At 36.7% G+C, this 256,575-nt stretch overlaps 7 protein-coding genes across 11 annotated transcripts; 3 read left to right on the top strand and 4 right to left on the bottom strand.

Moving 5' to 3' along the window:
- Positions 1-10,103: 10,103 nt before the first annotated feature.
- Positions 10,104-39,017, bottom strand: LOC121428893 (2-aminoadipate transaminase-like). 4 transcript variants are annotated; one of them, XM_041625771.1, is made up of 10 exons: positions 38,796-39,017; positions 21,662-21,780; positions 17,403-17,557; positions 16,600-16,755; positions 13,893-14,166; positions 13,208-13,322; positions 12,435-12,506; positions 11,731-11,834; positions 10,554-10,720; positions 10,104-10,404 (listed from the first exon to the last, which is right to left on the bottom strand). In XM_041625771.1, the coding sequence occupies exons 1-9, from the start codon at positions 38,997-38,999 to the stop codon at positions 10,591-10,593; spliced, it is 1,329 nt and encodes a 442-aa protein (XP_041481705.1). In that variant the 5' UTR covers positions 39,000-39,017; the 3' UTR covers positions 10,104-10,404; positions 10,554-10,590. The 4 variants fall into 4 exon arrangements, with proteins under 4 accessions (XP_041481705.1, XP_041481703.1, XP_041481706.1 ...); XM_041625769.1 differs by lacking the exon at positions 38,796-39,017 and adding an exon at positions 27,914-28,237; XM_041625772.1 differs by lacking the exon at positions 38,796-39,017 and adding an exon at positions 27,477-27,829.
- Positions 39,018-59,958: 20,941 nt separating this feature from the next.
- LOC121428895 (three prime repair exonuclease 2-like) lies at positions 59,959-63,459 on the top strand. The gene has a single exon (XM_041625774.1). The coding sequence runs from the start codon at positions 60,396-60,398 to the stop codon at positions 61,407-61,409; it is 1,014 nt and encodes a 337-aa protein (XP_041481708.1). The 5' UTR covers positions 59,959-60,395; the 3' UTR covers positions 61,410-63,459.
- A 3,678-nt stretch (positions 63,460-67,137) lies between these two features.
- LOC121428766 (WD repeat-containing protein 31-like) lies at positions 67,138-79,761 on the bottom strand. The gene is made up of 9 exons (XM_041625584.1): positions 79,586-79,761; positions 78,585-78,705; positions 76,468-76,542; positions 74,451-74,604; positions 73,616-73,790; positions 72,506-72,647; positions 70,869-71,031; positions 69,906-69,975; positions 67,138-69,027 (listed from the first exon to the last, which is right to left on the bottom strand). The coding sequence occupies exons 1-9, from the start codon at positions 79,639-79,641 to the stop codon at positions 68,931-68,933; spliced, it is 1,053 nt and encodes a 350-aa protein (XP_041481518.1). The 5' UTR covers positions 79,642-79,761; the 3' UTR covers positions 67,138-68,930.
- A 23,180-nt stretch (positions 79,762-102,941) lies between these two features.
- Positions 102,942-104,322, top strand: LOC121428715 (three prime repair exonuclease 2-like). Its single transcript, XM_041625524.1, has one exon. It carries the CDS (start codon positions 103,116-103,118, stop codon positions 103,953-103,955), a length of 840 nt encoding a protein of 279 aa, XP_041481458.1. The 5' UTR covers positions 102,942-103,115; the 3' UTR covers positions 103,956-104,322.
- An 8,826-nt stretch (positions 104,323-113,148) lies between these two features.
- LOC121428942 lies at positions 113,149-116,178 on the bottom strand. Its single transcript, XM_041625836.1, has one exon. It carries the CDS (start codon positions 115,946-115,948, stop codon positions 114,632-114,634), a length of 1,317 nt encoding a protein of 438 aa, XP_041481770.1. The 5' UTR covers positions 115,949-116,178; the 3' UTR covers positions 113,149-114,631.
- Positions 116,179-119,697: 3,519 nt separating this feature from the next.
- Positions 119,698-124,505, top strand: LOC121428846 (protein catecholamines up-like). 2 transcript variants are annotated; one of them, XM_041625713.1, is made up of 4 exons: positions 119,698-120,194; positions 121,121-121,354; positions 121,869-122,071; positions 123,423-124,505. In XM_041625713.1, the coding sequence occupies exons 1-4, from the start codon at positions 119,732-119,734 to the stop codon at positions 123,672-123,674; spliced, it is 1,152 nt and encodes a 383-aa protein (XP_041481647.1). In that variant the 5' UTR covers positions 119,698-119,731; the 3' UTR covers positions 123,675-124,505. The 2 variants fall into 2 exon arrangements, with proteins under 2 accessions (XP_041481647.1, XP_041481646.1); XM_041625712.1 differs by having other exon boundaries at positions 121,866-122,071; positions 123,423-124,504.
- Positions 124,506-127,874: 3,369 nt separating this feature from the next.
- LOC121428957 (E3 ubiquitin-protein ligase UBR4-like) lies at positions 127,875-252,616 on the bottom strand. The gene is made up of 108 exons (XM_041625852.1): positions 252,483-252,616; positions 243,689-243,786; positions 241,526-241,629; positions 240,900-241,026; positions 240,146-240,300; positions 239,493-239,701; positions 238,643-238,910; positions 238,144-238,203; positions 236,371-236,666; positions 235,693-235,792; positions 235,266-235,406; positions 233,689-233,809; positions 232,358-232,551; positions 231,738-231,823; positions 230,829-230,911; positions 230,247-230,332; positions 229,410-229,644; positions 227,888-228,005; positions 226,506-226,608; positions 225,653-225,895; positions 224,506-224,829; positions 222,916-223,038; positions 222,513-222,653; positions 221,901-221,992; positions 220,992-221,220; positions 220,381-220,462; positions 219,568-219,646; positions 219,179-219,272; positions 214,014-214,132; positions 213,275-213,381; positions 212,613-212,708; positions 209,306-209,495; positions 208,304-208,498; positions 201,104-201,167; positions 200,529-200,611; positions 199,829-199,934; positions 198,682-198,752; positions 198,091-198,238; positions 197,271-197,639; positions 196,446-196,616; positions 195,883-196,134; positions 195,094-195,183; positions 194,119-194,271; positions 193,417-193,647; positions 192,927-193,011; positions 192,255-192,502; positions 191,107-191,308; positions 190,566-190,726; positions 190,028-190,159; positions 188,900-188,984; positions 188,209-188,597; positions 186,378-186,512; positions 185,509-185,788; positions 184,760-185,047; positions 184,194-184,315; positions 183,452-183,790; positions 182,578-182,887; positions 181,953-182,087; positions 181,316-181,572; positions 180,568-180,789; positions 179,927-180,046; positions 179,437-179,529; positions 178,993-179,064; positions 177,470-177,547; positions 176,646-176,779; positions 176,167-176,251; positions 175,454-175,532; positions 174,725-174,961; positions 173,792-173,957; positions 172,944-173,088; positions 171,775-171,860; positions 171,175-171,262; positions 170,097-170,290; positions 169,295-169,534; positions 168,875-169,013; positions 167,517-167,642; positions 166,867-167,004; positions 165,930-166,111; positions 165,208-165,313; positions 164,456-164,638; positions 163,781-163,865; positions 163,050-163,183; positions 162,150-162,285; positions 160,319-160,536; positions 159,602-159,784; positions 158,907-158,988; positions 158,164-158,337; positions 157,607-157,728; positions 156,776-156,929; positions 152,630-152,673; positions 151,965-152,045; positions 151,035-151,122; positions 149,743-149,824; positions 148,927-149,080; positions 148,319-148,441; positions 147,090-147,280; positions 146,592-146,664; positions 145,513-145,613; positions 145,039-145,138; positions 144,267-144,485; positions 143,675-143,797; positions 142,658-142,791; positions 141,593-141,718; positions 140,470-140,664; positions 139,581-139,805; positions 138,612-138,798; positions 132,840-132,906; positions 127,875-131,755 (listed from the first exon to the last, which is right to left on the bottom strand). Exons 1-108 carry the CDS (start codon positions 252,599-252,601, stop codon positions 131,691-131,693), a joined length of 16,302 nt encoding a protein of 5,433 aa, XP_041481786.1. The 5' UTR covers positions 252,602-252,616; the 3' UTR covers positions 127,875-131,690.
- Positions 252,617-256,575: the final 3,959 nt, after the last annotated feature.

The following is a 256,575-nucleotide window of genomic DNA, read 5'->3' as shown; positions in this document are numbered from 1 at the left end:
TATTTTTGCTCGATATTATTATATTTTCGACGATGAAACTGCATGAGTATTCGTAATCAATTATTTTCTTTCAGCATAAATGATGCGATGTAATTACTAGAAAGTTCTACAGAAGGGGATTCCGTATAAAACATGTTTCCCTGTTTTAATCAAGCATAAAGGTTCATCGTATGACTCGATCCCAAGAACTCCCGTTCATGAGGCGGGTGCTCAACCGCTATAGAACTTTTTGAAGTTACTTAACCGGGAATCGATCCCATAACCCACTTCCTGAAGTTCATTGGGATGTGTGCTCTACCAGAGGGTCCGAATTTACCCCCATATACCATTTAAATACAAATTGTGTTGTATTAAACAATGTTGTGTCTATACATGTTGTAAATATTATTTATTTTGTTCATGAAATGAATGCTAACTGAAATTATTGAAATGATGATGTTACTATTTATGACTGATGTTCAGAACATTCCATTCCGACACCGTGGTCTTTGAAAATCAACATAAAAATCTGCCAAGAATGATTATTTTCTATGTAATAATCTTCGAAATAAAGTGCATGATGAGCCTAGTATGTAGTATGTTTTATAAGCATTGTATTACGCATACATGAAGTTAGAGAGCGAGAGGGCACGTTTCTATTTTTATTGGTTGTACCGGACTGCAAGGCCGTACGAAGTGAAAATAGAAATCCCTCTGAATTTCATTAAATCAAATTGTCAAAATCATTCAAATAGTTATTTCTTCAGGAACATTTGTAAATTTATTGAAAATCCCAACCTGATTTTTTTTCCAATTTCATTTTTTATTTAGCCTGACATTGTATTGACCACAGTTGAAGCTTTTTTTTGCAATACCGCCACCTCTTGTCAAATGATTTATAATATATTTTATTTTGTACGTTGCAGTAGGGGAACAGAATGCAATAAAAAGATACATAATACGAAATTAAATTCTTGTGTGTGTGTTTGTGTTTTTTAGCAATTAGTATTTATGTGTTATGCTCCCTATATCAAATAGTTATGTACTTAGCGAACAGAGAGAGGGGGGGGGGTAAAGGGCGGAAATGTTATTAAAATGGGAAGGGGGAGGGGTAAGCACTTGCGTAGTGACGGGTGCTTTGGGCCACGGACCAACAAAACAATTTCCATGACCAAAGAAGAAAAATCAAGAGAAGGAAAGGGTGAAATACTGGGGTGTAATATGATTTCTAATTAGTATTATCTATCACAAAATGAGGATTTCGTCATTTATTTTGCTTTCTGGCCTTTAAAAAAAATATATTATTATAGAAAATGCCCGAAAAGCTTAAATGATCCACTATAGAGGTAAGAGAAGGAGACAAATTATGTGATAAAAGTTAACGAAGGGGTGATTACTTAAAGATAAAAGAATAACAAATTAGATGAACAGAATGAGAAAAGGAGGAAAGACAAGAAAGAAGAAGAAAAGAAGGAGTGTAAGAGAAGAGGAAGAAGAAAAGAGGTGAGAAAAGAGGGGAGAAAAGAAAAGAGGAGAAAAGGAGGAAGAGGAGAAAAAAGAAGAGAAGACAGAGAAGAAGGGGAAGTAAAAGATTTAGACGAACAAGAAGATTAAAAGAAGAAGGGGGAGAAGAGGTGGAGAAGAAAAAGAAAAAAAAGGAGAGAAGGAGCAGAGAAGACGAAGAAGATGATCATGATGAAGAATGAGGCGGAGGAAGGGGAAGCAATGAACCAAGAAAGGAAAAACAAATGTTTTCCACAACATATTTCAAAATTTTAAATTCAATAAAATAACTTCGTTATTTTTCATCAGATTTCGATAAATTTACTCCTGTTTAGATATAATAATTTTCAGCCCGGTAACACCTTTAAACTCAAAACACTTGAATAACCATTGCAATTCGATTGTACAATACACACATTTCTTATCATTAAAAGGAATTCAATCTCTTTATATGTGTGCCACATAAAGTGGTGTCAAGTTTAAAGTAAATAGGTCAGACTAAAGTCAAGTACAGAAATAACATGAGAACGATTCATCAATAATTCTAGATAATCAGATAGTGATGTATACATTTTGTTTTTACAGTTAATAATAGCCGATTTGAGACAATCTAAATGAAAGAAAACATTCTCATTGTCTCCCACCATTCTTTCATCCCTTGTCTAATTGATGAAAGATACAATCACGATGTCCTGTGTCTCTGAAAGTTGGGGTTTTTCTTCTTCCCTACGTTTTAATGTCATCTTTTAATATTCATCTTCGAGACTACAGAGCCCTTTGAAGAGTATAGCAAAAGAAGATCTTTTCAACCAAGCAGGGATAGCCATGTCTTGTCTTGTTGTCTCTTCTACTCCTACTGTAACTATCAACTTCACTGCAGTATCATAACTTCAAATAACGGAGGCTTCAAACTGATTATACATTTGGGTTCAGCCATTTATCTGGATTCCATCTTTAGCACTCGCTTGTATCTGGCCACAGATGGCGCTATTCCATAACACCACTGGTGTACAGGTGTGTGGGAATGGGGCCATGGCACCGGCCAAGATTCACCAAGTTGTATGTTGTCAATAGGTACTCATTTTTTGTAAATTATGTCGAGTTTTTCTTCTGAAATTTTACATTCTTTGTCAGTTATTATTAGTCAATTTCTTTATTAACGTAAAGTTTTCACATAATCCAAAGACTTTTCAGAGAGCAGTTTGTAAAAAAAAAATATAATATATAAAAGTCAATGAGAAAAGGTTTGTTGGCAGTTTTCCAGTTTTGATCCTTCGCCTACACATAACTACTTCTGTCATGTAAAATAAAAAAAATGATACCTGCATGTAATCAACATATTTAACATGCCTCTTATTTCGTATTGTTACATTTATCATACATTTGATGTTTTGAATAACATAATTATAAAAATCACATTAACATAATGTAGTACAGTCATAATTTGACTGTTGAGAAGCTTTCTCTTATAAACCTTTTAAGTCACTGCAGCCCATTTTATGTTCAGTGCTACAAATAATGGAAGTTTTGTATCTGCATGTAATAATGGAAAGAGCTCTATAACAACAATTTGCAAAACTCAGAATAAACATTTAACACTGCATTTTAATGTTAAGATGCAGGTACTTCAGTTACAATCATTGGCAGTTGTAAGCTGTGTCTCATTTAAAATAAAATACTTCTTTTTGTAATACGTTATAATTTAAGCAGTTTTGCAGTTTTTATCCTTTAAGTTAAAAGTAAGTAGATTTTTGTTCATACTTCATGGATCAAACAGATTTTTTTGTAGAGAATATGGGAATAAAAATTGTAGATTAATGTAAAAAAATCACAGTAACAGAATGTAGTATAGTCACCCTTTGACTAAGCTATCTCCTATATTGTTCTCCAAAACTGAGAGTTTTGCATCTATATCTGTAGCAAGAGAAGAGCTTTTTATCAAAAAGATCCTAAACATATACAGTTGTAGTCTCTCTTTGACTATTGTAAAGCTGTGACTAATTGAAAAAAATCATTGATTTGAATTATTTCTCTTACAATATACATGAATACTAGTAATTGGCAGTTTTGATAAGGGATTTTTTCTCTTGGATTTTTTAAATATTTGAATGAAAAATCCCAGAGGGGAATTTTCTCTACTCACTGGGAATTCCCTATGGAATATTCCTTCATAGGCCTATGTATGATAGAATTAAGTTCAGATACATGATTCCTCAAATTTATTTTTAATTGTCCATTTTTACTGGATTTTAATGACAAAATATGTGGTTAAGAACAATATTAGGGGTGAAATGTATAACATCAATATTGATGTCATTGTAAGAGTAAGGGGGGGGGATAATTACCCTTTTTTCGAAGGAACTTTAAAAAAATAAAAAAAATCTGATTAAAATAAAAAAAATCTGATTTAAATCAAATAAATCCGATTTTTTTGATTTTTAAAAAAAAATCAAAAAAATCGCCAACCCTGGGGAGAAATCATGGACTTGATTTGTGCGAGACTGAAGCAGTTCAATGGGAAGACGTTTAAAAAATGTGGAATAAAATAATAATAGAAAGTATATAATGATAACTAGCACATCAATGATGTGGAGATCATTCGGCATCTCGCAACAAAATTTAACACAAGTTTAATTTCAGCCCAGTTGACACTGTAGTGAATTATATTGGTGACATAAATTGAGGATATAGAATTGAAATTGATGAAGAAATGACATAGAAGCATTTTTTTGTGATCTATGAATAAATTTCATATGAATTAAGTATTAATAATTATCTAGATGTTGTTTGAAGGTTTGCATGATGGCATGTACAATTGCTGATGTGGTTTACGGTACACCATGTGGAGTGTTATAGAAACAGTGGATAGAAGAGAAGAAGTGGATAGGTGAGAAAGTGGAGATTTGAGAGTAGAGTATTCTTTCTTGAAAATAGTCCTGAAAAGGACTGTAAACCAGAAGGAATGTTGAGTGAGAACAGCTTGAGTAGTAGAGCTGATGAGGAGATGCTGGCTTGAGTCGGCGAGTAGAGATGATGAGTAGTAGAGAGACTCGACGTTTCGGACAGGTTGACTGTCCGTCTTCTCCTGAAAGTTTCTTAACTCTGTGTAGAACCTTGGTGAACCTAATGTAGCTTTTAGATGGAACAAAAATAACTAAAGTCAATCAACAAATAAATAAGTAATTTTTGTGAGCTTTTGAAATATATGAATGAAATAGCATATTTAATGAGTTTCAAAATTCTATGCTGAAATTTTGTATCACCACCTCGAGCTATTATATAAAGCAAACAAAATTGAAATTGATCAACAAATGAAGAAAAAACATTTCTTTGTAAGTCTGTGTAGAAGTTTGGTGAACCTCATAAAGTTCTACAAAATGAAAGAAAAAAAGTAAAAATCGGTCAACAATTAAAGAAGAAGAAAAAGCATTTTATGTGAATTTTAAAAATATGCATGAATTAGCATTAAACATTTTCTAATCAAAATTTCAAAATTCTGTGTAGATTGGTGAACCTCATGAAGCTCTACAGGTTGAAGAAAAAAAAATTGTTCCACAAATAAAGAAAAAGAAGCATTCTATGTGAATTTTCAAAATATGCATAAATTAATTTCGCATAAATTAGCACAAAAATTGTTCTAGTCAAATTTTCAAAATTCTGTGTAGAAGATTGGTGAACCTCGTGAAGCTCTACCACATGGAAGAAAAAAAATCAATTTCGGTCAACAAAGCAAGAAGCATTTTATGTGAATTTTTCAAAATTTGCATAAATTACCATAAAAATTGTTCTGGTCAAAATTTCAAAATTCTGTGTAGAAGTTTGGTGAACCTCATGAAGCTCTACCAGATGGAAGCAAAAAATTCAAAATCGGTCTACAAATAAAGAAGAAGAAGAATTTTTGTGAATTTTGAAAAATGCACATAAATGAGCATATTTAATGAATTTCAAAATTCTGTGTAGAAGTTTTGAATCCCCCACCTAGTGCTATCATATAAAGCAAACAGAATTGAAATTGGACTTGAAATGGTGAAGAAGTAGTAGCATTTTGAAATTGTGGACGGACGACAGACGACGGACGACACGCCACAGCATAAGCTCATCTTGCCCTTCGGGCCGGATGAGCTAAAAATTGTTGTACATATAAGATTTTTGTATTAAATGGTCAAAATTTTTGCTTGCTCGCTTTGCTCACTCACATCTTTTTAGACCCATTGCTCCATCTGCCATTTCTACACTATGCATCAGGCTTATCGGGTCTTGATTTAATAAAAAAAATTCTTGGTGATATTGCATGTGTTTTATCTCAGCCGCTACATCAGCAGTTTTTAACGACTATTCCCAATTTTGCATTGTTGAAGAGCAACTTGAGGTCACTCAAATCAAGGGATTTGCTTCTGTAGATAGAGGAAACAAAAAAAGTATGCTTACCAAGGTAAATATGTGTTGAAGGATTTCAGAGATATGCATTGCAAACTGCTAGTTTCCTCCATACTCTTCAGCACATAAGACAAAGAAGCCCACATTTAAAGGGAAGTTTATCCTGATGAAAAATATGTGAAAATAGCTGAAGAAAAAAATGAAAATATTGGTGAAGGTTTGAGGAAAATCTATCAGATTTAAAAAAGTTTATTTAGAATTTTAATTTTTGAACTTGTGATGTAACATGTGAGCATCTTTCGTACACATACATGTAGTATAATAAAAAAAAATCAATAAAATGCCATTTTCTCAGAAAATTGGAAAATGGCGTTTATTGTACCTGTCAGTATATCAATAGAAACATAATTTCACACCCACTCCTAAAAAAAGTCACCCCAAACCTTTAAAAATTTTACTTTTATGCATTTTATATTACATGACATATGGTGCAGCTACTTGTATATGACGTCACAAATCAAAAACTTACAATTCTAATTATATTCTTATTCTTTTATGCATTTTCCACAAATCCTCACCAATATTTTCAATTTTTTTTCTAGTTGAAAAATAACTTTTCGTCAGGGTGAACTTCCCCTTAAACACTCTATGCATATCCTGTGTACAATTATCAATTGAAGTCACCTCCATGATGCACAAATGTATATGTGTATGTAACAAGTGAGTATTGTAATGAATATGCCTCAAAGGACTTTATTAGACCTCAAAATAAATTTATTGTAAATTAACATTTCATGTGAATAACACATTACAGAATTCTGCAATTTCAAATGCATGATCATATTCGGCCAGTAGTGTAGTGATAACACTTGCCACATAATAACCAACTAAAAGAGGATATTAAAAGAGAAAGAGTAATTGATCAAGTCTAAATACTGCCCTCAAGGTTGACTAACATATAGTCACAGAAGCACAAAATATTCAGCTGGATCGGTTCCACAACACTTGCTCAGATGACAATCGTTCTGCTATAGGTCCCAATCAAATAATTAACTTCAACCCTCGATTAACACTTTAACCTACCCTAAGCCCCCATAAAACCCTATTTTAAATCCTAACCCTAAACCTAAAATGAAATAGAGCCTGAAGGGACTGTCATGTCACCACTGTATCAGATGCTTCGACCTTGCGCTTCACTTAATAATCGGTCATGGATATTCAAGTTTTCAAACATTCACAACTTCATGATGATATATATATATATTTTTTTAAACGGGGGCTCGGGGCAATTTCACCACTGAAACGCTCAAAGAGCCCTGGAAAATATATATGGCCCCAGGAACACCCCCATTCACGGCAATGTTACGGCTCATCCAATGTTGAAGATTTACGCAGGTTGTGAAAAGTTGTAGCCCCTGGGGACAAAAAATTGCCTGTGATATATGCTTTTAAAAACAAAAAAAAAAGAACAATATTTTGCACATTACTGAAAGGTATACAAATGAAAACAGGAATATACAAGTATATGATCCCATATACATACAATAATGTTATTCTCAGTTCTTACATATGTATGGTATTCAGGAAAAGATCTGAAAGGGACAGATACTTTTAAGTTATCAATAATCATGAAAAAATATTTGTGCGTAGCTGTAATACATTCACCCACTTTCCATGAGCAGACAAGTATAATTATCTCTACCCCTCCCTGCCCCTACCCCACTCTGCCCCACCCAGAAATATAGTAAATCCTGCTTTAACAACCATCTGTATAGAAGTACCTCCTGTCTATAAACACCACAAGTTTGGTTCCTCTGGAATGGTATTCCACATCAGTGGCATACCTAGGATTTTTGGATTTAGGATTTTTTTTTAAGCTCGTGAGGGGGGGGGGGGGCAGGGATACGTTCCTTGCATGGGTTGTGATTCGTCAGGGGAGGCAGACTGCCCCCCCCCCCGGTTGGTACGCTAGTATTCCACATTGAAACATGTATAACAGGACCCTGCATATAAAGACTACCTGCTCAGAGAGATTTATCAACATTGTTGAGCATTATATATATTTATATAATAATAATAATATATAGGATATTTATATTGCGCATATATCCACCTTGTTAGGTGCTCAAGGCGCTCCTATGTTACCCGGCTAAGCTAGGCGTTCATAGCGCACACAGCTTCTTAAGGAATTACTTCCTACCGGTACCCATTTACCTCAACTGGGTTGAGTGCAGCACATTGTGGATCAGTTTCTTGCTGAAGGAAATTACGCCATGGCCTTTACATACAGTGCACCCTACAAAAAAAAGGAAACTTGTTTTCAGGGACAGATTTTACAATTACCAAATATGTTTTCACTATGAATTTGATATTTATGGTAAGAGCCATGCGTGGAATCTCATCTTAAATACGAGACCAACATCTTAGCAAATCATTTGCACATAGCAGATTACAAACAATAAATATTGAGGCATGTCAGAAGTTATTGGCGCAGAACTCTTGTGTGAATCTAAATCCACTCTCATTTCAGGGATCGGTGAGAGAAGCTTAACGAATACAAAAGAAATGCTAATGAGCCAATCTTCGAATCAGCACGGTTGTTGTACCAGGAACCAATCATGTTCAACTATTTTTTGCGCAACCTGAATTTGACAGTAAAATTTCAAACTCGTCTTGCTCATTAATGCGTAAAATATTCGTCTCATGTTAGGTATCAAAATATAGAAAAATAATTGAATTGTATGATAATGTAACTGAAATATCCTGATAAATTTTCCTTTGAAGAAAAAAAATACACAGGAATTACATTTTCCTTTTTTTCTGGGATGCACCGTTTGTTTTTATGGCAAGCCTTCATCTTTGTCATATGGTCACAATGCATTAAGCGTTACTGCAGTTTTCACATTTTGTTGGAGCCCATACATGAATCTGTAAGATTAAAATGGGGGGGGGGGGACTTACATGCATTATAGAACAAGTGCATGACCATTCCAATATGGAACCAATTAAGAGGTAAAAATGAATTTCTGAAAAGGCTTGCCATTTCAAACATTTTCCATAAGAAATCATACAACATTGTATGCTAATTATGAATAGATACATCACATTAACAATATACATAGACATGCACAGACAAGATAATTCTAAAATTCAGCAAGAAATTGTAAATCATGGCAAATAATGTAATGTAAATTATTTCAGTAATATAATTTGTAAAAGTAAAAGAAATATACAAATATCCAAAGTAATACCAATAATTGTTAATAGTAAGAATGATAAATCTGTAAATTTTTACTGAAACCTAAGAAAAAGTTTCTGAGCATAAACGAATGCTACATTCCTCATAATCCAGTGAAATATACTTACATAAAAAAGTATTTGATAAAAATATATTTGTGATAGGCAATGGTACCTTACAGTCCTGAATGGAAGATAATTTTAAGATAATGCTTGGGTGACACAAGCATTTAACGAGTCATTGATCAACCACATACCTTAACTTCGACTGTGGATGAAGTAAGGCACTTAACCACAACGTTCAATCTTAATTGCAACTAGCCTTAAATGGAAAGTTAAGTTTTGAATTGGTGTCATTCAAAAGAACAATGGAGATTGCTTCGAGAGTTAGATTAGATGTAAATTTGAAGGTCTAGAGTGAGATGTGGAGTGTCAAAATGATAGGCCTGCTCACTTTCCCCAAAAGGTAGCTGCACTCCAGTAACTGCACGGAAATAAATATATGGGTCTACATGGACATTGCGGATAATGGTTTACATATATATTCTTTAAGCCACATTTCCAATGTGAGAGCATTTGAAAAGCCACCCATGCCGTAGACCTTATAAAATACACTTGAAATGGTGGTGCAAGATCACAAGATGAAAGTACATGCATTTTCCTCCTTCCTAACAACTAAAGTTATCTTTTAACCCAACCACCAAAAATAAGAGTCAAGACATGACCACCATGGCTACCCAATAACTGGAGTAATTCCTAGGTCCAATCTTACAAAGAGTTAGGATTGATCTGGACCCAGTCTTACAAAGAGTTACGACTGATCCAATCAATCGTTACTCTATGGAAATCCTGTGTCTGTGTCATAATTTTTTCTACAGGACATTTCCAAAATGTCCTTCGTAAAAAGGAGAACACACCATATTGTCAACAAATCAATGAATTTATGGATATACAGTCATATCTAGAATTTTTTTTGAACAAACATGCATTTTATGTTGACTTTGCTGGCTTTCCATAGTTGCAGTTGATCAGATCAATTGCAACTCTTTGTAAGACGGGCCCCAGATCAACCACAACTATGGCAAGCCACCAACACTTACATTTAAAATGCATGTTTATTCAATATGTTTTCGAGATGATGAAGTATACTCATACATCCATTGTCGTCTTGATAATTCAGTGTGTTCCTCTTTGTTTACAAAGGACATTGTGCAAATTTGTTTGTAGGAAAGATTATGGCAAGGTTGGCTTTCCATACTAGTCGAGGTTGATTGGATCCATTGACAGCCGTTTGTAAGACAGTGGGCCCTGGGGACCGTTGCAGAAAGAGTTGCAATCAATCGCAACTCTAAAGATCATGCGCAACTTGATTTTCAACCAATCAACAGTGCGCATTTGGGACTTGCGATTGATTTTTATGAACTGCGTTTAAACGCAACTCTTTCTGCAATGGGCCCCTGGAGGCACAAATCTCTCTGTCAGCTGGGTATGGTTCTAGGATGCTTGCCCTATCACTTCTTTGACGGCTTGGCATAATCTCTTTGCGCCATCCGCCAGTCTCTCTTTAGGGTAGTAGCTGTAAGACAATCTGATGCATTTCTCAAATTTGGGGTTCGAAGAGAAGCTGAAAAAGAGAAGAGAAAATATGGGTTCGTTAATAGATAGACAGTGTGACATTTCAGTCAGGGAGAAATCATGGACTTGATTTGTGCTGCAAGAATAAAGCAATTCAATGGGAGAAGGTTTAGTAATGTGGATAAAAAATAGTAGCATAAATTTTTTTTAAATGCATAATAATACAAAATTAACTGAATTGAACTGAAAAAATGAATTGAATATGGAAAGCTATCTGTTCTTGTCGAATTTCAATCTAATGATAAGTACTCCTAAATTAATTTTTAAACAGTTTAATGGTGGTCAAAAATATCAGATTGAAATAATCATTGATTTATTGATATCTTCAGAATCAAATAGTTACAAGAATTAAATCTTGACTTTTCATGTAGACTTACAAAATATATCCTCTAAAATATAGTTTGATTTCATGTCATCCACAGTCAACACCACAGCAGTTTAATGACATATAAACATCATTAAAATAAAGTGACAAACAAGAATGGTGAAAAACTCATTTGGGAGGATTTGCAGGCATGGATCAAAGGAGGGGGGGTGGATGGTGCGATTGCACCCCGTAAAATTTGAAAATATAACGGTGCACTCCATGGAATGCCTTCGTTGTGCACCAGCAGGTAAAATAAGCGATGACCCCTTTCTTGGCTTGTCAAATGTTTCAGATAAAATCGCACCCCGTAAAAGTCTGACTTGAATCCGTGCCTGATCTATCGGAACTTAACAGGCTTTTAAAGTGTTGGTTCAATTGTAGAAATTAAAAAAAATATATATATAAATACATATAAGTTATGCCTTTTGTTTTTTTTGACATGCAGGTAACTCTGCCATGTCGAAGTTCCTTAAGTCAAATACTCGCCAAAGTCGAAGCAAGTTTTTAGTTTATTCAAAACATGTGTTATATACCTCTTCAAAGTCAAATTTCTCCTAAATCAAACAGATATCTGTGGTCCCCTAGAAATCGACTTAAGCAGAGTTACCTGTAGATCAAATTCAAGTACTTACTTGCGACCCGGGGCAAAGTTGATTTCATATTTTTCTTTGCAGAGAGTTGATAGTTTGGTGATATCCACACTCTTTGGAAGCTCAACCCAGAAGAAATATCCACCCTGATGTGAGGGGGGGAATAAAAGAAAATCACACAGGAAAATGCATGAATAGAATTTCTATATGCAATACTAGCTAGCACTCATCACAGACTAATATAACACAAGTCTTGTATCAGTTATCTTTTATGGATAACAAGAACAAAGTTCTACTCAACAAAATGAGCAACAATTAAAGAGAGGCAAGCAGAAAGTAACTCTTCGCTTAATACCATGGACATGATCTCTTGTCTTGTGCCACATTTATTTATGGTGCAACCTTAAAGAGGGGTATTCTACGGCCTATGTTAATTGTTATTTCAACCCACAATTGAACTGCTTTTACTACAAGGGCAATAGGGGGGGGGGAGTCCCTAGCCACCCCTCCAATTTCCATGTCCATATGGGGGAGGGGTGTAATCACAAGCCCCACCCCTCCAATCGTACATCCCCTGAGATGAATTGTTTAAAATGGGGAGACAGGATACAGTCCCTACCCCGACCCCTCCCATTCCATGTCCCTGAGATTAATATTTTTTATTACATGTTGGGGGGGGGGTGTAGTCCCAAGCCCCACCCCTCCATTTTCACATCTCCCAAGATGAATTTGTTTTATACACATACCTCTGGTGTGTTGAATTTAACTCCTGGTGGCATTTCCTCTCTGAAAATTTTTGCCATGGCATCTACGTTTGCCTGTGAAAATAAACATTTGTTTACATTACAGGCTCAAGCAGCGCAGATGAGGTGAACATATACAATTAAAAAACAGGATAGAAAGGCGAACAAGTAAAAATGCTATATGATAACATGTAAATTGTTTTCATACCACATATGAATAGCACTTTTGGTCAGAGGAGAAAGCTACCAACTAGTTTAGTACAGTCCTATGTACAAATCTGCTACACAATCTGCGACACAAAAAAAGTTTATGTTTCGTGGCCTTTAACGTATGTCCAAAAAAGATTCTTTCAAGTAGCAGTAAATCAATAAATATAGGGGAACAAATGGTATAAAAACTAATAAATTTGACAACTAAATCACAACAATGATTACCAATGGAGATGATGAATAACACAGATGGTTTAACTTTAACTTCATGGAAGAAAAATGAATAACAAATTATCCTGACATTGAATGATTTGACACATCAAACAAATGTCTTACAATGTTTGTGTTCAATTTTATGTGCTCAAGAGCCCGAAAAACAGGAAGGAGTTTAATAAACATTATTTTTCCTGATTTAGTGCCATCAGAATTTGATAAAATCTTATGCTCATCTAATTTTACCTACACAAAATAAGCAAATTTTGAATACTTGGCCTTTAATGGTCAGTCTGATGCATAATCAAATGTCTAAATAACTTAAGAGTTTACTCCCAAGGAGAAAAGCATACCTTAAAATGATTGCACACATAGTCTAGATGTGTATCGACAAGTCCCATCTTTAGCATTGTACCCACAATTCCTCCTGTTAAATGATTGAACGATCCACCGCTGTCCAAGTATTGACTGCAATTTTAACAGAAAAAGCAAATTAAAATTATGTTTAGTTGATATTGGTACAAGAAACCCCACACCCTCCTCCTCCTCATCATCATCACCGTTATCTTTTCATCATTAGTTAACCCATGGCTTTTTACTTTTAATTCATAACAGCTCTTCAAATTCATAAAGATTGATTTTTAACTACAAGTCACATAAATCCTCAGTTTCAGTACGGTCATGCCAACAGGACAATATACCGAATGATCACCAATGACATTATGTATTAAATATCATGTCTAAATCGGCACTCCAGCTTGACTTTAGTCATATTTCACTCTTCACTATTTCACTCTGGTCTTAAATTATGCTTCTACAGTGCTTGTTTAAAGGGCTGACTGATGCAAACTTCACTGCAACTTTTTGCAGCTTTAAGCAGTTTTCAAATTTAGAAATTTTTTTTGATGATGTAAAAGAAAATAGGAAAAGCGATAATGTTGCATTATATGGCCACATCATGGCACTCTCTGCCTGAATGTCACCATAAGAGGGAGCGATGAATACACCAGCGTGGTTTCACTCCATGGGCACACTTACTTCTTCATGATGAGGTCGATGATGCGATCTGAAGTCTCGATCCATCCCAGCCTCAGTCCGGGTGCAAGGAACTTGGACACACTGCCGTTGGATACCACGTTGCCCTTGAAGTCGCAATCGGCGGGGTTGTCGTAGGCAAAGAGTCGAGGCGGGGATTTGAATTTCCTGGGACTGCCTTCATCAGCCGGTTGCCATGACAGCATATTGTAGACATCATCGCAAACCACGAGTAAGTCATACTTCCGAGCTATTTTAACGATATTCTTCAGTTTTTCTATGAGGAAAAGCAAACGATTAGCAAATTAGTTCTCTTAATCCCACAGTGTGTTGATGCAGTAGATCCTGCTCTATTATTATTTTAAAAAGTGGAGGAAAACTGATTTCTTTGTTCATGAAACTGAAGAAAAAAAATTTCTGTGCAGAAACCGCAAATGGCTTTTCAATAATACCAATCCTCCCCTTTCATCATAGATAAGTTAATGAGCGCTGGGGAAGGTAGAAAAGCCGTTATGAAAAATTGCATGACACCTTTATATGAAAATTCTGCAAAAAGATGCAGCATACACTTTTAGCAAGTTGCCTAAGGCCATTCATATTTCAACTAACAATTGAACTTCCTACAGAAGACAGCATCCTTATTGTCATTTTTTCATTGCAATCCTTCATTGTCCTTCTACTCCTTATCCCCCTCAACATTCTTATTGTCCTAGTTCTCCATCCATGTTTCATTTCTTCCTTTTCTCCACCTACTCCTATTCTCAATCCTTGATTATACTTCTGCTCCTCCACTTCCTACCACTTCCTTTTATGCTTATTCTTAACTCCTTCCTTATCAAGTCTTTCCCACTCATCTTATCTAGGAAATATCTAGATGAAAACACCACACATGCTGCTGTTCGTGCCCCGGTCCTATCACGCCTTGACTATTGCAACAGTCTTCTTTACGGCACTACAACTAAAAACATCCATCGTCTTCAGCTACTCCAGAACCATTCAGCACGTCTCATCTTTTGTCAGCCCAAGAACACCCACACTTCACCTCTACTTAGCACTCTGCACTGGCTCCCTGTACAACATAGCCTCCAGTTTAAGACCGCTACTCTAGTTTATAAAGCCATCAATGGTCTCTCACCCTCATACCTGTGTAATCTCATTCATGTAAAGCAATCTAACTATAATCTAAGATCTAATGCCAGTAGAGTTATCCAGATTCCGAGATGTCGAACCAATGCTGGCAAGCGGGCGTTCCTAGCTACTGCTCCAGGAACATGGAACGATCTCCCCAACTTTGTAAAGAATTCCGTTTCACTCAATGTATTCAAGAGAAATCTAAAAACACATCTTTTCCGCTAACTCCCGCTTGCCAGCACTGGTCTTTTATTGTTTAAATTTTCATTTGTATTTATATGTGTTTCTATGTTTTAATTCTCCTCTCAATATAATGCGCTTTGTATTAGAAAAGGTGCAATACAAATGTATTATCATATTATCTTTGTTCTCCTCATCCTCCCACTCCACCAACATATCCTCCTTCCGTCATTATCATTAAGCTTCTTAACCTTTCTCCTCCTGCACTTTTTTCACCTTCTCACCCTACTCGCCCCCTTCTTCTCCACTCTCATCCTCCTTACTATCCTCTTCCTCTATTCTTTGCCTCCATCTTCTAACCACCGCCCCACTTCCTCCAACACTACCATCTCCATCATTACCACCAACACCACCATCTCCATCATTAACACCACCACAATCACCACCACCACTACCATCACCACCACCACTACCATCTCCATCATTACCACCACCACCAACACCACCATTACCATCTCTATTATTACCACCACCATTACTACCATCTCCATCATTACCACAACCACCACCACACCATCTCCATCATTACCACCATAATCACTACCATCTCCATCATTACCACCACCACCAACACCATCTCTATCACTACCACCACCACTACTACCATCTCCATCATTACTACCACCACCACCACCACACCATCTCCATCATTAGCACCATAATCACTACCATCTCCATCATTACCACCACCACCAACACCACCATTACCATCTCTATCATTACCACCACCAACCACCACTACCATCTCCATCATTACCACCACCACCACTACCATCTCCATCATTAACACCCCCCCACTACCATCTCCATTATTACCACCACCACCACTACCATCTCCATTATTACCACCACTACCACCACTACCGAGGAGGCGCGATAGCTCAGTCGGTAGAGTGGGGGATTCGTATTCCAGTGACCTGAGTTTGATTCCCACTTGTTGCGCTAGTGCCCTTTGGTAAGGCATTAATCCTCAGTACCAGGTCCTTCGGAGAGGATCTTAAGCCGTCGGTCCTCAGTTGCCTGCTTACAAGCATTCATGCTTTCTTAGCAATCAGGTAAAAAAAAAATCACCAATCACCAAATTAAATTAAAAAATTTAATTTGGTCTCTTTCATTACCATCACCACCACCACCACCACTACCATCTCCATCATTACCACCACCACCACTACCATCTCCATCATTACCACCACCACCACTACCATCTCCATCATTACCACTACCTCCACCACCACCACCATCACCTCTTCAAACACCTCAACCACCACCATCACTACCCCCCCACCACCACCACCATCAACCCCCACCCCCCTACCCTCGCCATCAGTCATATTATTACCTATAGATGTACATGACCCAGTTGGATTGTGGAAGCATGGTATGAGGTAGAGTAAACTACGAAACGGTCTTTTATCTTCTGCTGGTCGATCTCCAAGATGTTCTGAAAGCTTCTCCTCTAGATCATCCGTATCTATGCCATCATCTTCCTTAGCAACTGCAGAATGAGAAAAAAGGATATCAGTGGAATACGTTGGACTTAACATAACTTCAACTTACAAATGCATGTTTGAAACTTTACATGTGGAATTGATTTTGACAGGATATTTTTTCTCTGAAATCTTGTACTAATGACACCTTAGTCTTTAGATATCATTGGATATTGGTCAGAGGTTTGAGATGTTAATCAACTTCTCAAGTGTAAGGGACAAGGAAAGAACTAATACAGACCATTGTTAGGATTGACAGTATCATGGCTGAAGTGCTTAAGCGACGTCATTTTTATGCATTTCTGTATGGCAAGAAATCTGGAAATCTATTGGATTTTATGCTTCCCTCAACATTTTGCAGATAAACCTGTAACATGAAAACCTCGCACCAACAATTACACGACTATCTAAGTCTTGCAAAAATTTTAAGACTAAATTTTGTGCTGTCATGCAAAGTCTCATTGTGATCACGAGATCCATTGTTAAGCTCTCAAAGGGGCAAGGTGGGGGGGGGGGGGGTATAATGCAACATAGGGACTAACAAGAATATAAATACCCTGCATGGGACTATTAGGGTTAACACGGACTTCAAATATGACTATCTGAAGTTAAAATGAACCCTTTGTGTAACAACTCTGATCCATAAGTTACTAACCTGCTACAACATTAAGCTGCTGGTCATGCCGGAATGCTGTAAGGGCTAGGAAGTATGTGGGGTCTTCTACAAAAACTAGATCGCCTTTCTTAAAGAAATGGGTGGAGAGAAAGTTTAGTCCTTGGCTAGCTCCAGCACTGCACAGGATGTTATCACTGAAAAAAGGACAGAAGAAAGGTACACATTAATAACAGGAAACTATTATCAGTATAATTTTAAAATAAAAGTACAATTATGATGTAAACAGGTGTTGGCTTTTTGAGATTTTGAAATCACCAATATGAGCAGATAATGCTATACAAGTGTGTCGCAAGTCACGTTCACAATGCACAGAAACGTATATACGGGACTACACATAAATGTTCAGCATAAACATTTCATCCACCTTTGTCACAATTATGTTGAAATGTGAGTGTATATGAACTATGAAGATCAATCCTCTGCACTCTGCAGATAATTACCATATTTATTCTTCAGAAAACAAATAATGCTTGAAAAGTCAATGATTTTGTTCAATTTTTTTTCCCACAGTGATATTCACCCTTTGGGCTTCAACTCATTTAAATGAAGATGGTTGCTAGGATAATAATCCTGATCAAATATATGTAAGTGAAATAACATAGTACACAACTCATCAAACAAGGGACGTCTTTTCACATTATGACCAACAGGCTAACTGCCCAGGCCATGGAGATATGCAATCTGTTAAACTAATAAACTAGGTCAAACTACTGTTTAATAGTACTGATCTCAATCATCATGACATGCTTCTCACCCTGACAATGTTTACAAAAGCTGCAAATAGGGTCAGAGTACAGATGAATAAAGAAAGTACACATCAAGAAATGCTGTATCACCTGATGTATTGTATCATTGTAGACACTTTCATGATATTGCAATACATGTGATGTAGGCAAAATTCATAATTTCAGCTTAGTTGTACCTAGCAAAATAAGCAAATATGTAACCACTGAAAAATGTTTTGAACTAAGTAGCTGTCAAAATACACTACCCCCCCCCAAAAAAAAACAACTATATATCCCTTGACAAGCATACTATTTCATTTTCATTCCCATTTAAAGGAGCAACCCAGATGCCTATCTACGTGTGTGGAGAGCACTTCGAAAGTTCAAATAACGCAATGGACCCACTGGCCTGCAAGGTAAATAATAACCATCATAAAAATCATCATAAAATCATCATAAAAGTATGCTAGTATCAAAGTACATTGTAAATGTTACTTAATATAAACTGAATTGAGCTCATCAGTCAAATAGGAAGTTTATCATGCATAAGATGCATGCATTTACTAGCCGTTGGAATACCATACATATATGGAGACAAACTGATACAAATCGATAATGACCTTCAATTTGGCTATGAGGGGAGGGGCGATAAGGTACTGATATGTGATGTCATCAATTTTTCCTTGTTTGCATTTGGGAATTTTAAACAGCATATTTCAGCAGAGCGTGATGAAATACCTCCAAAACCTATAACAGGTGGGAATTGGTCCATGACGGGCCCAAGCCACATGTATGACCTCATGAATAAATCAGCCCCGTAACTGAAATGTTATGAACAAGACAAATAATACATTGACTTATTATATGAGGCTAATTATGTATTTACGAGGTCATATCTTGGCCCCCTGCTGAAGTGACCGATTCCTACCAGATTCGTGTCATAGGTGTTTTTCAGCATGCAACACAATAGTAAGGTATAACAAACACTGAACTCTTTATTTGAAAAAAAAAATGTGACACAATGACTTCCAGAGTTAATTTAAAGTTAGTGCATGGAGCTATAATAGCTACATTCACTAGTGTAACTCTACATTAGTACAAACAGCATTTGGCAATTCAGTTAATAGGCAAGGGTGAAATGTTTACATTCCTGTTTCTGTTTCTGTTTATGGTAACTCCCATAGGAACTCAGCAGGACAGCATTTTGCTGGTAAACGCCAAGCTGTATAACCAATTTCCTAGGAAACATTTTATGTCTACATGTAGGTTTATCAGTCATAGTGGCTGACCTTTTTATCAAAGTGGGCCTATTTGTCAAAGTGGAGACAATGGCAGAGTGGGGATTTGAACTCACAAGTAACCTTGCAATTATGAGACAATGCTCTAGAACCAATGAACCACACGACCCGTTCAAAAAGCATTTATAAGGTCTAATAAAATGAGACAGGGGCTAGGAAGGAAAAGGTTCTTGGGTCAACCCAAAAAAGACTTTCATGGCACAGAGTAATTTGACAGAGGTTCAAAATACACAAAATAAGTATTGAAAAAGAGTCAGCATCCATCATTTTGTACAGACAGATTTAATATGATCAGGGCGCCGTCTTACAAAGAGTTGCGATTGATCCGATCAACCAAACTATGGATGGCCAGCAATATCAACATCTAAAATGTATGTTAGTTCAAAATGTTTTCCAGATCTATGATTCATTAATTACCGTAATCATTTTTTTACAATGTGGTGTGTTCGCCTTTGTTTACAAAGGACAGTTTGCAAATTTCCTATAGAAAATATCCTGACACTGATGGATTCTGTAGAGTTACGATTGATTAGATCAATCGTAACTCTTTGTAAGATCGGGCCCAGGGGCCTGTAACACAATGCATAGTAATGATCATAGTACAGTTTTCTATGATTGATTCCATTGACTAAAAGGTACAATAAATTGTGAACATCAAGCATAATATTAATCACAACCTAAGCTGAGTAACAGGACCCAAGGTCCTGTATCACAAAATATTACAATAAATCAAGAACTGAGTTATTTTTGTGAAGTAATGATAAAATCAGTCATAAGAATCCATTGCTAGGCTTTGTATTACAGGGGTTTGGAAATTATACATTTTAGTCAAATTGTTAGGGCATACACTCAGAATTTCTGCAGAAATCTGAAACCCCAGCTCTTCTGGTGAGAAGTCAAATTTTTGAATGAATAATTTTTCACAACCACACTTTACACTTCCTACCTAAAAAGGAGCTCTTGGGTATTTTTTTTAGAATAATGTTAAAGTGGACATTCCATTACAAAGACACACACAGTCCGATCCACACACATTTTCAACATCTTATGATAAAATAATATCAATTATATTGCTTTGCATAAAACTCATTCATATATTCTGTAAATAATGACATCATTAATGATGTTAGGTTATGTTTAAAAGGGAACTGAATAAATGGAAGGAAATTGAAAATGAAATTTTCGCTCCTTGCTTTGTCTATAGATGGTAATCTGTCGCCAGTAATTTCTCAAAACCAGAGTTACTCAAGCACTACAGCAGTTCATACTTCAAACGAAGAGAAACTTTAGAGGATGGCAAAATTGATGGCGTATATATTGTATCAGGTGTAAATAAATACTATTACTACATGTATGTACTACCCATGATGAATTCTGAATGCCAAATATTGGGGAATGTATTTGAATTGAAATGTGGCATTTGCTTTTGCTTGCTCGCATGTATGAGAATATCAGAATAAGCATTTTCTTGGAATTAAAAAAAAAAAAACCTTTCCCCTCCCTTACCCATAGCACCACCCCTGGTGGGTGTTCCATAAAGCTGTTCGTAAGTTAAGAGCGACTTTAAAGCTCGTGGATAGTGTTGGTAAAGGATACAAAAATTCCGCTTGAATGGATCTTTTCCATTGAACGACTGGTGAACCTTTTTTATGAGCGTAACCATCGTTAATGAATATACCATTTACCACAATAAGATCACCTGTCGTTCTTAAGGTCACTCTTAACTTACGAACAGCTTTATGAAACGGCCCCCTGGGTCAAGACTAAACCATTAAAAATCACAAATCCAGAAAGTCCTTGTGAAAGGGGCTCTTTGCCCTCAGTGCGTATCTCACTTTCTCTCCATTGCCACTTCATAGGGTCATCTCAGTCTTAGGGATGAAACCAAAGTCACATGACTGGGAAGTACATATATTTCATGAAATAAACAGTAAGCTATTTCCATTGACTGATGTTATAAGCTACTGAAATACTTGCATCTGATTCGCTCAGATCAAATATGTCAGTGAAAATCACTGATATGAATTTCCCTGTGAAAACGGATGTGTCATAGACATTTCATGGAAGGACTTGTTGGTCCTTTTGTCTGACAAGAACTATCCGATAGTTACCATAGAAACAGCACTTGTCAGCCAATCAAAATCACGGAGAGTTGTCCGATCAATTGGACAAAATGTTGATGAATGCTCCCCTGAACCTTGAGTTTATAGCTTACCTGTGGACTGGGCTTTGGTATATTCTTGTGAGAAACTTGGCCATCTGAATACGATAAGTTGGGTCACCTTGCAAGGAGCCATACTGGAGGAGGTCACAATTATCAGCTAGCTCTTCAGTCTGTAAAAAAAATTAAAAAGAAAAAAAAAACATTGCATTGAATACTTGTAATGATATTTAGGGCAATAAAAACGTGGGTAGAGAAGGATCAAGATCGGGCATTCATGTAGGGTGAAGGAAATTATCAGCTAGCTCTTCAGTCTGAAAAAAAATTAAAAAGAAAAAAAAATATTGCATTGAATACTTGTAATGATATTTAGGGCAATAAAAACGTGGGTAGAGAAGGATCAAGATCGGGCATTCATGTAGGGTGAAGGAAATTATCAGCTAGCTCTTCAGTCTGAAAAAAAATTAAAAAGAAAAAAAAATATTGCATTGAATACTTGTAATGATATTTAGGGCAATAAAAACGTGGGCGGAAGGAGGATCAAGATCGGGCATTCATGTAGGGTGAAGGAAATAAGGGAACAGAAAAAGAGAAATAGGATAAGAACTTAAACATGGGAGAAATGGAAAGAGATGTTCAAAGAACACAAAGAGAAAAAGAGCATGAAAAGGTTATGGAATATGCTTCCTCTCTCACTTCGCTCCATCAAGACATATACTACTTTCAAAGATCACCTTAAGACATACCTATTTAAATTGTAACTGATTTTAAATGTATTTTGTTGTATTCCATTTATGATTAAAAGAAAGATGATTCATCCCTTCCCGTTCACTGGCTGTTCATGTGGGACCCGGTGTCCTCAGATTGCTAGAGCTCCTGTGAGTTATGTACTGACTGGGTTTACCCCTTAAATTGTCAGTGAACGGGGCAGCTAGAGGGCACTGGGTTCCGCATGATGATGGGCTGATGGATGGGTTGGGGTGAATGAAGCAGATGTGAAATTATTATTCTTACATTGTGATTGTTCATGGTTCTTGTGTAGTATTTCTATAAAATCTCATTTTTCTATTGTAAAAGAGAACTGTTGCTCGGCTAGCGCCATGAGCGTCTGTCTACTGACGGTGTGTGCGCTCTAGAAATATACACTATAATCATTATTCAAACTTAAGAGTTATTTAAAGGTCAAGTCCACCTCAGAAAAATGTTGATTTGAATCAATAGAGAAAAATCAGACAAGCTCAATGCTGAAAATTTCATCAAAATCGGATGTAAAATAAGAAAGTTATGACATTTCAAAGTTTCGCTTATTTCAACAAAATAGTTATATGAACGAGCCAGTTACATCCAAATGAGAGAGTCGATGATGTCACTCACTCACTATTTCTTTTGTTTTTTATTGTTTGAATAATACAATATTTCAATTTTTACCAATTTGACGATTAGGACCTCCTTGCCTAAAGCACAAAATGTTCAAATAATGGAATTCCATGTGTTCAGGGAGGAATGAAACTTCATTCCACATGAAAATGACGAGAATATTACATATTTCATATAATAAATTACAAAAGAAATAGTGAGTGATGTCATCAACTCTCTCATTTGGATGTAACTGGCTCGTTCATATAACTATTTTGTTGAAAATAAGCGAAACTTTAAAATGCCATAACTTTCTTATTTTACATCCGATTTTGATGAAATTTTCAGTGTTATGCTTGTTGAATTTTTCTCTTTTTATTCAAATCAAGTTTTTGTTGGGGTGGACTTGTCCTTTAAGACAAAGAACAGATTATAAAAAGAACTGCACGACCCTTGTGTTTGTGCGATATGACCTCTGACCTTGATACCCCCATAGCAATCTGGGGTCTGTTGCAATTCTAAAAAAAGACAGAGGTCTAACAAATTTCAAACAATTAAATGATCTTGCACCTGTGATATTAGACCAAAAGCTTCGGTCTCTGTTTTGTTGGTTGTTCAGCTGAACTTCGTTGGCTTCACTCACCAAATACAGAGACCGAAGTTCTAGCGCGATCTGTACAGGGGACTCAATGGCCATATGTTTATGTACTTAAGATCGGATATAACGGGGAAGTGAATTTGCGCGACAGCTGAGGTAAGTCACTGTTTTTGTTCCTTTTAACTTCATTTTTCTCAGTTTTTTCGCAATTGATGCCAAGAGGGAATATAAATTTGCACTCTGGTCACTATAATTTTCGAAATTTTTATTCATTAAAGACAAAAATTGAAAAGCCCCGACGAGGGGATTTTGCATTGCAAGTCCCCTAATGGTGGCTGCACGATAGCGAGCCGTCGGTCTGTGTACGAGGAGAAATAAAAAAAAATGTTAAAAAACTCCTCGAAACAGACGGCTGCCAGCTGTCTACTGTGATATATACATTTACACTAATATTCATTAAAAAAAAATTGAGTCAAAATAGTGAAAAGATCTTGAATTTTAGCAAAGACACTACAAGGGGAAAACTGGACAGTATAGAGGTAGATCAAAAGCTTTGGTCTCTGTTATGTTGGTTGTTCTGCTGAACTCCGTTGGCTCCACTCACCAAAATACAGAGACCGAAGTTCTAGCTTGATCTGTACAGGGACTCAATGGCCTGGGGTGGTATTCTGAGATCCATTTTATCTCAGATAAAATAAAATATTTTATCTCCGTTAAAATCAGTGAAATAAAATACCCTTAAAATCTCTCCGAATTGGTATTCTGAGAACAATTTTATCTTCATTTTATCTCTGTAAGACACACCTACTTTTTAATCAATATCCAATTAGAAACGCGCTTTTATAGCGCTCTCGTGTCACTCAACCAATTGAAATCCATTCAGCCGAGAGGTGTGGCAAAGGGGACAGATTGCGTCAATTTATTGACTTCAAATACGCTTGCACTATACGCTTGCGCGTCTTTACAAAGATTTCTTTTTAACAAAAAGGACAATACTCTCATCTTTTTTCGAAGTCTCTATCGCATCTTTTCAAGCATCATTTCAAAGACAATATTAGTCAAGACATATCCTATGAAATACTTGCTGGTTGTACAGGAATAGCGTTAAGGCATTGTTCTCAATAAATATGTAATTTTTCTTCATTTTAATGTCAACATTTGGGGTTAATTCACCTAGAAATATTGGTGAATCAACATCAAGGAGATGAAATAGCCCCTACCATTTTAAGTTTATTTTATTTTTTCTTCAAAGTAACTAGGGCGTAAGCAAAACATCCGCGTTGCAATACCCAGATACGGGTATGTCTACGCAGGCACTGTTCTGTTGTGTATCATCTAGTTATGCAAGATAAAATTTATACGCAAGACAAAATCGTAAATTTTATCTCGGAGATAAAATGTCATCTCAGAATACCAATTACATTTTAAGAGATAAAATAAAATATTTTAAAGATAAAATGACCTCAGAATACCACCCCTGATGTTTATGTATTAAGTTCAGATAAAACAGGGAAGTGAAATTGCGTGATAGCCAAAGTATTTCACTGTTTTTCCCCTTTTAAGTTTGTTTTTCCTTTTTGGCGCATTTCAGGCCAAAACAGAATAATAATCTGTATTTTGGTAGTTCTTTTTATATATTTTTATGAAATAAAGACAAAAATCGATGAGCACCATCGGGGGGATTTTGCTTTGTTAGCCTTCTAATGGTGGCTGCACGATAGCGAGCCGTCTGTGTACGAGGAGAAATTTTTAAAAAAATTACAAATGTTAAAAACTCCTCAAAACAGACGGCTGCCGGCTGTCTAGTATTTTAGAGGGAGTAATGAAATCCGGGGGGTGGGGGGGGGGTGGGCACTCAGTATATAATGCATAGTGGGTATGTGCCACGGAGGGGACCCCCATTTTTACACTCAATTTTCCGTTCCAAGGCATAGCATTTTTGTCTTATTGAGAAAAAGAACAAAGAAAGCCGCTCCAAAGCATAGCATTTTCTTCTTATCAAGAAAAAAGAAGAAATCCGCTCCAAAGCTTCGTATATTTTCCGTTACGACGTTCCAGCCGTATTGATCTGCTACAAAGAGCCGCAATTTTGGTGAAAAGCGGCCGCAGAGCGCTGTCCGACCATCGCATCTGTGCTAGCGCACCCGTGCCAAGGACCCTCCTCTTTACAATAAGCCCGCTCCAAGGCCCCCTTTTTTTCTCGCCCGCGGCACACATCTACTACTTTTTTGGTCGAGTGCCCCCCCTCCCCGGAACGAAATGCTCGGGAAGAGTGCCCTACAGCGTTGAGTAAGTAGACCTTTGCGTATCACGATTTTGGGTTGTGTACATGATATGAAGGAAATGGTGGAGGGGTGAAGGAATAGATAATTTTACATTATTATTTTTCTTCAAAATCTTTTCCCTAAAATTAGTGATGAATATAGGTTTCTCGGAAATAAAAATATGGAATGATCCACATGCACCGCAATTGTGCCCTCTCCAAAATCTCCTCTTTTCCCCATATATTTATACACAGCCGCATGCTTGTGTGCAAAGGTTAATACTCAACGATTTTGTGTGCCCTTCCCCACGAGCGAAATTGAGTGTCCGGTCTTCCCCTTCTGACTTTTACTTAAAGCATTTCGAAGAACAGGGTCAAAATGCAGCCTTTCTTATTGAAATCTTGTTTGTCATGTGAATGGGTACACAGACATGGGGCATATTATGGTTAATTTGATACTGGCAGCATTTTTTATTTCAATAAAGCCAAGGGGTGGTATTCTGAGATCCATTTTGTCTCAGATAAAATATTTTATCTCCGTTGAAATCAGTGAGATAAAATACCCTTAAAATATCTCCGAATTGGTATTCTGAGAACCATTTTATCTTCATTTTATCTCTGTAAGACACACCTATATTTTAATCAATATCCAATTAGAAACGCGCTTTCATAGCTCTCTCATATCACTCAACCAATTAAAATCCATTCTGCCAGGAGGTGTGGCAAAGGGGCCAGATTGCGTCAATTTATTGACTTCAGATACGCTTGCACTATACGCTTGCGCGTCTTTACGGAGATTTCTTTTTAACAAAAAGGACAATACTCTCATCTTTTTTCGAAGTCTCTATCGCATCTTTTCAAACATCATTTCAAAGACAATATTAGTAAAGAAAAGTCTTATGAAATACTCTCTGATTGTACAGGAACAACGTTAAGGTGTTATTCTCAATAAGTATATAATTTTTCTTCATTTTCATGTCACCATTTGGGGTTAATTCACATAAAAATACTGGTGAAATCAACGTCGCAGAGAGAAAATAGCCTCTACCCTCTTTTAAGTTTATTTTATTTTTTCTTCAAAGTAACATGGGCGCAAGCACATCATCTGCGTTGCAATGGCCAGATACGCGATGGGTATGTGTACGCAGGCATTGTTCTGTTGCGTATCATTTGTAGATACGCAAGATAAAATCTAAAATTTTATCTGAGAGATAAAATCTCATCTCAGAATACCAATTTCATTTTAAGAGATAAAATATTTTAAGGTTAAAATGACCTCAGAATACCACCCCAGGTCAAAATATTAATATCTATCTTTCTTTTTTAAAATATAGAATTTTTAAAATATTCTTGACACAATCAACTAAAAATTTTATGGAATTTCAAATTAAGAAATAAATATTTCTCAAGGACAAGCTAATATTTTACGTGCGCACTGCACAGACAGCCCCTCTCCCCCGCCCCATGCTCAATGACAAGACACTTGTTAATACCCGTTGAAGAGCGGATTTACCAAAACTTGTGAGGGGTTGATTAATCAAGTTGCTGTCTACATACATTACAAAAAAACACATAATCTTCAGTACCAGTACAGAGACTATCACTATATTAGGCCTACAATAGGCGACTTATTTTTATTGCATGCTTTGTACCAGACGTGCTGCCGTGGCTGTCTGCATCATCTCAGCTGTTCTTTGCAGTACCATCTCCCCAGGAGCTCCGGGGAACATAGAAGTGATGTCTGCCGATATTAGGTCTTTATGACGAAACTCGGTAACGAAGTAACGGTACTTTTCCCTCTCCGTTTTCGTCATATTCTCCAATTCTTCCATCGGAATTCGCCTCGCCATTTTATATGTTTAAGCTTCAATTCAAATCACGCACATCAATGGAAATGAAAGGGTCTGATGGGTTTTATTTATTATTTTTTTAGAAACACGAAACACGAGACGATCAGCTCATGCAGCAACGCGACCCGATACTAAAGGCGATGCACTCGCAACGCAGCTATAGCGCTAGCGACTGGGGCCGGCCGGGGTCGTCGTCCACGTCAACATGCGCTTGATATGGCACGGGACCGTAAACTTACGAATCGCTGGTGAGTAGCTCTTTGCATCAAGAGTGAGGTTTCACGAAGGAGCTCTTCAGCGGGTCTCCCAGAAGAAAATGCCATCATACCCGGAGGGCTCAGGTGGAAATTCAACTCAGCTTGTTCAGACGTAAAATAACCATGTTTCTGAAGTTCAACTTTAGACATTTGCCCCAAAGCGTCAAGAGAAAGTCTTTTTGACTCCATTTCTATTCTGTTACTAGTATCGGTTCTTGGCATTTTCGCGAATTCGGTGTACCGGTACTGTACGAAACAGTGGTGGTATACGGTACCAACTTTGGTGCCAAACAGCCAAAGATCGAAAATGAATGTGCTATGCTAGCAACCTTGAGTTTGGTTCGCGGATATCGGAGTTGACTTTTCTAAACGATCGACTGGACCGACTACCCTGGAAGATCGAATTTGTTAAATGTAGGACTGTTTTAATTTGACATCGGCTCTCCTATATACTATAAAGTTAGATCACTTATCTAGGAGAACGGGGGGGGGGGGGGGGGTCTGCATGGGCCTGGGTGGGCTTCAGCCCTCCTTCTTCTTAAACGGCGTATATCTGATTTTTTTCTTCCATTGTTAGCCCTACCCCCGCCACCCACCCAACTTCTTTTCAAATCCGTTCCGCCCAGACCCTGGTTATTCATATGCTATTTAATATGAAAATTTAATTAGTTCCCTTTATTCAGCATAAATTGCATGAAAAATTCCCAGCGGGGTCCTCGGTTTAAGAACTACGAAAATATTATACTTACGAAAACAGAAGAACAAAGTAATGAGGGCAAAATAGTTACATACAGACAAATGAATTCAGGCATGTACAGTATATGATATTTATCTATAAGTAGAAGTAAAACAAAACATAGTAATATATAAGCAAAATATCATAACCATCAAAATAAAATTCTGAGAAAATGGAGGGATCCACTAAAAAGCAGTGCTTGTATTGTGTGGACCCCTCTAAATAAGTTAGAATTGCCTATACGAAGAAGACAGACACGAAGGTGAAAAAACAGAGAACGGCGTAACAAACAAAACAAAGAACAAGAAACAAAAGAAAAAAATGTTAACAAACATAAGGGATACGAAAATAAAAAGGGAAAAGAGATAATAGAGCAGGACTTCAACACGCAGATAATAACAAAAAAAAAGAAAGAAAATAAGTTAAGGAGTCATGCAATGGTGAATCTAATGGGTAACTGTAAGCAGTCCTTATATACAGGTCCCTTTTAGATAATGCTAGAACAGTAAAATGCAAATTTCTGCTCGTGCTTGGCGTTCGCAGTAACCATCTAATCTTGTTCAGGATCACACATAGCATTGCCCAGAATATTAAATTTTCAGGACAAAGTACATGAAAGTAAAAAAAAAATAAATAAATAAATAAAAAAACGCTCGCGCTTCGCTCTAGCACTTTTTTTATAAGGCTTATGAGATTATCTCATGTTGTTTTATAAGAAAACTAATAAGTGACTGATCGGGGAAAATATAGGTGAAGATAATTTCGGGCCCCGTCCCCTATATTGGCGAAAGTAGGATCCGCCCTTGTAACACATACACATCGGAAAAATGGCCCGGTGCCCCCCCCCCCTGAAAAGCAAGGACCCCCCAGTGCCCCTCCAGGAAAAAAAATCCTAGCTACGCCACTGGTGGACTTGGGGGACTTGTCCTTTAGTGAGTCCTTGGCATAGTTTGTGGGTTGTTTACAACCGCTCGTTTGCATTTGTAGTTGACCCTGTAAGTTGGAGGTCCATGCAGCAGCTGCTCACGTATGTTCACGGCCTCAAATCAGTGGAGCGCGCCATTGAAATGTCTTCTCGCTTAGCCGTATTGTTAGAGACGTTCGTGAGCATCCCTTTTTTCACTCTCTAAAATGTCTGCGACATTAAAATCATAAAAACAGTGGAATCGTTAAATTTTAGTGAGGCTATGAATGTTTATCATTTACGTTAACTATCAGTTTACCAACATATACCAAATTTACAAGCACTGTGTGGGTAGACTTCGAATTATCAGTCATTTCGATGCAATCCCAAAATTGATGAAAATATAACAGAAATTTGATATAACATTGAAAAATCCTTATTTTCGAATCCCCTTAAATTTTCATTTTCTTTAAAAGCATCTTAATACATTTTTTAGAATTTTTCATAAATGATAACGGCAGTGGATTTTGTGCTCCAGTTTTTTTAAGGAAAAGACAGGCATTTGAAATCAGGTAATTTTTTTATATTTTCAAAAGAAAATAGTTAGATTCGAACAACTTACTAATAGTTCTCCAAAAGAAGGGTTATATTCTATTTTTTGTGTGTAAATGATACATGACGCTAAATTTTACGAGTATATCAATGCATGGGGGATAACCTTTTCCACAATGAGTTTCGTAATTGAGAGAAAAATACAGTTATTTCCTAGCACGCGAGCCGCAGAATGATAAATTTTAGCGTGCGCACACTGGCTGATCGCCGTGTCTGCGGGGACGGATATCTAGTCCCATACTGGTGTAAGGTCATATTTTCTACGTACCTTTTCCCTTGTAATGATCACTTTGCACTTTAATGCTTAATTTTGTCACTTAATCTGTAAAAATTGATGGCTAAACGATTTTCGAAAATGCTCGGAATAAACCTGACACATGAATGATTTCATTTTCGAGAATTATTATTTCTTTCCTGAATTACTAAAAGGCAAATTAAGTCAAGATTGCATTATGTAACATACTCACATTGGACTCTATACATAGCGCATATGTGTGCGTGGGGTGTCTATAATCATCTAAATTGTGATGTAAATATAATCATATTGTAAGCAAAAATCATGATGGGTGTCATAGCAGGGGCGGATCCAGCTTTTTATAAAGGGGTTGGGGTGGTATGCGAGGGAGCGAAGCGACCGAGTCCAAGCGAGCGGACCGAGCGAGGGGAGAATTGCTAAAAAATTTCTCTCCTGTGGGAGGGGGGGGCACCCCCCTCCCACAGGAGAGAAATTTTTTGAAAATCTGTGTGTGAAAATGGCGTTTTCTTGCATCTAAAACTCCACTATTTTTGGTATAGAGGTTAAATGAATACATAGAAATAGAATAAAATTAAATTAAAAAATGGTCCGCGGATTTTTTTTTTTTTTTTTTTTGGGGGGGGGGGGTTGCAACCCCCCCCCCTCTAGATCCGCTTCTGCATAGTCTGAGTTTTCTTTGTGTAAAAGAAACAAAATACTGCATGTATGTCATTGTATGCAATGCATGGCAATTTCAATCAGTTTATATTTTTCTTTTGTTTAGTCAGCGTTTAGTCTTCAATGTACATAATTGGTTCTTTCAAGCGGTGTTAATACCAAAGAGCTCGATTCCGGCACTTCGACTAAAATTGGATATGATACAAACTATTTATTTACTGCAGCCAACGAGTTCCTGACACAATTTACTTCTTTGAATATAAACTACATTATGAATATCACCGGAACGGTTTTAAGATAAAAAAAGAATTACCTTTTTTTCGCAAATGAATATACTTTACTACAGTTGTAGCTGTAAAATTACTTTGTCTTAATCCTTTCCTCTTATATATTAAGTCGCGCATCATAATTGCAAAAGTGTTTTTAATGTCCAGTTTTCAAGCCATAATACTAAAAGATTTTCACGGGCTCATTAGGCTTATTTTATACATTAATAGATAAGATGTCAATTTAATAATTACTATGTCATTTTTAAAAATGGAATATTGACAAGTTCTATTTCGCGCTTTGGAAGAGAAATATGAACATAGTCATCATTTTCATTTGATGACATAATGTTCTAAGGATGTCCGGGTGCTATATGTCAAAGCTCAAAGGAATATATTGAAACATATCAGCTTATTTCAAACTGTGATTCATATCCACCTATAACAATTTTCCCACAAAGTGCTTGAAATACAGAGCCTAAATTGTCCCTTTTACAGATCGGAATATCAAATATTTTAATCCCTTTTTGATAAGATAAATTGTCTGTTCGCGCTTCGCGCTGGCGGTAATTATTTAGTTGGTGGATACACATTGAGGAACACAAACATTGCCCAGAATATTTAAATTTTAGGACAAATACTTGGAAAAAAAGCTCGCTCTTTGGTGGTACCCTTAAATATTTTTGTTGAATTTTTAACTCAATATATTGCTTTGACCGCCACCCCCTTCACACACGATTTATATATCCCCGTCTACTAACAGCTCTTTATGGAGGGGGGGGGGGACATTTTTTTTAATTGCAGCTCGATACTTTTATATTGCTCTCACCCCCCCCCTCCCCCCCCCCCCCCCCCCCGATCAGATGATAACGCCACTTGAAAGACGTGATTTCAATTGCCATATGCCCCAAGATCCACTGACTATTCATCTAGCTTACACATTAAAAAAAACCGGAGAGTTGTCAAACTCAACAGAAATATACAAAGAAATAACAACAAAATGACATACTATAGAAAGAAAGAATAAAAAAAATTGAGAACTTGGTAGAATAGAATGTTGAAATTTTTTACCCCCACCCCCACACCCGATCTATTACGTATTAGACAATGATATGAAATTAGGCTGATCTGCCTTTATTTGTGCACGATATTCTGAACTAAAGTCTTGATATGACCATTGACATATGGGTTATCAATTTTCATAGTTTGATCACACCATATCCATTTTAAATTCCTGGAAATTCCAGCAACAATACATGTTGTCATGGGTACGACACACATTTTCTTTATTAAAAAGTATCACGACACCAACGTTGAAACTGTGCAAAGGCCTTTAATGGCGAACTCCACTGGGTTGATACATAACCTATGGGTGATGAACATACGTGTGCTGTCCTCAAGCTTTGCTTACGTAACGACAGTCTCAGTCAAGGTCTCAGTCGCGCATGCGACCTATATGCGATAACCATTATCTCATAACAGATCTCTGTTGCGTGCGACCTCGTCTTACCTCACGCCGCGCCGAGGATCAGAATCTGTTGTTTCATGAGTGTCAGCATGCAGTGACTAAATTGTCAGTGCTGACAATTTTAGTGAAATCCTTGGTTTTGATTGGCTGAAAGGCACTGGCCTCTGACTGTTACTATGGTAATTTTCGGAGAAAGACAACTTGTCAGTGCTGACAACTTTCATGAAACTGTCCCCAGGCATGGAGCATATCTCTATGGCGTGGAGCTATATCATATACTACACATTTAGGGTCTCGCTCGTTGACGTTAAAGGTCAAGTCCACCCCAACAAAAATTATTTGAATAAAAAGAGAAAAATCCAACCAACCAACATAACACTGAAAATTTCATCAAAATCGGATGTAAAATAAGAAAATTATGACATTTTAAAGTTTCGCTTATTTTCCACAAAACAGTGATATGCACAATAGGTGAGTCAGTCGATGATGTCCATCACTCACTATTTCTTTTTTGTTTTTATTGTTTGAAATATACAATATTTCATTTTTTACAGATTCGACAATAAAGACCAACTTGATTGAACCATATACAGTAGCATTAAACCAGCGCTTCTCAACCTTTTTTTTTACTCGAGAACCACTTTGACTCTCTTTTTTTTCGAGGCCCACCTACCAAAATTTTAAGAAAGCGATATGACTACTTGTCTCACTCAAAGATAGACAATGATTATAATTTGTGCGTATAACTTTCAGTAGCCCGGCCTTTGAGCCCCTCCTCCAAACATATACAACCATGATGACAACATAATAACTTAATAACAAGAATACTGAATACCTTTAACATTCGACAAACATTGCTTATGGTTTTGCATCACTGCCAGCCATGTTGAATCCAAATTTAATGTATTCAGGATCATATACATTCAGAGACTTTTCAATTCGTTTACTCCCTCTCCCCTTTTAAATCGTTTTTTTTTAAAGATCCATTTTGATGAAAGTATGTTTTCGTAAAATTTGAACACAAAGTCCTGAAGCACGTTCGAAACAAGAATAGTTCAAGAACTTACTGCATTCACAAATGTCGCGGTAAATGGGCGACAATAAAATTCTACATAATATGCATACATGATGAAGTTCACATCAAAGTTAGATCGAAACCATCATACTGTGATAAAGCATGCTTTAGCCTTGTTTGACCCACGTAGACCGAACATATTCGGGCTGCTGGACAGGTTCAGATCTGCATGTGAAACATGCTATAGTTTTTCTCTCATTTTTTTGTTCCTCTGGAGCTTCTTGCGGCCTACCGTTTGAGAACGCTGCATTAAACATTGCTAATTGCACATGTTCAGGGAGGAATTGATCGTTATTTCACACGACAACAGGGAGAATATTTTGAATATTTCATATGTCACATAATAAAATACAAAAGAAATAGTGTGTGAGTGATGTCACCAGTCTCCTCATTTGAATACCATCCAGGATGTGAATATAACTGTTTTGTGAAATTAAGCAAAACTTCAAAATGTCATAACTTTCTTATTTTACATCTGATTTTAATGAAATTTTCAGTGTTATGCTTGTTGGATTTTTCTCTTTTTATCAACTTTTTGTTGGGGTTGACTTGTCCTTTAACAGCATGGAGCTATCCCTGTCTGCCGTTTTGTGTTATGCAACAACAAGGAGCGACTCTCAGTCGCGTGCAGTCCCTGACTGAAATTAGACCGAAGACGAATATTGTTCTTGAGAGAAGAATAATGGGTCGATGCTTTAAGGTGGTAATTCGCATTTGAGAAGAGTTTTCTCATGTTGGGGCATGTCTTGGAGTTCATTTCAATCGTTCAATCAAACATGCCAAACGAGCAGTTGGATTGTATCTTATTCTTTGAATGTTTTATTAATAAATGGATCAGTGTCTAACCAAAAAGTCAGCTCTGCTTAATATTCTGAATTTACTGCTCCTCAAATGTGAGAGAACATAGACGCATGCAGAGATGAACTATTACTTATTTGGCGTGAAGAGACTTTGGTCTGAGAGAGGGAAATTAAGAACTTACGTGAAAACTTTGAGATTTAGTCAATTAGAGGAGAAAAGAACAGTTCAAAATCAGTGAGATCTGTGCGAATTCCAACCCCTTCATATTTCGTAATACACGTAAAGAGGACAGTGATCGGACGATGTACCAGAGTATAAAAAGGGTGGTATCAAACTTGCCTCTTTCTGTTTTTTTTTCTCTGGTTTTTGTGACAAAGATGAGAAGATTGCTCGCAGAATCATTTCTTTCAGTGAAGCTGAAGAAAACATCTGAATCAGCATGATCATTAATGAAAAACTAGCAAAAACAGCTACACATAATTGACACGAAGAGCCAACGTGAACTGAAAGTAAAGATGATCGATGCTCTGACTTTTTTTTTTTTGGGGGGGGCCTGAAATCTGACCAGTAATATTGCTTAAACATGTTAAAGGTAAAGTCCACCCCAGAAAAATGTTGATTCGAATAAATAGAGAGAAATTATACTAACATAACGCTAAAAAATTCTTCAAAATCGGATGTAAAATAAGAAATTTATGACATTTTAAAGTTCACAAAACAGTGATGTGCACAACTCAGTGACATGCAAATGCTGAGACAGTCGATGTTTTCCCTCGCTCACTATTTCTTTGTTGCTTTTATTGCTTGAATTATACATCATTTCATTTTTTTACAGATTTGACAATAAGGACCAACTCGACTAAACCATATAGTCAGTGGCGTAACTGTGGGGGGGCATGGGGGGCACGTGCCCCCCAATCTGCTGGCCAAAAAAAAACCGGCAAAAGGAGAAAAAGAGGAAGAAAGGGAAAGAAACGTAGTGGGGAAGAAGAAATTATTGTTCATTATAATGTTATATTATAATTATGTTTTGTTATATTACACAAAAAATAAAATTAAACTTTATGAATCATAATTTGCTCAGGGCCTATGTCTTCGTTGTTCCTTGTGCTCGCATTGTCTGCTTAACGACTGAGATATATAATCCTGTAGTACTAAAACCATCCGTTTTCAATTCAATATACACCAAATATATTTCCTCGCACTTCGAATTATTACTGTTTTATGAAGTGACATATACTTCTTTTTCATGACTACATAAAGTGATTGCCCCATTTTAAGGTATTAATATAAAAAATTTCCTGTCCGTGCTTACGTTTGCATTATAGTGGATTGGTGAGATATGTATTGCTCTTCATTCCTTAAAATGTCCCTTTTTCTGATCTGATTATCAACAATTTTCAGCTTGCGCTTCGCGCTCGCATCATTTGGTTAGTGAAATGCACATGGTCTTCGTGAATTCCTATACAATCAAGCCTTAAAATGTCCCTCTTCAGATCTGAGTTTCCTAAATTTTCAGCTCGCGCTCGCAATATTCGATTAGTGAGATGCGTATGATAATCATGATTACAATACTTAAAACGTGCTCGATGTGTTTAGATGTAATTCTAACAAAATCAGCACGCGCTTAGCACTCTCATTAGATGACTATAGTGAGATATGTGTACTCTTAATGGATTCCTTTAAAAAATAGTCCTTGAATTTCTGTTTGGGGTCAACATATACAAAAAATTTCAGCTCGCGCTTCGCACTGTTTGTTTAGCGAGACAGGTACGTATCATGATTACAAAAATTTGCTTATAACGTCCTTTTTAGGTCTGAATCTAATAAAATTTCAGCTCGCGCTTTGCGCTCGCATTATGTAATCAGTGGGATACATATGGCACTGTCCTTAAAATGTCTTTATTATAGGTCAGTATACCTGGCAACTGAGCGCGCGCTCACTAAGTGACTCAAATTTTTTATGGTCCCCCCCATGACGTGACCAACGGTACGCCACGGCATTATAATAACTATACAGTGCTAATTCCACATGTTCAGAGAGAAATTAATCTTCTTTTCACTTGGCAATAGGCAATGAGAAAATTAGAATATTTCGTATAATAAAATACAAAAGAATTAGTGAGTGGATGCCGTATATCAGTCTACTCATTTGTATATCGACCAGGATGTGCATATCCCAACTATTTTTTTTTTCAATTAAGCAAAACTTTAAAATGTAATAACTTTCTCATTTTACATCCGATTTTGATGAAATTTTCAGTGTTATGCTTGTTGAGTTTTTCTCTTTTTATTCAAATCAACCCTTTTCTGGGGTGGACTTGTCCTTTAATGGGATGCTCCAGGCTGCAGATATTTATACTTGAATGAATAGAGTAAAATTCACAGAGCGAAATGCTGAAAACCGGATCAAAATCGGATAACAAATAACGAAGTTATTGAATTTTAAAGATTTGCATTATTCTGGTAACAGTTCTGGGCATGTCTTCTTGAATATTCATTAGGTGCATGGACTGATGATGTCATATCCCCACTTGTTCTTTTGTATTTTAGTGTATTAAGTTTATTTAAGAACTAAAGCAATTGAACTAACAACTGATTAAAGGATAAATCCACCTAAACAAAATGTTGATTTGAATAAAAAGAGAAAAATCTGTGGAGCATAACACTGAAAATTTCATCAAAATCGGATATAAAATAAGAATGTTACGACCCTTTAAAGTTTCGCTTAATTTCACAAAACAGTTATATTTACATCCTGGTCAGTATGCAAACGAGGGGACTGATGACATCCTTCACTATTTCTTTTGTATTTTATTACATGAAATAGGCCTATTCAAATTGTCTCCCTGTTGTCTTGTGAAACAAAGTTTTGTTTCTCCCTGAACATGTGGTATTACCATTGTTTTAACATTTTATGGTTCAGTTAAGTTTGCCCTTGTTGTCAAATCTGTAAAAATTTAAATATTGTATAATTCAAACAATGAAAACAAAAGAAAGAGTGAGTGATGGCCATCATTTCTCTCTCATTTGCATGTCACCAAGTTGTGCATATAACTGTTTTGTTAAAAATAAGCGAAACTTTAAAATGTTATAACTTTCTTATTTTACATCCGATTTTGATGAAATTTTCAGTGTTCTGCTTGTTTGATTTTTCTCTATTTGTTCAAACCAACATTTTTCTGGGCTGGACTTGACCTTTAAGTGCATGAGTTATTTATTGCTGCAACCAGGGGTGGATCTGTGATTTTTCAAGGGGGGCACATTTTTTCAGAGGGAAAATTTGACAAGCAAAAAAAAGGGATTTTAACCCAAAAATATAAATATTTCGTACCGAAAAAAAAAATTACAACCAAAAAAAGGTCTTCATTTTCAAAATATAGGGGGCACACCTTTGTTTAATGGCATTTTTACATTACAAATTTTGCTTCTCAGGGGGTGGGGCGGTTTTGCCCCCCCCCCCTGGATCCGCCAGTCGCTGCAACTTATTTTTTCATAAAGACACATCATATATACACATTATAATTTTCATGTACCATAAAAAGGAATATGAGGGTGTGACATCATCTACCCACTTAGCACGCTTAGTGAATATTCATGACGACGTGCATACAACTTTTTACAAAATCTTGCTTTAAAAATTTTGAAATTCAATAACTTTGTTATTTGTTTTATCTGATTGTGATGATTTTGCTCTGTGAATTTTATTCAGATATTTATATTCTTAGCCCGGAGCATCCATTTAATTCCTCAAAGAGAACACTTTCGACAGAAATGGATTAGACAATGCAATATACTAGCTTCATTAAAACAAAAAAAGTTCAGTACTGCTGAACATATATCATTTTTCATGATTTCACAAGTCGGTAAAAATGAACAGGATCGCTGATGAGCACAGTGAACTAACTAAGTAAAGTGAAGAAGAAATTAAACAATATTGTATAGACCTCGGGATAGGCCTGATGGAGGCTCCTGGAGAGTATATGTCATTTACTGACGTATAGGCTTCAGTTATGTAGCTCCAGGAGCCTACAGGCTAGGCCTGTATAAAACCTTGTAAACGGCTTGTATATTGATGTCATGACTTACCAGTCGACATTTAGCAGCCTTTAGCAACGATTGAGATGCTCTTTGCAGAAGTGCATCACCCGGTTGTCCTCCGTCAAATCCAATTCGATTCGGTCCAAATTTGTGAACACGTTCAACCACTTCTGATCCAAAATATTCATAATTTCCTAGGTCAGTCTTGGACATTTGCTCGAGAGCGCACAGGGAAACCGTCCTCGAACCCATCTTGAATTAGGCAATGCCCGAAGCTTGGCAGCAAGGAGGCTGTATGACCCAGGAAGCTGAGCTCGATCTGGGGGCCGGGGCGAGATCACAGCGTTCTCAGCGTTGCGTAAAAATATTACGTAATTAATTATGTTTGTACTGATTTATATGCATGCTTCGTATGGTTGACCAGCATGGAGCTATTACTAGCTCCATAATGGATTGATTCTTTGGTCGGGTGTTATTATGACTAATGTATTTTCAGTGCTGACAGTTTCAGTGAAATCATTTGTTTTGATTGTCTGAAAGGCGATGGCCTCTGACTGTTACTATGGTAACTGTCGGAGAAAGACAACTTGTCAGTGCTGACAACTTTCATGAAACGGTCCACTGGTCTACCATAATTTCTGCACCCTATATAGGCCTGGTCACACCGCCCGAGCGTTGTTGAAGCGGTCGTGGAGCAGAGAGAACAAAAATCTTCACCGCTCGCTACCATTCACCATTTTCGATTTCGATTGTTTTTTTGTTTTTTTTCCCCCCAATTTTGTGAGCGAAATTCGACCCTCTCTCCCTACCGCTCCACGACCGCTTCAACAGCGCTCGGGCGGTGTGACCAGGCCTTTACATAAAACCTTTCTTGAAACTAGCCTATAACCAAATGAAAGGTCGTTTGAAGTTTGAGCAAACTTGCCTATGAGGTACCTTTTTTTTCTTCAGGGACAGCGGAATCGGGAGGGGGGGGGCAATTGTCCCCCAAAATGACCAAAATGATAGTAGATGAGTTGGGAATTGGACGGAATGGCATTATGCCAATCGGAAAAAACCCTTGTAGACTGTAGAGTATCTAGAAGACACAATAATTAGGTGGTCTGTCTATGACAGATCACCTATTGTTTTCGTCAGAATTTTCTTTATTTATTTCTTTCTTTATTCTTGGCACCTATGTTTGTCGCCAACTTTTCTCGAAATTGGCTGAATCAATTTTGCTGATTTTTTCGTCATATATAGAATCTATCATAGAGACGGCAAAATAAGCTTTTCAAGGTCATATGGTCATGATGACGTCATCTACGCGCCATTTTGTAAAATTCTTCACTTGATCATATCTTCATTATCAAAAATTAACAATATTTACATGACATTAACTTCATGTCAAGGGTCAACTGTCAATGTCATAAAAGGTCATGTAGAGGTCATGACGCGCGCGTACGTGCGCGTCAAAGGTAAAAAAATCGTCCAAATGACCTATAAAATTTTTTGGGGTTAATTTTATTCAAGGAACATAGTTAACGGGAAATTTTGGCTCTCACCTAACAGTACTTGCCCCCCCCCTCGATAATAACAAATTTTCATGTCCCAAAACCGTTTGGTCTTCAAATATGCTGCTCCATGCAAATCTGAAACATAATTAGAAAAAAGATACATCAGCCAACAGATCCCATGGATTACACCGTAATCCCCGGGGCCACTTCCATTCACGAGTGGATACCATGCGTGACCATGGGGTCTCGAAAAGCACCCTAAACACGTAATTTCCATATTCTGAAAATGCACCCCTTAATAAGTATTGGCGCTTAAAAACCTACCCTTATGCTACGGTCACATTTGCTCTACGGCGGCCGTACGGCGAGTTCAGAAAACAGCCGTTTTATTCACTAAAACCACAAGCTGGCCTACAAATGTTAAACCGGCTGTTTTCGACTCGCCGTACGGCCGCCGTAGAACAAATGTGACCAAGGTATTAAAGTATTGGAAAAAGAACGATACTCTTTGCAAATATTCCCTGAAATGAACCCCTTACAAGTATGTTTTATTGTTACGGGTCGTCGGCTTTACCTTATTTGGTTTAGTACGACCAGGGATATCCCTGGTACGACCCCACCTTCTACACCTCGCGCAAATCGGACTCTAAACACGTAGTGCTGGGGCAAAAAGGACATCCTTTATAGAACATTTTAATTTTGTTTTATCATCCCCGCAACATTCGACTCTAAACACGTAATTTTCCTAGCGAAATAGATACCCTTTTTTCATTATTTTTGTATTTTTGAACGTGCCATATCGTAAAAAAGACATCCTTTTTACGTGTGTTTTGGTCGCGCATGGTATCCACTCGTCAATGTAAGTGGCCCCCGGGTTGTATATGCTGCTCCAAATCTGAAACATAATTAGTGACGTCAGATATCAGCCAACAAATCCCATTGATTACACCGTAATCAGAGTGCGGCGCGACACTGATCGGTTATTTCAAGGACATGGGCCGAGTTGCATATGCCATTGGTCAAAACTTCAGTTTAGATATGAAACAGTGATTACCCGTTAATGTTCAACTGCCTTTATTAATCGGATTAAGCTTCGAACAATAATAAAGCTTGTGTTATATCAACGTTGAAAACCCTAATCAATGTCTAGAGATGGTCGAACGACGTATAATGCATTCATTATATCACTCGATACAAAATAAGGGTGATTCCATACGTCTCGTACGGGACATTTAGAGAACATTTGACATTTTTTTTACAAGAAAAAACTAAAAATATTCAAGTAACTATAGGTGATCATCAAGTACTCCCAGAGTGTTAGAAAAACCAAGATTTAACATGACTTGAATTCACATCCTGTATAATACAGATTTTAAATAGTATGTGTCGTACGGACGCAGAAAAAGTGGCTTTCTTAGAAACCTCAAGTTTGTACTCAAAAGGCTGTGAGTTGGGCAGATAAATTTCATAAAAACTGAACTCAAATTGACATTAAATTACCCAAGAACAAACCCATCTATAAAAGAAAGCAAAATAAACATTAATGAATAAATAAAGCAAATTATAATTTTCGAGAACATTGTGTCGTACGGGACATTCAAAATGTGTCGTACGGGACATCTCTAAATTGAAGCCAAACTTTCTTACTTTATGTCTCTTTGACTTCTTCAATCACATTATTTGGCTGATGATAATGATAATCCTATCAAACTAAGACATTCATTAGGTTAGAAACCGCTATTATTCATTATTTCTGTCAATATATCATAAACAAAATAATGTGTCGTACGGGACACTTGTGTGTCGTACGGGACACTTGTGTGTCGTACGGGACACTTGTGTGTCGTACAGGACACTTGCGTGTCGTACAGGCACTTGCGTGTTGTACAGGCATTTGCGTGTTGTACTGGGCAGCCTGAATAAAAAAATTAACTTTTTATCATTCAGAAGAAGCATTGTCCCTGAATTTTTCCTTTTTTATAAAAAGATATTTTAATGAGTAGTCATTCAGGACAATATAATTAAGTAACCTCAATATATACAATCGGGAGCAATATGTTATAATTTTTTCATGATGGGAAATGTACAAGTGTTCACGCATTTTTACGAGCTGAAAAACTTGTGGTTTTGTGTGAAGTTATATTTTAGTGAATTAATTGATGATTTCCAAACACTATTTACACAATGAGTGAATGAAACTTTGTGTGTAAATTATGGGGCTAAAATGTTATACTTTTTTTATATAAAATGTATATCTACATGTTATATGTCACAACTGTCACTTGTAATTCCACGAAATATTTTTTTTCTAAAGAAATGCGGTTCTTTTTCAAACCCATCTGCATTTTATGAAACCATATGGTTTGTCTTATTTTCCAGACTTTTTTTTACAACTTGAAAAAAGTAAGGAGTTTCAATACTGTATATAAAAAATAGTGATCATCAAGGGAAGTCCAAATAGATGATCATGATGATTGATATGTATTTTTCACATTAGATGCAAGAGGAAGTCATCTTCCAGGCTAGGTTGAAATAATTATAAAGGTTTTCTTTTCATGCTCAATGAAAAGAAATTAACCCTCTGATCAGTGAAAATCACCAGTTTGGCTGAAGGGATTCACAAAAGAATAAGCCTACATGAAATCAATTAAAATGTTTAGAATCACCTATTTCATGTTCTATGGAGATAAGCAAAGGACTTTTTCAGTTCACTTTATTTTAAATCAATTGAATGAATTCAAATATGCCTTCTATTTATGGTTTCTGAATCCAAATCCTGCAATTAAATGCATTATATATCGTGTGTCGTACGGGACATGTCCCGTACGACACACGCTGTGTCGTACGGGACAACTTTTAATAGGACAATAATTGAAAAATGAAGGGCAGTAATTAGATCCTTATGGGATAAATCGATCACCCATGAGTCAAAGAAAGAGAAACTGATTTTATGAAATTGCATCATCAAAAATAAAATTGTAGGAAAAACTTTTGCATTGCCATGTGTCGTACGGGACATTGCCAAAAATAGGTTCGGAAAAATCAGGGCTGCCCCTATTATGGATCATGAAAATGTTGTAGATATTATTTGGAACATTCAATGATATATTATTCTATTGACCTGCAATATTTTCAATCTTCTCGTGCTTTGCAAATAATTGTTTCAGGCGGTGTTTGTACTTGACTATTCAATTAGCAAAATTATTGAAAATTTAAAATTCCATTGTTCCCCCCAATTGAAACTATATCTGTCTTCACTTTTGGTTAAAACTCATAATTTTCATGAAATTTAGGTACCATAGTAAAATATTACACTACTTATGACTTATTGAAAGCATGTTGAAATTTATGATATTTTTGAAGTTCTAGTGTGGAATCGCCCATAACAATAATGAAAAAAAAACTAACTATGAAGTCAATGCCATGGACCTGGGATTTCCAAGAAAAGGGGTAATTTATTTTTAACTTGCATTTCTTCTCCCCAAAACAAGCCGCTGAGAGCTAGAGAGAGAGAGAGGGGGGGGGTCGGGTGAGAGAAAGGGATGGATTATTGAAAAACAAGTGGAATGCCTCTGGCCGTCTCACCTGCATCACGCGGTTCAATATAGCAGCAGTGCTGACTTTGAATACTACTCTAACTCACACAAGATGTTCAGTGATACATGGTTACTCTTATGTCCACTTTTTATGAACGAGACCAATAAACTTACAGAGATATGATGGTTATTCAACAAAAAACCCCAACATAGCCAAAGTTCATTGACCTTACATGACCTTTGACCTTGATCATGTGACCTGAAACTCGCACAGGACGTGATACTTGATTACTCTTATGTACAAGTTTCATGAATCAGATCCATAAACTTTCAAAGTTATGATGGTAATTCAACAGATACACCCAATTCGGCCAAAGTTCATTGACCTTTGACCTTGGTCATGTGACCTGAAACGCGCACAGGATGTTCAGTGATATTTGATTACTCATATGTCCAAGTTTATTGAACTAGACTAATAAACTTTCAAAGTTATGATGGTAATTCAACAGATACCCCCGATTCGGCCAAAGTTCATTGACCCTAAATGACCTTTGACCTTAATCATGAGACCTGAAATTTGCACAAAATATTCAGTGATGCTTGATTACTATTATGTCCAAGTTTCATGAATCAGATCCATAAACTTTCAAAGTTATGATGGGAATTCAACAGATATCCCCAATTCGGCCAAAGTTCATTGACCCTAAATGACCTTTGACCTTGGTCATGTGACGTAAAACTCATGCAGGATGTTCAGTGATACTTGATTAACCTTATGTCCAAGTTTCATGAACTAGGTCTATATATTTTCTAAGTTATGATGACATTTCAAAAACTTAACCTCAGGTTAAGATTTCGATGTTGATTCCTCCAACATGGTCTAAGTTCATTGACCCTAAATGACCTTTGACCTTGGTCATGTGACATGAAACTCTAATAGGATGTTCAGTAATACTTGATTAACCTTATATGGCCAAGTTTCATGAACTAGGTCCATATACTTTCTAAGTTATGATGTCATTTCAAAAACTTAACCTCAGGTTAAGATTTGATGTTGACGCCGCCGCCGCCGTCGCCGCTGCCGTCGCCGCCGCCGTCGGAAAAGCGGCGCCTATAGTCTCACTCTGCTTCGCAGGTGAGACAAAAACAGAGAACGGCGTAACAAACAAAACAAAGAACAAGAAACAAAAGAAAAAAATGTTAACACACATAAGGGATACGAAAATAAAAAGCTAAGAGATAATAGAGCAGGACTTCAACACGCAGATAATAACAACAAAAAAAGAAAGAAAATAAGTTAAGGAGGCATGCAATGGTGATTCTAATGGGTAACTGTAAGCAGTCCTTATATACAGGTCCCTTTTAGATAATGCTAGAACAGTAAAATGCAAATTTCTGCTCGTGCTTGGCGTTCGCAGTAACCATCTAATCTTGTTCAGGATCACACATAGCATTGCCCAGAATATTAAATTTTCAGGACAAAGTACATGAAAGTAAAAAAAAAGATAAATAAAAAAACGCTCGCGCTTCGCTCTAGCACTTTTTTTTATAAGGCTTATGAGATTATCTCATGTTCTTTTATAAGAAAACTAATAAGTGACTGATCGGGGAAAAAATAGGTGAAGATAATTTCGGGCCCCGTCCCCTATATTGGCGAAAGTAGGATCCGCCCTTGTAACACATACACATCGGAAAAATGGCCCGGTGCCCCCCCCCCCCTGAAAAGCAAGGACCCCCCAGTGCCCCTCCAGGAAAAAAAATCCTAGCTACGCCACTGGTGGACTTGGGGACTTGTCCTTTAGTGAGTCCTTGGCATAGTTTGTGGGTTGTTTACAACCGCTCGTTTGCATTTGTAGTTGACCCTGTAAGTTGGAGGTCCATGCAGCAGCTGCTGTCCTCAAGCTTTGCTTACGTAACGACAGTCTCAGTCAAGGTCTCAGTCGCGCATGCGACCTATATGCGATAACCATTATCTCTAATACGATAACAAATCTCTGTTGCGTGCGACCTCGTCTTACCATCAATAATATACATCTCTATGGTCTTACCTCACGCCGCGCCGAGGATCAGAATCTGTTGTTTCATGAGTGTCAGCATGCAGTGACTAAATTGTCAGTGCTGACAATTTTAGTGAAATCCTTGGTTTGATTGGCTGAAAGGCACTGGCCTCTGACTGTTTCTATGGTAATTTTCGGAGAAAGACAACTTGTCAGTGCTGACAACTTTCATGAAACTGTCCCCAGCATGGAGCATATCTCTAGGGCGTGGAGCTATATCATATACTACACATTAAGGGTCTTGCTCGTTGACGTTAAAGGTCAAGTCCACCCCAACAAAAATTATTTGAATAAAAAGAGAAAAATCCAACCAACCAACATAACACTGAAAAATTTCATCAAAATCGGATGTAAAATAAGAAAATTATGACATAGTTTCGCTTATTTTCCACAAAACAGTGATATGCACAATAGGTGAGGCAGTCGATGATGTCCATCACTCACTATTTCTTTTTTGTTTTTATTGTTTGAAATATACAATATTTCATTTTTACAGATTCGACAATAAAGACCAACTTGATTGAACCATACAGTAGCATTAAACCAGCGCTTCTCAACCTTTTTTTTTTTTTACTCGAGAACCACTTTGACTCTCATTTTTTTTTCGAGGCCCACCTACCAAAATTTTAAGAAAGCGATATGACTACTTGTCTCACTCAAAGATAGACAATGATTATAATTTGTGCGTATAACTTTCAGTAGCCCGGCCTTTGAGCCCCTCCTCCAAACATATACAACCATGATGACAACATAATAACTTAATAACAAGAATACTGAATACCTTTAACATTCGACAAACATTGCTTATGGTTTTGCATCACTGCCAGCCATGTTGAATCCAAATTTAATGTATTCAGGATCATATACATTCAGAGACTTTTCAATTCGTTTACTCCCTCTCCCCTTTTAAATCGTTTTTTTTTAAAGATCCATTTTGATGAAAGTATGTTTTCGTAAAATTTGAACACAAAGTCCTGAAGCACGTTCGAAACAAGAATAGTTCAAGAACTTACTGCATTCACAAATGTCGCGGTAAATGGGCGACAATAAAATTCTACATAATATGCATACATGATGAAGTTCACATCAAAGTTAGATCGAAACCATCATACTGTGATAAAGCATGCTTTAGCCTTGTTTGACCCACGTAGACCGAACATATTCGGGCTGCTGGACAGGTTCAGATCTGCATGTGAAACATGCTATAGTTTTTCTCTCATTTTTTTGTTCCTCTGGAGCTTCTTGCGGCCTACCGTTTGAGAACGCTGCATTAAACATTGCTAATTGCACATGTTCAGGGAGGAATTGATCGTTATTTCACACGACAACAGGGAGAATATTTTGAATATTTCATATGTCACATAATAAAATACAAAAGAAATAGTGTGTGAGTGATGTCACCAGTCTCCTCATTTGAATACCATCCAGGATGTGAATATAACTGTTTTGTGAAATTAAGCAAAACTTCAAAATGTCATAACTTTCTTATTTTACATCTGATTTTAATGAAATTTTCAGTGTTATGCTTGTTGGATTTTTCTCTTTTTATCAACTTTTTGTTGGGGTTGACTTGTCCTTTAACAGCATGGAGCTATCCCTGTCTGCCGTTTTGTGTTATGCAACAACAAGGAGCGACTCTCAGTCGCGTGCAGTCCCTGACTGAAATTAGACCGAAGACGAATATTGTTCTTGAGAGAAGAATAATGGGTCGATGCTTTAAGGTGGTAATTCGCATTTGAGAAGAGTTTTCTCATGTTGGGGCATGTCTTGGAGTTCATTTCAATCGTTCAATCAAACATGCCAAACGAGCAGTTGGATTGTATCTTATTCTTTGAATGTTTTATTAATAAATGGATCAGTGTCTAACCAAAAAGTCAGCTCTGCTTAATATTCTGAATTTACTGCTCCTCAAATGTGAGAGAACATAGACGCATGCAGAGATGAACTATTACTTATTTGGCGTGAAGAGACTTTGGTCTGAGAGAGGGAAATTAAGAACTTACGTGAAAACTTTGAGATTTAGTCAATTAGAGGAGAAAAGAACAGTTCAAAATCAGTGAGATCTGTGCGAATTCCAACCCCTTCATATTTCGTAATACACGTAAAGAGGACAGTGATCGGACGATGTACCAGAGTATAAAAAGGGTGGTATCAAACTTGCCTCTTTCTGTTTTTTTTTCTCTGGTTTTTGTGACAAAGATGAGAAGATTGCTCGCAGAATCATTTCTTTCAGTGAAGCTGTATAAGGATGCTCCATCGTCAATTCAGTATAGAAGGTAAAAAAAATCACACAAAAATCAGTCGCTCAAGAAAACATCTGAATCAGCATGATCATTAATGAAAAACTAGCAAAAACAGCTACACATAATTGACACGAAGAGCCAACGTGAACTGAAAGTAAAGATGATCGATGCTCTGACTTTTTTTTTTTGGGGGGGGGCCTGAAATCTGACCAGTAATATTGCTTAAACATGTTAAAGGTAAAGTCCACCCCAGAAAAATGTTGATTCGAATAAATAGAGAGAAATTATACTAACATAACGCTAAAAAATTCTTCAAAATCGGATGTAAAATAAGAAATTTATGACATTTTAAAGTTCACAAAACAGTGATGTGCACAACTCAGTGACATGCAAATGCTGAGACAGTCGATGTTTTCCCTCGCTCACTATTTCTTTGTTGCTTTTATTGCTTGAATTATACATTATTTCATTTTTTTACAGATTTGACAATAAGGACCAACTCGACTAAACCATATAGTAAGTGGCGTAACTGTGGGGGGGGCATGGGGGGCACGTGCCCCCCAATCTGCTGGCCAAAAAAAAAACGGCAAAAGGAGAAAAAGAGGAAGAAAGGGAAAGAAACGTAGTGGGGAAGAAGAAATTATTGTTCATTATAATGTTATATTATAATTATGTTTTGTTATATTACACAAAAAATAAAATTAAACTTTATGAATCATAATTTGCTCAGGGCCTATGTCTTCGTTGTTCCTTGTGCTCGCATTGTCTGCTTAACGACTGAGATATATAATCCTGTAGTACTAAAACCATCCGTTTTCAATTCAATATACACCAAATATATTTCCTCGCACTTCGAATTATTACTGTTTTATGAAGTGACATATACTTCTCTTTCATGACTACATAAAGTGATTGTCCCATTTTAAGGTATTAATATAAAAATTTTCCTGTCCGTGCTTACGTTTGCATTATAGTGGATTGGTGAGATATGTATTGCTCTTCATTCCTTAAAATGTCCCTTTTTCTGATCTGATTATCAACAATTTTCAGCTTGCGCTTCGCGCTCGCATCATTTGGTCAGTGAAATGCACATGGTCTTCGTGAATTCCTATACAATCAAGCCTCAAAATGTCCATCTTCAGATCTGAATTTCCTAAATTTTCAGCTCGCGCTCGCAATATTCGATTAGTGAGATGCGTATGATAATCATGATTACAATACTTAAAACGTGCTCGATGTGTTTAGATGTAATTCTAACAAAATCAGCACGCGCTTAGCACTCTCATTAGATGACTATAGTGAGATATGTGTACTCTTAATGGATTCCTTTAAAAAATAGTCCTTGAATTTCTGTTTGGGGTCAACATATACAAAAAATTTCAGCTCGCGCTTCGCACTGTTTGTTTAGCGAGACAGGTACGTATCAATAAATCATGATTACAAAAATTTGCTTATAATGTCCTTTTTAGGTCTGAATATAATAAAATTTCAGCTCGCGCTTCGCGCTCGCATTATGTAATCAGTGAGATACATATGGCACTGTCCTTAAAATGTCTTTATTATAGGTCAGTATACCTGGCAACTGAGCGCGCGCTCACTAAGTGACTCAAATTTTTTATGGTCCCCCCCCCATGACGTGACCAACGGTACGCCACGGCATTATAATAACTATACAGTGCTAATTCCACATGTTCAGAGAGAAATTAATCGTCTTCACTTGGCAATAGGCAATGAGAAAATTAGAATATTTCGTATAATAAAATACAAAAGAATTAGTGAGTGGATGACGTATATCAGTCTACTCATTTGTATATCGACCAGGATGTGCATATCCCAACTATTTTTTTTTTCAATTAAGCAAAACTTTAAAATGTAATAACTTTCTCATTTTACATCCGATTTTGATGAAATTTTCAGTGTTATGCTTGTTGAGTTTTTCTCTTTTTATTCAAATCAACCCTTTTCTGGGGTGGACTTGTCCTTTAATGGGATGCTCCAGGCTGCAGATATTTATACTTGAATGAATAGAGTAAAATTCACAGAGCGAAATGCTGAAAACCGGATCAAAATCGGATAACAAATAACGAAGTTATTGAATTTTAAAGATTTGCATTATTCTGGTAACAGTTCTGGGCATGTCTTCTTGAATATTCATTAGGTGGACTGATGATGTCATATCCCCACTTGTTCTTTTGTATTTTAGTGTATTAAGTTTATTTAAGAACTAAAGCAATTGAACTAACAACTGATTAAAGGATAAATCCACCTAAACAAAATGTTGATTTGAATAAAAAGAGAAAAATCTGTGGAGCATAACACTGAAAATTTCATCAAAATCGGATATAAAATAAGAATGTTACGACCCTTTTAAGTTTCGCTTAATTTCACAAAACAGTTATATTTACATCCTGGTCAGTATGCAAACGAGGGGACTGATGACATCCTTCACTATTTCTTTTGTATTTTATTACATGAAATAGGCCTGTTCAAATTTTCTCCCTGTTGTCTTGTGAAACAAAGTTTTGTTTCTCCCTGAACATGTGGTATTACCATTGTTTTAACATTTTATGGTTCAGTTAAGTTTGCCCTTGTTGTCAAATCTGTAAAAATTTAAATATTGTATAATTCAAACAATGAAAACAAAAGAAAGAGTGAGTGATGGCCATCATTTCTCTCTCATTTGCATGTCACCAAGTTGTGCATATAACTGTTTTGTTAAAAATAAGCGAAACTTTAAAATGTTATAACTTTCTTATTTTACATCCGATTTTGATGAAATTTTCAGTGTTCTGCTTGTTTGATTTTTCTCTATTTGTTCAAACCAACATTTTTCTGGGCTGGACTTGACCTTTAAGTGCATGAGTTATTTATTGCTGCAACCAGGGGTGGATCTGTGATTTTTCAAGGGGGGCACATTTTTTCAGAGGGAAAATTTGACAAGCAAAAAAAAGGGATTTTAACCCAAAAATATAAATATTTCGTACCGAAAAAAAAAATTACAACCAAAAAAAGGTCTTCATTTTCAAAATATAGGGGGCACACCTTTGTTTAATGGCATTTTTACATTACAAATTTTGCTTCTCAGGGGGTGGGGCGGTTTTGCCCCCCCCCCCCTGGATCCGCCAGTCGCTGCAACTTATTTTTTCATAAAGACACATCATATATACACATTATAATTTTCATGTACCATAAAAAGGAATATGAGGGTGTGACATCATCTACCCACTTAGCACGCTTAGTGAATATTCATGACGACGTGCATACAACTTTTTACAAAATCTTGCTTTAAAAAATTTGAAATTCAATAACTTTGTTATTTGTTTTATCTGATTGTGATGATTTTGCTCTGTGAATTTTATTTAGATATTTATATTCTTAGCCCGGAGCATCCATTTAATTCCTCAAAGAGAACACTTTCGACAGAAATGGATTAGACAATGCAATATACTAGCTTCATTAAAACAAAAAAAGTTCAGTACTGCTGAACATATATCATTTTTCATGATTTCACAAGTCGGTAAAAATGAACAGGATCGCTGATGAGCACAGTGAACTAACTAAGTAAAGTGAAGAAGAAATTAAACAATATTGTATAGACCTCGGGATAGGCCTGATGGAGGCTCCTGGAGAGTATATGTCATTTACTGACGTATAGGCTTCAGTTATGTAGCTCCAGGAGCCTACAGGCTAGGCCTGTATAAAACCTTGTAAACGGCTTGTATATTGATGTCATGACTTACCAGTCGACATTTAGCAGCCTTTAGCAACGATTGAGATGCTCTTTGCAGAAGTGCATCACCCGGTTGTCCTCCGTCAAATCCAATTCGATTCGGTCCAAATTTGTGAACACGTTCAACCACTTCTGATCCAAAATATTCATAATTTCCTAGGTCAGTCTTGGACATTTGCTCGAGAGCGCACAGGGAAACCGTCCTCGAACCCATCTTGAATTAGGCAATGCCCGAAGCTTGGCAGCAAGGAGGCTGTATGACCCAGGAAGCTGAGCTCGATCTGGGGGCCGGGGCGAGATCACAGCGTTCTCAGCGTTGCGTAAAAATATTACGTAATTAATTATGTTTGTACTGATTTATATGCATGCTTCGTATGGTTGACCAGCATGGAGCTATTACTAGCTCCATAATGGATTGATTCTTTGGTCGGGTGTTATTATGACTAATGTATTTTCAGTGCTGACAGTTTCAGTGAAATCATTTGTTTTGATTGTCTGAAAGGCGATGGCCTCTGACTGTTACTATGGTAACTGTCGGAGAAAGACAACTTGTCAGTGCTGACAACTTTCATGAAACGGTCCACTGGTCTACCATAATTTCTGCACCCTATATAGGCCTGGTCACACCGCCCGAGCGTTGTTGAAGCGGTCGTGGAGCAGAGAGAACAAAAATCTTCACCGCTCGCTACCATTCACCATTTTCGATTTCGATTGTTTTTTTGTTTTTTTTCCCCCCAATTTTGTGAGCGAAATTCGACCCTCTCTCCCTACCGCTCCACGACCGCTTCAACAGCGCTCGGGCGGTGTGACCAGGCCTTTACATAAAACCTTTCTTGAAACTAGCCTATAACCAAATGAAAGGTCGTTTGAAGTTTGAGCAAACTTGCCTATGAGGTACCTTTTTTTTCTTCAGGGACAGCGGAATCGGGAGGGGGGGGGCAATTGTCCCCCAAAATGACCAAAATGATAGTAGATGAGTTGGGAATTGGACGGAATGGCATTATGCCAATCGGAAAAACCCTTGTAGACTGTAGAGTATCTAGAAGACACAATAATTTTGGGGTTAATTTTATTCAAGGAACATAGTTAACGGGAAATTTTGGCTCTCACCTAACAGTACTTGCCCCCCCCCCCCCTCGATAATAACAAATTTTCATGTCCCAAAACCGTTTGGTCTTCAAATATGCTGCTCCATGCAAATCTGAAACATAATTAGAAAAAAGATACATCAGCCAACAGATCCCATGGATTACACCGTAATCCCCGGGGGCCACTTCCATTCACGAGTGGATACCATGCGTGACCATGGGGTCTCGAAAAGCACCCTAAACACGTAATTTCCATATTCTGAAAATGCACCCCTTAATAAGTATTGGCGCTTAAAAACCTACCCTTATGCTACGGTCACATTTGCTCTACGGCGGCCGTACGGCGAGTTCAGAAAACAGCCGTTTTATTCACTAAAACCACAAGCTGGCCTACAAATGTTAAACCGGCTGTTTTCGACTCGCCGTACGGCCGCCGTAGAACAAATGTGACCAAGGTATTAAAGTATTGGAAAAAGAACGATACTCTTTGCAAATATTCCCTGAAATGAACCCCTTACAAGTATGTTTTATTGTTACGGGTCGTCGGCTTTACCTTATTTGGTTTAGTACGACCCCACCTTTTATACACCTCGCGCAAATCGGACTCTAAACACGTAGTGTTGGGGCAAAAAGGACATCCTTTATAGAACATTTTAATTTTGTTTTATCATCCCCGCAAATTCGACTCTAAACACGTAATTTTCCTAGCGAAATAGATACCCTTTTTTCATTATTTTTGTATTTTTGAACGTGCCATATCGTAAAAAAGACATCCTTTTTACGTGTTTTTTTTGGTCGCGCATGGTATCCACTCGTCAATGTAAGTGGCCCCCGGGGTTGTATATGCTGCTCCAAATCTGAAACATAATTAGTGACGTCAGATATCAGCCAACAAATCCCATTGATTACACCGTAATCAGAGTGCGGCGCGACACTGATCGGTTATTTCAAGGACATGGGCCGAGTTGCATATGCCATTGGTCAAAACTTCAGTTTAGATATGAAACAGTGATTACCCGTTAATGTTCAACTGCCTTTATTAATCGGATTAAGCTTCGAACAATAATAAAGCTTGTGTTATATCAACGTTGAAAACCCTAATCAATGTCTAGAGATGGTCGAACGACGTATAATGCATTCATTATATCACTCGATAACAAAATAAGGGTGATTCCATACGTGTCGTACGGGACATTTAGAGAACATTTGACATTTTTTTTACAAGAAAAAACTAAAAATATTCAAGTAACTATAGGTGATCATCAAGTACTCCCAGAGTGTTAGAAAAACCAAGATTTAACATGACTTGAATTCACATCCTGTATAATACAGATTTTAAATAGTAATGTGTCGTACGGACGCAGAAAAAGTGGCTTTTTTAGAAACCTCAAGTTTGTACTCAAAAGGCTGTGAGTTGGGCAGATAAATTTCATAAAAACTGAACTCAAATTGACATTCAATTACCCAAGAACAAACACATCTATAAAAGAAAGCAAAATAAACATTAATGAATAAATAAAGCAAATTATAATTTTCGAGAACATTGTGTCGTACGGGACATTCAAAATGTGTCGTACGGGACATCTCTAAATTGAAGCCAAACTTTCTTACTTTATGTCTCTTTGACTTCTTCAATCACATTATTTGGCTGATGATAATGATAATCCTATCAAACTAAGACATTCATTAGGTTAGAAACCGCTATTATTCATTATTTCTGTCAATATATCATAAACAAAATAATGTGTCGTACGGGACACTTGTGTGTCGTACGGGACACTTGCGTGTCGTACAGGACACTTGCGTGTTGTACAGGCACTTGCGTGTTGTACTGGGCAGCCTGAATAAAAAAAATAACTTTTTATCATTCAGAAGGAGCATTGTCCCTGAATTTTTCCTTTTTATAAAAAAATATTTTAATAAGTAGTCATTCAGGACAATATAATTAAGTAACCTCAATATATACAATCGGGAGCAATATGTTATAATTTTTTTCATGATGGGAAATGTACAAGTGTTCACGCATTTTTACGAGCTGAAAAACTTGTGGTTTTGTGTGAAGTTATATTTTAGTGAATTAATTGATGATTTCCAAACACTATTTACACAATGAGTGAATGAAACTTTGTGTGTAAATTATGGGGCTAAAATGTTATAATTTTTTTATATAAAATGTATATCTACATGTTATATGTCACAACTGTCACTTGTAATTCCACGAAATATTTTTTTTCTAAAGAAATGCGGTTCTTTTTCAAACCCATCTGCATTTTATGAAACCATATGGTTTGTCTTATTTTCCAGACTTTTTTTTACAACTTGAAAAAAGTAAGGAGTTTCAATACTGTATATAAAAAATAGTGATCATCAAGGGAAGTCCAAATAGATGATCATGATGATTGATATGTATTTTTCACATTAGATGCAAGAGGAAGTCATCTTCCAGGCTAGGTTGAAATAATTATAAAGGTTTTCTTTTCATGCTCAATGAAAAGAAATTAACCCTCTGATCAGTGAAAATCACCAGTTTGGCTGAAGGGATTCACAAAAGAATAAGCCTACATGAAATCAATTAAAATGTTTAGAATCACCTATTTCATGTTCTATGGAGATAAGCAAAGGACTTTTTCAGTTCACTTTATTTTAAATCAATTAAATGAATTTAAATATGCCTTCTATTTATGGTTTCTGAATCCAAATCCTGCAATTAAATGCATTATACATCGTGTGTCGTACGGGACAACTTTTAATAGGACAATAATTGAAAAATGAAGGGCAGTAATTAGATCCTTATGGGATAAATCGATCACCCATGAGTCAAAGAAAGAGAAACTGATTTTATGAAATTGCATCATCAAAAATAAAATTGTAGGAAAAACTTTTGCATTGCCATGTGTCGTACGGGACATTGCCAAAAATAGGTGCGGAAAAATCAGGGCTGCCCCTATTATGGATCATGAAAATGTTGTAGATATTATTTGGAACATTCAATGGTATATTATTCTATTGACCTGCAATATTTTCAATCTTCTCGTGCTTTGCAAATAATTGTTTCAGGCGGTGTTTGTACTTGACTATTCAATTAGCAAAATTATTGAAAATTTAAAATTCCATTGTTCCCCCCAATTGAAACTATATCTGTCTTCACTTTTGGTTAAAACTCATAATTTTCATGAAATTTAGGTACCATAGTAAAATATTACACTACTTATGACTTATTGAAAGCATGTTGAAATTTATGATATTTTTGAAGTTCTAGTGTGGAATCGCCCATAACAATAATGAAAAAAACTAACTAACTATGAAGTCAATGCCATGGACCTGGGATTTCCAAGAAAAGGGGTAATTTATTTTTACCTTGCATTTCTTCTCCCCAAAACAAGCCGCTGAGAGCTAGAGAGAGAGAGAGAGAGGGGGGGGGGGGGTCGGGTGAGAGAAAGGGATGGATTATTGAAAAACAAGTGGAATGCCTCTGGCCGTCTCACCTGCATCACGCGGTTCAATATAGCAGCAGTGCTGACTTTGACTACTACTCTAACTCGCACAAGATGTTCAGTGATACATGGTTACTCTTATGTCCACTTTTTATGAACGAGACCAATAAACTTACAGAGATATGATGGTTATTCACCAAAAAACCCCAACATGGCCAAAGTTCATTGACCTTACATGACCTTTGACCTTGATCATGTGACCTGAAACTCGCACAGGATGTTCAGTGATACTTAATTACTCTTATGTACAAGTTTCATGAATCAGATCCATAAACTTTCAAAGTTTTGATGGTAATTCAACAGATACACCCAATTCGGCCAAAGTTCATTGACCTTTGACCTTGGTCATGTGACCTGAAACGCGCACAGGATGTTCATTGATATTTGATTACTCATATGTCCAAGTTTAATGAACTAGACTAATAAACTTTCAAAGTTATGATGGTAATTCAACAGATACCCCCGATTCAGCCAAAGTTCATTGACCCTAAATGACCTTTGACCTTAATCATGAGACCTGAAACTTGCACAAAATATTCAGTGATGCTTGATTACTATTATGTCCAAGTTTCATGAATCAGATCCATAAACTTTCAAAGTTAAGATGGGAATTCAACAGATATCCCCAATTCGGCCAATGTTCATTGACCCTAAATAACCTTTGACCTTGGTCATGTGACATGAAACTTTAATAGGATGTTCAGTAATACTTAATTAACCTTATGGCCAAGTTTCATGAACTAGAACCATATACTTTCTAAGTTATGATGTCATTTCAAAAACTTAACCTCAGGTTAAGATTTGATGTTGACGCCGCCGCCGTCGGAAAAGCGGCGCCTATAGTCTCACTCTGCTTCGCAGGTGAGACAAAAAAACCTTATCATTTACCCAATAAGGATGCAATAATTCCGTCTGGCTTATTCCTCTTTAACATTGTTGTTACGTTGCTATTATATTAATGACCTTAACCCTTTGAGTTTTATTGCTTCACCCGATTTTCCATATATTTTCTACAATGCCATAATTAAATTCATTACTATCATTTCATTGTCTTTTTACCAGTGGATAAATTAAGCAATTAGTAGTTTTAGTTAGTAGCTGTTCCGTTTTAATAACTTAAATATTTCAGTTTGATTCATATTATCATTTAAGTAAAAATATTTGTTTGTTTATGTTACTAAGCATTGTTATCTCTGACTTAGATTTTGACTTGATGATTTTGTTGTTCTTTATGTTTTCATCAGGTCATTGATGAAAAACAGTTTATGCTGATCTTTTGTACCTGAATAAAAATGTTCTAATAAATAAATAGATAAATAAATGAATAAATAAGTAATTGCTTCAATCGAAATCCTGCTATAGCAAAAACCCTATAAACTTGATAATATGAATAAATAAATAAATGAATCAATAAATAATGAATGAATGATTAATAAATAAATGTTTAAGTCACTGGATGACACTTCTTGTTGTTTATACACACTGAGAAATAGGGATTCAAATTGAAACCCTTTTAGGGTGCAAAGAAGCACTTCTTGGTGGGAAAAGGTGCATTGTGCACCCTTTTCCACTTATTATTATGCCTCAATCATCTTAGTTCACGATTAACCACGCCCATGCAACAAATTTAAGGACGTTCCACGGTTATATTTGTGCGCGCGCAACATGCAGGGGCGTAACTTTGTGAAAACAGACGTCAGACGTCATGAATATTCATTAGGTGGACTGATGATGTCACATTCCCACTTGTTCTTTTGTATTTTAAATTAGGTTTATTTTTACTCAAAGAACTAGAAAAATTGATTTGACAACTGATTTAGTGCATTAAATATTTATTGATGCAACTTATTTCATTATAAGGGAGACATATTATTCACACAAGTATGAAATAATAAAAAAATATGATTTTATGTAATAACATAAGAAAACGGAAAGTGAATACATGACGACTGTTTTCACAAAATATTGCTAAACTTTAAACTTCAATAACTTTATCATTTGTTATCCGATTTCGATGAAATTTTCGGCATTTTGCTCAGTGACTTCTACTCTATGTATTTAGATATAAATATTCTCAGCCCAGACCATCCCTTTAATGTTATATGCAGTCCACTGGACCCCTCAGAAGAACAGCCTGTGGCTGAAGAGGGCATGCATCCAGCCCACGAGTGGAAAATAAACAAATAGATAAAAAATAAACAAACACTCAAACAAACAAACGAACGAACGAACAAACACAAACAAATAAATAAATAAAATCTTTCTTCCATTTCCTTATTTTCAATCCTCGGCAGCCCGTTCGTGTTATTGAGTTCTTTTTTCCCTTCTCCATTTTCTTCGTTATCCAAATTAGCTCTTGGCTCATTTCATTCTACCTTATTTCCCGCTTTAAATCTGCTCTTTTGTCATCTTTTAATTTATTTACCTTTCTTACAATCATGCTAATGTATTAGAAGGCCTATTTCGGAATGATTCTCTTCTCACATGTTCTTCTTTGGCATTGCCACTTCCCTTCCGTTTTCCATTTTTTATGATTTTTCTTTCTTAATAATTCCTATTTCCCTTTTCCCCTTTCCTTCTCCCTTCCTTTTATCTTTTCCTGTTTTTTTATTTATATATATTTTCTCGGTGAAATCCGCCAAGGAGGCAGCCTGCCCCCGCCTGTAACGACACGAAACTGGCATGATGATTTGCGCACAAGTTTCACCCTATGCGAATTGACGTCCATTGGATGAACAGTGATTAATCAGCTGTATGTATCATCTGATTTTCCCCATTATCTGCATTCCAATTGCAGACTAAAATTGTTATTTTATTAACCTAATTAGCCGGAAATATTCCATCGGGACAGGTTTTTTTTCAATACCTCTACAATAATACTTTACTTGCAGTGCTGGAAAGAGATGACGAATTTGACCGGAATTTTTCCTCACATAGATTCAAAGCATTTAATGGCACATTATTTTAATCTAAAAGAAGTGCTGAAAGTTTAAAACAAGCACATGTCACGAACCCCTATTTTTTAATGTTTGCACTCCTGCAGACCTTCCTCTGCGACATTGCAATTTTTTGAAAAATGACGAGGGTTTTGAATAATTTCCAGCATGTATTATACTTCTCAAATTTATGATAAAAATTCAATTTTTTAGATTATGCTTTTGTCATCTTTCACACTATTTTTTTAAGAAGTGACGGTGCATGCTACAACTTAAATGAGCAAAGAAATAGCAATATTATAAATGGATTCCCCATCTGAAGTATACCATATTAATTGTAATTAAACTATACAGTATACTGTGGAATTTGATGGACTCTGACCGAGTAATATAGGTTTAAACTCAACCTAGCACGTAGTGACTACTGATACAAAACTTGCTGAGCCAGAGGGCCTTCAATACACAAGGCATGAGTAGGCCCCCTAATATAGGCCGCGCATTCAGACCCTAATTAAACTCGAGTGAAGGGTTTGCCCAGCTGACTAATCTGCATCCGTCCGAAAGCGGAAACCTTTTCGGGGTAATCCCCAGATTTATTGCGCATGCGTATACAGTACTTATCCGGTTATGCAGTACACTAGTTAATTGGAACGAGTAAGGACATGTTGGCGTCATGACGCGTAGTATTGCGCAATAACCATGATAACTGGAAGTAAACGGTATACCGAAGTAAACAAGTCAAGTGAAGTTCTGTATACATGCAGGCTTGCTGTACTCCGCCAACAAGTGGAAGTATATCCAGTTGGATATTTTACAAATCTAACTTTACACGATTACCATGCCCGGTTACAATGTCGACTAAGAAAAGTGTGGGCTGAGGCGAGCTGAGTACAGCTAGTGAGCTACGGTAGCACTAGCAAGTATGATGTACAGGCAGTCATATTTGGAGCAGCTGCATGTGCAGTGACTGCTATCTCAGTCTGTAGACTGTAGTCTGTACTCTGCTTATCAAATCCTGGAGAGAGTAATGCACTTTTCAGTGATCTATCTCAACACCTTAATGTAGCCATGGATATCGATACTGGACGAGGAGAGATCAGGATAAATAGCTTTGTCTTCCTTGATTTGGAAACTAGTCATCTCGAGAAAGGTGACCGGCCAACGATAATTGAAATGAGTCTGTTTGCAGTCCACCGGACAGGACTTCTCCACCCAGATGTCCTCGCGTCATTAAATCGTGCCAAAAGACAAGATACGACGTATGATCTGTCGAAGGTGCTATTCCCAAGAGTCGTTGACAAGTTGACTCTCTGCTTGGACCCGCGAAAGCAGACAAGTGCTCAGTCATTTTGCCTCACCAAATTAGACAACCTTAATCTTTGCGAGAGCAAGAAGATGGCCCTTGATAAAGATGTAATCTCCATGCTGAACATCTTCTTGAGACGACAAGAGGGACCAATCTGCCTGGTTGCTCACAATGGAAACAGATTCGACTTCCCCATGTTGAGGACGGAACTCTCTCGTGTGACTGTGAACGAACCCTTTGAAGATTTTCTGTGTGCAGACTCATTGGATGGCTTCAGGGAAAACTTTGCTACGGAGGTCAAGGTGGAGGATCCAGGCTTCCTGAAACGAAAGAATCCAGAGCGTGAAGGTTCAATTCTTCCAGCAAAAAGAGGGACAGATATGTCCGACGCTACCCCCACCATCCATACATCAAGCAATGCTGCGATCCCTTCATCAGATCATGCTGCTGTTGCTGATAATGGTGATGATACGATGAATAACCGCAGTACATGTACTTCTGATAACACACCGGATCGCACCCTCGCCAAACGCCCTTCCCCTCCCCCGCCCCCAAGGAAAATCTCATACTCCCTCAACAATATATTTAAGAGAACTTTTGGAAGGGAACCATCAATTTCTCATTCTGCGGAAGATGATGTCGCATCCTTAATCAAGGTTCTTCAACCGAGAATGGAGGATTTTGTGAAATGGGCTGATGTACGTGCCGTGCAATACAAAAATATTGACTACTACTACAAGCCCCTCAAGCCCAGACGTAAATTGTTTGATGATTGATTGCCACATGTACATGTGCAGTATTTTTTTACTGCGTCCGTCTCTCTTTTATCGTTTCTCGGTTGGAGATCATTGTGTCATCTGGATCTTACCAAACTTACAGTCAGTTAATCACTTTCTAACATTAAGTGCTACATGTAGAATGGTATCATACACTCATCATGATGACATGATACACATGTAGGCCTTGCTGCCTTAGTCACTTGTTAATTGTATTCATATTATAGATTGATATGCAAGAAATTACATGTTTACATAACAGCATTGGAAGCAAGATTGCATTAAGTGGAAAATCAATTGTTAAAATCAAGAGTTCAATCATTGCTAAAAGATTGGTGATTTGGGCAAACAACAACAAAAAACATTATTTTGCCTACTGATGCACCATGTAAATGTGAACCAGAAAAAAGATATATTTATAGATATTTTCTGTCTAGAACGTTGACATGCAGCTGATATTGTGTAGAGAATATTACAATTTAGTAAAAATACAAATTTGTTGATATATAAAGCCATTGATAAATTTCAGTGGCAATTCAGTTTAGATACATTCTCTTAGAATACAAGTACTGTATATACCATGGAACTATTAAACTATTGTGCATTCTTGATGCTCATTTAAAGATAAACTGGTAAGGTAACAACAGAAAATGTTCACAGAAGTGAACAAAACTTTCAAAAACTATAAATAAATGATATCTGCCCAAAAAATCAGGATAATGTATTATTACAGAGTAATGAGCAAATGAAGATCATGATTTAGAAAGGTTACTTGAAAATACAGGTCCAATATATTTTGGTCCCTCATGTTGATTCCTGTGTTAGCTAAAGAAGCATGTATGAATATAATTTCAAGCAAGCCTAAATTATTTGTTCTAGAAAAGTAATCATAAGCTTCTGATGTGTGATACACTTAAGGATTGCTTCCAAACATTTCCTATCAAAATTAGATTTCTAGACCAAAATTCGAACTTGGCTTATGACATCCAGACTTGTCACTACTATGATTTGTTATCGAAATTGCTTGACCAATCCTCATGAAATATTGCAATGAAAAGATGAAATTTGGTAATTCCCAATTCAATTATTGAAATACAAGTAGTCTTACAATCTGAATTAATACCACTAGCATGTTTTGGAAGATAACAGAGTTTTGCAGTTTAATTCAAATGCATTTTTTGTGCAAGAGAGTCATGAAATACATGTACTGTACTTTCATTCAAGTACATGTACAGTCGAGACTCGCCAAATGGCATGTTGTTGATTTTGTCAAAAATTTGAATCTTATGACATTTAAATCAAACTTCTCCAAAACAGTTTGGAAAAAAATAATTATCAGTTGCTCTTTATCTTACTCATTCATGATTATCAATCATACCTGTATGTAGGACAATTAATATAGACTCATTTTGAAATTGTTACAACGGCCATTTACATGTATCCTAAATTCTTTATTGAATTTTCCATTTTCATAATTTATAATTGTTCAATATTTAATATTAAATAAAGCAAATGTACCTGTATTTTAGATGAACTATACTTCTTTTAGATCTTGCCAGAGTGACCACTTGAAATCATGTAAATGTTATATATTATATTGTAGAATACATGTCATTTTAAAGGAGAATCCAACCAAAAGAGAAAAACAGAATGGATAAAACTTGAAAGAAATCGTATAAGGAATAAGAAAGTAATTCCAAATTGGCAAATTTCCCATCAATAGGCTGTGTGCATACTTATGGCATCACCAATTTGAACTTTCCATAGGTACATATACATGTAGTCACAATTTGAATTTATGCAGCATTTTTTTTTAAATTCACAGTATTGTTTAAAAAGAATATAATGATGTTCTACTACTGACATTTATCTCTGAGAAAACTTTCCATCTGGTTTGGATTCCACTTTAATGACAAAGTAGGCCTTATAGTCATTCATATCTCTTGTTGTGTTATACATATAATAATATACAATAATCTATGAATTTTGTATTGAAATTTATATTTTAGAGAGGTTTTCATATAATAAACTATCATGGCAGTATATCTGATTCTGAAGTCTTGAATACAAAATTGTTGTGCCTGTACTTGTTTATGTAGTAGATGAGGATGGTGTTGAAACTATGATGAAATAATTGACAGAAAATAATTATCCTGGTATCACATTGCAATTTGCTTTTTTTAAGGTTTGAAACACAAAATTCTTGTGTGTAGCATGGACTGTACAGAACATGAATGATAGCTTTTCTTTCACAAGAAATTCTAATCAAATTAAAGGTCAAGTCCACTTCAGAAAAATGTTGGTTTGAATCAATAGAGAAAAATCAGACAAGCACAATGCTGAAAATTTCATCAAAATCAGATGTAAATTAAGAAAGTTATGTCATTTCAAAGTTTCGGTTATTTTTAACAAAATAGTTACATGAACGAGCAAGTTACATACAAATGAGAGAGTCGATGATGTCAACATCGCTTTTTCTTTTGTTTTTTATCGTTTGAATTATACAATATTTCAATTTTGGTTTTACAAATTTGATGATTAGGACCTCCTTGCCTGAAGCACAAAATGTTAAAATAATGGAATTCCACATGTTCAGGGAAGAATGAAACTTCATTTCACACAATGACGAGAAAATAAATAAAATTCATATTTCATATACCGGTAATAAATTACAAATAGTGAGTGATGTACATGTAGGAGACTATGATGTCATCCACTCTTTTTTTGTATTTTATTATATGAAATATGAAATATTCGAATTTTCTCAATGTCAAGTGTAACAATTAATTCCTCCCTGAACATGTGCAGTTAGCATTTTTTAATACTATATGGTTCAGTGAAGTTTGTCCTGAATGTCAATTCTTTAAATAAATGAAATATTGTATAATTCAAACAATAAAAAACAAAGAAATAGTGAGTGATGGACGTCATTGACTGACTCACCTAGTTGTGCATATCACTGTTTTGTGAAAAATAAGCGAAACTTTAAAATGTCATAACTTTCTTATTTTACATCCAATTTTGATGAAATTTTCAGCGCTCATTAGTTTGAATTTTCTTTATTCAAGTAAGCATTTTCCTGGGGTGGACTTGACCTTCAATGATGATGGTATGGTGGTAATAATGATTAGTTTGCTGTGCAAATATGGTACGTCATTGAGGAAAGTGGTCTGAATATTACAGCGTAATGTAGTCTTGTGTCAAGACCCACTTGTTGATTAAAGTTTCAATTAGGGTCTGTGCCTGTAGACTAATGAGGATTGTGGTGGTGGTGGTGGTGGCTTGACTGGCTTCCCGGGGTGGCTTGTCCAGTGAAAAAAAATTCTAGAATAGTTTTGATGACAGTAAGTACATGTAGTACTGATATTAAGTGATGATGACAATGTTGATGAACGTGATGATGTGAATTGTTTTGATGGTGATGATGATGTGAATGATTTTGATGATGTAAATGATAGTGATGATATAAATGATTGTGATGATAACGTGAATGGTTTTGATGGTGATGATGATGATTTGAATGACTTTGATGATAGTGCAGATAATATTGGTGATGATAATGATGAAGATGATGGTAATGGTGATGATGATACTATCCTCGGCTTGTCACGTCGGGATTCTTGACATTTTTGCCCAATTTCATGATGAATGGAATTATCACTGGTCACATGACAGGGTTTACACCAATCAGCAAACACCTTCTGAAATCAGAATGGCTTCATAATCAAGGTCTCAAAAGTACATATTTTAATAAAAACACACAATTCATTTTTCACTTTTACAAGATATTTGATCATATTGACTTGCATATTACACTTTTAGTTTACATCCTTCACACCATAACTGTTAGTATGATCTAGTAATGAAACGGAATACATGTAGTGATGTATGGGCAGCGGCCAGCCAAAAGGGCCAAAATAAAGAAACTCTCAGAAATAGATGTAGTTTTTCACAAATAAATGCAGTCTCTCAGAAAAATTGCAAAAAATTCTTAGAATTACCTTCCTCAGAAATAAAAGTAGTATCTCAGAAGTCAGAAGTATAACATTCAGAAATGAATACATGCATTACTTTGGACGAATAGTACATAAGTCAGAAATAAAAGTATTTAACCAGAAATGGAAATAATTGAGAAATGAAAAACTCAAGAAATAAATCTTGTCAATCATAGATTTTAGAAAGATAAGACTAATTCAGAAAAAATATTGTTATTGAAATAGCAGTATATTTTACAAATGAATCTCATCGTCCAGAATTAGATAATCTCGCAATTAAAACAATTTTTAAAATAAGAAAATCTGTAAATTAAGATAACTACAGAAATAAAAGCAACCAAGGAAATAAAGACAACCACAGAATCATAAGTTTCCGTGGAATTCAAACAATTCTTCGAAATAAACACAATCACAGATTTGCAAGCTTTTGCAGGAATACGTGTTATCACAAAAATAATTTACTTCTGAGAGACTGCATTTCTTTCTAAAAGACCACATGTATTTCTGAGATACATTTATTTCCAAGAATTTCTGTATTTTTGAGATTGTTAACTTTGGCCCTTTTGGCTGTCCATGGTGATGTGCACTTGGGGGAATTTACCAATAATGATAGATACATGTATGCAGATTTTAACTCTTATATTGATCTTATGACTCAAGTACATTGGCAGCAGAAGCAAAAAATTTAGAGGGGGACGCATAAAAAAATTGACAAGCAAAAAAAAAAAGGTTAAAACTTAGGGGGACGTATGCCAAAAAAAAAATGACAAGCAAGCCAAAAAAAGGTTATCTACCACAAATTTAGGGGGGACACGCATCCCCCCTCCCTTCCGCCGCCTATGCCCAAGTACCATGAAATCAGCAAAAAATTTTTGTCCATTGTTTTTTTGAGTCATATCATCATATGGTTGTCAGTTTAATAGATAGTGGATTATCACTGGCTGACCCGTGACTTTGTGAAAGCATTGAAAATTCCTGCATTAAAGATTTATGTGGAGGAAAGCAAACTTAGTGTACCAGCAAGACATTCAAAGACTGCAATTCTATTGGCATTACATATAACATATACTGGTCAAATATGTTCTACTCTCAACTCTGGATGATGGATAACCAAATGACGTCTGATTTGCCATGAAAACTGACTATAATGTGCCTCAGAGGAAAAATTCATTTGTATTTGATAAGCACATTTAAGAATACCATAGCTCATTTAATTTTATGCTCAACTGAAACATTTTCAGATTATGATCTAAATTTTACACCCAGTACAAAAAGCACACAAGAAATGAAAAGTGACAATATCCTTTTACAATCTTACTGAATGATATGGAATGTTGGACCAATTATAAATTTAATCTACATTTTCACCAAACCAGATAATGTAGTAATAATACTATTGCACTTAATTTTAATAGAACATACTCAAGGTGATTTAATGAATAATGTCTAAGTTCTAACACTTGCTTCATAAACAAAGAAACAAATAAAATAATAGTGCCAATGACGGGTCACAGATGTAAACAATTAATGAATCAAGATTTTTTGTTCAGTCTATGTCACTAAAGGTCATGTTCTTTTGCACGCAAAATATCCACTGATATTGATAAACTAGGGATACATTACTTCAAAGCATTAACAAGAAATCATTCAATGATTTGAGTACAAGCATGATGTATGTTAACCCCAAAAGAGCCGGGTTATTTGAACCCATCTCACAGCTGGGGTGGGTGGGTGAAAATTCATTTAAATTAATGAATTTATTATGCTAATTCATAAATGAAATAAAACATTTGCTCTAATCAACTATCATACTTTATCAAAACTGCTAATTTTTTATTCACAGGCTCTTTGTAGGATTCCAATCAAATGTACTTTAAAAAAAATCGGTATCACAATGTTTTTCTTGTGTATTTAATTGTTTTTTTTTAATTTCTTTTGTATTTCTTTGTGTCCTCATGAAAGAAAAATAAAATTTCAGTTAAGTTTTTGAAAAAGTGACATTTAACCATTTCATATATTTGAGTATTGGAAGAGTAATTCTTGCCTTATATCTCTAAGACATCAAAAGGTCTTGATGGGTATAGTGATTACTGATTTTTCAACTTATAACATTCATAACTTTCTTATTTTTTGTACGATATTAGTCAAATTTTCACATATCAACTTGTCTGAATTTTCTTTTTCCTCTAAAACAACTTTTTATTTGGGATGGAATCCCCTTTAACGATACTATCCTTGGAATTTCAAACTCAATAGCCCATTTTTAGATGAAAGTGCCCTCTGCTAAAGCACTGGTCTTCTCCTATGGATAGGACGCACGGCCACTAGTCTTATGTGTTTATTGAGAGAAATGACATAAGTATGATAATTCAATGACATTGAAATAACGATAAGAACATAAAAATTTTAAAAATCATGCCTTCATTCATTCACATGATGACACTTGGCACCAAAACTTATATCTACTTATTATACTATTTACACAACAAAGTTGAATACACATTACATTTTACATTTCACTCATTAGAGTGAAATTGATTTCAAGGTGAATTTTGAATACATTCATACATAAATCCTACAAGTCTGCACAAAAATATATACGTATAAGCACTTGCTGTTCATGATCAAGGCAAAAAAAAAACATACATGTATAAGCATATCACAGTGGCAGTTTTGCTGGTAAAAAATAAACAATAAAATCTCGAAGAAAAGTGAGCCTGGTGGTTGAAAGATTTGAGAGCTTGCGAATGGCAATGATAAACATCATCTTCATAGTGGACTGAAATCACTCACTCCAGATCTACAATGTTTCCTCACAGGCTACGATACAATTTCTTCGTTTGGACTGTGCAACAAGATTCAACAGTCTTTCCATGTGCCATCTCACCCCTAGAATTGTGACAAGGCTCCACGGACATAATTATGTTTTTAACCCTTACACAGCAATACTCAAATGGTTGACAAAGAATACATACTCACAAGCCGTCCTGCCAGCCTTTGATCCTCATTGGCAGGGTACATGAATATTCATCATTCTGTACTGGAACAATTGACCAATCAAAACAATGGGTACTACTGCTCTGCTCCACATTGTCGATTGTTTTGAGTTGTGCAGCCATGATAAATAGCCCCTGATTGGCTATTCCCACATTGGTAGAGAAATTCAAACAAGATGCAAAAGGACATCTTGCTGTGCTCAATGTTTCGTAGCTCCTGAGAGTAGTCTTTCCGTACCAGACGCTATACACTATATAAACAGTGGATAATCTGTACAAGAGGCTATCTCATACCTTCATAAATAACATCACCCACTCCAGTGACCCGTAACACAAAGCTTAGCAATGATCGTAGAATATTTTTCTACCACTGATTCCATGTACTACAATGTACAATCAATCGCAAAAATTGAGCATACGATCAATTGCTAACCTTTGTGATACAAGACCCAGGTCTACAGTAATTGTTCGAAGGCTACGCTACAAACCATTGATCCTGTGACTTGACATTCAAAGTGCAGTGAATTATTTCAGTACTGTGCTATGGGCTTCATATCCCACAATCCACTGCTGTCCCGGCTGACAGATAGCACATGAACTCCCGTTTCAAAGCTCCCGACACAGATACTGCAATGGAGGGAAATTCAGACAAAAATGAATTGGAAAATTAAGAAAATAATAAATTTGTTTTATTTTACTTTGTTTTCTTTACCCAGGGTATCCTGTTTAGAGGTTAAGACACTGTTGTCAACCAGGGCCCTGCACAATACATAAAACAATCAAAATAAAATATATACAACACATTAAGTCAAAATTGTTACTCTGCAATACGATAAGAGAGAAATGATTTGAAAAAGGAAGCAGTATTTAAGATTGACAGGAATATGTTTGTTTCTTGTGTCTTTTTTTCCAATGTTGCCCAGCCTACAAGTTTTGATTGAATATTTCCATGTTATCAATTAATGTGTTGACTGATCTTATCAATCTGAACTATGTGGGAGCCATCTTTGTCATAATGCTCTTTGTCCTTTCTTAAAGTACAGGAGCACACTGATTGGCAAAAACAACGAGACATTGTCAAGTATTCACCATATTTGGAGAAAAAAAAACATATAAAGAACATACATGCATTATAAATGATGGAGTTGCTGATTTTCCATATTTGAGAATTGATTGGATCAATCACAAATCTTTGTAAGACGGGCCCGTCGCTCGCTCAGTCAGTCAATCAATCACCGGTATGTGAATTATACTGGAGTAATAAATTTCGGCAAGAGGGGGCACAACATATATTTGACATGTGCATTAAAAGTTTCACAGAGAATTGGCAGATGAAAAAGATGGTACAGCTACTACAAAAGTTTTAAAGACTGGAATATTAGACAATACTTGAGTACTATAATTCACATTATTGACCCTTTAACAAAGCTAAAAACAGGCTTTAATACATTATGATACACCCCTCCTCCATATTCAAATTTCGTTAAAAAAGGAACTAGTTATACCTTTGGTCTGCATTGGCTGTTACTGATGTGAGCTGCTTGGATCCAGACAATGTCACTGTACACAAACAATCTGTTAAACACAGAACAAAATAGAGAGGGTAAATGATAGTTGCCATGTATTGGGGATGAGTTGAGAAAGAGAATGGGATATGGAAAGCGACAGAAAGGGAGGGGTGGGGGGTCTGCAGGGCCCTGGAAACATTTTTTTTACCGATGCAGATGTGAAGTTGAAAAGCCCCCCCCCAAAAAAAAAAAGGTTTCACTACAAAATGAAGGTCATTTTGGTACATTTCTCCAATTTTTTTTCACACCTTCCTGAATTCCAGGGGTGATTCAGCACCCCGGCTTCCCAGGTATATGGGTATTGGGGATCGGGGAAATCGTATAAAACAAAGCCTTCTTCCGACATGAATATTTCATAAAGCATCTTGTCAATGACCTCCCCCTGACAAATTTGCTTTCAGCTAATCGGATGCAAGCATTTCAGTACCTTATAACAGTTGCTAGTAAAAATCGTTGAATATTTGTTTCATGATAGGCTCTCCTGTTGTGATTAAACTTGGCAATAAAAGCTCAGTAAGAAAAATCATACATATTGAGACAAATTGCTCTACTTACGTTAATAAAAATACTACTAATTTTTCAATTTACAATACTAATTCTCATTCACTTATTCAAAGATAAATAATAGAGCACTATCAAACTAAACAGCCAAACAAAATCAAAAAAGTTCTGGAATCTTTATTAAATGCCCAATGGGACAGCTGCTTGCATAACAGGCCACAAATTCAAAACTAAAAAAAAAAAACATAATTTTCTTATACTTTGATACAATTCCCGCAAACTTTTATCAATGTTTCCCTCTACTTCTTTTTCTGAAGTCATTGAAACACCTTCATTGCCAGGGTGAAATTCAAATTTAATGACCACCATTTTTCTTTGGTGTAAAAAAAAAATGCTTACTTCCCGAAGCTTGATCCCAGAGTTTAACTGTCTGATCGTTTGAACATGTGACAAACACTGGATTGGAACCATGAGATTGTGGTATGAAGCAGCAACCGCTGGCTGTCTGGGAGTGACCTTTGAACTCTCGAACGGGATCTTTCAAGTTTCTCAAGTCCCATATCTGCAATATGCATGGACAAGAGAATCGAGTAGAACAATTAGTGAAGTTTTATTCCTGACAAATGAAACATAAAATACTTTCATACTCTTGAATAATAAAAGCACAAGAAAAAATGTAAGTGAACTGTGCATGAGCTCACATAACCTCTCAATCCAAATCTGTCCCCATGACATTTGATTGGCTGTTGAACACAATTACCTTGGTAGCTACCGTTGGATGGCAAAGATAGGAATAACTTCAATGCAACAGGCCCCAGAAATGTCATGCAATGTGGAAAAATTCAGACATAAAAGTACACTATTTCTTTTGGTGATCTTTAACTACATAACAATGATTCTGAAATCACAAACAATTTGAATACATTTAATAACACATTATTCTTTAAAGAAGATGTCATCCCATTCTCAAGAGTTTAAAAGTCAGTTATCACTGTGTTAATCATTGGAAAATAGGGTAAAATATACAAACAACAAATATGTTCTCTTTCACTCAGATTTTTGACAATGACTTTAAAATACATAATATTCATTAACATTTTCCCTGGCTTGTCTGAAAGTTTGAATTGTATATCTTTTATCTAATTCGAATGTCAAAACATAATCATCCTGATTATTGTAGCTATATTAGAGCAAACATGCAGTGCATGTTTCTCCTATTTAAATTGAAATGTTTGTGAGCAATGATTTAGGGATCTCCTGACAAAACCATGCTCTTTCTTCTGAGATTTTGAGGCAAAATGTGACCTATTCAACCTTCTTCTTCTACATGATCTTGTGATATATGAACCAAAGTGCTTCCCATTATAAGAAAGGAACTTACTTATGTTGATTTGAATAAATAGAGAAAATCAAACTAGCATAATGCTGACAATTTCATCAAAATTGGATGTAAAATAAGAAAATTATGATATTTTAAAGTTTCACTAATTTTTCACAAAACAGAGATATGCACAACCCAGTGACATGCAAATGAGACAGTCAATGATGTCCCTCACTCATTTTTCTTTTGTTTTTTACTGTTTGAATTATACAATATTTCATTTTTTACAGATTTGACAATAAGGACCAACTTTACTTAACCATATAGTATTAAACAATGCTAATTCCAAATGTTCGTGAGGAATTAATCGTTGTTTCACTTGACAATGAGGAGAAAATTAGAATATTTCATATTTCTCACAATAGAATACAAAAGAAATGGTGAGTGGATGATGTCATCAGTCTCCTCATTTGCATACGGACCAGGATGTGAATATAACTGTTTTGAGAATTAAAGCAAAACTTTAAAATGCCTTAACTTTCTTATTTTTCATCCGATTTTGATGAAATTTTCAATGTTATGCTTGTTGGATTTTTCTCTTGTTATTCAAATCAAGTTTTTGTTGGGGTGGACTTGTCCTTTAACAACTTAAAAACCACTGAAGCCATTGTGGCAAGGACCATCATCCATTACATATGATAAGGCAGGTACTTACCGATGCTTCGCAGCCTTGGCCACTGAAGCCATTGCTGCAAGAAAGGCAGTAGTTTCCATCCGAACTGACATCACAACATGTCTGTATGTAGCTCTTCTTGTTGGAAACACCACTCTCCTCAAGTGTCCTTGTGTCCCATATTCTACACAGACCACAATCAAACAAAATATTTGTAAAAACTCATCAAGGTGCACCAAATAAAATCAATCATTATGGTTTCAAAAAGTACATCTGTAGATGTATGGCTAAGTATGGATGGCTATGTGTAACAACTTTTAGACCACTTAATCACACTAAAATCCAGTACACATATTCCTTACATTATAAAATATAAAATATTTTTCTAATCAATGCAAACAGATAGTGCTAATTGCACATCTAATTTTGCAAATAAGACACTCAATTACACTTGAGATTTTGCCTCTTTTTAGAAAGCATATTTTTGTTTTAAAATTGCTTATTGTATTTCTGTTTTATGAGCTGTTATTAATCCTTAATCCAATAAACAGACCAATTAGATTGAAAATATGGAGCCATTTTTGCATGGCATTGTCACATTGAATGCCAAATGGCTCCCCACTGGTGCACCTATGTGCCACAAATTTTAATCCAAAAGTTACAGGACTTCAAAGAAAAATTATCATACATCTGAATAATGGCCCAAAATGTCAGGGGGGGGGGCAATGAAAGCCCCACCCCCATCTTATCTGTTTAGAATATTTTATTCACTTTCAAAATAACCTGATTTTGGCAGTTGAATATGGAAAGCAAAACAGGCTTCATTATTGACGAAACAAAAATGAATTAACTAAATGAAATGAATTACAACTGTAAACTTTTTGAATGAGTTGAAATACACAGATAAGTTGTACTTTTTCAAAAAATAATCTATTCATATTAATTACATTTACAAGGGAATTTGATAATTGCTAAACACTCCTTTCTTTATTGTTATGGAAAAAAATCAAAGACAAACCAATTTGGAAGTTCTCTATATTTAACTTGAAAGTAGCCATGCATGATTTCATGAACAACTCCATGAAGCATGGCAGACACATGCTATCAAAACGATATGTCAAAAAGACAAAGTTTGAAAATCCATTTTCTCACCTGATTGACTTGTCTTCACTAGACTGTATGACCATCTCTGTTCTGGGTATCGTCACCATGTGTGTCACTAGATTGCGTGAGGTTGTGACCTCTTTGATGCACCCACCAGTCTCTGTGTCCCACAATCTGACCGAGTTATCCCGCCCTCCTGTGCACAATCTTCTTGACACATCCACTTTTTTTTCAATTCAAAGGTTGAAAATAAGAAAATTACAATTACATCACAGAAATTTGGTAGCAGGTACATGCACTTGATATAATGATGAATTTTGACAGATGAATCAAGTTCATGCGTATCAGGAAGAATAGGATTGATTTTTATCTACACTGAGAAAGGTCCTTCTTAGAAATACTTGCTGTGAATATTACAAATGTTTGTACACATTCTATAACCACTTTGTCTAAAACATTACTGAGCTACAAAGAAATTTGGCTCAAGCTATAAAGATTAAACGAGTTAGCCAAATTGGATATTAGATAATGAAAAATTTTGACAAAATGGTACATCAAGTCTTTTACATGTTCCACTATCCAAAAAATCTGTAGGCGACTGAGCCTTTGTTACTGCCAGACCAGCACTGAGGAATTCACTACCACAGGAGCTGAAGAACTCAAAATCTGCAACATCCCTTTAAGGGCAGCCTAAAACAGCATTTGTTCACCAGATGGTAATAGGTTTGAAGGCAGAAATCATTTCCTCTTTTATAATGTGCATTTTCTTGTACTTATCTTTAATTTTTTATTGGCTGCAGAGCCCCATTACTGTAATAATGGTAAAGTTATCCCAACCAAAAGTCCTTTGGGTTCCTAGCTTGAAAAGAAGCTTACCACATACCTACAGCAAGCCCATTGACCACTAGATTATGGCCCACAAATGTAAGAACAGCCTCCTTGACTGTGGCGCCTGTGGCGCCCTCTACAGCCCACATCTTGGCAGTCTTGTCCCTTGATCCACTGAATACATGACCCAAGGCAGGAGAATATGTAACCTGTAGTGAGAGAGTCAAACAAGTCATACGTTACCCATGCGTTAACACATGGCTGGTGACCCTTTCTTGTGCTAGATCAAGACTCCAGGGGCCCGTCTTACAAAGAGTTACGATTGATCCAATCAATTGTAAATCTATGGAAATCCATCGGCGTCATAAATTTTTCTACAGGAAATTTGCACAATGCCCTTTGTAAACAAGGAGAAGCACAGTGAGTTTTTAAGAAAACAATTCATTAATGAATGTACATCAAAGCTAGAAAATATTTTTAACAAGCATGCATAATACATGTTGACGTTGCTGGCCGTCCATAGTTGCGATTGATCGGATCAATCGCAACTCTTTGTAAGACAGGGCCAAGATTTTCCCTCTTTTCCCATGCATGTCACCAGGACCAAACAAATTTATGACTTTCCTTTCGTACTGATAAGTTTCCCCCTCCCTCTCTCTCTTGGATATTATTCTTACTCATGTTTTGCTTGTATTTTTTTTCGTGCATATTCTTATGATTTTTGCTATCAAGTTATGGAAGCAGTTGTGCTCACTTCGACCCATCCACATGTATAATGTCTTTATTTTCCATCGATAATTTTTAATTGTGGAAATAAAGTTGAATAGAATTGAACATGAGAATGAACTTTGTATAAAATTTCGACAAATTATAAAGGATCTTCCATTCAGTTACTAGTACTTGATTACACTGAATATTTCATTTCAAAAGCATCGGAATTCAAATAAGCTGATGAGAATGTAAATTATTGATATCTGATAAGGCACGAAAAAGCGTCACAAGTCATGCATAATGTCATAACTTCCCATTATCTTTATGACACATTTGTTTCTTACATGTACAGCATACTATCAACAGCAAATGCTAAAACGTTTTTGCTCCTAGCCAATCAAAAGGAGCCCCGATGGTTACTCATATCATTGGCAAGTAACAAAAAATTTAGTCAAAGTCACTGCCTATATCAAAATGCAACAAACAAAATGAAATTCTATGCACAGTATGCTTGATATAAGAGGTGCCAAGATGGTCAGAGCATGTGTGTTCACCAATTCAATGCCCTGCGACAAAGAGTTATAAATGCCTACTGGACGAATCTTTAATGCAGTAGTCGTATGCTATTGAATCATCTATTGCAAATAAATACATTCAGCTAACAGGTCAATATCCTGGGCCCCGTAACACAAAGGTTTGTGATGGATATAAAATATGTAAGAACACCACTGATTGGCTCCTGAACAGTGTTTTGAACAAAGTATGCATGTAACAATAATCTTGATTTGTTGTCTATATTCAGTGATTGATAGCAAACCGTTGTTTTACTCATCCCTGGTGGTTCAGACTCGCACCTCCTTTCATGGGTGCAAGCCACAATGGCCCGAATTCACAAAGGTGGTTTTGAAAACCCATGGTTGAATCAATGGTTTATGTAGATTCCTTGTATAAATTACGGTTAATTTAGCGCGTGTCGGGCTTGTGTATACAAAATATCAAATGCTGATGCGCGCTTTTGTCACGGTGCGCCAAATTGATGCCTGTTGCCGTGGTTATCCACGCTATTTTATTCACAAGTCCACTGTTTGAAGAGTGGACTCATGAATACAAACAGTGTACTCGTGAATAAGATAGCGTGGATAACCACGGCAACAGGCGTCAATTTAGCGCACTGTGACAAAAGCGCGCATCAGCATTGGACATTTTTTATACACGCGCCCGATACGCAGTAAATCAAGCGTAATTTATACAGGAAATCTGCAGAAACCATTGATTCAACCGTGGGTTTTCAAAACCACCTTTGTGAATTCGGGCTAATATGTCTTTGCATAATGAAATGATGGGATGTGAAGAGATATTACCTTTGTCACATCTCTGCTATGCCCTGTCCATTTCTGCAATGGTCTTCCTTCTTGCCAGTTGTAGGACACAATAGTCTAGTGAAGGAAAGAAAAGAAACAAATTATTGATACATGCTTAACCACACCCGGGGGCCGTTTCATAAAGCTGTTCGTAAGTTAAGAGCGACTTTAAGAATGACTGGTGATCCTTACGTGCAAAACCATCGCTAATGAATATACAATTTGCCATAAAAAAGGATCACCAGTCATTCTTAAAGCCACTTTTAAAGGTCAAGTCCACCCCAAAAAATGTTGATTTGAATCAATAAAGAAAAATCAGACAAGCACAATGCTGAAGATTTCATCAAAATCCGATGTAAAATAAGAAAGTTATGACATTTCAAAGTTTCGCTTATTTTTAACAAAATAGTTATATGAACGAGCCAGTTACATCCAAATGAGAGAGTTGATGATGTCACTCACTCACTATTTCTTTTGTTTTTTATCGTTTGAATTATACAATATTTCAATTTTTACGAATTTGACGATTAGGACCTCCTTGCCTGAAGCACAAAATGTTAAAATAATGGAATTCCACGTGTTCAGGGAGGAATGAAAATTCATTTCACATGACAATGATGAGAAAATCAAAGTATTTCATATTTCAAACAATAAAAACAAAAGAAATAGTGAGTGAATGACATCATCGACTCTCTCATTTGGATGTAGCTGGCTCGTTCAAATAACTGTTTTTGTGAAATGAAGCAAAATTTTGAAATGTCATAACTTTCTTATTTTACATCCGATTTTGATGAAATTTTCAGTGTTATGCTTGTTGAATTTTTCTCTTTTTATTCAAATCAAGTTTTTGTTGGGGTGGACTTGTCCTTTAACTTACAAACAGCTTTATGAAACACTCATCTGACCATGAGCCAAAACAAATGTTATTCTTCAAAGAGATTTTCCCTAATTCCTGTTATTCGTATATACCATGTATACCAAATTATTGTTTAATCTTTGCTTTCCTGTTGTGTATAGATATATGTAAAAAAAAAAAATTATGTTATGTTTATATGGAATTTGAAATAATTGAACTAAACTGAACTGAACTGAAAGAGAAGAGCAAGAGCAAGTGGATTAGGTGGAAGGAGAAGGAAAATTACAAGAAGTGAGAGGGTAAGAAATGGGAAAAGAGCCTAAGAGGGAAGTACAAGGAGAGGACAATCAAGAATAGAAAGGAGATGGAAAAGATGAAGACAGGAAATTAAAGAGTAACATAAGTAGATAGAATGAAAGGGGAAAGCAAGGAAATACAAAAGGGGAAATGAACAGAGGAAATAATAAAAAGACAAGAAAGAAGGATAGAGAAACATGAAAAGGAAAATGGAAGGAAGGAAAAGGAAAGATAAAGGGATAGAAGGAAAGATAAGAGGATAGAAGGAAAGATAAGGGAATAGAAGGAAAGAGACAAGGTAAGGCATAAAAAATATTTTTTTTAAATATGGATAAAGGGAGAAAGGGGGAGGGAGGACACAGAGAAGACAAATAAGAAGCGAATGAAAAGAGAAAGGAGATGTATAAGGAAAAGGAGGATGGGAAAATGAAAGGAAATAGATCAATGAAGTTTGAGGGGTCTTGAAACGGTCAGACATTTGGCTGGTGGTAGCTACAAATCCACAAATTTTCAAATATTTTCTTAATGTATAAAACTGAGCTATTCCTCTCAAACCTACTTTTTAAAACATGCATTGTATGTAAATGTCCCTGTACTTCACATTCTGTAAAAAAAAATTGAACAGACCCCCTTCATTCAACACATAGACCCGTATTCTGAAATCAGGTTTAAATTAAACCCTGGTTTAGAGTTGTGGTTTAACTATGGATAGCCAATTGAGGCACAAATCCACTTTATTGACTAATTTGACACTCAAATTGTTCATAAATGTCTAGGAATGATAACTGAAGTATTTTTCTTCATTATGAAAGCAAAAGCAAAAGAAATAGTAAACATAAGAAATATACAATGTAAACAGAATTTTTGAAATTTTGGCTCCCCGTAATTTTAGCACAGAGTTAAACCATGGTCTAAGTTAAACCTGACTTCAGAATACAGGCCATACTTCACAATCTCTACAGACCTGATCTGCTCCAGCTGACAAGAACTGATTGTTGCCAAGGCGACCAACCGACAAGACCGCATCCGTGTGAATGGGATCATAACGTTTCACTCCATCTGATGCTGGCTCTGGACTAGATGACCTACAGTACAGTCCATAATCAAGAAATTCAATAATTGACATGTCATTGATCATGTAACACTGAATTCTGTATCAAAGCTTTCACCTTGTTAACATTGTGATCATCATGATCCATAATGACAAAGGCGATTTGCCCCCAAATTTTCAAATTTAAACTTCAAAGATAGCAAAAAATGTCTCTGAAAATTGTTAATTCAATAGCAATTGTAAATTTATTCCGAATTCAACATACACGGGTCGTGTGGTCCAGAGGTTAGAGCATTGGACTCATAATCGCAAGGTTGTGAGTTCGAATCCCAATTCTGCCATTGTCTCCACTTTGATAAAAAGGCCCAAGAGTGATATCTGTCGTCTATTATGTCAGCCACTATGACTGATTAACCTAGACGTAAAATGTTTCCAAGGTAATTGCTTATTTACCAGCTTGGCGTTTACCACCAAAAAATGCTGTCCTGCTGAGTTCCTACGCGAGTTACCACAAACAGAATAAGAAGTTACAAAAAAATAGTCCTGTAAATTGTAGATATTTTTCGCCTAGGCCTGGCGATGTAAAGTTTATCTAACATTTGTTAAACGAATTGAGGAAGTGTGTCCATAGCCTGGATATCTCAGTCCTTCACTAATTTTTTTAATTCTTTATAAAAATTTTCGCATTTGCAATTGAACATGGAAACAATGTCATAAAACATTGAAATACGATCCAATTCAATGGTCATTTGGTCATAAGGCCTTTTCCTTTCAGTTACAAAGCACTGACACAAACTACTCCATCTTTGGGCCACTAAAACAATAATCCAACACCTCAGAATGATCGTCCATTGCACAACTGTAAATCAGCATAATCACCCATCTCAAAAGAAAAACAAAGAAATATTACTTACATGTATTTTGCAGACTTGGAAGAATTTGTTTTAGATTTGCTCTGTCTTAATCCCATAGTATCATTATACAATGATGTACAACCTGAATATTTGTATGTTAGAGGAAGCTAGTAGAGCAAACTCGATAAGAGTGCCATGTGCTGGATGGACCTATATTCAAGAAAAAAATATAACAGTTTCATCTGCTACACACATCAATAAACAAAGATGAAGATGGATCTGAAATGTCTCCTTAAAGATAAATGTCAGGGAGCCATTTCATAAAGCTGTTCATAAAAGTGACTTCAAGAATGATAATAATGATTGATAAGTAGCAACGTTCATTTCAACAAAACAATCTAATTCATCCATCCGAACTTCCAGGTTTTAGAGATTTTTTATTAACATAAGAAAAATATCTCCAAAGTTATGATTTTTCTCTTCAAAATCATAATTTTGGCAGATCAGAAATTTGTGTAACCAAATTGAGGTACTATTTATCTATACAAAAAAATCTCGATTTGATCCTAGGATTTTTCTTTCTAAGTTATACAATTTCTTACATTCAATTGCAAGGCCTTTCTGCGCAGTTTCAATGCGTATTAATGTACACAACCCTATGTTTGAGCATCATCTGCTTGCGGTGTCCCGCACGTTAGTTTTTATGTGTGGTTGAGGGGTGTAATTGAGCTGTACGGCGTGCATGGAGGTGAATCTACAATGACTTAAGTCTGCATGGATTATGTAGGATATCGAATCTTTAACTTTGCCCAACTTTCAGTTTGTTCAAATGGAATATTGTGCATTTGATTAGATAAGTATCAGCCCATCGTCGCATCGACATCGTTGATAATCCCTCCCTACAAAATAATGTCAATGAGTTTGTTTCTATTTATTCAGTTTAATATCAGTATGTACCTTTTATTCATTTTATTGATCTGTATTATAATTATTCATTGACTTATTTTCTTTATCCATATCACACTTTTTATTCATTCATTCATTTATTTACCCGTCAATTGTAATAATGTTCTTATACTTGCCTGACCCTGTTGATTCATTAATTTATTCAAAATCTATTTCAATACATTGAAGCAAGAGAAAAGGTATTGGGTGAGCAGTGGGCAGTAGTGGGAAGTAGTAGGGATGGGGAGGGGAGAGAACAAAACTTAAACCTTGACTTGTGTTACACCCTCATTTTAAGTTTGTTACCCAAATTACCCAATAGGGCTGGGACTAAAACCCGGGTACCCGGGTCCCGCCCGTAAGCGTCGGGTACCCGGGTAGAAAAATCAGTACCCGATACCCGAAAAGTGCTCACCAGTATAACGTACAATTTGATTTGTATTGCGTAGTGTAAGACATGATTGTAAACTCATCACAAAAGTACACAAGTCTCATTTTGAATCTCACCAATTACCCCCGAAATATCCATAAATATACTAGTTTTTCAAGTGATGATGATGTGACTAAGATCGTTCACGTCCCGTTAAAGACAGCACGTTAGCCATTCTCTGATTGGTCAATTAAGGAAGTCTGATAGTGTGTGCGTGTTACGTGCAGTCTATGTAGTGGGCTAGCTACGTAGCCGTAGCTCTTCTTCTTCTTCTTCCTCTATCGTTCGTTACGACTTATGAGTAATGTAGATTCTTGCGAATTAATTTCAGATGATTTATGGGTTAAAAAAACATGTAGATCTATTTAATGTTCACGATATCTTGAACAACAGAGAATCTATGAACCCGAAACAGAATACAGAGCTTGCAATACTCGTTAGAGGTATAGGTATGTGTGCGCGCGTACAAATTTAGATGCGAGACCAGTCGTTTTTCGAAAATGGAACAGTGCAATTACCACCATTAGAGTACCAAATTCAATCAAATTGAAGGGAAGCGAGCGCGAGTTCTGCAGCCAGGGGCGGATCGCGCGTTTCCGTTTTACACCCTGGCGAAGGCATTTTCCGGAAAAGTAGCCAAAAAGCGACTAGTGAAGAGTCTACACACGTCGCTGGTTGCATGCAGCGTGCGACACAGGCGAGTCCACGGTACCACCGCATGCAATTTGCACAGTTACTGATCAGAGCACAGTTCCTCGGCACTTCATGTACAAAGAGAGCGGCAGTCAGGAGTGAAATCCGAACATGCTTTTGCAGTCGCGTTGTTTATGATAGTTTTTTTTTCTAAAAATAAATTATTAACTAAATGAATAGAATGACAGACAAAATCAAAATAAACAGATACTTATAATGGAAAGACAAATTGAAGTTTGATGGACTGATACACTTAGAAGCTGCCGAAAGATAGAAGACTGATAAATAGAGACAAGGGGGGGTATTCTGAAAAGTCTCGTAAGTTTCCACTTAAATATCCTTTTAAGTTACCCATTAATTGAGCGCTAATGTACCTCCAAATTCGTATTCTGAAAACTCTATTAGCGCTCAATTAAGTCCCTTTAGGCCACTCCCCTACTGAGCCGAATTAACCAATCAGATGCGCTCTTACAACGTAAATTTTTCTCCTAGCGCGCAGTGTCTCTTCACTTTGCTTAAGCATGTTTGCATCGGAGATTAGAGGTTCGTTATGTTGTTGTCTTTTCCCTTTCTCTCTCATTTATTGTACCTTTGTGCTTTTCTCTTTTTTTCGAACGCGTTCTGATTTTCACAACCCCCTATCCATTGAATCCATTTGTAGCTTTCTTTCTTTTTCTTTTTTTTACAATATCTTTTACATTATTGGGTCTTCTTTAACTTAATTCCTACTTATTCTAAAAACTACATACTTTTCATTTATATGAGAAATCTTCTCCAACAAAATTTGAATAAACATATTTAAAAAATCAAACAAGCATAATTAAAAAAAGCCGAAATTTTATTGAAATTTGATGTACAAACGTTATGACATAGGTTTTTACAGGTGGAGAAAACGATGGCATCACTTCACTTTTTTTTTCTTTTGTATTTTATTCTATATTCGTTTAAATACTAAAGGGGTCTATGCTTATTTTTTCATTGTCAGAAACAAGGTTTAATTCACTCCTGCACATTGCTGCATCTGCCGTGATTTGGCAATTTCATTATTGTCAAAAAAAGTGTGCAAAAACAAAATAGTTTATGATGCTAATAATAAAAGAAAATATAGAAAAATAATAGTCATGTTTTACCTATAACTTACACAAATATTTCTGTCTCCCTTTTCCCCTTTTCTAATTTATTTATTACCAAATATAGTCCCTAGGCCCTATTCCTTATTTTACTTGTTTCTATACACCACCTTTTCCCCTTTATTCTATTCCCTTTTTAGCTCTCTCCTTTATTCTCTTCCTCCTAGTATTAAACCGATTTGATGATATTTATACGAAATGAAAGCAACATTTAGCAAGATATGGTGAGACTTAATGGACCTCTTATCACCATTATCTTTCCCCACTGGAAAGTCCGCTAATTGAGCGCTATGAGACTTTTCAGAATAAAAAAAAGTCTCGTAACTACTCAATTAAGTCTTCGCGCGGTCATAACGCGTAGTATTGCAAGTGCGCGCAACGCAACCCTGCCAAATAAGGAAAGGGGCACTTAAGTGACTTTTCAGAATACCAAAATGCTAATTGACCGCTAATTGAGCTTTCAGAATACCGCCCAAGATAGACAGATAGATAGATAGAAATAGAGAGGGAGAGAGGTGGATAGATAGAGGGAGAGAGAAAGAGGGAGAGATGGATGGATAGAGGGAGAGAGGGGAGAGACAGAGAGGTCAATATATAGAGGGAGAGAGAGAAAGAGAGAGAGAAGGATAGATAGAGAGGGAGAGAGAAAAAAAAAGACAGACAGATGCTAGAGAAGGAGAGAGATAGAGAATTTGAGATAGATAGATGTTAGATAAAGAATGAGAGAGACAGAGAAGATTATTAGATAGATAGATAGATACTGCAGTTACATAGATAGATAGAGATAGAATTTGAGAGATAGATATATAGACAGATAGAGAGAAAGACAGACATCAGCAAATCGGCAAGGCAAATGATCAAGGCAAACATTCGTATTGAACCTGGAAAGTATAAGCTCAGCTGCATGCAAGTACGGTATGTTCTGCGGATAACTTCGGTGCGGACTTTGGATCGCGCGCCCAGCTGATAATGTAAACAAACGTAGACGTAGACTCTTCACTAGTCGCTTTTTGGCTACTTTTCCGGAAAATGCCTTCGCCAGGGTGTAAAACGGAAACGCGCGGGCGGATCCAGCCTTCGCCAATCGGCCGCTCGAAGTTGATTTTAGGTTTCTTTCAATGGTATAGTCCTAATAGTCACTTCTATTCTTATTCAATTCAATTCAGTATATATTTCCAAATTCATTAAAAAGAACAAAATGAGAACTAAAGTATATATACACAAAGAAAAAATAAATAACATGAAACAAAGCAAAGGTATCAACAAAACATAACTGAAAAATATAGTGGTAATGATAAAATTATGGTTGGCACATGATTGTAAAAATATAGATGAACAAAATAATGAATGGAAATCGGGCATGCACAAAAAAGCCATAAAAAGGCTTGCCACGCACATACCCACGAATAAATGAATAATTTATGAATAAATGTAAATATATAATATCATAATCCTCATTTATATAATGCGAGCGCGAAGCGCGTGCTAAATTATTTTGGAAATCTTATGTATTTTTTCCTAAAATATTGAACATTCTGGGCAATGTTTAATATCCCGAAAAAGATGTGTATGCAAATGAGTAATTACTACGAACGTGAAGCGCGATCAGAAATGAACTGATGGAAAAGGTACTGCTTGCGGTTAGCAAGGCATGAATACGTTATATATATTTGAAAAATCAAATAATGCGATTGCGAAGCGCGAGCTGAAATTTTTTGACATTTTTACCAAAGGAATGGAAATTCTCAGCACTTTTTGTAACTTAAACAGAATAGGTATATAACTAAACATTGATGCGAACGCTAGCGCGAGCAGAAAATTTCGAGATTTAGACCTACTGAACGAGACACTTTATGCAAGTTTGTAAATCATGAAAAGGATGAGTAAGTGGGGGTCTTCCTTACATTAATAATGCGAGCGCGAGCAGAAAAGAAACCTGTTAAGGACTGCTTGGACTTAGCCATGAAGACGTTACATATTTCAACAGTCAAATACTGCGAGGCGCGAGCTGAAAGATTTTGACATTTCTACATAAAAAATGTAAAAATTTAATCAATTTGTTTTAATCGTGAACAGGATAGGTATATAACGAAACAATTGATGCAAGTGCGAAGCGCTAGCGGAAAAAAAATTCACTTTATTCCTGTTTTGTAAATCATGAAAAAGTGAGTATAGGGAATCTTTCTGCATTAACAATGCGAGCACAAAGCGCGAGCAGAAAATTTTTGACATTGTGATCTGAAACTGGATAATGATTTTAATAAAGAACAAGTTGAGTATCTGAATAAACATGCGCGTGCGTGTTTCATATTTAGACATAGAATCTAGGCATTCTTAATACACTCTTATCATGATATTCCGATCAGAAAAACAAAGTCAATATCAGCTCTATATTTCAAGCACTTTGTAGGAAAAATTTGAGGTGGATATATGGATCGCACTTAATAAAGAACTTATATTTTTCATTATTATTATTTTTAATTTTAACATAGGACATGGACATCATTAGGACATGCATATGAAAATGACTATCTCCCTATTCCTCTTGCTAAGCGGGAGATGAAACAAAAGGGACAAATTAATTATCAAATTAATATCTTATTCATAAATCTGATGACATTATGGCCTGAAAACTGGACATTCCAAGCACTTTTGTAATTATAAATAGGATGCATCAGTTAATATGTTTTGACCATTAGCGCGAGTGCAAATCGAAAGCCAAAATTTTTGGTAAAATGTCATAGAAACGGGATTTTAAGAGGTTTGTTGTATAATCAATATTAAGAGATACATAACTCGCCAATCAAAATGCGAGCGTGCAGCGCTAGCTGGTACGTTTTGACAATCAGACATGAAAAGGGACATTTTGAAAACTTGATGGAATACACGAAAATAATAGGTACTTGACAAATCAAATTTTGCGAGCGCGCAGCGCGAGCAGAAATTGTTTATTTTCAGACCATATAATATAAATTTTTAGAGAGCACTTTTTAAAAATCAATTTGTAAATCAAACAAAATAACGAAAGTTCGTTTTCCGAGCTGAAATATATTTGTATATTGAGTTCAAAATTTGATATTTTAAGCTCCATATTGAGCAAGATAATGTAAATCACCTAAAACGCAATGCGAGCGCGAAGCGCGAGCGAAAATTGTATTATAGGGAAACGAAAGATTTTTATTTTCCAAGTCCCCCCCCCCTCATCTTATTTCATTCAATTGTCTTTGTCCTTTTATGTTTCCCCTTATTTTTTCCTCTCTTTTCCGTTCTTTTTCTTTTTTTTGCTCTCTTTCTCCTTTTTTTTCTTTTTTTTTGCTCCGCCAATAGGGGGGGGGGGGGGCGGGCCCCTCTGGATCCGCCTATGTGCAGCATACCAGTGGAGTTGAAATTTGAAAACATCAACTCGTAGATTATATTGCCCCATTATAAAAGCATCTATTAGTCTAATTTAATATGATTTCATGAATTTACAATTTACACAAAAAAAATTTACTTGGCGGAAGATTCAATGCACTAAGAGTTAGAAAAAATAAATATTTTAATTTTAGGGTAAGGTAGATAGGACTATTTAATTTTGTAAATATATTTTCATCATGATCATTTTCAATATACAAGGCAAAAATGTTATAGCAGGCCCTAAATATTGTAATAGAATTTCAAATACAAAAATAAAAATACATGTAATAATTTCATGAAGCCATTGCATGCAAAACAAGATTTTCTTTTCAGTAAGCACATTTAGACATCTACAGAAGTTTGCATAACCTGTTAATTTATGTATATGTCACGAAAATGGCAACACGGCTGTCTCTAAATGTCATATAAACTATATGTCATGAAAATGGCAACACGGCTGTCTCTAATTGTCATATGACTATGTGTCATGAAAATGGCAACACGGCTGTCTCTAATTGTCATATGACTATGTGTCATGAAAATGGCAACACGGCTGTCTCTAATTGTCATATGACTATGTCAAGAAAATGGCAACACGGCTGTCTCTAATTGTCATATGACTATGTCAAGAAAATGGCAACACGGCTGTCTCTAATTGTCATATAGACTATATGTCAAGAAAATGGCAACACGGCTGTCTCTAATTGTTATATAGACTATATGTCAAGAAAATGGCAACACGGCTGTCTCTAATTGTTATATAGACTATATGTCATGAAAATGGCAACACGGCTGTCTCTATTATCATATGACTATGTGTCATGAAAATGGCAACACGGCTGTCTCTAATTGTCATATGACTATGTCAAGAAAATGGCAACACGGCTGTCTCTAATTGTCATATGACTATGTCAAGAAAATGGCAACACGGCTGTCTCTAATTGTCATATAGACTATATGTCAAGAAAATGGCAACACGGCTGTCTCTGATTGTTATATAGACTATGTCAAGAAAATGGCAACACGGCTGTCTCTAATTGTCAAATCGACTATATATCATGAAAATGATGCCAAGATATTTGTAAGACTTAACCACTTGTAGAATAGAACATTTTAAATGTTATTAAAACGTTTTTTTTTTTTGCTTTTTGGGAAAAGTTATAACGATGTTTCAAAAACACTATTTTCTTTTAGCATACATTTTTGTCAAAACATTAAAATATTAATCGTATGATTTTGTTTTATTAATGTTCTAAAAACGTTATTACAAAACATTATTTGGAATAGATAAATGAAACCTTTTCGAAATGTTATTAAAACATTATGTGCTATGGGAAAAATGAACCGTTTTATATTAGACTTAAATATGCTACTTATAAGGTAAATATATAGTGCATAAATTGAAGACTATATTATAATATATGACTCCTCACTATGAAAATGGCAACAGGTCTGCATGTAAGGCAGCAGCGGTCAGCGTTAATTGACAGCCGATTTTGATGTTTTTTTGAAGGCCGTGAAATATAAAGTTATAGAGGCCGGTCGTCGGACATCATGATGGAGAAAAACTTCAACTTTATTTCAGAGAGTATTTATGTGTATATTCCTCATACTTAATTTCCTTGATGATGTTGATGCCTACTGATAGAATGCCTTCACACAGCTCTTAATTAAGTGTGTCAGGGTGTGCATTTAGAGTTACGTCACAGTATAATAGGAGGGGGCGGGGTTTCGGCACACTAAAAGCCGCGGGGGCGTGATTAGGGCGGCGGCTATTATGAGGCGAGTAATCCGGGAACACTAGGTCAATTGTCAGACTTGGACACTCTGTACCTCCTATACAGAAATACAATAGCGAAGATATCATAGTCCCTGAATAGCGATTACTATAATTTCGTCATGAACTTGGCAACACGGCTGTTTCTAAAAGTACATATAGACTATGTCATGAAACTGACAAAACGACTGCATGTGTTACCATTTTCTTAACATAATATAGTCTATATGACAATTAAAGACAGCCCTGTTGCCATTTTCTTGACATATAGTTCATATAACAATTAGAGACAGCCGTGTTGCCATTTTCTTGACATAGTCTATATAACAATTAGAGACAGCCGTGTTGCCATTTTCTTGACATATAGTCTATATAACAATTAGAGACAGCCGTGTTGCCATTTTCTTGACATATAGTTCATATAACAATTAAAGACAGCCGTGTTGCCATTTTCTTGACATATAGTTCATATAACAATTAAAGACAGCCGTGTTGCCATTTTCTTGACATATAGTCTATATGGCAATTAGAGACAGCCGTGTTGCCATTTTCTTGACATATAGTCTATATGGCAATTAGAGACAGCCGTGTTGCCATTTTCTTGACATAGTCTATATAACAATTAGAGACAGCCGTGTTGCCATTTTCTTGACATATATATAGTCTATATGACAATTAGAGACAGCCGTGTTGCGGGCCGTGTTGCCATTTTCTTGACATAGTCATATGACAATTAGAGACAGCCGTGTTGCCATTTTCATGACATATAGTTCATATAACAATTAAAGACAGCCGTGTTGCCATTTTCTTGACATATAGTTCATATAACAATTAAAGACAGCCGTGTTGCCATTTTCTTGACATATAGTCTATATGGCAATTAGAGACAGCCGTGTTGCCATTTTCTTGACATATAGTCTATATGGCAATTAGAGACAGCCGTGTTGCCATTTTCTTGACATATAGTCTATATGGCAATTAGAGACAGCCGTGTTGCCATTTTCTTGACATATAGTCTATATGGCAATTAGAGACAGCCGTGTTGCCATTTTCTTGACATAGTCATATGACAATTAGAGACAGCCGTGTTGCCATTTTCTTGACATATATATAGTCTATATGACAATTAGAGACAGCCGTGTTGCGGGCCGTGTTGCCATTTTCTTGACATAGTCATATGACAATTAGAGACAGCCGTGTTGCCATTTTCATGACATATAGTTCATATAACAATTAAAGACAGCCGTGTTGCCATTTTCTTGACATATAGTTCATATAACAATTAAAGACAGCCGTGTTGCCATTTTCTTGACATATAGTCTATATGGCAATTAGAGACAGCCGTGTTGCCATTTTCTTGACATATAGTTCATATGACAATTAGAGACAGCCGTGTTGCCATTTTCTTGACATATAGTCTATATGACAATTAGAGACAGCCGTGTTGCCATTTTCTTGACATAGTCATATGACAATTAGAAACAGCCGTGTTGCCATTTTCATGACATATAGTCATATAACAATTAAAGACAGCCGTGTTGCCATTTTCTTGACATATAGTCTATATAACAATTAGAGACAGCCGTGTTGCCATTTTCTTGACATATAGTTCATATGACAATTAGAGACAGCCGTGTTGCCATTTTCTTGACATATATATAGTCTATATGACAATTAGAGACAGCCGTGTTGCCATTTTCTTGACATAGTCATATGACAATTAGAGACAGCCGTGTTGCCATTTTCATGACATATAGTCATATGACAATTAGAGACAGCCGTGTTGCCATTTTCTTGACATATAGTTTATATGACATTTAGAGACAGCCGTGTTGCCATTTTCTTGACATATAGTCTATATGACATTTAGAGACAGCCGTGTTGCCATTTTCGTGACATATACATAAATTAACAGGTTATGCAAACTTCTGTAGATGTCTAAATGTGCTTACTGATAAGAAATTCTTGTTTTGCATGCAATGGCTTCATGAAATTATTACATGTATTTTTATTTTTGTATTTGAAATTCTATTACAATATTTAGGGCCTTCTATAACATTTTTGCCTTGTATATTGAAAATGATCATGATTAAACTATATTCACAAAATTAAATAGTCCTCTCTACCTTACCCTAAAATTAAAATATTTATTTTTTCTAACTCTTAGTGCATTGAATCTTCCGCCAAGTAATTTTTTTAGTAAATTGTAAATTCATGAAATCATATTAAATTAGACTAATAGATGCTTTTATAGTGGGGCAATATAATCTACGAGTTGATGTTTTCAAATTTCAACTCCATTGGTATGCTGCAGAACTCGCGGTCGCTTTCCTTGAATTTATGATTGAATTTGGTACTCTAATGGTGGTAATTGCACTGTTCCATTTTCGAAAAACGACTGGTCTCGCATCTAACTTCGTACGCGCGCACACATACCTTACCTCTAACTATTGCTAGCTCTATTCTGTTTCGGGTTCGTAGATTCTCTGTTGTTCACGATATCGTGAACATTAAATAGATCTACATGTTTTTTTAACCCATAAATCATCTGAAATTAATTCGCAAGAATCTATATTACTCATAAATCGTAACGAACGATAGAGGAAGAAGAAGAACAGCTACGGTTACATAGTCATAGACTGCACGTAACACGCACACACTATCAGACTTCCTTAATTGACCAATCAGAACATGGCTAACGTGCTGTCTTTAACGGGACGTGATCGTTCAATCGTCGCCATGTTTCTTTTGCAGCGCAGTGACGTCATCCAGCCACTGCGACGCAAGCCAATTTATGAATGAAAATATAGTAAGCATGCGCATTGCAAGCCTCAGCCCCACGCAGTATTCTGTCAAAACAAGTCTGCGATACTCTGTCACCTCGTACCAAAATCGACCTAGAATTCCACTTTCCTTTATTTCATATGAATTATGAAAGGTATTCTCAGAGGATCTGTTTTCTCACCGATACCACGCAAGTAAGCAAATTTTATTACTTCTTGCTTTTCCGTCAAAATCTTACGAAGTAGAGTCGATGTTGCATCGTGTTTGTGAGTTTGTAGAATCTATCGCTACGTGAACAAAGTCAATTGATTTCCTGGGGTGGTATTCTGAAAACGTTCTTATCTTTGTTCTTATCTTTTATCTTATCTCACTGAGATAAGAAGACGCTAAAATCATTGGACTGCCCCCTTCTTATCTCCAACACGCCCATTTTTAAGATTTTACCAATCAAAATGCGCTTTATATCGGCAGTTTAACCAATAGGAGCGTTCCTTATGTGAAGAGAATATCATGGGCGCTGCGCGTTCACCGTTTCTGGCGCATTGCGCGAAATGGGCATTTTATACGCAATGACTGATTTTATTATTTCGAGACGTCCACGTGCAAAAAAAAGTAAGAAAAGTAAATAAAGCAGGTACGAATAAAGAACAAAATATGAAGAAAGAAAGTAAGTAGGTATGAAAGAAAGAAGACAGAAAAGGGTCAGAATGAAGCAGAAAAAAAGATGAAAGGGACAAAGCAGAAAATAATGAAAAAAATAAAGAGTAAACGAAAGAAAGCAAGCAAAAAGAATTCAAAAATAAAAAAAGAAAGAAAATAGAATGAATAAAAGAAGGAAAAGGAAGAAAAAAAATAGAACAATTATCCATGATAAAGTGAAGGAACAAAAATGAAGAAAAAAAAGAAATTAACTAAAAGGAATACACACAAAAATAGAAAAAGGTCAAACTAATATAAGATAAAATAAATTAACAAGGAACCGAAAAAGAAAAAAAAAGTCTAAAAAAAGAATGAAAGAAAGTTAGAAAGAAATAAAAAGAAAGAGAAAAAAGGGAATAAAAATGTAAAAAGTGAAGGAAGAGAGAAAAAAAAGAAAATTAAACAAAGAAATAAAGATGAGAGAAAAAAATGAAAGGAAATTTGACGCAAATATGAAGACTACAAAAAGATAAAGAAAGAAAGGTAAATTCATAGAAAAAAGAAATAAGGAAAGAAAGAAAAAAAGAAAGAAAGAAAAAGAAAACGAAAGGGAAAATAAAAAGTTGGGAAAAAAAAACGAAAAAAAATCAATGGAAAGAATAAAGAAAAAGTTAATAGAAGAAAGACAGAGAGAAGAAAGAAAAGAAAAAGAGTAAATAAAGAACGAACGAAAAAAGAATGAGCAAAATAAAGAAAAAAAAGTAAAAAAAGACACAAAAGTGTCAGAAAGCAGAAATAAAAAAATAAGAAAAATTAAGAATTATTAAAGGGAAGGAAGAAAAAGGGGGAAAATGAAATGAATGATTAAAAAAGGAAAAGCATGTATAAAAACGAAAGAATGGAAGAAAAATAAAGATTACAAACAAGTGAAGGAAGAAAGAAAGAAAAAAGAAAAAGAAAGAAAAGGAAGAGAAACGGGGGAAAGCAGAAAAAAGACTCAGTAAAGAAAAAAAAAGAAAGGGATAAAACGAAAAGGGAAAATAAAAAAGGAAGAAAGATGAAGTATAAATGAAACAAAGCAAAAGAAAAAAAAAGAAATTAAAAGATTCAAACAGAACAAAAGTAAAGATATAAATGAAGAATGAAAGAAAAGAAGAAAGACAGATAGGAAGAAAGACAGACAGATAGGAAGAAAGACAAACAGATAGAAAGGAAGAAAGACAGACAGATAGAAAGGGAGAAAGACAGACAGATAGAAAGGAAGAAAGACAGACAGATAGAAAGGAAGAAAGACAGACAGATAGAAAGGAAGAAAGACAGACAGATAGAAAGGAATAAAAATGGAAAAGAAAGAAGGGATAGAAAAAAGAGACGGGCAAAATAAAGGGTGAATGAAATAAATGGTGGGAGGAATACTTGTGGGTACTTGTTACTACTAGAGGCCATCGATTTTGAGCAAGAAAAAACGCGGACATCGTGAGATGTGATAACCCTCTAGCTATCTTAAATATTATCTTAAATATCGTGAAAGATAAGAAAGAAAAAAGATAAGAACGTTTTCAGAATACCACTTATCTACATTCTGTTCTTATCTTTTAGCGCGCTTTGGTATTATATGCGCGAGTTGTAAATTTAAGCGCTCAGCATTGGGCGGAGAGCAAGATAAGAACAAAGATAAGAACAAAAGATAAGAAAAAGATAAGAACGTTTTCAGAATACCAATTTAAGAAAGTGACGTAGATAAGAACAAAATTAAGATAAGAACGTTTTCAGAATACCGCCCCTGGTTTCGGAGCATACGAGGCGCAAGCCAATCACGTTCTTGATACCATTTTCAGTTCATCATAAACCGAAAATGGTAACACGATCGTGATTGGCTGGGGCATTTGACGCTCCGAAACCCGGAAATCAATTGACTTTGTTCACGTAGCGATAGATTCTACAAACTCACGAACACGATGTAATATCGACGGCATTATCGTGATCCAAGTCCCCGGTGACTCGGATCCACGGACATTTTTTCACAACGTAAAACATGTCCTACCTGTTTCTACCAACCTCCATCGTAGGTGTGTGGTGTGTGACTTGTCTCTTTTCAGTCTCCACCAAAGATTGTAGAGCGCCGCGTACGCGAGCTCTACAATCTTTGGTCTATCTTCACTTTATTGGCGTTATGAATCAGATCGAATTGCATCTATATACTTCTTTTCAATCTCTATTGCTTTAGTTAGTAAATTAGTACTTTTCATATAAATAAATCATGATTATATTCATCTTTTTATGTTTCCCACACTATGAAATTTGCTTTATTTCGTTTACATTTTTACTAAATAAATCGGCCCCAAGTATATCCCTCGAACAGTCTCGATTGCTTTATTTTGTTGATTCCTAATTTACTAAATAAATCAGGATTGAATCATCTTTTCAATCTCCATTGCTTTATTTCGTAAATTAGTACTTTTCATATACATAAATCAAGATTATATTCATCTTCTTATGTTTCCCACACTATGAAATTTGCTTTATTTCGTTTACATTTTTACTAAATAAATCGGCCCCGAGTATGTCCCTCTTCTGCAGACATTGCTTTATTTCGTTTATCCCTAATTTACTAAATAAATCAAAATTGCATCTACTTCTTTTCAGTATATATAGGCTTTATTTCGTCGTACTTTTTAATTATGCTATGAATAAATCTCATGATATGTTTGTCATGATTATGCTTTATTTCGTCTATCACGTTTTTACTAAATAAATCAAAATGCATATCTCTTAACTGTCTCCATTGCTTTATTTCGTAAGGTACGTAAAAAAATGTCGGTCTATAATTACTCCTCGTGATTCAAGTCCCCCTTCATCCGAATTAAACCACTGTGTTACTTGTTTCCTATTTTCGATGATGAATTATTAAGATCAATAGAATTGAATTAAAACAGTATACTACTCCTCGTGATCCAAGTCCCCTCTCCTAAAAATACAAAACGGCAATTAACCCGTTGATATTCATCTACCCCTCATTTCCCTCCTCTTCAAAACCACTCTGCCACTTTTAGACAGTTTCCTAGAGATGATTAATAAATATTTTCGATAATAAGAATCATTAAAATCAATGAAAATCACATTAAAGACACTATTTAACTGTCTAAAAAGTTTGAATTAAAACAGTATATACTACTCCTCGTGATCCAAGTCCCCTCTCCTAAAAATACAAAACGGCAATTAACCCGTTGATATTCATCTACCCCTCATTTCCCTCCTCTTCAAAACCACTCTGCCACTTTTAGACAGTTTCCTAGAGATGATTAATAAATATTTTCAATAATAAGAATCATTAAAATCAATGAAAATCACATTAAAGACACTATTTAACTGTCTAAAGAAGTTTGAATTAAAACAGTATATACTACTCCTCGTGATCCAAGTCCCCTCTCCTAAAAATACAAAACGGCAATTAACCCGTTGATATTCATCTACCCCTCATTTCCCTCCTCTTCAAAACCACTCTGCCACTTTTAGACAGTTTAATAGACATGATTAATGAATATTTTCGATAAAAAGAATCATTAAAATCAATGAAAATCACATAAAAAACACTATTTAACTGTCTAAATACTCCTCGTGATCCGAGTCCCCTTCCCGTGTTAAGTTCGTTCAATTTCCCATAGGAGGGGACTTGGATAACGAGGAGTACTATTACTCGTGATCCAAGTCCCCTCTCCTAAAAATACAAAACGGCAATTAACCCGTTGATATTCATCTACCCCTCATTTCCCTCCTCTTCAAAACCACTCTGCCACTTTTAGACAGTTTAATAGACATGATTAATGAATATTTTCGATAAAAAGAATCATTAAAATCAATGAAAATCACATTAAAAACACTATTTAACTGTCTAAATACTCCTCGTGATCCGAGTCCCCTTCCCGTGTTAAGTTCGTTCAATTTCCCATAGGAGGGGACTTGGATAACGAGAAGTACTATTACTCGTGATCCAAGTCCCCTCTCCTAAAAATACAAAACGGCAATTAACCCGTTGATATTCATCTACCCCTCATTTCCCTCCTCTTCAAAACCACTCTGCCACTTTTAGACAGTTTAATAGACATGATTAATGAATATTTTCGATAATAAGAATCATTAAAATCAATGAAAATCACATTAAAAACACTATTTAACTGTCTAAATACTCCTCGTGATCCGAGTCCCCTTCCCGTGTTAAGTTCGTCCAATTTCCCATAGGAGGGGACTTGGATAACGAGAAGTACTATTACTCGTGATCCAAGTCCCCTCTCCTAAAAATACAAAACGGCAATTAACCCGTTGATATTCATCTACCCCTCATTTCCCTCCTCTTCAAAACCACTCTGCCACTTTTAGACAGTTTAATAGACATGGTTAATTAATATTTTCGATAATAAGAATCATTAAAATCAATGAAAATCACATTAAAAACACTATTTAACTGTCTAAATACTCCTCGTGATCGGAGTCCCCTTCCCGTGTTGAGTTCGTCTAATTTCCCATAGGAGGGGACTTGGATAACGAGGAGTAGTACATTAGTCGTTATCCAAGTCCCCTCCTATGGGAGATTGGACGAACTTGACACGGGAAGGGGACTCGGATCACGAGGAGTATTTAGACAGTTAAATAGTGTTTTTGTGCGATTAATTTTGTCTTATTAATTGTTTTGATCATTGCTTCATCAACTAGGAAAAATATACCGCCACAGGAGAGAAAAGAAAAAGACTATTTTTGTCGTTTGAAAAAGTGTCCGAGTCAGTTGTTTTTGTGTCAATGGGAAAACGTGTGGTGGAAGGAAGTCCCCGCTCAGTGAGAAGCTTCGCACAGTTTCGCATCGCGAACAATGAATTTCTTTTGAAAATCTTCCAACCGTGGATTCTATTGAAAGATTGCTGATATTTGAGGTGTGTCTCAAGTTTGTCCCCAGTGACTTGGATGACGATAAGGCCATATCGACGCTATACTTCGTAAGATTTTGACGGAAAATCAAGAAGTAATAAAAATTTGCTTACCTGTGCGGTATCGGTGAGAAAACAGATCCTCTGAGAATACCTTTTATAATTCATATAAAATATAGAAAAGTGGAATTCTGGGTCGATTTTGGTACGAGGTGACAGAGTATTGCAGACTTGTTTCGATAGAATACTGCGTGGCGCACGGGAGGCTTGCAATGCGCATGCCTACTATATTTTCATTCAAAATTGGCTTGCATCGCATTGGCTTGATGACGTCACCTATGGGGTTTTTCCACCAGTCATATTTCGAGCGACATGATTTTCGGGTACCCGCCTGAAAATTACCACGGGTACCCGAAAAGAAAAAAAACCGAAAGTCCCAGGCCTATTACCCAAACCAATTTTCCCTCTGAATCCCCAACATTACTTGATATTATTAATAAATATGAACTTCCATTAAAGAAAAATAATTTTGGTTTTAAAATTTCATGAACACGGACTAAAAAAATAAAGATCATGACTGCATGAAGAGATTAGCAAAAAATGAACATTCATAACGATAATTATCGTTTATCAATATCATCATGGCCATACACAGTAGGGGGTGGGGCAGTCATCTCGTTAGAAACTTTGACAACCTACATTTTTGTAATGAAAATTTCAACAAAATTTACCAAATCCACATTCAATTATCCAAAATAATTTCAAATTACAAAGATTTAGAAATAAGACTTTAAAAAAGACTGGATTTTGAGTGGCACTACACAAAACGTATGGCGTTATATTCCTGAAAGCTGTTTTCGCATTTGCCCCTTATTCCTGTGATCATTTGCGATAACATAAGCCCTCGTGAGAAAAACGCTATTTGCAACAAGCCGCTCTAAGTTAGCCTAGGCGGCCCTGCCTAAGTTCTAAAAACTAGTAGGCCTGGCATAGCCATAGGCCCTAATATCCATGAAACTGTACTCTGTAGGGCCCAGGCCCTAATTAGTAGGCCTATAATTTCGCTTTAAAAAATTATAATAAATACCATAATAGACTCTAGCCTATACTAAATAAAAAAACAGTTAAAAGTCGCAACCTATTGGTTAGTTCGGCAAACCACTGTATTTATATGTATGGGCATCTAAGGTCTACTACAGTCTACAGTACAGAGACTGAACTGAAAGTAACTCAGTCAGAGCCCCGCTCAGGGCCCCGGGGGGGGCACTCGACCAAAAATGTGGTGGGGGTGTGCCGCGGGCGAGACAAAAAACGGGGGCCTTGGAGCGGGCTTATTGTAAAAAGGAGGGTCCTCGGAACGGGCTTCGGAACGACAAATGTTTGTGAAAACGGGGGTCCTTGGAACGGATCGCCAGCGTGTGAGTGCGTATGCATCCCCACGGAACGGTCATGCGTGCATGATGCAGCTAGCGCGGCCTCCGCCGGGGGAGCTCTGCGGCCGCTTTTCACCAAAATTCGACTCATTCAATGCGATCGGAGCGGCGTAACGAAAAATATGCTAGCTTTGGAGCGGATTTCCCTCTTCTTTTTTCTCGATAAGAAAATGCTATGCCTTGGAGCGGCTTTCTTTGTTCTTTTTATCAACAAGGCAAAAATGCTATGCCTTGGAACGGAAATTTGAGTGTGAAAATGGGGGTCCCCTCCGCGGCACATACCCACTATGCATTATATACTGAGTGCCCCCCCCCCCCCCCCGGGCTCAGGGTTACCCATCAGACAAGATTCAGAGTCGGAACTAGGCCACGGCTCGGCCGAGAGCGGGCCTGCACTGTACCGTATGCGAAGAGGGTACCGGAGAGGAATGGGACCCCGGGAATGGGACGGGGATGGGACAGAGTTGGAAATGAAAATAACATCAGTCATCAGAACAGAAGAAAACTGTTCAATCGAATGTCACAAAATTACTTAAGAACAGATTATGCTGCAATACTTTGCATAAAAAAATAAAAATAATTTGCCAAGGTATGCTCAGGAAAAACCAAAAACACGTACCGATGAAGGCCTTCTCCCGATCAACTCACGGCTTTCTTCCCGACGACCGGTGCACTGCGTACTATGCAGTTCAGAATTAGTCTTTGAATCAGTTTTGATTTTGTTATGTTCTAGTGTAACTTACAAATACTAACTGAAAACGAAAAGATTAGTATGATAAATATCAATTTTAACCAATTATTTCTTTATTAAATATATTGATGTTTGAAATTTTCTGTTGTTAGAAAAAAATAATGAAGGAGTACTTCATTGCAGTATTGTTTATAGACTAGGCATATCAATCTCGAGCGGCATCCGTTGTGATGCCTGTTGACTCCATCCATCCAGGGACGATTTACTCTGGGGGGGGGGGGGGCACTTCCATTCACGAGTGGATACCATGCGCGACCATGGAGTCTCGAAAAACACCCTTAACACGTAATAATCATATTCTGAAAATGCACCCCTTAACAAGTATTGGTGTGTGAAACCCGACCCTACCCTTAACAAGTATTGGAAACAAAACGATACTCTTGGCAAATATTCCCTGAAATGAACCCCTTAACAAGTACAGCAATGTTTTATTGTTACGGGTCCTTCGGTCGTCGGCTTTACCTTTTTAGTTGGTTTAGTACGACCCCACCTTCTATACACCTCGCGCAAATCGGGCTCTAAACACGAAGTTTTGGGGCAAAAAGGACATCCTATATAACACATTTTAATTTTGTTTTATCATCCCCGCAAATTCGACCCTAAACACGTAATTTTCCTAGCGAAATAGATACCCTTTTTTCATTATTTTTGTGTTTTTGACACCCTTATCACGTTACGTACGTAAAGTGCCCTATCGTGAAAAAGACATCCTTTTTACGTGTTTTTTTTGGTCGCGCATGGTATCCACTCGCCAATGTAAGTGCCCCCCCCCCTCGGGGATTTACTATGAACAAATCAGATCGAAATAGATTTCAAAAAAATTGACATATAATGTAAATATAAATATAACACATTTATGGACATGTGCATATTCGGGGGGGGGGGGGGCACTGGGAAGGAGCATAGGCGGCGGAATTAGCGCGGGGGGGGGGTACTGGGGACCTGTCCCCACCAAAAAAAATAGGTGGGGGAGGATGGTTGATACCTAATTTTTTTTTTGCTTGTCACATTTTTTACCCGTGTCCATCCCAAAATTTCAGGTGGACCCCCCCTATTTGTTTTGGCTTCCGCCGCCAGTGGGCATGAGGGGAAGCCCCCGGGTATATGCGAATGATAGTTTGGCCGCCGGTTGGCCGTATACAGATCCAGGCGCCATAAGGGGGAAGCTTAAGAGAGGAAAAGAAAATTGAGAGAAAATAGGAGGGAAAGACAAAAAGAAAGAAAGAAAGAAAGAAGAAAGGGGATCAAGGAAAAGAAAAATAGGGGAAAGTTAATTGAAAGAGAAAAAGGGGGAGAAATGGAAATAAAGGAGCACCATGCAATTTGATGGTTACATTGGGGACGCCAGCAATATGATGTTCGACCTAAATAGGGGCACCATACTCAATTTGATGTTTTACATGGGGCGCAAAATTCATTTTTCACATGCATGGGGAGGGGCACCAAACTCATGTTTTACATGGAGCGCGAAAATCATGTTTGACATAAGGGCGCCGAATTCATGTTTCACATGGGGGGGGGGGGGGCGCCAACTCACGTTCACTCTTTCAATAGAGACGAGGACGCGTATTGACCTTAAACCTTTATAGAAAGCGCCAAATACATGTTCGGCCAGTGGCACCCAATTATTGTTCGAATTGCCTAGTTATATATTGTTCTGCCCAAATAGGATTAAATGAAATTGAAAAATGAAGTTTAACGTGAAAAAAACAAAAACAATCTGCTCGCGTTTCCAGTTTTCATTAATCATTTTTAGCGATGGAGATAGGTATCCTGTTCAGGAAAGTGCTCAATATTCAATATTAAACCCAGCTCGGGCTACGTGCTCTAATTACTTTTATTAGTGATTTATGTATCCCAACGTACGTCCTTAATGGTCAAATCCACCCCAGAAAAATGTTGATTTAAATGAATAGAGAAAAATCAAACTAGCATAATGCTGAAAATGTCATCAAAATCGAATGTAAAATAAGAAAGTTATGGCATTTTAGAATTTCGCTTATTTTTTCACAAAACAGTGATATGCACAACTCAGTGACATGCAAATGAGAGAGTCGATGATGTCACTCACCGTCACTTCTATTTCTTTTTTTATTGTTTGAATTATACAATATCGACCAACTTGACTGAACCATATAGTATTACAGAATGCTACAATTCCACAAGTTCAGGGAGGAATTGATCTTTGTTTCACGTGACAATGAGGAGAAATTTAGAATATTTCATTTTTATAAAATACAAGGGAAATAGTGAGTGGATTATGTCATCTGTCTCCTTATTTGCGTATACCGACTAGGATGTGCTGTTTTGTGAAATTAAGCGAAACTATAAAATGTCTTAACTTTCTCATTTTACATCCGATTTTGAGAAAAAATTCAGTGTTATGCTTGTTAGATTTTTCTCTTTTTATTCAAATCATCTTTTGTTGGGGTGGACTTGTTCTTTAATTATTTTTTTTCAGGTCAGTATATACATAGGCGGATCCAGAGGGTCAACGCAGCCCCCATAGCATAGCCATGCAAAGAAGAGAGAAAAAAAAGAGAAAAGAAAATAAAAAGAAAGAGAGAAGGAGAAGAGAGAGAAGAAAAAAACAATTGGAAGAGAAATCTTCGAGTCAGTATATGAACAAATTCTGCTCGCACTTCGCTTTGCATTTATTGTTTTAAACAGTTTATTCTTTATGAGAAAGACGATTAATGTAAACTTTCAGATCGGAGTATCAAAAGTTTGACTCGCGCTCGATACACAATCGCATCATTTATCATTTTCGTGAAGATACCTATCAATTCCATTGTACAAAAAGTGCACAGATATCTTACTTTGGGGTCTACATCTATAGCTCGCACTTCGCGCTCACAAAAATTGTTAATTAGATATCAATCCTGAAAATTACTAAGAATGCCTGCTTCTCATGTCGTAAAATTAAAAAAAAAATCAATTCAATAATATTCAATTCAGCATTTATTTCCAAATTCATTAAAAGGAACAAAATGAGAACAAAAGTATATATACACAAAGTAAAAATAAATAGCTATTTAACATAAAACAAAGCAAAGGTATCAACAGAACAGAACTGAAACAAATAGTGGTGATGATAAAATTATGGTTGGCACATAATTATAAAAATATAGATGAACAAAATAATGAATGGAAATCGGGCATGCACAAAAAAGCTATAAGAAGGCTGGTTGAAACGCACATACCCAAGAAATATCAATAGTTAAAATGAAATTCAGTATATGTTTTGGATGCGGCAAGTACCAAAGAATAAATAGGGATAAGAATAATCATTTCATTAAAACAAAAAAATAAATTCAGCTTCCTTTCTAATCGTTTGGTCAGATGACCATTTCCTTAATCGGTTACAAAAAGGACTTACATGTCAACTTTTCTAGTCGGAAAATATTTTTTTCAGTTCTCGCTTCGCGCTCTTATCCTATATGCGTCATCGAGATCCCCCCCCCAAACACACACATTCGTCCACATGTAGCGAGTGCCAAGTGGGGCACATCCATCTGACTTAACACGGTCTGCATTAATAAGCCACATCCACCCCCTCCATTTTTGGTTAACTGGAGACAAAATGAGCCAAGATCGATCTAATTCGAAATGCTATTATGCACCTATAGCGGTATACAAGTACATTTTAGGTCTAAATGTTTCTTAATTGTAACTAGGATCATTGGAAGTACAAGTCGAACGTCAGAAAAGTCTTATGCATTTCATGTCCAAGTCGTATATAAACTACAAGTCAGCGTGTTACATCTGAACACTAGCCGTGACCCGGGGGGGCCACTTACATTGACGAGTGGATACCATGCGCGACCCCAAAAACACGTAAAAAGGATGTCCTTTTCGCGATAGGGCACGTTACGTACGTAACGTGATAAGGGTGTCAAAAACACAAAAATAATGAAAAAAGGGTATCTATTTCGCTAGGAAAATTACGTGTTTAGGGTCGAATTTGCGGGGATGATAAAACAGAATTAAAATGTTTTATGAAAGATGTCCGATTTTTGCCCCACAACACTACGTGTTTAGAGTCCTATTTGCGCGAGGTGTAGAAGGTGGGTTCGTACTAAACCAAACAAGGTAAAGCCGACGACCGAAGGACCCGTAACAATAAAACATTCCTGTACTTGTTTAGGGGTCCATTTCAGGGAATATTTGCCAAGAGTATCGTTTTGTTTCCAATACTTGTAAAGGGTAAGATTTCACACGCCAATACTTGTTAAGGGGTGCATTTTCAGAATATGGAAATTACGTGTTTAGGGTGCTTTTCGAGACCCCATGGTCGCGCATGGTATCCACTCGTGAATGGAAGTGGCCCCCCCCCCGGGAGCCGTGATCGAAGTATTGATTTTTTCAGTTCATCATGAACAAAAGAAAAAGTACAAACAGACCGTCTTCTTTAAGGTCTTTGTCAACGTTCCCCCTCCTAACCGCTCCTAACCCATTGTCTCGTATTCTCTATTATTCTCGGGTGTGGGGGGGGGGCGGGTGTGGGGTGGTATTTTATTGTCCTCCGCGACATATCCTCAATATTTGCTTCTCTCAGCGTGCATCCTATACTACTGCGGAGTATATTTATAGTCAGTACCCTGTTAAAAAAGAGCATTTCTTCAGTAATCGAGAGATATCTTGTCCGAGGTCTCTGTTGATTTTTTTGTTTCTCATTCTCCATTGGTTTGCCATGGATAGTGCAACAGGGTTGACCATCAAGAGTTTTGTATTTCTTGATTTCGAGACCAGTCACCTGCACCCTACCGATCGCCCTAAAATCATTGAACTTAGTTTAATTGCCATCAACCGTGCTGGTCTTCTTGACCCAGACGTACACACGTCTTTGAATCTTGCCAAGAATCACGAGAAATCTACATTTGACTTTTCCAAGGTTTCGTTACCAAGAATTGTTGATAAGCTGACGCTGTGTATGGACCCAGGAAAGTACACAAGTGCAGATTCTGCTCGTCTCACCAAGTTGGACAAGGACAAACTCGATAGCAACAAGAAGTTGCCGTTTGATGAAGGTGTGGTCACCATGCTCAACATATTCTTGAGTCGGCAGGATCAACCGGTTTGCCTGGTTGCACACAACGGGATGAGATTCGACTTTCCGATACTGAGATCAGAACTGTCAGGTCTGACTACGGGAGACCCCCCTGCAGAACTTTATTGCTTGGACACCTTAAAGGGATTCAGAGCAGGATTTGCAACGGAGACCCAGGGAGTAAAGGAGAATGCAGAGAAAATAATTTCAAAACAAAATTCTACTACTGCATGGAAAAGGAAATTGTCTGATCTGGAATGCTCACCCCGTCCCAAACGTCAACGGATCTCCTACACTCTTGCGAATATCTTCAAGAGGACATTCGAGAGGGAACCACCTCACTCACATTCTGCAGAAGATGACGTGGTGTCTCTGATCAAGGTATTGCTTCCAGTGATATCTGACTTCGTGTCTTGGGCTGATGAAAACGCTTCACCTTTCAAGGATTGCAAACTGTATTATGCCAACCAGCCAGTCTTGTAGTCGAGTAGTTTCGGTGGTAGGAGGTCGATCGAGTCCGGCTTCAAGTCAAAATGGCCATGATGACCCAGGTCCAACTGAAAGTCCAAGTTCAAGTCAGCATATGCTGAGACTGATGATGATCAAGTCCTAGTTTCAGTCAGCAATGAACGTGTCCGATTTTAACATAATTATGAAATCTGTTGATTACTCTTGACAGTTTAACACTTTGAAATCATACCACATAATATATTCTCCGAATCAACAATCGCTTCAAAATAAACAGTAATTACTAATTGATACCCCAATAATAATGATAAGGAAAGAATAAAGAGAAAGCTTTAATAACTTTGATAGGGTTATAGTTAGGACTCGTTTGCAATCATCTAATCATCGTATATCAAAATAATTAATGATATTTGTCATTGCATTCATTAATATTGTGTCTTTTATTCGATATTGCTAGAAACCACTGGCGGATCCGGGGGGGGGGCATGGCCGGCCCGTGGCCACCCCCCCCTTGAGAAGCAAAAGCATTTTTTTTTAAATTTGCTTAATGTTTTCGGGGACGCAATATCCTTAATTTTTGGGAAATTTTTTTTTTTGCTTGTCAAATTTTTCCTCGGAAAAATGTGCCCCTGGAAAATCCAATGTTCTTATATTTCGTTGCCTTAATATTATAGGCCCACTAGTTGTAAAAAAAAACAGGTATCAGAGTACGTAGAGTACTAAAAAACGATTTATTATTATTCCTATTGTTCAAAGGCTTTTTTAAAAACAAATGCACACCTAGTTACCAATAATGCATACAGCATTTTCCATTTATTTGAAAGCAGGATAAAAGAGCATTGTACATTAAATGCTTTGCTCACGGGCATAGGTGCGGCGGCCGGGGATCGAACCCCGGACTTTCAATGTCCACTCGGCCACGGCACCTCCACTTTGAAAAGAAGAATTCATCACAAATATTTCTTCTATTCGAAGGCAGCTGTTTATAGTCTCGAATGTCCTTTTTGAAAATAGAAATAAAGAATGATTGGCATCACTTATATTGACAAGAATCTTTGCAAGTTATGGTAACCAAATCAGCATCATTTTGCCGTGATTGTAATTTGATTAAAACTGAAATACATTACAATGCAGAAAGATGAGAAAATTAGGGTTATCTGCGTGTATCTTTTCAAAATTATTGTATCATTCCACTATCATGCAGTTTTTCATTTCTAATCCCATTGATTGTCGATGGAATAAACTTTAATTCTGATCTGAATATAAGAGATGGTCTATTTTTTTTCTATAATTTGCTGGTAACAGGTTTATAGTTTATATCACTGATCTCTACACATAGGGGAGAGATCAGTGTACGCACGGCAGCAGCGGTCGATCGTGCCTTTGAGAGCATCATGAAAAACACCATTTCATTTCATATCATCTACTGTACATCATGACTGTTTTAGGGCATACACATGTTCATATTATATACAGATTAATTAAAATGGTGACAGGCCGATTTGGCCGGCCCGTGGCCACCCCCCCCCCCCCCTTGAGAAGCAAAAGCATTTTTTTTAATTTGCTTAATGTTTTCGGGGACGCAATATCCTTAATTTTTGGGAAATTTTTTTTTTTGCTTGTCAAATTTTTCCTCGGAAAAATGTGCCCTGGAAAATCCAATGTTCTTATATTTCGTTGCCTTAATATTATAGGCCCACTAGTTGTAAAAAAAAACAGGTATCAGAGTACGTAGAGTACTAAAAACGATTTATTATTATTCCTATTGTTCAAAGGCTTTTTTTAAAAACAAATGCACACCTAGTTACCAATAATGCATACAGCATTTTCCATTTATTTGAAAGCAGGATAAAAGAGCATTGTACATTAAATGCTTTGCTCACGGGCATAGGTGCGGCGGCCGGGGATCGAACCCCGGACTTTCAATGTCCACTCGGCCACGGCACCTCCACTTTGAAAAGAAGAATTCATCACAAATATTTCTTCTATTCGAAGGCAGCTGTTTATAGTCTCGAATGTCCTTTTTGAAAATAGAAATAAAGAATGATTGGCATCACTTATATTGACAAGAATCTTTGCAAGTTATGGTAACCAAATCAGCATCATTTTGCCGTGATTGTAATTTGATTAAAACTGAAATACATTACAATGCAGAAAGATGAGAAAATTAGGGTTATCTGCGTGTATCTTTTCAAAATTATTGTATCATTCCACTATCATGCAGTTTTTCATTTCTAATCCCATTGATTGTCGATGGAATAAACTTTAATTCTGATCTGAATATAAGAGATGGTCTATTTTTTTTCTATAATTTGCTGGTAACAGGTTTATAGTTTATATCACTGATCTCTACACATAGGGGAGAGATCAGTGTACGCACGGCAGCAGCGGTCGATCGTGCCTTTGAGAGCATCATGAAAAACACCATTTCATTTCATATCATCTACTGTACATCATGACTGTTTTAGGGCATACACATGTTCATATTATATACAGATTAATTAAAATGGTGACAGGCCGATTTCGAGGAATTTACCAAAACTATCCACCCTCTTTAAAAAAAGGTTTTTCTGTAGTAATCAGCATTAATCAGTAACTATACTATCGTATCAATAAGCATAAAAAAAAGTCAAACTAAAAATCTACAAACATCAACGAAGAATGCCCCCTGATTTTTTTCATTTTGTTAAGCATGGATTTTCTTTTGGAGTAATGACAAAGGGAGGGGGGGGGGGCTTTCAATAAACAAGCGCAAACCGCTTCAATGACCACATTACTATGATTTCGTTTGCGTGGTCGACCCCTACTTCAAGTCCGATCAGATATCCATAACCTTTTCACGGCCCAAGTCGAGTTGATTAAAAAAATTGATTATACTCATGAAATAGACCTACATCATGTACTGCTGAGCAGCTTTGACAAAAAATGATAAATGAAGATGATGATGATGGTAAGGATGGTACTTCTGCATGGTGATAATAGTGGTGGTGGTGCGGTGATGATGATGATGACGATGGTGGTGATGAGGATAATAATGATGAAGATGATGGTGGTGGTGATGATGATAAATAATGATGATGATAATGATGATGCCGGTGGTGATAATGGTGAAAATGATGGTGGTGGTGATGATGATGATGTTGTTGTTGATGATGATAAATAATGATGATGATAATGATGATGCCGGTGGTGATAATGGTGAAAATGATGGTGGTGGTGATGGTGATGATGATGCCGGTTGTGATAATGGTGAAGATGATGATGATAATGATAGAGAAGAAGAAGATGGTGATGATGCTCATGATGATGTTTATGATGACCATTATGATGCTGGTGCTGTTGGTGATGGTTATCATTATCAAGATGAAATACTGCTGATGATGATGATGACCGTGATGATGCTAATAACAGTGCTGCTGATGGTTATCGTTGTTAAGATGAAATGATGCTATTTTTTGCGGCAGTGAATAATGATGTCGATGTGTAGTGATAATGACATAATGTTGATGCTTTTGCTGATGATGACGTTAATATCTTCCTCTTACACTCCCCGTGCCCTATCCCCCTCCCTCGTGGACCTCTCTAATGCCCAAACTCTCATATTGCGCTACAAAGTCGGTGGGCCCTTTAATTTTCGACATTGCGAAACAGTATAGACCAAGTTTAAATAAAGTTCAGGTTTTATTTCTTACATAACATTAAATGCCATACATAACATAACACAAAATCAAGATACGCATTCATTCGCATTCATAACAAAATATCTTAACACATATCATACTTTAGATAATTAAAGAAATAAATGAAATGGATTTCCTATTTATTTCAAAACATTGAAATAAATAAAAACTAAATAGGTCCATTCATCAACAACAGCAGTTCAAATGATTAACAAAACAGGAAATATCCTTATGATTTCAAATGAAATACATGTAGAATTGTTTTTAATATAAGTCTATTCGTTTTAACTCGAAATGCGTGACGTCGTTACGTTCATCCAATTCTTTGCCAAAGACTGATAATATTTTCCTCTCTTTTTTGTCTTCTTCCTTTTTGCAATATACAAACAGTATGGTTGCCACATTTTAGAAACCATTTTGATTCAGCATGGTCAAGGATAAAAATGGAGAATTTAAGACCGTGAAATAATAAATTATAACCTTCGGACAATCCCTTTAAATTTATCTTCGACCCTGCCTAGTTTATCATCACTTTCATTTTTTTATGTAAAGGTTTCATCTGTATTTCATTCCGTTCTGATCATGAAATCAAACATGGTCAAAGCATCTTTAACTGGGGCCGCGGAACGGTTTCCAAAGTGAGAGGGGGGGGGGGGGGCTGATCATGCAAAAAATCACAATCATATATGGTCATTTTTATGTTTTTGTACACGGCCCCTCTTCAATTTTGCATATTCCCAAAAGAATGCAAGGTAAAATGCCCACATTTATTTTAAAGAATGTTTTATTTAATATTAATGCCTCCACAATCACGAAGAATGGAATAATTAATTTCCTAAGAATAACACTTAAGTGATGAAATCTTTCCCTGCAAACCAAATTTTTAAACTAATCATAAGCGAGATAAAAATCTATTGAGGTGCCAATATTTTTCTTCAAAAGAATCTTGATTTAACAATAACGCTGAGCATGCAATGGGCCAGTTGATTTCCGGTTGAAAATAATAATCTTTCTTTTTTATGTCTAATATTTCATGAAAGATACGATGGACACCATAATTTCCCGACATAGCTCACATGTTATTGATTTTAATCCGCTAAAGGTCAATAACTTATTTGCAGAGTTCACTCTGTGAACAGCATTTATTTGAACATGCATTCAGCCAACGTTTAAATAATAAGTAAATAATTACTTACATACCATGAACAGTGGGTGCCAGGTAAAAATGGCAGAAGTAAAAATGGCAGAGGTAAAAATGGCAAAGGTAAAAATGGCAGAGGTGAAAATGGCAGAACTAAAAATGACAGAGGTAATAATGGCAGAAGTAAAAATGGGAGAGGTAAAAATGACAGAGGTAAAAATGGCAGAGGTAAAAAAGGCAAATGTAAAAATGGAAGAGGTAATAATGGCAGAAGTAAAAATGACAGAGGCAAAAATGGCAGAGGTAAAAATGACAGAGGTAAAAATGGCACAGGTAATAATGGCAGAGGTAATAATGGCAGAGATAAATGGCAGGGGTTATAATGGGAGAGGTAAAAATGACAGCTCTAGGAAAAATATGGCCAGCCTTAAATCCCCATGCAATGAAATGTCAAAAAGCCCCCGCATATAAAATCCTGAAGATTTTTCCACATTTTAACATTGGTACAGACCCATTTAAGCAAATGACGATATAAATGTCGAAAAATATTTCCGCTAGAGTGAGCACTACTTACTTTTGAAAAGTTAGTGAAAAATGGGGTGCTGGTTTGTTAAAAAGCCGAGAAAAAAAGTTATCACTCCAAAATGAAAGGGGATTTGGTTAAGGAGGAAAATGACACAAAAAATTATTTCAACTTGATGAAGTTCTTTTAGGTCAGAAAAAGAATTACAACAAAAATAATAACAATTAGATAATAAACAGTGTTTTTCTTCTGTTTGAAAAATATCAGAGATTTGTATCAAGTCTCTACATGTTAGCATACCAAGCTAATTATCAAGAGGGTGCTGCTTATGGTGTACAAAATACCCAACAGCACTTCCGCTTCCAAGGGTTATGACCATCAGGCGTTTATATCATATTAGTCCAGGATAGGCCCCATAGAAACTTGACCAAACCTTGTTTTTTTATATATACAATATTTTTTGATGGTTTCTTGTCAATTCGAGGGTGCTGATTACGAATCTGGATGATGCCACTCGTGTAACCTTGAGCATTTTCCGCAAATTGGCAAAATCCAATATGGCCGCCAAAATATGCAAATTACCCATAAAAATCCTAAAATTGTCCGCACATTGGCTATGAAATGCATGGAAGCGTGTGGCAGGAGTAAAATACACTCTGAAAAAATAATTTTTGACAAAATATTTATTTTCCTGATATTCAAAATGGCCGCCATAGTCCATTGTATACTCTATTATGTACAATATGAATAGGGAAAACTAATTTTTTACAAAAATGAGCACTAAACCGCAAAAGAAATGTATATGAACGAAGTAATATTATGCAAATCATCATTACTAACGAGATATATCATTTATTATGTCATAAATGGGAACATTTCTGCATTTTGATGTCTAAAATGGCCGCCACTGGCCCAAACAGTATTGCGTACAATGGCAATGGGGGCCAAAAATTCACAAGAGTGATCACTAAAATGCATATTATTAAGATTAAACGAGTGGAATAGTGACTAAAAACATAATTGTTAACGAAATATATTATTAATATGCCATGTATGTGATGAATGTTGTATTTAGATATTCAAAATGGCTGCCAAAGGCCCTAAAAGCATTATCCACAATGAGAAAGTGGGGCAAAGAAATCACAAGAGTGATCACTAAAATGCATATATATGTGATAAATTCATGGGATACTGTTTAAAAACGTATTTTCTAACGAAATACATCATTCAGGTTTAAAGTTTGTGTTAAATACTGTATTTTTACTTTCAAAATGGCCGCCAGAGACATTAACAGTGTTATGCACAATGCAAAGTGGGAAACCAATATTCACAAGAGTGAGCACCATAAATGCAGATATTAGTGATCTATGAGTAAAATATTGTCTGAAAGCATAATTTCTATTAAGAGATATCATTTATTATGCCAGATAGGTGATAGATACTGTTATTGGAAAGTCAAAATGGCCGCTACAGGCCCTACGATATTATACACAATGTGAATGGGAACAAATTATTTCATTTCATTTCATTTTGGCTTTGCTTGGCCAATTGGGGATGTATGAGTGAGATATCGTCTGAAAACATGATTTATAACAAAATATATGATATCTTATGTAATTTATGTGATGAATGCTGTATTTTGACATTCAAAATGGCCGCCATAATCCCTTGCTATATTTATCATGTACAATGCGAATGGAGAAACTAATTTTCACAAGAGTGAGAATCATGAAATGCATATGACTGTGATATACGAGTAAAAATATTGTCTTAAACATGATTTCTAACTAAATACATTACATATTGGTTGTGGAGGTTATGAATGCTGTACTTTGAAATCCAAAATGGCTGCAATAGGTCCTAAAAGTATTATGTACATTGTAACATTAGACATATAATTTTGACAGAATTTGGCTTTGTTTGACTCTAAATATTGCCTATATTATTGTGAATTCTGATGCAAGGGTGAAATATTGTCTAACACCATGGTTTCTAACGAGATATATCATAATGTTGTGTATTTAAGGTGATAAACACTGCATTTTTAAATTGAAAATGGCCAACATAAGCCCTTATCGTATAATATACAATTTTAGTGTAGACAAATAATGTTCACAAAAAGGGCATATGGCAGCCATTTTGTATGTTGAAATACAGTATTTATCACATAAATTACATAAGAGATGATATATTTTGTCATAAATCATGTTTTCAGACGATATTTCACTCATACATCACCATTTGGCCAAGCAAAGCCAAATTCTGATGAAATAATTTGTTCCCATTCACATTGTGCATAATATCTTAAGGGCCTGTAGCGGCCATTTTGATTTTCCAATAACAGTATTTATCACCTAACTGGCAGAATAAATGATATCTCTTAATAGAAATCATGCTTTCAGACAATATTTTACTCATAGATCACTAATATCTGCATTTATGGTGCTCACTCGTGAATATTGGTTTCCCACTTTGCATTGTGCATAAGACTGTTAATGTCTCTGGCGGCCATTTTGAAAGTAAAAATACAGTATTTAACACAAACTTTAAACCTGAATGATGTATTTCGTTAGAAAATACGTTTTTAAACAGTATCCCATGAATTTATCACATATATATGCATTTTAGTGATCACTCTTGTGATTTTTTTGCCCCTCTTTCTCATTGTGCATAATGCTTTTAGGGCCTTTGGCAGCCATTTTGAATATCTAAATACAACATTCATCACATACATGGCATATTGATAATATATTTCGTTAACAACTATGTTTTTAGTCAGTATTCCACTCGTTTAATCTTAATAATATGCATTTTAGTGATCACTCTTGTGAATTTTTTGGCCCCCATTGCCATTGTACGCAATCATGTTTGGGCCAATGGCGGCCATTTTAGATATCAAAATACAGAAATATTCCCATTTATGATATAATAAATGGTATATCTCTTTAGTAATAATGATTTGCATATATCACTTCGTTCATACATCGCGATTTCTTTGCGGTTTAGTGCTCACTTTTGTGAAAGCTAGTTTTCCATATTCATATCGTACATAATATAGTATACAATGGACTATGGCGGCCATTTTAAATATGAGGAAAATAAATATTTTGTCAAAAATTGTTTTTTCAGGGAGTATCTCACTCCTGCAAAACAATTTCATGCATTTCGTAGCTAATGTGCGGACAATTTTAGGATTTTTATGGGTAATTTGCATATTTTGGCGGCCATATTGGATTTTGCCAATTTGCGGAAAATGCTCAAGGTTACACGAGTGGCATCATTCAGATTCGTAATCAGCACCCTCGAATTGACAAGAAACCATCAAAAAATATTGTATATATAAAAAAACAAGGTTACGCCTCTTCTATCCTGGACTATATTGGATGCTGTGGTAAAGGTTCAGGGTCTTCTTTTATGCAAAGAATCTGAACCAGACGGTCTCCCTCGATCGACCCCAAATTGGCTTACCAGTCAAAACAAGATTATCATTGATTTTCATAATCAGTTACATATTCAGTGCCAAGACTGGGAACGCATGCTTATTGTCATTCAATCATCTAAAAAGAATAGTACAGACGACATTACATATAAGGACATAATATTTAAACACAATCATTCGTGACAATTTCAACTCTTAGCTTTCCCCGCTATGTTCTCTATGTTTTTCCCCGCCCCCTAACTCTCTCTCTCTCTCCACCTCTCTTATACTCTTCCTCCTTTTTGCATCGGTAAACCTGGCAAAACTTTAGACGAATTCGTAAATTCGACGAATTCGTAAATAGCATTGTTGATGAAATGCCTAACCGTGACATGCACTTCTTATTTAAAGGGGAAGTTCACCCTGAAGAAAACTTTGTTGTAAAAATAGCAGAAAAAATATTTAAAAATAATGGTGAAGTTTTGAGGAAAATCCGTTAAAGAGTAAATTTCACATAAGCTCTGAAATAGTTTTCACTGAACAATACAATTAATATCTCCTAAACCATAAACAATGAGATTATCAATTTCTCGAAAAGAATAATTGGCCTTTTCAGTTCAAATAATTATAAAAAGGTGTTACAATTTTAGAAAAGCTGTCAAAATTATGTTTCTAAATTATTGAACGTTCTTTAAGATGTCACTAAATACCATCACTTTTTTGTCAAGGGTGTAAAAAAATGCATGAATTAGGCGAAACTACACTTTAAATTGAATGCTCCCAGTCAAATGATTTGATTTTTAAATCAATTCATTACGATGTCGAATGAATTTATTCTACGATTGTAACATTTTATATGACTGGGCATTATTCATGTTTAATTAAGCCTACCCTCAAGATCTTGCTGTGATACACAAAAATGGAATAATAATTTGACAAACTGACCAGCCTTTTTTATGTGAGTCTTTTTTCTATCTGAAAATTACTCTAAAAATGCTAAGAATTAAGAAATATTCATTTTACTATAAGACATTGAATTGCTTATTCAGTAACTGTCAACATGGAGTAATAATCATGACGGACATGTTGATTGGTGGGCTAACCAGTGGTGGATCCGGGGGGGGGGGAGCACGGGCCGGCAGTTGCCCCCCCCCCTTTGAGAGGCACAATTAAAATTTGTAATGTAAAATGCCGTTAAAACAGAAGTGTGCCCCACCCCTTTGGAAGTGAAGACCCTTTTCTTGTCAATTTTTTCGTGGACGAAATCCCCTTAATTTGGGGTTAGAACCCTTGTTTTTTCTTGTCATTTTTTTACTCGGGAAAATGTGCCCCCTCTTCGAAAAATTCTGGATCCGCCCCTGTTGCTAACTATATTTTGTTGAGTAAAATACCTGGCCAGGTTCTTCATTAAGAGCAAATATGTTATTGTACATTAATTCCCCTTCTATAATGCCAGAAACATTACAATAACCATGCATGAGATCATAATAAGGAATCGCGCATAATAATATAACTAACATTAACCTATGTTGAGATAAATGATTCCTTTCATTTTGGCTCAACCTTTTTTTTCACACCCCTTATTAGATACTTTAGAACAAAAAACCTCCTTCTTTTTGACAGCGTTTAAAAAACTGGTAACATAAAAAAATTGAACACTAGAGCAATATACCTTCATATATACCTTGCTTTCAATTGGCTAATTTCACTCTGTAAAAATGATAAGATTCTCAGATTGTTAAAATTAATTTATAAAATGATTTTGGGATGCGGAAATTAGGCAGCAAGGTGTCCTCAAAGAGAATTATTTTTTTCTTTCAAACAGGAAATGTGCATGAGATCCAGCACAGATCCCGGCCCCCTATATTTTTACTTCCCTTTCTCCTTTAGTGATGGTGGGCGATCACCCCTGCCCCCCCCCCGCCCTGACTATCCGTCATAATACAGTTTGCAATCCTTGAACGGCGAAGCGTTTTCATCAGCCCAAGACACGAAGTCAGATATCACTGGAAGCAATACCTTGATCAGAGACACCACGTCATCTTCAGCAGAATGTGAGTGGGGTGGTTCCCTCTCGAATGTCCTCTTGAAGATATTCACAAGAGTGTAGGAGATCCGTTTGCGTTTTGGAGGATGGTCATCGACGGTGTGTCGACAAGGCGCTGATTGCGCTTTCCCGAGTGTTGGGGGAGAACCGGTCTGGCTTGCGAAGTTCTCAGTCTGGTTATTTTCAACATTGGCAGAAGCAGAATAACGAAGTTGAGGTGCGGGTGCTTTCTCTGTGGATTGGGCAATTGTTTGGCACGATGGATTGGGTTTTGATAGAGAAGCTGCAGCCGAAGATTGCGATATGATATCAAAGAGATATTCAGTTGCACTGTAGCTTCTGCGACTGGATCCAGGAGAATCCTGGAGAATTATGTAACCACTAGAATCAGATGATGATGGTCGATGCGACATGGGCTCACTGGATGATGACAGACTCATGTTTGCATCATGAGGTTTGTTATTGACCATATTGTAAAGCAAACTTTTATCTACGACATTCTGATTGGTGCAATGGTCAAAATCACCGGATCTCCTATCCTGAGACTGCGCAAAAGTTATTCCAGATGAGTTGAAATACGTTCGATCTTGTGTCAAGTTTGCTATCCCAGAAATTTTAACCGAATTCTGTTTGTCCTTCCCCTCTCTCTTCTTCTTTACTCCCTGGGTCTCGGTTGCAAATCCTGCCCTGAATCCCTTTAAGGTGTCCAAGCAATAAAGTTCATCTGCAGGGGAGTCTCCTGTGGTTAGTCCTGACAGTTCTGATCTCAGTATCGGAAAGTCGAATGTCATCCCGTTGTGTGCAACCAGGCAAACCGGTGCATCCTGTCGACTTAGGAATATGTTAAGCATGGTGACCACACCTTCATCGAAAGGCAGTTTCTTGTTTATATCGAGCTTGCGCTTATCCATCTTGGTGAGACGCGCAGAATGTGGACTTGTGTACTTTCCTGGATCCAAACACAACGTCAGCTTATCAACAATCCTTGGTAACGAAAGCTTGGATAAATCAAAGGTAGAGTTCTCATGATTCTTGGCAAGATTCAAAGACGTGAGTACGTCTGGGCCAAGAAGACCAGCACGGTTGATGGCAATCAAACTAAGTTCAATGATTTTGGGGCGATCTGTTCGGTACAGATGACTGGTCTCGAAATCAAGAAATACAAAACTCTTGATGGTCAACCCCGATACACTATCCATGGCAAACTGAAGCAATTAAGGCGCGACGTTGTTTTCCTGAGGAATGAAGTAGATTAATATACTGTAAGATCCAATCAAAAACATTTCCAAAATTCTAGAGTAAGACAGTGACACGCTTTATTATATTGAGTTAAACCATGTAGCTAGCTGATTTTGGCATTCATGCCGAAACTTGATCATGCAGATAGTAGTTGCCAATATTGCTACATCGTCACGAATAATGTCGGATTTCCGATTCTATATTAAGCACCGCATTCATGTCACTCGGGAAATACCAGAAAACAAAGTCCAACAAGCAGCTCTGACGAAAACATGAATTACGAAGCAGTGACTGATCTAAGCTAAGGGGACGTTACACTTTAACACCGGCTCCTTGCATGAAATCCCTAAAAAAAGGAGGAAAAGGGAGGGGGTGCATGTCGGATGTAATCTACGCGAAAGAGGGGGGGGGGGGGTATATGCAGAGGCGTAACCCAAAATGCAATTATTTTGGAGTTAAATATATGACTGGCTTTTTCTAGTAAAATTTTGTCAAACTATTAGCAAAAGGCTATATTCTCTACTGGGAGGGAGTAAGAAGGAAGGACGGGACTGATTGAACTGATTGACCCCGTGGTACAATGACTAAGATTTTGAAAGTATATAGGGGGCTAAAAATCAGTCAACCAACATGATCAAAGACCCCCCCCAAAAAAAAAACCGTAGTCTTATGCATACCGCTTAATCGCTTTCCCCCTTTTCTTCAACCATCTTCCCCTTCCCTTTTCTCTTTGCCTCACCCCACTTATAGTGGCACGTGTTATTATAATTGCCCCCTTATTTGCTCCTATATAATTTGCAACCGCGCATGTTCCTTCAACCTAATAATCAATGCATGATTTAAAATACATTCTGATAAAGGCATACATGAAATAAAAACAAAGATTGGTGATTGCCTCATCCAGTTATATTGGTTATATTAATTCAACCACGACTGAAAATCTTTTGTTCTAATGCTGGGTCAGAGTTGATCCTTTTCAGTAAAACCCTGCATATTATATAGGCCTACTTTGCAAAATAATAATAATAAAATTCACGGACTTTTCCAGGAACCTTAACGAGACATCACAATCAATCTGCCAGGAAAGAATAGCCGACAATACTCGGAATCATTTGCATACTATCCGTTGCTATGCATGACAAGCATCTGGAAAGCATTTGGATTGTCATGCATGAATATCTTTTTGTGTTAACGTATGCATACGATCTGAATATTTTAGTAAACAGTTCGATTTGTTTATACGTAGGCCTCGTGTAGATGCTTTCATTCCCTTAATTTCCCCCTCTTTCTTCCCTTTTTCCTTTTCCACCATGAAAATTCTAAGCAGTCGCCCCAGCACCCCTGTGGTGTCATTGAGTATAACGGGATATTTTGTTCAATTTTGACAACTCCCCCCAAAAAGTCTTCACTTCTTAATGAAGGGCGATTTATGTCACAACAAATTTGACAAGCAAGCAAGCCAAAAAATAGAGGGAAAATGTCGTCAGTTGTGCATGCACGACATTTTTCTCTTGATGTTCCTCTTATCTGGATCCGCAAATGCTCTCTTATCACACAACTCTTTTTGCTTTGTTTTGATAGTAATTTTGTTCATTTAAAAGTACTATAGTCACTTAATCAACCAATTAAGGCCTGTGCACCCCAACAATAATTATATAGTTTGATTTGAATTGATAAACAATTTCCACAAAATATAGGTAAAATAAGAATGACAAAGTTGCGCTTTACTTCATCATGAAAAACACCGGATGATATCAATATGTGTTGATAATTGATTTCGCAACTAACATAATCATGCACATTACGGGCGGTAGGCCTATAAAAATGAGCGGTGTCAAACACTATAGGAAAAAATTATTTTGTAGTAATCAACAATCTTTCAGATAAAGGTCGCAGTGTAACGCTCCAAAAATTCTGAGAATGGCCAGACATGGCGTATGGGCAATATTTCATTTTGCTATACAAAATAAATTATTTTACAATCATGATGAATTTAGACATATAGAAAAGTAAAATCATTATTCACCTCTTTTCCTTTCATATTCTTTTTTTTCTCATTTCCATCTTGGTTGTGATTTTTTTTTTTGGGGGGGGGGCATGAGCGTTTTGATGCATGGGGAGTCAACCACCTCCCAACTCCCTGCATATACAATACAATACAATACAATTCAGCATTTATTTCCAATTCATTAAAAATACAAGGCATGATCATGACTTGTACAAACAAAGAGACAATAAAAATGGTACAAGAAGAACAAATATAAATAATACATACTATAGCCAGCCTATATATTGCCTACAAAACAAAATGATACAATTTATTGGATGCTTTATCGCATGTGTTGTGTACATACAGTACGGACCGTTTTATGAAAATAAATGAAACTTTGAACCTTAACCGTTTGTTATTTTTTCATTCAATTTTGATGAAAATTTCAGTTACGAAATAGGCCTAGGCCTATAGGCCAATATAGGCCTTATTTTCTCTGATTATCTTTTCAAACCTTATTGAATGATATACGTTCTAATTTTTTATAAGAGCTATATTTGTCAGCTTATGGCCAGCTTTTATCAAATCTCTTTTTGTTATGGGGTCTACATGTTTCTTGACACCAGGGGCCCGTCTTACAAAGAGTGGCGAATTGATCCGATCAATCGTAACAGAAAGCCAGCAAAGTCAACATACTAAAAATACATGTTTGTTCAAAAAATTGTCTGGATATGAATGTATATTGATTCATTGATTTCGTGACAAATTGGTGTGTCTTCCTTAATTGTTTACCAAAGAAATATTGTGAATTTCCTGTAGAAAAACTTATGATCCTGATGGATTTCCATAGAGTTACGATTGATTGGATCAATCGTAACACTTTGTAAGATGGTGCGGTCCAGCTCTGAACTCTGTCAGGTGGGGAACCGTACGTGATTCGACTTAATTTTTGGCGCCCCTATATATCACCCTTTCTTAATTCATCAGAAACAATATTTTTTATTATGACTTCAATAAAAATATCATTGTTTCTGATGAATTAAGAAAAATCAAATAAATTAAGTCAGCAAATTAATCATGATCCCCTCCAAGGCCCTCCCCACACTCTAAAAAATGAAGTGCTAATTCAGCTCTTAAAGAGCGTGTATAGTGACTGCACTTCGGAGTGCTGATATTTCTCGTTCAAATTTGAACTAGACAAATCAGCACTCCGAAGTGCAGTCACTATACACGCTCTTTAAGAGCTGAATTAGCACTTCATTTTTTAGAGTGCACAACCCCTCCTCCCTTAAAGGGATGGTCCGGGTTGTAAATATTTATATTTTAATACATAGAGTAGAATTCACTGAAATAAGTTGCAGCAATAAATATCTAATGCAATAAATCAGTTGTCAATCCAATTTTTCTAGTTCTTGGAGGGAAAAATGTAAATAAACTTAATTTCCCCGGTTAATTTCATATCATAAAGTACAAAAGAACAAGCTGAGATGTGACATCAGCCCACCTAATGAATATTCATGACGACTGTTTTCACAAATATTGCTTTAAAACTTTAAAATTCAATAACTTTGTTATCCAATTTGGATGAAATTTCTGGCATATTGCCCAGTGAATTCTACTCTTTTTATTAAGCTATAGTTTCAGCCCGGACCATCCCTTTCACATTTATAGTTTCATATTGGTACCATACGGTATTGACTGGAGACGAGGTTGCGATTTTTGATAGCCACGTATAATTCTCTATTGTTGAAACATGGCAGCCTCCGTGCGAAGAACGCGAATGCCCATCGTCTGCTTATTGTTGTTAATTCTCGCCGTTTACAACAACGCCCATGGTCATCATGAAACAGAAAGTGGACACAGTCATGAGCATTCCCACGCTGAAGCAGCTGGAGCAAAATCTTATGAGGGAAATGTCTGGACAGATGCAATAGGTGCCACAGTTTTGATCTCTGCAGCACCGTTTGTGATCCTTTTTCTCATCCCGCTGGACAAGGGGCGCGAGGGACAGGAGTCGCTGTTGAAAGTGCTGCTCAGCTTCGCATCCGGTGGATTGCTCGGTGACGCGTTTCTGCATTTGATCCCGCATTCGCTTTCTCCGCACAGTCATGGCGATCATGGACATGATCACGGGCACGATCACGGACATGAGCACAGTCATGATCATGGCCATAGCCATGGTCATGATCATGACCACTCTGGCCCAATGCTTGTTGGTAAATTCAAGCTTGCTCCTTTAGTTGAAATAAATGACAATGTTTAACATGTTGAATCTACTATCTAACGTTAGATATAGGCCCCCAAAAATTGAAAGTTCCACAAATCCAGACCAGAATATGTCGAGACTAACCCAGGGAGCTCCAGCCCCGAAGTGGACTTGAGCCCAGGACTCGTCCGTGTAATACTAGGCAGACATTATTCTCTCCAAAATAGGGTAGAATGGGGTCGCAATAGCACTCCAAATAAAAAGGGGGAAAAAGAAATTATGCACTTACCTCGATTATATGGATAAAGGTCTGTTGTGATACAGAATCCTGACATTGAGGCACAAACTGGACCCTCAAAAACAGGAAAAATTTCTGTCTCGTTCTCCTTTTGTCAAAACTGAAAACAAAATGGTCGATCGAGAACGAATGCGACAGCGGTCTAACTTCTCTTTTTTGAGAGTCCAGTTTGTGCCTCGACATCAGGATTCTGTGTCCCGATGGAACTTCATCCATATAAATCGAGGTAATTTCTTTTTCCCCCTTTTATTTGGAGTGCTATTGCGTCCCCATTTTACCCCATTTTTTGAGAGTATATGTCTGCCTAGTATTTACACAGACGAGTCCTGGTCTCCGTCCCGCTTTGCGGGCCGGAGCTCCGTGGGTTAGGTCAAGACAAGCCTATGTCTATGAATACATTATTAAATACTTGCTGATCAAAGCACTTTAAAAAAGTTATTTTCCACTTGTTAATCAGACATCCAACAAGATTATTTTCCCCTTGTTGAATTAATTTTGTTTCTAATTCTATCTATTCCAGAAGATATGGGTTCACTTCAGGTCAACATGATCTGCAGAATTATCAACCCAATATGAATACCAGTTAGCTTCAGGAATATGTTAAATTGGGGCAATTTCTTGATTTTGTTTTGCAACAGGCTTCTGGGTGTTAGTTGGAATTCTTTTATTTCTGCTGGTGGAGAAGTTTGTTCGCCTTGTGAAGGGTGATGGCGCACATTCCCACAGCCATGGGAAACCAAACAAAGCAAAAATTGAGGATGAAGGACCAGCGCGAGAGGAAGAAACCAATGGAAGTTCTTCGCAAGTACGGCACAGGAAAGCTGGGAAGCAAGAAGAGACTGAAAAAGATAAAAAGAGCGTTGAGCCAGAAGGTATGACCATTGTCTAAATACCTTTGATTTGATATTATGGAATCTTTAGTTTCAAATACAAAAGAAATTTAAAAGATATTCTTTTACAATTCATGATTTGGGTTCTGTCCTTCTTCCTGTTTTGTATTGAGAGGCCTCATTTGGATTGGAATTTGTAATTTACTTTGAGTGATTGCAAATTAATTTTATGATTTTTGTCCAAGTATTCCCTTAGGAAGCACTTCCATACTAAAGAGGTTTGTTAAATTGACTTACTGATTTTTTCACTGAAGATTTCAGAGATTAAGTGATTGTCAATCTCTTTGTGCAAACACCCTTAACTGATGTATGCTTTGTCCAATTTTCTATGAAACACACACACCTCTATTTCTGACACAAATCATTTTATGACCAAGGATGGATTGCTAAATACCAAGTGTTTTCTTTCCTTTATTTGATAATCTTGACAGTTCAATACCTACATTTATTTTCACCTTATCTTCTAAATTTTGCTATTTCTGTACAACCATAGAAGACTCTCCTATTAAAGTTTCTGCCTACCTCAACCTCGTGGCCGATTGCACGCACAACTTCACCGATGGTCTGGCCATCGGTGCTTCGTTCCTAGCTGGTCGCAACGTTGGCATCGTGACCACCATCACCATTCTTCTTCATGAAGTCCCACACGAGATAGGAGACTTTGCCATCCTTGTGCAGTCTGGATGCAACAAGAGAAAGGTATGTCTTTTCTCTGTGTCGTAGACGGGGTGCGTTCAAGCAATTGATAAAAGCTAGAATCGCAACCATGACTCGCAGATTTAAGCACAAACATGAAACTTGGTTTCTGCAGGAGAGCATTCTAGGAAATGCTGTTCATTTAGTACTTTTTTTTTTACTTTCAAGATGCTCTACTGTACCCTGTACATTTTGACATGGAATAATATTGCTTGCCAAATTTGATTAGCATTTTTGGTCATAACAGAAAAGTTCTCAACAAAGTTCTGTACTTCAGTTCTATTTGATAATCTTCTATATAAAAGACTTTTTGTGCAGCAGTTTTTTAAAGTGGAGCAACTTATCTGTTTGATAATCTAAACCTCCAGATTCCAACAATTTGTGTTAAAGCCTCATATCATTTAATATTTGCTGAAAGTTCATTTGCATTTGTACTTTTATTTTCACGGTTATTTATTTCCATGAGTATTTATCCTCCTAATTGACAGCTTCATTTGATATCATTGGAAATCAAAGTTCCATAGTATTTGATCAGCTGTGAGTAAATACATCTTGTGTCATGTTTGTGGACTAAAAATCATAAAAATCAATTTTATGCATTGATTTTATTTTGGGGTTTAAATTTTGAAAACCAAAGTCAAATTATTGCATTGCAGTCATAACAGGTTTATACCAGTGTGTCTAATCCCCAAATTAACTACATTTCTATTGCTAAACCCATTTTGGGTGCTGTATTATATCAAACCTAAATCTTGTACATTATCTTGAGGCCTAAAATGTCATAGATCCAATAACTATGGAAGTTTTATTGTCACAATCTTCCCTCATCTCTGCCTCGTAAGCAGGAGAAACAAACTGAATCAAGATTCATATTACTGATCGCAAACGTTCACTCCAACGAACCAGCTTCAGGCCGACCAATGATATGCCATTGAGATAACGTAATACCTTTGATCGGTCTGGAGTCACTTTTGTATCAGTCTCAGGGTTTCATGCTTAGGTTGTTGAAAAGCTCCCGCTGGAACATCACTCATCTTGGCAGAAAGAGTGGTGAGAAAGAAAAAGAACATTCCAGTCAAACTGAAGACCAATCAATGAAGTATTGAATGCTTGTGAGTTCGTTATTGAGATTACAGTATATCATATGGGAAAGTATTCGATTCCCTTGCAGTATTGGGGAAGAAGAATTTCTGGAAGTAGTTGGTTCTTGTAATAGAATTTCAAGAAATAGTTGATTGAATTTCCTTGTACATGCTACATTCATGTTGATGTGACAGTAGCTAGCCATAATGAGTACGGTACCACTAAAGTCACACGTTCTTTTATTTTATGAATATGATATTCAATCCAACAGGCAATGTACCTGCAGCTGGTGACAGCCGTTGGAGCCTTGGCAGGCTGCACCTGTGCTCTCCTGGCCGAAGGTGCAGGGGACGCCACCTCCGTCTGGGTCCTCCCGATCACCGCTGGGGGCTTCATCTACATCGCTACCGTTACTGTCATCCCAGAACTCCTCGAAGACACCACCCTGAAACAGAGCATCATGGAGATCGCTGGTCTCTTGGCCGGGGTGGGACTTATGTATCTTATAGCTTTGTATGAATAGGTAGGTAGGTTCTAATATCTTGCCAATGTAATTCTTGTCTATTCTTTTTCTTGAAAAGTTTCTCTTAATGTTGCATAGCTATTTCTAATACAGGCACCAATTCAGCCAGATTAGACATAATAGTTTTGAGAGGCAGAGTATGGTGCAAAAACAATTTCGCTCCTGCATGGGTTATGTGTCTAATCCGGCTGGATCCGCATTTGTTATTATGATAAGTAATCTCTTCTTTTATGAGTCTCTTTGTCCTCTATGTAATTTTATTCATTTTGTGATTAACCAATTTATAGCACAAATTTGTGATCTGAATAAAAGTTGATTGACTGTCGATGTAGATGAAGGAACATGTTTTAAATATCACTTATATCTAATAACTAACCCTAAGCAGACATGATGTTGATTTAATTAACCTGCAGGCCTATATTGCACCAGACTTGAGATTAGCATTGTAATGGTTAAACCAACGTGTTTGATTTGATTTTCTAAGAGTTCTCTTTTTTTTCAATTGTAGCGGTTGAAATCTGAACAAAACCGTTTATCATATTTGGGTTGTGAAATGTGCAAACAATGTGCAAACAAGTATGTTGTATGTACATTATCATGTATATTTCACAAGTTACTTCATGTGCATTGTTGAGTGTTGACATTGCTCTACACTATATGGTGATGTTACAGAAGCAGGCATTTTACAATATACATGAATTAGTGTACATGTACACTGTAAAATTCAATTTTATTTGTGGATAATAGGCAGCACAATGTACGTGACTTTGCAAGATGTTTAATTGTATTTTATTTGATTCCAAACAGATTTGTTATCTTAAAGGGGAAGTTCACCCTGAAGAAAACTTTATTGTAAAAATAGCAAAAAAATTAGTAAAAAATATTGGTGAAGGTTTGAGGAAAATCTGTTAAAAAGTAAGAAAGTTATTAGAGTTCAAAGTTTTGGATTTGTGACGTCATAAACGAGCAGCTGCTCCATGTGTTATGTAATATAAAATGCATGAATTTCAAATTTTGTATGGTTCCTGATGACTTAATTTTGTTTTCTATTCATGATCGGGTGTGAAATGATTTGTCTATTGATATACAAAAGGTACAGTGAAAACCATTTTCAATTTTCTGAGAAAATGACATTTCTTTGATTTTTTACCATTCGCTATGTATGAATGCTGCTCGCATATGACGTCACAAATCAAATAATTGAAGTTCTAATAACTTTTTAATTATTTGATGAATTTTTCTCAAACCTTCGGCAATATTTTTTATTATTTTTTCTGCTATTTTTACAATAAACTTTTTGTCAGGGTGAACTTCCCCTTTAAGCTTTCAGATACCATACAGGTTCATATTTTCTTTGCATTGGACAATATTCCCAGTTATGTTTTCGTCATTTAAAGTAATGAGACCTTCAAACATAACTTGAAGGCTACAAAGATTGGCAAAACAAGAAAAAAGTGTGTTTAATTATTCCTCTATAAAAACTATTGAAGTTGACAAGGTATTATATATGTTGAAAACACAAAATCTTGATAGTGGAACTAGTAACACATACATGTAGCCTACTTTCAACCAAACTTATTTTTCTCCTGTAATATCATGTACATGTATATTAATATTTACATTATATTTTCAAAGAATAACTGTGAAATCAGTGGTTTGAAAGATATTTGATGAGGGGGAGGGGGATTCAAAATTTGAAATACAGATTATTATAAAGAAGACTATGGACATTTTACTCCTTCCAATTTCATTTATGAGGAGAAAGAAAATGTACATTTTAACCAAGTCGTTAGATGCATTGTGAACTCGGCGATGTTTTTTAGTTTTTTTTTTACTTTGTAACTTTCTGTAGGCAGGAAGTAAGTAATACAGATGTTATTTCCTGTACTAAGAGCAAAATGTGTCTGTGATCTACATACATGTAGACACCAATTGCATTAGATGATAGTTAAGCAGTCATATCTCATAGCAAGATTGGTGTTTCTCTATGAATTTTACCCGGGAAGAAGAAATCTATTTGTGAAATATAAACACTATGGCCTGTATTCTGAAGTCTAGTTTGAATGAGACCCCTGTTTCACCGGATTTCCTTTCCAAGACTAGTCTCGGGGCGCCCCGAGACTGGTTTACAAAGAGTTAACCTTAATTTTTGACCCCCTATTACACTGGAATCCTAACAACTTTTGGGGCGCCCCGAGACAGCTTTCTGTGTGTTTACACCGACTTATCAAAGCTGTCCGAGATAGGTTTGGCAATTTTCAAGCGTGCGCTGTGTTTTTTGTTTTGGATAATCGTTCAACGTGTAGCGCATGCGTATCAAGCGAACCTGTCTCGGACAGGTTTGTGTGTTTACACTGAATCCAAAGCAGTCTCGGGTGCCCCGATACCGGTCTTGGACCACTTTGCAAGGTGGCCTGAGATGAGGGGTCTCGGGTAGGTTTGGTCCGTTTACACCAGATTAGAAACCTGCTCAAGACTGGTCTCAGGGGGCGCCCCAAGACTACTTACGAAGAAGTCTCAGATTATTTTTATGGGAAAAAGTAAAATTATATTTTTGGAAGCTGAAAATGTAGAAAATTTGTCTTCCTGTAACATTGTTTATGTTTATTCTGCTCTTTCCACATGCATTCATGGTGAAGAAAACAACTGAGATTATTCATACTTGACAGTTATGAATGATATGAGTGTCAAATAAGCTGATAAATCGACCTTGTACAGTGATTTTTTTGTCATAGTTGGCTCTCTATAGTTTCACCACAACCAGAATCTAAATTAAATCAGTCTTCAAAATAAGGGCCATGGAAAACTGATTTTTGGTAAATATGTCATTTGCTTTCTTTGTCAAAATAAATCATTCTTGTACACTGCAATATTGAATGTAGAGTATGTGGCATTTTGGGAAAATTTTGTGATAGATTTCTTTTTATAAGCATATGATGGTGGTAATGTAAATAGGAGCATATTTTCGGTGCTCCAGTTTACTCCAAACTCATGCTTACAGTTATCACATGTGAGACAAGTGGTATCTCTATATCTTTTTTGCTTTTCTTGTATCTTCAATCTTGTGATTATGTAATTTGAATGTAGTTTGGTTATGAAATCAATGGAAATAATGAAAAAAAAATGAAGATGTGCTTCTTTTAAAGATATACTTGCATGATGATGCAGCATTTATAGTGGGATTCCGGCCAGTTGTTATTGTACACAAGATCTTGGTTTTTCCAGTAAGCCATTTTAGAATTTCACGAGTAGATTCACGCTAGACTCCAGTGATATTTGCATTCCTATTGTTTACATTGTAGTACAAATAAGTTCTTTGATTATTGCAGTACTCGTATTAGAAGTACTTTTGATTTTGTGTATGTAATTTTTTCCCCATAGTTGTCTGTCATACAGAGGCCCGTTGCAGAAAGAGTTGCAATCAACGCAACTCTAAAATACATGCGCAACTTGATTTTCAACCAATCAACAGCGCATATTTGGGACTTGCGATTGATTTTTTGACGCAACTCTTTTTGCAACGGACACCAGAGCTGCCAAATTAAGAGAGTACATTCATTTAAGGATTAAGAGGAACTTCATTTTTTTGTTTTATGATTCAAATAATTTTTTAAAATTAATAATGGCAGAATGACAACTTTTGTAGTCAGAATCACAATTTGAATTCAATGAACAGTGAAAGTTGGAAATTGCCCATTATGTATTTTCTCTCAATATTGTGTTTATTTAGTCCATTTCTTTCTCTATTTTTGTCCGACTTGTGTGATCGTGTTGCGTCCTTCATATTACAGAGGTGCATATAATTATGTTTGGTAATAAATGGAATGCACTGTTTGTGATACTGTAATGGAGCTATCAAAATTATTAAAATCAACTGGTAATTATGATTATGTGACAGAGTGCATTCTCCCTTATTGTTTTTTCCTTCAAAGTTGAATGCAATTAGAGCCCCTTATTAGAGTTTGGCCAATTGGCTTCAAGTGGGCTACCTTTTAGTTTATTATTATGCTCGCCTAACAATACAATATATGTGCCTTGGCCAAAGTCTGTAACAAAGGGTTCTGATTGCTCTTTATGTAACTACAATAAGAAAATAATGTACAGCTACGGTATGCAGTTAGATAAGAGAAGTGGTGCACATGAATTTCACTTGCTTTCGTTTCAGATACACAACAAATTAAAAATGAAGAAAACACAAAATATATTTAGACTTGTTTATTTGCAAGCAAAGTATATTCAACTATGATGATAGGTGTATTTAACTACAAAATCTCACAAATATAGGCTAATGAAATTAAAATTGTGCCAAGATGTGCTACAACAATCCATAACTACACGTAATTCACCAATGTGCGAACAGTTTTACTCAAAACAACCATATTATAATATCTATTGCCTCCCATCAAACACCCCCCAATTCCTTTAATAGCTCAGAGCTACAAGTATGAAAAGTCATCCATTTTAAAATTCCTATGGAATTTTTTTTCTGTGCAATTGTATGGTAGCTGTACAGTGGAATTTACCCTACTTATTAATTTCCAAATATGGCTAATTGCGTATGATTTGTGCGGTTAGGTATCAAATGTAGTTCACATTCAGTTCACAATTACTCTGCTTGGACAATATCCACTTTATGCCAGAGTGGTATGGTTAGGAGAGCGCCATCAGCATTCAGCAGTAAACGCCGATTCTGACTGGTTGGATAATTCACAGATCCTTCTATAAATTTATACATCCAAAGTTATTTACAGCACCTAGATGATAATGCGATTCAGGTATGTGCTATACGAGACAAGAATAACCCATCTTTTCTGGGATTTACTCAACGATTTCTGACATTTGACTACCATCCGCAGACACAGTGTCGACAACATAGTTCAGCGGATCAACCAATGTTACGGAGACTGAAACTTCTGATCTAGTGCTATACAAGAAAGGAATATTGTCATTACTATCATCAAATCCACTAAGTTTATGTACAGGGACTTATCAAGTCCCCTAATGTTGATCTCTGACTGTGGGCAACTGGCTGATACAACTCTCACAATAATCCACTCTGGTCAGTCCAAAATGTCAATATATTACTCCGTAAACTATAACAATACAAATTTTACTGCATTTTTAAGCCATGCACTTTTTCTGTACACATCATCAAAGATCACGCACAATGAATTATGAATCTATAGAATACCTGCATTTCATGGCCTTTATATCATTTAAATATCACTTATCTATGTAAAAATTCTGAATAATTGGCTACTGTGTGGTTGCATCTCACATACTTCTATATTGCATGGCTACTCTGGATATAGACAAATAACGATTGCATCTAACATAGGACATATTAAATCACAGTTAATAATGGGATTTATTAGTAAACAAATGAACATTCATAACTAATGAAAAGTTACTTAAGCAAATTAATTGTTCAAGTAAATGTGGAGGTGCATATTACAATACGCAGATAGAAATAATTTTCTTTTAACTCAACTATATGAAGGTGATGAAATATATTATAATGCACAAACATATTTTTATTAATATTAATGTATTCAATACCACGCATATATATTTTTGAGACATAAATCACTGATTACATAAACCCAAATTATCATCAACATATCAAACTACTTCATTTGCCATTAGAGATGGTTTAATTTCCACATGATTATAATGGACTAAAATTTGATATTCAAATGAAAAGCTATGACACAGGATAAACATTTTAAACTAATTCACCAAACTGTTATCAAATAAATTCTTTTCAATATGTCTTTAATTACAAACTGCATCCTCAAATCCTCAAACAGAAAACACATTGAGAGGAATTCATTATTATTAAAATTGTAAAAACCTGGGTAAGATATGACAACAAACAAACAAAATACTGATATGTAATTGTCCACACAGTAATGAATTTATACTGGTACATTTAGATGTACATCATCTGAACTGAAGTGCACATGGCCAATTTTAAGCTACATTTATCAAACAAGTCCATATCTATTTCAATACGTCCACCATACAAACTTGTTCTACCGATAATCTAGTAAGTGTTTCAAGATCAGAAAATACACACATCGCAATCTATTGATCTTCCTTTTTATTTTGATGGATTCTGACATGGTAAGGGAGTATGCTAAGGCAACCACACACCTTACGACTGCGATCCGATTTTGGAACGAATCGCATTTTGCTCATTTTCTGAAAATGTGAATGGAACATATTTTCTTTGAGGTTAAAATTAATTGAAAGAATACTAATATAACCATTTTGAAAGATTGCAAGCCTCTATTTTGGAGTAAAGGCCATATCAGTTTTAAATCTTATGACTGCTATGATGTCATTACGACTAGAAATTAAATTTGCTTTTATTCTAAGAAGGATGATAGCATTGTCACGGATTTGAACATCGGTATTCTTAAGATGATTTTGAACATTACACAGTAAGATATTCCAAGTCTCAATATTAGCATCAAATTCTACTACCTTTTATTCCAAAATTGAGTCGCAGACCGATCGTGAGGTGTGCGGTCACCTTTACTCATAAAACATAGGAAAACAATTTCACTTATAAAAACAGGAAAACACGGAACACCAACTATACTGCCATGACACATATTGGTATTATGCGTATGGTTTCACAAAGATATTTGTGAATTTTAATTCTATAATGCTTATCAAAAAATCAGCTAAAGATATATTGCCATGGTACATGAATCTACTGAACTCCAAACATGAAGAGAAATATTGCGATATGCTTACAACAAATACATATAAATGAACAAACATTTGCTCCAAATAATCTATAAATTTGCAAGAACTCTAAGTAGTTTTAATGTTTTACATGGACTCTTTCCAAGTAATTATACCTAACACACATAGATGAACAAATATACTTTAAAACATGTATGAACTTCCAGAAAGCTATAAGGGTATTACTAAGAACAATTATTTTAAATAGAACAAAAACAAATTTGATGAACAAACAAACATTTTAAACAGCTTTTAATCATCAGGTAAAGAAGTTATTGACAAAAAATGACTGGATTTTGACACCCTTTCACTTAGAAATGCCACTCACAAAACATGTACATGTTAAGTGAACAAAATAGGCTTCAAACAGTGCACTTGTAAATGTTCAGTAAGCTAAATTAGTATTCAAAGTGAAGGCCATGAAATACAGGTACATACTTTGCTTGCAAAAATAAAAAAATATAAATGAGATACCAAGTGAAAGAAGAGTACTCTTTATATCTGCACAAACAAGGGGTCTCTTTACACAGCTTATTAGTAAAATAATAAACATTTAATGAAGATCTCTTAGCCAATCATATACCATGATTTCACTAGCTTATAGCAGTTTGTAAGTGATGATGATGATGGCCACACTCATGAAGCAGAGCCCTGATCATGATGTTAATGTGAAGTGGGATACATGAAGTGAGTCGGTACACTCATGAAAAGTGTAGTTATTTCTAAAATATTAGTCATTAAAAAAAATAATTTATTAGTTCATAATCTTGTACAAGTGAGAGTGAATAATGTGTCTCATGTCATACTGAATGCAAAGGAGGAAAATATCAAATTTTCTAAGAAAAAATGGCAATTTATGTCACATGACTTATGGAGAAGTTCCTCTCATGTGATGTCAGAAAATACTTTTAAAATCCATAACTATGGCTCCATAAAACAAAGCATAATGATTGATTTTTACGATTGATTGTACATAGTAGTCAATGCAATCTATCGAGAAGATTTGATCTACAATCATTGGCTTTGTGTTGCAGGCTGAAGGTTGCTGTTTGATGGAATTTCACCAAACTTTCGTAGATACGTTTCTCTCATACTTCTGCTTTAGTAAAAAAAAAGGCTTTATGACAAGGGAAACCTTCCCCTTTAACAAAAAGAGTACCCTACTTTCACCGAGATCGCAAAAAACGAACAGTTAAAAATGATAAGTTATGATGATAAAACGACACTCAACATCACTGCACAGGTGGAGACTGGAATCAATTACGGGATGGACTTGAGTGTGTCGGCCAAGAACTGATCAGGATTCGGTATATCGGCGAGGAGACCTGAACAGGCAAAATTATGAAAAGAGAAAAACTATCAGTAAAATTCCAAAAACATATGAAAATATAAACCTCGCTTCTCTAAAAACATCACAAGACATGGGAAGAGCGTGGGGGTGTTACAAACTATTTGTTATGCGGTATGCTTCCTAAAGCTGGCTATAGTGTTGTAGTATCATATGCTAAAATTGTGTACATTGAGTGCCCCTAACCCCTTGATACGAGTACGAGTGTGTAAGGAGGAAGGGACATACATGTACATGTAATATCACTTTGCCTTACATATGAGAACATGAAGGAAAATCCCAATGTATGATACACACTGAATTGTAAACTACTTTTAGAACCATGAGAGAAATATACCGTCACTTTCATACCTATGTCAAACACCCAATATTACTTTATCCTGTTTTAATACCCACTGCAACATAATCACCCATCCTACCTATAAAGTTTCAATAATTAACACCATCTGTTCCTATTTGATTGCACTTGTACACTTCTTGCATACCGGACCATCTGGTGCCGACTTGAAAAGGTTGGATTCATAGCTACTGTTTGCTTTCATTTCATCGATTTGATGTTTACAAGCTTGCTTTCAGTTTTAATACATCTTTCAAGGAATCAGTGAGCTGACAACTTTTACAACCTGTAGGACTTGGTAATAACTTGATAACTCACTGAAGGAAACTGACAAATCGCAGAGCTGCCAACTCTAATCATGAAATATCCCATTCTTTATTTCTTTTTATCCTATTTTCAGGCCTAAAATCCTATTTTTCTTTAAAGTTTTTGAAAAATTTTCTTGGCTGCAAGCTTTGTAGTAAAAGTAATTTGGCTTCATATCGCAGGCAACCACAAGATTGGTATGACGTCACAGTGTTTTGGAATGAAATTCCTTTCATTTCTACAGGGAGGCTCACCTTTATCACTCTGGAAAAATATTGGGCCATTTATTATTATATATTATTTTGCTGATGTAGGTTATCCTTATTCATGATTTAAATGTCAATTGTGAATTCCATCAATTTATTTGCAAAAACAACACACAAAAAAAATTACGATTCAATTCTTCAAGATTTCTTACCATCGACATCACAAAACTCAGCAAAGGACTCGCATGGTAAGAGATCTTCTTCATACATGTGCAGCAACTGGAAGTGATGAACAAAAAAAAAAGAAGAATCATACTTTAATACTGGTCAATGTGTACAATTAATGGAATTCAGCTGCTATTCAATCATATTTGCAGTCCTTTAGGTCAGACAGGAATGGCAAGATGTTTGTAAGAAAAGTGGTCAGTATTAAGAAGGGGTGAACTACAGTGAAGGTTCTAATGGTATCCGAGAAAATGGCTACTCTGAACATACCATATCTCCAGCCTTGAGTAGGATCTCATATGTTTTGCATATTCATTACGTGTATATCACCTACATCTTCTGGTAAAAAAGTAATGATATGGGGATGAACAAGGTTCTAATAGAACCAGCCAAAACTACTCCAACTAATTTTGTCTCAAGACTTCAGTACAGCCCAGTAGTTGTTTCTGGAATAGCTAGCTAGGTTAACAGGCCAGGGGGCCATTTCATAAAGCTGTAAGTTAAGAGTGACTTTAAGAACAACTAGTGATCCTTTCTTATAATAAATAATATTTACCAATAAATGTTCATTGGTGATAATTTAGCGCATTAGAAAGTATCACCAGTCGTTGTTAAAGTCACTTTTAAGTTTTGAACAGCTTTACGAAGCAACATCAGGTAATATTGGTAGTAAGTATGGTCAAAACTTTGAGCCAAGTGTGGACGATGGGGAAACAGTGGAGTATGGTGTGTCATCCCGTAGGACTAGCGTGCCAAAATTGATTTTTTGGTTGTTTTGGCTTCAATAGGGTCCCCTTAGACCAAAAACGATGGGGTTCAAATTTTCAGACCCCTCCTTCCCTTTGTGGGGGGTCCTTTTTGGCGCCATATTGGCCTGTACAAAGCCCAATAGGATAATCCATTGTTTTCAACCTTATTTCTCACTTTTCCTCGCCAATTAATATCTGATGATGTTGTGATGTCAATATACTTTCACTTTTACCATACGGGGGGCGGATTTTTCGAAAAATGCCCCAAAATTGTAAAACATTACCCCAAAAATATAATTTTCCCCCTTTTGGCACTGGAATTAGGACAAAAAGATTACAAAATAAAGTTTATATGTCTTGTACAGTCCAATAACAGAGGAATACATCACATGTAATTTATATGATTATTCTTGGTAAATTAATGTAAAAGTCACCCCCATTTCAGGATTTTATGCAGTGAAAACCTAACTACAACACTAGAGGGCGCCATAACTTATCATGATGATATTAGTGTGGTACGGTATATCATGACACAGCTCCTGCAGGATTTTTGTGCCAAATTTTTTTTTTTTTATTATTCACTTGGGTCCAATCGATCAGGAAATGATAGGGTTCTAATTTTCCCCACCCTCACCCACTGCCTGAGGGGGTCACCTATATCAAGACCCACTAAAATCAGGAGTATTAGTAATTTTGCGCCCGGTTAAAAAATGAATTGTTTTATGGTATTTTATCATCCCTAGACAGTTAGAATGCCTATCTGAAGGTTTCAAGTTAGACGAGCATCCTACCAACCATATCCCCTACCCCCCCCCCCCCACTGACTGGCATACAACTTTCACCATTCGGCCACTCGTTCTAGAGTACAATTTACGATTAAAGGACTTCAATTCGAATTGTCAATTATATACTTCTCGGCTAATTTCCAATTACTGATAGACAGAAAGAAACACATAAAATATATTTTTAACCCCCCACACACACGCACACATGCAAATAATCATTATTGAAATAACATGTGGTGTTTAGAGAACTTCCGAACTTACATTGTTTTTAGTACTAATTGATCTGATGAATAATGTACTAAAAATCTACCAAAATCTGCATCAGGGAAAGTGGTTATTTTCAAGATAGTATCCAAGATGGCCACCATTCACTTAAAATTAATGAATACGACTCACTCATTATCCACCCTAGAATCCTAATTAGTTTCATACTCCATGGTCTAGGAGTTAAAATAATTTGTTGACACAGGATAGAGTGAATTATGACCCCAGGATACCTAGCTGGAAAATATAAGATGGCATCAAAAAAGGCTACCGTGTGCTAAAAATCCGCAATTTGGTTTTGATTCAATGATTTTAAGGGTGAAGTAGTAAAATTTGAAAAAGTTACAAGGACAGTGAGTGGTCTGGTGGGTCCAAAAATCCATGATGGCTTCAAAAAAATTATTCTGAAATGGCTGCTAAACTTAAAGCAGACATAGCTGATTTCATATCGTCCATGGAAATGTGATTTCGATGTTTAATTTTAAACCACTGGTTTGGGTCAAGTAATATATAAGGATAAGTTACAAGGACAGTCAGTGGTCTGGTATGTCCAAAAATCAAAGATGAATTCAAAAAAATGATCTTAAAATGGCTGCTGATACTTAAAGCGGACATAGTTCATTTCATATCGGCCTGGGAGATATCAGGTGGGTGTTTCATAAAGCTGTTCGTAAGATTAGAACGACTTTAAGAACGACTGGTGATCCTTTCTTTTGGTAAATGGTATACATCATAGGCGATGGTTTACCGCGTAAGAAAGGATAACCAGTCGTTCTTAAAGTCACTCTTAACTTACGAACAGCTTTATGAAACGGCCCCCAGTTTGGTGTCTAAACCAATGGTTTCAAGGGTCAAATAAGACATTTGGATAAGTAAATAAGGGCTGTCAGTGGTCTGGTATGTCAAGAAATGCGATATGGCCTCCAAAATGCAGGGTCTAAATTGACTGTGGTTCTTAAAAGTAGACATAGTTCATTAGAAATGCACATTTTGGATTTGATTTTGGTGTCTACACTAGAGTTTAAAGGATAAAGTATTGTTTCAAGTTGAAAGAACAGTCGGATGTCAAGTTTATCAAAAATCCAAGATTGCTTAAATGACTGCTATAACATGTACTTAAAAGTGGATATAGAACATTAAACATACACCTGGGGATATTATTTTGGTGTCTACACTAGTATTTCAAGAGTTGAAATTAAAAATATTTATTAAGGACTGGCTACAATGACTATGCAGTTATCCATTTTGCCTTAAAATCCAAGTTGGCTTTAAAAAATGGGTTCCAAAATGACTATTGTTACTTAAAAGTGGAGAAATTATTCAAACAATACAAACCTGTGAAAAATATTAAATGTATACACTTAAATGTATGGGATAAGTTATCATATTGATTCATGAGTTTGTAATAGCACCCATTTGATGATTTTTTTTTAAATCTACCATGGATTTTAGACAAAATGGAAAACTAAATATCCTTGTTATTTGTTGAATGTATTATCTGACCCTTTATACCACCATGTAGACATCCAAATTATTCCTCACATATTAATATTGTATGAACTCTGACCATTATTAATGAGTTTTAGGAATCATTTTAGATGCCATTTTGAAAACTTTCTTGGATTTTTAGGCAAAATGGACAAGTGCATATCTTTGTAACTAGTCGAAAGTATCACTATAATCATGAAACCATTGAGTGGACACCAAAATCATATGTCCTTGGTGAATTTTAAATGAACTATGTCCATTTTTAAGTAACATCATTCACTTTAGACTCAGATTTCTTCACGCCATCTTGGATTTAACGGCATATACCAATGACTGTCCTTGTTATGATAATATTAATAATATAGGTATATTTACCTAGGGAAGCCACTTCAGTACTAAAAACTCTTCTCCCAGCGGGCCTTGCCATTATTATTACCCCTGCCTTAGATGGGCTGCCTAGCGCTCTAGCATTCAAGGAATTTCTTCCCGCATTCAGGGAATTTCTTCCTACCGGGTACCCATTTACCTCACCTGGGTTGAGTGCAGCACAATGTTGATGAATTTCTTGCAGAATGAAACTATGCCATGGCTGGGATTCGAACCCATGACCCTTTCAAAGTCAAAAGACCAATCCACTAGGCCATAACACTCGAATGGTTGTAACTAATTTTCAGACATTAAAAATCATGGTTTAGACATCAAACCATATTCTTGATGGATATTACATGTCCACTTGTAAATAACAGTGGCTATTTTATATTCTATTGTTTAACATACTCGACCAACGACTCTCCTTGTAACTTATTCTAACATGTCTAATGTATTATTAGACTCACTTTTCCATGGTAGTCACACACATTCATATTCCCGGATATTGAACAAACTGTATTGGTTTTTCAAGCAGCAACAGCAATTTCAAACCCCATTTTTGGAAGCTACATAGGCGGCAGAAGCGGGGGGGACGAAGGGGACGTGTCCCCCCCTAAATTTTAGGTGGGGGGACGGTCCCCCCCTAAATTTTGTTTGATAACCTTTTTTTTTTTTTTTTTTTTTTTTTTTTTTTTTTTTTTTTTTTGCTTGTCAATTTTTTTTCCTGCGTCCCCCCCTAAATTCACGTGGACCCCCTTGACACGTGTGTTGTCCCCCCCTAAAATTTAGGTTGATGACCTTTTTTTTTTTTTTTTTGCTTCTCAAAAATTTTTGGGTCGCTTGTCCTATTTTTTTACATGTGTCCATCCCAAAATTTCAGGTGGACACCCCCTAAATTTATTGGCTTCCGCCGCCAGTGGGAAGCCATCTTGGATATTTTAACATACCAGACCACCGACTGTCCCGGTATGTTGAGTCCAAGATGGCCTCCAAAAGTTGAATAAATAAAAAAAGGAAACGGTATTCTTGTCCCAATTTTGATCATTGAAACCATGGTCTAGACACCAATTCCATCTATCTCGGGTATATAAAATGTGCTATGTCCATTTAAAGTATCAACAGCCATTTTAAACTCCATTTTTGGAAGCCATCTTGGATTTCTGGGTCCTTGCAACTTTTCCCGATATACTTCTTCAGCCTTAAAAATCTTTGAATAGAAACCAAATAAAGGTCATTTAACAAAAAAAAAGAATCCAGGATTTTTTTATTTTAGCCTAAGGCAGCTATTCCCCCCCGGGGGGGGGGGGGTAGAATCAAACAAATTAGATGCCCATACTATGAATCGGCATTGGAAATAATTGCTCTTGAAATGTGTCAGCTTTCAAATTTATTGATAAAATTACAGTGCCTAGAATTTGATTTTTTAGGGAAGTGCTTATCATAAGTTATGGCGCCCTCTAGTGTTGTAGTAAGGTTTTCACTGCATAAAATCCTGAAATGGGGATGATTTTTACATCAATTGACCAAAAATAATGATATATATTACAGGAGATATATTCCTCTGTTTTTGGATTGTATAAAAAGACATATTCATTTCATTTTGTAATCCTTTTGTCCTAATTTTAGTGCCAAAAAAAGGGAAAAATAATATTTTGGGGGCAATATTTTACAATTTTGGGGCATTTTTCGTAAAGTCCGCCCCCATATGGTAAAATTTAAAAAACATTGACATCACAACATCATCAAATATTCATTCTCATACACCTCAGACAACTTAAAAATATAATTGGTGAAGAAAAGTGAGAAATAAGGTTGAAAACAATGGATTATCCTATTGGGCTTTGTACAGGCCAATATGGCGCCAAAAATGACCCCCCACAAAGGGAAGGAGGGGTCTGAAAATTTGAACCCCATCGTTTTTGGCCTAAGGGGACCCTATTGAAGCCAAAACAACCAAAAAATCAATTTTGGCACGCTAGTCCTACGGGAGCTGTATCAGTGACATACCGTACCACAGTAAAAAAATGAATGGAATAGCTTTGTATGGTTCTAATGGTGTCGGGGGAAAAATGGCTCCTGGAGAAAATGGCTTCTTTCAACTAACCTTATCTCCCGCTTTCAGTAAGACCTCATCGTTATTTCTGATATAGCTAGCTAGGTTGACAGGCCAGGTGTTCCCTGTTGTATGGGTCATTTCTTTGAGGAGGAGTGAGTATAGTCTCTCTATCAGACCAAAGAACACCAGGGCTCCTTTATAGATCTTGTAATCCTTGACCTGCTTGTCCGTCAACCTACGAGAGAAAACGGGGATGATTCCATGAAATAAATCTTTTCAAACGTCCGACCCCAATTTTTCTGCATTCTTTCTGCATTCTTACTTCACTTCATGGACTGGTCAAACCATGATAATTTGAGAGCATTACAAGCAACTTTCATACAAACTAGAAAACCAAAATAAGTCATTTCAAGAAAACATATAGGGGGTGGACATAATAATGACAACTTTGAAATGGGCTTTCTGGTATCCTTGCACATTGGTATTAAAGTCCACAGTTCATCTCAGGGGGATGTTTCATCAACAATCAAAATCAAAATAGATCTTCAAAATTGTTTTTACGATTGAGGAAACACCAAGGATCAGATCAAATTTGAAGAAAGCCTAGAGAATATTACTCTGGCAGGAAAATTTGAGGGAAGGTAAACTGAGCATGAAACAAAAGGTAGGGGGTGGACAATCCGCGGAAACTGTTGGAAGAGGAAGAAGTGAAACAATCTGGGGCCCGTTGCAGAAAGAGTTGCAATCGATCGCAAATCTAAAAATCATGCGCAACTTGATTTTCAACCAATCAACAGCATGCATTTGGGGGCTTGAGATTCATTTTTGACTTGCGTTTAAATGCAACTTTTTCTGCAACGGACACCAGGAGTGGGCACTGACACAAATGACACAGGTTGTGAGTTAGATGGTTGCGGGTTAGCGTGATCTCAAATTTCCAAAGTCAGAGGGAGAGACAGGAAGAAAGGTGGGGAATGGAGAGAGATGGAGATAGAAAGACCTCCTTCTAAAACTTACATAGTAGCTCCAGAAGGACTGACATGCCGTGTCTGGGCCGCGACCAGGAGCTGCCGGAGGATGGTGAGACGATTCTCCTTCCATTTCTCTTTTGGTAGCAGATGCACATGGAGAACAGCGTAGTAGAAGGGACCATCAACCTCGTAGCTTGCCTCCACCCATTTGGATGGGAGGGACTTGAGAAGTGCGTTCAGGTTCTTCTCTTCCCGCGGCACAGACCGAGTTCTGTGACAAAGACGGAAATCATGTATAAATACAGCAAATATATTTTCATCCTTGAAGATACTCCATACATGTATGTGATAAAATTTGCATGTTGATAAGAAAGAGAGCTTTGAACTTGAGATATTAAGATGAAGATTCAAATGAGAATATATGTCTTTCCCCACTTCCTCATTAACCGCCGATCAAACATTAAATTCAATTCATATCAATCCAATTCAATCATTTTTTAAAATTAAAATAATCATGCATGGCAGTCTGAATTATGCTTGTTTTGCATTGAATACAGTAAAACCTGTCAATAGTGACCACCCAAGGGGACACACAAAGCATGCCCTTTATAGACAAGTTCTTAAACACACAATCTGCCTCCATAGGAATCGGTTTTAGTGGTCACTATAGGCAGGTGGCCACTGACACAAGTTTGACTGTACATATATACATTCTATACATTTTCAGACCATACACCATTTCTTTCACCTAATACTTCATTACAATCTGATCATCCTCACTTGAGGGTTGATAGTAGACGACGTGGGGAATGAGATAAAAGTTCCCTTGACTTTCCCTCCTCTGCAAACATCGAACAAAAATTAAACAGCAATGCCCCTTCCCTTCAAATCTCATTCCAATTACTCTCACTTTACGGCTAAACAAGAAAACTTACGTGTTGATGACATAGAGGGCCATATGCATGAGATAAGGAATAAGATGAACATTACTCTGTCTTCCCCCTCCTCCACTGTCATCGCTGAACGAACGCTCAAAACCAAACCGTTGAAGAAGAAGCTTTAGATCGTGGATGGTGGCGTGGTGCGCCGGTTCCCGGTGACCAGTACACTCCTGTAGATAACTGTTGTGTCTGGTGAAAAATTAAGAAAAAAAATTGCAAAATATTATATAAATTGGCTTTTATTGAAAATGGTATTGGTTATTGATATGTCTCCAACATCTCGTATTAAAAAGTAAATAAATTCCAATTTCTAAAACTAAGACCTAACTTCAACAACCATTGTGTGAACAACCATTGTGTGTGCGTAATTGAGTTTTTTCAGACGTGTATCAATCAGAGATGATTATTAATGTCTGGAACCAACATTTATTGTCATCATATAAAAGATGTGACCAGGGCTTAAACCTCTGCATCAGCTTGTAACTTTCCCACATAGCTTGTATTACAAGCGCATGCCACAACGCCCAGGGTGTTTTTTGTAGCCATTTGAAACATATAAATATAATGCAGAAGATTTTTTAACAAAAAGATATCTGTTACATTGACCTGTTTCATGAAAAAAGTTGTCAGACGTTTTATCCGACAAGTCCCATTTCATCTGACAGTTACCATAGGAACAATACTTTTCAGAATCGAGGAAAGATGTCAGATCTGACAACTTGTCGGACAAAAATATTGACGAAACGGTCTCAACAACCCTTCTTGAAACATGAACAATCTCCCTCCTTTACACATGCCCCTACCAATTATACGCTGTTCAACATTGCCATCTAGATCTGATACAATGTTTCATTTAAACCAAACATCTATATCAGGGGGTGTTTCATAATGCTGTTTGTTAAGAGCGACTTTAAGAACAACTGGTGATCCTTTCTTATGGTAAATGGTATATTCAATGGTAATGATTTAGCGCATAAAAAAGGATCGCCAGTCGTTCTTAAAGTCGCTCTTAACTTACGAACAGCTTTATGAAACGGCCCCCATAAGCATTTTGAATGTTAATGTAAATCCATTTCAGGATAAGCTGGATTGATGATGAAACGTTTAATCTACTTACCTCGCTAAACAGCTAGCGAAAGCAGATTCTGGTACTGAAGGTCCCCACATCGGTAGGAGTCCATTGCACTTAGTATTGGCATTCTGAAGGGCTGCACTCTCCCACTCCTCCCGCCCACGAGCATGTCTGATGAAACAGATTCATAACAGAAATTATGAAATTGGCTGATGAAACTATTTTTTTTTGTATTGATGTTTTTTATTACAATTCAGATCGAATTACATTATACATGTATGTAGTTATTCAAGATAGGCAGATGGACTATATATATATTCATTCATTTGACTACATCACTCACTCACTACTCATGCCCATGAGCATGTCTGAGGAAAGAGATGTGTAAAAGACATACTTGAATTGGTTATCAACACTAAACTTAATATACAGATGGACTATGTGTTCTTTCATTCCACGAAATTATGTTGACAAAGCTACCAACATGAACAAGAACATTTCAGTATTTTTAAAGCTGATCATTATTTTGGAGAAGAAATCATTATTTTCAAAGAAATACCATAGTACAACACATAAAACTGAAACTTACGAAATCAGTATTTTGCATGAAACCATCAGTATTCTTCTCATTATTCAGTACTAAATACGGAAAATCTGTACTACTTGGCAGCTCTATGTTCAACTGATCACAGACAACAGAGCTAAACAGAGCCAGATACCATCTTCGTACAAGCATCTACACTCCCAAATTTCTCTCTATCTACAAGTATACCGCACACTTCTTTCTTTCCATGATTCTCTCTATCCCTCTCTTGTAATTAATTCTAACAATCCATCCAAAACTCATCACACAGCTGCTCAATGGAACCCATAATGCACGATGTTAAAGTGAGACAGAGAGGCGCAGCCCTCATTCTACAACCTTCCATCTCATCCTCTTCACTCCTCTCTCTATCTTAATTAATCCATCTTTCTCAATTCAAGCCTTAAGAGATTTATCTATTCATTTTACAAGATTCTATCTCACCTTCTTCACTCCTTCCCTCTATACCCCTTTTTTGCTTTTATCTTAATCGATTCATCCTATCAATCGATCAAGTCAAGACTCACCTCACTGCTGCCACATGGCAATCATAATGCACAATATTGAAATGAGACACAGTAGTGTATCCCTGAGTCTTGCGGGATTTGATCTCAAAGTCTTCTAACGGCGTACACTTGGTGAACGTGTAGATTCCCAAAACCTGCAACAAAAGAGCAACATGCACAATAGTATACCTCTCATTGATGATGAAGAACAGAATTTGCATAGGGGCATTCATCTTGTTATTAACACGTTGCTGGAAAAGATAGGTCTTTAGTTCAGGGGCCTGTAGCAGAAAGAGTTGCGTTTGAACGAAAGTCAAAATAGCAAGCACAAGTCCAGAATACTGGTGCTTCATTGGCTACAAATCGAGTTGCGCAAGTTTTTTTGAGTTGCGTTTGATCGCAACTCTTTCTGCAACGGGCCCCAGATTTGAACTGAATATTCTAGGACTTCAGCTCTGTTGCATAAAATTCACTTTAATGGTAGCTGCCATGATCATGATGCTAAAAAGCCACTCAAAATCAAAGATACCAAATTAGTGAATGACAAAGCTATCAAAATAATCACTCTTTTAAAACAGGGTCCCTGGGGAATGCCTGCTCTTATCCTGGTACAGTTAAAAAAAAACAGAGAAAGAGTGCTAAATTAAAGAAAGCCATTTCCACCTGCATTTTTCAATATCTACACTTGAAGGATTTAGAGGACCTCACACAGACCAGTGATTCATTAAAAGGGGTATTACAATCAACGTCTAATATCAATAATAGTAAATAATATGCGACATTAATACAGTGCTTAATATAATGTTTCTAAGCGCTGCACACTATTAGCACGGATTTAGCATGGCTACTCTGATCAGGTGCTCGACCATTCAAGAAATTCCTCCCTACCGGAAACCCATCTTCTACACCTGAGTGGAATGGCAAATGTGAATGCCTTGCCAAAGGATGCGAGTATCATGGTGAGGTTCACACCCTGAACCTTGAGGCTCAAAGTCCAGAGACTTATCCACTGAGCCACAACACTTCTACATGTCTTACCTTCTCAGGTTGGTATCTGTAGCCCTCTCTACATATACAGCATGTCAAACCAGTTTCCTCCATCAGTTCTTCCATCTGTTTGAACACTGTCTTCTTGGCCGTCACTTGGCCCTTCTCATTGGTCTGAAACAGAAAGGACAAAAGGAAATAGGCATTCAATCACTGAAATATATCTTTTATCTCATATTTCTCTCTTTCTTTAACCCACTTCATTCATCATATGTTTTTTTTCTGACCACCTCTTTACCTTTCATCTCCCATGCTCTTTTCCTCATCACCACCTGTATCAAACCAACCTAATACATGTACCTCTATCACACAAACCCTGTTTCTTTTTATTTGCCTACTTTTTCATTTCTCAATTTACAACTCTGTTTCAAAAATTCAAAAATGAATAAAAAAATCCCCAGATTATTTTATCAGCATTAATACCTATTATGGTGGTTTCCATCAGAATATCAACAAACAAATCATTTTATTTTTTTCATTTTACACTGCCTCGATCTTACTTTATAAGTAGTCTCTATATTTTGCCCCCCCCCCTCTCCCTTTCTCTTGATCTCTTACACTCTCACTTCTCTACTATTCTTACCGACATGCCAAGAGCTCCAAGTTGTTTCATCCTCATGGCCATGGCAAGCCTCTTCTTCTCAGCCTTAGTCTGAGCCCGGACGTCGTCAATCTTCTTAGCGACCGTCGGATTGGATTTAAGAGCTTCCATCAAGTTCTCTGAGAGAGACCCAATGCCTTCTTCCGATGAGATCTGTTCCATCTTATGAACGGCTGGGATGATTTCATTACCAGCTAACAGCTTTGGAGAAAAATGGTTGGAAATAATATGGTGTTAGCCTCTTCGTATTTGGGATCAGGTGAACATTTTACCTATATTTTTTTAGATTTGTTAGAATTCATATTTAATTTACATAGACTACATGTACACATCACTCTCATCAAATGATAAGACATTTTTAGGAGCTTTCTACAAAATCATTTGCAATTTTCACTCTTTTTTCAGCAAAGCTGAAGACTACACTTTCAAGTAGCTTTCTATAAAGTCATTTGCAAATGTTCCTTCTTCTTTCAGCAAAGCTGCATCTATATTTTTTTCTCTACCATCATCACCATCATCATCCCACTCATCATCAATCATTAACCATCAACTTCATCATCATCACCATCATCATCTTCACCATCATCATCATCATCATCATCGTCACCATCATCATCAACTTCATCATCATCCCACTCGTCATCAATCATTACCATCATCATCAACTTCATCAACTTCATCATCACCATCACACTGCCACCCCTAAACCCCATCACCACAACAATAGGCCTCTATGCACCCTATCCCATCTTACCTGTGACTTGGCATGCCCAGTACACAATCCTGTCAGGATACGTAGAACATAGGGTAAGGCGGGCTTGGATAAGAACTCCTTCCAAGGCAAAGAGTCGAGACTGAAAGGAACAAGATGAGATTCATAAAATATGCAGTGCCATGCAACACAAACCTTAGCAATCAACTATAATCAATCGTGAAATGAAGCACATCAATTGCTACCCTTTGTGTTATGGCACCAAGGTTATTTCTAATACTTGTATTTGATCAGCATGGATTTAAATAGTAGTTTTTAACAAAACAATCTGTCTGTATTTTATAAAATAAAGGGGATAATTTGAATCAACTCTAAAAAGAAATCATATTTCACTAAAAGAAAAAAATTGTAAATTTTCACTCAAAACAATATTACTAATTCTAATTAAATAACAATTGGCAGGAAAAGCTTGAAATGCAATGGAATAAAGCTGGGCAAATAAAGACAATTTCTTACTTGCTTGCGAGAGGAATCTTGCGACTGACATATTTGATGGCATCTTTGACGATCCCTTCCTCTATCATCATATCCTTGAGCTGAACACCATTGGCATTATTCTAAGAATGGAAAATTAAGACCATAATTCATTTTAGAGCTATTTCACCTAGCTGTAGATGACAAATCAATGACAAATATTAAAGACTTATGGGGTGTTGCAAGAAACTTGCGATCAATTGCAAGTCTATTTTTGGTCGCTAAATCAATCATATGTCTTGCAGTCAATTGCAAATTAGTGATTGATTGCTAATTTGCTCCTTGAAACAAGAAATTTAATCTGATTTGCTGTAGCTAACGTTGATCTATCAGTTGTAAAATTGCAACAGAATATTTGCAATTGATCGCAAATATTTTCTTGCAACACCCCCTAAGAAAAACATATGATTTAATTTAGTAGCTGGACAACATTTCTCCAAAGGGTAATAAATGACAAAAAGTAGAATATAGAATGAGATATAAATTGCAGTTTGAATAAAAAATGCTACTAATTCATGATAGATGAGATACAGCAAAAGACAAAAGAAGAACTCCCTCAATTTCCTCAAATAACTTGAATTTCAAACTTTATAGTACTAGCCATAAGCTTACAAAAAGTTTGATATACAAGGAATGTCTAGAATCCCCCATAACATAGTTTAGAACAGTTTGGCCCCAAATATTTACAAGATCTTGTTGAGCTTTAACTAGAATAGCTCATAGCCTAACATCAGAACACCAACATCTCCTCCAGAACATGAGGAGCCAGTGGTGAAAGGGTTGGGTTTTCTCTGCTGCAGGACCTCTCTGGAATTTAGGATAATTAGCCATTCCATTCTAAATCTTAATTGAAGTCTAACTTTTCGACCATTTCCATTCCTTGGACTGTGCTACCAAACTCTCTTAATATTCTATTTTCTTGTATTGTGTGCCTTGGAATAGAACATTTCTAGAATATCGGCCCTTCAAAAATTCCTACAATTATTATCAAAATGATCACTATAGCACATGGTGATGACAAATGTTTGGACTAAATGGTCGTAATTCTGTTTGACACTTACCTCTATGCCTGCTGTAATCACACAGAAGCTTTCTACATGGATTTCATCGTCTTGGGAATGATCACCATCAAATCTATGAAATCAAGGATCAAAAGAATATTCAAGTGTTTGAACATAAAGCTCCTTTTGAGAAAGACATATTAGACTTGTTTTCACAAAGGATATTGAGGTTCACAGAGAAAACAAGGCTGAAAATTTACCACAAAAGTTTTTATTCAATATACTAACAAACAATTACAAGAGTGTCAGAAATATTTAGAATAGTGGATTCAAATTTCTTATTTATCAGAAACAGATTTATATAACAATCTAGGCCCAAAAAAATGCATGATCCATTATCCAAAGTTGGATGTAATTACATCAAAATTCATATCAAGATTTTGGTTATGGGCAGCAATAATATTTAAGTGGAAAATCTGTTGATATTGGACCAGTAAATCTAGCATGCTGCAAACATATAAACTCATGCACAGAATAGAAGAAATGCTATAAACTTACTTTTCAAAGTCTAGGTATGGTTTGAAATGGTGAATGAGGGTTCGCATCTTGTCTTTCTCACCAAACGAGAGGAACGGTATAATCCTCATCAAGCCTTGAAGGACGCTGGCATGGCTACGGACGAACGGGCTGTTGATACGATCCAGTAGGGCTACCAGCTGAGATTTATCACATGAGAGAATCACAGAAGGCTACAAGGAGGGAAAAAGGGTAAATGAGATACAATGAAAATGTGTATAAAGACAATAAAAATGGATGGAGATAAAAATGTGGTCTGAATAGACAGGTTAGATTTATATATAGTGAGAAATGAAAAAGAGAGTGAAGTTGGCTCAGTCGGTAAAGCGTCTGCCCATCGAACCAAAGATCGTGGGTTCGAGTCCATCCTGGGCAGATGACTGAAGCCAGTGCGTTGTGTGTGAACGTCTCTACCGTTTTATAGATGCAGGCTGTTACAGCGGAAAACACTCTGTCCACCGGATCGGACGTTAAATGGAGGCCCCATGTAGAGGAGAATCACCATCGTTGCACGTTAAGAACCCACTGCACTATTCGCATAAGAGTAGGGGGAAACCCTGGTGTAGTGGTCCACATGCATTCTCCCAACCAGTTATTGGGAGGAGAGACCTGCGGGTCACAGTTCTGTGTGCACACCCTTGTGGGCGACCCAAGTTGGCTGGCTCCTCCAATGCGCCTTTGAATGTCTTTTACAGATATATGGCGCTATTCAAATGCTGTGCATCATTATCATCATCATCAAATGAAGGCTGGTCTTATTTACACCAGGAGTTGTTACATCAGGCTTGATTTTACTTTCATTCATCAGAATATGCTACAATATTCAACTTACATGTACATATAAACCAATTAATTGATATTTGTATCAATTATATTAAAACTGTAAATATTCCTTCTATGAATGCACATTGTAGGTTTTAGTGGGCTTAACAGGTGTTGTTAATCCTTTATAGAAATCCTAACTGTTTTAAAAAAAATTAATTTATTAATCACTCAATTACAGTATCTGTTGATTTAACTATTTATGAAGTACAGGGTACTGGATTCATTTTTTTCATAATAAATTGTAACCAAATACCAAAGTGTCACATTTCTGAAACAAATCTGCTCTCTGCCAATCAAATGCAGCCATTTCAGAAACTTGCCAGGTCCTCACTGTCTAGAATGTTTTTGTGAAACAGGTCCGTGGAATGTTGTGAATATAGACTTACTTTTCCTCCTTCCAGAGGCTCGTTGTTGGCCTCCATTAGAATCACTTCCATGATGGAAAGCAGTTGCTCGGCAACCGAAGCTCCACCTCCAGATCCTGGCTCCTCGTGTTCTGCTAGCAACACCTTCAGATAATTGAAAAAATAGATTCCCAGCGTAACATAAAGAAAACTCACTCAGCGATAATAATCATTTCAGTATAATGAGTTAATAACGCAACCAAATTTATCCAAGCAAATTTTTCATCCTTATTAGGAAAATTACAATAATCTTACCTTTATATTTTCTAGTTTGTACTTCATAGGAAAGTTTTAAAGGGCCTCATGATCTACATCTCTGGAGTTCACTGAGGGTCATAGGCGGCGGGACGATTTTTGTTTGGTAACCTTTTTTTTTGCTTGTCAAAAAATTGTGTGGTGGTCCCCACTAAAATTTTTTGACTTCTGCCGCCAATGCTGAGTGTCATCTTTTTAAGGCATAAAGATTGATTATATACATGTAGGTAAGTTTTCAAATGCCTTGTTTATGAAGACTAGAAACAGTATTGGAAGAAAAAAGATAGTATTCTTAATTGGGTCAATTAAAAAAGAAGAGAATTTGAGAGATTTACCCTATTGAGAACAGCAAGCATGATGTTAAGGGTTTGCATTCCTGGTTCGATGAGTCGCTGACGATTGGCTTTGACCTTTGAACTATAGTTGAAGAGCTTGAGAAGGACGATCAATAGCTGTTGACCTCTGACAAGGTCATTCAGGTATGCCAATCTGGTGAAAAAATGAATTGAAAGAAATGTAAAGTACATCCATGGGCATGTACATCCATGGGCATGTACATTTTCTATGGAACAATAGTATCAATCGAAAGAGATGTACGTACATGAATTCCAAAATGAGCAAAGCATTCATGAAATAAGGCAATTTATTTCTTTTACCTCTCTGTTAAATTGAGAAAAAAGGAACATCTTTGCAGAGTATATGCTTGTACAACTTTTGGATGGGCACTACCAAAACATACATGCATTGTGAATAATGGGACTCAATTTTACAATGTCATAATTTATCATTTCAATACCTATAAAGGGTAAACAAAATTGTGTCTCCAGGGATGTTCGCATTCACATTTTCGTTCCATTTAATTTCATATATTTCAACACTAATCAAAATATAAACAAAGGAATATGAAAATACAAAATAAAAAAAGTAATGGGCCAATGGAATCAGGCTTGTGCTAAAGGCCCAAATTTAATTCACAAACATACGCAACACATAATACATAATCACCATAAAGCATACGAATGGCATAAGATAGGACAGGAGGAAAGAGGGTGGCTAATATTGGATGTCAAGAGAACGGGTTGTTGTGTACACAGTATCTGTTCAGGTGATTAAGATTCAATTTGAATGACAAGAATCTAAGTATAACATACCTGTGTAGCATGACTGCTAGACCATCACATTCACTCATCACAGATGCAAGCTTGTACACATCTTCATCATTGGTATCTTCATCTAAATAAAATATATATTTGAATAAGGTAAAATGAATGATAGCTCGATTCTATTTTGCATGCACATTATTAATCAAAGTTCAGTGTCAATGAAAAAGTGTCAGAACTCTTCTCATCATAATATACAAAAGACATCATCTTCGCCTCACATATTCATTAACTCGTACATTAGCTGGTGACAGAACTTTTACGGTGTCGGCTTCAAAATCCTGGAACAACCTGCCACTAATAATTAGACAGTCTCCATCATTGGCAATCATCAAAAAGTCATTAAAAACTCATCTTTTTCATACTTTGTAGTTCTTAAAATATTACGCAGTACAAATTATAAGTAATAATAATAATAATAATAATAATAACCTTCAATCACTCTTGATATTCAAATCCCTCTTGAGGTTATGGTTACAATCTTCTAGCATTGGAGCTCACATTGTCTGATTATTGTTAGTGACACACTAAACACTGAAGATATTCCTGCTCAAGTTATCCTCCGATTGAATAAACTAATCCTCTGATTCAATAAACTATTCACTTGGGTTATGTAAAGGTGCAAAATATTTCACCCAATGACGTGACAAAAAATACAAGAATAATCAAATCAAGAAATTGTTCAGAAACTCTAATAACAATCGTTGAATACCAAACGCCTGTAATCTTATCAATGGTATTAACCACAGATTCAATTTTTTTTTCAGTAGTTTTATTTTGAGACATAAAAAAATGTTCTGGTTTAACTGTTCAAAAACCTTTAATCATTGCATAACAGATAATGATGATTTCTGACTAAACATCAATTACCAAACACCTATCATCGTTGCTGGGCTGTTGAATACTTGTACATGTATCTCAATGCAAAAATTATGAGGAAAGCTCTGAAAAGGCTCAATTGTAGAGGCAGCCTTCATTTAAGAAAGAGTTCTCTACAAGAATCAGGAGATCATTTTCAGACAATATGAGGTTGTTAAAACTGCAACACTTATGAAAAAAAGCTTCTCTGAGTTGCCCTTAATATCTTAAGTTTAAGATACAAGGTTTTCACAAATCTGCAATGATATAATAATCTTACATGTACTATTCCTCAGCAGCCTTAATTTTATGTGTAAAATATGTCATCTAATAACAAAATAAGAATAAATATTTAATTGTATACATGTGTAACAAAACTAATGCTTGTACACCAAACACCTAACATGAGTACATGGTAATCTTACCATTGGTGTTATCCACAGATTCAATAAACTCCTCAGTAGCATCCCCCAGGAGGCCTCTCATCCTGTATGTGATACGCATTGGTTCACCCTATCAGATACAAATGAAGTAAAACAACATTATAGTGATGATATACTCACCACTTTTTGTTAATCTTCAATTGCGGTTGCATTGCATTTATTTGGAATATGTCATAGAAAAATGAAAAACATCAAGAATTAATTGAGAAAAAAATAAATATTAGATGAAGTCATGATCATATTTTTTTCTACCTGTTAGACAAAGAATTTCAGGACAGGCAGAACAAAGAAATGATCAAATTCAACCATAATTGCAATAGAGCAGTTGAGTAGTATTGGGCACATAGAGAGTAGTAGAAAGATAGTGGTACTTAATTTGAACAAGAAAAAAAGTGGTTGAAATGGGGAGGAGAAAACAAGAGATAGGGAATGGGAATGAGAGAAGGGTAGGGATGAGGAGAATGCGTGAGAGAGAGGGTAATAAGGGTTCAAAGAGAGTGAAAAAAGGGAGATATTAAAAAGGGCAAGAGAGCTAGATAAAGAGGTGAGGGAGGAAAAGGTAAAGATTAGGGAGAGGAGGTGGCAAGCAGGCCCCCCCCCTAAAAAAATCATTTTCAGGGGCTACTTTTCACAACAGATCACCTTATCTGCAACACTGAATAATCTTTAACATTGCAGAGAACTGGGAATTTCTATTTATTTCATTATTATTATTATTGTATTTTTTTTTTTTTTGGGGGGGGCTCCTTTTTTATTTTCAGGGCTGTTTTGAGCATTTAAGAGGGGATTCTTTGTCCTGATGGCAAGGAGGGAGAGTGTGGCAAAGAAGAGCTACTGCTTGGGAAGACAAGAGTGAGAGGGGGAAAAAGAAAGATAAGAAAGAACTAAAGGACAAGAGGAAGAAAGTTCTACCTCATTATCTGGGCACCATATCTTCTTGTAGACATCCTTCACAGGTAAATCAAGACTGATGATCTTATTATTCACTAGTAACTACAAGAAAAGAAAAAAAAGAAACTTACACTTACAAACAAAATGTTAGTGTCACAATAATGTTCCTCTTTCATATCTAAAGTAATGAAATATTAACATGTAACTCTTGGTCATTGTGTGTGGGGGTGGGACTAGAATGGATATTGCACCCCAACACACTAATGACATAATATCTGATACTGAATAGCTGTTTTCGCATATGATTTACAAAGTTGCAAAGTCTATCAATTCAAACCGCCTAAGATTGTTTTCAATTTCCACTAAAAACACATAGGAACATGTAGGCAAAGTCTTACAACTCTAATGAAATTATCGATGACAAAAACCCATTGAGTACAATAGTTCATAGACATATCTGCTAAGTTTGCAAGCACAGATGCTTTAACCAATAACAGGTCAAGAGTAAAGACTAGATACCAAAGACTCTATGTCAAAAAGAGCCAGCCACACTACATAGTTGATCTAACTTCATACTCTGTACTATGCACTATGCAAATTGAGAAAACAAGGGTCTGTGTCTTCAGACTAATATCTGATTGCTTATCATAGCTAGAAAAAAAACCTAATGGAGCTGAATTAATTACCTCCATCCCTGTGTCATCTTCTAGCAGGGCGATCAGTTCACAATCTGTTCCAAGAAAAAAAATAGATAAAATCAAGTTACTCGAAGGTACAGTTTAAACAACAATTAGTATTTGGATTTTAGGAAGAATTTTTTTCAAGGAATACTTAAATGGTAACTTTCAAATTGGTAATGGATATTGAGTTCCATTTTTCTTTCAAGAATTTCATTGATAAAAGTGCTTCTACATCACTAAATGATTGCAAAGGTATTCAATAAAAAAAGTGAAATTAAACATAAACATGAGATTTCATCACATTCTTAAACAATGCCTGCTCAGGCTCCTCCAATATTCTTTCTGATTGGTTTTGGAGCAATATCAAAAGTCATATTTCCAGTGAAACACTGTGGGAACGAACATCTGTGTAGTAAAACAATAAACTGATACTGATCAAATTTTATACATTTATCAAATTAAACAAATATAAGGCAAGTATGATTGCAAATAAGCCTGGGAATCATCACAGATCTAGCCAGTTTGAAAGTTGTAGACCATTCAGGGATATACATTTTAGTACCTGCCCAAACTGGAGAATTCAAAATTGTGCAGAGAAAATAGATGCAACACCGCCAACATTTAAGTGCAACTACTGTAGATGAATGCGCAAGGTAATTATTCTATAATTTGCCAATAATAACAAATATATCTCTCTTACTTCAGGAGGCCACTTTACAAAGAATAAAGTCTACTGTAAAATGTTTCAACAGCCAAATGTACAATATTTGAAGGTATAGGCTGAACTACGGAATTGATTCGAACAAACAGACTTCTTACTTCATACTTCTCACAACAATACGGTCAGGGTTCTTTCTCTTATGCAGCTTCATTTCTTTGAAGCAATCTCCCCCTACAAATTTGCAATGCTAACTGTGTTAATATTTTTAGAGTTATGCTTAAAACTCATCTTTCTAAATCTTAAATTGATCACATCATATGTTCATTGGCCCATTTGATGGTATTTCTTTATTCATGATCTGGTGAGAAAGGTTAAGTAATATTAGTTTTGATACATTTTGTTATGCAAAGTTATGCAAAGTATTTCTATTTTGTTGTGCAAAGTATTTCTATTTCCTTTATACTTCATTTTTCTCTCTCTGAACCGCTTAGAGGCAATTTTGCGGTATATATAAAATTGTTATTATTATTAGACATAACAATGAAAGTTTCACCTAAATCTTATGTAAAATAACTGATGTTTGAGAATTATGTATTTTGGAAATCCATAAAAAATGAAAATGAAAATCCATGTTTCAATATTCAAAACAAATCTGAAATAGAAATACTCTGAAAATTAATTTTGCCCAATTGATCATGGGCCGGGGTCACTAAGCAGTGCTATATCGGTGTTGCTCTATTCTATAAATCAGTGAAATGCCAAACAGGGTAGTGCAACTCCTTATCTTTTGATCTGACCTGGTCTGAGACCATCGTAGGAGTAGAATCTCACCAATGTATTGTTGTGTTTTATAGTATACCACATTAAACTGCAATTGTAATTCACATTTAATAAATGAGAAACAGCTTCAAGGTGTTTGCTCATAAAATTAAAGAGTTTTAAACATCATAATTGTCTTTATGTGATTATGTTACAGTATGCATGATCAATACCATGTAAAAATTCAAATTTCCATTTATTTATTTATTTGGACAATAAATACTACCTTATGAACCTTATGAGCTTTATCATAATCACCATGATTTTCCTTATCACCATAACCATTTCAATTTCATCACCATCAATACCACCATCGACACTATCATCACCGTAATAACACCACTATCATACCATTTAGCATTTTGTGTGAAATAATAATAAATCATAATTACATCCACAACAATGTTTGGATTTTTTTTAGCAGACTTATACCACCATACTGGTGACATCATTGGATGTAAACATATCTTATACTCGACCATTTCCAACCATTAACATCAGATAGATCAGGAGGAGAGTCTTTAATATATTGTAACTACCTTCCAGTGCCAAGAAATACTGATCAACAAGCATCAGCAACAAACCTTGGAGCAATTATGTGGACCTTCAGATTGATTTAATCAATTTTTTAATTTTCAAAACCAATTACAAAACTGGGAAAACTTCAATATTTCAAAAAGTGAGAACGTATCAACTTCATGTACCATACTGGAAAGCATTGCATGGAGAAAAACACCATTTACAGATCTTGTGCTCAGCATCGCTGGACTGCCTCTGCTGAACTCATTCTCAACCTTAACCATCTGTATTCATTTAATAATATATAAATGTGTATTTTCATAAATTTAAATCATCATGAACACTTTGATCACATTTGCTCTGCTGTTTCTGCACATTTGCAGCTTATTCAATGGATGTAATTCAAATGTGATGTACTTTCGAGAAGGAAAAGAGGCAGTCTTAATCTTCAACTATCCATGTGAAAGTACAGAGGTTACATTACGACATGGATATAAGTTGCCTTTTTACAATTCAGCCAATCCTGAATCTAATAATGTGCCTCAAAACAAACAGGTATTGCCTGTAAATCATAACATAAATGGGACAGAAAAGTGTTCAATCCATCTCATCATTGACCCTGTTGTGCGAAAGGATGAGGGAACGTTTATTTTGACTGCGTATAATAATGGTGTAATGCTTCCTGACTATCCGCGAATTGGGTTACATGTTAAATACCCTCCAGGGAAGGCTTCATGTCAATCAAGTAATTATTATAATGATGGAGTGTGGGGTTCAATACTATGTAAAGCTCCAGTCGGTAACATAGCTGGTCACATTATTTGTTATCAAAATGGTTTAAGACTTCCTTTACTGACTAACCTAGAAAACGGGAAAGAATTATTCAGTCAAATAATATTACTTAGATTAAGAGGGCAACCTGTATTTTGCTGTTCAAGCACATCAGATGTATATAAAAACATCAGTGATTGTACAGACTTTGCATGGGATCCAATTCAAAACATAGAATTAACAGAATTCCCAGGCATTAGCCCTACTCTGCTGTCTACAATCAATCCCATGGTATCTGAAAATCATACCACAGACCATGATGGTTATTCCACTTTAGAAAGTACAACCGTACAGGTTGTCATCAAACACAGATATTTAAGCTGGAAGTACTTGTTTATTGCAGTTTGTATTTTGTTATTGGTGATACTGATATCAGTTGTGCTGTACCATTGTAAAGTAAAATACACGAGAATTAAAGTCAATATGCAACAGACAGTTTGAACAGAACAAGCTTGAGACCTTGTTCATGAACCATAGAGTGCTTATTCCTTTAATGTATCATCACCATCACATATCCACTAAAAATTATATTTTTAAAAATTCAGACCCCAATATTTGCCAAGAAAAAAGTTATGGGTCTTATAGTAAAGCATTAGGCTGATATCTAGCAATATCAAGTTTATACAGCTCATATACATTTTCTGCAAATTTCTGTGCAGCGGTTCATTATTCTATGTCCAACTTTTCATCCATTACACTATTCTGATTTGACAATATTGCTAGTTTAGTTTTTTTTTTTGCTGTTTGTGGTTCCAAATCCCAATTCAAGTTAATCATCATATCCTCTTCTAAAAAATCTCTTAACTATAATTATAATTTTTATCCCTAATTAAAAGATTTCATTCAAAATGTATGCATAGTCCTTTGATTTTTATCCAAACTTAATTTGAATGTTCAATAAATGTCAACATTTTGAAATCTTTTCAGTTTCATTGAACTCCTATATTTGTTTTGCCATCTTACATTTAATCTTCATTATATTCTTGCAATCTGTAATTACCAATTACAAACCTAATGCCCTTAAAATCTCTCCTGTTCTATTTCTTTCTCCCTATCCATTCCCTCTTTCTGTCTCTGCCCCATGTCTCTATAAAACCTACCTCTACATACATTGTATTTTGTTCTTGACATCTCCCATGAGGGGTCCTAAATCTGGTTCATTGGAGCTGTAAGGGTTACCCTGCATCCGACCCTGGAGGAAGGCTTCCTGTTGTTGGTCCTTCTCCAATATTACAAAGAATTCACCTCTTACTCTCACTCTATCTCTCTCTCTCTCTATTACACTCTCACTCTTTATCTTCCTCCTTCTCTCTGAAACCTACCTCTACATATCTTGTTCTTGACATCTCTCATGAGGGGTCCTAGGTCTGGTTCATTGGAGCTGTAAGGGTTGCCCTGCATCCGACCCTGAAGGAAGTCTTCTTGTTGGGGGTCCTTCTCCAAAGTTACAAAGAATTCACCAACTTCGTTCTCCTCCTGGGAATTCAAATTGACAAAAGTAATCATAGATAAGCACTAAAAAATCACCATCATCATCTTCACCACCATCAACCTGATTTAGCCATCAACATAACTAGTACTAAATATATCATCATCATAATAATAAAAACATCATCATCGTTTTTGTTGTCGCCATCTTCATTGTTGTCGTCACTGTCATCATCATTGCTATCATTGTAGTAATCATCTTCACCACAACCATCACCATAAACATCAATGATTTTTACCATTACTAATACAAGAATCAATGTTACCATCATTATACTCGATGCCATCCCTCCCACTAGAAAAATCACCATCATCATCTTCACCACCATCAACCTGATTTAGCCATCAACATAACTAGTACTAAATATATCATCATCATAATAATAAAATCATCATCATCGTTTTTGTTGTCGCCATCTTCATTGTTGTCGTCACTGTCATCATCATTGCTTTCATTGTAGTAATCATCTTCACCACAACCATCACCATAAACATCAATGATTTTTACCATTACTAATACAAGAATCAATGTTATCATCATTATACTCGATGCCATCCCTCCCTCCCTCCTTGTTCTGCTACTTCTATTTCTCTTATTCAACAGCACCCATCCTACCACCAAACCCAACATGAAAATGAAATCGATCTAACTCTCCATGACTTACCGGATATATGATACTGCACAGCCTTTCAAATATGAAGACAGGTGTACGTAGATCCTCTAGACCATATCTCTTTACTGTATCCACACATACCTCCATGAATGCTCTTGTCTCGGTCTCCGTCCCTGAAAAAAAAAATCAGAATACTTAGCATCATTCACAACAAATCAGATTATTCAAGAAATTATTAATACTTACATTTGTATAATGAATATAGAATGTCATAACATTCATCTCCAAAATTGATAACAACGTTATAGTGTACACTGTTGGACTGTTTTTCTCACAACCACACCTACATGTATATGTATCACAATAATCATCATCATCTCCACCATCATCATCACCATCATCTCCATCATAGTAATCAACATCAACACATCACCAGCTCATCATCATCATAAACATCCTCATCATCATCAAAATCATCATCATCATCATCATCATCATCATCATCATCATCATCAAAGACATCATCATCCCAATTTAAGCACCACCGCCACCACCACTACCACTACCACCAGTGTCATCATTTGTATGCATCTAATCGCTATGGTTACCTGATGTCATCTCCTCCAGTAGTTCAAGGAGTGTCTGTTGCGTCTCATCCACCAGCTTGGTGCGTTGGACCACCAGCTTCCTAAGGGCCAGGTACCCATGAAGGACCGGTCCCAGCAGCTTGGACTTGTAATGACGACGGATGGTAGATACATCCAGGAAAGAGGCCAGCAAATCTGTAAGGAAAAACATATTGGGAGTGCTAAATTTTGTTAGGGCTTGGGTTAACTGCGTATGAAGTAGGTAATATCAGTCTTATTCTTTAGAAAATTATCTATATTACAGAAAAATATTTAAAACTAGAATTGAAATCTACATGTACAGTGCATAAATATGTTTCATTTTCACACTGATATTTGTTTTGCATATTTTGCATGTAAACAATTAGAAACACTTTCATGAATTATATGCAATGCCGAGTTCCCACTGTCACGATCTGTTTCATGGTTGGAACAGTGGTCTTAATCGTGGTGTAATTGTGAAGTAATACAATGATTGTATTAGATTGTATAAGATCATGTCAGACCATTCAAGGCCATTGTATTGATCATAGTAACTTTTTTGACGGTTTTACATTTTTCGTGATAATCTAGGCCAATCGCGGCATTTGGATCACATGACAGTCGGGACGAGGCATTTGTTCATTTTTTGATACATACGAAAACAAAACATCAAGATCAGTGACAAAGTGATTAGCAGAACTTTTTTGTTACTAAAAAATTTGTTCTGACACATAACTTCTTACCAGTGAGCATCTTGAGGGCATATCCTTGGGAGAGGTCAGAGGTCAAAGTAGTCTCCTCAAGGGTCGATAGGACATCAATTTCCTGGACACAAACAAAACAAAGATTGGATTTCCTTTCAAGTCCATTAAAACTACTTCAAATACAGTCTACCACACCAATTCACATCTAAATCAACTATTTCCCAGAGGATAAGTACAGAATCCACCCAGCTCCCATAGGCAATGGTCAAACATGGAAAATTAAGCATCAAATAACCAAGTTATATGTACGATTTGTTCCTGGTTAAATTTACTGTTTAAACATTTTGGAATGTTAAAAAAAAACACAGCAATTTACACATGCAATGTCAGTTCTCTCCTAATGTCTAAAAAAAGTTATTTTGCCCTCATAAGCCCAAATCTAAAAGTAAAGTCGGTTAGTCGATTCTTTAAAAAAAAAGAATATTACCTTGATTGCTGAGCAGAAAAATCATACACAAGATGATTTATGCAATCAAAATGCATAACAAGTGCTTTTCAAGCCACTGAAAACAAATTTGAACAAATTCTTTGCCCAAATCTGACATTTTCTTTAAAAAAAAAACATTTGGTAACACAACAAATGTTAATTTGGGCCTAGCATATATCACAGTTTAGACAAATTTAGAAACCCTGTTACCTTTCTCAGTGAGGGCAATATCTTGACCATGTCTTACCTTGGCAATGAGCCCAGCCAGGTGGGGTAGGAGTCCCTTGGCTGCCAGGTAGAGCTTCCAGTGATCCGCCTTGATGAGACGTTGGTACAGGGCCAGAAACTCCTGGGCACTCTCTCCACTTGGTCCGACCTGGTCCAAGTAGCTGGTCAGCAGGTCTAGCATCTGCTGGCGACGGCTGGACACCTGAGGTGGTCATTTGGAATAGAAGATAATGAGTGATATATGAGTATATCTACAACGATGTGCAAAAGCATATCAGAAATACATCTTGGATTTGAGATTGTGGTTGATATGAAGTGTGTGAAGAGAGTGATGGAGAAAGAGAGAGAGAGGAAGAGATCAGGCATGATAGATGATAGAATGAACGGGATAGACAGGTTGAATCAGAGTGTGTGTGTATGAGAAAAAAAGACATACAAAGAGAGAAGGGATAAAAAGAGAGAGAGAAAAAAAAGCATAGATTATGAAAAGGCAATTGAAGGGAAATAACAGAGATAAAGGATGGCCTACATAAAGCAAGTGACATCATCATTCTTCATAAAAAACATGCATGTCTCAGAAAAAGCGCTTTCAAGACATGGTAAATCTGCATGGACAAGTCATTGATTCATCAAATCAGCTAGCTCCATTTTGCTTTAAAAGCATCAGTGAATACACTTACTATGTGGACCCTTGCTTTCCTTTTTCAAAGCCGAGTAACAGAGGTAGAACTCTTACCTGACAGACGCTCTCTACGATATTAGAAGCCACCTGTCGAGCGGCTCTTGAGGACGAGGAGAAGAGAACCCTACACAGCCAGGTGTTACCACCAAGGTTGAGGGTGTCTGGTGACTTCTTGGTGCTTGCCATCCAACGTCTACCGTACTTCTCCATCAGGTATCGTGACCTCGCCTGCTGGGATGGGAGCTTCTTCTCACTGGTTTCTGGTGATGCAGCTAGGAAGGAAAGGGAGTGAGCCAAGGGGTAAATCAATGTTGAAATCGCTATTCCTTGATTGAAGATATATCACTTCAAATGTAACAAAGAGTGGGTCAAATCCTATTATCTCTGGTTTTGCATAAGTTCAGTACTCTTCTTCTAATGTAATCTTCAAAGCACACTGAATCTATCTCAAGGTATTATTATCTATGAGTGTTCAGACCTACTAACGTAACGGAAACTGACACTCTAATTTGAGGAGAGGATAGGATGCAATGACCTTCCCCTTTCCCAGAAGAAGAAACACCTATCAGTTTTGCTGTAATTCAAAGCGCTGCATACTATTACCCCAGATTTAGCAAGGCTACTCTGATCAAAGATAGGAATTTCTTCCAATCAGGTATCCATTTACTGTACTACACCTGGGTGGAAAGTAGCAAATATAGATAGAGAGTAGCAAATATGTCACGGCCTTGCCAAAGGATACAAGTGCTGCAGTGGGATACAAATCCCAGACTTTGTAATTCAAGTCTGCAGTCTTATGCCTAAACCAGAGCACCTCTACCATTATTCAGTATCAGTCTCATTCAATGCATTAATAGGTTCCATGACATTTGCCCCGATGGAAAATCTGTTTGTTAAGCCAAATATAAGACCTAGGGTGGTATTCTGAGATCCATTTTATCTCAGATAAAATAACATATTTTATCTCCGTTAAATCAGTGAGATCAAATACTTTTAAATTCTCAGAATTGGTATTCTGAGAACAATTTTATCTTCATTTTATCTTTGTAAGACACACCTACTTTTTAATCAATATCCAATTAGAAACGCGCTTTTATAGCTCTCTCGTGTCACTCAACCAATTGGAATCCATTCCGCCAGGAGGTGTGGCAAAGGGGACAGATTACGTCAATTTATTGACTTCAAATACACTTGCACTATACGCTTGCGCGTCATTAAAGATATTTCTTTTTAACAAAAAGGACAATACTCTCATCTTTTTTCGAAGTCTCTATCGCATCTTTTCAAGCATCATTTCAAAGACAATATTAGTCAAGATATATCCTATGAAATACTTTCTGATTGTACAGGAATAACGTTAAGGTGTTATTCTCAATAAATATATAATTTTTCTTCATTTTCATGTCAACATTTGGGGTTAATTCACCTATAAATATTGGTGAAATAAACGTCGCGGAGATAAAATAGCCCCTACCCTCTTTTAAGTTTATTTCATTTTTTTCTTCAAAGTAACTTGGGCGCAAGCACATCATCCGCGTTGCAATACCCAGATACGCGATGGGTATGTCTACGCAGGCACTGTTCTGTTGCGTATCATCTCTAGTTACGCAAGATAAAATTTATACGCAAGATAAAATTTTAAATTTTATCTCGGAGATAAAATGTCATCTCAGAATACCAATTTCATTTTAAGAGATAAAATAAAATATTTTAAAGATAAAATGACCTCAGAATACCGCCCCTGACCTCCAAAACTAAATAAACCCCTACTCCTTATCTTTACATTATTCTGAACCAAAAACTATTACAACCGGAGCAAATGTCACAGGAGGGAATGTTGTGTCACCGCATCGGAGACACCGAACCTCCCTACCACCTGTCTTACCTGTTTTGTTCGAGGGAACTCTTGTCTTCCATTGAGTGTACCCTACAGGACCCTCTCCTCCCATCCATCGGGTTGTGTTGATGTAGATATCACTTCCTGCTGGCTTCACGGTGCTTAGATTCTCAACAGTCTTCTCCTACACAGAAAGATCCAAGGAACACTTTAAGCCTCCTTCACATGGTAACTTGTTAAATTTGTTGCCCCTTAAAGAAGACTTTCACAATTTGTGATCATATTTGGTTACTTCATATTTTGCACACGGTCCCAAGGGTCGCAGATAGTAACGCCACAATTGCGAAAGACCCTTTTAAAATGCGAAGAAAGTGTTCATCATGTACATGTAATGTTACACAGATCAACAGTGAACATCAGCAAATTACCTACTCCTAAAATTCATGAAAACTTATGTGACTTTCAGGATAATATATTTTCAAGCAAACATGAAGATGTGCAGAAGATATAAGGATTTACTCACAAAGTGTAAAACATTGCAGAGCAAAGGTATAAAAGAAGGGAGTAAGAAAGGATCGGAAGGGAGAACAAAAGAGGAAAGAAGGAAGAGAAGTAAAGAAAGGACAACAAAGAGAGAAGGGCAGAAGAAGGAAGATGATAAAGATAGAAGAATGAAAGAAAAATGAGAGAATAGGGAATGAAACAAGATATGGAAAGAAAGAAAGAATAGAAAACAATAGTAACATAATAAGGAACAAAGAAAAAAAACAAAGAAAAAGAAATATGAAAAGAGAAAAAAAATGTAAAAAGAATACAAATAAAGACCCAACAATTACACCAACAAAATCAAAAGAGGGGGGGTACAATGAAAACAGAAGACAAAGAACTTGAAGGGATGGATGACGTCACAATGACCACACAGAGAATAAGAAAGGGAACTTCTCTTACAAGTACCTTGTTCTTCTTGCTGGTTGGTTGAGGAGGCTTGACCAGATGATGAAGGATGCGTAGGCATGGTAACGTGATGTTCTCCATCACGACTGGGTTGCATGTCTTGACAGCCATCAAGAACAATTTCATCACTGAAACAAAAAAATAATTGTTTGGAATGATACCGATTTACTCTCATCATGCTAAAAAGATCAATATGAATTAATTATGAACTTTTCTTTCATCAGAATATATCAATTCAAATGATTTAGTACATGAAAATGTCATATGTGTTTTTTGAAATTTATTTATCTTTCTACCTGCTACCAACCAATTCTAAGATCTACATGTATGAATATTCAAATATGTAAAAATAACTAGATTGAAATTTAGGAGCTGTAAGTGAGTGCATATGAGTACATACAATGTGAAATTAAATCATTGTTTATGTTTTCAACCAAATGAGAGAATACTTAGCAACTTTGGGCTGCACAAAAATCTTATAAAGTACTTTTACTCTGCCCATAAATATTAAAACATCAAAATAATATCAATTTATATTCACATGGGCATTACTGGGAAAAAAAGGATGATTAACTGAAATCAATCATTAATTTGAGGACTGTGAAGTTCTCTGAATACAAACAGGCTTCTCGCATGGTCCTATCTGGTTCAATTGGCAAGATAATGCAGATCCTAGATAATACTTCTAAATCTCATATGCACCTTTTTACGGAGAGCAAACTTACCACATTTGAGTCTCTTTTCCCAGCACGAGTCATCCTTCTCAATGGTATGGATTAACAGAGCCATCTCATTACGCACAGCACCAGCCTAGATTTGGAAATTTTAAATGAGAATTATGGGGCAAAATGGCAATAAAATGAGACTGCCGAAGATAGAGTATATACACCAGAGTATAAGACCCAATGTCAGATCAAGGGTGCGCCCTCCCCCCCCCCAGGTTTGATAGTTTTGACAGTCAACCAGAGTTGTGCTTCCACTTTTGTAAGGGTTTGTCATTTCCTTTGAAAAAAACAAAGACACTTGCACCAAAAGTTACTATTCTACTCACTTTACCAGCCAGAGCATTCTTCCATGGAATACTCGATTTTGATTGGCTGTTGAGCATTGTCATGAACCATGGTAGTTACCACAGGAGGACATAAGTTACTTAATTGTAACTTAGATGAAATGGGTCTAGATCTCCCATTCAGACACACTTCATGCAATGGATTAGATTCAGTTGTACCGTCTGAAATTCGACCATCTTTCATCAAAGTCAGTATGTTCTTCTACAAGAAGTAATACAAATAGAATTCACAATAAAGAGATAGTACAACATAAAATAAACAAAAATACAAAAAAATTTTTGGTATAGACATGTAGTTCCAAAATAGTTTTGAATACAGTAAAATACTTACCAAGTCTGGGTTTGACCTATGACCTTGAAGGGCGGAACCAATCCTAGCCATGAGAATGTCGTTGAGTAACTGAGTGGCTGGAGCATTGTCTCGGGTTAGCAGGAACAGTAGCTGGCGCACTTCTGTTCGGATGATGGCAGATCCGCGTCGCATGTTGTATCCAACCAACTCCTGGATTAGCCCCTGTAGCGTGATGTGAAAAGTGCATCAGAAGTAGAGAGATAAATAATGGCCCTGATGTGTCATAACTAATTTCATATTTTCTGGCGGAAAAAACAGTTTATTGATCTACGTTGGCCAAGAAACATCCTATCAAAAGATTCTGAATCGCTATTTATTAGGGCATTTGAAAATTTTGAAAGTCATGTGAATAGGTGAATAAGAAAAATGTCTTATTTTAGCAAATAGAAAATTATGGTACATTATCTTGTAAATATTAACACTCTTACTGATGTAAAAAAAAAGTAAAAATCTGAATCTTTTAGATATTTTTACAAAGCAAGTATATATCAGGATCATGATTCCTGTTAGTCTTATATCATTAGACTTTTGAAAAAAAGTTATTCACATGTAAATTTGTATATACGTAATATTTTGAAATAATGATTCCCCAAGGAAGAGACAACGAAAAAACAAACAAAATTTGGATCATGATGATTTACAGAGCGTAATATGTATATTAAATTGAGTGGGCCCTGTACGCTGATGGGAATGAATGAATGAAGTTAGAAATCAGAAGTCAGTTTACTCACCTGGTTGACTAGTATCTGTTTGGTTTCCGGATGGGACGCCAGGGCTCTGAGAAGGGTCACGCAATGTTCCGTAGCAGCCGCTGCACATCCATAGCAACGCCCAAGACTGGAAAATGATAGGAGTGGGAAGGTCGATTAAGACAGATGTTGAAAACTTTGTCATATCATTGATCAATTTATTCAATGTAACATGGCATAACACTAGATTTATGCAGTGCTTCAAGCAAAATACAGCTTTGGAAATAATAATTCGACCATACTGTATGGGAGTTTAGCCGGAAAATGGTCAAATAATTATTTCACAAATTGTACACTAAGATATCATGGATCTGTTTTTTGGATTCATTCCAACACAAAGCACATCATATCCACTCCCTGGGGAGCGTTGCTACAAGAGGACATATGGCAATAACAAACCAAGGCCAACTAGGCGACCTTAACATAAAGCTTAACATTGATCGCAGGCATGATTTTAACTGCATTAATAATTGTGTATGATCAATCATACACAATAGACCCACAATCAAAGCTAATATTTCTGGTATAGGGCCCGAATACGAATTTACCCTTGGGTATAGAGTGGCAAATATAGAAAAATGCCTTGCCAGGGATAAAACTAAATTATCATTGCATTTCAAGTGGGTACATATATAAAGACAAATTCAAATTAACGTTTATCATTTCATTTCAAAGATGAACCTTACAAGGAAAAGATATCCTACCTCCTTTCTTGCTGGCAGCTGGCGACCTCCATGGCCATGGCACTGGCTGTTGGGGTGGGGTGAGGGCTGGGTAGGGGTGACATGAGGGGGGTCATTCCGGAGTGTGGTCCTCCAGCTTTCAAGGAGGATTCCCTCTGCCGGCAGTCATACTCAACAAGCTCCTTACGGCAGGCAAGGACTTTCTGTAACATTACAGAAAAATATGCAACATTTATATAGTGCACAATACAATGTTTCAGCTTACTATTTATATGTACCAGCTTTAAGCATAACTACTCTGATTAAGCATTCAAGGAATTTCTTCCTACCAGGTACCCATTTACTACATGTACTCCTGGGTGGGGTATTGATACAAATGTTTCCTCCTCATTATCATTGTTTTATCATTTCTCTTCAGCATTTCGACTCTTCCTTCAATTTTCTTTCTGTGTATTTTTCCTTCTTGTCCTCCCCTCCTTCACCCTCTTTTCTATTCCCCTCCTCTCTACTGCTCCTCCTCCTCCTCCTTTTCTTTCTCCTTTTCATACTCTCTTCCTCCTCTCCCTCCTTCATCTCTTTCTCCTCCTCCGTCTACTTCTTCCTTCCCTCCCCCTCCCTCTTCATTCTTCTCATCTCCTCCGAAGTCATCTTTCTTCTTCTCCACCTATTCTTCAACCTTCCTTCCCTCCTTCTTCTCCGACTCCTTCCTCCTCATTCTTCCTATCTCCTTCCTTTTCATCTTTCTACTTCTCCGGCTCTCTTTCATCTTTCCTTCATTCCCTTTTCATCTCCTCCTCCTTTCTCTTCATTCTCATCTCCTCCTTTGTCACCTTTCTACTTTCCCAGCTCTCATTACTCCTACCTTTCCTCCTTCTCCCCCTTTTCCTCTTTCCCTTAACCTTCCCATCTCCCCCCCCTCTACCATCACCATCACAACCCCTCTTCACACTGGCCATACCTGTATGATCTTGCTAAGCTCTTCAAAGGTTCCCTTGCAGTCTCCACAGTAGCGCTGAGCCAGGAGCTGGATCACACGGTTGACGGTGGCCACCCCGGAGCTCCCCGAAGGACCACTGGAGGCTCCAGTCGCAAGATCCTGCAGGAAGAAAATATTTAATGAAGGAAAATGAAACACCTCCAACAACATTGAGTCAATTTCTACACCATCACAACACCTGTCACCTCTAACACGAGACTTACATTAAAGAGGAAGCCATTTCAATAGCATAATTGTTACAAAGCCTAACAACTTACAAAGGTTTAGTCCATATGTCCTTATTCCAAATTTACCCTAAAGAAAATATAACATTCACAAACAGATTAGAAAATCTGTTCATGAACTTTGTAAGTTAAATGAAAGAAGGGACGAAATCAAAATGTTGCTCATTTCTATGAGTTTCGATTGAATTTCTATGTAAGTTTAATGAGATCTGCATGATGATTTTCAAGTATTTTACATATGATCAAAACAGGAACCACATTCACACACCTAGCTCAATTCTATTAATTCAAAATACCTTCACACGAATGACAATAAAACCAATTAAACTAGAGCAGCTGAACTTCATGGAAACTTTTTTCTCCCTCCTCAATTTTCAGGTTACTTACCGAAGATTTCTCCCCACCCGCTTCATGGACTTTGACTAGCAGAGCTTCAAGCTGAGGGCGGTGTGACACCAGCTGGCGGTAGACACGGTCTGCCCTCTCAAGCAATGAATTGATGCTGGTAGTGGCCTAGATGTATCAAAGTAAAAGGAAAGCAGTAATCAATATTCGTCCAGTAGAGGTTTCATCAGGAGGCATCTTCATATTTTATGGGGCATTAAAGGGGAATGAAACCTTTGGAACAAATAGGCTTGAGTAGAAACAGCAAAATCAAAGAATAAGAGTAAAGAAAGTTTGAGAAAAATCGGACAAATAATGAGAAAGTTATGAGCATTTGAATATTGCAATCACTCATGCTATGGAGATCCTCCCATTGGCAATGCGACAAGGATGTGTGATGTCACTGATGAACAACTTTCCCTTTGGTGGACTATAAAATACCCTCAAAATGTCTCTTTTTGCTTTTTCTTACAATGATACAAACTCTTTATCCATGATGTATTCTTAAAAAAATATGTATTACATGCCCTCATGTAAAAAGAACACATGATCTATGGATAGATGTGATAAAAGAGGCAATTCAAGTGAAATATATACTAAAGTAATGGGGAGAGTTGTTCATCAGTGACATCACACATCTTTGTCGCATTGCCAATTTGCTATCTCCATAGCAATAGTGATTGCAATATTCAAATGCTCATAACTTTCTCATCATTTGTCCGATTTTTCTTAAATTTTGTTGATCTGTTTCTTTGATTTTCTGTTTTCACACAAGCTATCTTGTTCCAATGGTTTCATTCTCCTTTAAGGAAAATAAAAGAAAATATCAACAAAATGAAATGAGAATTATAATGATAAAATGCAACATTTATGTTCCTAAGTGTTGCATACTATATCCGGCGTTATAGCATGGCTACCCTGATCGGGCCCATCGAGTATTCGAGGAATTCCTTCTCACCCGTTACCCATTTACCACACCAGGGTGGAGAGTGGCAAATGTAGATAAACACATTGCCGAAGGATGCAAATGCTGCAGTGGGATTCAAACCCCGGACCTTGTGGTTCAAAGTCCGGAGACAACACCTCAATGAGAGACATAGAAACATACAAACCAACGTGGAAAGCCAATGTACAGCAATATTCATCGATTTTCTGACAATTGCTTTTGACAGATTGTAAAAGAGGAGATGCATGAATTCATGAAGAGTAAATACTACCCCCCCCCCCCGCAAGAATATTTTTCAGAAAAAATGGGATGGGGATCAGAAGGCCTATAGAGAGGTTTTCTTTCTCTGAGAATAATAAGAAGATAATTCAATAACCACAGAAATCATGGTATCAAAGAGAATTTAATTCATTACCTTCTTTCTATCTTCCTCGTTCTCAATGGGATCAACAGCGCAGCAAGCCCTCGCTGTCAGGGTGTAGTCAAACTTGGCATACTTGCAGAATCCGCAGGAGTTGCAGAGGAACGGGTCTTTTTCATCATAGTTGATGGCTCTTTACAAATAGAAACATGAAGGAAATACACACATAAAAATAATATAAAATTTTTGCACACCTTCCAAGGTTTTGTCAAATTCATACCAAAATGGTTAGGAATACCTTTAGTTTCTGATTTACTTAGCAATGCTTTTCAACACATTCAAAGTAAACTGACCAAATTGATGCTTATTATAAACATGAGGTCTCAACAATCTCTGGCTACTCTATTCGGTGCACTTCAGCAATCACTTCAAACTTCAAATGCAAGGCTATTTGTATATCAACCTCAAACCCACCTGCACTTGTGACACTGGAAAACATTCTCCCCACAGTTGCCGCAGACACCGGGATTGGCCGGCACCGAAGCACTGCAGCGAGGACACTGCAGAGTCTCGGCAGATGCTGTCAGGTTATCGTAGAAGTCAGCGTACTCGATCATAATGTTTGCAGCGACGATGGGGAGGGGGAATTCAAGCTTGAGTTCAGTCTGTCCAGCGGCAAGCACACATTTCTTGGCCTTGTGCCAGATGGTAGGTCTGAAATTATGATGAAATGATCAATAGTTCTCTGTTAATTGAATGTAGATAGTGGGCCTGTGCTTCATTTACAGTTCCTGAAATCTACCAATAATGTACATGCATATTCAAATATTAATGAAAAGTAAAGGCTAGACAATATCCAGAAGAAAATAAATTACAAGAAGAGGAAATGAACTAGGGAACTGTATTCAGAGGTTCAAGGAAGCAGTCATAACTGAAAGAGAGACAGTTGTAACACTCATCATTATGGTGACATAACCAGCTTCATCTGGTATATAGAGTGCATCTAGTCGAGTCAATCCAAGAATTTAGTTCTTCAATCTACGTATCAAGTACCAAGGTTCAGACTTTCTTTAACATTTCAAAGTCAGTGGTCTTCTAAGCAAATTTTTGTCTGTTCCAAACCTCAGTTTCAAACACAGTTGATAGGCTGAGCCACTTATTGTAGTGCATCAATTGTCCTTGGAAAGAACTTCAAGCAATAGGTTCCCTCACTGATAATACTTCCTTACAAACATACTTGTGTGTCTTAAAAGAAGATTAACATAACCAGACTTACTTGTTCTTGAGTTCAACAACAGACTGGACGGTGCGGTTGTTGTAGTAGATGTTGATTGTCCTCACCATCTTGGTGCGTTTGAGATCGCTGATGCGGAGCGTTACCTTGGCGATGGTGTGGGTCCCGACAAGCTTCACGATCTGGGAGTTGGCCGTGTTACGTGAGTCGACCTTCAAAGCTGTCAGTTTCATATTCTACAGAAAGAAAAGAAAATTATATGATGTTTGAAGGTCTGCATGGTGTTATGGATAATCGCAGAAGTGGTTGACGGTACAACAAGTGGTAAGTCCTGGAAAGTCCAAGAAATGTGCATAGAGGTAGAAGTGAAATGGAGAGGCGATAAAGTGGAAGATTGGAAGGTAGGTATTGTAGAGTGCTGTCCTTAAAGACTGTAAACTAGAAAGTTAAAAGATTTGAGTAGTTGGAGAAGATGAGAGAAGGATGGCTGGAGCAGAGAAGAGTTGCAGAGCAGGAGAAAAGACTTGATGTTTAGGGCAGCTTTACTATCTGTCTTCAGAATAATACTTATGTCGTAATATGATCATTTTGTTGAAAGCGCATTTTTATAAAAGAGCTATTTATCATTTAATGGATCCCATTCAAATTATTCTATTCACAGCAAACAAAAGACAAAATAAACCATCTACCAATAATCACAAGATGTCTAGTACTATTCATGCAAATATACACTGAGAAGACAGCAAAAAAAAACCCCAAAAAACTGTAGTACTGAAGTAAAACTGAAAGATGTGCATTTATGTTGCATGATATCACGTCATAATCCATACTACTGTTCATAAAGTTGGAGTGATATTTTTTCTTTGCCATACTATCGGGGAACACAATTCATTCAGTGTAAAAATAAGATTTTTTGAATGAGACTTCACATAACAATTCATCCCATGACCACACAGATGAATTTACAAGTATAACTCTTGGAAGGAATAATATAATGCAACTTTTGTATCTAATGAGATTGTCAACATCTTTCCTATATGTATCCCCAGTCAATTAATTTATACTGACCTATTTTATTTATACATGAACAACACTTTTTATTGTTTTATGTTATACTCACAGTGAAGGGAACTTCTGGATTGTTGCATACCAGACACGGATCGCTCTCCAGATAGAAGCCATCAAATTCTACCAATCCTGCTAACATGCTGGAGAAAAAAAGACCAAAAAACAACATATTATTAACTTACTTATTCCTTCAAATGGCTGAATGTGTGTGTTTGCAATTCAGTCTTTACAGAGGAATATAAGATAGGACAATAGATGGGGGAGGCCAATGTTAAAAAACAATGGCTTGGCCATCAAAGACTTTATCTGGAGTTTTCCTGTACCATCATCAATCAGATAAGCTACAGTGTTGCTGAAAAGTTAGTGAACCCCACAAGAAAATGAAAAGTGTTAAAGTTCTGCCATGCTTCAGATATTTTAATTTTGAAGTCAGGTGATAAATCATTACATTAAATAGAATTTGTTTCTCTCTGCTCACTGAACATTGTAGTGCTTTCATCATTCAACACTTGGCATGAAGGAGTGCATATTTTTAGCAATACTGAATTTTTTTTCAGTATATCACGTTATCTAATAAATATACTTAACATCTAGGAATGATTGTGTGTCTTTAGCCAGCAGCAATGGATTAAATCTAAAGTGAAATACTTACTTGTAGATGTTGGAGTTAGGATGGTTAGCGAGACATTGATTCTGTGTCTTCAGCAGAGTAGCAGCCTTCTGGACATACTGTAGAGACTAGAAGGAACAAAAACATGGAAAGATTGAAGACATGAAGCAATCACAATTTTATTGATTGATATTTTTTTGGGGGGCTCTTTCTCACTAAATGCTTTTTTTATATAGTTAATTTACTTGTCATTTATGCATGTATTTGTTTTTCATAATTTTCTTTTTGCTCATTTGTAAAGCGCTGTGATACAGTCATTGTGTAAAGCATTATATGAATGCCAATATTGCTTTGAATTGTATTGTATTGCCTAAATATGCAACATTGGATAAGCTCTATCACTGCAATGAATAGGGATTTCCATTGCTCTATTGATCATTCTGGGGGTTAAATCACCCCACGCCCCCGTTTAATCCCCCCCACGATATGAAGATGTCAGGTAAATCATATAGTGATTCATCATTCAGTGCGATGAGAAAGATCTGAACAGGTGTTCTTACTACACCTGGGTGGAGATCGGCTAATATTGATCAATAAATTGCCTAAGGACATATAAGTATTGAAATATGATTCGAAGCCCAATTCCATGACATTTGCTACGGTGACAATTGCTCCGATTGAAAATCTGGAAGTTAAGCCAAATGTAAATCCTTACCCCCAAAACTGAATAAACCTTGATCCAAATCTTTACATTATTCTGAAAAAAAATCTATTACAATAGTAACTCTAACCCTGTGAGATATTAAGACTGGAGCAAATGTCAAAGGATCAAATGTTGTGTCATCCAAAGCAAAGTCTAATCTGAATCAACTAGAATCAACTTAACAGCCCTATGAAAAACAAAAACAAACAAAACAACATCCCCTAAAACCCCCACAAAAACAAGACACTGCAGTCTTCTTTCTGCAGTGACACGACATTTGCTCCTGCGACAATTGCTCTGCGCTTAATTTCGTCTAAGATAGGGTTAGGTTAAGGGTTGCAATGGGTTTTATATTAGGTTTCGGGTAAATGGGTTGAAGTTGGTCATTCGATTAGGGTGTGGAATTTAGAGCAGAGCAATTGTCGACAGAGCAAATGTCACAAAACCCTTTCTGCTCCATAGCGATAAAAGTATAAAAAGAAGAAACTTCTCCTTCTTTTTTGCCTACCTTGCCTACAGTGTAGGGTGCCTTGAGTGAGAAGTAGCCCAGGAGGTCAACGAACTGTGATGCCTTGCGTCCATAGTTGGATAGCTCCGGCCATAGCTCCCACATCAGCTCCAGGAGCTCCTCCTGCTTGGCTGCTGGAGAACTCCTGAAAGAAATGTAAAAAATTGAATAAATTAGAGGAAAAAGTATATGCCGAAAAATCTGGTAGGTTGAATTAATGAATCAAAGATTTGGAGAACGAAAAGAAAAAAAGAGCAATTATATTATATGTCAAAGAAAACTTTGTAGAGGGGATGCATCATATGGATATCAGTATTACACTAAGCAAGTGGAGGAAGTGTCATTACTGATCAATTCGTGGACCCTTGTAAAAGGGGGAAAAATGACTAATGATAAATATTATGGTGAAGATGATAATGATGATGATGATACTGGTGATGGTAATGATGAAGATCATGATGATGATAATACGAAAGGATGATATATGATAAGAAAATATGATGGCAGTGATATGATGATGACGTTAGTTATGATAATATTGGTGATGATGATGATGATGAAATGGAGGAGTTAATGAAGATGATAATAAAAAGAAGATGGTACAGTGGCAGTCAGTAATCTTTGAGCATAGTTTACACTCGAGCCCGGAACAATAGAGTGACCAAGCCAGAACAATAGAATAGATTCACTGGACTATTTCCTTTGTTCTTGCTCGAGTGTAAAATCGAGTGTAAATTATGCTCAAAGATTGCTGACTGGATCTGTAGTATTGATGATGATGATGTGATGATAATGGTGATGTTGATGATTACAATGGCAATGATGACAACGATGATTATAAAATTTACCTGAAGATGTAGAGCAGGAATCCATGAGCTTGCCAGCGCAGTGCCGTGTTGTTAGACTCCAGAAGATGAGTTCTGATGAAACGACGGAGGATGTCACGACCGATAGACTTGTTGAGCTGATTCACCAACGCCTGACATAGCACTTCATCATGCACTGGAGGGCTCTCTGAGAAAAATTATTGACAAAAGTTAATTTAATAATAATGTTTAGATAGCTCCACCTTTTAATTCATCAATAAGGGACATGCAATTCTTTTGACCTTAACTACTTATTCTTTTATCCATTCAATTGTTTATTAATTGATTTAATTAATTTATTCCTTCATTTTATCTTCTATAATACATGACCAAGAATTTACCGAAGAACCATCCATCCATCCATTTATTCATACATTAATTCACTCCCCTATTCAATTTTCCTTCCTTCCTTCCTTCCATCCATCCATCCATCCATCCATCCATCCAATGTATTCAATCACCTGTCCATCCATTCAACCATTTATCAATTTAATCATTCATTCATATTCTTCCAACCCTCCCTCCCTTCATGAATTCATTCCATCATTCATCCATCCATTCATATATTACACTTTTTCTATCATTCTATGATCAATGTTGCCTTGTCTTACAAAGAGTTATGATTGATCCAATCAATCTCAACTGTATGGAAATCCATCACATCATAATGTTTCCTACAGGAGATTTGCATGATCTCCTATTAGTAAACAAAGAGAATCACACTGAATCTTCAAGAGAATGGTGAATGTAAGAATAGACATATCTAGAAACTATTCTTAACAAATTAGTACTTTAGATGTTGACGTTGCTGGCCATCCATAGTTGCGATTGGTTGGATCAATCGCAACTCTTTGTAAGACGGAGCCCTGATGTTGTTAATGTTGTTACTATCAAATCAACCATCCCAATAATCACCTTTCTCTTCAGATTTATCTTTGTCTTTATCTTTATCCTTGCTCTTCTCCTTGTCCTTATCTTTCTCTTTCCCACGTTCCCTCTTCTGCCTGGAGCTCGACGAGGACGATGAAGAAGAGCTCGAGGATGCTGGTTGACTTTTGACCCCGCAAAGGGCACAGGTCAGAAGCTGAAGAACGAGAGGCGACACTCCTTCGTCGAGATGGAAGCTCGCTTGGAGAAGGCTGGGGATAACAGCTATAAATGCAAAAGTACAGCAAAGTATGTTTTGTGAAACCTGGGTCATGGCCTCATTCATCTCAATTAACCAAACATTGCAATCGTGCTATCATACTCACATGATGTACATGGTAACTCTCATCAAGACAATATGCAGTCCTGAATGAAAATAAGCTCAGTAAATTTTATGGGTCAGTCACTAAGCTCTCTCACTGAAGTAACAACTGAAAGTCATTTTTTGCATGGGATGAATGATGAGCTTATTTCATTGAAGTTAAAGCTCATTTTGTGAAGGAAACATCCAACACAGATTTTACTTTCCTTCTCATACAGTCTTTCACTTTTTAATTTGGGAATTTGTTTTATTTTTGTGTGCAAGGTGAATCCAGCAACCCCTGTAGTTGGGATTAAACAGGATTTAAAACCTGGATGGCTGACAGAATTAAAAGATCACAAACATCACAGTGAGAACACTGAAAAGTGGTGTGAACTTAAGAATGAAAAACTTACTCTCATCCTTGATGGCAAACTTCTGCCAGTTTGTTGTTCTGGAAGTAGCCACTTCTTGGCATGCTTTCAGATGCTCAATCTATACAACAGAAATTTTAAAAACAAATAATTCAGAAAAGAAAACAGAATGCAAGTTTCGAATGTGGAACACAACATCTGTATTACACATTTCATACTCCACAAAAAGAAATAATTTGACAATCTTTATTTTTTTCATAAAAAAACGTTTTTTTTAGTATTTGAACATCATTATTTAAAATAAAAAACAAACTGTGGATGTAAATCCACTTAATCTAATCTGATGGGATTTTTCTTTTCAACAAAAAACAGAGAAAATAATGATAACCTGCTCTTTATAAAGCCATTAATACCAGAACCAGAACATCACTAAAGACTTCAAAGATTTCCCCAGTCAACAGATCCTGACATACCTGCACACAATGTATGCACTTTCTCCACTCCCTGGGGAGCATTTTATAATCTTGTTCCATAGAATGGTGCAACTTATTTTTTTTTTGGTTGCTTTAGTCAGAATTGCAGTAGAGGCCGGGACTTCAGAGTCACAAGGCGAGTAGAGAAAACTATTTTGTGCACGCGACTCAGCCTAAGGCCAAGGCCAAGACTGGCAAATTTGGCCTCGACTACATCCTTGGTTTAGTCATGAATGACTAGTAATGAAATCATTTCTTTGAAGAAAACAATTGAATATTTACCAGAGTAATGAGTGTATCATATGGTAGTGATATAGGAGTTGTTGATACAGTCTCTAGATGAAGACCATTCTCAGAGCAGATTTGTCTGCAGAATAAAAAAAATATATAATACATTAATTTACACATCAAGAAAAAAATCATGTTTATAGTTTATAGGAATCTAAACATTTTGAATTATACATGTATAATTGAATGTACATACATCTGAACCTTCATGCATGGGGTCTATCTGAAGTGATTTCTTTGTTATCTACTTTATATGAAAACTTGTAATGCTCTCTCGGAAAAAAGTTGGTGCAGTTCATAAAATGAAGAATAGAGAGAAATAAGTAAATATACAAAAGGTTGATTATTCATGGAATTGCCTACATGTTAAGAAAATTCAGTGTGAGATTTCTTAAGAGATTTATCATCCAAAATGTGTAGGGGGCATTGTGCCCCCCCATCCCGAACCAATAACCCTCGACTCCTCTACTCACTTGATATCTCTCATATGTGACTCCAGTGCATGTAGATCCCTCAGCTGTCTGTACTTCTCTTTGGATCCACAGATGAAGAGAAGGAGCTTTCTCACCTGACGTCTCACGAATGGTGTTTGCTGGGTCATCATATACTGATCATAAAAATTAACAAATTTCAATATAGACAGTGTTTCCAATTTATGGATCTACAGTTTCAATTAGCTCAACTACATACCACATCATACAAATTCTTTTTTCTAATTTTTTTTCTGTCATATGATTCAAATTCATTTCTTTGGCCAAACGGTAATCACATCAGAACTGCACAATATTGATGTAAAATGTAATAGCCTTGATCCCCACATTTCAAACACATAATATTTTCTAGTATTTATGTAACAATCCCTGGTATGATGCAGAAGTAGTTGCAGAAAACAAAAATTTCATCTGAAGTCTTTGTAATGAAAGTTGACTGTCACCTTATCTAGGTAGTCCTACATGGATCTTTTCTCTCAATTTTTAAAAATATATATATCTGACTCTGTGAAATCCTGAAATCTGAGCTGAAAAATTACCACACTGAAGATCACAAACACAGCTAAAAACATGTCGGATCATGTATTATTATTACCTGACACCTGGCTGTAATGCCATACTTGTATTGTCAGTTTCTCAGCAAGCAATCATTTTCTACCACAATCAATTAGCAAACAATTTTTTCATTTATACATATAAACACTTTGGGTGTCATTTCATTGCATTCTGTTTGAATGCAATATTCAGATCAATACAACAGCTGCATTTATGTTCAATTTATAGATACAACGGACAAGTGTACTTACCTCACAAAGGTAGTAGAACCAGGCTTGATCGAAGATGGGGATACCGACAGAAGGAGCTGAGTCGCATATCTTCTTCATCTGATTAACACATGATAAACAACAAAAATATAGTTAATATATTAATATAACAATTTAATAATAACTGATAAAATATCATTCATCGTATTAGACGACTGAACAATGTACTTCAGTGTTATTTTTATTAATCCACTTTTGAGAACCAATTCAAAGCCATCTGAAAGATATTTTATTGCTTGCTGACAAATAATATCAAAGGGATTTGTGTGCGTGTAAAATAAAAATATATGTACACAAAAAATGGCATGTTCAGTTTTCAATAATAAATGGTAAACAAGTGGAATGCCTCTGGCCGTCTCACCTGCATCACGCGGTTCAATATAGCAGCAGTGCTCACTTTGAATACTACTCTAACTCGCACAAGATGTTCAGTGATACATGGTTACTCTTATTTCCCTTTTTTATGAACTAGACCAATAAACTTACAGAGATATGATGGTTATTCAACAAAAAACCCCAACATGGCCAAAGTTCATTGACCTTACATGACCTTTGACCTTGATCATGTGACCTGAAACTCGAACAGGATGTTCAGTGATACTTGATTACTCTTATGTACAAGTTTCATGAATCAGATCCATAAACTTTCAAAGTTATGATGGTAATTCAACAGATACACCCAATTCGGCCAAAGTTCATTGACCTTTGACCTTGGTCATGTGACCTGAAATGCGCACAGGATGTTCAGTGATACTTGATTACTCTAATGTCCAAGTTTAATGAACTAGACCAATAAACTTTCAAAGTTATGATGGTAATTCAACAGATACCCTCGATTCGGCCAAAGTTCATTGACCCTAAATGACCTTTGACCTTAATCATGAGACCTGAAACTTGCACAAAATGTTCAGTGATGCTTGATTACTATTATGTCCAAGTTTCATTAATCAGATCCATAAACTTTCAAAGTTATGATGGGAATTCAACAGATATCCCCAATTCGGCCAAAGTTCATTGACCCTAAATGACCTTTGACCTTGGTCATGTGATGTGAAACTCATGCAGGATGTTCAGTGATACTTGATTAACCTTATGTCCAAGTTTCATGAACTAGGTCCATATATTTTCTAAGTTATGATGACATTTCAAAAACTTAACCTCAGGTTAAGATTTCGATGTTGATTCCTCCAACATGGTCTAAGTTCATTGACCCTAAATGACCTTTGACCTTGGTCATGTGACATGAAACTCTAATAGGATGTTCAGTAATACTTGATTAACCTTATGGCCAAGTTTTATTAACTAGGTCCATATACTTTCTAAGTTATGACATCATTTCAAAAACTTAACATCAGGTTAAGATTTGATGTTGACGCCGCCGCCGCCGTCGGAAAAGCGGCGCCTATAGTCTCACTTTGCTTCGCAGGTGAGACAAAAAGCACCCCCCCTCCCAAATAAATCTAAATCAATAATAATAAAAACAAAAATGATAAAAGAAAACCTACCTGATATGGCAGTCTAAGGACCATCTCAGTCAACAGCTGTGGGTAGGCTTCAAACACATCACCAGCATGACCCTACAAACAATTATTGTTACAGAGTTTGTTAATAAAGACTACTAATAAAGTAAATTTCACAGTTATATCTAAGGATTTGGAATCTATTTTCGTCACAAAATCCTTCCTGAGCAATATGCAAATAATTGACAGGTCATAATGATCATTTCCAATATAAATGAAATTTCAATATAAATAAGGACATGACTTTCTCACTATTAGTATTCATTAACTCAGAATGTGGAAGAAGACTGTTATGCATTTTTTCCAGGACACATCCTGCACTGCTCACATCTTCTTGCATGAAATAATGGACATGGTCTCTCCAAGTTTCATAACTGTAAAATGAAAAATCCACTGTAATTTCTTTGAGCACCCTATAGTACGACATACCTTGACATACTGACGTAGGAAGAATGGCGACATGTCAGGAGGAGCTGAGGGAGGGTGAGGCTTGAGGAGGTTCCCTCCTGGCGGAGCAGGCTCCTAAACGAGTATGAAGACAGCACAATAAATAATGATAATAGCAACAAAAAGCAAAAAGAACAGTGTCTTCTCACATTTTACACAATACACTTCAAATAATGAAATTTATCAACCTCTTGAAGTGAGAATGTGCATTCAATAAATGATGCAACTCATCTGAAATCTGTCAGCTTACATCATGGAATCATCATGTGCTAATCCAACATTTGATTTGAGATATCAAATGACATTCAAAGAAATTGATAAATCAAGGTGGATGCAAAACAATTGAGTGAAATTATTGTAAGCTATATTGTTGTAAAGAAGGAAAAAAAGTTGTCAGAAGAAGTCAAAATGAGAGAGAAATTTCACAACTCTTCATTTTATACCCAATATTGCCATTTGAGATTGAACTTACATCATCTATGCCTGTTTCTTTCCAGTGGTCCAGTAATGCTTTAAGAATCAGTAAACAATGATCCACCGCTCCACAACTCAGTAAGGCAGCCGCTGTAGCATGAGAGATCTGAGTGGATGACTGCACAGGGGAGAGAAATCAATGAAACATGACAAGTGGCAATGTAATATTGAGGACGGCAGAACAAATGGATGGACTGAGGAGAAACTCTTGATGTGGCTTTTTGAGTGAGTTGAAAGAGACATCCTAACACTCATCATCATAATGTCATCTTCCTTTAAACGTAATTGGTTATATACAAGCTTAGCATTTACCGGCAAAAAAAAAAAAGCTGTCCTGCTGTGTTCTTACGGGAGTTACCACAAACAATCTTCTAAAACTTTGAGATAAAAAAGATCACATAAACAGCTGCAGAATTCCAGATAAGAAAAACAGTTGATTATGTGTGCTATTCAATTTTTATGAAATTTGCCATTTCCTCTGACTTTCAGAAATCATTCCTCATATCACATTTAATAAATAATACATATCAGTGTGTATTGTACTCGAGAATCTGAAAGACATCGCAAGGAGGTTCCTGTTTATACCAAAACTAGCACAACCAAAATACACATCTTGAGTTGACTGGTACATTTGATTACCTCGCTTGCCTGCTTGGTACCAGACTTTGTGCGTGACATGAAGACGCTCAGTAGCCGCATGACGATCAACTGCACCTCATGGTGTGGGGTACGGGCGGAGACATCGCCAAACGTCTTCCGGTCCAGTTGGAGCTCGAAGAGGACGATGGTGAGGAGACGATCGAGGGCCGCCTTGTCCTTGTCATCCTCCGGGTCAAGGTCTGAGCTCAACATTAGAATCACCTGGGAGATGAAGATCAAAAGGACAACAATGAAAAAAGGACCATTCATAAATGTGTTGTGGTTCAGTGGGTAAGCCTCTGGACTTGGAACCGCATGGTTCTTGTGTTCAAATTCCACCTCAGCACTCATGTCACCTCAGCACACTTGCCACTCTCCACCCAGTTGTAGTAAATGGGTACCAAGTAGACAGGAATTCTGTGAATGCTCAGGTATTCACATATGGGAATCCTTGTTAAAGCCAGGGCAATAGTACGCAGCACTTAGAAACCTTTCATTACAGGACAAGTCCACCCAAACAGAAAGGTGACTTGAATAAAAGCAGAAATATCCAAGAAGCACAACACTGAAAATTTCATCAAATTTGGATGTTATGAATTTCAAAGTTTCACTTAATTTCTCAAAACAGTTATGTGCACATCCCACATCACTTCAATCGTAATATTCTATATTTACATCTATGAAGGAGAATACCTAGTTTGATGACTGAATGGTCAGAGTTCTACTTTAAAAAAGACAAATTGTATACCTGCATGAATGGTATTGCCCTGACACCTCCAACGATCCTGAGATCTGGTAGAAACTCCAGGAGTCTTTCTAGGAGTAGGAGCCTCAGGGTATGCATCCTGTGACCTCCATCAATGTCCGTCAGGTTCTCGGTCATATCACTGCTCTCCTCCCGGCCAGTGGACTGACCAACCATCCCGCTGCCGCTGGACACGCTCTCCCCCTGGGTAGAGGCGTGTTCATGGGTCATGTCACCATAGGCGCTGCTTCGTCCGCTCACTGTGATCAAGCAGGAAAGATATCATCATCATCATCGTCATCACCATCATCACCGCCATCATCATCATCATCAACCTCATCATCCTCATCATCATCATCATCATCAACATCATCATCATCATAACAATCATCATCCTCACCATCATCATCAAAGATATCATCATCATCAAGGGCATCACATCCCCCTTGCAAGAGGTTACTGCATACAAGACACTACAAAGCCTTCCCGTTTTCCCCATCAGTCATTATTCTGGATAACAAACTCAGATGTCCGGTGCATGACTTTCCCCATTCACCAGCCTGGAAGATTGCTTTGACTGGCTGTGAGCAGGATTGCTATGATGGTTAAAATCAAGGCTACAGGCGACATTATTATTTACCACTGTGTTCTCCGGTGATAGAGTCTACTGCACTCGCCCCACTCTCAGATCCAGCACTCCCACCCTGCTCTGCAGGGGATGTCCTCAAGGTTGATCCATCAGTTGCTGCAGTGCTTCCTTCATCATCGCTCGCAGCTAAAACATGAAAAGGGAGGCAGAAAATGTTTCATCATATGAATGCAGTTAGAGAGACTTTATATAGACTGGATAGAATGAGCTGGCAATCATTTGTACAGTATATATTTTAATTTGCTTATTTTATAAACACAGGGGAGATTTTTTTTAATATATCCTACATGGAAATAAGATCAAATTGTTCCCGATTATCCTCTATTTATTTCTTGCAGAAGACAAATAAAGGGGGGGGGGTTAATATCATACAACTACACAAATATACACACATAGATTTACAAATACCACTGGTCATCCCCATGAAAGGAGGTTTTTTAAGGTCCTTGCTCCACTTCGATCTCAATGCTTATCACTTGTTTTAATTGTACATTACTAAGAATATCAGTCTACGTTTTGTTTGTCTGTGTAGCACAAGTGCAGCATAAATACTTAGTGACTTGTTGACGTCTATAAATGAGGTTAACAAAAAAATTGAAAGCAAACTTTCACTTACCTGATGCTGTGGTATCAGAGAGAGGTCCTTCTTCCAGCGACAAAGAACTCTGTCCTTGTGCCCGTCCTACACCCAGCCCAAGCCCCTGGAGGTTCAGCCCTCCAGCTCCCCCTTGGTTAGACTGCTCCTGGAGACTCAGAGCAATGGCAAGCTCCATCATGGCTTCGTCATCGGCTTCAGGTGGTATCTCCAGCATGGGGGCGAAACCGCCACGCCCACCCAGGAGGGCTTCCAGAGGGAGCTGGTTGTTGGATCCAGCACCAATACCGGCGGCATCGCCAGGTTCTAGGACCATGGGCTCTGAGTGCTCCTGGGAAAGGAAAGACAGATGTGGATCTGAGCAAGGTCCTTTTAGATAAATCCTGTAGTCATTGTTATAGTAACTACCATGAAAGCAGCTGAGCCTTGTTACCATAGTATATGATGGTCATCTATTATCAATATGATTACTATTATTCAAATGTAGTTGTTTTACCTAAGAGCAGTATAAGGGCCAAGAAAGGAATCGGATTAAATCTCAATATAACTTTGCAAGAAGAATCTGCAGAACTACTAATCCAAGAAATCAAATATTACAAGCATTATAAAGGTGATAAAATTGAGGGCATCGTTGTCTTGTGGCTTCAACTCTCATCTTTCAATCAGAGGAACATGAGTTTGAATCCCAGCCATGGCATGTTTTCCTTTAGTAAGAATTTTAACCAAATTTTGCCGCACTTCGACCCAGGTAAGGTAAATGGGTACCCAACAGGATTAACTCCAAGAATGCACTGAGCACTGTTAGGTAGCTCGAACTAAAGCTTGGGTAGATGGCGCTATATAAATGCATATTATTACTATTTAAAATTATGAAGGGTAAAGAAAGGTATCTCACCACCACTTCATAGGAAGCTTCATCCTGGATACCCTCCGCATCGTCACCTTCCTGATGCATGGCGATCTCTCTCTCCTCCTCATCGTCTTCCTCCTCATCCTCCTCTTCATCCTCCTCCTCGACCCCCTGCATCACTCCTGTCTCCATGTCACCCTCGTCTTCTTCCTCCTCTTCCTCCTCCTCGTCCTCCTCCGCGTCCACGTTCAGCTCGGCCCCTTCGTCGGGTACAGGCGGCGAGCTGCACTGGGGTGGAGAGGGGATGATTACCCGGCGACGCTTCTGTCGGGGTCGCATCACTCTGATCAGGGCTTGCTTGGCGGCAAAGCTAACCTGGGTATCCTACAGAATCAAATCATAATAGGTCAGATTAGATTTGAAGTGGACTTTGTAAGGGTTACAGAGAATGACAATGGTTACAATATAGTCATAATATTTACAGAGGATAGACTTAAAGACCAAGAACATTACAAATGGTTTTCTATCAAATAAATGCACTTTGGAAAATTGCTTGAGGCTTGCTGAAACAGTTGTACATGAATAAAATATGACATCTATCAAGTACTTGAAGTTTGCACTAGACTATACTTAACTGAATCAACTTTTCACACATTTTTCCTAGGATTGCATGAATGTACCACAGTCATGTGAAAGAGTCAAAGACAATATAAGGTAGCCATTGGGGAAAATAGGCTAAAATCTCATCTTATAAAAAATGACAAGATTAAAAAAGACAGAATTCTACCTCACAGACGAGCATCTTCATCAAAAGCTTGGTTGCCAAGGTAACATTGGTGGGGTCGCTGTAAGCAAAGGCATGGATGACATCTACCAAGGCTCCAATGGTGATCTCTATGTGGGTCAGTCCTGGTGAGTAAGCAATCGAGGCAAGAAATATAATGTTTGCTAACACACAAGGACAACAGTAGGTTTGAATTCTGTTCACTGTGGTACTAAACTTACCACTGAACTCGCAAGGTTTCAAACACTGATTAACAACTGAGAGTAAAGATGCATAGCAGCGACTGTATTGTGGCCTGCATGTTGATAGCCATTTACGCAAATTTATTGCTATATCTACCAGACAAACCTTGTCCTTGTGAGTATAACTTTCAGAAAAAAGGCATTTTCATCATTTCTTATTTCGAAGCAATGGATGAGATGTCCCTACCGGGCTACCCTAAATCTCAATTTTAAGACATTACATACCTAGTGAAATATTTAAAAAATGTGTAACTTTCTAATTATTTGTCCAATTACGTTCAAACTTTCAATGTTGTGTTTGATGGCCTGTAAGTTTATTGAACTTACCTGGTAAGCATGCAGGAGCAAGCATAGGGTTGGCTGGTCTACCGTCATGAAGCCTCCAGAAGGCATCCATTAACTTGGTCAAGAAGTGCTTCGACTCGGCATCCGTCATCACTAACTTCTTGGAGACAAACGGCAGTGGCTGATCGTTGTTCAGGTCAGACGATGCTGTGCTGGTGGTGGTCGTCGATGACGTTGGGGTAGAGGACGATGATGAGGAGACGGAGGTCGATGAGGACGAGGATGAAGGGTGTAGCTTGTCCTCAATCTCGATTTCAGTGACTTCCAAATCTGTATTAATGAAGAAGAAAATAGATGAACAAATTTTTCTGAATGAAGTAGGCAACCAATATTCAAGAGATGATTGTTGATATTAATATGCAGCTGATCAAAATCACTATGCTGATGCATTTTTAGTGGATTTTTTACCATCCATGGTTTGAACATCATTGTGTCTTTCTATACGAACTGACTCAGGAGACAGGATTCTAGTTCATCAATCTTACCATTGATGGTAATTCTGTACTGTTACCATGGTAGCAGTACACAAAAGCCAAACAAAATCAAGGGTTTCATGCCAGAGTTGTTGTCCCCAATTGCAAAATGCTCAGTCAGAGGCCTTTAGTTTGAGTCAGGTCGTGTCTTTTGACTGACTTATCAGGTCTTTTGCTAGACACAACTTACATATACACCTGAGTCATCCATATCTTTACAAACCTAATCAACCCAACACGTTGCAGATATTACCCTACCTCCAATATGTCTCACAGTCGGAAGCCTGCCCTCTGTTGTTGACCCAGACCCAGCAGCGAACCTGACCAGATTCTGAGGCCGAGAGACGGCCACGGAGCGGGCCGTCACCACCAACCTCTGGTATGCCTCTGGATCTAGCTCAGCAGGTTTGCCATCAGAGATCGCATCAGTGGAACAGGTCGGGGCAAGGGTAGCCATCATGCCAGGGGATGGAGCGGTGCCGGAAGATGCGAAGGCAGAGCCGAGACATTGGACCACGTGGGATAGCTGGGCCTGGTCCTGTTGGAAGCAGGAAGAAGTTTCATTACACATATATTTCAAAAGACAACTTTTATAAGCTACCAAATTCCTTGCATCTGATTTGCTAAGAGGAAATTAGTCAATAAGAAATCACTCTTAACATGACTAATGAAATAATCCTTCGATAAAATATTTCTCATTTTCTAAAATAAACATTCAGTACCACTTATTCACACATTGGCAAAAGTTTTAAACAGATCAAAATAGTTTTGAAAGAATATACTATAGGTGGTAAAATGATGACTGCTTTTTAACATTAATTTTCTCAACAAAGCATAGATAGAATTCTTATCTATTCTCACCACTCACCAACTAATTCAACTTGTCTGCAGTATTCAATAAGTCACATAATATAATGTCAAAAGGTCAAGTTGATCTCAAGTCAACTGCCATTATATTCTACAATCTGACTGTGAGTAAAAAGGGAAAGACAAAACAACCAACCCCCCCAAAAAAAGCAACAGCGATGTCACTCCACAACATAAAATTAGGTCAAAATATAGAATTTAGTGGTCGACTATTAACATCTAAGTAAGGAAAGTAATAAAGAAGGAAAATAAATCTTTACCTTGTGATTGTGATAAGCTATGTTTGAAGGCTGCACAGAGGCCAGCAGTGTCTTGGTAAACTGCTGAACTGATGTCGGTGTCGGCAAGATCAAGAGTTGAGTGGCAAGATCCCGAATGGTCTGTTTGGTAGGTTCCTGTGTGAAAAAAGTACACGTGTATAATCTTGTTGCAGTTTGTGTATCAAAATATATTGAATCCATCCTTTTTCGCTGTTCAAGTAGTTTCTTTGCTTATGAAATTTGCAAATATATCAAAACTCTTTTCCACCCATAACACTCAGAGCATGATTTTCAGCAAAAGTTGTGAATGCCAGCAAATCATTGGCCATTTTTTTTTTACAATGTGCAATACTTACAATCTTCATATTTTAATCTACATTCCATTTTTCTTAAATCACTCATAGTTAAACACACCCGCAGAACTTCAGAGCCCTGTCTATAAAAAGCTGCGATTAGTGCAGTTCGATTGCAAAATTTGAGATTTTCCAAAACTTCAATCTTCTGTACATCATAGCTAAGAAAGTAAAACTGAAATATTTTAATCATAATGCTTTAGATAGTCCATTGCCTCGTAACACAAAGGTTAGTGATTAAAGGTAAATGCTAGTTTTGGTAACGATATCAAAATGAGTTCGTACAGAATCCAATGAAATGACCACCAAAGTGTCTGTATAAATAAAACGCATGTGCCAAAGGATTCTGGAAGAAATTGTGTAATTGCTGAGAAATCAGCAAATAAGCACAGGATTCGGGAAGACCGACGCTCTAAGCAATGATTATCAATTGTCCCACGTGCACTTATCTGTGTTGGGGATCTTTGGTCAAGTTCGGTGTGAACATTTTTCAGCGTGGATTTCAAGATTTCACAAAGTTCAGTTAATGTAACTGTACCAGATCTAGATCCTCGATGATATACTGACAATTAAGCCTTGTTTTACAGACTTTCTCATGAAATCAGTGTTTACTGCAACTACTGGAATTTCTCTTTAAAGCCTGTGTATAGCTTTGGTAAAGGGTCAATAACGTGATTGATAATCGAATATCATCTAATATGACAGTCTTACTGAAGCGTAGAGACCGTTAGATATTTTTCCAACTGCACTTCTCTGAGAAAATTTCAAATATTCAAATCTTGGATATATAGCGCCCTCTCTCGGCGATGCTTGTTTAAATTTAAAAAATGGGTATTCAAGCACATATCTCATAAATTTAGTGATCAGATATCCAAAAGTTACAGACAAAGACATATCTTGAAAGTTTCAGCCCATTCCATGGTTTGGAATAGGATTTAATTGAAAGACAAAAACACACAGATATTTTAATTTGATCGGGTGACCCGATCAAGTTAAATTTCCATGTAAAATCGCAAAATTTATCCTGTAAAACACATTTTCATTTTATATCCTCCACATCATAACTGTTATAGGGCATATCCATTCATATTAGCTAGCAATGAATTGGAATAGTGATAGGTGCATTTTGGTGGATTTACCATAACTATACACAAGCTTTAATTGCTAAATGAAATGGCCTATCAAGATCATTGCTACCTGCGCATTTTGCTCAGTAGAATGACTAGGAACCCATGAGAACAGTTCTTTCAAATTTCAGATTTTGATCGATAACCTTCCTGTTACCAGGCCCACATTACAAGGAATCAACGCTGATTGCCATGTTTCTACCATAGAAAACTTGATTGCAATTGGTTGAGTCATGTTAGCATCGTAGTAGTTACCATAATAAGAAAGTGACCTTCGGGGTTATTCTGTAGATATAGCCCTGATTTGCTTTGGTATACTTAGAGTGGTTTCATTTCCTAAGGATTACCTACCCTATCATCCATCTGTACAAGGGAGACAAACCCATCCAGGACTTCCAGGGATGATGCCACCAGACGATCCAACGAAGTGAGTGGGATGGGAGGTGGAACAATGACCTCACTCTCCCCAGCATGTGCGACGGATATCTGAGAAGCTGTCACAGATGTTGTACTCGCTCCCCCTGATCCAGTGGAGCCGGTACCGTTGGTGACGGCTGCGGAGACTGCACTGCTGCTGGTGCTACTGGTGCTGCTGGCGGCACCGGAGGTCGCGGTGTTGGAGGTGGAGGTGGTGAAGTCGTCGGGAGGATCGTCTGGCCAGCCAAACGCTTCCTTGGTCTTGCCGTACACCTTGATGGAGTCCACCATTGTCACGCCCGATGGATCTGATGATGGACCAACTGTAAAAGACACGGCACAGTTAGATTGAGAGGGGAGAGTATAAAAATGTAATAATAATTATAATCGATTTATGGAGCAAACAATTGGCAAAATGGTCTCTTACAAAGTATATGTATGAATTTTAAACAAAATATATGCAAATTGTTGTAATCATGTCTTTATTGCATTCAAGATACAGATCATGCTGACATATGACATTATCATCATTATCATCGTCATCATTGTTATTATCAATGAGCAAACATAGCAGAAACTAAGACGAAATAAAAAGAGTGAAGTAATTGTTTTGCATTGATCTTACCAAAGAGAGTAAATTTCTTGTCAGCAGTAAGAGACTCATCCCTGGTAAATGGCATATCAAACCATCTGTTTCTAGTCAGGGTCACCTAAAGAATAAAAAGACAATATTCATCATTACAAACTATCTCAATCACTAGTTTAGTCACGTGATTGAATCATAATTTCTAAAGAAAGATATCATAACCATGAACATCTGAACTCTTCCCTACTTTTGGCAAATTACCTTAACTCTAATCCAGCTGGGGGGGAGGGTTGAATCAACCCCCCCTCGATTTTTCTGCGACCATTCCGTTGCACATTTTTTTTTACTGTGCCGCTCACTAACTTTTTACTTGTCTTGTGCATCTTTGGCCACAGAACACCCAAAAAAGCCTGGTCTGGTCAGTCTTAAAGGGTATTAGCTTACTAAGAAAGCAACTTTCCTACACTAAAAATCATGTCCCTACAAATAATTTTCCTTGAAAAATAGATCTTTTAACTTATTGTTACTTCTAATTTTTTAAATACTTCATGGGCTCTTCCTGGCCTTGTCTGAGAACCTTTCCTAAGAAAAGGTCAAGGACTTTAGAGCTTTGAGGCCAAGGCCAAGAGGACCGTGGACAAAGACTAGGCGAAGGCCACATAATTGTCCTTAAGGCTAAGGCCTAGTCTACTGTTCAAACCCTTCACTCGAATTAAAGGGTCTGAATGCGCAGTTTAAAGTGACTTTTATGTTTCTAGTCTTGTGTGAAGACAACTGTTAATCAATGTTTCATTTATTTTTTGTAGCTTTTGATATTTTTTTTTTATTTTTGTCATTTTTTAATCAACTCTTGTTTGTATAATTTTTATTGTTCAATTTGAATATGGGAATAGATGAATGGAACTGAAGTTAGGGTCTGTGCCTAGAGACTAGCCAAGGCCAGTCTCAAAAAGCATAACGCTAACATGAATACAGAAAACAGACTCTCATTTCAGGGGCCTTTTTCATAAAGAGTTATGGCTACTAGCATGGAATCCTTGACTGTGATTGGCTGCTGAGCGCTGTTGCCATGGTAGTTGCAATAACTGGAAAGTTAAAACAGTTGCAAATCCTTAATACATCAGGCACCATGTTTACAACTACACTTTACTATCTATTCGTAATCACCTGATTGGTTCTACCAAAGACTTCAAGGTAAGAGGGCGCTTTCTCGATGGCTTGGGTTCCGACATGAACTCTGACCCCTAACATCACCATGGAGTTATTATTGTTCATCACTTCAATGTTGAATCCACCAAACTGGGAAGAAGAAAAATTTAATAAAAAGAGACGTCAAAAACTGAGGTCATTTCGCATAGTTGAGTACGAAGTCTGCTCTCGGTAAGCATGGCTTTTTAGCAGCACCCTCCATTGCCAACCTGATACATACGTGTAATTACCTTATCCTACCACAACAAATTATCAACAGTGAATTACATATATAACAAGATGAATGACAAACGATGTATTCTACATTTAAAAAAATTGAAACAAATGAAGTAAGTTGTTACTTTCGCATCCTAACATTGCTTTCAAATCCTTCATTTGATGAATTTAGTAGAAGTTACATGTAGATTCCTCACAAGTAGAAAACATTGCAATAACTTTCCACTTACAGTATAAGCTAATTTTTTTTTATATAGGTATTATTGACATCATTACTTACCTTAGTGCTAGCCACATAGGTGCCTGTTGTGTTGAGCCTGTGCTTTATTTGTTGTACATTGTAGATCTGAAGGAGATCATTACCTCCATACTCTACATCATTCATTGCTTGACAATGCTCAAAGAAGTCTACTGGGAAGCTCACTTGACCAGTTGGGCGTCCTGTAGAATGACAGAAAAACAACAATGGTTTCAGCCAAAGTTTCTTGGTCTTGTGACTGATATGCGATGTCTTTTTGGAGGATGAACCCCCAAATCACTCGTCCATTTCAGAAGTGTTGAAGACTGAATATTCAGATTATTCCTGAATTAATTTTTGCAGCTTGAAATGAGGGGAAAATACATTTTTTTTTAACTTTAACTCTTACTGATTCTGCTATTTCATGTATTACTAAAACTATTATAATATATTACTAATATTAATACTACCGCTGTAAACCAATATCAACCAAAATTTAATTTTGCCGCCTGAAATGAAACCACAATAGACTCCTCTCAACCATAAGAGTTACTAAAGTCAGACAGAATGAGGTTGGACTTACCAGACTTGGTGGCCTTCTTCTTGCGGACTGGTTTGAGGGTGCTGATGGAGCTTGAAGCCTGGAACTGGGGTGACATCCAGAATCCTGTGCTGTCCACGTTGGCCATGTAGATACGCAGACTGCCGTCTTCACAGAGCAGGATGAGGGTGGTACGATGCTGGTCGGTGGAAGAGGTGTGACGGATGGCCACCATGTCCTGGACCTATGAAGAGGACAGAGATAAAGTCCGGGGGACCATTTCATGAAAGTTTTCAGAACTAACAAATAGCAATTCTCTGACAGTTGGCATACTACCCGTCAATGCCAGGAATTCTCAGCCTTTTAACATCTCAGCCAATCAACACACTTTAATTTAGTCAGTGCTGACAGTTGTTGGTAGACCAATGTTTATGACACCCCCCCCCCCTTTACCCATGTACATGTACAACATACAAACAGTGATGATGTCTGTACTTACCTTGGCCAGGCAGCGTCTTGATCTCTTGGACCCTGATTAGATCAGGTTCAACAAGAAAACACATGCACAATAAACAGTGATGATGTCTTCACTTACCTTGGCCTTGGCAGGCAGTGTCTTGATCTCTTGTAACCCTGATATGATCGGGTTCCACAATATCAATAACATTGAGAATACTGAATATATTAACCCATGTACAACATGCAAACTGTGATGATGTCTTTACTTACCTTGGCCTTGGCAGGCAGCATCTTGATCTCTTGTAACCCTGATACCATCAGGTTCCAAAACATCAACAATGAGAATACCGATATAAACATTTGTACACACAAACAGTGATGTCTGTACTTACCTTGGCCTTTGCAGGCAGCGTCTTGATCTCTTGTAACCCTGATACAAACAGGTTCCAAAACAACAACAATGACAATACTGATATTAACATGTGTACACACAAAGAGCGATGTCTTTACTTACCTTGGCCTTTGCAGGCAGCATCTTGATCTCTTGAAACCTGATACGATTAGGTTCCCAACATCAACAACAATTAGAATACTGATATAAACATATGTACACACAAACAGCGATGTCTTTACTTACCTTAGCCTTGGCAGCGTCTTGATCTCTTTGACCCTGATAAGACGAAGTTTAACAAAAAAACACATGCACAACAAACAGTGATGTCTTTACTTACCTTGGCCTTTGCAGGCAGCGTCTTGATCTCTTGAACCCTGATACGATCAGGTTCTACCATCATGACAACAGGGATGCTGTTGGTCTGGGTCAGACAGCACACCAGGCCTGGGTGCATGGGAACCTCGCTCCACTGGCAGAGGGGAGGTGGGTTGTTCGATTTACCAGATCCATTGCTCTTGATAGTGATGGGAAAGAGCTTGTCGATGGATAGGTGCTGGCTCTTGATTGGGGCGCAGAATGATTTACCTGATCACAACAACAAATATCATCGGTGATTTATTAGTATGATTTAGAGAGAAAATAATAACAATAATGTGATTTTTGATGAACCAAATCCACTACAGCAGAGTGACCATTAATAGCAGAAAAATTGTTTCATATCATCCCGACAATAAAGCTTTAATATTAATCTTTTCTTATCTTTAAAAGAATAAAAAAATCAAATAGGATGAATGTTGATGACCATGATGTTGACAATGAAGATGATGATCATGATGATAATCATGAAGACCAAGATGGATACCAAAAAAAAAATCAATAGATCTTGGGTATTTTTATGTTAGTGATTAAATAGCAGCAAACAAACTATTCAGAAAACAAAATGAGGACTCATTCTCAACTCAATTAAGTACAGCAAAAATTGGTGATTTTGTTGAAATAGCAGGCTTACCTTGTGCAAAGCTGAAGAAGAGAAGTTGCAGAGTATGAGAGTAGTAACAGGAAACTCCTCCTCCTGCAATCTGGCCACCAGAATCCTGCAGAAATTAGCAAGATCATGTAACAATTGTAATCTGCTATCAATATTGAACTAAAGATGATCATCAATTATGATCTATCAATTTACTAACAGGTTAGTTGATCTTAAGGGCACTGTAAAAACATAACATAAAATAAAAAGTAATTAAAAAAAAAATGACAGGTTATTGAGCGTGAATATGAAGTGAATATAAACCTGCTATTTTAATACTGAACAATTTTCATTATAAAGCTGATGCACTTGATAACCATCAAGAAATGCAGAATTTCTTTTACAACACTAATTACCAAGCTTCCTTCATACCACATCAATGTTATTTTGCAGATGAAAAACGAAAGAGATGACCCTCTTTGCAACATTTTTAGGGTGATGAAACACATCCAAATGAAATACCATTGCTCACCTTCAGATCATCATGCTTGACTTCCAGTACGTTAGTGACATAGAACGGCCCATGCTTTGCCTCACTGGCCTCCTCCATCGGTTGCGTGTAGAGGTAGCCTGCAGAGGACATCAAGACCAGGGTTCTGGAGTGCTCCTCACAGTCAAAGACAAAGCAGGCATCTCGGATCTTACCGCTGGGCACCAGGAAGTAGAAGGTCGGGCTCAGAGCATCCTTGGCCAAGTTGTAGATCTACAAGGAAACAGGATTTATTAGAGTGATATTATCAAAATGGTTACTTCTTTGTAACCATTTTGATCATATCACTCTAATTCAAAGTGGGCTTCTGCAGTTTCGGCAAAAACATGCCTCGGACAGAATTCTATGGAAAGTTCAGAAGTATCTCTAAGTGATTATCTTCTCACCCGTTGGGAACCAAGTGATGCTACAGTCTACTGACTTTGAAGAAAGTTTACTCACAAAGACATGCTGGGTCTTCATTCGCCTGGCAAAGCAAACAGCGGTTGGTGAAACATCGCTATCACATAGAACAGTAAGTTTCTACCTTACAATTTTCACTACTTCCAGTAAAAGATTCATAACTGACTACAATTTCAAGATTACTGGATGAATCATAATATTTATGGGCAGTTAACACATTTTGATTTTGTATCTTTCATATCACAAGTCAATGAATAATCTAAAACTATACAATGTACAGACCTTGACAAAATCGGCAGTGACGATGGCTAGCTGTGTCTGAGATCCTGGTAACCAGACTGCCTTGATGATGAAGTTACCTGCTTCTAGCTGAGGATGAAGGACAAGGTGATCCGCTACTGATCCAGAACTTGTGAAGGTCAATACATGACAATCCTATAAAGAAAAGGTCAAAGGTCAATACATGACAGTCCTAAATAGAAAAGGTCAGTACAGTACAGTCCAACATAGAAATATCATGTGGATTACAATTTAAAGTTACAATATGGAGACCACTTGGAATTTTTACATAATCATTATCATCTAATAATAGGCTAATCATCAGTATCATTACTACTATCATTATTTTCATTACAATGATCATCATTATTACTATTATCATTAATATCATTACAATGAGCATCATCATCTTAATCATCATCATCGTCATTGTCATCATCATCATCGCCATCATCACCATCACCATCGTCATCATCATTGTCAATATCATCATCATCATCATGATCATGATCATCATCACCACCACCATTTCATCATCATCATCATCATCGCCATCATCATCATCACCATCACCATCATCATTATCGCTATCATCATCATCATCACCATCACCACCACCATCATCATCACCATCATCATCATCATCGTCAACATCATCATCACCACCACCACCACCATTTCATCATCATTATCATCATCACCATCATCATCATCATCATCATCATCATCATCATCATCATCATCATCACCCTCATCATCACCATCATCATCATCGTAGTTGTCATCATCACCATCATCATCAAGTCCACCTGTCTAGAGTGAAAACCTGCCTTTAGTCGCAACCTTGTTTGTCTCCCATTTGAAAGGAGTATGTGCCATAGAACTTGTCTATAAGGACACCTGTCTCCATTGGCCAATTTTTCTATTACCCTGAAGTGGTCTTAATAAACAGGTTTGACTGGATATATATTTTTTTACCTTCAATCCACAAACAGCTAAGTAATCCTCATTGCATGGGTTTCCTGTGATGCTCAGTACAGTGAATGGCACAGGTGCTGATGACAATCTCTGGATAAGATAGAAAGAATGGGGCAATAAAATCAATGGTTTCACAAATTTCTATGATGATTGTTAACACTTAGTAAATGCAGCATGGCCTTTCAAAATGTATAATTTAATTAGCATAAAACAAAGGATACAATATCAAACACAAAATGTATGCATTTATAACTTTTAGATTTGTTTCTTGTTGTATATCATCAGATAGATGAACAAGCATGACTTGTACTTTATAGGTCATCTACAAGTGGATTAATACAAACATACAGTTGCTTTGAAAGCGTGCATTCAAAATGTGTTAAGCAATGGAACTACTCAACTATTTTCTTCATGAAAATAAACCTGGTTGGGAAACTTTCATATTATCTACAAGTTCAAATACATGAGCTATACTCTAGTAAATAATAGGTCAGTAGATCATGACTAATAAAAAAAATAAAATGAAAGGGCAACTTGGAGTGCCAGTATTCATCTGAGCTTAATCCTTACATTATCTTCGAACGGATGAACTCATGGTGAAAAATGAATTTTCTTCTTTCTGGTTGTCTAATCAGAAATTGTTGTCATAATGAATCTTGTCTCTGAATTTCACTGACAAATTTGGTCTCAGCCAGTAAGATACAAGTATTTCAGTAGCTTATAACAGAAAATCACTGACAAGAAGGTTCATGAACCCCTCCCCCAAGACCTTCATTCATATATACGTACAGTAAGAGTCAGTTTCCTCTTGCTGGAGTCGGCCTGTTTGAGTAGAGCTGAGAGCTGCAGCAGTGTGATGCGTCCCTTCTCGTGGCACACAGCGAGGTGCTGTCTGCGACCGTGGGGGGAGGCCAGGCAGCACATGGCCACCCGGCGCAGCATGTGAGCACCTAGAAGCTGGCGGATGGTCTGGCCCTGGTCGCCGGAGAAGTTGGCGCGGACGTTCTCAAAGGCCCCTTCCTGGGAGCCAAGAGTTGGAACCTGGGAAAATATGAAATAGCAAATTAAATTAACAAAATTTGGAATACTTACACAGCACTTTTATGGGGAAAAAAAGTACAAAACGAACGTCTGTCATGTTGAGCATTGTGGCATGAATCTGTAAACCAAGCTGCATGAGGTAATTCATAAATCGATGCGGAGGTGAAAGGTTCTAGCCCTGAACACGTCTTGCGGAGGTTGATGTTGAAGTTCAATCCCCGACGTGAACAATCAGATATGATTGATACCAGTCTGTTTAAAGCTCATTTACAATTACCAAGTGGCAGTGTATCCACTAATCAGACACTCACCATGAGTTGGTCTGTGCTTTCTGTGCTCTTATCCCTGGTGTGTAGGTTCTGGAGAGCCTTCTGAGCCCTGGCGGTGGAGCCGACGGCCGAGGTACGGCTGCAGTGAGTCTCGATGGGTTCGGTCAGAGACTGTAGAAGCTCTATCACATGGGTAGCCATTCCATTCTGCTCCTGTGATCATAACGGAAGTCGGGGGAAATGAGAATGGTCTTCTGTGAGTACACATGTCCCTAGGTTTAAATAATCTATATGTACAAGTATTTCATTATCATGATCAAAATCGATCATTGTCAAGAACATGTTTGAGCTATCATCTATAAACTGTAAATGAGTAAGTTTTTGAATAATTGGTGGGGGATATTGCATATAGTGGAGGCTGTTTAAAAAATGTGGCGAGTATTTATGTTAAGCTTAAATATCAAAAGACACAGAGTATTCAATATGTGATCTAAATGACGACTAGGCAGTAGCACACACCCCCTGATGATTGGTCAACTTTAGTGACAATTACGAACCACACCGATATGGCACCTGGAAAGCAACTTACATATCTAGATCACAGAGCTGCCAACCTCAAAAGGAACATTTCACTATTTTTGAAGCTGAAACTCACTATTTCGGTGAGGAAGTCAGTATTTAAAAAAAATACCATAGGACCACACATACAACTGAAACTTTAGAAATCAGTATTTTACATGAACTACCAGTATTCTTCTCACTTTTCAGTACTAAATACTGAAAATCAGTACTAATTGGCAGCTCTGAGATCACACTTAACATTTTGAAAAAAAAAGCCCCCAAAAGTTTTCTTCTGAGAACACTTACAAGAAGTTTAAGAATGGCGTCTCTGTTCTTCTCCAGTTGACGTCCAAGCATCTGTCTAAACTTGAGCAGCTCCTCGCTGGGTTTGCCACCACCGCTCTCCCCACCGCCGACGCCACTTCCCTGGATACGGTTGCCGGGCGACGAGAGGACACTCCCCACCATCGACGATGGCACGGCGGTGGGCGCTCCGGTGCTGCTACCTCCTCCTCCTCCACGGTGTCGGAGGGTCGAACTCTTGGAGCTACCGCCCCTGGAGGGTGGGGCTTGGTGGGATGAGGGTTGGGCGTTGGAGGAAGAGAAAGGAGAGGTGACAGAAGTGTTGGACATGCTGGACTCCAGGTTGCTTCCCGGGGTGCGTTTCACTAGCGTCTGGAGCAATGAAACAAAATGGAAAAGGAAATTAATTAGATCGGTTATGAATAAATGAGACTTGCTTATGTAGCAATAGGACTAACAGGACCAAGAACTTGACTATTTCTGTGACCAATGAATCGTGTTGCTGTTATCATAACTATTGTGTTGTCATGTTTTTAATGCCAGGACAATGAGTTAGAACAGTTTCTAACTGATCTTACAATCTTGATGATATATATTTGAATAAGTGAATACATACATCATGAATGTAAGGATGAATGAATGAATGAAAGGATTGAAGGATAGATGTATTGATGGATGAAGGAATGAATGGATGAATAGATAGAAAATAAAATAAATAAATACATATATACATAAATAAACAAATACATATATACATGAATGAATAATCAAATAAACAAATAAATAAATATCAATTAATGAAAAAAAAAGGGATCTTTCTCACCTGGCATGATCCATCCTCCTTAGCTCCACAATCACAGAAGAAAGAGCCATACTTGGCATAGGATAATTCATGACCTTTGTGGCAGACCTTAGCACAAATGGTACACACGCCAACACCGTCGACCATCTTACATGTGTGGCAATGGTACCTGTAACAATTCCAAACAAAGAGTAAAAATCGAATGGGATGTATTAAAATTCGTAGAGCCCTAGATAAATACATTTTTCTTATTAATTCATTTTAAAAGAGGAATCCAAACTTGGTAAAAACACGATTTGTTTTAAAGTATATAAAGAATAAGGGGAAAAGAATGCTGAAAGATATAATTACAAGCCAGTTCAAAATGCATCAATGACAAAAACTGTCAACTTTCTTGTGAAAATTCTGGAATCTGATCTAGAAATGTCTGGGAGTGTTTCATGAAAACACTAGTCAGACGTTTTATCTGAAAAGTCCTGTTTTATGACAGTTACCGTTGAGATTGGTGCTTCTCAGCCAATCAAAATCACAGAAAATTATGAGATCCGATAACTTCTCGGACAAAAATGTTGATGGAACGTGTAAAGATATCATAGCTTGCTTGAGACTCACCAATGTTGATTCATGAATTCCTTCTGTGTGATGGTGAATGTACATAGCTTGTTACACAGCGAGTCTTCATCCTGCTCCAATAGTATAAATAATACATGAAAACCACATTAAGAATCCATCGATAAACTTCATAAAGAGTCAATTCAATATCCCGAGGCAATGATCACTGCCTGAAACAATGAATTCATCAATCAGTAATCAAGGGAATAAAGGAAAATTAATGCAACATCAAGTGAATGTTACCTGTTATAATTACTTAAAGGTCAAGTCCACCCCAGAAAGATGTGGATTTGAATTAATAGAGAAAAATCAAACAAGCCTAACACTGAAAATTTCATCACTTGTCCTTTAATTTCCTCAGGCAATGATAATGCATCAGTCAGTAATTACATGTTATTTGCCGACACCAGGGGAGCATTTCATGAAAGGACTTGTCGGACGTTTTATCCAACAAGTCCCATTTTATCCGACAGTTACCATATTAACAGTACCTTTCAGCCAATCAACATCAGAGAAAGATGTCAGATCTAACTACTTGTTGGATGAAAATGTTGATGAAACACTCCCCTGATAAGCACTTCAAATATCTGCAGTATAATGTATCATTGGGGCTCAGTCATTTATCTCACTGTCACACCAGACATTTCTAATCCTGCTTTAGGCAATGTGTAGAGGGGGGTAGATGGGAAACAAAAAGCTAATTATTTTACCATACAACGCCACTGACTGAATGTACACATTCACAGCATTAGATATAATTTGATTCCACTATGGGTGGTGGAAGACACCTGCAACCTGGGCCCCGTCTTACAAAGAGTTGCGATTCATCCAGTCAATCACAACTATGGACAGCCATCAACGTCAACATCAAACACACAGGTTGTTCAATACATTTTCTAACTGTGATGTATATTCACGCACTCATTGTTTTCTTGAAAATTCACTGTGCTTCTCTTTGATTACAAAGGACATTGTGCAAATTTCCAAGAGAGAAAAATTATGACACTGATGGATTTCCATAGAGTTATGATTGATAGGATCAATCGTAACTCTTTGTAAGACGGGGCCCTGGTAAACACTCCACTGATGTCAAATTCCACATTAAAACTAATGCAAGAGACCTTAAATAGATTTTGTATAAACTCACTGAATCTTCTCCTCCCGAGTCATCTTCCTCCATAGCAATATCCTCTGCCCAATCAGAATCAACATCTAACAGGGCAGCATCCATGTCAAAGGAGGGGAGGGCAGACCTATTGGCAGAGGGACAAAAATATTTTCAAAACATTTGTTTCCAAATGTTTTTAAGTAATATACACTATAAGAATACATCACAATGATACTAAAATGAATATTACATTAAAAAAATGTTCTTATCAGCTCAACTTTTCCCCCTATCTAAAAATATTTCCATAGTTTGTACAATATGAATTTCAGATGAGTACTAGTATTTCAAACTATACATTATGCTATTATCTAGAAACAACAGGCAACAACTCAGACATTTAAAAGTAATCTCTTTCCAATAAATAACTGACATTTATTCAACCCTTACAACCACAGCATCAAAGCAACACCATTCATCTATGTCTAGGTAAAAGCCGTTTTAAAACATAAGGTTTAATCATTGCCAATTTGAGGAATATTACGTAATCAAACAAACCCTAGGATAATTTTGGAAGAGTAAACTGTTGGCAGAAATGTAGTCAAGTCCGGTAATTCTGAGGCACAAGGCCAATGGAGAACCCCCCCCATTGAATTTGTACAAGCTACTGAAGCCGAGACCAAGGCCGGCAAAATCTGACCTCAAGGCCGGCCACAACTATTTCCCTGACTGTATGACTTACTTGTCTCCTGACTGCTTGAGAGCTCCCAATACATTGGCTACATAAGAGAGTAGGTAGCAGGCTGCTTCCATTACAGTATGATGCTGGCAAAGATCAAAATTTGAAAGAAAATTAATACATGGACATTATTGACAAGAGTCCTGTACAATTGTTAAACATTTGTGCTGTCAGTCACTAAGCATCGGTTTTTAGCTTTATAACGTAGGGGCTTGGTAGGAAGAATTAATCCAAGTTCTATTGGACTCACCTAGACCTAGAAAAGAGGCTAAGGAAACCCCAAAGCCTTTAAACAAATATTTTCATCCTAACTCTATACTTTCTTTTAATGTCATGAGAGATGAACCAAATTTAATCACTGATCAGTCTTTCTTTCATCTTCATACTTGATTTTAGCATCATAGCATGGAAAACTTATACCAAAGAAAGCACTATACATGTAGGTTTTAAAGATAAATTCTGTACTGTTCACAGTTCATTTTATTGTCCTCCTCTTAACAACTTTGCCTGAGAAAATTTCTTCTTTAAAAAAATTCCTTGAAGTGAAAACAAAGGAGTAATGTCTGTTTAGCTCTCACCTTTCCTTCGGTCACATCTTCACCGATCTTCTCAGCAACATCTTTATGAGACAGGTAAGCTTTGCTGTTGGAAACACAGAAAATTATATATATATATATATACATATACATATCTGTCCATCTGACAGTCAATCGGATCGGGCTCACCCTAGCCACTAACCTGTCTCTGTGGTCTAGTGGTTAAGGCACCGGCGTTCAAATCTGGGGGCCCGGGTTCGATTCCCGGCAGAGACATTTTTTCGGCATCACCCATTTTTTCAAAGGGTAGATAGCTCTGGGGAACCTTGATTTAATCCTATCTAGGCCGGGGGGGGGGGGGGGCCTCGGAGGCCCCCCTCAACGAATCGCGCGATATTTTCGCCGTGCGAAATTTTTTGACCGCGCCGCTCGCTGACTTTTTACTTTCAAGTCTTGCGCAACTTTTGAGACCAATTTTGCGTCACCCTGGTACGTGGTTCCGAAATTGCGTAACACTGAGTAAGTGCATGTCAGACCGAAAATGGCTCAAAAACGTGATTTCGTGTACAAAGTCAATGCAAAATGTGTTTTCAACCAAAATTCATAAATGTATGATTATTTTTAGTTTTGCTAGTCTAAATGTATTCATTTTATGCTTTTTATGATCACAGAAGAGTCCCCAACAAATTTCATTGAAAAAACAATGAAAAACAAAAGGTAAAAAAAACAGAGAAATACATAAGAAATTGCAAAAAACAATATAATACATAAGAAAATGATTTGATATCACAATTTTTTTCATGTATACTTGCTAAGGACACCACAAAGAGTTTCTATACCAAAAATTAGTACATTTTGAGCTTTATTTAGGGAGTTAGAGGAAAAAGTATGATTTCGCATACTAATTATGCATAAATTAGCATAATAACTTAATAGCGATTCGCATGAAATAAATTACGATACAATCTTGTAGATTATGTCCCAGGCAACCCGCGATCGCACGATCGACGGCTGAGATCTTAGGGGGGGGCCTGGGAGGACCCCCCCGGCCATAGGAACTCCCAAAATACCCCGGCCTAGATAGGGTTAAGCTACGCCTACCATTGTTCTCTTCATCCATTTCTTTACAATATTTAAATAAAAAAGAGTTGCCAAAAAGCTGTTGAACATGTAAAGCTTTACACATAAAATAGAATTCATTTTTCAACAGAATATAACCATGCCTTTGATTCTTCCTTTGATATTGATAATAGCAAATATGGTAAATATTTTCATTTATTACATCAAACTACTAATGGAAAGTTAGCATCATTTTAGCTCTCGTCTTGTAATCAGAGGGTCGTGTGTTCGAATCCCACCATGGCCTAGCGTCCTTTGGCAAGGCGTTTATCCACACTGGTCCCACTCTCCACCCTGGTGTTAAATGGGTACCCGGTAGGATGTGAAAGCTTATATGTAGTATGCCTAGCAATTGAGTCTTTGAACTCTTGTTGTAATGCTCCCCAGGGAGTGGAGAAGGTGCATACATTGTATGCTGGCATGCAAGGATCCGATGACCGGGGTAATAATATGTCTGTAAAGTGCTTAGAGACGTCGTTATGATGTATTAAAGGTCAAGTTCACCCCAGAAAAATGTTGATTTTGATAAATAGAGAAAATCAAATATGAATAACGCTGAAAACTTGATAAAAATCGGATGTAAAATAAGAAAGTTATGACATTTCAAAATTTCGCTTATTTTTCACAAAACAGTTCTATGCTCAGCTCAGTGATATGCAAATGAGAAAGTCGATGGTGTCACTCACTCACTGTTTCTTTTGTTTTTATTGTTTGAATTATACAATATTTCAATTTTTTACAAATTTGACAATGAGGACCAACTTGTTTGAATCACAAAATGTTAACATATTGGAATTACATGTGTTCAGGGAGAAATGAAACTTTGTTTCACTTGACAATGATGAGAAAATCAAAATATTTTATATAATAAAATACCAAAGAAATAGTGAGTGGTTGATGTCATCGGTTCCCTCATTTGCATACCAAACAGGATGTGCATATAACTGTTTTGAAAAATTAAGCGAAACTACAAAATGTTATAACTTTCTTATTTTACATCCGATTTTGATGACATTTTCAGTGTTATGATTGTTTGATTTTTCTCTTTCTATTCCAATCAGCTTTTTGTTGGGGTGGACTTGTCCTTTAAGCACTACATATATGCGGAATATTATCATTATTATTTTTATATGAGAATATTCCACACTGAGCATGCTTTCCAGGGCCCTGTTTTATAAAGACTAATTATAACAACACAAGCACATTTATATAATCAACTGATCACATTGAGTGATTTCAGAAGATTTAAACTGAAAATAGAAATTTGTTATTACAAAATGGTTATGAAACGTGCTACTGCAGTAATCTTGGCTAAATGTTATGTCACTAACTAGATAGATGTATGCTGGCATAAACTTTGAGCTTGCCTGAGTGTCATGGACATGCAGTAAACTTGTTTCTATATATGGGCCATTCCGGTTAAGACTTGGACAAAGGGGTCGAAAAATAAAGTACTCGCTAGGCTTGATTTTTCATGTGTTTTAGATGGGCTAACACATTGGTAAACTGGTTCAGATATGGAAAAGATAAGCTGGCATGTCAATTTCACAATATCACCTGATTTCTAAAAATGTTGAGACGTTACTCTTCCCGAGTGGACATGCATAAAAATGAATAAATAAGGATGATTTCCGTTGTTTTTATGCATAAAGTCGATCATAGAAAAAACTTGGAGGTGACTGAAGCACTAGTTTGCGCTGCCAAGCTCAGTCGCAAGCGCAATCTTCGATACGCCGGTCTGTTGGGACGTTACTCTAAGCGATATTGAAATCAATTGCATAATTTCAAAATATGACTTGAAAATGCCTTTAAATGACAAACATCTCTGATCTTTGATGAAATACTAGTAAATAAAAGACTGAAACATCGAGTTTTGTGCACCAATTCTTCGCAGTTGTGAAGACAATTCGCGTGTCCACTGTTGAGACGTTACGGTGCTAATGAAGGAACAAATTTTCAAATAAAAGAAAAGGAAATTTTCTCGGCTTTACAAACGATGTGACTGTTTGAACGCAAATTAATGACACGGTAACATTACGGGGAGTCTCGGGCAGAATTGATAATCATAAAATTGAAATAGATAAACTTGAATGAAAGAACTAAAACTTAGTAATGAAATATAATGTATAGAATAAACAAATAAATTTGATTGAAAATTGGAACAATATCAAAATAACGTAGTTACATCTAATCAATTTATTTTTAATGTCTGATGTATATGTACTTTTCAACCTTTGAAAAAGCGCTTGATAAGAATTATTTTTTTTATTATTATTAGGTTGTGAACGTTTTGATTGATTGTTGTTGTGTTATATTTTAGACATATTCTGTGAGGAGATTATGGAAAAGAAAATAATAAAAGGAAAAAATGTCTCGCGTGATGTGTCTTTTTTTTAAATAACGATTTCATGATGAAATCCTTGAATGAAATTATGGAGAAGAAAATAATAATAGGTACAAATTCTCGCGTGATGTGTCTTTTTAAAAAAAATAATTTTGAGTCTTGTATCGTTTATGCATCCTTTGACAGAATTTCTGCCCTCAATGAACCATCTTTTTTTATTGCGTAATGCATTATTCATGCTACAATGAGTTGTCAATATCAATTCAGCATTTATTTCAAATTCATTAAAAGTACTGGGTGATAAAATAATCATCTGACAAAATTTTAATAAATTAAAACAAAAGTGATATTATTTGTTGGCACATAATTATTTATACAAATTGAAAGATAATTGATAGAAAATCGGGGATGCAATAAAAAGGCAGAAAGCTTGTTAAAATGATTTCACATCATTCTTGTCATTACGACCATTAATCTGATCTTCATTGTGCGACATTGTTACCTTCATTGTAATTATCATCATCACCATCAATCATCATCATCTCATCGAACTTCCGAAAGGTTTATAAAGGTTTTTTTTTTGGGGGGTATTCTAACGTTTAAAAAAGGTGTTTAAACCGTCTAAAACTTACCACATTTTGACGCCCATAAAATGTTTTCACTAAACGTCAAAAAAGCCAACTTGAATAGTTTTTAGAACATCAAAATATATCAATTTTGTTAGTTGGGAAGTCATTAGTTTGAACCCCTTCTCATATCCGGATCTGCCGTATGGGACATTCAGCAACAAATGAAACCGTATAAAATATCTTTTTAGGTAGCGAACCATTAAAATGTGATTATTCAATACATTTGTTTCCAAATCCAAAATAAAAAAAATAAAATGCATTTGATTACAGCAACATTATAATTTTATTGTCAAAAGAGAAGAAAATGGAATTCTGTCACAATTCGAATTACAACATTGGCCACACAAAAAACACCTTTTTTCGATTTGCAGAATTTTAATATCGGGTATATAGGGGAGGAAACTTATGAATATTTTTAAAAGGAAATATAGGCCCTAAATTCTAATGAATGTTCATAAAAAAAATTGAAAAACGAATGATCGTAAAAAGCATTTCTTGAAATTGACATAATTTGGGCACCTAAATCCAAACCGCTGCTGATACCATGGGTCCCAGAACGGGGGGAGGGCTGGGATGGCTTTATCCCATCAGAAAAAAAATCAAATTGTGATTTTTTGCATGGTCGACCCCCCCCCCCCCACTTCCCGTTTCGCAGCCCTCGATGTCAAAAAAGTTAGCCGCCACTTTCCAAAAATCCTGGATTTGTTATTATGAGACATTGTGGAATATTAAGAAGAATAAATAACGTCATAAAAGGACACTTGTCTCATCGTGCATCGCTTGCTACTACTGCATGCCTAAATTATTATTTTTCTTTTTTTTCAACTCTTGAATACTAGTTTATTGCGAGGTAAAAAGAAAATGAAAATAAAGACAATTTCAAGCATTTTTAACATTATATATGCGATATAGTTTTGTCAATGTCGTAACGTCTAATTTTTAGTTTTTGTATCTTTTGATACTTTTTTAATCTAAAACAGAACATCAAATTTGCTTGTAAGAGCACTATTTCATGAATTCATGTGAATAAAACAACCACCTAAACCTAAAGAATCACCACCAACAAATTATGGTGTAAAAAGTCGTGCGACGTTACGGAAGACATTGTCTTTTAAAATCATAACGTCTAAAGTTAAGAGAGCAGCCATAAACATCATGTACAGTGATCACTTTATAAACGTAAAGCCTGATTGTGATTTAAACTTTTTTTCTGAGAACGATTAGAAGATTTTGATATGTTTTTAAATATATATAAAACTAAATACGGTAAAATATATCATTGTTACGAGGACGATATTGCAGACATTTAATTCTACATTGTCCTCATGAAAATCATAACGTCGAGTTCGTTCTAATGCCTTTTACATCATTTTTATACATGAAAAATTGATAAAACATTTTTAAGTATCTCGGAAGGTATGGGCAGTCGTAAGATTTATTATTGAAATACAACTTTATATCCATAAAAGAGTAGATAATGTACGATGTGCCGTTTTTACAATTTGGACGTTATTGGATAAAATATTGGACATGTCTTTGTGATTCAGAATAACATCCTAGCGAAGGTGAAGCATGGCAAAAAAGGTAAGAAAATTTCTTGCTTTATTTTGCAGCATTATGAAGGATAAGAATTTGATAATCTTGCCAACTAGATATGATTGTAGATCAGAATTCAATAAAAGTACCGATTATGCATGTAAGTAAACTGTTTTAGATTGAGACGCGACGGTGGACACCCTCAAATCATGTCCACATTAAATGAGTAACGTCGTCATAATATCTGAAAAATTTTCCGGATTATCTCCTTACCTATATATAATTTCTTTTATTTGTGTGTTCAGAATGTAACTCCCAACAAGACTACATCTCTTGATTACTACATTCCCGGTCATTTGTAGAATTACGTAGATTTAACCTTAATATTTGTAATAATCATCAATATTTAGGTCGTCGTATTTTGAAAACATATATTCAAGTAAATGCAATTTATATTCTAATAAAGAAAGAAAATCATTGGATATCTTTACAAATACGTTTAGAAATGATGGTAGGACGGAAAAATATCACTAATCAATAACCACACCGCGACAAAATACGATAAATCAACACCAAAACACAACAATCACCCAAGACAAAGCACAAAAGTTTAGACGTTACGGCAAACAGATTGAGAGGACGGACATGCTTTTTTTCACCCTGGGACTACGTGACTGGAAACACATATGGAAAACTTTGTATATGTATGAAGAGAGTTGACCGGCGCACGTGCTCAAGAACTTTTGAGATGAATCTCATATCGTGTGTTTGGTAAAAACTTGAAAGTTGGGACGTTACGAAGTGGACGGACAAAAATATCAGATTTTTTAAAGTACATTTTCATATCTCTCGTGCATGGAATATCTGATCATACCATATGGGATTGAAAGAGTCCACATGAGTGTATAATATGATAAGGTTAAGAATGACAAGATCATTTAAAGGCTCGATATGATAAGAGATTAATGAATCTAATATCAGGGGACGGACACTGTAACGTCTCAATACTAGTTTTTCAAACGGCAATATTTCTGAAACGTAAAACATGTCAACAATTTATTTGGAATTATCAACAAACATACACATCGGACTTCTTTATGGTAATCCAACTCCATCACATTTGTCTTTATTTTTGTTTTATTCTAGTTTGTTTAAGTATATATTTTGTTTGTCCAAATTTTCAGTACATTTTTTGGAGAAATTCATACTTAAATCGTAAAATTCTCAACAATGAAAAAAAATTGCGTCTTGAAGTTATTACTGCTATCTCTACAGGACTAGTGAATAATAATTCACTCACTACAAATTTCCTAAGTTGATATATATTTTTTGGGGAGGGGCTTGATTTTTGTCCTTGCCGTTTTCTCTCCTTAACCGGAATGGCCCATATACAATTTTATGATACAAAGTCCCCACTAATGTTAGGAAAGCATTATCCTGATTATAAACAGGTATATAAATCAATGATACATAAATTGTATTAATTCTATTATGACATCATATTTGTTCTTCATAGTTTAAATTGTTTAAATCTAATAAACCTTTGCAATATCAAATCATTAGTGTATTTGAAGTTTCAGAATAATGAGCTTTAACTGTTAAATCTATACTCACCATGAGGCTAGCCATTCCCCAGCAGCACTGAACAGCTCGATGTGACCTAGGCCAGAGCCAGCCCCAGCCAGGGTAATCATAACAGGCATAAGCTCAGCGATACCAAACGTCTCGCTGCCAATGTTGGAGAGGAGCTGGGTACACATCGGAATGAGTGCTTTGAGAAGTGCAGAGGCAACGCCTTCACCAACGGCACTGAAAAAAATGGGAATTATTAAATTATAGCACTATAGAACACTCAAAGAAGATGATATATCAATCCTTCAGTCCTCCTCTTTTGATGTCTTTTCGTTTTGGTGCCTTATCTTACATTTTTGCAAAGACATGCATATACTTCACAGAATGTTTTCATGAAATAGACTCTTATTGAAATTTTCAATACATTTGTCAATGTAATTCATGATACATTTCATGGCAGAAAATGGAGAAATATTAATTAGCAAGTCTCTTTTTCTCTTCATGCGAAGACCCACATACATGTAGCATTTTGTGTGTGGTTGCTGATTCTCCAAAAAGGAAACACTACAGAAGCAAAATAAAGGGCAGAAATTATGCCCCATCCCAATTGTTTCTTGATAAACCATAGCCAATTGAGCTAATAAAATGTAATACACTTTAGATAATGCAAAATTACATAGCTGGCAGTTCATCCACTAACCAAGTATGGGATTACCAATTTGAACAACCTTTTTCCATCACTTCAAGAAAGTTCTTTCACAACTAAAAACTCCACGGTAGAACTAAACATTATCTATGCAACTACTCTTTAACTAGGGAGGGCTGAAGAGGCAAGAAATATACTGGTGGCCAACAAGAGAGTCAGGAGGAAGGAAAGGGCAGTCTCTGCCTCTGTGCCAACCTCCTACATCTGTACTAAGTGTAGCAGAACCTGCCATTCCAGAATGTGATCCCATAAACATTCAGGGTGATGCAATACCATCGCTTAGCACGCTTCACCATCATCTCACGTAACATTTGGATGACGATGATTCCCGTACTCACCTGTTCTCCTTGACGATGTAAGAGGTCAAGCTCTGTAAGAGGACCCTGTTCTCCTGGCCTTTCCCACCGGGATCACTGTCTCTGATGATACGGGACAGCCAACTCTGAAGGGCCTTGGGGTTGGAACTACCCTGTCTACCCAACATGGAGCATAGGGTGTTGATGTAGGTGTCACTTGGATGTTCCTCCGCTGTAGAATATAGTGATTTGTTACATTTAGAAATCATTATAACAATCCAATGCATTCCATACATAGAGTATTTGGCATAGGTACTGTCTTCTCCTTGAAATTACAAAATGCTTCATAATTTGCTCAAATAGATCCACATTTTGGCCACTCACAATTTATAATATTTCAAGAGAGACAAGTTGAGCAATAAAAACAGTGGATAATGCAATATCTGAAGTGATCATATCCTCTCTCAAGGTGCCGAGCTGCAGTTGTTGGCAACACGATTAACAGCTATGAGTATCATACTTGAAAATGTTTGTTATCATAGTTATCATATCATTGATACTACAGAGATGCCAACTTTTGGAAATCAGAATTAGGGAGGATTTGCAACCGCCACCAAATTATGTGCGCATAGCGCACATCTCGAGCGCGGAGCGCTCGACCCTTGCGGCCGGGGTCCAGCTCTGGGTTTCTAGATGCTCTCTGGTGCAATCTGACCCTTATTTTGGGGCATTTCACATGTTTTGAAATAAACATTGTTCCCACTTTTTTAACATAAAAAATATCAAACATGTCAAAGATGCATTTTCACATGTGCCAAAAAAAAAAATGAAGGGACAAATGAAGTACCTGTTCAACAACAATAATGAGGAATTATCACTATCGGCTATAGGCAGGTTGTGTTCCACTATATTAAAATCCAGTACAGAAAAGCTCAGCGCTGGTCCCTTCCTTGGTGAAAAAACTGAAATAAAGACAACAGGGTACTAGTGGACCTCGAAGAATCACGAAGATCTTGTCTTCGCAATTGTCCGTAGGCCTATGCCGTTTGCTCCCGAACGTTTGTGCTTCCGAATTATCATCACGACGTCCCTGCTAAACTGAAATGTCCACGGTGACGCTGCAAATTGCGCAAAATGCATGGTAAATTCCTCTTTCCGAACACACAGGTTCTGGAGACTGTATTCAGTCTTATACTTCTGAGACAATTTCTTGGTCTTCTTTTCGCCATTTCGTGTCAATATCAACCCATCAATACGCCGAAATCACACACCGATATTCCACCGCACGACTCGACAAATCCAGTGGCCGCGAGCGCACACGCCTCGCGAAGCTAGCCGGGCCTACCGGCCTGGTGCACAGTGGATTCCCGTTGGGCATATCACATGCACCAGCTTTTCGCTGCTCCTTATTTGTCTACCTTTCACACAGAATTAAGTAGCAGCGAACGTAATGGAGTTACTACATGCTAAAGTTAGCAGACGATACATGTCCTTCCAATCCAATTTGATGATTTTGATCAATGCAAAAAAATCGTAATTTCGGGAGGATAAGGATGGTAATCGTAAGGGCGGGAGTTGGGATGAATTTTCGGGAGCCTCCCGATGAAATCGGGAGGGTTGGCATCTCTGCATATATACTATCAATCATAATATTTTTCTGCATAAATTATCCCATTATGGGATTCGAGGAAAGGCCTTGGAGTGGTTTGGAAATTATCTTTCCAACAGAAAACAATTCGTTAGTATTAATGAACAGGACTCTTGCCCGAGATTAGTATTATGTCGTGTTCCACAAGGTTCCGTGTTAGGCCCCCTATTGTTTATATTGTATATTAATGATTTTCAACATTCATCTGATAATTTGTCGTTTATTCTTTTTGCAGACGATTCTAATATTTTTTTCTCCCACCGTAACCCCACCAGCCTCCTTGAAATCCTGAACGAGGAATTGAAAATCGTCCAAGCCTGGATTAATGCAAATAAACTATCTCTAAATGTTAACAAAACTCATTATATGTTGTTCAGTAATACTATCAAATCTTTACCCGGTGATATATTGATTGCTAACACAAATTTAACTAAAGTCGATTCCACAAAATTTCTTGGAATTTATATCGATAGCAAATTATCGTGGGAACCACATATCAATTATCTTTGTACATTAACGGCTAGAAACACAGGCATTTTAAACAAACTCAAACATGATCTTCCCCAAAAAATTTTATTATCTCTCTACAATACTTTGATTTTGCCCTATCTCAATTACGGTATTCTTGCCTGGGGTAATAGCAGTAAAACTCAACTACATAGGTTGTTTGTCATTCAAAAACGTGCGGTTAGAAACATAAACAATGCTGGTTTCCTCTCCCATACAAGTCGTTACTTTCATGGAAATCAACTTCTCAAAATTTCAGACTTATTTAGATATAATCTAGGAATTTTTATGTTCCAGCTATCCACAAATGAATTACCAGCCATTGTCACCTTATTATTTGTCAAACGAAATGTAATTCATTCATACGCAACTCGACAAAGTACATCTTATCATTTACCACTGACTCGAACAACCTTTGCTCAGAAAACAATTACTTTCTCAGGACCGAAGTACTGGAACGGGCTATCCAAAGACATTTCAGACTCCAATTCATTGTTTATATTCAAACGCAAACTTAAACATACTTTTCTGAATGATTATGCAGTTCAGGCAGCAGTAGATATCTAAACCTTTCAGCAGCTCCATTTTACCACCATACCTCCCTTTAAAACATCACTTTCCTTCCAGGGCGTGCTACAGATGTGATTAAACCAATTGGTTCATAAACTTTTGCTTTTCTTTTACCTTTTAATTTTAATAACTATATAGCCTTTTATCTTATCTCCTTCTTCCATTGGGGCCTATAACTCACAAGCTTTGCTTTCAACTTAGGTCCCTCCATTTTTCACTGATTTAAATTCTTATTGCGTATAAATTTTGTCTCAAGAACCATTTATTTCAACTGAAGATAATTATGTTATACTCATGTCAAGCATGTAAATTTCTGTATATGAATAATGGAAAATAAACTGAATATAGTCATCAAAGGCACAATCATCATCATCACCATCATCAAATTGACTCCCCACCCCCCTAAGGTCCTGGGTGGTGTTTCATAAAGCTGTTCGTAAAGTTACGCACAACTTTACGCACGACTGAAACCTGTTCTTAGGCGCTAAGACAGTTACATAGGGATATCATATAGCACAAGAAATGGTCATTCGTAACTTACGAACAGCTTTATGAAACGGGCCCCTGGTCTGAAATAGCCCACTTAACTCAAGGTTAACGATCACATCAGGATTAATAACTGACCTAGTTGCATGAGTTTATTGAAGAACTTGAGCACCTTGGTACCATATTCTACTGAAAGGTTCTCATTGGCTGCCGACAGGAGGACATCAATAAGATCTGCAATGAAAAAATGAATGGTAACCAGAGATAAGAGCTAAATGTGTGTACTTGAAGCAAACAACGATTTCATGAGAAAGTCTTTAAAAAATCAAGGTTAAATGTTATCATACCATTGTAAATCTAGATTTGGTTCAATAGCATGAAAATAACTCTAAAATCTAAGCAATTCTGACATCTAAGCTGAAAATGATCACTTAAGATCACCAACACAGATAATCACAAGTGGGACAATGTATTTGTATTGCATGGAAATAAATCTGATTCATGTCTGAAACGCCATGATTATCTTGTCCAACTCTCAGAAATCACACATTTTTCTACCAGAATAATTTAGCACATATCTTTAATTTACACTTACAAACACATGGGTGATCAGAACACGGGCCATTGTGTCAACACACAAGTGACTTTTTTATACGCTAACCATGGACAAGAGTCAATGTTTATTTTTACACATAGCAGTAATGCTGCTAAACCAAAAATTTTCTCCAAAAAATGTCACCTTTGTTCAAAATTTCAGAACTAGCATCAATATATGATACAATTTAGCCTGTTTTTCCTACCTGCTTGTTCGGTGTAGAGTTTCTCCAGAGCGCGCTTGGCAGCCTCTTTTTCTAGGTGTGATTCCATGGCCTGGATACACTCCTGATAGATGCAGTCATCCAGTACACTGTACAATGAAATCAATTGAAAGGATACACATACATTTAATCTATTTCAGATAAAAGACTGGATACAAGTCTATGATTGCATGATTTTAACTGATATATTATTGTAGTACATTGAACACTTCATCAATACATACATTACATCATGTAATTGAATTGTTTTGGAGTAAAAGCAGTGTGATCTTAATAAGCGTAGTCACAAAGAAGGTGACACAAGTACCTGTTGGCAAACATTTTGTAAGACTGCATAGAGAACTAAATCAAAGTAAGATAAGCGTATTTCCGAAATATGAGGGGGGGGGGACAAGTACGCTATTCCAAAGAGTAATAATAATGTAAATTTTAGAGCTGCATTCGTCCAAATTGAATAACCAACAAAATTTTTGCTCAAATAAATGAGTCACAAATGAGTCACAAAGAAGGTGACACAAGTACCTGTTGGCAAACATTTTGTAAGACTGCATAGAGAACTAAATCAAAGTAGGATAAGCACATTTCCGAAATATGGGGGGGGGGACAAGTACGCTATTCCAAAGAGTAATAATAATGTAAATTTTAGAGCTGCATTCGTCCAAATTGAATAACCAACAAAATTTTTGCTCAAATAAATGAATGTTTGAATCCCCCAACTCACCTGTCATGTGCATGCCGAGTGAAGATGTCATGATATGTCTTAAACACCTGGTAAAAGAGTCTAGTCAGGAAGTCTTCCCCATCCTGTGGACCCACAATCTGAGAGACGATCGATGTCGCCTGTTAGACAAACAAAACAGACAAGTAAAGGAGAGTTAAATCTAGTACATAGTTGCAGAAAAACAATGATGTGGAGCATTGCGGCCCTGTGGGTTCAAATCACAGCCATGGCGTAATTTCCTTCAGCAAGAAATTCATTCACATTGTGCTGCAACCAACCCAGGTGAGGGAAATGAAATGCTTTCGCTCTGTAAAATGCTCTGGTGGTAAAGACCGGCCAAAACGATTTTTTATACTTTGGACGGCAAAATTTGTTAATGCTTGCTAATGCTTGGCATCCCAGCTAAAAGTCTTGCAAAAATACCCAGGAATAGCGTACGGGCGGATGCCAAGCGCAATTTTGCGTGAAAGTGTCATTTTTAGCGTAAAATCTGAAGGACTGTCGAAAATCACGCATTTTGATATTTTGACGGATTATCATCATATTTTTCATTATCTTTAATATTAAATTATTTTTATTCGGAATTTCAAATTATAAGTCTACTAAATATGCATTTCAAATTTGAATATTACACACACACATATGGCACAGGGAAACATAAAACCGCGATTTCCTCGAAATAAAAGTTTGTGAAAACTATCAATAGTTTGAAGTTTTTTTACGCAGCATAAATTCATCGATTTAAATGCGTTTATCCATCGGATGTATAGTAAATGTCCTAGTGCCACAAATATTAAAAGAATTTTCAAGTAAGATGGTAGATATCTCATTTTATGTTATCCGAAAGGAGACAATGTGCATTTTACCAGGTGCGCATTTTGAAAGAAAAATTGAAAATACCGTACATTATGTACATAATTACATGTATAAGTACATACTAAATCGAGTTTTTATTTACATGTATAAGTCCATATTAAAGCAAGTTTTTAATTGGATAGCACAATTTGTCAATTCCTTGCATCCCAGCTAAAAGTCTTGCGGAAATACTGAGGAATAGCGTACGGCGGATGCCAAGTGCACTTTCGCGTGAAAGTATCATTTTTAGCGTAAAATCTGAAAGACTGTTGAAAATCACGCATTTTGATATTTTGACGGATAATCATCATATTTTTTATTATCTTTGATATGGAATTGTTTTTATTCAGAATTTCAAATTATAAGTCTACTAAATATGCATTTCAAATTTGAATATTACACACACATATATGGCAATATGAAATATAAAATCGTGATTTACTCAAAATAAAGGTTTTTAAAAATTATTAATGGTATAATGTTTGTGTTCCGCATCTCAATTACGTCAAGATTTAGTGCTATTACCGAATAAATACTTGATAATTGTTGTTATGTCACATATAGTGAAAACAAATACTGAAATAAGATGCAAGATATATATCATTTAATATTATATATGCGAAATATAACAATGCACATTATTTTTTCAGACGCGCATTTCTGATAAAAAATAAACAGCGCACAATATTAGATCGATATTGCACATATCTTATATCAGTGCGATACTCGTCATGATATTAATGTTTGCTTTTGTAGAGTTCGATCTTCTTGATATTTCCACGAATGAATTGGTGCTGAACTTAATTCTACCTGTGGCGATATTCAGAAATAGGTCTGATATTTAATTTGCCGTTACCATGGTAGCATTAATTTTACAGGAATATCTACATGTATATCCAAAATCATAGAAAACATACATGTATGAATAAAGCGATTGAACTAGCATTTTAAAACCACTCTGTCAATCTACATTTTACTTCAGTTATTTGATTATCAAAGTATATTAAAAAAATGGCCGTTGCACGGCAGTACCTATTTTTTGTCTCGCCGGCATAGCAGAGCAGGACTAAAGGAGCCACTTCTCCGGTGGAGGTGACGGTAGTTTTGATATAACAGCGTCATATCAACATTGAAATCTTAACCAAAGTTACATTTTTCAAAATTTCATTATAACTTTGAACGTATAGAAAAAAAAATTAATGACACTTTAATGTTAATGACACTTTAATATTCATGTATTACTGATCGTCTTGCACAAGTTTTAGATCACATGATTAAGGTCAAAGGTCATTTAGAGTCACTGAACTTTGGCCATATGGGGGTATTTTTTAAATGTCATCATAACTTGATTTTTATTGATCCAGTTAAAGATTACACTTGAACATAAGGGTATTAAAGTATCATCGATCATTTTGCACATATTTCAGTTCACATGATCAAGGTCATACGTTATTTTGGTTCGATGAGCTATGGATGGCGTTTTTTTATTATTAATTTCAGTTGTTTCCAATGTCCTGCTGCTATAATTATTATGTTAAAATATGAATAATAAATGTTATTTGGTCTTTTGCATTGCAAATTATAATTTTCATTCAATTCATTTTACTTCATCAAAGTTTTTGCATTTGCTATTATCACAGGTCCATGTTGTTATATATTCTGGTCTAAGACGGGGGCCGGACAGCCCGACCCTGGGCAGCCCTGGACATACCAATGCCCTTTTGGGAAATGCAGTTGTACGACAATCTATATATTACAATATATGCGCTGGACGCTGGGCATTAGCCTTTAGATTTGTTTGTCATAATGGTCGTGCGACGGCATTTTCCAAAATGGCAATACACTGTGGTGAAACGAGCTTTAAGATGTGAAATGTGAACTTTAAATGTGAACTTTAAAGGACAAGTCCACCCCAATCATGCCAACGTAAAATTGATTTGATTTAAAAGAGAAAAAATCCAATAAGCATTACACTGAAAATTGACAGAGTGGTTTAAAAATGCTAGTTCAATCGCTTTATTCATACATGTAGTGTTTTCTATGATTTTGGATATACATGTAGATATTCCTGTAAAATTAATGCTACCATGGTAACGGCAAATTAAATATCAGACCTATTTCTGAATATTGACACAGGTAGAATTAAGTTCAGCACCAATTCATTCGTGGAAATATCAAGAAGATCGAACTCTACAAAAGCAAACATAATCCTATATAATATCATGACGAGTATCGCACTGATATAAGATATGTGCAATATCGATGTAATATTGTGCGCTGTTTATTTTTTTATCAGAAATGCGCGTCTGATAAAATAATGTGCATTGTTATATTTCGCATATATAACATTAAATGATATATATCTTGCATCTTATTTCAGTATTTGTTTTCACTATATGTGACATAACAACAATTATCAAGTATTTATTCGGTAATAGCACTAAATCTTGACGAAATTGAGATGCGGAACACAAACATTATACCATTGATAATTTTTAAAAACCTTTATTTTGAGTAAATCACGATTTTATATTTCATATTGCCATATATGTGTGTGTAATATTCAAATTTGAAATGCATATTTAGTAGACTTATAATTTGAAATTCTGAATAAAAACAATTCCATATCAAAGATAATAAAAAATATGATGATTATCCGTCAAAATATCAAAATGCGTGATTTTCAACAGTCTTTCAGATTTTACGCTAAAAATGATACTTTCACGCGAAAGTGCACTTGGCATCCGCCCGTACGCTATTCCTCAGTATTTCCGCAAGACTTTTAGCTGGGATGCAAGGAATTGACAAATTGTGCTATCCAATTAAAAACTCGCTTTATTATGGACTTATACATGTAAATAAAAACTCGATTTAGTATGTACTTATACATGTAATTATGTACATAATGTACGGTATTTTCAACTTTCTTTCAAAATGCGCACCTGGTAAAATGCACATTGTTTCCTTTCGGATAACATAAAATGAGATATCTACCATCTTACTTGAAAATTCTTTTAATATTTGTGGCACTAGGACATTTACTATACATCCGATGGATAAACGCATTTAAATCGATGAATTTATGTTGCGTAAAAAAACTTCAAACTATTGATAGTTTTCACAAACTTTTATTTCGAGGAAATCGCGGTTTTATGTTTCCCTGTGCCATATGTGTGTGTGTAATATTCAAATTTGAAATGCATATTTAGTAGACTTATAATTTGAAATTCTGAATAAAAATAATTTCATATCAAAGATAATAAAAAATATGATGATAATCCGTCAAAATATCAAAATGCGTGATTTTCGACAGTCTTTCAGATTTTACGCTAAAAATGACACTTTCACGCAAAATTGCGCTTGGCATCCGCCCGTACGCTATTCCTGGGTATTTTTGCAAGACTATTAGCTGGGATGCCAAGCATTAACAAATTTTGCCGTCGAATCCTTATCTAGAGCACTTTTTGAGGTTTGGCCGGTGTACTCTGGGGCTAAAGCCAGGATAATACATTAATATCCAAGTCCTTTGGAAGTGCATAGGGACGTTATATCATCTCATTTGGGCTAAAAAGAACTGTGTTATTAATACTAATGATTTCATGAGAATTTCTTTAACCTCAAGGTTAATTGTTGCTACACTATATCATTATATATATATCTAAATCCTCTACATTGACAAAAACCTAACTTTCTAAAAACATGAAATCCCAGGATGTGATTGGTCACAAACAAAGAACTAAAATAAAGCTAAAGAGTGTTTAAAAAAGTTGAAATTGATAGAGCTTCAATACTTTTGTACAGAGGAAAGCTAGAAGAGGCTGAAATGAAGCACAAAATCAGAACCCAAAAATCAGCTTAAGCAGAAAGTGGGAGAGAAACTTGAGAAATAATAATAATAATGGTGGCTACTTATTTAGCGCACAGGTCCACCTTTCGGTGCTCATGGCGCTTTAAAAAGGCACTGCTATTATTAAATAGAGGGGTGTTAAAGAAATGTAAGGCAAGAGAAAGGGAAACGGGGAACCTCCCCTCCAAAAAAAAAAAACCTAAGCAGAAAACAATTAGAAAGAAATGAGAAATTATTTGTACAAATGACAAATATTCATCTTAACATAATAAAGATTACTCAAATAATATGATGGTGATAATTGAAGGGGATCCAAAAAATAAGGGTTAATGAGAAAAGCATAAAATACAAGCTTATTTTTCTCATAACTTACTTAGTCATTCAAAATGATCAATTACCCTTCAGTAAAATTGACTAGATTTGGAGGAAGTTGTTATGAAAAGACAAAAACAAACAAACATACCGATTCTACAACTGATTCTGTGCTTGCATCCAGAAGCAATGGAAACAGAACTTCAACCATCCGATCCTTGTTGGTCGTAGACTCGGGGCACCAGCTGAATACAGAAAAATTACAGGAATATAAAAAAATATGAAATATGAAAAAGGAATATACATAAATATATCGGGAGCACCAGAGCATGAAAACGTTTAGCACTTGTACAACCAATCGCTAAGTTTCGGGTAACAGGCCACAGTGTTGAATGGTTGAAAATCAAATTGCGCATGATTTTTTTTTGTACTTGATGGCAACTCTTTCTGCAACGGATTGCCGTTAAATTAAGTGTTAGAAGCTGTAAAAATTATTTGTTTTATTTACTGCATTTTACAAATTCAAAGAGTTTATCTTACTCTGAGAGGTCAGAAGTGAAGCGGACGAGTGATGCCATGACATGCTGAACAGCTGCCGCAATGTTGAAATTCGTCTGATCTGAATACACAATAGACAGGAAACGAACACTTTTAAACGGGCACTAAACTCAGAACATAATGACGCTCCTATTAGGCATAGGCATCTGCACATTGGGAGAGACTTGATCAATATACAATTTCATCAAACAATCAAAAATATATAAGCCTTTTCACAATCAGCTGTAAAACGGTCATTTCAAATTCACGGTGCTTTTCAAATTCACTAACATAATGCATTTGTGATTTGATGATTATTAAATTCCTCTTTTTCATCACATTTTTCATCACGACCACTGGAGAGTACTGTATTACTAATAAAAGAGATCACAATCGTTAGTATTTGACAGTAGCCCAAACAATGACCAATGCGCCCAAAACGGACAATACCACAAATAATTTCCAAACTTGATCAAATTCACAAATATACAAAGTTTCCTTCGGCAAGGCATTAATCCACACTTTGCCGCTCTTCACCAAGGTGTTAAATGTGTACCCCGTAGAATGTGAAAGCTTTATTGTATGCCTAGCAATTGAGTCTTGGACCTTCAGTTGGAACACTCCCCAGGGAGTGGAAGAAGTGCATACATTGTGTACGGCCAAACCAGGATCCAATGACCGGGGTAATAATAATTACAATATAAGGACTTTGTAACATAAAAGTATTAAGTGCTACACGTTTATGAAAGTAACTATCATATCATATTTATGATCATAAATGAAAGATATGGGGGGGGGGCTATTTTGCATACTTACTAGAATACAATCCAAGGTGAGCTGCTCTTAGTGAGTTCAAGTATTTTTCTGACAAGTTGGTATCTTCCATTGCATTATCACCCTGCATAAAATAAAAACACGACATGAAAAAAAAGTGCAAGCAAATTTGCGTAACAGCATTAAAGTTTGATAAAATGATCCAATTAAAAAACAGCACCCAAGAAAACTTATTATTCATAATGCACACTTTGCTACATTGCACTTGGTGCATTCCTGATGTTAAATTTAGATTTTAATCATTAAAAAAAACAATATAACAGAAGATACAAAGAGCATATTCAACATATGCCTTCAATTGTTAACTTCCTCTGCGATCTTATGTTTCATTTTTACCTTCTGTTTTTTGGTCATTATTCTGGTTGTATTTTCTTGCATCAAACTTGCACAGCACTTATAAATTCTATAACAAGCTCTATAAAAGTTGATATCATTATTTTTCAAAAGATTATGCCAAAACATAATTATCAGCTTTTCTAAGTTGTTTCTTCTTGGCTACATGTAAGCATGCTAGCAGTATTATGAGTAAATTGAAAAAACATCAAGTACATAGTTTGTAAATATCAACAAATGAGATTTCATCAATTTCCTACCAAGGAGGGGACGGTAGGAAAGTCTCCCATCGAGGTCGCATTCCATTTCTCCACAGCAGTTCTCACAGGGCTAGGCAGGGCCACCAGCATGGTCAGGCCGTGGGCTGAGGCCGGAGAGGCGCGGCTGGATGCGATGCGAAGCACGGCTCCGTAACCAGACAGGGCCCTCTGTGTTAGCTGTTCCAACTTCATATCAGAGTTCTTGTCCAGCTGGCCAAGCAGGCAAGATCTGGTGGGGGAAAAATAATCAAGATTAGCAGTTATCAAAGCAGATAGGATTAAGAAGCCTTAATAGCACAATCTCAAGTCCTCTTCTTCTCAAATATTGCAAGGGTCCTAACCCAAAGTGCAATAATCTTGTAATATAGGCCTACTTGAATGATAACATGATAATTCACTACCCAATACTTTCAAAGTATGTTACCAAGTACTAAAACTCTAAGTGCTTTCCTAAAAAAAAAACTGTTTCTCTAAAGAAATTAACTTATAGGCTAATTCATTCTATGTATCATTGATAGTTATCCCAAAATATAGATCTTAAAAATAGCCATTTACAGCACACAGTCAATGAGAGACCACAAAAATTGTTGGTCAGTTTGTTGCCCCTTTTACAAGGCATAAAAAATACAAATCAAATTTATTTACAGCAAAAGTAAATACAGCTTTGATCATATGCAAATATGTTAAAAAAATAAATCATCTTTTTTTACCCTTGATCGACTAATATGTCATTTCGGATGAATGCAGTCAATTGGACAGCAATGTAGCATTTCTGGAAATGCAATAATGTAAACCTGTGTTTTGCCTTATCATATATTACATGACTAAGCAAATTTCATTTGGTGTTTCAATTTCTTTTGAAGATTGAATATTTTCTGTATTCCTCACATTGTAACCGTCACTACTTACCTTGAATACAGGCCAAACATTTCTACAAGCTGACTGATGATTGGCTGAAGTTCTTGGGCCACTTCCATTCCTTTACGGGGGTCTTCTTCATCCTGAGTTGTAAAAGAGGGGTATATGAAATGTAAAAACAAAATATGCACTGGTCATGTGATTCAATTTGGGGGAGAGTTTCTGAAATACATAAATACCTCCCAACCCTAAAGCCCAAGAAATTGGGATAAATGAGAAGACAAACCCTGAAAATATGGACCTTGCAAATTTTCCTATTTATAAGTACAGACAGATATTTCACAGAGAAGAGTATTTACAAAATTGTTTGATTTCCTTTCTCTGTGTTTGTTTTTCGTAACTTCTTTGTCTCTCTCTTCCTCAATAGTCTTACTAAATTAATGCTGTATTATATAAGATGTATTGCCCTTTTCTAATAAAATATAGGAATATTAATATTGTTTAATGCATTGTCATATTGAAATGAACTGCATGCTGTATGTATTTAAATTGATCAACTAAAACAAAGAGCACTTTCATCATATCAGCATAACCAATGGACTGATGTCGATCAAACTAACTTTCTGAAATTCTGGCCCGAGCGGATTGAGACTTATCACTCACCATGGCTTTCACAAATCGTTCCTGAAGCGAGATGCGTAGCTTGCCAATGACGGAATCGATGGTATAGAGCAGGTGCAGGCTGGGAAGGGTCGAGGCTGGGAGAACATCGGTCGGCCGTGCATCCAAGGGCATCTGTGAGAGCTATTGAAGAGAAAGAGAGTATTTGGTTTTCGATATACTAGTACTTTGGATCATGCCCATCCACAGCATATTAGTCTGTGTTACACCCCCTGACACAATGATCTCTGCCGACCACAGGATCAGACAAAACAATTATGGAGAACAAATAAGCGGACATATATCCTAGGAATGAACATAAACCAACTTCCCTCTTCCATGCGCATCAATTTTAAAATCAATATGCTTTCATAACCCCCTTTGTAAGCAATCAATAACTAGGTACCTGTCTTGCAATGGATTCTTGTGCCATCTGTACATCAAACTTGACGGTATGGCAGTGCTTGATGACGATCTCTAGGAGACTCTCAGCTTCAGTGTCTGGCAGTCTTTGTTCACAAAGGTGCTCCTGTGTATAAACAAGTAGAAGTAAAGTATAAGTTAAGTGTAAGCATAAGTGTAGGTGTGGGTTTAGGTGTACAGTGTATGTGTAGGTATTGGTGTACATGTAAGTGTAAGTGTGAGTTTTAAAGTAGAAATATATTGAAAATCATAAAAACTGAGAATCGTATATCAAAATAAAGGAGAAAATAAGGAGAACACGATGGTGTACATTATTTATCATGGAGACCGATGAAACTCAGTTAATTGATAGTTTAAAGTTCTCTCTCTGAATGCTTCAAACACGCAGAATTACGTCCGCGAAATTGGGGATTTTTTATGACGTCACTGTCTGTACGAGAGGCGTGATTGGCTCTCCCACGTGAAGCTCCACTTGCATGCAAAACCTGTTGCGTGGGTACGTTTTCTCCACACTGTCACTGAATACTTCGATCACGAAATGAAAGAAAAGAAAACCCAGAATTTTATCTAGATTTGGATTTTCAAATTGATGATTTTGAGATGAAGAGAATGATGATGAAGTGAACAACACAGTCAGTGACGTAGTTGGAGGTAAATTGGGGGAATTACGCCGATGATGACGATGATGAAAATTCAACTTGCAACACGATCACAAGTCATGTACATGCCGATTCGCTACCAATTCATGCAGCTGGAAGTGCTAGCTACACAGCGCGGGCCAAATTGAATTCATGAAAATGAATAACCACATCCAGACAGAGTCTATCATAAGAAGGAAAATAATGATATAACTGTACTTACAAACAAGTGAATAATCTGAACCTGAAGTAAAGTGTTAAGTATTCATTTATTGTCCATCAAACGGAAATGTATATTGTTTGCATGCTTTTATAAAATATACAACTTTTATGTTATTCATATAATGTGCCTACAAACTTGTAGACATGAAATGAGCAGCTCAGGCTTTTTTTTCCATGAACGGTAATGTATGAAGCAGATTTGATCATCAATAAATACCAATATCTAAATGAAAATGAAATGTCAGTAAGAAATATGTCTGCATGATCAAAGACAACGTACTGCTTTAAATCATAATCATGCAACCAACCGGTGTTTTGGCTCAGTTGGTAGGGCGTCAGTACTACAACCGGGAGGTCAGGGCTTCAAACCCTGGCCGCGTTAAATCAAAAAACGTTAAAAGATGGGAGTTGCCGCTACCCTAATTAGTGTTCAACGATTAAAGGGATAGAGACTTGTCGATCTGGTGCTGCACAGCGGCTGCCAGGCCCAAATGGGAAAAGAAATTTTTCAGGGTATTTTATTTCATGTATATTTCAAACAATAAAATAAGGATCTTCATTTTATCATCATTTCATAACAATGAAAAAATAAATATATGTGTATGATGCATATAATAAAGAATTAACATCAAGGATAACAAACAAGCAATAACACACAAATTTTGAGCAGGTATTTGTGAGAAATATGGCAAAGACAGAAGAATAAATGTTACCTTAATCCAGGTCGTGTACTTGGCAGATTGCATACGCGGTACCCATCGTAATGAGTGGAGGACCTCATGCTGGGTCAAAGGTCGCTCACTATCACAGTGCTGACCTTCGAGCAGCTTGATGTAGGCCACGGAGGGTGCCATTTGACCCAACAATCTCCAACAGACGGTGGCTGCGTAGTGGATGGAGCAGCCGTCCATGTGATCAAAGGATGATGCATTCTGGGTAGCCTGGAGGTGGAACTCGCTTCCCGCCCCCATGAGTTCAATAACTGCCGAGTAGAGCTCGTTGTAGTCAAAGTTAGGGTCATATAGGACCTCACATGCCTGAAATATATATTAACAGAAATACAAAGAGTATATTCATGTATTCTGTACAAACTTAAGTTTGATATTCATAATGAATACGTTCCTAAAAAATGTGGTTATTCTTACAGACAAGTTCTGGTTGCAGATTGCATCATAGACTTGTCTAAAAAGTGATTGGGAAGCATTGATTATTATGCAAGTAAGAGCATGCTGGAAGATTTTGATATTACCTACATGTACAGTTTGGTTAATAGTTATAACTACCACTTTCTTACTAAGCTCTCATTCGGCATGGTCTAATAATTATTTCCCTAGCTGTACATAGCCAAAAATTAACTCTACTTGCAGACTGTCATGTGTGTATAATGGTAACTCACATTTTAAAAGACTTTTTACCATTTTCAATTGCTTTCATATGGAACGAGAACATAGATATTTCCCGTATTACATGAACAAGCAGGGCGGAACTAATATCATTTGACCTGTTAACCCTTAGATGACCTTTGACCCAATCATTCTCACAGGCTTACATATGGTGTTACCCAAGGATCCTATGTACCAAGTATGAACATAATGGATGCAGAAATAAAGAAATGAGAGCAAGTTACACAAAAAACTAAGAGATCAACAGGAAAAGTGATTACGAGGTCTCTACCTATCTTTGTTCAGGCGAGACAAAAAAAAACAGAATTTGCTTCTCAGAAAAAAGAATACGGGGGATTTCAATGTAAGTACTCTATGACGACAGGTTTCTGAAACAGGCTCATTGCCCTTACCATCAGAACTCAATCACCAATGACAGTCGACTAGCTACTCTATAGAGAAGAAAAATATATCTCACCCCTTTGTCGATGCCTGGTCCGTTCCTATCCATCTCGGCAGAGACGAGGTTGTAGAAGCTTCGCTTGAAGGTCGATCCGTCTGCGACAGGGAAGTGGTTTTCCCCCATGGTGACCTTGCGGTAGTTCTCCTCCACCTCCCTGCAAGGGGTGTAGAACTTGGTGATGGCGATCCCACCCCGCTCTTCTTGGTAGAGCATCAAGGCGGGGTCCGATGATTGCACCGTGAAGATATTCCATTGCACCTGTGGAGGGGAGGGGGGAAGGGGATGGGTTTCCAAACAGAAATGTTATGGAATTGTATAAATTTTTCAACCATAAAATAAATTGGAGAGCTGAGGGGACTGATTGAGATTTTTGTGTAAAATTTTGAACTCAAGAAAGCACTATCCGCAATATTTCATGACCTTTTTTTTTGGTTTTTCCTTTGAGACTACAATTCTGCCTTATCCTAGCGATATTCTTGCTATTGCAATGTTGGTGCCGCATTTTATACTGCATTTCAATATTTGTATTCTCCATCTAAATGTAGATTAGGCCTGTGGCCTTTTGCCTGATGTAAACAGAGTCTACAGCATATCTAGTACAAAATGATACTGCAAATACATGTACACCAACTGATAAGCCCCTGTGGCTTTTCATTTCCCCAATATAAACATGTAAATATCGTATTAAGCTATGTGATTTCTTTTGAATCACATTTATTTACTATTCATATGTTTATATAAATTTTTTGTGATTTGCTGATTTCAATTCAAATATGGAAATGAAAATTGTATCAAATGTATTTCTTTGTGTTTCAATGCTCTTGCCATACAACTGCAAAGGAAGTTGTTTTTCACTAAACGTACTCACCTGGTCATAAAGGTTGGGAGGAGGTTGTGAGTAGTGATGAAGGAAGTATTCAAAGATGAGGAGAAGACGACAAACAGCCAGCGGTTTCTTGGTCTTCACGTCCCTGTCAAATCAAATCAATCAGAGTAACAGCATGAAATACAATGTGCTATAAAAGAGTAATTGGGATTTAAAGTGATCATTTCACTTTGTTCTGTTTTAAAAATTCTCATTTTGGTTCTTGAAAATGGGCTAAACATTAGGCTTATAGTGTAAAAAATACCATCCCAAAACTTTCAAAGTATTATATCTACAGGATCAATTTTAAAACCTTGGAGATGTAAACCAAAGTTTGAAAATAATTGGGAGTTGGTTTCAATGACTATATGTATAGAGCGAATATGTGCAACACAACACATTAACTTTAGATGAACACAGCATGACCTACATAGTGTGTACAAGGTATACCGGTACACTGAATGTACAGTGCAGCTAATAATAGCATGTGTATAGGAGATACACACAGCAGAAGGTAGCCGATGGACTTTTTGAATTGGAGAAAACTGGACATAAGCTGAACCTCTCTACTAGACGGGTTCTCAAAATCAAGCAAATAAATTGCTCTTTGTATCTAAATTAGAGTTTTTCATCCTATATTGTGGTCTGTTTCAGGGCTTTGAGGACAAAACAGGCACTCATACACATGTTTTGTCTCAGTTTGAGAATTTTTAAATCAGTTGCTCACAACGATCCCTTTAACAGGACAATGTTCCATCAATCATAAAATTTATTTCCAAAATGATTTTAACTGATATGACATCACCTCAATATGAATAATTGATCAACATTATATTACTAATTCATGATTGATTCCTGACATTGTGTAAATCATCAATTATAGTTGATGAACATCATCATATTTGTATTCATCAAATAAGATCATTTTTAAATATCAAAAGTCATAAATCAAACAGGGATATATCAATTATAATTATTATTCAGCATATTTAGTAGTATCAGGTAATGTCAGATGACACTTCCACACCGCACTCTACAAATCATTGCAAAACAAGAATAACAAAAATTGGTTATTGTAGGACAAATGTCCCAATCAGATTTAACCAAGTGGCACTCCATATCCATCATCCTCATAATAGCTGCCAATGAGGTACTTTGCATTATAACACATAAATGCCTATGTTATGGGTGCCAAATATAGATCAAAATCTTGACCAAGCAAATAAAGGCTACTGCAGGATTTAAACCCTGAACCTTATGTAATATAATGTGTAGACATGGACCATGACACCTCTCCAGCCATAAATGGTAAAGGGCCTCTACACCAGGAATAAAAAAAAAGCAGTTATAACAGTTATTTGAAAATTCTTTGCTTTCTTACTCACCCAGATTGTGAAGCCTCTACAATGATGTTTGCACACTGTGTAAGGATGATCATCTTGCTACTCCTAGCCAAGCTGTCAAATACAAACAGCAGTAGCTGAATGTGTTCCACATTCACATCTACAAAAGACAAGAGTAACTCTATTAAGGTAAAATACATGAACATGTACAGTTGTTGCAGCAAACAATTATTTCATGAGAAATCAAATCAAGGTTAATCATCAAAACATTATCTTACATCTAGATCTGGAAGATTAACGTAAACATATCTTTGTAAAATCATGAAATCTTAGCTCAAAATCTATAATTCTGATGATCACTAACCAAGAAAAGCATATGTAGTGTATTAATATTGCTTCAAAAAATACCAACATTTGATGGAATTCTGTGCTTATTTTGCTCATTTCTCAGCAATTACGCATTTTCTCCTACCACTGGTATTTATCTTTAAAAGCGATTTTGGAGACTATTTGACCACACAATATATCTCACATTTTGATCACACAATATTTCTCAAATGAATCATAATTTCTTGAAAGGCAAAATACATTCCACTTTGAAAACAAAGCTTATAAAGAGGCAAAGTCTGAGTGGTGGAGCCAAATTCAATGTCCCATTTTATTGCCAATCTAACTATTGCAAACCCCTTTCATCAAATGCAAGATACCAAGGATTTAAACATAGATTTAGCATGTGCAACTGCCTTTGAATCAGGACCCACTCCCTCAGCACCAAGAGGAAGTTCTGCCAGACCCTAAGGTCCACTGTGACTGACTTTCACACCATATATTTGATACCCATGCAGCACAATCCAAGGTCAACGCTAGACACGACCCTCAACCGAATATCTTCTGCCTCTGGTTGGGTGTCCGTTTTCAGAGCCCACTCCCTCAGCACCAAGAGGAAGTTCTTCAAGACCCTGAGGTCACCTGCGACTGTCATGCCACATCCTTGATACCCACTCACCAGACTCTGGGGTAAACCTTGAACATGACCCTCAACTAAATCTCTCCTTACCTTCACCTTCTGGTTGGGTGTCCGTTTTCAGAGCCCACTCCCTCAGCACCAAGAGGAAGTTCTTCAAGACCCTGAGGTCACCTGCGACTGCCACGCCACATCCTTGATACCCACTCACCAGACTCTGGGGTAAACCTTGAACATGACCCTCAACTAAATCTCTCCTTACCTTCACCTTCTGGTTGGGTGTCCGTTTTCAGGGCCCACTCCCTCAGCACCGAGAGGAAGTTCTTCAAGACCCTGAGGTCACCTGCGACTGTCACGCCACATCCTTGATACCCACTCACCAGACTCTGGGGTAAACCTTGAACATGACCCTCAACTAAATCTCTCCTTACCTTCACCTTCTGGTTGGGTGTCCGTTTTCAGAGCCCACTCCCTCAGCACCGAGAGGAAGTTCTTCAAGACCCTGAGGTCACCTGCGACTGTCACGCCACATCCTTGATACCCACTCACCAGACTCTGGGGTAAACCTTGAACATGACCCTCAACCAAATCTCTCCTTACCTTCACCTTCTGGTTGGGTGTCCGTTTTCAGGGCCCACTCCCTCAGCACCGAGAGGAACTTCTGCCAGACCCTGAGGCCAACCGTCATGCCATGCTCCTTCTCGCTGGGTCCCATCCACGTCTGTTGACGCTTCACCAAGATGTGGGCCAGGATGGCCAGGGTGCGAGGTGGCAGGCTCAGGGGCCAGCTGCTTGAACTGGACGGCTGGACACCAAGATGGCCAAGTAACACATCCTGCAAGGGGTGGGACATGTTTAAAATCATATCTAACTGAGCCCCATTCAAGACAAAGTCATAAGTCTACAGGTATGTCCGCCATGGACACACATGTAGTTCCTCCTAATTTTATGATGCAACCTATAGAGGGGTTTTGCATAAAATATCCTAATTCCACTCATAACTTTTGATTTGTTTATTGTATTAAATAAAAGCCTTGTGTATTTACACTGTAAAATGCGATGCACATATCAGTGTTACTGTATGCACAATAGACTTGATGCATATTTTGATTGAATGTGACTTGAGTTGAAGTTAGCAGCTCACTATATGTCACTCTGATTGAACAAAGTGGGCGAAGAGTTAATGACTGTATTTTATTATCTCTTTCAGTGTATCAAATACTACAAATAGTAACACTGAATTACATCTCCCAAGGGATCCAAGTCTACTCAATGCTCATCTCATTGATTATGGGAGGCTAAAATTACTTTAGATCTTTAAATTTTTTTTAAACTAAAGACCCTAAACACTCTTGATAACAAATGGAGGAGGAAAAACATGCATACACTTTAATACATCCTTGTAAAACTTGCTGAGAAGCAATGAAGAGATCTTACCTGTAGTTTCGGAGATAACAGCTCAGAAGCAAGAAGTGTGTGGCAGAAGTGAATCAGTACACTGGAGAATTCATCAGTCAGGTGACCTGTCACATGATAAATATTTTTTTTTAAAGTCATATTATAAATCAATCACAATGATTTCAAAATTTTTAGTTCTTCAGTCAGGTGATATACCATTCATCAGTCAGGTGACCTATCAAATGAATGTATTTTTTACACCTTGTATTTAAAATTTGTCAAGAATGATTTCAAAGATATCTAAGCAGTCAGGTGATACATCATTTTCAGTCAATTATCTCATTGACCGTGATTTCAGTGGGACATATAATGATTAAGAATGGAGAAAATAAGGGCCGAATGCATAAATCGATTGATTATTTTACGGAATTGCTCCAAAGAAACCATTCAATTTATCAATTTCATTATTCTGAAAAATAGGAAAGAAAAATAAGACTGCTCCATTGGAAAGATACAATGTATATAGTGTGGCACTAGAGAATCAGTGCCTCATAAATGCTATATTATTATTACTACTATTTAAGATTATTTTCATACATATTCATTAAAATCATGACTTACTGTTGTCCATCTTGATAACGCCCTTGTCCAAATCCTTGAGGACATTAGCCAGACTAGCAGTGTGCTGCTCTTGAAATGCTAAGCTGTAAAAAACACAATGGTTAAACCATATTCAATGTAGTTGTATCAAACAATTATTTCATGGGAAAGTCTTTTAAAATCAATGTTAATTGTCATATCACTGAACATGTAGATATATGTACATCTGCATACATTTAACTTAGTGTAACTATGAAATCTAAGCTGATAAACTATCACAATGAACATCGCACACTGAACTGCTCCGCTATAAATTTCACACACTTATTGAATTAACATCTTCAACCCTGGATTTAATTTAATACAACTCCCAAGAATGTTCTGTAATCTGATTGGTCCAAATGGGATCACATGATATTCAGCGAATTGCACTATTGCATCCAAAATGCACTATCCTGCAATCTGATGTCACACCAAATGTACTATCCTGCACTTTGATGTCAGAGTGCAGGATAGTGCGAAGTCTGGAATAAACTAGAATTATCTAGAATTTAGATCAAATATAGCATTTGGGGTAACTCAGTAACATGGGGGAGGGGGGGTGTATAAAACAAACAATGCATGCATTCTTGTGCATAGAGGACCTAAATAATGAACTAGGTGCTCGACTCGCCAAATGGATATACCGCACTCGGTCCTGCTGACGTCGTTGCGGTATATCCATTGGCTCTCCTCGCACATCGTTCATTATTTGGCCCTGCATGTACGTGCTTACGTGCATTATTTGTATACTACATGTATACCCTACCCTTAACCTAGTATAAAACCCTATTGCAACCCTAACCCTACATTTTAGACAAATTAAAGCCCAGAATAATTGTCGCAGGAGCAAATGTTGTGTCACCGTCCCAGCAGTGACATGTAATTTACCTTGGAAACTGTTGGCACAGGTCCTCAGAGATTTGAAAGAGATGACCGGAGAGAAACTGCAATATATCTCTCGACAACTTCAGGTACTACAAACAAAAAATAAAACAAAATCATTATTTAATCATCACCATAATAATGCAAATTTCATTAAGTATTCATCTCATGAAAATGCCAAAGATGGTTGGATTAATACACCGTCTTTCGTAAGGATGAAATATGCTCAATATCTGCATAATAAAGACCGAAAGGATTCAAGGGAGTTTGCTGAAACATCTGCTGCTATGGCAGTAGTCCCTCTGAAAAGTTGATCCCTCTGCCTTATCCTTTAGATTCTTTCAAATGTTCTATTTCTTATGTAATTATTGTAAAAAGATTTCTGAAAACTGAAAATGAATGAAATAATGAAATGAGCACAAAACTAAATTACTGAAAATGAATGAAATAATGAAATGAGCACAAAACTAAATTAATTGCTAACTATTAAGGAGAGAGTAGATCTTAGCTCTACACGTATGTGGTTTATCTTCTGTACATGTGCTAATTTCTTACGTTACTTGGCGAACATGAAAGCAATTTATTGAGGCTCTAAGCTTAGGCCCGAGCCATTTTTCCCTGCTTACCTCAGTTGCCTCCTCTTTGTCGTTGGGTTCCCCCGTTAGCAGAGCTTTGTTACTATCCTGCTTGTCAACGTCTTTCTTATCATCCGATGGAGGCGGAGGAGGGGGCGGGGCCGTGGGGGTGGAATCCTTGGATTCTGGTTCAGAGGTAAGCGATTCCTCAAACCAAGGACCAAGTATCGGCTCACTGTCATCATCTATACCACAGAGAATAATCAGAACATACATACATATATCTATAATAAAATATCCTCTTAACTGAACTCAGGAAAGGGGGGGGGGACAGTTGGGGCAGAATCCCTAGATTCTGACTTGGAGGTGAGTGATTCCTCAAACCAAGGCCAAGGATCGGCTCACTGCTATCATCACATAACACAAAGAATAATAATACTATGAATACATATATATGTAACATCATCCAAAGTAAACTCTGGAGGGGGCGGGCAGTGGGGTGGAGTCCGTAGACTCCGATTCCGAGGTTAGTGATTCCTGAAACAAAGGACCAAGGATCGGCTCGTGGTCATCATCTACAAAGGTCAATTAATACAAATAAGTACAAAGATTAATAATAAAAATATATCTCCCATGATTATATATCCCGACCGGGGTGGAGGAAGTGGGGCAGAACAAAGAGAATCCTTTGATTCTGATTTGAAGGTAAGTGATTCTTTACATAGAGCCAAGATTTGACTCTACAACCTATTATTATCATATATCCTCCTAATTAAAACTGGGAACAAATGAGTAGAGGAGCAGTGGGAATAGAATCCTTGGATTCTGGTTTGTAGGTGAGTGATTTCTCAAACCAAGGACAAAGGATCCGCTGACCGTCATCATCTAAGCATAATCAGATTATATATTTCCTTCAAAAATAGAACATGAAAACTCTTCTTGGAAAAATACATTGAAACAAGTTCATTGCATCACAAACTCGTGACAGTGACACAGTAGATTGATTTGGGTGCACTCAGGTAACTTTTGCTCACTACTAGAGGGTCATGTGAAGCGTTGTGGCCCATTGGATTAATCTTCTGACATTGAAACAGAGGGTCGAGGGTTCAAATACCAGCCATGGTGTAAATTCCTTCAGCAAGATATTAATCCACATTGTGCTGCACTAAACCCAGTTGATGTGAATGGGTACCCGGCAGGATTAATTCCTTGAATGCACTGAGCGCCGACAGGCAGCTCTAGCTTAAGCCGGGCTAATAATAATTATAAACACTGCGCTTCGGAATAGATTATTTCCAGATACATGTAGATGGTGCTATATAAATGCTTATTATTCTCATTATTATAATGAATATTAATATATTCAGGGTTGAGGAACAAACCTTCAGAAGATTCTTCATAGCTCCCTGTCTCTCCCCCGAAGCACTCATTGAGGGAATGGGAGTCGCTCTCGTCGTCGGCTGCATCCTCCATCTCGCTCTTCAAACGGATCAAAGTACAAGCCTAAGAACAGAGAAGGAAATGGAAAAATATTATATAAAGACAGACAACAATTTACTAACATTGATTTTAATCCTAACGAGAAAAAGCTTGTAAAAAAAAGGTTTTGAGCTGTTTTTCGGTACAACTGTATAATACATGTAGGTCACACAACGTCTTACACGTATACCCATTTTAGGTAAAATGGTTTTAAAAGATGTGCGAGACTTGAAAGTAGAAATTCAACAAACGGCATTGTCAAAAACTTTGTGACAAAATGGCCTCTGAAAATCAACCCCACCCCTGCCATTTTAAAAAATTATGATGGATATAACATGAATATTAATCTAGCTTTTAAATATGAAAATATCTGAATTCTAACTGTTAGCTCAAAATCATTACATTAACAGCACAACATGTGCAAGAGAAAATCTGAGACGTAGAGTAGATATTCCATTCAGATATTTCGGCAGCACTTTCTTATCTCACTTGCTCCTAATGTTATTCTTTTTTTGAACTTTTGAAATACGAGTTTAAACCATGCATGCAAAACAAACATGTTGTGTAGAATCTACATGTACCAATTAAATGTTAGTGACAAAATTGAAAAAATGTGTTCTTTCCTCATAGTATGTATTGTTATAGAAAGGGTACCAAATAACTATACATTTTAATAGAGATAATAACGTTCAATTTCAAAACTTTCATATTCTCAGAAACCTGTACATGCCATCCACAAACATACAAACTTAACAAATCATTAATTCACGCATCTACAGGTTACAATGACCTATAACTAATTTGTTATTGTCCACAAAGCCAGAGTTGCCATGGTCAGGGGAATTCCTTTTCAATCCATTTTTTTTCAATTCAATTTATTCATTAGGTAAAAATCACATTGTAAAATGTGAAGATCAAACACACTAGGAAAGCCAGTAGCTTAAAAAGTACGAGGATCCATAACACAAAAATAACAGTGATACAAATACAGCAAATCAATACAATTTGGAAAAAAAATGGAAACAATATTGAAACTAGTATATGAAAAGTTACAATAATAACAATAAATGACAAAACAAGACAAAACAAAATATATCTTATACATTGTAACTGTTTGTTTAGTTTTAGTTTGAAGGAATCACTGATAAGTGGCAACAAGATGCTGTTTTACTTTATCCTTACATAAGGTAATGGTGGGTCAAGATGCCACAAACATATCATTTCTCCATCTTTGCAATGACATTATTTATTATTAACGGTAAGAAAATAATCAGTGAATGTAGCTGGTAACATGCTATTCATATATCTGAACATAAAGAGTGCGCTTTTATTTTTGCAGTCTCATTTGAATTAGCCATAATGAATTTGTTTAATAGAGGTGGGGGTATGGACAAGATGAATGGCTTTCTTTTGCAATATATTTAACCTTAATTTCCCAACAGAATGATTCAAGTGTTTTAGGGCTGGGGATTTCCCTTACCTTTTTGTATGACCCCGTGAATAGGTTGAGTAGAAGACTGGTAAGAGGGTATGCTTCAAGGATGGTTTTAACCCTCTGTGTGGCAGTGAACGCAGGCAAGATCTCAAGCCTGGCATGGGGTACCTTCATCATACTGCTATCCTGTTTTTGAATGAACAAAAAGAAAATCAGGAAACTATCGTCTATTTGGATAAGAGATGTTTGCAATCACCATTAAGGAATAAGATTTCACAAGACATACCAAATGAAACCTTTCCCAATGCCCTATTTCAGAATAAATTGGAAATCTATTTTCATCTATTTTCATCTAGTTTCATTTCCCCACGAATTGAAAGCAGAGGTTATTAAAATAGTTCTTCATTTGACTAATATGCCAATAATTCAGCAATTCATTCTAAGTGTAGGAAAAATACTACACCCATTCTACCTGTGATAGTCTTTCAATGTGTAGGTCTTCTAGGAGTTGAGTCAGAGCTTTCAAGACGAATGTTGAAAGGGCTACAGTCAGGCTGCTGAAGCCTTGAGACCTACAGGGAAATAAAAGGTTGAATATAGATAACTAATGATGAGAGAAAGTCACTAAAATGAAGAAGCTTTCACACACTTCGCGATCATTGCAAGCAATTCTGACAATAACAACTTTGCAGCAATCCTGAGAGATTGATCGACAACAATGTACTCAACAATGCACTGATAGTTTGACTGCTAAATCCTTATTCTATGCTTGGGATTCATCATCAGGTCAATAATTCTCTATTTTAATTTCTCACAGTACATATACATGCTATCTACCTGCAATTCACCTCTCATGATAATTCAAGGTGGTGAAATAGTGACTGTGAAACACTAAAATCGCTCCCATAATTCATCATAGATCTATATTTAGTAAGTGCTGACATAGTTCATGTAGACCAAACATTGTGAATTAATGAAATATAGGCTGAAACGAAGTACTGTGACCTTCACTAACACAGATATGTAAATGTTTATTAATCATTGCTTGGAAAAACACCTAACAACAGAAATGCCAAATCATTACAATGACCAAACAATAACCAATTTTCTACTACAATCACTTCCTTTCCCGAACTCAAGCTCCTCTTACCATCTTGCCGAGGTTGGCCTCTGAGGAGCAGCTGGTCCACCAATGTCTTTGACATCACCTTTGGTAGTCTTTGTGGCAGTTGCAGCAGCAGGAGGCACCTTTCCTGCTCCACCATCTCCAGGGCCTTTGGATGAGGTGAAGGGTGTGGCATGGGTGGGGCCTGCTGGCTTCTCCTCCTTGTCTTTACCCTTCTCCGGAGGTACGGGGACCGCCGATGATGCGGCCGTCAGGGTCAAGATGTGGTCCATCCCACCCAAGGCACACCATGCGCCCATCAGGTACAGGTTTTGAAGATGCTGTGAACAGAAAAAGGAACCAAAATTAGTATGAGGTACAACAGCTGAATAGGTACAGAAGTGGTCTCATGATCTGATGACACTTATGCAAAACAAATCTGATGCACTCATGCCATTAATTGAAGTGTTAATCCATATGACCCACGTCTCACTGCCTACAACTAATCATTTATAATTAGTTTTACCATTAATGTTGACTACTCAGAGATGCTAACTGATAGCTCAAAAAAATCCTGAAAACCCAGGCCGGGGTCCAGGGGCCCGCCCAGGGCCCCTGGCGGGGTCAAGGGCGAAGCCCCCTGAAGCTGGAACGTTTTCTTATTCTTTAGAGGGCTGAAATCATTAATCTACAGTAGTACATAACAAATAATTAATGACATAATAAACTTCATATCATAGGCAAGAAAGGTGCTCAAAAAAAAAATCATGTAACCCGTACTCATTACGGTACGGGTTAACCTGCTGCGGGTTAATATGCTGCGGCCAATGGGTGCGACTCGGGACGGGTGTATGTAGCAGCTGGGGTGCCCTTTTTCACTCACTGTACTCATCAACAAGACAATCCTATACTATTGAAAATCCATAAATCACAATTTCTATCAAAATGATGGATAGTTCACACATATGAATTGATGAATACGCACCAGAGAACACATATTTCATGGTAGCAAATAGGTTTTCAGCTGAAATCCCGCGGCAGACAACCAATCACTCACGCAGCAGCAGGCAATTGCAGCCACACCGGGCCGTGCTTCGAGCGGTTCTACCGGGCGATCGCCCGACTGGGATAGCGCTGACACCCGTATCCCTGCAGGGTATAGAGCGGCGTTTGCAACTGCTACAATGTATTGCTCGCGCGTACCGTGCAAGTACAGTACCAGCTAAACTTCATGCTGCGCACAACGCTAATAGTTTTCCGTCTGCGCAAATTGGCCATCCAAATTGAAATTGCGCTCTCCGTAGCGAACTCCGTGACAAGATTTGGAGGGGAAATTTTTACGGATTTCACTTTGACAATCGATTTTTTTTCCCGGAATATTTTTCAGCAAAGGAAAAAAACCGGAATTCCGGAAAAATCCGGAAAATTAGCAACTCTGACTACTGTACAATGGTATATTGCTCAATCAAAATAACATTTCATTGCGGCTAGAAGTTCTGGCAAAGTTACTTTTAGTCGTAGGCTGTATGGGAGTGACCAAAGTCCATCATAGAGGACTTAAAAGCTGTCTGGTACTATAGCTTGGACTACCAAGCATTTCAGCTTTCTTGGGAGCTGAGTACAACACAACTTCACTGATTTTTTTTTTCAATTGCTCATCAACTAAATGACAGGTATGAAAACAGGAAATAAGAAATTGAGATATTAAAACAGTAAGGTACTACATATACATTCCCCCTGATTATATTTTTCATTTAATCCACTTTATATCCAAGCAAGCACATTTGATAGGTTGAAGATATTAAAAATAAAGCTTACATGTCCACTGGCTCTCGTTGATGATTTGATATTGCAGGTAAGTTTCTCAAACAGAGTTAGCTGTAAAGAAAAAAAAAGGTTAATTTTAAAGCATTTCGTAAAAACAAATAGAAGTGTGTATATTATGAAATTACAAAGGAATAGAGGTACTACTTGCTGAAAATTATACAGGCAAGTGATTACTTTAAAATCATAGATAAATATTACATTACATTGCATTGATACTAGTTAAAATTTGAATACAATTACACATCTGATTTCACTCAATATTCAGATAGAGAGTTCATACAAACTTCAATAAATGATTCAGCTGGTATATCAATACAGTATATCAAATATACTGTTAACCCATTTAATTTTGATTTCATTTTGAAATTAAAATTGTTATGTATAAGGTGCTAAAGATATAGACCTATGCATCTACGCACTTACCGATTATTATCGGTAATAAATAGATGAATAAATGAAATAAATGGTGACAAAGAAAAAATTTACTCACTCCTTTCAGAACGACAGAGTTGCAGATGCTCTCAAGCTCTTCCTCTTTCATTGTCGTAATGCTCCCGACTCTAGATTCCGACGCAGACCGGGCGTGGCTTCCCCCCGCACTCATGATGCTGCTGGCCACGGCAGCGGCGATGGCTGCGTACAGGCAGCTCATGATCACCGTGGCAACCTTCTCCAGGTGGGCGGCGGTCATGGGTTCGAGGGTCGGTAGGTCAAGGACGCGGTTGACGATGGTCATGTCGTTGAGTAAAGATGGAAAGCTGATGAGATATGCAAGGACATACATGTACAGTACTTACAAGGTTTATAATCGAATAAGTACATGGTAAGAAATATATACAAACAGCAAACATAAATGAATGTGGTGGTATAAAAATATTGACTGCTGATGAGGATGAAGGTGTTATTTACCACTCCCGAGGTATTTTTCATACCAGCCATTATACATTGATAATGATGTCATACATGACATCACACCATGACTCACAATTGTAGCTGCGCAGGCGCAATGTGGAATAATCTTGCCTTGGAATCATATACCAAGAGTATCAGACGTGTGCTTATTTATGTGCCTTAATAACTAATTACTGTAGATTAATTAGGAGGACTAAAACAACAGCCTTTCTATAAGCCCCAGGCCTCCAGAGCATGTCTGTCATAGAGTTTAAGCATTTTATAATGAAAGCAAATGTTATGAAATAAAGGGAATTATTAATGCTTTTACATGTATAAAGGCCATATTCTATGTTGGCACTAAGATTAAATGGCTCATTTTCATTCTCAGTATGAACACCAATACCAAAACTGAACTTGAAATCTTCCAATCTCATGGTTGAACTCACTTTGCCTTGATACTATTGGCATCGTTGAATGTGTTGGGCAAGACAAACCCTTGGCCGGTCGTGGCTTCCTTGTAATTGTTGATGTATCGCTGAAGGAAAGGCAGATTCAGGCAGACATCTAGGAGAATGTCTGCCCCTCGCAGGGAATGGAGGTTGTCTATGTTCCTGGATGCAAAGTAGGAACGACTGCCGTCTTTTTCAATGGATTTCTACATTACAAAGAAAGAATAGTAGAGGAGGTGAAGAGGGAAATGGAGAAACACAAGTGAGGAGAGTAAGAGAGAGAAGAGGAGAAAGAGAAGGAAAGTCAAAAGAGGGCCAGAAGATGTATAAGGAGAATGAGAAAAAGAACAGAGCATAAATGCATTACAAATAGGAGAACCTCCATATAGTCAGGTATTCAAGTTTAAAATAAAAATCATAATACTGAACAGATATTAGACAACACAATAATTGTGCAAATGAATATTTTCATTTTCATCATAATTATCACCTGCGCAATCATCATCACCATCTTTAACACCATCATTACCACCACATAGCAATTTCCTCCTCCTCATCATCATCACAGAACACCATCACTTCCATCACCACCATCATCACTAGAGGCTCTTTTGTATCACTAAGAAACTAATACCCAAGGCATCCCTTACCAAAGTCTCTGGTTCATTGTTTGCACTGGTCTTCGCCATGCCAGAGGATCCCGAGGCTGCTGTGCTGGTGTCCTTGAAAGCCGACATCAGTTGCTTCACAAAGTCCGCTCTTGATATACTCTGAGTCTCCTTCACTTTGATCAGTGTTGTCTCTTCTAGTTTTAGCAATTACAAAAAATACGAGACATAAGACAACATCCTGAAACTTTAAAGCAAGAAGAAGGAGAGTACCCTAACAGAACACCATGATTGTTTTCATAACATGGCCAGCATTTCATCAACATACACATGAACTGTACACACCATATTGTGATGATGAAGAAATTCATGTTTGGTGGAAATCCATAAAGTCATAAATGGGTTATATAAGTAACAGTTTTCATTTTTGTGACATCAGATGCGAGCAGCTACCCTACATGTCACATACTATAAATCCCACTTATTAAAAATAAATTATGGTTAATGGCCACACCATGGAAACCTGGGGGTGTTTCATAAAGATGTTCGTAAGTCAAGAGCAACTTTAAGACTGGTGATCCTTTCTCGTGGTAAATGGTATATTCAGTGGCAATGGTTAAGCAAATAAGAAAGGTTCACCAGTCGTTCTTAAAGTCACTCTTAACTTACTACAGCTTTATGAAACGGCCCCACTGAAACGTAATTTACTGCTAAGCCCTACCATAAAGGAGTTATGGCACAGGCCCCAGATTAGTTGATTCCACCATAATGAACTACAAGATACACAAGCACTAACCTGCGACCTGTTTTGTAGATACAGGCATCTTTGCCGTCTTCAGCATGGCTGTCAAGGTCACGACATTTGACCTCTGAAGTTGACCTACACCAGTACAAAGACCCTCAATCAGGGACATCAGGTTCCTCTGCAAAAAAAAAAAAATTCTACATCAATACAAGGGAGGTAATAATGACAATGAAATAATAAGAGAGAATTCTGGTCATTATGAAGGGAAAAATGACCTATTTAAAATCAAACTGGAGATAAAAATAGACTTAAGGAATGAGCAAAAATGCAACTTTCAAACTGGTGCATCCAATTTCACAGCATGAATTTTTGGAAAAGTACGCCCTTTGACAAAACAAAACTGAATGAAAAATTTGACCATTCTGACCAAAAGCAATATTCACAAGCTCCAACTGAAAATTACAAGTGTGAATATTTGGCAGTTTTGTGATGTCGGTCAATTTTTAGTCTTTGGTCTTTCCTCCTTCATGAAAAACCTGACTTGTGCTTTTTGACAGACGTCCATCTATTCATCATTCTGTTTTAGTCTATCTTACTTTTTGTCATGCTCATAAATGCCTTGAATATCTCATTATGATGGAAAAGTCACTTTATTATTTTTGGGGTCCTATACATACCTGTGATACAGAACATGCCTCCTTGAACTTGAGCATACGCTGAAGACAAAAGTCCATCAAGACATGACAAGCTGATACCACGCTGCCGACCACAGATTTGGACACTGTAGATCACAAAATATAAAAGGATTTTACTACATTGCTTTCTGGGGGCTGTTTCACAAAGCCGTTTGTAAGCTAAGAGCGACTTTAAGAACGACTGGTGATTCTTTCTTGTGGTAAATGATATTCACTATCAAATGTTCATTGGTGCTTATTTAGCACATTAAAAAAGGTTCACCAGTCATTCTTTAATTTGCTCTTAACTTATGAACAGCTTTATGAAACACCCACCTGGGGGCCCAAGGAACCGAGCAACTAGAAACTCAAATCCTGTATGCAACTTTCATTATTGGTTTGATTGTGTCAAAGCATTTTGTAAAGATGGATGAAATAAAGGATATCAAACTCAAGAGTTACTTTGCCTAGAAATCCCTTATCATTAAAATGTATCCCAAATCATTTCTAAATTTTTCTAGACATAATCAGTGGTTCAGTCCTTATGAGATACATTTAGGGAACTGAGTGGTCTTATAGCACCTCAAATACCATCTGTTTGTTTGTAGGCATTGTAGCACAAAAATATTCAGATGGATCAAAACAAGAATATAAATTTTACATTCAAAAGATAAATTTACCAAGAAGTGATTTACATGTATCCTCAACATGCTTTACAGGAAGAAGTTCAATGCATGCTATGGCTGAATGGCATTAATCAATAATAATGAATTGCAGGGATATACACTATACATGTAGGCCTGTTTAGCTTCGTGTATATTACAAATAAGCTTTCGTGTTTATGAAAATGTCTCCAAAATCCTTTCTGAATTTGTTTTAAAACTTAAAAAGTGCAGCATCTGCAGCTCAGTTTCACAAGGACAAGAATTAAAACATATTTGAAAAACTGTAAAGCCTAATAATATTAAGCTAATCAGGCTCCCCTTCTACGCTGTGGTAGATCCAGTGATCTATATATTGTTTGTTTATGATCTATATATTGTTTGTTTATGATCTATATATTTTTCATCTATATCTTTTTTGTTTGTGATCTATATATAGTTTATTTATAATTAGTATTGAAACTAAGTTTAGGGGCTTGCCTTCTATACAAGCTTTGCTTTTCTTGGCAATTCTTTTCTGCATTCTTTTCATAGATAAAATTATTGCAACACACTTTAGTTTTCATTAATTTATATTAAATAATTGTTACGAAATGTCGTTGATCTGTCTGTATTATATTGAATATGTATTGTTACTTTGACTATATTTTAAAAATTTTGTTGAACGGAAATAAATAAATCTAAATCTAAATTCACAATACCCCCAAACTGAGCTTGTAACATAATTGTTTTATTAGAATGTCTAGTTACACTTCAATATATTTAAGGTAAAACATTGCCCTGTCCATGTAGGTCACATCTCCATATTGAAGCATACATGTAAATAAGAGAAACTGTACAGAGCTAAAAAAATCTCTATTGGTAGCCTTACAAACCATGTATAAAAAAGTCATGTATATTATGAATTCATGCCCTTTTGCTAGACTTCCCTCCTTCACCTGGATATATCCTGGGTACGCTTGTCTATGTTTATGGCATGGTACTGTACAAGCCAAATTGCATTGCAACATACATTGCACCAATGACTTGGAAATTACAAAGTGGCAGGTATGTCGCAATACTACTTTTCCATAACAGAAAGCAGCAACTTCCTGTTAAGCCTGATCTTTAAACAGAATAAGGAACAAAGTGTATATCCTTTGCATATTGTATTCCATTTAAATTACCAGTTAAAGTATGATGCCAGTAGCATTAAATAAATTATTATTGACCACATGACACTTTGAAATGTGCAACTTTTAATGTCGAGAAATCATGCTTATTTTGAGTCAACAGAACTTTAAATGAGAACATTGAAAATAAAAAAAAGCTGTAATAAGTATAGTACCAAAGATTTGACATCAAAATAAATATCTTCAGAACTATTTGTTTATTTCTCGAGCAAAAGGTATGTGTATTGAGATATATAGTTTGACAAGAAGAAAAAGATAGAAAAAGACAGAGAGAGAGGATGGGAAAGGAAGAGAGGGGAAGAGAGAAGTCAGGAATCTTTGTTTATACTTACACAGCGATGAGTGGTCAGCAATGTAGTGAGCTGACAGTGCCACAAAGCAGGAGTAGAAGTTCTCATATTTATCATCATGTTTCAAGATTTCGAATTTGCTATAACAAAAATTAATATGAAAATATATTTATTCATGAAAGGAGAGAGAAAATAAATTATCAGCATTTCACAATTAAAGTAGTTCAAATCGTAAAAATGGAGAATCACATATCAAATTAAAGGAGAAAATAAGAACACAATGGTGTACATCATTTATCATGGAGACCGATGAAACTCAGTTTATTAATAGTTTAAAGTTCTCTCTCTGAATGCTTCAAACACGCAGAATTACGTCCGCAAAATTCAGGATTTTTTATGACGTCGCTGTCTGTACGAGAGGCGTGATTGGCTCTCCCAAGTGAAGCTCCACTTTCATGCAAAACCTGTTGTGAGGGTACGTTTTCTCCAACTTGTCACTGAACACTCGATCCCAAAATGAAAGAAAACCCAGATTTTATCTAGATTTGGATTTTCAAATTGATGATTTTGAAGATGAAGAGAATGATGATGAAGTGAAAAAACAAAGTGACGTAGTTGGAGGTAAATTGGGGAAATAACGCCGATGATGATGAGTCGGACAATTCAACTTGCAACACAATCATATGCTACCAACTCATGCAGCTGCAAGTACTTGTGATAACTTGTGATTTTTGAATGACCCACTGATAATCCCCACATTATTACTTTTCCATTGATATATAATAAGACCACGTTCATAATCAATACATTTCTCATTTAAGTAAACATTGTAAAGTGTATCATGTAGATTTTTCTTTAAAATAGAATATTGATTTTGATCCATAATTTTCCTTTGTCTTAATAAGCCCCTCTCAAGTTAATTAAAGTGCAGGTCCCTCTTCCTCTTCATTAAAGGGGAATCCATCCCACATAATAAAAGTTGTTTTTATAAAGTGGAAAAGGAAAAATCAGACAAGTTTATGAAATTATGAAATTTTGAAAAATATCAGACAAACAATAAGAGAGTTATGGATTTTTTAAGTTGTAAAAATTGGTAAATGCTATAACAATGGAGACACCAAATTGGCCACATTTGTGATGTCATAGTGATGTACATGTTAGGCAAGAACTACTTTTTCAGGCACACCAATACACATAATGGCTAAAATGTCATTAAAAAAAAACATGCTGGAAAACACCGAATTTTGATGACAAACAGATCAGGATCAGCCCATGTTTTCCTTTGATCGTTTGATCGCTGTCAGCTAAAGCTAAGCGTACAGACGTGCCAGCGGATTGGCTGTTTAAAAATAAAATCCATAGTGTAGAAATGTCGGAAATGAAGTTGTATCCCATGTTCGGCATGTTCATGATTTAGGGCTAGATCTTTTAGAAAGAAAGTAGAAATCTCAGGGGCGAAAGTTTCAGGTTTTTTGGTGGTACACGCAAGTGAATAGAAAGGAAGACCTGGCTTCGTTAAGAGTAACCTTACGTTAGTAAATGATTTTTACTCTCTAGAAGCCTCCTGGCTAGGTTTATTGATATGTGACGTTGGGGACTTATTTTTCGCCTTTCTGACTTTCTACAAAAATGCATCTCCTACAGAAACATCTAGATCTAGGCCCTACATTTCTTTTTTGGAAAACAAGAGATCTTTCCTTTAAGTTTGATATATAACTTAGCACCTCACAACACTTTAAAACGTGTCCAGACAAAAAACATCCCAAAACTTTGAGATAAACGACTTAAAATTCTGATATTTTGCCGATATCTATGCATGCGTCGCCGATCATCCGATCCGATCACCATGATCACAGCTGTGTATTCATGGTGAAAGTTTGTTGAATTTTATGAGAATAATGTGTTTGATTGAACTTATGAAAAGTGTTCGGTAAATCGTTAATAAACATGATCCACTACAATACAACATTAATCATCAATCGTGATCACAAATAGACCTCCACTGCGCCTGTCTACGTCTGTGTCAAGCCTAAGTTCAGTCATTGGGTGATTTCAAGTATGGTGTTCGGTGTTTGTGTTGAGAGCATGAAAGACCTACTGAACAGAGCCCCAACACCGAGCAGAGTTCAGAGGAGCGATACCGAATCGCGTTATCGATATCCTATGACGTCACGCCTCTGCACTGCTGATCATCTTGACTTTACGCGAAAATTTCTCCACGAAGAAAGTGAAATTGGGAAGAAATTGCAGTTCTTATCGTACAGAATGCACAAGTTAAAATCACTGCAATAATCAGAAAACATAGGCCCTTATGTTTCTATAAAATGTGTAAAACTCTAATGATTTGCGCTCATCTTAAACTGTAATAGATAATTTTACAGGGGTGTTTCATCGTGTTCGCCTCCTGTTCGTGAACTACAGTTCATCAACACCAACACCGACCTTGAAATCACAATTTTCCAAATCCCTAGGGGTTGGTGTTGGTGAATAGGGAAATTGCACGTAGATCGTCAACACCGGCTGTGTAATGCTCAGTTCAGCAGACGACAATCAACACCAGACTCCAGAGCTCAACACAAACTGCCGGAAATAAGTCATATTTTCCGAGGTCAATCCCAACACCAGCGTGATTTCAAGTATGGTGTTGTAGGTGTTGAGACAACACCAACACCAGATTTCAACACGGTACTTGAAATCACCCATTATTCACTCACACAACATGCGAGGTTAGTAATACTAACCTCGCACAACGCATGTGGTTTCATAGTGGACTTTGACGTTTTCATTCATCACACGAATGTGAGGAAATGAAAAATGCCAAACATTTTAGTATTTCTCCACTTTGGAATTTTCTTTAATCATTTAATTTTTTTTTTTTAATGAATTGGAAATTATTAATAAAAGTGTTTTTATCGCTTACCTCCAAGTCTCAACCAGGATACTCCCTTCGATCCGTCCTTAATACTGCGGTGGAAAGTACGCAAACAACAATCGAAAAGCAATTTTTCGTATCGAACATTCTCAATTCAAGTCGTCAGCGCATAATAGGAAATTGTACCAAAAATCAACAGGTTGCATCTCATGTATATACTTATTGGTAAAGTACGCCATCTTTTGACAAGATGATGATGAAAGTGGATTGAACGAGCAAGAAAATAATGCTGATCGCCTAGAATGCAGCTAGCTTGCCTAGCTTGCAACACCGTAAACAAAGGTAGGTGAGTACGGTAGGCACTTAAGAACCAAGTTTGAAAGGACACTCGTAAAATTACGTCACTCTCGCGATGAATATTCATTAGATCGTGGTCGTGCGTGTTCAATACAAACTCTCTGCATGCATGCACTCAGTGTGTATTGAACACGCACGACCACGATCTAATGAATATTCATCGGCGAGAGTGATAATTTTACGAGTATCCTTTCAAACTTGGTTCTTAAGTGCCTGCCGGCTTTGAAATAATATCGCGCGCCCTCTTTAGGCAAAAGTTGATATCAACGCTGATCAAGAGGCATCTACGTGAAGATCACGAAAAATGCTCTTAGTTTATTAAAAACAACAGGAAACAGAATTCAACAAACGATCATGGTTCGGTAAGTGTCATAGAATAAATATAGGCATAATCGTGATATAGTCCCCAAATCCAAAAGTGGGGATTATTAGATTCACACCTACCAGAACGCATGAAAATCACTTCCTTTCTCCAGAACACAGTCCCCAACTCTCGCACAACAATGTGGCAAAATGATAACACACACAAATGAAACACACAGTATATAAACACTAGGGTTCTCTCCCTATTATATACTCGTGATACAGTCCCCACTCAATGGGAAATCAAGTTCGATTTTCACGGCGGTGGGGACAGTTTAAACAGTATAGTATACTCGTGATCCAGTCCCCACGCTATGGGATACACAGTTCGCTTTGTACGCAGTGGGGACGGTTCCAACAGTATAGCTATACTCGTGATACCATCCCCACGCTATGGGATACACAGTTCGCTTTGTACGCAGTGGGGATAGCTCCAACAGTATATATACTCGTGATACCGTCCCCCCACAACATCAAAGCGTGCTCGTTCAACAAGAGGATGGGGACAGTTTCCCGATGCAACGTGACAAGGATAAAACACATTTGGGTATGGTTGCGGAAGTTGGGGAGGGGGGGGGGTTTCCAATGCAATGTGACAAGGAAAAAGCACCGGCCTTTGGGTAATACAGGAGCCGCGATCAAAGGGGGGGGGCTTTAGCTCCTACCTTTTCCAAAGCATATATGGCATAAAAAACCATTCCGTTTCTTGCATTTCATTTAATTCCTTCAAATAAAATCGCTGTAGACTCGTAACGCTTGGTATTATTATCATAATTGTTATCATTATTGTCCCTTTTTCTTACTGACATGTATTTTACTTGTTATTGTTATTATAATTTCATTTTAGTTAATTCTTACTATCATGTATATTCACTTATTATTATTATTATAATACTTTCGCTTTAATATTATTCTTTTATTATTTCCTATAACAATGATTATTCTTATTTTTTATTAGTATTTCCATTGTTATTATTATTAACCTTATTTATCATAATCATAATTATCACTATCATGATTATTATCAACATCATTATTGTTATTCTTTATTATCAAATTACCATACTGACAAGAATAATAATAACAGTAATTATTATAATGATAATTAAATTGACAGTAATAATAACATTCATACTATCATATCAAGAAATTAACAACAATAATAAAAACAACAATAAAGAATAAACAATGATAATAGTAATGGCAATTATAATACTGACAAGAATTATAATGATATGAAGATGATATAGTTATGATTATATTCACAATAATAACAATTATCATATGATGACAATATTGACAATATAGTAATAATAATAGTAACGATAATATAATGATGATGACTGTAATAATAATGATGTTGATGGTAATGGGGTTGCGGAACGGTTTTCGAAGTGGGAGGGGGGTGTTACACCCACAAATGTAATGAATTTGAAGGGATATTTGGCAAATTCGTTCCAAAATAAAATCCTTTTGTAATACGTTTGTATTGCAGAGTCATTTTTCCAGACCCGGTTAATTCAAAAGATTATAATATAAGTCCAAAGTCTTTTTTCCAGACCCGGTTGTTTTAAAAAATTGTGATATAAGTTCAAAGTCTTTTTTCAAGACCAGAGTAAAAAAGTAACAAAGGCCCACATGGAAATATAGCGTAGTCTTTCACCCAGACCCAGATCTTTGAAATAAAAATGAATACTACTACTAATAAATTAATAATAATAATAAAAAAATATTTATGTCGAACAACATGGACATATAGTGTAGTCTTTCCTCCAGACCTAGTTAAAAAAAATCGTTAAAAACACGACAAGACATAAACCTCGCAATCTTATCAACATTGAATAGCGTGTGTGTGTGTGTGTGTGTGTGTATTTTAGTTTTGTCAGACGTGTATCAATCAGGTATGATTATTTACGTCTGGGACCGACCTTTAACGTCACCATCCGAAAGACGTGACCAGGGCTCGAACCTCTGCATCAATTTGTAACTTCCCCACAGCTTGGATTACAGGCGCACGCCACAACGCCCAGCACGGAAATATGGTGTAGTCTTTGCTCCAGACACAGTTATTTCAAAATAGGAAATCATGGGAAACAAGTTTTAAGATTAAAGTTATGCTTAATTTGTATTTTTAAGAGAACTGGGTGTGGGGTTAAGACAACACTCTAAATCCAAGCATTTTAACTTTTGGGTTTAATTTTGAAGATTGGTCTTATAGCTTTGATGTTTTTTCCAATATTTGTTTATCTTTTAAATAACCAGGTCTATAGACGAAAGACTAGGCATAATACATGTACTCCTGTTATTCCACAGGAATAAGGATGTGACAAAGTCTTATGTTTTTAAGATTGTTTAAATTGATTTTAAATAACCGGATCTGGAGGAAAGAGTATGTTTTAAAACTTGTGTTATTCCACAAGAATAAGAATATGATAGGGTCTCACGTTAGAAGATTTTTTTTCATATTTTATGAAAATTGATTAGGTCTGGAATAAAGAAAACGCTCAAAACCTCTTTTTAAAATAGGTTTTTAGGTTGAAGGATTGTTTGGTCTTAGATATTGAGTTTTTCTTATTCTTATTATTACTATTAGCGTTATTCTGGAAAAAAATAACTGGGTCTGGCTGAAAGACTATGCTATAAATATGTCCATGTTAGCCAGCATTAATAAGATTATGGGGGGGGGCTGTCTTTATAGTTATACTGTTATTGTTGTTGTATTATTTATAATTTTGGAATATCGGGGTTTGGAGAAAAGACTAAACTCGATTTTTAATTTTTATTCCACTGGAATATCATTATGGTATCTTAGTTTGGACTTATATTATGATTTTTGAAACAACCGGGTCTGGAAAAAAGACTTTGGACTTGTATTATAATTTTTAATTAACCGGGTCTGGAAAAAGACTGCACTTTTGTGCTTCATATGAAGGCATTTGTGGGCGATCAAAAATTATTACATTCATGGGTAAAGTGCATTACATTGGAAACTGAAGATGCACAGTAAATCACAATCTTATCAGGGCCGTCACCAGCTTTTTTCTAGGGGGGGTGCTTTTTATGAAAAAAAAACACAAAAACACAAAAAACAACGTATTAACTCAATTTCATGCAGTTATATAGCCCGCCGGCCAGAATGGATATAGAAAGTACATACTGGTCAACATGCCTATTGTTCCTCAATGCAGTTTCGGTGTCTGTGAAGGATACTGGCTTACCATTGCTAGATGGTCATACAAATTTTTTTTTTTTTTTTTTGTTCTGAAGGGGGGTGCGTTCGCACCCTCCGCACCCCCCCTGGCGACGGCCCTGCTTATGGTCATATTTTTACGTTTATGTTTGGAAAAAGGAAGGGGCTGAAGTCCTTCCCCCCCCTCCCCCGCCCGCCCCCCACCCACCCCTGTCCCAACTTCCGCAACCATACCCAAATGTGTTTTATCCTTGTCACGTTGCATCGGGAAACTGTCCCCATCCTCATGATCCTCTTGTTGAACGAGCACGCTTTGATGTTGTGGGGGGACGGTATCACGAGTATATATACTGTTGGAGCTATCCCCACTTCGTACAAAGCGAACTGTGTATCCCATAGCGTGGGGATGGTATCACGAGTATAGCTATACTGTTGGAACCGTCCCCACTGCGTACAAAGCGAACTGTGTATCCCATAGCGTGGGGACACCCATGGGTTCATATCGTCTCGCGAGTGAAGGATTATCAGTCATACGCACGCGACACACCACTACACTTCGAAAATACAGTGGGCTTTTGCCCACATAAAAGATTATGTTTAAATACATATTCCACATCCTGCTATGACACTTACCGAATCATTTAGATCCTTCCGTGACTTCTCCTTGAAGTTTCTTTCTAAAAATATGTATATTTTCTTGATCTTTAGTGAAGATTTTACGGAGATAGAAATCAGTCAGCGTTGATATCAATTTTCTCCTGAAGAGGGCGCGCGATTTATATTCATATCAAAGACACGACAAGGGAAAGAATAGGCACCTACACTATTTTACACGCATATCGACGCAAGGCATTACGCAAAGTCCGTGAAGTGTCCAATCTTTTCATTGTATAGACTTTGGTATACCGTATACGTATTATTGACGTTCGTCAAAGCTTGTACTGCTGGTTTCTTTCCAGGCACGTATATTATTTTCATTTTTTTTTTATCAGTCATCTTTTTAAATTAATGCAAATGAGTGTTATCATCACCAATAATAATCATTAATTATGTTTTTTGAAGGCATTTCATTAATTGGTGCCCATAATTAGTAAATTAATCATGAGGATTGCGCATTCAAAGAATTTAGATACAGTTATAAAATTACCGAGGAGCTGAATCAAGGTTGTGAAATTATTAGCGCCACCAACGGGCTTCCTTGTATTTCCGTGGAAGAGACAAGCGAAGTCACTTTCGAGGCCGAGGTAAGCAAAATGTGCTTTTTTTATCGGATTATTATTTTATTATTCTTTTACATTCAACAAACTCTTGCTACTTACCGGCAAGAGCCCCGGTGCGTAGCGAGAAGGAGCTTCGGCAAATATTACTTCAGCAATGAAGCGATGTTTGCCGACTACTTCGAAATCCAGGGTCAAACACGGTCCATTGTACGAGGTTAGTATGTACTAACCTCGTACAATGTGTGAGTGGCGTGGGGACTGGATCACGAGTATACTATACTGTTTAAACTGTCCCCACCGCCGTGAAAATCGAACTTGATTTCCCATTGAGTGGGGACTGTATCACGAGTATATAATAGGGAGAGAACCCTAGTGTTTATATACTGTGTGTTTCATTTGTGTGTGTTATCATTTTGCGACATTGTTGTGCGAGAGTTGGGGACTGTGTTCTGGAGAAAGGAAGTGATTTTCATGCGTTCTGGTAGGTGTGAATCTAATAATCCCCACTTTTGGATTTGGGGACTATATCACGATTATGACTAAATATAATGCTTAGCTACGATGTAAAGTCATAGTTATGTTAGTAAAAAGGGTGTGAAAGATTCGCGTGCACCAGGTGCATATGAATCCTTCACACACGAGACGATTTGAAACCATGAGTGCCCATTATTCGGCAATGCAAAACAAATGCGGCTACCAATGGCTACACCCTCTGCACTCACTCAGTGCTCTCTGCTCACTCACTGGCTGCACTCCTCCACGATCATCCAAACAAAATCTCCATCCATAGCTCCAATAAGACCTTATAATCACAATTATGAAATGGATTATTACCTTTCATGTATGGCATCCACAATACGGGGAACATCTGAGCTTTTAAAAGTGGTATTTGAGGCTGTGATCAGTATTTTTTGGACCGAGCCCCAGTTGACTCCTCCAGATGTTGCAGCCATGATTGAGCTTTTCCGTAATATGGTGTCTTCAAACAATGTATTTTTTTTTCCTTCCCGAAAACAAGATCGGAGGGGGGGTTGCAGGCCTAGCCTGCATAGGCGGCGGAAGCGAGGGGGGACGTGTCCCCCCCTAAATTTGAGGAGGGGGGACGGTCCCCCCCTAAATTTGTTGTTGATGACTTTTTTTTTTTTTTTGCTTGTCAATTTATTTTCCTACGTCCCCCCTAAAATTTTTTGGGTTGAGAACCTTTTTTTTTTTTTTGGTCCCCTCCTAAAATTTTTGGCTTCCGCCGCCAATGCTAGCCTGTCCATGTTTTTTTTTGGGGGGAGGGAGTTATTTTGTTTTTTACTTTACTCAAGTTAATTCTATTCAATTTTTACAGCAAATAAAGGTGGGGAAAATCATATTTGGTTCAACAAGTAGTATAGCTATATAGGCTAAGGCCTACCGTTGAAACTGTGGCCTAACCGGCTTGACGTTAGAGATGTTTTGATGGGGAAAAATAATTCATACGAACACAGGCGCGCCGGAACACTTTCAGTTTTGGGGGGGCAAAATCCCGAAGGGGGCACAATATTTTTGACAGCGTGAGATACCGAAGCGATCGAGCGGGAGAGGCTATGGGACCCCCCCCCCCCACGGTAAGGATTTTGTGTGAAAATGGAGGATAAAAGTTGCGTTTCTAAGTGCATTCAAAAATAAATTTCTTGAGAATTAAACAGTCTTGGAGTTCTTTTAGCTCCTTCTGTTTCCTCCCTTCTGACCCATCCTGGTGTTTCTTCAAGACCAGGGTCGCAGTTCCAGCAAATTACGAGCCTTATTGCAAACGAAATTGTTTCAAACTAGTGTAATATAGGCCTTTTAAAGACTTTAAGATGACAAACATGACTGTAAGCAGCCGGGGGCCGCCGATCGAGAGGGCAAAATTCACCAAAAGTGTGCACGAAATCCTTCAATTTCATTCTAGAAAATGCAAAAGCTCCCCCATCACAAATCCCCTCGCTCTTACGTTTCTTCGAAAATTTAGGTCTTGCAGCCCCACCCACTCCCGGTTTTTTTTTTTTTTTTTATATTTTTGCAAACGTCCATGAATAACAAAAGCTGGGATAAACCAGAGAACATATAGCTGCCATCTCGATCTGATTAGTAACAGGTAATGGGAAGAAGTTTTGGAATCTAAAATGCATAACTGCTATATATGAGCTGAAATAGTATCAGACAAAACGCCTTCCAATCATGCCAATGAAAAGGAATAGAGGAAAATACGGGGCTGTGAAAATATCTTTAAGATTTTTTTTTATAGTAGAGCACTACTGTAACGCTAATTTTTTTTATATTCTTTATATTTTTATTCACATCTCGGATAATATGAGTCCGTTCAAGAAGACACTTTCACAGATGATTTTATTTTTTCATGTCTAAACATTATCTCTAAGTTGCTTTCGAGTGGGATTCACCATTTTTAAAAATTATAGATTATAATCCTCTACACTTGATTATTCTGAGTGCAATTTTCTGATAACGAAGTTCAAAACCTACGATTTCGACTTCGACGGGCAGACGTGTTACCGACTGAGCCAACACGGTTCTCTTGTTATCACTGTATTGACTCAATTTATATTTCGTTGAAAATGAAATAATTGAAACAAGTTTCTCGAGATGTTATGGTTTCTGGGCTTGACAGCTGTGACATAGATTCCTTATCTTGCTCGAGTAACTAGTGTTCACGCGCGTTAGTTATATCGGGTCCGGTCTGAGCGTTTCTGGGCGACCGCGCGTTTGTTAGACGACACAGCCAGCATCATAGAATTATAAACCTAATCATTGGTGGATCACTATCAATTTGCCATTCGCTTTTAGTTTGAAATGTATTCATTAAAAGGTTAAACGTGATCACACTGTAATAAGATGGAAAAGTGGCTAATCAAAGCTATGTTTCACAGAGGAACTGTTCGTCAAAAGAAGCGAGGCTTACTAGATAATGTATTTGCCCCGTTAGGGGCAAATTTTTTTCATTTTTGACAATGGAAATGACAATTTTCAGGCAGAAAAGTGCCTTCATTTACTTTTGTCCTTAAATAATTTATCATTTTTCATCTTTCAGGGGGGCACGTTGGGGGGGGGGGGCAAAATCTCGTTTTGCCCCCCCAAAATTTTATTTGGGGGCAAGTGCCCCCCCGCCCCCCCCGCTTCCGGCGCCCTTGTAACGAACATGTAAAGAAATGTGGGAACCAGTGGCGTAACTACGGGGGCATTGGGGGGTACGTGCCCCCCCTCCCCCCGATCGGCTGGCCAAAAAAATAACAACAACAACGGGGAAAAGGAGAAAAAGAGGGAGATAGGAAGAGAAACGTAGTGGGGAAAAACTATGTTCATTATATATTACATAAGAAGCACTTTTTTCATAACTTTATGAAACATTATTTGCTCAGTGCCTATATCTTTATTGTTCCTGGGTCTCGCATAGACTGTTTAACGAGATATATAATCCTGTTGTACTAAAACCTCCCGTTTTCAAATCCGATATACTGTACACCAAAATATATTTCCTCTCAATTCGAGTTATTATTATTTCATGTAGTGACAATTGCTTCTTTTTCATGACTTCTTAAAGTGATTGCCCTATTTAAGGTCTTAATATAAAACATTTCCTGTCCGTGCTAGCGAGCATTAGTTGATTGGTGAGATGTCTGCTCTTCATGAATTCCTAAAATGTCTTTTTTTTCAGCTCGAGCTTCGCGCTCGCATCATTTGGTTAGTGAAATACTTATTTGGTTAGTGAAATACTCATTTGGTTAGTGAAATACTTAGTGAATACCTGCAAACAAGCCTTAGAATGCCCCCTCTTCAGGTCTGAATTTCCTAAATTTTGAGCTCGCGCTTCGAGCTCGCAGTATTTGATTAGTGGCATGCGCATATGATTACCATGTATACAAATAATGCTAAATGTAATTCTAACAAAATCAGACCTAGATGACCATGATGACTATGCTGAGATATACTCTTAATGGATTCCTAAAATATATTCCCTGTTTGGGGTCAATATATTGATTACAACAAATTTGCTTATAATGTCCTTTTTTAGGTCTGAATATCAAAAAAAAAATTTCAGCTCGCGCTTCGCGCTCGCATTATTTAACCAATGAGATACATATCCGTTTAATGACACTGCATGTCCTTAAAATGTCTCTATTAAGTCAGTATACCTGGTGGGTGTTTCATGAAAGTTGTCAGCACTGACTAAATTGTCAGTGCTGACAATTTCAGTGAAATCCTTGTTTTTGATTGGCTGAAAAGCACTGACCTCTGACTGTTACTATGGTAACTGTCGGAGAAAGACAACTTGTCAGTGCTGACAACTTTCATGAAACGGTCCCCTGGCAACTGGGCGCGCTTCGCGCGCTCCTTAAGTGACTCGAAATTTTTGCTGGTGCCCCCCCCCCAATGCCATGACCCACGGTACGCCACTGGTGGGAACGCATGTGGGTCAGGGGGCACAAAAGCGGAATTTAGCACTGTTGCCCAGGGGGATGTGCCCACACACATGCCGCTCCCAAGACATAAATGAAATATATATATATACTCTTACATAAAATATTGCACGTTGAAAAAGGGGAATGCAAGGAGGGGGGGGGGGGCAAAAAATAAAGTAGATAGGTCTAGAGATGCATTTATAAGAAAAAATACATTGGAAGATCACTTCCAAATGTGACAATATATTGGCATCTAAAAAGCCAAATATTTGTTTGGCTTCACGGAACTCTATTTTCGTGGAAGAATTGTGATTTCGTGAACAGTAACAGAAGATGAATTCTCTATACCCATAGGCGGATCCAGGGGGCAGGGCGAGGGGCCCGCCCTCCCCCTCCCCCCATGGGTGGACCCAAAAATGTGAAAAAAAGGGAAAGAAAGAAAAAAGAAAAAAAGGAGGGAGAAAGAGGAGAAAAGAGAAGAGGAGGAAGACGAGTGAATA

This window comes from Lytechinus variegatus, chromosome 15, assembly GCF_018143015.1.
Source record: "Lytechinus variegatus isolate NC3 chromosome 15, Lvar_3.0, whole genome shotgun sequence".
Lineage (NCBI taxonomy): Eukaryota > Metazoa > Echinodermata > Echinoidea > Temnopleuroida > Toxopneustidae > Lytechinus > Lytechinus variegatus.
The sequence above is the reverse complement of the archived record's forward strand: the minus strand, read 5'-3'. Positions and strand labels throughout refer to the sequence as shown.

Bases quoted from the DNA above. Each gene is read 5' to 3' on its own strand.
- LOC121428893 (XM_041625769.1), bottom strand. From the start codon at position 28,153: ATGCCAAGAACCGATACTAGTAACAGAATAGAAATGGAGTCAAAAAGA. The intron at 12,507-13,207 runs GTATGCTTTTCT...TTATTTTCACAG, and splicing joins ATGTGTGCAATCATTTTAAG to GCAAACGTAGATGCCATGGC. The intron at 11,835-12,434 runs GTATGTGTATAA...CCCTCACATCAG, and splicing joins TTAAATTCAACACACCAGAG to GGTGGATATTTCTTCTGGGT.
- LOC121428895 (XM_041625774.1), top strand. From the start codon at position 60,396: ATGGATATCGATACTGGACGAGGAGAGATCAGGATAAATAGCTTTGTC.
- LOC121428766 (XM_041625584.1), bottom strand. From the start codon at position 79,641: ATGGGATTAAGACAGAGCAAATCTAAAACAAATTCTTCCAAGTCTGCA. The intron at 78,706-79,585 runs GTAAGTAATATT...ACTGTACTGTAG, and splicing joins TCCAAGTCTGCAAAATACAT to GTCATCTAGTCCAGAGCCAG. The intron at 69,976-70,868 runs GTAAGCATTTTT...TGTGTTTAACAG, and splicing joins CTGGGATCAAGCTTCGGGAA to ATTGTTTGTGTACAGTGACA.
- LOC121428715 (XM_041625524.1), top strand. From the start codon at position 103,116: ATGGATAGTGCAACAGGGTTGACCATCAAGAGTTTTGTATTTCTTGAT.
- LOC121428942 (XM_041625836.1), bottom strand. From the start codon at position 115,948: ATGGATAGTGTATCGGGGTTGACCATCAAGAGTTTTGTATTTCTTGAT.
- LOC121428846 (XM_041625712.1), top strand. From the start codon at position 119,732: ATGGCAGCCTCCGTGCGAAGAACGCGAATGCCCATCGTCTGCTTATTG. The intron at 121,355-121,865 runs GTATGACCATTG...GTACAACCATAG, and splicing joins AAAGAGCGTTGAGCCAGAAG to AAGACTCTCCTATTAAAGTT. The intron at 122,072-123,422 runs GTATGTCTTTTC...TCAATCCAACAG, and splicing joins CTGGATGCAACAAGAGAAAG to GCAATGTACCTGCAGCTGGT.
- LOC121428957 (XM_041625852.1), bottom strand. From the start codon at position 252,601: ATGGCTGCAACATCTGGAGGAGTCAACTGGGGCTCGGTCCAAAAAATA. The intron at 235,793-236,370 runs GTAAGAGGAGCT...ATTTCCCTGTAG, and splicing joins AGGCCAACCTCGGCAAGATG to GTCTCAAGGCTTCAGCAGCC. The intron at 173,089-173,791 runs GTAAATTTTATA...CATTTCTTTCAG, and splicing joins TTCCTGCTCTACATCTTCAG to GAGTTCTCCAGCAGCCAAGC.